General features: G+C 38.5%; 1 protein-coding gene and 1 non-coding gene across 4 annotated transcripts; both read left to right on the forward strand.

Moving 5' to 3' along the window:
- Positions 1 to 16,437: 16,437 nt before the first annotated feature.
- On the forward strand, positions 16,438 to 141,019 carry LOC102122033 (cytosolic beta-glucosidase). Of its 3 annotated transcripts, XM_065544823.2 has the most exons (7): positions 16,438 to 16,574; positions 59,884 to 60,111; positions 71,333 to 72,129; positions 72,865 to 72,988; positions 123,835 to 123,955; positions 124,161 to 124,257; positions 140,166 to 141,019. In XM_065544823.2, exons 1-7 carry the CDS (start codon positions 16,517 to 16,519, stop codon positions 140,379 to 140,381), a joined length of 1,641 nt encoding a protein of 546 aa, XP_065400895.1. In that variant the 5' UTR covers positions 16,438 to 16,516; the 3' UTR covers positions 140,382 to 141,019. The 3 variants fall into 3 exon arrangements, with proteins under 3 accessions (XP_065400895.1, XP_005554640.1, XP_065400896.1); XM_005554583.5 differs by lacking the exons at positions 123,835 to 123,955; positions 124,161 to 124,257; XM_065544824.2 differs by lacking the exons at positions 71,333 to 72,129; positions 72,865 to 72,988; positions 123,835 to 123,955; positions 124,161 to 124,257.
- Positions 141,020 to 217,501: 76,482 nt separating this feature from the next.
- LOC123573790 (small nucleolar RNA SNORA5) lies at positions 217,502 to 217,609 on the forward strand. The gene has a single exon (XR_006698522.1). It is a non-coding gene; the product is annotated as a small nucleolar RNA SNORA5 (small nucleolar RNA).
- Positions 217,610 to 288,358: the final 70,749 nt, after the last annotated feature.

A 288,358-nucleotide genomic window follows, 5' to 3' on the forward strand; every position in this document is an offset into this window, starting at 1 on the left:
CAATATTCTCTTCCCCTAAGGTGGGTCATACAAACTCATCTTCCCCAAAGCAAGCCATAAAACCTAAATGAGTCACACTCCCTCTTTTCCTTTGAAGCAAATCATTTCAGATGGATCTTGTCCCATACCCAGGAGGAAGAAATGCTACATAGGGAGGCCAAGAAGTATCTGAATAGTCTGGCTTTGCTGGGTTTCCCACTATTACCATTAGATCATACCCTTTTGTCCAATCATATTTCTACATGGCTGTCCATTCTTCATTTAATCTAAGCATTAAAAAAAGTCAGTTTTTCCTGGGACACAGGAAACTGTGTCACATAAAAGTTTGATTAAATAAATTTGTTATACTGTTGTTAACCTCTCTTTTAAAATAAGCTTTTAAAATTGACACATAATATTTGTATGTATTTGAGGTACATAGTGATATTTTGATAGGTGTAATGTATAGCGATCAGATCAGGGTAATTAACATATATATTTATCATTTTTTTTTGATTTGGGAACATTCAATATCCTCCTTTTAGCTATCTGAGACTATATATTATTATTGTTAAGTATAGTCATCCTACAGTTCTATAGAATACTAGAACTAATTTATCCTATCTAGCTAGAAATTTTTATTCTTTTTCTTTCTTTTTTTTTTTTTTTTTTTGAGATAGAGTCTCATTCTGTCACCCAGGCTGGAGTGCAGTGGTGCCGTCTCAGCTCACTGCAACCTATGCCTCGTGGGTTTAAGTGATTCTCCTGCCTCAGCCTCCCGAGTAGCTGAGACTACAGGTGTGTGCCACCATGCCTGGCTAATTTTTGTATTTTTCAGTAGGAGTGAGGGTCTCGCCATATTGGACAAGCTAGTCTTGAACTCCTGACCTTGTGATCCACCCGCCTCGGCCTCCCAAAATGCTGGGATTACAGGCGTAAGACACCGTGCCCGGATGAAATTTTTATTTTTTGACAGATCTATCTCAATCCCCCACCTCTTCTCCCTACTCTTCCAAACCTCTAGTATCCTCTGTTCTTTTTTTTTTTTAATTTATTTATTATTATTATACTTTAAGTTCTAGGGTACATGTGCATAACGTGCAGGTTTGTTACATATGTATGCTTGTGCCATGTTGGTGTGCTGCACCCATCAACTCGTCAGCACCCATCAACTCGTCATTTACATCAGGTATAACTCCCAGTGCAATCCCTCCCCCCTCCCCCCTCCCCATGATAGGCCCTGGTGTGTGATGTTCCCCTTCCTGAGTCCAAGTATCCTCTGTTCTTACTTCCGTGAGGTCAACTTTTTTTAGCTTCCACATGTGAGTAAGAACACACAGTGTTTAACTTTCTGTTTCTGGTTTAATTCACTTAACATAATGCCTCTCCAGTTCCATCCATTTAATCTGTCTTTTCTTATAGGATTGTCAGTCATGACCCTTTGATGGGGTAGAAAAGGTGTCATACCATTCCACACCTTGTCAAAGGCAAGCTATCTTCAAAAAGTATTATTCTAAGCTATGTAAATTAACCCAAGTAGATTATTTGTCTTCTTTTTATAAAATCATTTAAATAATGGGAAATTTTTTAAAAAGCATTTTGGTAGTGTTCTCTTCTTTAAGTATAGTGCTGATCCAACAAAATGGAGTGCCAGAATTCTGTTAGTATGTTGACCCTGGCAAGACATATTTGCCCAAAATATGCTGTTCACTTGAAATATCCCTCTTGATTTGGAAACCTGGTTTACTGTTTTCTAGTCAACGTGCTACCAATTATTTTTGAGTGAACTACAATATCATGGGTTTTCTTCACTGTGGTTATTAAATCCAGTGCCAAGCATATATCAACACATATTTCCAGAGTTGTTTCTCTCTCTGCTACTTTTACTTTTATACCAGAGAAAGAGAAAGAGTAGGGGCAGTAATTTCTCCTTTTCTTCTTCTTCTCCTTCTTCTTCTCCTCCTCCTCCTCTTCCTCCTCCTCCTCCTCCTCCTCCTCCTTCTTCTTCTTCTTCTTCTTCTTCTTCTTCTTCTTCTTCTTCTTCTTCTTCTTCTTCTTCTTCTTCTTCTTCTTCTTCTTCTTCTTCTTCTTCTTCTTCTTCCTCCTCCTCCTCCTCCTCCTCCTCTTCCTCCTCCTCCTCCTCCTCCTCCTCCTCTTCTTCTTCTTCTTCTTCTTCTTCTTCTTCTTCCTTCTTCCTTCTTCCTTCTTCTTTTTCTTCCTTCTTCTTCTTCCTTCTTCTCCTTCTCTTTCTTCTTGGAATGGAGTGGGCTGGCACAGTGAGTCATGTCTGTAATCCCAGAACTTTGGGAGGCAACTGTGGGCAGAGGACCTGAGGTCAGGAGTTGGAGACCAGCCTGGGCAATATGGTGAAACCGCATCTCTATTAAAAGTACAAAAAAAAATTAGCTGGGCATGGTGGTACATGCCTATAGGTCAAGCTACTTGGGAGGCTGAGGCAGGAGAATCTCTTGAACCTGGGACGTGGATGTTGCAGTGAGCTGAGATCACACCACTGCACTCTAGCCTGGGTGACAGAGTGAGACTCAGTCTCAAAAAAAAAAAAAAAAAAAAAAAAAAAAAGGAATGGAGTGAATAGACTTTGGCCAGGAGTGGAATTTTTGTGCTCCTTTGGTTATTGTTGGAAATAGGCCTACTGGAAAGTGGAACTACCAAGTGAATGCGTCTATAAAAAGAAATATAGAATTCTCTGATGTCCCAGCATGCTAAAACATCAAAGTAAATTTGGACAAAGCTCTTCTGGTATATGAACTCTAAGGTAGAAATATGCTCTGCCTTCTAGAATAATAATAGACTCTGTCTTCGAATGGGGAATTAAAATGCTGGAAAGAAAGATAGGACTTGGAATGAAAAAAGTTGGACTTGAGTGCTGGCTTTGCTGACTTACTACAGAGCTCCTTCAGGCAGTTCTCTCGTTCTCTTCTTCCTTTATAAATGTTGTACCTTACTAAATTACCCTTAATATCATTTCCATCTCAAAAGACTCCATGACTCTAACTGAGGACTCCTCTCCAAATTCCATGAACAGAGCCTTTTTAGTGCTATGTTTTATGATTCTGAATGAAGGTCTTCCTTTCCTTTGACACTGCAGAAAAGGGGGAGAGAGTCCTGACAAGAGACTGTGGATAGTTAACCGCGATGTCATATGGCACAAAGAACAGCTGCACTGCAAACATTTCCTCTTCCAAAATATATATATATATATATACACACATACAAATAAATAAAACGATGTGCCAAAGTGCACAAAAAAAGAGTAACTAATAGAAGGGCAAGAGCTTCTGGAATGTTAGCTTTATTTAGCCCAAAATGATTGGCAACCAGTTGTGACTTTGTTACTCAATGCATCTATGTTGCCATTCCAAACAGTTGTTGCAATTGCTCCAGAGAGAACAGTAAGCCTGTGTAGCTGTTTTTCTTCTCTCTTCTAGTTGGGTGAAGAGAAATGCACATATAACCTGCTTTGAAAAATATTAGTGGTTAGAATCAGGGTCTGTTGATGGTTCTGTAGAATTTATCTACTCTCACGTGGTCTCATTTCAAGAAAAATGTTTTCCCCTTACTGATATATAATGCCTACTTATTGTACGACATTTGTAAAAACACAAATGTAAATGAAAATAAATACTGTCATAACCTCAACACCAAGACATAACCACATTTTGGAAATATATCTTGTAAAAAGCCAAAAGGGAAAGGGTGGTAGGAAATGAATACACATGAAAATTGGGACCTGGAGAAGTAACCTTTGCTGCATCTACGGATTCTTTATACTACAGCGCACTTCCTCAGGGGCTCAGCTAAGCATTTCAGAAGACTGAAAGTGTTGTTGACATTTAAAAGGTACAGCATGGGCTTGGGATAAGGCAATTTTGTTCTCTATTTCTTAGAGAAGAAAAGAATCACAGTGCACACCAGGAAAATAATTTTGGAAACTCAGTTAATTGTGAAGGTAAGGCTGAACCAGCTTGTGGTTAAAGCTACAAAAGAAATATTGTTCACTTCCCATAAATGATTTCCCATATGTAAAGTGGGGCCGATCCTAGCAGGTGACTTCAGAGACATAGAAACATTTAACCACAGATGAATAAATCTTGCAAACACATTTTTTAAAAATGCAAAGAGTAACCTTTAAAATAAAATCTGTGGCTGTCACATTTGGAGACTGAAAGTTCAAAAAGCGGGGTTTGTTTATACCAACCACAGAGGCTAGGGATCTGTGGTTTTATTGGATTTCTCATCCCAAGAAAATATTTACACTTGGAGGAGAAGATGCATTTTTAACTATAAAAGCCATACATAGCATATTTGTGGACAATATTGCAAATAAAAATATCTTTTTTTCCCTCGCCTGACAAAACAGACAGTTCTGTTTAAGGCATCAAAAAATTAGGTAAAATAATCACAGTTCTTTTAAATATGTGAGGCTTTTTGTTTTTAGTGGAGATGTATATGGGTGGTTGCCATGAAGGAGAAGGATCTTTGGTGAGTGTCCTGCTTTCTGCTGCTACAAAATTCCAGTCGCTAGAGTTTTTGGAAGTCTAGATCTGTGTGCACGAGAAGAGAAAAGAATACCACAGAGAGAGCCAGAAAGATAAAATAGCATGGATGTAGCTCAATAGACCAGAGGCAAAATGAAATAACATTATTGTGGAAAAAAAGACAATTTGGGGAAGTGTAATAATGTTTGTCATTTATTTTATATATATACATATTTTTAATATTTATTTATTTATTTATTTTTGAGATGAAGTGTCCTACTGTCATCCAGGCTGGAGTGCAGTGGTGTGATTTCAGCTCACTGCAACCTCTGCCTCCTGAGTTCAAATGATTCTCCTGTCTCAGCCTCCCAAGTAGTTGGGATTAGAGCTGCGCATCACCATGCTTGGCTAATTTTTGTATTTTTAGTAGAGTCGTGTTTTCACCATGTTGGCCAGGCTGGTCTTGGTCTCCTGACCTCAAGGGACACACCAGCCTCAGCCTCCCAAAGTGCTGGGATTACAGGTATGAGCCACTGCGCTTGGCCAACAATGTTTGTCATTTAATGATTGACAATCAAATTATTTTAAAAAACATTGATTTAGGGGTCAATTGGTTTGAGGGGGAAAAAAGCCCTTCAAACTAAATATTAGCTTTATGCATGAGCATTTATGCCATAAAACAAAGTTTTCATTTTTAGTTGAAGCTTGGATATTTCTGAGCAACAGAGGTAGAAATTTAAAAAAACCTGGCTGGGCGCAGTAGCTCATGCCTGTAATCCCAGCATTTTGGGAGGCTGAGGTGGGCGGATCACAAGGTCAGGAGTTCGAGATCAGCCTGACCTATATGTTGAAACGCCATCTCTACTAAAAATACAACAATTGTCCGGACTCGGTGGCATGCGCCTGTCACCCCAGCTACTCAGGCGGCTGAGGCAGGAGAATCGCTTGAACCCGGGAGGCAGAGGTTGCAGTGAGCCGAGATCACGCGACAGCACTCCAGCCTGGGTGACAGAGTGAGACTCTGTCTCAAAATAAATAAATAAATAAATAAAATAAAACAAAAGCTGCCTTCAAGCTGGGGAAAGTGATCCAGAAGTAGTGTGGCAACACAGAATGGTCTTTTGTCTTTCCAAAAATAATACCTGAACGCATTAGAATAGAAAGGGTCAGACCTCCTCCTGAATATCCCCTATCTCCTCCCTCATTTTTGTAGCTCAGATCGCCTCACTGAAGGATATTAGGAAAACTCCATGACAAAGCCACATAAAGAACTTCTCAAACTGTACTGTAGGGCTGAAATTTCATTGCAGCAAGTGAAGTACGGGGAGACAGAAGTTTGCCTCTACTCCCTTAGGGTTCTGGCTGGGCCTGAGAATGAAATTGACAGAAGATAGATTCACAGGAAGAAAACGTGCAGATATTTACATGTCCACAGGAGCCCCCATAAGGAAACGAAGACACAGAGATGTGGCAAAACCTGAGTGCTGATATACTAGGTTGAACAAAGAATAGCAATTGTGGAACAGTAGCTAAAATGTATAGGGAGGCTGAAGGAAGGTATGAGTTATAGCGAGATCTGTTTGTACACATTTTTCTCAGCCTTGACTGCCTGTCTCTTGTGACAAAAGTGTTTCTTCTCTCCCGGTATAAGGTAGGCATCTTTCACATGGACGTTCTCTGCTGTCTCCGGTGAAAAGAATATTTCCTTTTTCTCAGTACAGAGAGGGCGGATTGTCCTTTTCATTTCTGCTATTTGTTAAGTGCCTTTAGATCAAAATAATCCATATGCAAAAGTGGCATACTATGGGGTGGCACATTCTGTCACCCTTCAGGGCAAATATTGTTTGGAATACGAAAATGAGTGACGATAAGGGTTGGGTGTCTTTTGTTTGCTAGTTTGTTTTAGGTTATGATGGAATTTCAGGACAATATTATTTCAAAATATAACACCTTGACATATGAGAAAGCAGGAGATACAGGAAAGTCACTCTCACCTTCCCCTCACCCTTCTCCCCTAAAGCAGGTCATAAAATCTAGGAAGGTCGCTCTCTGACCTTTTCCTGTACTTCTTCCCTGAAGTAGGTCATCAGGCCCTCATGTGAGGGGCACCCTTCCAATACCAAGAGAAAAAAAAAAAAATCCTTGTCTCAGAAGACTCAGGAACACAATGAAAAATATGAACAAACAGAATTTGCTAATCTTCCCCTAGTTTATTACCATCCTATCACACCCTGTTGTCAGCTGGCTTATTTTAGCTGTTGTATTCCTAGGAAAAGAATCCCTGTTTAAACCAGGTTATACTCTCTTAAGAATCATCTGAAAGCCAAGCTCCTACTTTGGGTAAATAGCAAGATCCTACTTATGACTATTTTTGATAAGGTACCAACTGTGGGCCTGACATTATGCTCAGGGATTCGCATGTATCATCTCATTTAATCCCCACAACGATCTTGTGAATTAGGAGTGATGATCACTGTTTTACAGACATAAACACCTTGGTTTAGGATGGTCGAGGAATGCGCCCAAGCTTAAGTCATACCTAGAAACCAACCAAACTGTGCCTTATGTCTGGCTTGTCAGTTGATACCCAAGTCTATGCCCCTACCCCTCATTATTCTAGAAAAGAAGTGTCACCTGTAATTTGAAAATACTAACTCAATATTCAAATCACTTTCCCAACTAAAAAGTGATCAATCTTTGTTTCATGGTTTGAAACTTATGCAGTTTCTACCCACTTTTGCACAATCTTCAGGTCCTTCGAAAAGTTGTTCTTGGTGTTACGTTTTGAGTTTGTAATTGAAGTTGGCAACAGGGTAAATCTGCCATCATCAAGCTACTTTGCCATGATAAGAAACTAGAACTTTTGTTTTTATCCCGGTTACAATGTCTTTGTGTTTTCTCTTTTCGTTGGTGTGTGCAATGTCTGTCTTTTCAATGAACCGCTAATCACATGAGAGGCGTGCCATAAAACAAAGCTTTCAAGGTAATCCGTGTTTGTCACAAGCTCCCTCCTACTGACTTTGACTGCCACTGCATATTTTATGACCCTCACCTTGATTTCGAGAAGAATACAAATATATGGCTTGTGCTGTGTGAATTTTGATTATTGTATGTGGGCATTACAATGCACAAAATCATTAGTCAGAATGCAAACACATACAACACACATGAGATGAGAATGTAATAATCTTTTATAATCACTCAAAATAAGCAGATTATATGGTAGCTCCAAATGTTATGGAAATGAAACATTAAGTTCAGGGCTGTTGTTGTGCCATGTACCATTGGGCAATTCAGAGTGAGTGTGAGTGAATGTGAGTTCAGTACAATGTTTTCTTACAGAAGATGGAGAGGAGAGACTTTCTGTTGGGTGCAGAGCCAGGGAGATGCCCCTCACCATCAGAATACCACACTGGATGGATGGAGCTTCACATCAGCTACACTAAGATTGCTTTTTTGTGATGAAGTCCTCTGAGGAGCATCCTTGTCTGCTCCCTGAGCCTAAATCCCGATTTCACTTCAGTCAGTGCTCTCGGAAGCTTCCTTTCCCCGTTAATGACCTCACGGACACAACAGAGCAAGGCAACATCCCATAGTTTTTGGTATATTCGTCCCTCTGCCTCTCCATTTCGTTTCTCTACTCTGAATCTATAAGGTATTGGGAGGAGGCATTACCTCTAGGAAAACGAGAGGTAACTGTCTACTTACTCTTAGATTCTTCCCCAAATAACAAGGAGTAAAAATGGGATGCTATTAAAACAAAGCTGGGGAACTTCAATCAGTAGATTGCAAGAAGACTTAAATGTGGACCATATGTTCAGGGACTAACCGGGTTGGCTTGGTTCACCGTCATCTTCCTAGAGTTTAGTATGGTGCCTGGCTCATAGTACATTCTCCATACATTTTTGGTGAATTAATTGATGAGAAAAAAGACCCAATGAGCCTTTAACTCTTAGCTTGCCTAATTAAGGCAATCCCTACTCTCAGAGAAGTTATGAATTAATGAGGAAGACAAGCAACTAAACAAAGGTTTAAAACAAAAACATGAGTGTTATGCAAAGAGGCATAAAAGGGACAATGGAAACACAGTGCTAGGGGACCTGGCTTGTCCTGGGGAATGTGTTCTTAAAAAAGTAACTTTGAACCCGTCAATAGCCAAGAAAAGGGAGGGAAAAGTTCCAGACAAGGAAATGTGAAGAATCAGCCCCAAGAAAGAGCATGGATCATAGTAGATTTGAAAAGCTGAAAAATATTAAATACGTTTATGAGAAGAACATTGATGTTCATGTAAATAGAAAGAGACAGGAAACTGCTCATGCAGGTCTTGCTGATACCAAGAAGTTTGAACTTCAGGGCCAGAGGCAATCACTGAACAATTTGTGTTTTGGAAAGGACTCAGGCTGCAGGAGAGTATGTTGGATGTGAACGAAACTGGAAGTTGGGAGCCTATTTAAACCTTTCCAGCCCTGAAGGGATTTCTTTTGACTCTGATAAGAGAAGAGGCCACAGAAATGAAGGTAAATTGACATACACAAGACATGTCAAGGAATCAGAGTCCACAGTGTTTGTAAGGGGGCGGCAGGTGGCAGGAAGCAGGAGGAGGATAAATGAAGGGTTCAGATGGCATCCAGGCGTGGCAGCAGTCTTTAATTATGGACCCAAGAGAGAAAGGTCTGGGCAGGTTCTCCCAGTTCTAAAGCTGTGCTGGCTTTCCAATCTAGTTGATCTAAAATAATTTTACCATCACCAAAATTGCTCTGTTTCACCCTGTTTTTATACTTTATTTGGCTTGATTTCATTCTTTTATGCTTCCTTTCCAGATCATGGGCTTCCAGTGCATTGCCTCATTTACCGTGGGAGGAAAGTGCTTTTGAAGCTCCAAATCCAATCCCTGAAGCAAGATTAATAAACAAAGATCTTCTCCAGTGTGCAAATCCTCATGGGACTTAGGTGGATTAGCTACAGCCTAGACCCGAGGCATGTGGCACACCTGTGCATTGCCACATATAGTTCAGAAATAACACCAGTTCATGTCTACAACAAGGCCTTTGAACCTGAGTATTCTCTTTCTGGTGTTCAATGCTGGAGCTGCAGTGAGAGCCTGCCGTTCCCCAAATTTTGCCCCTGAGGCGCCTTACTTGTCTCACCATAATCTAGTTCATTTGAACACTTCTCCAAATACACTGTAGGAGTACAACGGAGTTAGCTTGTTTCAAGGGAGAGTTTTTCATTGGGAAGATGACCTAATTGGCTAAGTTCAAGTTTGTGGAAACAACATATCTGAGGAATCCGAATCAGATCGATGAAATAGACAGAGTTTCTAGCAACTGTACTGTGAATAACGTCCTGAAAGATGCTGCTGCTGGAACTCGATTCCACAGCTATGGGCGTTTGTTGGAAGGCACCCAAAAGGGATTCCAAGGGCCCTGCCTCTACTGACTGCCATTTATTCTTAAAGCACTAGGCTCAACAGTTGAGCTTTGTGTGGTATTGAGTGGGTTTTGTGATTACTTGTTTGCCATTGTTAGTGTCAGCCTGTCAACACCTTGAAGGGCAGAGCATTTTTTGTTTGTTTTGAAAATTACTCAATAGCAAATCCTTAATTATACAGCAGTATGGCTTTTTGAAAGGTTGAGTGATGCACTGCTGTTGTTTTAGATTTCTTTCAGGCTAAATCTTATGGGGTGTATAGCCTTCAATAACTAAATGCATATAATGCAGTTGAATCCCACTTGAGCCTGCCATTAATTATCTCACATATATCTTCATTTTCAGCCTAGTGATGTGGGCCAGCATTCAAGACAGCTAGAAAAGATATCCAGTAAAGGTTTTGAAGTTCCTTTGTATGGATGGATTTATGATAATAGACACATGTGAACCATACACACATACATGCATGTATGCACACATCTACTTTGACATCTACATCTGCTTAATACCACATTCATGGATAGACGTAACACATGCACATATAAATGTGTCACACACATCTTTACATATATATGCACACTCGCATGTTTATTGTATTTGAATTTTTTGGTTGCAAGTAACAAGAAACCAAACTCAAATACACCTAAACCATAAAAGGAATCCATAAGTTCGCAAAGGTTATTTCATTCCCTCTTTCCCCTATATCCCAAGGTTGATCCTCTTTATGTTTGTGAAATGGCTGCTAAAAACCTCCATATTGAAGTGTAGCAGGAAGAGTATGTCTTTTTGGATAGCTTCTTTGGAAAAGTGAGGAAGCTTTTTTCTCAGAAATCTTAACAGACCTTCTCTCATTTTTTATTGTTGGAATTGAGTTTCAAGCCCATCACTAATTTAATCCCTGTAACCAGTGAGATGAAATATGAAGATGGCCTTAAATGAATCCCTGGAGCTGATGGGTTATTACGTGGGACCCAGGGTCAGATTTTCCAGAAACATTTAGGCTGCATAGGGTAAAAGGCAGATACCCAATGGAAAATCAAACTCTGTTACCAAGAGGTAGGTTGCCCAAATCCTGGGTGGCTCATGTTCATAAATGTGCCTACCCCGGCTCCTGCACATGTGCACACACACAACATGGCTGTTAGAATTTCCACAACCAAAGATTCCCTTTGTTACTGAATTGCTTTCTGCACCTCGTGTTTTGACAGATTCTGTCTACTAAGAAACTGAGAGCAATATGATCACTAATTCATTTTCGCATTTTCATGCCTGAGAAGCTGGTATTACCACAATGAGTTTATGTAATTCCAGCCAATATTAAAGCAATACAATTGATGTTTTAGGTAGCCTGGGAGACCTTATAGGAAGTAAATGTACAGTTGTAATTAGAATTATTGAAATCTTAAAAATAGCAGATTATTTGCAGGAGTTGGGGGCCTTTTTGAGAAGCAATTTTGTAAAATGTGCCTTCTTAGGTCAAAATTTGGCTAGACCTTTCTTGGTAGATGCAGGAAACCATGATGACTAATCCATTGCACAAATCACGGCAAGTAGATGTGCCCTTTGCACCTGCCCCTCTTTCACGTTCCCTTCCACTTCCTTTCTTCTCCAATGACACGATATCACTGAAGAGGCTCTCCTCTGGAAGAAAATACTTTGAAGTCATTTAACTATGTTAAAAAAAAAAAAGCTTGAGGAAGCAGTTTGTTTTCAGAGAGTGTATTTATCAACAACTTTCCACTCTCAGTAGTTTAGAAAAACAAAAGTTTATTTCTTATTTACACCATAGTTTAAAGTGGGTTGTTCACAGGCTGTTATGGGGCTCTGCTCCATGCTGTGATACAGAGAACCAGGCTCCTTCCATCTAAGAGTTCCTAGGGCCTTGGAGTCTTCCAGTGGAGCCTGTTTATCCAGCTAGTGGGTGAAAGAAGGCTGATGATACATGGCTGAAACATGAATGATTATGTAAGCAGATTGCAGTGTCCCTGCCTGGCAGTGGTACACATTACTTCTGCCTACATTCCACTGGCTAGGACACATAGTGATGTGACCACAACGATTTGCAAGGTTGCTGAAAAATGTAGTCAAAATGTGTGCCCAGATGGAAAGGGAAACAAGGGTGGCTAGAACACACAGGCATCTTTGCTACCGATAGACAAACGTTCATTTAGAATCTTACTTTTTCTCCTACACAGGTATGCAGGAACATTTTGAATGCCAGAGTTTTTGAATCTCAGCAATTCAAATTGGGTCAAGATCATGACTAATAGGGCTGAATTCTTATTAAAGAACAGCTTGTTTTACAGTTAACAAATAAAGTTTTCTGCAAGATTTTTTTTTTCCTTTTTACCTAGAGGTCACTGAATTTACAGTCTCTTCGTGATATGGTTTGGCTCTGTGTTCCTACCCAGATCTCATGTTGAATTATGATCTTCAGTGTTGGAGGAGGGATCTGGTGGAAGTTGATTAAATCATGGGGGTGGATTTCCGCCTTGCTGTTCTCATGATAGTGAGTGAGTTCTCATGAGATCTGGTTGTTTAAAAGTGTGTAGTCTCACACCTGTAATCCCAGCACTTTGAGAGGCTGAGGTGGGTGGATCACAAGGTCAAGAGTTCCAGACTAGCCTGACCAACATGGTGAAACCCCATCTCTACTAAAAATAAAAAAAAGTTAGTTGGGTGTGGTGGTGCATGCCTGTAATCCCAGCTACTCAGGAGGTTGAGGCGGGAGAATCACTTGAACCTGGGAGGCGGAGGTTGCAGTGAACTGGGATTGTGCCACTGCACTCCAGCCTGGGCAACAGAGCGAGACTCCATCTCAAAAAAAAAAAAAAAAAGTGTGTAGTCCCCCTTCACTTGCTCTCTCCTGCTGTCACATGAAGACATACTTACTTCCCCTTCATCCTTCCGCCATGACTGAGGCCTCCCAGCCCTGTTTCCTGTATAGCCTGTGGAACTGTGAGTCAATTTAACCTCTTTCCTTCATATATTACCTAGTCTCAGGTAGTTCTTTAGAGCAGTGTGAGGATGGATTAATATACTTAGCAGTCCCAGGACTTCTAGAAAGAGCACACCTGTAGACAAAACTATAATGCAAGTAACTTATGTTTGCTTTTAGCTTGGGGAGTGGACAGAGGTTGGTAGCTCTCGTGAATAAAAAGGTTTGTTGTGCTGTTCTGAGGCAGTACCTTCAGAAGGTGGCAGGAAGTCAGAGGAACTACTGTGTGACTGTAATGAGCCGCAGTTGAACACAGAACCTCAGAGCTTCACCCCTGGAGAAGGTTTGAGCCCCGAGAATCAGTGGACTTGAAGAGACCATAGTAGACCTGGAGAGTAGGCATCTTGGCATTAACTGGTACAGACCAACACTGGGAGGTAGGGGAATAGAAACACTAGGCATTACAAAGAATTTTGGTCATTATAAGACCCAAATTTTCTTGTGTGGCCCTAAAATGAAGTGGAGGGAACTCAAATACAGTAATGACAAATTAAATTACCAGCCAATCTTCCTGGATGGGACCATGAAGTCAGACTACTTTTTGTATACAGAAAAATCTAAAATACAATAATTCTTTCTTACCTGAGATGATGGCTGCAAATTCATGCCTTAGAGCCATTTGGGCCCTAGTACAGGGCAGATGAGTGAAATGAGCTCTCAGAAACATGAGAAAGAGGGGTGCTGGGTTGCAATGGAGGGTCTTAGGAGAGGGGTGGAAAGTGAGTTCAAGGAGGGCTACGGTTATGAAAATGTGTTCTGTGGACTCCTTGAGGTCCTCAAGACCCATTTGGGTGTCCACCAGGTCAAAACTCTTTTTATAATGATGCTAAGATATGATCTGCCTTTTCCACTCTTCTCTGTTATTCTTCTATGAGTGTACAGTGGAGTTTTCTAGAGACAACAAATTGAATAAGAAGCAGATAGGAGCATTAGCTGTCTTCTATTAAACCAGGCATGCAAGAGATTTGTAAAAATGTAAAACAATGACACTCCTCTCACTAAATATTTTTTTTGTTTGGGGTTATATGGTTATTTTTCATAAAATATGTAACTTCTGTTAACATGCTCTTCACTGCTGTTTAAAATGAAGTCAACAATAAATGTTTTTTAAAAATCTCGGTTTTAATTTCTAATACAGTAAATGTTAATAAATATAACCCACATGAAAGAAAAAAGTTCTTTAGGAACCACAATTATTTTTAAGAGTGTAAAGAGATCCTGACACCAAAAAGCTTGAGAATGTTGGATTAGAACAACAACTCAATCAGTGTTGAGAGAAATTAATTCTGCCACTTGTGGACTAATAACTTCAGAGTATGTGAAGCACTGAGAAGATAGATTGTTTCTTCTGGAGAAGTATCTTTAGAAGAGCAGTAGTAATTAGCCAGGGGCAACTGGTGTAGACAGCCATTAGTGAAACAACTGAATTTTAATAGCACTGAATACTGCAACTTGCAAACCTAAAAAAATTGCAATACTGCCATCTAGCGTTCTACCGTGAAAACATTTTAATATTTATTTTTTTCCTCAATTTACAATTGCGTCAGAACTGAATGACAACATAAGCCAAATGTAGTAGTTTGCCATGCATTGTTCAGGCTATTTCACCAAACATGTACCTTTAAATATCTTCGATGTCTTTTCCCATTTCTTTCTGTATGTAATCTCTTCTTTCTTCTTAGAGTTAGGATAACTGGAGAAGGTAGGATTTCAACCTACTTATACCTTGTTTCAAACTTTATATTCCTGTCATTACACAATGTAGAATGATTTAGTGGGAATGCAGGGAAACCAAATAAGTAACCTTCCTCACTTTGGTTATACCTACCTCCTCTTTCCATGGTATTTTTTTTTTTTCTGAGATGGAGTCTTATTCTGTTGCCCAGGCTGGAATGAACGGTGCAATCTCGACTCACTGAAACCTCCGCCTCCTGGATTCAAGCTATTCTCCTGCCTCAGCATCCCGAGTAGCTCGGATTATAGGTGCCCACCACCACGCCTGGCTAATTTTTGTATTTTTAGTAGATACAGGGTTTAACCACGTTGGCCAGGCTGGTCTCGAACTCCTGGCTTCAAGTGATCTGCCTACCTTGGTCTCCTAATCCATAGTCATTTTTTTTTTTAAATAAACTGTTTATTTTGGATCAATTTTAGATACACACAGAAGCTTCAAAGATAGTATGGAGAGTTCCCATGGCCTCTCATCCAGGTTTCCCTATGGTCAACATCTACATTTCTGTAGAAACCCATACCCACTGGGTGCCTGGCACAATGCACGGAAGTTCCACACCAATGAACATGACTGAAATTTCAGAAATAGAAACTTGGGGGTTAGCGAGGATGGGCTGGGGAAACAAAAAAGTTTACATATAAAAGAACAGGACTTGACTTGTCATCAAACTTCTTAGTAGCCACACCGGAAGCTAGAAAATCAGGAACCAGTGCCTTCAAAATTCTGAGTGAAAATTATTTTCATCATAAAATCCTGTACAAAACTGCATATTAAGAGCAATGTTAGACTAAAGATAATTCTAGAACAACTACAGAGTTTTGAAATATTTATGTCCCATGCCCCCTTTATCAGACAGCTATTTGAGGATGTGCTTCTCTAAAGCGGGAAAAGAAACAAAGAGAGAAAGACCAGGGGAGAGGGGAAGGAGCCTGTCTGAACGATGTGAAGGAGATTGTGGGTCAAAGCTCCATGGTGTCCTAAAAAATAAACAGTGTAGAATGGAGCGGGAAGACAGAGTTGTTTGAACAACTCAGAGATGTATTCTCCTGTCAGAGTGTTTGAGGATGAATTAGTAATAGGTATAAAGAAAATGAAATAAACATAAAGATCAGGCAGTGGATTAACCCCAGAGAAAATTAAAAGTTGCATGGAAGCATGGTATGTATACTACATGGCTCAGCTTTGAGCCATACAGACTCATAGTAGTATAAATATTGAATTCATCTAAATGAAAAGGTAATTTTATCATGTTGGCTAGATGGGAGAAAGTGGAAGAGAAAGAGGGAGGGAGGATGAACAGAGAGGGAGAGAGAGAAAGAGTGAGAGAGAAAGCTAGATCCTCTGCCCTATACCCAGAAGTCAATAATTATCTAAAATTGAAAAAAATAAGAAGCACCACCTATCATTTAAACAATACGGGAATAAATACCAGAAGAAATGGTTAAAAGTGGTTACCTCTACAGAGTACAGATCAGGAATTGGGATGATCCATGAACTAAGGGAAAATTCTAGTAGGATTATATGACTTGTTAAAACAATGTTAATGTTACTTTAAAAGGCAAAACATCAGGTAAATGGGTGCCCTGCCACATCAGGGACTTAGCACCCAGGGTTATCAACTCTGTTAAGAATCAGGGAGTGCAGGGGGAAGAAAGTATAATTGATGGCCTTGTACAAAGTGTCTTGGATTCTTATCAAGGCTGTGGCAGTCAAGTGTCCTTTGCCCCTGCTTCCTTCTTGTTTGCATAAATATTTGCATTCTGAGGCTCCAATCTGGGGTGAGAGCTCATTTTCTGTTTGCACAATTGCCTGGCTCCTCTGGCCAAAGGGTGCTCTGCTTCTGGCAGCTGAGGATCCCAGTAGACAGTTTCTTAAACCATGGCCTTCCCTGTGGGATTTGGATGGGCGGCAGCCACTGCGGCTTATCAAGTAGAAGGTAGGGGACACTCTCGCCTTCACTGGGGTGGGAATGCTTTATTCCTGGTGTGTTCTGTGTACCTGAGGAAGATGGTGGGGGTAAGGAGGTAAAAAGAAAAGAAGCAAAGAATTGAACAGTCCACAGTGTTATCAATGAATTTGCTTCCCTTTTCAAACACGTCAGGGGTGGGGGCTCACATTCTCTTGTCTCTTTCTTTAGGCAAAAGGAAGGGTGGAGGGATGAAGACGTGAAAACTAAGCTGTGGCTGGATTTTCAGTCAGTCCAAACTCAGCTGAGACATCAGTTTACATTAGACCAGCTGCTTTTATAATTGATTTCTAGAACCCATTTGCCCCAACTCCTCTACAAAGGAGAATCATTTTTTCTACTAGCTGGAAAAATATTGGGTCGATTTTTTCGAAGAGCCCTTCATTAATTGGGAAAAGTTCCCTGTTCTATTCTTAGTGAGCGCCAAGCCAAGCCTAATCTTGTATGCCGCCCTATTTCCTGGGGCAGCTGAGAAGTGAATCGAAGCAAATGGCAAAGAGCACCCAGAGTGGCTGTGGAGCCCCAGTTCTAGTCCTCATCCTACCACACACAAGTGTGTGAATTATTTGTCCTCCTTGAGTCTCAGTTTCCTCATCTGTGAAACAGGAAGATTAGCTTTACTTTTCTAAAACACGTATGTCCGCCTCCCCCCCCCCCCCCCCCCCGCAGGGAATTAGAGATTGTTAATAGCTACCATGGAGAAAATATTTATTTGGTCAAATAAGTATGTGAAACCCTACATTAAACAAAGCAAAGTGAGTTATTGTAGTAGCTTCCTAGGATTGCTGTAATAAAATATCATAAACTCTGGGGCTTAAACAACATAAATGTATCCTCTTACAGTTCTAGAAGCCAGAACTGGCCCCTGGAGGATGTAATTAGCCAAGTTAAGATGAGATCATATTGGAGTAGGGCAGATATGCAATCCAGTATGACTGGTGTCCTAAGAAGAAGGAAATTTGGACACTGAGAAATTTGGAAATTTGAAAGAAGAAAATTTGAACAAAGAGACAAGGAGAACACTATGTGTGTGAGAGATTGGAATGTTACAGTAAGCTAAGGAGCAATAGTCACCACCGAACTTAGAGGCAAGAGGGATTTTACCTAGAGTCTCGGCGGGGCATGAGCCTGCTGATACCTTGATTTTGGAACTCCAGCCTCTAGAACCGTGAGATAATACATTTTTGTTGTTTAAGCCTTTCATTTTGTGACACTTTGTTACAGCACCCCTAGAAAACTTACACACCAGGAAAAACAAGTCAATCTATCAATGAAATAATGACTGCTATGGTCAGTGCTATGGTGATAATAGGATGTTGTGGGAAAGGGTCATGTGAAAACCAGTTCCTCAGGATGGGTCATCAAGGAGGATCTTTGTGAACTAGCATCATCCCGTCTAAACTTAAGATATGAGGAGGAGAGTGCCATTTGAATATGGGGAGATCTTTCTAGACAAAGAAACAGAACAAGTTGATCCTGGTACAACCCATGCTGCTTGGGATTCCCAGCTTCAGTTGCTATTTCCTCATCCTCTAGAATGGGAAGGAGGAATCTCTACTACACAGTTGTGATAACTGCCATGTAGAAGACATCTCCCACTGGGGGATTATGTATATTATTGCACATATATGATCTGTGATACCAGGCTCTTTTAAAAGAACGTCTGACAATGTCCTGGCTGGCTGAGATTCCATGCCACCTTTCCCGCTACATGGGATCTTTCATCTTCTTCCAGATAATTTCCACTTTGTCGTAGAGGGTGACTGAATAGGCTGACCCTCTAGGAATCAAAACAAAAACAATGACCTTGGTTAGTTTCCTTCTCAAAAGAGAGGTCAGAAAAACAGAGAAAGCATGATAGAGCACCAGCATGGTGTAAACAGAATCAGATGCTGGAAGCAACAAAGCATTGGTGATTATTAAGATGAGTTTTGGGGGAAGACTCTTTAGACTTGGATTCGATCTCTCTGTTTACTAGATTTGTGACTTTGGCCAAATGACTTATCTTCTCTGTGCCTCCTTACCTGTCAGACGGAGATTATTATGGTGTCTCCTGCGTAGCACAGCTACGAGGTTTAAATAAGGTAATGTGTGTTAAGTGCTTGGCATTTAGTAATTGCTCGATGCATGTTATTTGTATCTGGGAGGATCACAAAAGAATTACAAAGAATGATTCACTGTGGCACTCTACAGTTAACTTGACATAAACATGCAATTAGTTATACAAGACAATAGAGTGGGTTTCAACAACCAACTTTCAGTTCCTGCCCTCTTAGGACCTGGAAGTAACTTTAACGGGCCCATTCGGAGCTCCTGTCTTCACATGATCTCATGTGAAGAGATCATGATACTGTTGCATCTCTTCTGTCTACTTGGAGCCAGTTTATCCTATGTTCTTTTGACTTGGGCTTGCTTCTGCCATATTTTGAGGTCTTTATGTGTGGCCTCTAACCTGCTATTAACTTTCTACCTATAGTTTACAAGGTAGGGTACTTGATCCAGCATGCTCTGCCAAGAGCCATCAGTCTGCTCTCTTTGTCAACTCACAGAATAACTTTTGCATGTTTGCTTGTTTTCCACCCTAGGATCTCTTCCTGATCCTTTCATGCTGTGTCTGAATTTTAGCTCAAGCACTTACCAGCAGAGTGACTTTGGGCAAATAATGTGTTTAAGCCTCTGTTTCCTTATTTGTGAAATTTGAAACATAGTCATACTCACTCTGTAGATTTGTTCTAGGGACTAAAGAGGTGAGCATATGTAACTGTGGTATAGGAGTGCCAGCATGTAGTGCTCACCAAATACTAATATTAATGCCAGTACTATTACTATTTTTCTTTCTCCTGGCTGTATTCTCTTGCACTCTGAGAGAAGGAGAGTTACACTGTTGACTCCATTTAGTGGGAATGGTCATTTCTTGTTTTGACTGCTAGTTAGAATATGTTCCTTCCTTGCTCATGCTTGACTAGTTCACCATCAGTTGCCAGGAGAGTTACTGTTTAACCATGTCTCCCACCATCGACTGAATTACAGTGCAGGAAGTTCACTGGTGGCTTTATCAAATCAGCAAGGCTTGGATTGAAAAGCCAAGAACAGCCTGTCTCTTTTTGATTCTGATAATCTTTGCAGTTTTGTGCTGCCCTGGCCTCTGAAGGTGTGCAGATCCTTTGGAAGTCAGGAGACACTCAGCAGAACTGAGGACTGAGCCTGAATTGTATTTGTAAAAAAAAATCTAACACTTTGAATACTTGTTATAAAACATTACCGTGTATCTCTTTCTACTGTCTCTCTTTCCACTGTTTTCAAAATACAGTTATCTGTATTCGTATATTTGTTTTCAGATAGTCTCTTGAAATCCCTGAAGAATAACTAGCATACCCTCCCTCACTCTCACTGCAAGAATGGAGATATTTTGTCTCCATATAGAAAATACTGTCAGGGTCTTTGCAGGTGGGGCCCACTGAGAGGGGCAGGGACTGGGCCTTATCACCAGGTCTCCTAACATATTGGCTACTTGGTTGCATATGTTGCTGGAATCACTCCTTTCCTTTGTCCTGCCCTTGTTCAGATCCTTTCTTCCTCTCCTCTGGCTATTTCACTGTTTATGGTCCTAAGGAAGAGTTTAATGTTTATTATATTAGAGTTGACTGCATGGTGCCTTGAGCCTTTTGGAGGAAAGCACAATATAAATCCAATAAATAAATAATAAATAAATGGTATAAGCAGGAGGAAAATTATGTGTTTTAGGTGAGTTGTAAAGAACCGTGTAAAACCTATAAAATGTATTTGTTAGACTAAGAGGCAGGGGAAAAAGTGCAAAAAATCATCGTACGTACAGAAGTGAGTCTCCCGCAATATTTTTAAGTAGAGAAAAATTCCCGTGATTTTTAACTCCTCATGAAGCTGACTCCGTCCTCTGTGTTTGGCTGGAGGGAATGTGAGGCGCAAAAACATCAGGTAGCTCCGTGGCATTTTGTTTACTTCAATAGTAGGCCACGGAGGAGCTATGCAAATGACACCGAGGACCCAGTTCTACAGTTCTTAAGAGTTTCTAACTCCTGGTGATTTCAGGGAAGGCTCTTAAGAAGTGAACATGCTTTGCAAAATCCCACAAATCCTAAGCATATTCTCAACTACTGTGTTAATGCTTCCTAGTGGGATCTGAGTTTGTGGTTTTTAAGGAGTCAAAGGCCTCAGTTTTATGAATGCCATTGTGAATCCTTGATGTTAATCTAATACAACAGTTGATTTTAAGTTTGACTTTGGTTTTATGTCGTTAGAAATTAGGGGTTGCCTCAGACTTTGGCCATCTCTGTTTGCCGTGATACATTAAAGGTGGATTCTTGTAGTTAAGACATTTGTGTGTGTGTGTGTGTGTGTGTGTGTATGTGTGTGTGCACTTAAAAATTGGAAAAAGAACATGACAGCTGTAATTTTTGGTTTTGAGTTTATGGTGTTTCTATATAGGCTGTTTTTTCTTTGATCCTTGAAAAAAAAAAAACTCAACTGATTCATACAAACCTGAGCTGGAGACACACTTCATCTACTCGTTGTAAATGTCAGCACAAGCCCCATATTTCTCTAAGACTACTTCCTGATTGTTTTCTTCACTCAACAGATTTTTAACTGTGTGTCTTCGTCTCTATTTTCTCCTAAATCCCATGGATTAAGCATCTCAGTCTGAGACTTGATCTCTTGGCTGCCCTTGGTACTCTTCTAGAAGAGGAATATCCAGACAGATATGCTGCTTGTCTGGACCACCTAAGAAAGAGGGAAGGGAAGGAGACTTAAAGCATGGTCATTTATTTCTTGGTATATAAGGAAATAGGGAGCAGAGATGTGGGCATTTACTCACAAAATTTATCATAGCTTAAAAGTTGACATGACAGAAACCATTCTTATTTCTTTCCCTCAGTTTCAAATTTGAAATTCACAAAAATATCAAATATTGCCCTCCTTTTTCATTGCACTATGAAATTAATTATGTAGGCATCATTGGAAGAGTATATAGGCTTAGAGAGGGATGATATTCAAATATTAATCAACAAATATACTACCATGCTCACCAATCAGATGCCAACTGTAAACAGTAGGCATAGACTAGACTGACGTTTGGATTGACTGGTCAGAGTGGACGTCAGCCATACACAACTACTGAGGCCACATTTAGATGTATTGATTGAATTTCAGCCTTAGGCTTAGGAGGGGGGACACATCTAAAATATATTGGACTCCGTTTATAGACTGCTAGAGAGTTTAATTATTTAACTTCTCTAAGTCTCCAATTTCTCACTTGCAAATTACTAATGCTGATCTCTCTCTCTCTTTTTAAAAAATTTCATTGGATGAATGTTGGAGACCTTTTTCTTACATTTTGTGCTTCTTTGGATCTAGGTTTATTTCTTCAACTTTTTCTTCCAAATGACAATACTTTAACTGTGTTTGGACTTTAGCTGAATTCATTCTATTTTTCAACTCCCCTATTGAATATTCATTTTTGGCAACCATATATCTAATTTTAGGAATGAATTATTTAATTGCTTCTGTTTCAGGAAGTCATGTTTTATTTTCTGTATGTTGTCAACTCTCAAATCTCTTTAATAATGCTCATTTAAAAAATTAAGTTCCTGATCCAGCAATCTCACATCTGGGTATTTACCCCAAAGATTTGAAATCAGTTTGTAAAAGAGATGTCTGTATTTCCATATTCATTTCAGCAACACAATATCTATATTGGAATCCATCTAAGTGTCTATAAACAGATGAATGGATAAAGAATATGTGGAATATATACACAATGAAAAACTATTCAGCCTTAAAATAAAGGAAATTCTGTCCTTTGAGACAATGTGGATGAGCCTGGAGGACATTATGCTAAGTGAAATAACACAGGCACAGAAAGACAAATACTGCATGTGCCCACTTACATGTAGAATCTAAAACAATCAAACTCATAGAAGCACAGAACAGAATAGTGGTTACATAGCTAGCGGGTGGGGGCAATCTTGGGGGATAATGATCAGAGGGTAAAACACCTCAGTCAGAGAGCAGAAAAAAAATTTTTTTGAGATCTATTGCATGGGGTAGTGAATATAGTTAATAATATAGTACATTTCAAGATTGTAAAGAAAGTAGATTTCAAATGATCCCACCATAAAAATGTTAAGTATTTGCGGTGATGAATATGTTAGCTAGCTTGATTTAATTTTTAAAATTGGTATTCATAAATAATAACACCACTTTGTACTGCGTAAATATACACAATTATAAATGACCAATTTACAATAAAGACTTTAAAAATTAATTTCTCTTTCTTTTTTGTGTGTATCAAATAAAGAATTTTGGTCCTTATCTTTTGGGTTACTTGTTTTTTGTCAAATGCCTTATGATGTTTATGAATGAATGATTATGTTGATTAATATCAGTAACTGATTTAGGCTTCCTTTGAAGTTAGATAGTTCTATGAACTGAGTCAGGGACGGCTCTTTAAGAAACAAAGTTCTGTATAAGTCAGTGGGATCGATTGACAGTCAGTCGTCTCACAAAAGATTATGGGCCTGAGTGGAGACAGCCAAAATTTAGACCTTGATAGCTGCCATGTAGCAAGGACTTTCAGGAAGAGTGTGCTTGATTTTAACTTTCGTGTTTCCTTTCTGCACAACCTTTCAAGTTCATATTTTAGCTCTAGAGTTTGTTCTACTTTTTTTCTATGGCCTCAGTACCCATGATGGGAGTTCTCCCCAGTCACACCTTTCACTTTTATGAAGCATCTCTTAGGACTTCAACATGGGGTAAAGGCAGAACAAATGACCCTGTTTATGGAGAAGAAAAACCCATCAAGCCAGCTGTAAGATAGATAATCCTTTAATTACCATAATGATTGCTCTGAGGCCTGGTCTTCTCTCCGAATTGGTTGGCCCAGAAAAGTACTTTAGTAAATGTTTGTTCTGTTGGGACTTTTTTGGTTGTTTATTTTCAACTCAGTTGTGGATTCCTTCTCTTATTTACTGTTATTTCAACGGGGTTATGAGAAGAAAAGGAATTACATATGTTCACTGTATTCCCCACCTTGAACTAGAAATCTTTATTAACACAAGTGGAGACTTTAATATAATATTAACTTATGTGGAAGTCTTTATTAACATGCATTAATATTTGGAAGTGCCACCGCTGGGTGCAGTGGTTCACGCCTGTAATCCTAGCACTTTGGGAGGCTGAGGCGGGTGGATCACGAGGTCAGGAGATGGAGACCATCCCGGCTAACATGGTGAAACTCCGTCTCTACTAAAAATACAAAAAGTTAGCTGGGTGTGGTGGCAGCCACCTGTAGTCCCAGCTACTTGGGAGGCTGAGGCAGGAGAATGGCGTGAATCCACGAGGCACAGCTTGCAGTGAGCCGAGATCACGCCACTGCACTCCAGCCTGGGTGACAGAGTGAGACTTCGTCTCAGGAAAAAAAAAAAAAAAAGAAGAAAATGCATCATAAATCATGAGGTGCTATTCAAAGTTAATGAATTTCCCCCCTTTTACCATTATCATCTTCCTTGTCATCACTAATATATCCAACTTCTAGAAATTTTCTAGTCCTGTGTTTTTTACTAAAGAAGATGAGTGCTATAGGCTAAATGTGTGTGTTCCCCTCAAATTCATAAGTTGAAACCATAATCCCCATATGTGATGGTATTTGGAGGTGGGGCCTTTGGGGGGTGATTAATCAGTGATATGGTTTGGTTGTGTCCCCACCCAAATCTTATCTTGAATTGGAGATCCCATAATTCCCACATGTTGTGTGAGGGACCTGATAGGAGATAACTGAATCATGGGGGAGTTTCCCCCATACTGTTCTTGTGGTAATGAATAAGTCTCACAAGATTGGTGGTTTGATAAGGAGTTTCCCTTTTCGCTTGGTTCTCATTCTCTCTTGCCACCATGTAAGACGTGCCTTTCACCTTTTGTCATGATTGTTAGGCCTCCCCAGCCATGTAAAACTGTGAGTCCATTAAACTTCTTTTTCTTTATAAATTACCCAGTCTCGGATATGTCTTTATCAGCAACATGAAAGCAGACTAATACAGTCAGGAAGTCAGAGCCCTCACGAATGGGAATTCTGCCTCATATTAAATAAAAGAGATCCCAGCCATGTGGGAATGCAGAAAGAAGTCAGCCATCTATCAACCAGGAAGGCAGCTTCACCAGAACTTGACTGTAGTGGCACCTCGATCTTAGACTTCCAGCCTCTAGAACTGTGAGGAATAAATTTCTTTTCTTTTTTAAAAAATTTTACTTTAAGTTCTGGGATACATGTGCAGAACGTGCAGGTTTGTGACATAGGTATACATGTGCCATGGTGGTTTGCTGCAACTATCAACCTGTCATCTAGGTTTTAAGCCCTGCATGCATTAGGTATTTGTCCTAATGCTCTCCCTCCCCTTCCCTCACACCCCCCGACAGACCCTGGTGTGTGATATTCCCCTTTCTGAAGACAGCATGGTGATTCCTGAAAGGATCTAGAACCAGAAATACCATTTAACCCAGCAATCCCATTACTGGGTATGTACCCAAAGGATTATAAATCCTTCTACTGTAAAGACACATGCACATGTATGTTTCTTGCAGCACTATTTACAAAAGCAAAGTCTTGGAACCAACCCAAATGCCCACCAATGATAGACTGGATAAAGAAAATGTGGCACATACACACCATGGAATACTATGCAGCCACAACAAGGATGAGTTCATGTCCTTTTCAGGGACCTGGATGAAACTGGAAACCATCATCCTCAGCAAACTAACACAGGAGCAGAAAACCAAACACCGCATGTTCTCACTCATAAGTTGGAGTTGTAACATTTCTGTTCTTTATAAGCCAGTCAGCCTACAGCATTCTGTTACACCAGCCAGAATGGACTAAGAAAATGAGCTAATGTGGAATTGATGGAATTTCAGACAGTATACCAAGAGAAAGCAAAATATTCAGATACTGTGAGAAAAGTCATAGTAGGGGGAGGTGACTATGACCGAGAAAGAACACATGTCTCGGCATGTGCTTTTGAGGTCCGCTGATCCAATCCATTGGCATTTTTCACAATTTATTACCTCCCTCAATTTCCGAACACACATTCTGCATCTACCAAGTTTTCCAGGACCTCAGCTGGCTTCATGGGCAGTGCTGAAAGGTATCTGCTGCCCTCTCTATGTGTATATGTAAGTTGTTTATAAGAGTCGGTCTGCCTATTTGTAGATTCTTCTTGTTTTGAAAAGTTTATTTATTTATTTTGAGATGGAGTCTCACTCTGTCGCCGAGGCTGGAGTGAAGTGGCACAATCTGGGCTCACCACAACCTCTGCCTCCCGGGTTAAAGCGATTCTCCTGCCTCAGTCTCCTGCGTAGCTGGGATTAAGGCACCCGCCACGAGGTCTGGCTAATTTTTGTATTTTTAGTAGAGATGAAGTTTCACCATGTTGGCCAGGCTGGTCTTGAACTCCTGACCCCAAGTGATCCACCTGCATTGGCCTCCTAAAGTGCTGGGATTACAGGCGTGAGCCACTGCGTCTGGCTGTATATTCTTTTGTATCAGCAAGGTTCTGAGTAGAGTGGATGTTAATCACATATGTTTAGAAATGTTTTTTGTATTATGAAAGGAATACAAGATAATTTTAGAACATTTAAAAGATACAAACAAGCCAAAAATAAAATAATCGGCCAATAGATATTTAAAATTTTAGAATATGTATTTTCAGTATTTTCCTATGTATTCACAGACTTACATGTACATATACACTTATTTCTCTGATAAGAGCATTCTGTAAATGGTTGTGGTTTTCTTAACACACTTAGAAATATCTTGATAAGCTATAACATTTCTCTGCCTCCTTTCTCCTCTTCCTGTTCCCTCTCTCCCTTATCTACCTTTCTACAGCGCACAAGGATGTTACACAGAAAGCTAAATGTGAGTCAATATATTTAACCTTGAGAAACCAGATAAAAATAACTGTATCTTAATTATTTGTTTGGTGTATGGGTTCTATCTATTGGACCACATAGTCATACATGAATTTTTTTGTTACTACGAAATTAGTCAGTTAAGAGAGGATGTTTGTTTACTTTAACAAATACGTGCCAGCCTTGTACTGGAGGAAAAAAGGTGTTAGTTGTGCTGTTCCTTCCTCGGCTTGCCCATCTGGTAGGGATTGCTTGCTTCCTAGCTAAGTTCACTGGTGCACAAGGTTAAATGAATCTTTAAAAATTATTAGACCATCACACAAGTGCCCAACCAGGAATATGCTAGACTGTTCCTCTTACTCATTCCTTTATTTTACCAATTACTTTTTATTCTCTCTCCTCTAAACCTCTTGGTTATACCCATCTTCTTCATTACGACTACCTTTCCTTTACTTCTGGAACTTAGCATTTCTTAACTTCTTAAAGTCTGCTTCTCTCCTCTCCACTCTCCTCCAATTTCTCCTATGTATTACTTCTAGCATGGTCTTTTACAATTCTGACCACATTATTCCATTTTCTGAGCGAGAGGATGAGCTCTGAAATCAAACAGACTAGATTTATACCCTGACTCTACCACTTAACAATTAAATGATCTTGGAAGATACCTAAGCTTTGCAGGTCTCAGTTTCCTCATTTGTAAAATGAGAGTGGTGATAGTGCTTATCTTGGGATCATTGTAAATATAAATGTGTTCATAAGTATCAAATGCATAGAACAAAGGGGCGCAAATTTTAACTGTTCAATAAATCACAACAGTTATTTAAAAACTTGGAATGTCTTCTGACCTTCTACAGTATAATTTCTGAACTTCTTGCATAGCAGAAAAAACCCTGCAATTTTCTCTCTGACTACAACTCCAGTTTCACTCTTGCTTCTTCTCTATTTGTATCCTACTTTTTGACCAAAATGAAGCATATGTTATTTGCTAAATGTGCCATGACCTTGGTGCCTCTGTACCTTTGCACGTGCTGTTCCCTTTGCTTGAATATACATGACTATTGGCATCAACAGAGATCAAAAGGTGACAAAAATCCAGCCTTTCTCACTTCCAGGCTGGAGCTTGAGCTACTCCAGCACACTGTCTCTTTCATCTTTTATGCTGCTCTCCAAAGTGTGTTACTGTGAACTCAGCAGTGGTAGTAAAGGACTCGGTGACTGATGGGGCAAAGGGAACCCCTAAAAGAGGTTTTTAGTATATATGAACAAACATTCTATTAACAATTTGGAACAGCATGGATAATATGCCTTTTTACCTGGGGGCATTTGAGCATAACTGCATGTATCTAAAGAGGACTAACATCATGAGAAGTGCTGATATGACTATTGGAGCGGTGTGTTTGTATTTTGCATGTCCTGGGTGGTGCCGTCAGCAGTAGCTGGGGCCCTGTTGTTTACCTTCTGCTCCGCTATGTGGCCCTTTTCCTTGGGGCACCCTAAACCAGATGAACAGATCTGTATTGGCTTTGGATCTTTCTCAAGGTGCCTGCTCTTCCTTTCATTAGCGTGGCTAATCAGAATTTGATTGTAAAGTATGCCCAGGCCAAATACAAGGGCTTTTAAAATCGTCTGCTGTTTTAGATTATCCAGGCCACTGATCCCCCTTCCTTAGCGTGGATAATTGAGAGTGGACTGGGCTGAAGAATGTTAAGCAGAACCAATTCACAAAATAAACGAGATTTTAAAAATCCTTTACATTTTAATAATAGAAAAAAGTTGTTTTTTTAAAAAAAAATCTGAAAGAGCTTATTTTATATTTCAAAACTGTAAATTTATTTGGCTTTAAATTACTTCAAAATGGGAAAATATTTCCTATGATGCACCCATTTAAAATGTATATTAATCACAATAGGCACTTAATGGAGTTAAAGGAAAAATGGAACATACAGACAAGAGGTTGGAAGTTTGGGATTCAATGTCAAATCTTCTCATAATCATGTTTGTATTTCATCAAGGTAACAAAGAGACGGTAGGAGCCACTTCCAAATTCTGAAAATCTCTCTCTTCATAGTGAAGGCTGCAGTTCTTTGCTCCTGGCGAACAACAATGATTTAGAGACAGGCATTTAAAAATGTATGCATAAGATGAACAGAATTCTGATTGCTGGGAATGTATGATCAAATTCAGCTCTCATTATTTCATATTTCTTCATGCCCCATGCCCCTCCAAATGCAGGTAGAATTGTGTTTGCATGCCACTTGACTGGGAACTGAGGGGACATTTTCCCAATGGAACAATGCTGTAAATGGGGGTAGGTGTCACTAAATACTCTTCAGGTGTGTAATGAGGATAAATAGATTTGGGGGTCGGTCTGGGAATTTGAAACATAATGTAAGACGCAATGGTGAGTTTCTGGGCAGGTGACTCATAAGCAAGGTTTTTGAAACATTACCCATTTTTACGTTGGGAATTGCCAAGCTCAGCCTTAACGTCTCCCACAACACCTATGAATAATCATTTAAATACAGGCTTTGAGACTTGAGGAAAAAAGCATATTATTTACTCTAAAGACAATAATCTTCCTTGGAGTCATCGTAGTCCATCATGCAGATGCATACTTGGGGATCTTTGGAAAAGCAACATTTTCTCTTGATGGTCCATTACTTCATTTATCTTCTAAGTTATTATCCAGGACTAGATTGCAGACCCAGGTTAGGGCTGCACGTCAGCCACTCTGTAACGGTGTGGGAGAGTAAGGCTCTTTCACAGGGTGAAATATTACAAAGGGGCTTTGCTCATTCCCTATTGTGTTTGTGTGAAGAGCAGGATACAGTGATGGAGGTAGTGGGGACTCTAGTGCATCTTTTGGTTCCTTATAGTGCTGAGAACTTGGCAAATGTAGGCACACATAAATTCTTGTTCCCAAGTGGTTTGATGAAGGGAGAACTGAGAGGTTCTCAGCATAGACATTATACAGCTGAGGCCAAATATCCCCCTAGGGTCATCCTAGTACTCTTTCCATGACTGAAATAAAGACCAGATACAACCATACTAAAGCTATGATGTGGTTGGCTCGTTGCTGATAATGACTTTTGTCATGCTTGGAGAAAATTATGTAAGAAGATTCAGAAAAGTTCTACCCCAAAGATCTGCATCTGTAAAGACGATCAAGATTGCAATGTCTGGATTAAGTTCTCTGGAATTTAAAGTGCTGCCTCATGTTGTATTTGGAGACCTGGCTTCCCTAGCATAAAATGAATAATTAAATTACATCTTATTTTTTATATAGCTAGTAGTTAATCCCAATTAGAAATTTATCTACTGCGGGTACTAGAGCCTGGGAGTATAAAGGTGAACAAAATGATCGCTTGAATTCAACATTCTGGGTGGGGAGAGAGGCAGGTACATGACTACAGCAGGATGTGACAGCCCCAACAGTAGAACAGACAAAACGGTGTTTTGCAGCAAAGGTGAGCAGGATGGGGAAATAAGAATAAAGTGTGTGAGGCCAGAGGAGGTGACTGACGCCTATAATCCCCACACTTTGGGAGGCTGAGGCAGGCAGATCACGAGGTCAGGAGTTCGAGACCAGTCTGTTTAACATAGCGAAACCCCATCTCTATTAAAAATGCAGAAAAAAATTAGCCAGGTATGGTGGTGTGCCCCTGTAATCCCAGCTACTTGGGGGGCTGAGGCAGGAGAATCAAGTGAACCTGGGAGGTGGAGGTTGCGGCGAGCCAAGATCATGCCATTGCACTCCAGCCTCCAGACTGGTCAAAAGAGAGAGACTCTATCTCAAAAAAAAAAAAAAAAAAAAAAGAATAAAGTATGCGAGATTACTTGGGGTATCTAAGTTGGGTTTTATGAAGACATGTTTTCTGTTTTATTTTGTTTTGTTTTCAGGAAAAGACACAAAAAAGGGCATATCAGCGGAAAAAATATTTTGACATGAGACATACAAGTATGAATATTTCTATTGTATTTTTGGAGTGATGTAGTCACGTACAGTTAAGTAGGTACATGGGTTAGAATTCTAATACTTTAGGATGTATTAGAACCACTTGGAGTTCTAGTTCTAGTTAAAATGTAGATTTGCGGGCCTCATATGAGACTACAGTAATAGTATTCACAGATGAGGGCCAGGAATTTATATTTTTTGTAAGTGCCTATATGATTGCTTTGTAGATTGCTCATGCTTTGATAAAGCCTACCATAGGCTGTGTTTTCTGATGACAGGGTTAATGGCAGAACCTGAAGCTTTATGTTGTGATGCACACAAAGTACTAGGCTAAGGAATTAGTGTTAGTATCATGTGCATTAGCTATCTGACAACCATAAAATATACTTAGTCAAAGGGTATCATACAGTCAGGTCTGTATATTTGAAAGAGTTTTGGTGGCAGCGTGGAGAATAAACCGAAAGAAGGAGATATGGAGCTTGCGAAAAGTTGTCAGGTTATTGCCATAGATGAGGCAGATGATGATGAAGACCTGAATTTGGGTGGCAGGAACAGAATGGAGAAAAAAAGAGTAAAGAAACATTGAGGGAAAATCAAAAGGATATGTTCATGAATGCAATTTAGGGCATAAAAGAAATAGGAGGAAGACTTAGGTGACTTTTGTGATTATGGTTTAGGTAACTGGCTGACTGAGGATGCCATGAAGAGAAGTAAAACACACTAGAGAAGGAGCAGACTTGGAGGTTGTGTGGTAGAAATTGAACTACTTCAGTTTGGATTTCAGATTCCTTAAGGTATTTATAGACAATTGTCTGGGAGGCAACTGAAAATTTCTGTCTCCATTTCAGGTTGGATTTTCTGGTAGACAACCACAGCTGACGGTGAAAGTCATAATGAAAGATAATGCTTGAAAGAGGGTGTTAGAGGGAAACAAGAAGAGAAGCAAAGATGAGCAAGGTTGCAATGCCTGGATTAAGTTCTGTAGAAGGATTGAAAAGTCTCATGGGAAACCCATATAGAACTGACATTCTTACAGAACCTTCGAATGACTAGAAATAACTTTAGAATGTTTCTAGTCTGGTGGTTTTTAAATGTGTTTTGACATAGTAAGAGCAGGTTTTCAAGCAAATCTAATTAGGTCTTCTTGATCATTGCTGATGGAACCCTTCTTTATGCTGCCAATAGACACATAGCAGCAAACATATGTAGCTACCTTTATCAGTGTTTAGCATGAAAATTTCAGAAAACTGCATTCAGGGAGCCATGTTGATGCAGCAGAAGAAATCTGCCAGGACTAAAGACCGACCCAATAATTCCCGAGGTACCTTCAGGAAAGTCAATTTATTTTTGAGTCAAAGGAACCTCAAATTATCCTAAATGGCATTGCTGCCACCAGAGAGTTCTATTCTAATTTAATAAGCTGCTACAAGTTCCAAGCCAATGTTCCTTCTTAGAAATATGCTATGGGATGTAAATCTTTTTAAGTGCATTTCATTGTACCAATTGTTTCATTTTGAAAAAGCCCATTGGTTTATTATTAAGTGGTCTATTTAATAGTGTCAATAAATTCTAAAACTGGAGGCTAGGCATTGTTATTTTAGATGTTTTAATGATGTCAATTGTCTAAGTTGCTTGGCCTTGGCTTATTTGCTTGAACTTTGTCTGTTTTAATGGTCTGGAAAAATTCCTCCAAACTATACAGAGTTGATATAGTGGCTCTTGATATATGTGATACAAATCTGAAAATACTTTATTAGAATAAGTTTACTAATAGTATTTGAATGATTGCATTAGGTCTATATAATCAAAGTGAAGTTGATAACTGCAAATTTTAGAAGAACCAAAAGCTTCAAGTAAAAATTCAATTTCTGGGAGGTGGGGTGGGATAAGGGTTAAAAAATCACCTACTGGGTACAATCTTCAATATTTGGGTGATGGGTACACTAGAAGCTCAACTCCCACCATCATATATGTAATATCCATGTAACCAAGAAGCAAAGATTTGCCCCCAATCTAAGGAAAAAAACATTGACAAAACCCAAAATAAGATCACAGTTCAATTTCTTGCAAAATAGGCTTTACTTATTACTTCTGTCATTTTGAGTTAACTATAATTATAGAATAACTGTTGAGAAAAAAGACCGGATGATTATACTGCAAAATACTAATACAGAGAGGTAATATAAAGTGGTGGTTTTTAGTACCAGTGATTCTACACTCTATTGAAAACCAAAATTTCAAGCAAGAAAACCCAAATTTCAAATTTGACTGCTTATATTCAAAAGTAATGTGGTCTTGTTCTTGTTTAGGGCTTTTCTCAGGTGAATAACACCTATTGGAAGTTTATTGCAGTTAATTGGCAGTGCAGCATAAAATAATTTAGGCAATCTCTTAACACAGGGCTTGGCTTAAAAACAGGACTTCAACAAATCATTATAATTTTTATCACCACTATTACCACCACCTTTATTACCATCATCATCATCCTTCTCATCATCTTCATCATTATTGCCATCAGGTGGTATGTTAGTTTGGATCCTCTGAGAAATAGATACCAAGATGATATTGAACGTGCAAGACATTTATTCAGGAAAATGGCCATGAGAGAAAATGGGGAGGGAGCCAGGAAAGGCTATCATGCATGTCTGACAAGTGAAGGAGAGAGTAAAGGAGGAAAGGGAGTTGGGGTGAACCATTTAGACTACAGTGCAATTCAACGGGAAGTTCATCAGGATCTTTGGAGAGTCCTTGATCCAAAGTCACCTGTCAGAAGAGTCGCACATCCTCCAGGAACAGGCCTACTTTCTTAGCTTTGCCACGCTCAGCATTGACTGAGATCAGCCTGGGGAACTGTGGTGTCAGTAGAAATGCTGTGACAAGTTTCAACGCTCAGTGGCTGGGGGCTCAGTCAGTTATGCTCCCTGAGCTTGGAGGTAGGTTTGTGTAGTGTGTTTCTATAGGTGTTACAGACAAAATTGTGGGTGATTTAAAAATATCCAATTTTTTGATATTTTATTAATTATCTATATTTAACCTGCATTATTTAATATTTGAGGGAAGAAGTAAAATAAATAATTAAAAATATTTCCTTTTGCTCGGGTAGCATTAACTCATTGAGATTTGCCCAAATCTCACAGTAACTGTTCAGCTTTCTCATTTGCATGAACATTCTGGTACAGCTCTGCTCTTACGTCAACAGCACCTTTCCACGAAAAGTTTTATTTTCTTGTTCCAACTTTAATTTCTATTTAGAAACCCAATTTGATTAGAGTGTGAAAGTTTAAGTGTTTGAAACAGGATTCAATTAAACTAGGTCATTCTTGGGGCTCTGAAAATGGTAACTGGCCTTAGGCAAATGAGAACAAAAGTTATAAAATTCAGTTGGATGCATCACAACATTTAACATCTTTAAGGAAGACGTCTTGCCTAATAGAGTCAATTTAGAAATATTTAGTGTAGGTCATCAGCTTAAGCACCTAAAAAATGTGTTTATTTGTTTGTTTCTCTCTTTAGTTATAACTGGAATCGGGACACCTGGACTCTAATCTACTAAATAAACAATTTGTGCTAGGACCTTGAAGAAAGTCAATTAGTTTCCATGACTTTACCAGGAGGTTAAAAAGGAGATTGTAATATTAGTGAATAATGTGCTTAGAGATGTTTGCATAAAAGATGCTTTGTCATTGTAAAGTATTATTGAATATTTATCGTCTACCAGACTGAGCCAAATGGCCCAGAGGAAAAAACAGTCAGATTTATGTAAACCTTGTTCAGTGTCCCAGATACTTCAGGATAGGTGCTCTATATATGAATAAATAAATAAATGGTATAAATATTATTTTAAAATTTGAAGGTACATCAATATTATCTGGGGTGTTAGCCAATGCGCCTGACCTATGACATTGAAATGAAATGTCTGCCTCCAGGTAACTATTTCAACCTCATAAATATTTTTAAAGCCAGAGGCATTGATGGCAAGTAATGTTTTCTCAGAATTTTGTGTCTGCAAATAAAGGTAAATTATATCTTTACCTAAAATCTACAAGTAATGATTGTCTCTCATCCACAAAGTTGCTCTGAGAATTCCCAGTTCGAAATTGCATATGTTATACTTCTTTCCCTTTCTTCTAAAAAAGTGTTTTACTTACTCTTGCACAGTAGTTTTCTATCACATTATTGTGAGAGATCAGAGCCTCAAAGGAGAAAAAAATTAGCCGTAAACACTGCCCAAGGACTTAATGGATCTTACTGAGCCACACCATGCAGATGTATTGGAACATAAATAGGTATAAGAGATAAGAGGCACAAAAGCAATTTGTTTGCATTGGGTCACTGCTTAATCCAAATGGGTTCAGCAAAAGAATTCATGAAACGTGACAGTGGGCCAAGAGGAACTTGCTGTGACATTTCAGATTCCCCTACCTCTTCTAATTAACCATTTCAAGTATAACAAAACTTATAGCACATACAAATCTGGTGCAACCCGTCTGTATCAAGCGCAGACCTGTCGGTGGAGAATGAATGGCTCTGTTCTCAAGCAATGGACTATGACACAATAATGCCTCAAGTTGGGCTTTTAATTTCTATGATACATTGATTCTGAACAGCATTCTTCTAAAAGACAAAAACTATACCAGAATTGCCTTGTGACATAGCCTGTCATTAAATGCATTTGGATCTATCACATGGATCGAAATATACTGCAAGTTTAATGAGATATTTGAAAACATAAAAATCGCATGTAGAAAAAGCCCGCCATCATGGTAATGATGAGAATAATAATAACAACAATAGCTGCCCTTAATAAAAAGCAACTCTTACTTGCCAGTCACTATGCTGGACATTGCACACACGTCCTTACAAAAACCTTGCAAGGTGGAGATAATTATTCTCTTTTTTTTTTTTTTTTTTTTTTTGAGACGGAGTCTCGCTCTGTCGCCCAGGCTGGAGTGCAGTGGCCAGATCTCAGCTCACTGCAAGCTCCGCCTCCCGGGTTTACGCCATTCTCCTGCCTCAGCCTCCCGAGTAGCTGGGACTACAGGCGCCCGCCACCTCGCCCGGCTAGTTTTTTTTGTATTTTTAGTAGAGACGGGGTTTCACCATGTTAGCCAGGATGGTCTCGATCTCCTGACCTTGTGATCCGCCCGTCTCGGCCTCCCAAAGTGCTGGGATTACAGGCTCGAGCCACCGCGCCCGGCCAATTATTCTCTTTTTATAGAGGAGGACACAGACTCAAAGAAGTAAAGTTGTCCAGGGTGAATTAGTAAGTGGAAGATGTAAAAATGTTTTTAGAATTACAGAAAAAACTCCACAAACCCACATTCCTGCTTAGGCAAGTCAGGAATTCTTGCCTCATTAGTTGATGGGTTTAGAATAATTTTTTCAGGTGCTAATATCAGGGTATAACCCATATCTCTTCATGTACAGTTTTTCCAATCTACCTGCTCCCAGCCCTTCTTTCTTCTCTTGAGAAATAGAAACTAGGATTTAAACCTCAGAATTATGCCTCAGTATCTGCAGCACTGTAGTGCTTCATAAAAATTAGTTGAAATGATAAAAGATACAATTGCTCCTAATGCCTGTGATATTCATTAGTCAAAAGAGGACAGAATTAGCCCATTTCCATGATTGTAAAATTTACATGTGTATTCTAGAAAACATATGTCAAAATGGAATTATTTTAAATAAGATGTTCATATCTAACTGACAAACAGAATCAATCTACCATGCCTAATTCGTAGAATAGATTCGGGGAGTCAATTTTTATGCTTAATTGTTTGTACAAAGAAAATCTTTGACTTGTGAATGATCAGAAAATAGTGAAAATTGAGTTAATGCTTATAAAATTCTGGAATTCTTGTGCTTTTGGAATCAAGCCAGGTGGATTCCTAGGAGTTGCGATTTCTTGGGGTATTTTATGTTTCAGATGACGTCACCAAGAAGTTACAGATCAATAGAACTTTGTAATGGTCATATAGCAGAGGGATGAAAGAGTTAAAGGATTTAAGTGTTGCAAAGGGTGCTTCTTCTGGGCAACAGAGGTTTGAATGTAGGGCACCTTTTGCATTTTAAACATTAATGTTTGAACTCTTGTCCTACAGTTATGTAATAAGACAATTTAATTTTTTTTTAAAAAAAGAGAAACAGAAAAAGACGTCTACTGAGAAAAATACTTGCTGCCCTTGGGGACAGATTTTGCAGTACATTTTTATACAGGAGCCATTCTCTCCTGTCCAAAAGCTCTGGAACAGGATGAATGTCCTTCTCAAGGTTCTTAGAGCTCAGAGCCATGACAGACTACACGCATCAGAAGAAACACAGAAACATATGGGCAAGATTCAGTGGGCACACCCACGGGTCTGAGAGATCACTGGGCTGGCGAGGCATTGCACCCAGGCCACCAGCTAGTCTAGCAAAAGAAAACAGGACTGCAGTCTTCAGTAGGCTAGAGAGATAAGGGTGGGTTCCCTCAAGGGCTAGTTACTCTGAGATCTATTCACAGGGGAGGAAGCCCATGAGCAAATATGGCCTAGTGTAGTACATATAAAAACTGTTAATTAACAATAACATTTCTATACTGCCTCCCAGTAAGTCAGTTTTAAATTCAATAAATTTTCTCAATAACTTTGCCAAACAGGAAGACCAGGTGTTATTCTCATTCTCGTTTTCCATATGAGGAGGCTGAGGCACAGAGAGGTTGAGTGAATTTCCTAAGGTCACAGAGATAGTAAGCTACAGAGGTAAATTAACGTATAGAAAATATTGATTGAAAGGCTGGAGAGCACAGACTTTGTTCAGTCACATCTGACTTACAATTTTAGTTCTGCCAACTGCTAGATCTATGACCTTCTCTAAATCCTTGAACTCAAGGAAACTTCAGATTCCTTATATTTAAATGGAAGGGAGGGAACATGAGTAGTTATGAAGCATGTAAAGTGCTTAGCAAAGTGCTTACCCCATTATAAGGGCTCAATAAATGATAGCTACTATTACTATCATGATGGTTTTTTCCCACTATACCATTCCATCCTTCCAAATGGAGCTCAGATTACCAGAGTGACAATCAGAAGCTGAAACCAACATAGAGCGAAGCAATGCTCTGATGGATGGAAAGAAGAGTCGAGGTTTTGTTGCAAAGACAGAGCACAGTGTCTTTCACTAGATAGCATGATTCAATGCATAAAAGACTGAATGCAAAGAGGCTTAATTGAAAGATAAAAGAATAATTGCTGTAGAATAGCAGAGGCAAAGGCAGCTGTGGCAAAAGCCGCCTGTCTCAAACAGAACGAAAATAAATGAAGAGGGAGTTTGAGAAGTCTTTGTAGCAAAAGATCATAAAAAAATAAACACCAGTGCAAGGCTGGAGCCCAGAAGAACAAGTCCCAGAACCAAGACAGATATATTCCTGTAAGAATTTATCACTTCTCTAAATTACCAGGTCAGTAGTCAAATTATAATCACATTCTGTTATGTATTATACCGGTTCAGTCAACAAATGAGACTTTTAGGAAACACTTATAAAAGGAACTATGTTTCTGTTCCCCAATATCCCTTTACACTTGCTTAGTGGGGATAACTCTTCCCTTCCATTTAGAAGAAAATGGAGGTAGGTTCTATTTCTCTGGTCATGTTAAATTGTATTTTGTACTGGATGTTTTCTATTTGCCTATCCATATCCATTCTCTACTTTTCCTTGCTCTGGGCTGACTCATGTGGGTTAGCATCAATGGATTCCATTGCCCTTTGTCTTCCATTTGGACTTCATCAATGGGAAACATTAGCAAGAGATAGGAAGGTAAATGGGAGGAGAAAGAAACCAAAGTCTTACCCTGCTGGTTTCCTTCCTGCTGGACTGCAGTGGGTTGACTGTGTCCCTCCAACTAAGGCCTCCCCTCCTGGTAGGCAGCCTTTGGCAAATTGCTACTCTCTGCAGGTTTTGGAAATCAATTCTACCCCAGCCCCTTCATGGGCAGCAATGACTTCCGCTGTTGCAAGCCCTGAGGTACTGCACCATCCCTTGTTGTTTTCCTTGAACCCTGCTCACACCATTGTGAACAGTGTTTTTTTAAGCTTTCCTCAATGACCCAGTCTGAGTGCTGTCTGTTTCCTGCTGGGACCTTGGCTGATGCATATGGACACTTTACGTTGCAAAATACCGTCTCATTTTGATGCTTATAATAGTCTGACTATGAAGTAGTTAAAATCCCAAATTGAATTTAGAATTAAGTCTTTCTTAGCTCTTTTGGAAGAGGGAGCGAGGCCGTGGTTCTTTCTCTGCCCCCTCTTATTTCTGCCTGTTTACCATGGTTTCTGACCTAGTTGCCAGAGAGGTAACAAAATGGAAAGTTCTTAAGGTGGCATTACACGCTCTGATTTTGGTAGATATTTAGAGTTGATTCTTTTTCTTTTCTTTCTTTCTTTCTTTCTTTTTTTTTTTTTTTGAGATGGAGTTTTGCTCTTTTTGCCCGGGCTGGAGTGCAATGGCGTGATCTTGGCTCACTGTAACCTCTGCCTCCTGGGTTCAAGCGATTCTACTGCCTCAGCCTCCCGAGTAACTGGGACTACAGGCATGTACCACCAGCCTGGCTAATTTTATATTTTTAGTAGAGACGGGGTTTCTCCATGTTGGCCAGGCTGGTCTTGAACTCCCGACCTCAAGTGATCTGTCCACCTCGGGCACCCAAAGGGCTGGGATTACAGGTGTGAGCCACCACGCGTGACTAGAGTTGGTTCTTTTTCTTACAGACATTTGTGTGGCCCACTGCTGAGAAGTACTCTAGTATCTTAGATGCAGGTAATGTTGTGTTCTTTAGTTCACTCACTTTCTCTGTCCTGTGGGCATCTAGCCATTTACCCTAGCTTCCATTTGTTGAGGTCTGTAGTGGTTTGAACAGCGACCCCCACAAGATATGTCTGTCTTAACCCTTGGTCTCCATGAACGTGTCCTTCTTTGGAAATAGGATTTTTGCAGATATAATTAAGATAAAGATCTCGAGATGAAATTACCCTAGATTTAGAAGGAGCCCTAAATTCAATAAGCGTCCCTTATGAGACAAAGAAAAAAAGAAGACACAGAGACACAAGGGGGAAGGACATCAGAAGACAACAGCAGAGAATGGAGTGACGCATCAAGCAGCCAAGAAATGCCAAGAATTGCAGCAGCAGATGGAATAGAGGCATGGGATAAATTCTTACTTCAGTGACTGCAGAAGGATCCAACCCCGCCAACATCCTGATTTCAGACTTCTGGGCTCTACAACTGTGAAAGAATGCATTTGAATTGTCTGTAGTCACCAAGTGTGTAGTGATTTTTTACAGCAGCGTTAAGACATGAATACGAACTCTGTTTGCCTTTGCAGGCCTCCTTGGAGAGGTGCTAAGGCATCACTGTGCTTGCTCCCTTACCTGTGCTGTCTTGTCCGGGGAAACAAGCGCATACTTTTCTCAGTGTCTAGGACTGCAGGAGGATCCTCACCCAGCTTCAGTTTTCCTTTGCTTCTTCTTCCTTTCCTCTTTTTTGTTTCTTTCCTCTTGTTCTCTTCTTGGGTTCTTGATTCATTTAGTAGAAGTTAAGACTCCATTTCATCATATTCCTTTAACTGAAGGGAACACATACCGTGACCTTTGAGTAGTTCATTTGAGTGCTGAATTAGTCTTCTAGGGCTGCTCTAGCAAAATACGACGGACTGGGAAGCTTAAGCAACCGAAATTAATTTTCTTACAGTTCTGGAGGCTGGAAGTCCAAGACCACGGTGCTAGCAGGCTTGTTTTCTCAGAAGGCCTGTCTCTGTGGCTGGCAGACGTCCACCTTCTCGCTGTTCTCACATGGCCTTTGTCCAATGCCTACATCTCTGCTGTCTCTTCCTCTTCTTATAAGTACACCACTCATATTTGATTAGGGCCCCATCCTAGTGGTCTCCTTTAAACTTAGTTCCCTCTCTAAAAGCCTTATCTCCAAATATAGTCATATTCTAAGGTATTGTAGGTTAGAAATTCAACATATGAATTTTGGGGGAACACTATTCGGTCCATAGCAAATGTCCTCTTTTAGGTTGAAGCGAAAGGAAAGTAATCATCCTCCCATTTTCTTTGAGGCATGAAACTCACATTACATGGACAGTTCTGTTCAAGGAAAATACCTCTGGAAAATCCTTATTAATCTCCACCCCTGATATGAGTGAGAGAGTCAGGTGTAGTGACCCCTGTTTGGGGAAAATGCATTTGTGTTTGCAGCTTAGACCAGCACCCCAAACACTAATTTTTATCTTGGTGCTGTAGTTGACATTCTATTTTGTCATCAGTTACATGTATGTTGTACTAGTTATATCTATGCCTCTAGTTTATGTATTTAGTATTCCTTAGTATTATTCATCTTAGAGTTGTTTTGATTTATCTCAACTCAGGTTTCAAAATCTCATTTCAGAGTCTCGCTTAAATACTGTTAAGTATTTAAGTGAATAAAATGGAGGAAAGAAAGAGAGAGGAAGAGAGAGAGAGGAAAAGAGAGAGAAAGAGAGTAAAGTCATTCAGTCATCTAGTCTATACTTCTTTTAATGTCAGGAAACCAGTTATTTAGATAATGCTTTAAATTAATAAATATTTATTTCAGTTTGGTCAGTTTTGGTGATCCTTTTTAAAAACAAACAGGTTGTAGCTATGTCTACAGAGGGAATATGATGTGTGTGTGTGTGTGTGTGTGTGTGTGTGTGTGTTAGTGAGGGTGGTGCGAGGGAATGTCCTGGTAGGCAGGACAGGCAAAGGCCAATCTTAAACGAATAGTTAGTCCATCAAGTCAATACTCAAAATATTTAAGATGAGTTTGGACACTTATATCTCATGAAGTAACTATGTAAGTTGTCTAATTTCACAGACAGTCACCCAGTCACCCATACTTTGAAGAAATAATTAAACTTAGTGACAAAACTGAATTCCAGCTCCTTCCATATGTTAAGTTCCACAGTGAGGTAAAACCAAGTATGACTAAGCTTGAGTCTTTTATCCTGGGAATGTAATTTACTTCTCAAATCCTAGAGTTACTGGTCTTAGGAGGATGGGGGAGCTTTATTTCTTAGCAGAGAAATCTTGAGTCATTTCATTTGTCTAGGACCATTCCTGGTGTAAAGATTCTTGAAATGCTGAGTTGATTTTAGGGTTCACTGTGTCTTTGTGAATGAGATGACCGCTAAGGCACAATATGCCTAATCAAACTCTTATCTGTTTTCTAAGGTAGAAATTTCTGAAAATCTGGACAGTAAACTCTCCAATTTGGGAAAGTCCATTTTAAAGCATTTGGCTGCATTAAAGATGTTTCTTTTCTTAAAGTAACGTTAGTAACACATTTTTTTTCCTTAAAATTACTCTGCTTTTATTTCCTGCTTAATCTAAGATTTAGTTAGAATTTAAAAAAATTCCAAGCACATAGATTGGAGAAGGTGGTATGTTTATTTAGTTTTTATTTTTTTATTTTTTGGGACAGAATCTCGCTCTGTCGCCCACGCTGGAGTGCAGTGGTGTGATCTCGGCTCACTGCAAGCTCCACCTCCCGGGTTCACACCATTCTCCTGCCTCAGCCTCCTGAGTGGCTGGGACTACAGGCGCCCACCACCACGCCCGGCTAATTTTTTTGCGTGTGTTTTTAGGAGAGACGGGTTTCACCGCGTTAGCCAGAATGGTCTCCATCTCCTGACCTCGTGATCTGCCCGCCTCGGCCTCCCAAAGTGCAGGGATTACGTAGACTTATTTCTTTGTTAATCTTTCTTCCTCTTTTCTCCTTTCCTCCCTCTCTCCCTTCTCTCCTTCTTCCTACTTTTCTTTTGTTTCTCCTTCCTTCGCTTCTTTTGTTCCCTCTTTTCTGATTGGTTGTCAGATAATGTGGTCTGTATGGATTATATATGGGTGCTTGAAAGTAATTTTATTGTTATTGTTGAGTATGAATTTCTGCCTGTCTCATTCTTTCATATGTATATATCATTTGTATGTGTGTATACACATACATACACATATAAACATACATAGACATATATACACATATGTGTGTACCATACAATTTTACAATTAATTTTGTTGTTGTTGAGTATGGATTTCTGTCTCTCTCATTCTTTCATATGTGTATGTGTCATTTGTATATGTGTGTATGCATATATACACATATAAATATACATAGACATATATACACGTGTGTGTAGCCTGTATGAATTATATATAGGTGTTTGAAAATAATTTTATTGTTGTTGAGTATGAATTCCTCTCTCATTCTTTCATATGTGTGGGTATATATCATTTGTAAGTGTAAGTATACACATACATACACATATAAATATACATAGACACATATACATGTATGTGTATACCATAGAGAATAACTTTACAAACTATTTTAATCAAATTCTCTTTCTCCTTGTCAATTTCTGAGTCTCTCATTTTGTTAGTGGAGTTTTCAACATATTCCTGCATCTAGGGAGGTTTTGACCTGTAGATTTCAAAACTCAATTGTTAGATGCATAAAAGTTATTACTATACAGTTTTAGTACATTGTAACTTTTAATATGAAAATACTACTATTCATTCAATTCAATGCTTTCTAATTGTGTTAATTTAAAATATTATCAATATTGCTAAATGTACTTTAAAAAAATTTGCATGGTAAATATTTTTTTCTCTTAACCCTTACCTATGTTCAAAAAGGAATATTTAATGAATTGGTAATTTTTGTGCTTACCAATATATTTCAACTTCTTTTGGCCATATTATTATGGTATATTTTCTAATGCTATAGTTTCCTTTTGTATTTTCTTTCTCCTCTTCTGCCTTTCCCCCCATCATTATGTTTTGCTTTACTCTTTTTCCCATCTAGTGCAGTGTTTCCTAGGAGAGGTGCTATTGACATTCAACATGGCCATTTCTTGTTTGTGTTGGCTGCTCTCCACTTTATTATTGGCTGTGCCCCTAAATAACAGTAGCATCCCAGTCACTGGGACAACCAAACAACACTTGTTCCTTTCCACATGGCTCCAAGGGATGTCATACCACTCTGATCTGCAAATAGGTGCCCACTACTGTGGGATCTAAAAGTCTATGAGTCCTCTTCTCTTGTAGTTCTCTTTATTTTTCTAACTGAATGTTTAGGTTTGTGTCTGTAATATATGTGCATGGTTTAAAAACTGGAATAGAACATTGAGAGTCATACCACCCAATAGCAAAGAATAATCTTTTTTATCACTCTACTTCTTATGCTCTTGAATGCCAACACTTTTAATTGTATTTACGTCTATGTAAATACATGCATAGTTATTTGATTTTTCTAGTTGAAAACATGACATACTGACTTCCTATTATATACGATGATTTTTTTCTTTCTCTAGTCTGAATACAACATTATACAAAGTAAACTTTCCCTTCTCCAGTTTTCTAATTTGGTTACTTAACAAATTTTGTTTAAATGGTGACTCAGTTCTTACATCATTTTTAATGTAAATATTGTGCACAACTGAGCCACTAATGTCCTAAGACTAATTTTTTTCAGTAGAGTTTTTGTTTGGTCTGAGTTAATAATTGCCTTTGATTTTGTTGTTGTTTTTCTTTTATTTGATCCTTTTCTTAATTTTTTTGCCCACTGTCTGCCAGAAATGTAAATTGTGTGTTGATTTACTCAAACACCTCAGATACTTTCTCAGTTGCTTTTTCTTTCCTTGGAGGAATCCTTCTGGAAACTTCCATCCTCCTGTGATATAACAATAATAATAATAAAATGTGTTTCCGTGTGGTGTGGTGGTTTCCCTTGTGACTTCGGGGGCTCTTGTCCTGTCAGGATTAGTTTAGGGCACAGAGTACTGCTTCTAGATAAAGGCATCTTTGCTTACCACAGCCTCAAAGCTTTCCATACCGTACTTACGCATAATACACTTAATGAATGTTAATTGTAAAAATAAACAAAGGTTTCTTCTGAAAGAACACCAGCTCACAACTTATACGCGCATTTACTTGAAATTGTAGTCACATTTTACCTTTCAAATAAAGAATTTTCAATTACTTACAAGCACGGTGAAGTTAACTTCTGCACATGTCTGTGAAGCAATGAGACAGTAAACACCAATATTCCTATTTTATGTGAAGCACACCACACAAAAAACATTTTACTGAGCATATTTTAATACATGATTCTTACTATTGGAGGGACACAGACAGGTCAGTAAAACTTGGACCCTACCTTGACAGAGCTCAAAGTAATGGAGGCCAAAGAAAAATGCTTTTAAAATGACTCGGCCAGGCGCGTTGGCTCACGCCTGTAATCCCAGAACTTTGGGAGGCCAAGGCAGGTGGATCACGAGGTCAGGAATTTGAGACCAGCCTGACCAACATGGTGAAACCCCATCTCTACCAAAAATACAAAAATTACCCGAGTGTGGTGGCGTGTGCCTGTAATCCCAGCTACTCAGGAGACTGAGGCAGGAGAATCACTTGAACCTGGGAGGCAGAGGTTGCAGTGAACCGAGATCGTGCCACTGCGTTCCAGCCTGGGTGAAAGAGTGAGATTCCATCTTAAAAAAAAAAAAAAAGACTCTAGCACTATGTGCTATTTGCAGAGTGGGTGTTCAGAGGAGGATGTGATGATGGTGGGGAGTCAGAAATGCTGCCAAAAGGAGGCCATGTGGTGATGATGTCATTTTGGGGTTTGGAAGGAAGAATAAACAGACAGATACACATACACATGTACTCCGTTCCCCTTAGTTATTTATTTCTTACTTGACATGATTTCCTTTGTGCAGGGGTCTGTTAGGTCTGTGACCTCCCAAAGGCATTGTCATGGCAATTGTTAAAGTGATACGATACCATTTGTAATGATGTTTTCTAAATCAGGAAGCTGAGGGCCCTACAAGTCAAGTTATGCAAGCTAAGACATTGACTCTTAACCACAGGCAAGTATGCAAATATTAACAGAGTGGTTTCTACGTGTGCATTCTGGCATCAATAGGGATACCACAAAGAGAAGAAAAAAGCAAACAACAACTGGTCATTTGCATTGAGCCTAAGGGAGGAGAAAAGAACTAATACTTGTTGAGCATACATTATTAAATATCAGCCATGTACACTACTAAGCATTTTTGCTTTGGCTACTAGAACTCTATGAAGTAGATAGTATCTTCCTATTTTACACACATAGAAGTCATGTAAATAGTAAGGGGTAGAGACAAGACATAAACTTACTTACACCTGCCTCCAGAGCCTATGCTCCTTTCATAATCCTTTGCAGCCTGGGAACTCTTTGATATTTGATAAAATATCAGTATTTTACATTTTTGTGGAAATCCCTTCTATGTTCTAATAGGGTGAGAATTTCAAACACAATTTTATTTTCTTCCAAATTACTAAAAATAAAACACAGGATCTTATCATTTCTTGCCGAACATTTTGCAATATAGCTAACTGGTCTGGTTTGGGTCTCTGTGACTTCTTTCTCCAATCACCCCAGCACAGCCACTGAATTATGCACTTGCTTTCCCCCTGATGAGAACTCTTACTCATCTTTGAACACCCTGGCTTAAAATGTTTTCTCTTTGGCAAGGATACCCGACTCCCAACAACAGAATTAATTATTGAGTGCCTGTTCATTAATTTTCCCACGGTGTTTTTTTAAAACAGGTTTTAATACAACTCTCAATATAGTGTAAGAATGTCTTTGTAGAATATCAACTAGATTGTGAAACCCTTAATGAGACCTCACCTAAGTTGTAAGTATTAGTAATAGTCTTCAAGGAGGTTAAGCTGTTGGTGTTGATAAGGGGAAGACTCTAAGGGTATCACGTTTTGCTGTTCGGTTATCAGCTATGTGATCATGGGAAATCAAGTCAATATTTACATGCCTTGCTTTCCCTTTATACTTATTTGGAACAACCATAGTGCATTTTTGAAGGATTAGAGTGAGGGAAACAATGGGATGGTTGAAGTAAGCTGTTGGTGTAGTGTTGACAGAAAACTAGTGCTCAATAAATGGCCTTTACTTGAACAATGAAATTATAAAATTGATTTTGTTAGATACGCAATAGATAATATTTATGTCTGTATATAGTATTAAAAATGATATTCACATGCTCACCACATTTCCAGTACCTCCTCCAATATTGTCTCTCTAGCCCTCTGCCCAGTGGTATCCATGAAAGTGAATTTTGCATTTATCAATTTTTTGCTTATATGGTCTTGCTACATGAGAATGTATAGCTTGAGAATTTATTATTTAATTTTACATGCTTTGGGAGACTATGTAAATGGCAATGCATTATGTGTATTTTTTGCAACTCACTTTTTCCTTCTCAATATCATATTTGGGAGATGTATGCACATTGATCTGTATGAGAAGTAGTTCAGTCTTACTCCTGTAGAGTATTTCGTTATAGAAATATGCTATAGTTTATTGATTTATCATCCCAACAAAGGAAATTTGGGTTGTTTTCGATGATTTTCTTTTTTTCTTCTTCTTTTTTTCCCCTGACTGTTGCATTCATGGATATACATGTCTCCTGGTCCATTGTAGAAACAGGGTATACAATGGTATGTGAATTACTGGTTTTGGTATACGTGCTTCTTCAATTTTAGTAGATGTTTCCATACTGTTCTCCCACCAGCACCGTATACACATTCCTGCTGAGCAACAACCTCTCCTACGCTGAATACTGCCCAACTTTTAAATGTGTGCCAACTGTGTGGGTGTAGAATGGTATCTCATTGTGGCTTTCATTTGCATTTTCCAAATTTTTAACACTCTCTTACCTTTTTAAAGAAATGTTTACTAGCCATGTGTTTTCCCTTCTGTGAAGAAACTCTTTACACCTTTTATCCATTTTTCTGTAGTCTCGTTGGCCTTTTTAACGGAAATGTTCAAATATAATTGCGGATTTCTTGCAGTTCTGTAAGTTTTTGATGCGTGTATGTTGAAACTCTGTTATTTTGTGGATAAACATTTAGGATTGTTAGGGCACTACTCTTATGTGAGTTCTGAGTACTGCCACCTCTAATCCTTTTGGTGATTTTTCCATCAAACCCAGATGGTTTCTTCACACATGTGCCTGGATCAGTATTCTGCATGCTCAGATGTGATCTACGGTTTTTGTTCTCTCTCTTTGGAACTCTTTCCTCTTCGGTGCTCTGCCCTGAGAATTCTAGACATCTAGGTCTGCCTGGGTCCTCAGCTCTGCCTCCTCAGCTTAAGAAGTCTGTCAGACTCTGAGTTTCTCCTCTCTGCGCTGTGTCCTGGAAACTTCACAAGGTAACACGATGGAACCGTTGTAGGGCTCAATTGTTCCCTGGCTGTGGATAATCAGCGTTCTTTGTTGTCTGAGGCCAAATGTCTTAAATTTCACTGTGTCCTATATTTTGTTTGGTTTTCAGTTGTTTTAGGTGAGAGAGTAAATCTAGACCCTGTTACTACACCTCGGCAGGGAGAAGACATTCGGGTCTTTTATATTGATTTTTAGGAGTTCTTTATGTGTTCTAGATAAAAATTTATTATTAGTCATAAATGTAGCAAATATATCCTCTTACTTTGTGCCTTGCATTTTAATTTCCTTAATGATTTCTTTTTGTAAATACTATTTCTTAATGTAGTTGAATTTCTGAGTTCTCTCCCTTTAGGTCTAAGCTCTTTGAGTCTTTTAAAGATCTTATTCTCTAACCTGAGGTTACAAAAATATTCTATGTTGTCTTCTAAACATTTCAGAGTTTTCCTATTTAATCCACCGGTTTATTGTGCATACGGTAGTGAGGTGGGCATCCATTTTCACTAAAAAATATATAAATCAATTTTCCCAGCACTATTTACTGAAAAGTGCCTCTTTACTGACTATGATGCCACCTCTTTTGTATATTGAGTTTGCATATATGCATGGTATTATTCTGGGGTCTCTATTAAGTCCATTGATCTATTTATGTAGGCCTATGCCAGTGCCACACTAAGCTACTTATTATACATTTTTGCTAAATCTTAGTATATTTTAAGATAAGTTTCATACAATATTTTTTTCAGATATTTTAAATACTCTTGGCCCATTTATATTTCATACAAATTTTAAAATCAACTTACTAAGTTCCTTAGGAAAACTGTTAGGATGGGTTGGAATTGCATAGAATTTATAGATCACTCTTAGGAGATTCAGGATCTGGATGACATTGAATCTTTGTATTCATAAACATGGTATTCCTTCATGTATTTAGATATTCTTGAAAGAAAATTTTACTTCATTTCTTATCTTTCAATAAAATTTTATAATTTTCTAGACAACATGCTTATACTTTATTTATTATATATACATTTAGATATTTTTGCTGCTATTTATATAAATGTTGTATTTTAGAACTGTTACTGTGTATAGAGTGCATTGTCCTTTATTAATTTTTTATCAGGCAAGTTTACTGAGCTAAACTTTATAAATTTTATTCTATTTTAATTTATTTTATTTTAAGTTATGGGATACATGGGCAGGATGTGCAGGTTTGCTACCTAGGTAAACATGTGCCATGGTGGTTTGCTGCACCTATCAATCCGTCATCTAGGTATTAAGCCCCACATGCATTAGCTACTTTTCCTGATGACTCTTCCTCCCCTGCCCCAGACAGGTCCCTGTGTGTGTTGCTTCCCTCCCTGTGTCTATATGTTCACATTGTTCTGCTCCCACTTATAAATAAGAACATGTGGCATTGGTTTTCTGTTCCTGTGTTAGTTTGCTGAGGATAATGGCTTCCAGTTCCATCCATGTTTCTGTAAAGGACAAAATCTCTTTTCTTTTTATGGCTGCATAGTATTCCATGGTGTGCATGTACCATATTTTCTTTATCCAGTCGGTCATTGATGTAAACCCTTATTCTTATAATTCATCCTTACATTTTTTTGGAGATTTTACATAGGTAATCTTTCAGTTAACAAGTGATTGTTTGTTTGTTTGTTTTTTCCCTCTCTAGGGCTTATATTATTTAGTTAGTTTTATTTCAGTGTACCTCTAATTAACAAACCTTATGCAATGTTGAAGAGAATTAATTAGAGCAGACATCTTTGACTTTTTCTTGATCTTAAAAATAATTTTTTTAGCATGTAGGTTTTTTTTGGTAACTATTAGTTCCTACAATAGGGAGTTTGCTTCTTATTTCCAATTTACTAACACTTTGATTCATGTATACATGTATGATTTTAACATTTGTATGTCTTCAGATGACCACATGGGTTTCTATCCATTTATCAGTGTTTAATTACATTAATGAATTTTCTAATGATAAACTAGTCTTGCATACCTGGGCTATAACTCAGATTTGTAAAACATTCTTTTTTATACCTGCTCAATTTGGCAACTCATTATTTTGTTTAGCATGTTTGCAACTGTGTTCATGAGTGAGACTGGCTTATAACTTTTCCTTTATTGTAGTACCATTTTCTGGTTTGGTATCAAGATTATACTAGTCACATAAAATGAAGAAAATAATTTTTTCTTTTTCATTTTCTGTGAGAATTTGCACAAGAGTAGAATTGTTTGGTTACTTCATTTTTTAAATGATTGTTGGAACTCAGTTGTAAAACCAACTGGTTTTACAGTTAAAACCAACATTTTCTTTGTGGAAGATTTTACTACCAATAATTAGTAACTACTGATTTAATTTCTTAAATTGTCCAAAATTTCAAGTTTTTCATTTCTATTTGAGCCAATTTTGATGTTATAATTTTCTAGAATTTGTCATTTCTGTCTAAGTTTTCAAATGTATTTTATAAAGTTTTTTTTTTTTTTCTTTTTTTGAGATGGAGTCTTGCTCAGTCACCCACGCTGGAGTGCAGTGGGGCGATCCTGGCTCACTGCAAGCTCCGCCTCCCAGGTTCACGCCATTCTCCTGCCTCAGCCTCCCGAGTTGCTGGGACTACAGGCACCCACCACCACGCCCAGCCAATTTTTTTTTTTTTGTATTTTTAGTAGAGACGGGGTTTCACCATGTTAGCCAGGATGGTCTTGATCTCCTGACCTCGTGATCCACCTGCCTCCATCTCCCAAAGTGCTGGGATTACAGGTGTGAGCCACACGTGCCTGGCCTGAAGTTTTTAAAATAACATATAGATGCTGTAAGATTAATCTCTGCAGCTTTAGCTACGTTCCCCTTTGCATTTCTAACATTTATTTTTACTTCCTCATTTAAAAAAATATACACCTCAGAGGACTTTCTATTTTCTTAGACTTTTTAAAAAAATCGTCTTTTGCTTCTGTTAATCTCTATCCTGGGTTTTTTTTTTTTTTTTCTATCTTATTATTTCTAATCTTACCTTAGTTTTTTTCTTTCTGTTTCTTAGTTTCTCCTTCTGTTTTCTGTACCATCTTTCTCTTCCTTCTTTTATTTTTCCTCTTCTTCCTCCTCTTTTATGTGATCAGCTCAATAACTTTGAGGTTTGCTTCTTTTCTAATACATACATTAATGCTTTCTGGTTTTTAAGGGTTTCTATTTAAGTACCACTTAAACCAGATGACACAATGTTTTAATATTTTGTGTTATTTAGTTTTTATTTTTATTCTTTGGTAACTACTATTATTTACTCCTTTTTTCCTTAAGTTCTTCATAAGTGCATTTTCATATTTCTGAACTTTTGGGGTTTCCTCATTATCTTTATTTATTGAATTCTAACTTAATTGGTCAGAAATCATTATCTGTATTTCCCCAAACTTGAAATTTACAAAGAGTTTATTTATGAAACAACTTGTGCAAAACTTTTATACTGTTTTTTGTCTGCTTGAAGAGTATGTATTCTTCATAATTATAGCATTTGTTATTTTGCAATGTTATGTATATCAATTAGATCAAATCTGTTAATGTCTGACTCTCGCTTTTCGGTGGCTGAGAAAGGGGTTAGTTAAATCCTCCCATTTTGGAGGTGGCTTTGACAACAATTTTTAGTTGTGTCAATTTTTGCTTCACATATTTTGAAGCCATATTCTTAGGTGCATGTACATTTAAAATAGTTTTATAATTATGTAGTGACCTGTGTTCTCTCTAGTAATGCTTTTTAAGTCTTTTTTTAATGCTGTTTTATTTGGGGGAGGGGCAGAGTATCATATTTTGACTTTCAATTTTCCTATATCTCCATGTTTTAAAAGTGTGAGTATAGTAAATAGCATATCACTGGATTTTAAAAATTTAGCTAACACTGCATGTTCTCACTCATAAGTGGGAGCTGAACAATGAGAACACATGGACACAGAGAGGGGAACAGCACACACCAGGGCCTGTTGGGGGTTGGGGGATGAGGGGAGGGAACTTAGAGGACAGGTCAGTAGGTGTAGCAAACCACCATGGCACACGTATACCCATTTAACAAACCTGCATGTTCTGCACATGTATCACATTTTTTCTTTTTTTTAGAAGAAATAAAGAAAAACAAAAATTAAAAAATTATATATGGTACTAAAGCAAATAAAGCACTAATAGCTGAAAAAATAATTTAGTCTGACAATGTTTGTTTTTTCACCGAGTTTACTTCATTGACTTATATTGTTAGAATGGATCATTTTTATTGTGTCCTGCCATCTGACTTTATGCTTTTTCTTTTGCTAACTATGTATTTTTTTATTTTTTCATTTTCTTGCTCTTTTTTGATGTATTTGGTTTTCCCCAACTATCATGATGGTTAGGAGTATGAGCTCTGAGATCCAGCTGTCTCAGTTAGAGTCTCAGCTTTAGCATTTACTAATCTGGGCAAGTTACTTAACCTATTTCTGTTTCTTTTTCTAAAAGTGGAGATAAGGATGACAGTTACTTTATAATGTTGTTGTGAGGAGTTAATATATATAACATGCTAGGATGGGGCCTGGCACAGAACTTGCTATAGATGTGTTTGGCTCTTCTTTAAAAACCACAAGTTTCATTTCTAAGAGTGCTTTACTATAAATTTTGACCTAAATACAAAATGTAACAAAGTAAAATGTTAATCAATATCTTTTTTCCTCTTCTTAACAATATAAATGCCTGAGAACACTTTAACTCTGATATTTTACCATTTGATTTCTAGGGTTTTTCTTTTTTGCTATAGCATTTTAGTTTTATCTACTTGTTACTCTTTTTAATTCTCACAAAATAGAAATTTTATTATTGCTTTATATGTTAATAGTTTGTTTAGATTATCTACAAATTTACTATGTTTTTACTATTCTGTCTTTTCTAATGTTTAAATAATACATTTTCTTAATTTATTTTCGTGCTAAATTTAATATAATAAAATGACTTAAAGAATCAAAACAAGATTGTTTCTGAAACCATCAATGTCTTGCCACTTTCATGTCCCCTTCTCTAGAGGGAAATTCTTTTAACTCTTCCAGTCATCTTTTTACCATTGACTTCTGTATTTTAAATTAACATGCTTGTATTACTAGTTCTTGATGTTTTCTACTGTAGACATAATCAGGTAACTTCTCATTGTGAAAGACGAGCATTATCTCTTTGTTAGTCTTCTTTCCTTCTATCTTCCTACCTTCACTACTCTGTGAAAGATTCCAACACCATAATCCTCCCCCAAATAATCAGATTTTAATTGTATTTAGATCAGTGGTCAGGGTTTACCTCATTGTAACCACTGAAACTTATTTACACCTGAACCACATAGTATACTGTTATTATTTTGATTTTCCAGAACAACATTTTCGCACAAAGTTAATACTTGTCTTCTATTTGTTCATTTTGTTTTCTGTGTGTTTATTGCTAATTAAATCTAATATTTTTTATTTCTGTACATTTTCTCTCATTCTAGCATAGTAGATAGCCCTAGTGATTAGTAATGTAAGGAATCTTTCATGTACTTATCACTACTAGTCATCAGGGAAATGCAAATCAAAACCACAATGAGACATTGCTTCATACATAATATGATGACTACTATTAAGAAAAAAACAGAAAATTTCAAGTGTCAGCTAGATTGTGGAAAAATAGGACACCTTGTGCCGTGTTGGTGGGAATGTAAAATGGTGGAAGTGCTATGGAAAACACTATGGTGGGTCTTCAAAAAATTAAAAAGAGAATTACCAAATGATTTAGCCATTCCACTCCTGGGTATATACCTAATGGGTCTGAAAGCAGAGTCTTGAAGAGATATTTGCATGTTATGTACATAGTAGCATTATTCGGAATAAACTGGAAATAACCCAGTGTCTATTGACAAATGGTGGATCAATGAAATGTGGTACACATGTATGATGAAGTTTCACTAAGCCTTAAAAAGAAAGAAAATTCTGACTCATGCTACAGCATGAATGAAACTTGAGGACATTATGCTGTGCAAAATAAATCAGTTACAAAAAGACAAATACTGCATAATTTCACTTATTTGAGGTAGCTAGAGTAGTCAAAACCAGAAAGTAGAATGGTGGTTACTAGGGGGTTGGAGGAGGAAGGAATGTTGAGTAATTGTTTAATTTTTGCAGTGTTTTAGTTTTGAATATTTAAAAAACTCTGGAGAAACGATAGTGTTGATGGTTGCTAAAAAATATGAATATATTTAATGTCACAGAACTATACACTTAAAAATGGTTAAGATGGTAAAATTGATGTTGTATATTTTACCACAATTAGAACAATATTTTTGTTAGTTCAAGATGCACATTAAAATGATTACAGATTGAATGAGGAAGCTTGGGTGGATTCAGACAAAAAAGATTGGCAAAGTGTTGAAAACTGCTGCAGATGAGTGATAAGTACGTGGGTTTCATGCTATTCTACTTTTGACTGTTGAAAGTCCCATGATAATTTTTTTTTTAAATAAAACTTACATAATGGTTAATTTTATGTGTCAACTTAGTATACTGAGTTATGAGATGTCCACATAGCAGGTAAAATAGTATTTCTAAGTGTGTCTGTGAGGGTGTTTCTGAAATAGATTAGCACTGGAATTTGTAGACTGAGTAGAGAAGATCACTCTCATCAATGTGGGTGGGCATCACCTAATCAGTTGGTTTGAATAGAACAAAAGGCAAGGAAGGGAAAATTTGCTCTGAGCTGGACACTTATTTCTTGTCCTCATACATTGGCACTCCTGATTCTTGGACTTTCAGACTTAGATTCAGTTATACCACCAGCTTAACAGCTTTTCTGGTTCTCCAGAATGCAGATAGAAGACTGTGGCACTTCTTGGTTTCCAAAATTGAGTGAGCCAATTACTATAATAAAAATATATCTATACCTTATTGGTTTTGCTTTTCTGGAGAACCCAGACTAATACAACATACTAGATACTCTATTTGTATCATCTTCTTGAGGAAGTAGCTCTCACAGCCTGTCACCTGCTCAGACTGGGTAGTCCCTGTGTCTGTTGCATAGCTATCATCCTGGAAGTTTCCCTTTGCCTTTATACTCCTGCATGAGTTTGCAAAACAAAATACCTTTTGTCTGTGTTCATACATTCCTGATCTCTCTCTCTCTTTTTATAAGGACACTAGACATTTGGATTAGACCCTCACCCTTATAACCTCATTTAACCATCATTACCTCCTTCAAGACCCTATCTCCAAATCCAGTCACACTGGGGGTTAAAGCTTTAATACATAAATTTTGAGGTGCCACAATTTAGTCCATATCGAATATGGTTTCACTGTGTCCCCACCCAAATCTCATCTTGAACTCTAGTTCCCATAATCCCTACGTGTCATGGGAGGGACCTGGTGGGAGGTAATTGAAACACAGGGGCAGTTACCTCCATGCTGTTCTCATGATAATGAGTGAACTCATCTGCCTGAATTCACTCTGCACTTCTCCTTGATGCTGTCATGTGAAGAAGGGCATGTTTGCTTCCCCTTCTGCCATGATTGTGAATTTACTGAAGCCTCCCCAGCCCTGAGGCATTGTGAGTCAATTTGACCTCTTTCCTTTGTACATCACCCAGTCTCAGGTTATACCTTTATTAGCAGCATGAGAACAGAGTAATAAAATATCACTCAGTGATTTTCTTTGTCAATTTCTTCTCCTAAATTTCTTTTTTTCCTGGACCCTAGATCTTTATTTTCCTTGATTATATCATTGTTTTAGTAATATTTATCCTCCAGTACTATCCAAAGAGAGGAAAATTTTTGAGACCTCATATATCCGAAAAACATCTTTTTCCCATTCTCACACTTAATGGTTTGATGGCTGAATTGTGCTTACAAATATTGAGGAGTAATTTCCCCTCTCCACCCAAGTTTGAATTAAGCTAATTTTTTTGTTCTCTCTTTCTGCAGGTCGAGTTTGTCTCTAGTTCTTGCGCAGGGTATGAAGTCCTTGCATACTAGCTTTTTGTGACCATCCCTATTTATACTTTTCATCTTTGGTGCATCTTAGACTTTGTCTCCTTTCTCCCTTGTTCCACAAGCCATTAAAATAAAAGCTAAGAAGGTCTGAACTTGGCAGACACTCCCAGTACAAAAGCCTGCATCACTACTCACTTATGCCTCTGAATTACCCCTCCCTCTTTGTTTTTGGAACACCTAACCTCTGCTAGATTAACAATGCATTTAAAAATGTATTTCCCGGCCGGGCGCGGTGGCTCAAGCCTGTAATCCCAGCACTTTGGGAGGCCGAGACGGGCGGATCACGAGGTCAGGAGATCGAGACCATCCTGGCTAACACGGTGAAACCCCGTCTCTACTAAAAAATACAAAAAACTAGCCGGGCGAGGTGGCGGGCGCCTGTAGTCCCAGCTACTCGGGAGGCTGAGGCAGGAGAATGGTCTAAACCCGGGAGGCGGAGCTTGCAGTGAGCTGAGATCCGGCCACTGCACCCCAGCCTGGGCGACAGAGCAAGACTCTGTCTCAAAAAAAAAAAAAAAAAAAAAATGTATTTCCCACATGTAATCCAACAATCATAATTGCTTGGAGGATGACTCTGAGTATGTAGTCCACCTGGAAACAGTGGTCATCATAAAGGACACCATGCTTTTAGAATGTGGGCATAATTGCAATGGGAGATAATTTCTAATGGACAAATGAGTTATTAATATCATTCATATAGTAATATTTACGTTAAAAGTAATAACAAATACTGGTCTTTATATGATTTTTATCCAATTTCAGTTATAATTGTTAGTTATCAATTTGAAGTTTAGTTTTTTGTAGAAACAATGTTGTTTAGTTCTGCTTTGTCTAGCTAGTACATGTGGAGAATGAGCGACTCCACCTCAGTACATGTTCCTGCTAAGTGACATTGACCTGTTAAAATTGTCAAACCTTGTTTCAGTTATGTTAGCTGTACTACTTTCCAAAGTGTATAAATTATGTTTTGCACTTCTTAGTCTTGACAAATGAAGTAGTTTGGTCATCAGTTGACTTTTTCTTCATCACTCTGTGTAATTATTACTAAGAGCAGCATGGGTCAGTGGCAGAATCTTAGACTTCTAAGATCTGAATACAAATCTTAGCGCTGTTACTTACTAACGGTGTGATCTTATTCAAGTTACTTGTAAGTGATGTGGTGAAGCCGGCTTGTGCTGGCTCACGAGAGCCTATTGAGTTTGTGTGAGCTGATTCTTTAACACGGACTTTATTAAAAATTATTCATATAAGCTTACAGGTAAATAATGTATATCAAAAACAAAGTTAGTAAACACTTAAAATCATTACTTAGCTAATTACCAAATTTCACTGTTTTCTGTGGTCTTGAGGTAATTTAGATCTCTTGTATCTCAACAGGAGAAACACTGTAATATGGTGTGCTGCTACTGCTCATCTTTTCCCAGCTCTGCCTTTAGTGATATCATGGTTGCAGAAATTGGCTGGTACTAGAAGTCATTATATGATTTATTGTTTTGTTAGTTGTCTAGACCTTAAAAAGTGATAGGAAACATGTTAATAATACAGATTCAACTTAAAAGTAAGTTATGTTTGTGGCTGTGGCGTTGTGAGTAGCACCAAAAATTGAGGAGAGCTTCCAGTGTTTGAAAACTATTACCTGATTCAGCAGAGAAGTAGCTCATGTCACTGGTTAAAAGTGAAGTTTTGGTACATCTTTTGTGTTCTTTTCCTTCTGCCTGTGAATATAAGAAAAAATATTAACCAAAAGTCATGTGATAACTACACACATTTGTCAAATTACAACTGTAGGTTGGCTACTGATATGGTTTGGCTCTGTGTGCCCCCAAATCTCATCTTGAATTGTAATCCCCATTTGTTGAGGGAGGGACCTGTAATCCCCACACATCAAGGAAGGGAGGTGATTGGATCATGGGAGTGGTTTCCCCCATTGTTCTCATGATAGTGAATGAGTTCTCACGAAATCTGATTGATTTATAAGTGTTTGAAAGGAAGCACTCCTCCTTCACTATTTCTCTTTATTTTGCCACCTTGTGAAGAAAGTACCTGCTTCTTCTTCCCCCATGATTGCAAATTTCCTGAGGCCTCCCCTGCCATGCAGAACTGTGAGTGAATTAAACCTCCTTTGTTTATAAATTACCCAGTCTCGGGTAGTATCTTTATAGCAATGTGAGAACGGGCTAACACAACTACCAATATGACTTTGCCAAAAACCTAAAAGGGCATTCTATGAGAATCAGTTGGTTACATGGAGCTCATAGAAAAGAGAATTGCATAGTTTATTATTTGTAAATTGTGTATTATGCACGCTTTATATCAGCAAAATTGATAATAAACATATATACATATAGGTCCATGCTTATTTTTTAACAGATAGTGAGTTAAATATATACCAATACACCCCTGCTTAAGCTGACATTAAGCTTTTTCATTTATTAAATGAATCATCCAAAACTATGAGCCTCATACTTCAAAAATTTTAGTTTTGCGTTTGTTCCTATTTCATTCTATGAATACCACTCTTCTTTTATCTCCATTCCTTCTAAACCCCCTATGTAGACATAACTTGAGAGTCACTGGAATGTGTAAAACTATTTGCTTCTATAATTACATGGCTCCAAAGTAAAATACTTTCGAATATTCATAGCTTTTTTTTGTATAGGTATTTTTTTTTTTTTTTTTTTTTGAGCCGGAGTCTCGCGCTGTGTCTGTATAGGTATTTAGTATTCAACTTTGATATCAATGATCACTTTTGCTTTTGTCAGAGCTCCTTCTTTTAGCAGCCTCTTCTGTATCCTCATGGGGCCGTCCATGATTTCTTATCACTCCTGCTGTCCTGAGGTTGGAACTGGAGACTATACCGTATCCTTTTAGATCTGTGCACAAAATATGAGTATGTAGATGCTCAATGAGGACCTGGAGGACCTTCCTGTAATTGTTTTCATCTACTTTACTCTAGCTGTGACCTCTTTTCTTACATAATAATTATAAGATATTATACATTAGGCTTACAAAAAGGGATTGCGATATTATACATTAGGCTTATAAAAAGGGATTGAGAAAAATGTAATAAACAGCCCAGCATATACCTTCTACCTTTTTTAATGAATGAAACATAAGAGACACATTTGGGGGCCCTGTAGACCCCTCTCTGGTTCCACTTCCTTCTCTTTTCCTCAAAGGTGATCACTCACCTGAATGGATCATTCCCAGGCATGTGATACTTCTACCTCACGTGTATATGCTCAGAACATACATGGATTGTTATACATAGTTTTAAATACATAAAACATGATAAACACACTGGATATGTTCTTTTTATTAAATTAATGGACTTTATATTTTAGATCAGTTTTAGGGTTACAGGAAAGTTGAGCAGAAAAAGACCTCCTCTGACTCCAGCCCACACTTGGATCCATGCCCTTCCCTGGTTTCTGAAAAAGAAAGGGCCTTTACATTGGCTGTTATGTAAGTTCCCCAAACAGGAGACACGACATAGTTCACTCTGGTATTCCCTGGACTTGGTGTCCTGCCTGACACATAGCATTTGCTGAATCAAGGGCGGTATGAATGAATGAATTTCAGATAGCAATATCGTATCAACAATGGTGGAAACCAGGGCTCCCTCCCCTCCAGAGATGGACTGGACCATCACAGCCTCCATTGTCAGAGAATAGGAGAATAGGGTTTAAATATCAAGGGCCATACATATAGTCTCGAGATCCTGTCATGTATAAGGACAAGGCGTGTCAGTCATGGCCGGGGGGAATGTTTGCAAGGAGGAGATGTTTCAACTCAGATATTTATAAGCCGGGGCCTGCCTCTGTTTACCAGCTGGGAGATCTTCAGATAATGAACCATGAAAGCCTGCTATGCAGCGGTGCTATGCAATAATTTTTCATTTGCCACCAGTCAGCTTCAGGGATCAAGGACAGCTAAACACATAACCCGCTCATGCATGTTATTTTAAAGGCGTATTTTAAAGTTGTAAATATGGTACATTGAGTTAATGAGGTATGTTCTTTTGGTGACAAATATTTACATTCCACATATGCCTCTTGATGTCAAGAGTGTAACTGTTTCATTTTCTTCTTTTTCTCAGGAGGCTGGGATGCAGATGGAAAAGGCCCTTGTGTCTGGGACACATTTACTCATCAGGGAGGAGAGAGAGTTTTCAAGAACCAGACTGGCGATGTAGCTTGTGGCAGCTACACTCTGTGGGAGGAAGATTTGAAATGTATCAAACAGCTTGGATTGACTCATTACCGCTTCTCTCTTTCCTGGTCACGTCTGTTACCTGATGGGACGACAGGTTTCATCAACCAGAAAGGCAAGTGTTTCTTAAAAATAGAAGGTTGCAGCTTTAATTCAAGGTTATTGCTGCAGTCTGGCATAATTAATCCAGTATGCTATTCTGCAATGTAGCTTTGAAATTGCAAGTTTTTAGAGTGATTATGGGATGAATTTTTTGAAATGGGTTTGCATTAGTTTTCACAGTAATATTTTGGTTTCCTTTGACTGTTGAGATCTTTTCTGGGGGTGGTGAGTGGGAGGGAGGTTAGACTAAGTGTTTTATTACATAACATGAGTGTTAATCTGAAGATAAATTTAAAAAATTTGTATTAAACTATTTTCAGTTGTGTAACCCTGTGATGAGTTATGAAAAGTCCTTAAGAACTTGAGATGATTCTAAGCACCTCAATTAGGGCTGAATTAGTGGAGCTAATTAACTAGCATAGGGATTAGCATCAAGGCCCCTGCAGTTCACTTACTTAAGGTTAAGTCCAGCTACATCACTTGCTATCTGGGCAAACATCTCTTGGGTTCCGTTCAGTGCCTCAGTTTCTCCATGAATAGAAAAGAATGCTGTAATAGTGACTAATTCAGAGAGTTATTGGAAGGTTAAATGAAATAATCTTAGTAAAGTGCTTAACGCAGTAGCTAACATTTAGTAAGTGTTAGCTATTCTTCTTCTTATGGCTTGTGAATAAAAGTACCACTCATTGCTCTATTGAATGCCTGTTATTTAGGAGGCATTTTTCACCCATTTTCTTTAATTCTCACCACCAGTAGGGAAGGCATAGTGATCATATTTTACAGAGGTGTATGTCCAAACCCACATATTTGGCAAATGGTAGATCTGTTATTTAAACCTAAGGTCTAGCAAGCTCTTTCTACAAATCATGGTTGGAAAACAATGACCTGAAGGCCAAATGTGGCCTGTCACCTATTTTTGTGAATAAAATTTGATTGAAACATAGTCATGCCTGTTCATTATGCATCATCTATGGTTACTTTTCCACTTTAATGGCAGAACTGAGTAGTTGGGGTAGAGACCATATGGCCTGCAAAGCCTCAAATATTTGCTATCTGGTCCTTTACAGGAAAAGTTTGCCAACCCTTGCACTACAACATATGGTTTCTTAATGAAGATGCTTTATTACTACTTTGTCTTAGAAAAGATTTTACACTGTCCATAGGACTGGGACTAAGTGAAGCAATGAGGTGCCTAGGGCATAAAATTTAAGGAGAGCCTCTTAAATTTAAGGAGAGGCCTCACTTGTATGACTTAAGAGAACACCTGCCCGCCTCACCATACCTCCCACCCCAAGAACCTTCATTGATACAAAGGCATTATTCATGAGTAACTTATGTGATCCCCTATATAGAACAACCCTTGATGACAATTCCTAGATGGATTTGTGCACTTGAAAAGCTCATTTTATTTAAGGCGGGGTAATCTTTGCATCATGAAATAGAATTGCAACTCATGCACTCAGGTAGAATCAACCTGAGTAGCTTCCCTCATGTAGGGACAGTGCAGGATTAGCAGGTCCTTTCATTCCCTGATTCTGCAGACATTGGCCCATGACCAGTTGCTCCTGTTGAGATGTCTACTTTCTTGCCATCACTGACTAGTTTTATTTATGTTGAATGGGAGGTAATTTGTTGTTCAGTTTAAAAGTGAACTCATTATCTTCAATCTTCCTAATCCAACATCTGTATTCTCCCTTCTTTCTGGCACCACCATACTCCAAAGTCTAAAAAACAAAAGTAACCTTTGAATCCTTTCTTGTGTTTTCTTCTTCCATCTAATGGGTTGCTGAATATGGTCCATTCTAATTATGACTTTTTAACTTATCTTCTAATCCCTCTTTTTGCCCCTGCCCTAGTTTAGGTGTTTATCATTCTTACAAGGACTTTTTGATATATTCTTGATGGATCTATGTGTTTTCCCCTTCTCTCTGTCCTTTACTTTCTATAAGATGCCATCATAGCAATTTTCCTAAAGCTCGACCCAAATCACATTGTTTTGATCATCTCCTGCTAAAAGTGAAGCAAGATGCACAGTGGCTCATGCCTGTAACCCCAGCACTTTGGGAGGCTGCGGCAGGTGGATCACCTGAGGTTGGGAGTTTGAGAACAGCCTGACCAACATGGAGAAACCCCATCTCTACTAAGAATACAAAATTAGCTGGGTGTGGTGGTACGTGCCTGTAATCCCAGCTATTTGGGAGGCTGAACCCGGAAGGCGGAGGTTGCCATGAGCCAAGATCACACCATTGCACTCCAGCCTGGGTAATAAGAGTGAAACTCGGTCTCAAATAATAATAATAATTTAGTTACCTAAAGCCTCAATATGCAGTCCATACTCCTTCATATACCATTCTAGGCTCAATTTGACTTAGACTTAACGCCTCCAAAACTTTGCAGGCTGAAATTATCTCATGCGTATGATCATGTAATATCCCAAACACACATTGGTACAGGTCTATAATCTTTTATCTGTAAGTATAAGTAACCCACTACTTATTAAACATACCATGCAGTTTTCCACCTTGTAGGAAGTTGCTTAAGCTTTTTCTTCTGCCTAGAATGGGCTTTCTTTAACCCCAAGTATACCTACTGAAGGCCTGTCCTGCTGTTCAGGTCTAGCACAATTGCCCTCTTCTTTAAAGTAGTTCTCTATTCTAAGCCAGAAAAAAAATCTCTCTCCTCTCTCTCTTTTTTTATTCTCATAGCACTTTGCAAAGCTCTTAAGATGTTTCTCACATTCTTCATTGTTAACTGTTACTATATCCCATGTTAGACTATCGGTGCCTTAAGTTTACTTCAATTCAATGAAAGTGTGCTGAATGTCTATTGGGTCAGGGACTGTGCTAAGTACTCATGACATTCATATTAGAGAATCCCTGGAATTGTTAACAGTGTAATGGGTAGATAATTCTGCCTTGTTACCCTTGTAATCTAGTCCAGCACCATCCATGGAAGGGATTCAGTAAAAATTACTGAATTGGATTGAATTAGGTCAATAACAATCATAAAAATGACTCTAAGGGTAGTAATGCTTGCCTTTCATTAAGCATATAATATACAGAGCTCACCATGCAAACATTGCACATATTTTTGTTGATTTTAACGTTCATAACAGTCCTATGAGTAAGGGGCATCTCTAAATAGAAGGAATAATGCTAACATCGGAAATAAAGTTAGGCATAAATTTGCCAAAATGACAAATTTAGTTAGGTTCAACCTAGGCTTGTCTAACATAAAAAAATCTTCTATCTAGTCTAGGGCTCAGTCAGTCTGGCCAAACCACTTGAATTCTCTGTGCTACAGTTTCTCTGTTGGTGAAATGAAGTGGAAGCCTCATGGTACTAAAACTCCTTGCACTCATTCTAGGAGTTTGGAGTTTTTACTGAGCTCCCAGTTGGATGGTAAACAACCACAACAAAAACCGAAAACCCACCAACTTGTAGTGTTGGTCCACAATGCCATATCTGAAGTTCTAAAATCCAAAAGGCTCTTATTACTAATCTTTCTAAAATTAAATTGGCAGCAAAAGCTAACTTGAATTGTTGTGAATATTTATTCTGTTTTTGAGAATATTGATTTATTTGACTGCAGACATATTAAGAGACACTGACTCAGATTCACTGAGAGTGTTAATATACGGTATATGCTCCTTGTTTCCTTTCTAAAACTCATTCTGTACTCATATGCCCCTAAGATTTTCAGATACAAGATTATATACCTGTCCCAATATGTCAACATATTAAGCTTTGAAAACCAACTTGAGGTACTTAGAAGTTCGTAGAGGTACACTGTAGATCAGCAATCCAAGAGCAAGGAAACCGAAACCACCAGAGAGTGGAGGTGGTGCTACCGGAGCCATGGAAACCACCCGAATATTGTGGAGAAATTGCTCATGCAGATCTCATGTGGGGATCACATGCCCGTAGCACTGAGCTTTTTGTGTTTGGCCCTAGCTTTGGTAAAACCATAGCTGATTAATATTACAGGCTTTGCTTTGAACAAGAGGGCACTGGAGGTGCATCCAGGAGGTGGCATTTCAATAAGCAGTTGCTCATTCTTGTGCAGTGATCTGTTGAAGCAGTTGGAATGGTTTTAACTTGGAAAAGCTATCTCTTTTTTCTCATTTAAATATTTTCTCAAAAAGCATGTGAAGAATTAGAAAGTCCCTGTCACTGTTCTTACCAAGGAACCCCCTTTCTGTGTTTGACTATACATTTCAAATCTAGATTATAGGACATTTGGAAACTTGTAAAATTCTATGTCCCCAAACTAGAAGAATATTTTTATGAAGTGGAATTGTTACACAGACTGTCTCTTTCAAATGTCAGTTTTTCAAGGTTTAACAAGGAAAGATTGAGTTGGCAACTGAAATAATATATTCCTGCATTTCTCAAATGTTCAAGTACATGTTCATATCTGCCACAAATGTAAATTTCAGGCGATTAGTGGGAAGACCAAGTATTGGAAATAATAAAAGGGGGAATATTTGTGCAGAATTTAGTGCTCACTTTAAGATTTAAACTATGAGTGCTCTTAGCAGGAATGGTTTAAATAAATTAACTAAACAAGCATTAATCTTGTATTCTATGTTGAGCACTATAATAGACTGAAAATGGCCCTCCAAAGGTGTTCATGCTCTGATTCTTAGGAATTTTGAGTATATTAGCTTGCATGGTAAAACAAACTTTACAGATGTGATTAAGGGAAGGATTTTGAGAGGCGGAGATTGTCCTGGACTATCTGTGTGGTCCCAGTATAATTACATGGGTCCTTAAAAGAGAGAGGTAGAAAGATCAGAGTCAGAGAGAAGAGGAAAAAGAGATAATGATTACAGCAGAGGTCAAAGAGAAGAGATGAGGATGAAGATGGGAGAAGAAGCCATGAGAGAAGGAATGCAGGTGTCCTCTAACTCCCGGAAAAGGTAGAAAGATGGATTCCACCTGAGAGCCTCCAAAAATAATGTAACCTTGCTGACATCTTGACTTTAGCCCAATAAGCACTGTTTTGGACCTCTGGTCCCCAGAACTGTAACATAACGCATTTGTCTTGGTCCTGCCATTAAGTTTGTGGTACTTTGTTTTAACAGCAATAGAAAACTAATGCAGACAGTGTGGCAAGAGAACACAGGAGCAGTTAAAGAAATTGATGGGAGGTGGGGGATCACAAGGTCAGGAGATCAAGACCCTCCTGGCCAACATGGTGAAACCCTGTCTCTACTAAAAATACAAAAATTAGCTGGGTGTGGTGGCGCATGCCTGTAATCCCAGCTACTCGGGAGGCTGAGGCAGGGGAATTGCTTGAACCAGGAAGTCATAAGTTTTAGTGAGTTGAGATTGCTCTCCAGCCTGGGTGACAGAGCGAGATTCTGTCTAAAACAACAACAACAACAACAACAACAACAACAAACCCCCAAAAAACAAAAAAAAAAAAAAAAAAGAAAGAAAGAAAAGAAAAGAAAAGAAACTGATGGTGTGAATGGTGTGAATCTAGAAAGGTGTGAACCAAAGAAAGGTGTAAACTTGATGCACGATGGTAAGCATGAGATCAAAGTGAATTTTATGTTACTTTTTTGTTGAAGGAGGATTCTAGATCAATTTTTTTTTTTTTTTAATTTGAGACATCATCTTTGCAAGTTCCAGCCATGCCCTCTTCTAAGGGAATTCCCCTATATCTTTGTTTTATATAATCCTGCTTGACTCCAGGTCACAACTGACAGGACAAAGGAAAGACATTTTCACTGGGTTGTGTATGAGCTGTGACCTCATGGAAAATGTGGCCAAACCAGTTGAATTCTCTGTGCTACAGTTTGCTCCATTATTTTCTTCCCTCAAGGATGTTCTGAATTGAGGTACTGAGAGGATGAGCTGGTTGGTGGTTGGCACTGAGGCACAGAAGTAGCTTTGGCAGGTGGGATGGCCATTTTGAGACCATGACAGATTGAGTGTGTAAAGAAAACTGGTTCTTTCTTAGGTATATATTTTTTGGTTTTGTCTTTGCTGCTCGAATCAGAAGGAAAAGCTGCTTCTGAAAGAAGAAAAGAAATGGAGCAGATGTGTTGAGAGAAGCTGGGATGGAAGAGATCAGTTTTCCCTGAGAAGCAAAGATTTTCTCAGCTCCCAACTTCAATTCTTTTGGCTTCCACTTGCCGTTATTTTCTGTCATTGAGTCCCCGATCTATTTCTGTCATTTAAAATAATGTCCGCTGCATCTATATCTACTACCCAATTGCCCCCAATGCCGCCTTTGTATTTGAGTTCACCTGGGTTGGTTGGTTTTTCTTATATCCAAGAGACCTCTACCTCAAATATGTTTCATAGTTTCTAAGATCAAATACGCAGAAATGAGCTTATTAAAACAGAGAAGATAATACTGACTATGAAAGAAAGCTATAGAAGTTTTAATCCTTAAAATAATCAATTCTGTCCTAAATGCCCAGAAGCAGAACGGGATCCAAATGACCTCTCAAAGTTTCAGAATCCCTAGATTGATAACAGGTGATCATTTAAAAAATACACATTTATTCAGATAATTTGTTTATCAGTGACTTACGCCATTCTGAAAAACAAAGTTAAGTAACTCTTTGACAAATTTATTCTCATTCAATACTCACATGCTCCTAAGGTGGCAGTATGAACATTCCCATTTTACAGATAGGATACTGAAGTGTAGAGAGACCAAGTGATTTGTCCAAGATCCTTTGACTGAGTTTTCTGGGTCTGGGGCTCTCCTCTTGAAAATCCCACTTTGGTCGGGCACAGTGGCTCAAGCCTGTAATCCTAGCACTTTGGGAGGCCGAGGCGGGTGGATCACGAGGTCAGGAGATGGAGACCATCCTGGCTAACACAGTGAAACCCTATCTCTACTAAAAATACAAAAAATTAGCTGGGCGTGGTGGCGGGCACCTATAGTCCCAGCTACTCGGGAGGCTAAGGCAGGAGAATGGCGTGAACTTGGGAGGCAGAGTTCGCAGTGAGCTGAGATCGCGCCACTGCACTCCATTCTGGGAGACAGAGTGAGATTCTGTCTCAAAAAAAACAAAAACCAAAAAAAACAAAAAAAAACAAAAACCAAAAAACAATCCTACTCCATTTCATGGAAAAGTTTCATTACGACATTGAATAAACTGTGTGATCGAGAAGTAAAGTGCTTAATTCTGGGATGGTGAATAGTAATTATGCAGTGCTCTGTTTCTCTGCTGTGCTGATGTGTGAGAAGAAAAATTTCTTAAAATTTACTTATCTTCATTTCAACGGACGGTTATCATGTGGTTTGAATTACATCGATTGTCCATCATTAATGACTTCTCCACAAAAGGGGGAAAAAGGAATTTGATATTGTGATCAGGTCTGAAGTAGGTGACCATGAAGGCTGGTAAAATAGAGTCACATGTTTCTGGTACAGGAACATTAGTAAACATGAGAAGTGGGATGTCATAGTGAGAACAGCTTAGTCTTTATAGTGAGACAGACTGGGATTAAATGTGGGCCACGCCATTTGTCAACATTGAGACTTTCTGAATCTCAGTTTTCTCATTTTTAAACAGGAATAAAAACACGCATCTCTAGAGCTTAGTGCTTGGATTTGGCAAAATGCATGACATCTGGTACACATAGTACGAGTTCAATAGACGAAAGCTAATATTATTTTCATGTTCAAAGTCAATGGAAAGGGTTGGCTATGAAAACCCTCTCATACCAACACCCAGATTATTTTATCATATTATCTTTAGATATCTCATTTACAAATGTAGAAATGTGGGTTTACAGGGGCCCGGGGTGGGATGGTGAAATACTCTTTCATTGAGAGAAAAAAGGAAAGTTTATAAAATTTCATGAGTATATTCATTTTTACTGCTACTGTAACAAACGATCACACATTAGCTTCTTAAAACAACACAAATTCGTTACCTTAGAGTTCTGTAGGTCAGAAGTCTGTCATGGGTGTCTGTGAGGTATCAAGATACCTGTAGGGCTGTTTCTTTCTGAGGCATCTTTGGAACAGTCTGTCTCTTGGTGCATTCAGGTTGGCAGAACTCAGTTCCTTGTGACTGTAGAACTGAAGTCTTTATTACCTTTCTGGCTATCAGCTAAGGACTGTTCTCAGCTTCCAAAGGCCATCTGCATTCCTTGGCTCGTGGTCCCCTACCTCTATTTTCTTTTCTTTTCTTTTTTTTTAATGAGACAGAGTCTCACTCTCTTGCCCAGGCTGGAGTGCAGTGGCCCAATCTCGGCTCATTGCAAGCTCCGCTTCCCAGGTTCAAGTAATTTTCTTGCCTCAACCTCCCGAGTAGCTGGGACTACAGGCACGCACCACTACACCCAGCTAATTTTTGTATTTTTTTTAGAGACAGGGTTTCACCATGTTGATCAGGCTTGTCTCAAACCTCTGACCTCATGATCCACACACCTCTGCCTCCCAAAGTGCTGGGATTATAGGCATGAGCCACCGCGTTTGGTCCCCTTCTTCCATTTTTAAAGCCAGCAATAGTGGGTTGAGTTTCTCTCAAGCTGCCACTTCTCCTCTTCTTCCATTGTTGCGTCTCTCTCTGACCTACTCTTCTGTCTTACTCTTCCACTTCTAAAAACTCATGTCTTTATATTGTTTCCACCTGGACACTCTAGAAAACTCTTCCCAACTCAAGGTCCATACCTTAATTGCATCTGCCAAGTCCCTTTTGCCATGGAAGGTAGCATGTTCACCGGTTTCATGGATTAGAGAATGGACATCTTTGCGGGGAGGATGAGTTTTTCTGCTACCAAGTGAGAAATAGCACAGAACTGTGTCTTCCAAATATGGAGTTGTTATGCATGATTCACAGTACATTCCAGTTTGCAAAATAAATGAGCTGGTGTCAAAAATACCCGCTTACCCAGACAGAGAGAAAACACATGATTGTGCATAATTTGGCTTCTGCTTACCTTGCTCATCTCTCACCATTCTTATTCCTCTTTTGATACACTATCCTTATACTGAACTTTTTATTCCCAGAAAGAGAGTGAATAGACAAATACTGGCCAGGTCATATCTGATAATAAAACTCTGACTGACAAAGGAAACCCAGAAAGTCAAACCACAGCCTCTGCAGCAAGCAGCCCAGAATAGTCACAGTGTGGTCAACTGATACCTTCTCTATTTTCTACCCCCTGCTCCCTGCTTCCAACTCAGGAGCAACCAGAGAAAACCAAATATGCTCCCCAAACTAATCACAAAGGATGCCCTGCTTCTAGTTAGCGCTCCAATGCTTCCCAAGGCCAACAACCTTTAATCAGGGCACACCCAAGGGTTCTCTTTTTTCCACTCTAAAGCTTTTCCTCTGTCCTGACTGTATTTGAATACCTGCCAAATGCAAGTATTGGTGGCCGACTCTCTTGATACAGCAAACTCTGAGTAAATAGTCTGTTTTTCTCGTTTGAATGGTCTTTATTTTAACATTTCCTTTGTGTTTTTTTGTTTCCTCTTTTTCTCTTCCTTGATCACATTTTTCTCCTCACCTTAAGTGATTAACTTGTATTCCTATTTTAAATATCAGCTTAGATGTCACTAATAACAATAATAATTACTATTTTGATGATCGCTAACCTGTACTGAGCCCTGACCATATGCCAAGAACTGTTCTAAACATGTTTAATTTATCTACTCATTAAACTCTCACAACAATTAATTGAAGAAGGTTTCTATTATAATCCATATTTCTCATACAGGAAAAGATAATTCAGAGAGATTAAGGATCTTGCCCAAGGTCGCAGAGCTAGTAGGTGAAAGGGTTAGTACTGAATTTAGGTGGTCTGGCACCGTAATTCACTCTTGAAACAATTACGCTACATTGCTTTCAGAATATTTTCAAATACCCTGAGTTTAGGATGGATATCCCTTTTCATAAATTAAACAGGACTCTGTACTTATCCCTTAAATTGGACTCTGTACTTTATCTGTACTACCTTTTGTAGATAAAAAACAGGACTCTGTACTTTATCTACTACTCTATTGTAATTGTTTATGAATTTCTCTGTAGTCTCTGCTAATAAGCTCCCTGAGCACAAGGGTAGTATTTGTTTTGCTTATGTTTGTATGTGAAGCATGTAGCAGTTTCTCTATCAATGTGTATTAAAGGAATTAACAAACAAATGATCGAATGAATGAAATGCATATAAAAGTATGTTGTTATTTTTAAAAATTGAAGGCTCCTAGGTTAAGAAAAAAGAAAGGGACGTTTTCCTTAGGCAAACTTTCAATGCAACACACTTCTACATATGACTTCATAATCTTTATCCAGGAAACAACTTCTTAAAACAGGGCAGCTTCTCTTGTCTAAGCTTAGGTTGCCTCCATGTTTTTAAATATAAAACCACATGAAGTACTAACATCAGCCTCTCCAGAAAGCCTATTCCCAGCTAAGCATCATCATTAAGCTAGATTCAGTGAATTCTTGACATAAATTCTGAGCCAGGCCATGTTCAATTTAGAAACTTTCTTCTGAACTCGGCAGCAAGCCTAAAAACTCTGTCTTACACACTTGCAGTCCTGGAAAAATCAGATGAGAGCCAGAGGTGGCTGTGTATCCCCATGAGCAAACCTTCAGCCAGGTACTCTTAATGTCCTAAGCCTCTGGCTGTCTGCCCTTGTAACCCAGATTCTGGGGCAGATGTTGAGCTCTAGTTCATTCTCAGTAGGTCTCTTTTCCTAGACTTGTGAGACTAATAGACCTGGAAAAGCATTAAGGCAGTCATCTGGATCAATTCCTTTACTTTATACTTAATACCATTGGATCCATGCATTTATTAAACAAATATTTATTAACCTCTAAATTTCTGGTACTGTCCCAGGATTTGGAGATCCAGAGGTGAATTAAACAAGCCCCCTGCTATCATGGGGCTTGTATTCTAGTGGGGCTAAGGGACAAAAATGAGCATACATAGAAATGCATGAAATCATTTGAATAAGTATGAAAGTAACACAAAGTTAGATAACAGCGATCTGCCTAAATGTATCCATTTCAATACATTTATCTTTCAATCATGTCACCCCATTAAACTCCTACTTCTTGATCAACTACTCTTCTTTGGAATTCTCAGTATTTCCTCTCAGTCTTTCATTGCTTGTATTGAGGAAGTAATAAAACTTGTTTTGAATAAAAGTCATTCAGAAAATTATTTGATCTTCTCCCTTTTTAAAATTTATTGTCAATATACTACAAATAACTTTTCTTCTTTGAACACTTTCTTTTTTCCTCCTAGGAATTGATTATTACAACAAGATCATTGATGATTTGTTAAAAAATGGGGTTACTCCCATCGTGACACTCTACCACTTTGATTTGCCTCAGGCTTTAGAAGACCGAGGAGGTTGGTTGTCAGAGTCTATCATTGAATCCTTTGACAAATATGCTCAGTTTTGCTTCAGTACCTTTGGGGATCGTGTCAAGCAGTGGATCACCATAAATGAAGCTAATGTTCTTTCCGTGATGGCATATGACTTAGGTATGTTTCCTCCGGGTATCCCTCACTTTGGAACTGGAGGTTATCAGGCAGCTCATAATTTGATTAAGGCTCATGCCAGATCCTGGCACAGCTATGATTCCCTGTTTCGAAAAGAGCAGAAAGGTATGGTGTCCCTATCACTTTTTGCGGTCTGGTTGGAACCTGCAGATCCCAACTCAGTGTCTGACCAGGAAGCTGCTAAAAGAGCCATCAAATTCCATCTGGATTTCTTTGCTAAACCCATATTCATCGATGGTGATTATCCTGAAGTTGTCAAGTCTCAGATTGCCTCCATGAGTCAAAAGCAAGGCTATCCATCATCGAGGCTTCCAGAATTCACTGAAGAAGAGAAGAAAATGATCAAAGGCACTGCTGATTTTTTTGCTGTGCAATATTATACAACTCGCTTAATCAAATACCAGGAGAACAAGAAAGGAGATTTAGGTATTCTCCAGGATGCGGAAATTGAATTTTTTCCAGATCCATCTTGGAAAAATGTGGATTGGATTTATGTGGTACCATGGGGAGTACGTAAACTACTGAAGTATATTAAGGTAAATGCATGATTTTTTGTGTGTCCATTACACCCAAATATGTGAAGGTGGGCAAGACAGGCATATGTATATGTATATATGGATCTGAAAAAGAATTACTTTAGGTAATAGCATATACATTTGCTGGCCTGGGAAGAGCAGATTAAGATTTGAGCTGATGAGAAGTAACTAGCTAGTAAAGGTTTCAAAAGCAGTGGTCAAAGTCTAGGATTTGTTGTTAAAGTTAGCTGTGGCTATAGAAGCAGTTTGGATATATTTTTCAATCTGGTGTCACAACTATGATTATAAAAGACATTTTAAGGATTGAGATAGCTGGATCTTTTTTTTTTGATTCTCAACTATATTGGATGACATCCAGTTAGCTAAAATTAAAATTTCAAGTACAGGTTTTCAGAACCCCTCCTGTGGGGGATGTCGAATGTAGCTGCTGGCAGGACTGAGGGGTTAAGGAGCAGTGACAGTCAACAGATGCTGATGGAAGAAAGATATTTCTGTCTTCTCATTATAATGAGAGTCATTTGACTGTCTTCATGGACATTTGCACAGTTTTGCGTTTCCATTGTTAGTTATAAAAGGTCAATGCATGGAAAATTAAGTTAATAGGGTCAGTGCAATTTGATGAAAACTAGTTTTGGGATTGTAGCTTACAGAAGATAGAGGGTAATGTACCTGATTTTATGAGCTTTTTTTTAAAAAACATCTGTTTGGAATAACATTTCTGTTCTCTTTTTCTAGGACACATATAATAACCCTGTAATTTATATCACTGAGAATGGGTTTCCCCAGAGTGACCCAGCGCCTCTTGATGACACTCAACGCTGGGAGCATTTCAGACAGACATTTCAGGAACTGTTCAAAGGTACCATTTGAAATGATGAGAGATCAATTGTGCAAACTTAATATAATTTTCCCATTTGCTTATTTGCATTCAGCAAAGACCAATAATTTTTGAAAGGTGAAATCCATGTAAATCAATGTAAAGCCATAAAATTAGGAGGTGGGGGGAAAGTAGGAAAGAAGAAGTGGAGGATTTTGGCCTAGCTACAACCTCCTGAAATTGAATCAAGTAAAAAGTGACTGTCTTCAGCATTTTGTGACTCCCGGGTGAAGGTGACAAGAACAGAAGGAGTGGTGGCTGTTGGGAGAGAACATCAGTTATTACAAAAAAGATTAGCACTGATCAACTATGACATGCTTATTTGCATATTTTAATATCCCAACTACCAAAAAAAATGAAATGACAGGATTTTTAAAGAACCCAAATTAAGCATCTGTGCAATAAACTTAAAAATGGCACAAGTCCTCCATCAATGTGTGTTGCATTTAAGCTGTAACCAAGCAGCCCAGTTAGACACATTTTTATTGTCGTATGGAAAATGTGAGTTGTGTTTTAAGATAATGTTGTTATTTTAGTACCTCTTTTCCCTCCATGGAATTCCTTACATATGAATTCTTATCATATTTGAAAACAGTCATGAAGGAATAATCTTTAATTGGTAACACAGATTTCTAGGCCAGTTAGCACCTCCTCTCCCATTATTTGTTGCTTCCTCCTTTTTTTTTGAGATGGAGTTTCGCTCTGTCGCCCAGGCTGGAGTGCAGTGGTGCTATCTCCGCTCACTGCAAGCTCTGCCTCCCGGGTTCAAGCCATTCTTCTGCCTCAGCCTCCTGAGTAGCTAGGACTACAGGCTTCCACCACCATGCCAGGCTAATTTTTTGTATTTTAACTAGAGATGGGATTTCACCATGTTAGCCAGGATGGTCTTGATCTCCTGACCTCGTGATCCACCAGCCTCGGCCTCCCAAAGTGCTGGGATTATGGACATGAGCCACCGTGTCCAGCCAATTCCTCCTTCTTAAAAAGGAATCATGTCCTAGCAACAAAATCCAATGTAAAATGAGACTTTAAATTTCCTTTTTTTAAAAAAACCATGATAGCCACACTTAATTTTTATCATTCTGTTTGAGAGGTTCCAACATTATTCTTTCTAAAATTATTCAGTATTACACTGGTAATAACCAGAAGGAATTCTGGAAAGTGACACAAAGTGGTCTTTTTCCAAAACTTGAAATTTATTGACGGATCCTTCACTCAGACCTGGAGTTTATTGGCAGAGAGCAATTGGATTCTTGCAATTTGACCCAAGTGAAGAAATTATTTTGTATTACACACAGAATAGATTCTTCTGGGTAGGAGTTCATCTTCTGATAAGAGAGGGAAATCTCCAGTTTTCTGAGATTCCTCTCCACTTCTCCCTGTAGATGGGTCCTATTCACAGTTTGTCTATTGATATTCCCAGGCTTTATCCTGAAGAACAAATAGGCTAGTTACTATGATTTATGGATGGCTACAGGGAACACAAATGACTTGCCTAAAATTGCTCTGTGTATTTTTGGGAAAAGAGAGATAAAGAGAAATTGCTTTTTTTTTTTTTTTTTCCCCTCCATTCCCAGCCTGGTACTCTGTTCAGCACTAATCATATAGACGCATTTCATTGTTTTTTCAAATAGTTTCAAGTGCTTTACACCATCCTTTAGATCTTTAATGCTAAACACTTAATGATTGGCCCCAAACTAAGGTGACTTAAGGATAGAAAAGTAACGGAAGGTAAGAGTGCAAAATGAGAAAAGATTTGGGTTTCTAAGAGACAGGAGAGAATAGGGTTAGGACAAAAAAATAAGTGTTTCAATTTGTTGAACTTCTAATTTGTCTTCAGATTACTTGATGAGAAGTTTATTAGGCATATAAAACATTTACTGTCTACAGCATCTGTGTTCTCTTTTGAATCTTAACAGTAGGTTAGCTATATTCACTGTAATAGACACATACTATTTTTGTTTTGTCTTTTTAAAAACCTGTAGACGGTTTAAATGTGTAGAAATGTATATATTGAGAAGAAAAACATATGCATAAATGTATTTATTCTGGTCTGGGTATAGTGGTGTGGTAACTTTTTTTGAAACGGAATCTCACTCTGTCACCCAGGCTGGAGTGCAGTGGCGTAATCTTGGCTCACTGAAAGCTCCGCCTCCCAGGTTCACGCCATTCTCCTGCCTCAGTCTCCTGAGTAGCTGGGACTACAGGTGCCCACTACCATGCCTGGCTAATTTTTTTTGTATTTTTAGTAGAGACGGGGTTTCATCATAGCCAGGCTGGTCTCGATCTCCTGACCTCATGATCTACCCGCCTCGGCCTCCCAAAGTGCTGGGATGACAGGTGTGAGCCACCACGCCAGGCTGTGGTGTGGTAACTTTTTTATGAATTCTCATAGTGGACACCAATTATTTCTGCTGTGGTGCAAGTCTCTTTCCCCTTTCTTCTGTAAAATATTCACCTCCCCATCTACTTGCTTACCACAGGGACATCCGTGCAAGTGGAATACAATCCTCCTCCTTGAGCAGATAATTGACTGGTCCAAAGTAGGCACAGGACATGAGCTGGGACAATTTCAGTTCTTCCCTGGGACTTAGAACGTGGACCAATTAGTTTCTTAATCTCTTGGACTGGGTTGGGTGGGTGTAGCTTTGTGAGCCACCAGTGGCTCGATTCTACCCTGTAAGCTTAGGCACAGTGAGAAGGGAAGATGTCCATTCATTAAAGGAAGGAAAAGGAAGAACTTCCAGACAGCGTTGGAGCCTCTGCTTTTGGTTTTTCCTGAGATCTGTCTGCGTGCAAGTTCTCGAGAGAACATTGCTTTCATCATAATAAAGTGCTCTTTGTGCTTAATCTTATTCTAATTGGGCTTCTATCTCTTGAATACAAAGAGTTTTAATTGAAACCATCATCTCGTTTCCTTCTCAAAACCTCAAATGACCTCAAAAAGTAATGAGGTCATTACTCCTACTTTATAGATGAGGAAACTGAGTTTCAAAGAGGCTACATTATTTGCTAAAGATCATAAAGTCACTAAGTAGTATTTTTTGGAACAAGGCTGAATGCATGTATATTATTACTATTGTTAACTATTTGGTGTGAGATATAATCTGTGAGTTCAGAGCTCTCTGAGTTAAAGTGTTTATTTGTTCCCCAACACAGAAACTTTTCCTTCTATTTGGTTACTTTGGCCTTGCGTGTATTCTTTCAAAGTGCTTCAAGCTGTCTGTGAATGAGCTGACAGGTTCCGTGACCTTGAGCAAAGCTCAGACGCCTCATATCCTAGTTCTCATCAAAAGAGCTGAGCTGAACTTGCTAATCAATTTTCGGAGACTCCTCCGAGGTAAGCTGATGATCTTGGTTGGCAAGAACTTTACTAGTAAGAAGCACCCTGTGAGCAATTAAAAATAATAACAGGCCAAGGACGATATTCCTGGGAAGCGCTGCAGGTGAGAACTCACCAAAACCCAGGAAGTCAGATGGATGATGGTTCTGTGATTCCCGCGAACAAAGCCTTTCCTCCGACATCACACATATGGACAGGCACATAATGACACTATAGATGGATCAATGGGTCCGCTTGGAGGTCTTCAGGTAGATTCCCACGGCAATTAATCGAGCGTTAAAAGGTATGCTAATGTTTCTGTTTCCTTTCGGGATATGAGAAAAGAAAAAGGAAAAAAAAATGTCATTTTAGAATAAAAAGAGAGAAATCAGCTAGTGCCTTTTAAATCTTTGCATTGTTTAATTGTATGAAACGCTTTTAAATAGGTTATATTTTAATTAATGTAGATGCAGATAAGAGTAAAGGATGCCCAAAACTTGAAATAACATATAACTAGATTTGCATTCTAGATCTGCAAATTATTCAATAAGGGCCTTTACCAAATCACTCAAATCCTCAGTTTGTTTATCTATAAAAATGGGGATAATATTTTTATTTTTTTTTCTGGCAGGGTTGTTATATCCAGATTCCATTTCATGAGCTAATGTGTAAAATTCTCTTAGCAACTGCCTGACCCATAGTAGCCCCTTAGCCAACAGTAACAATTATTATTATTACAAAATGTGCACTCTTAAAAACATATCTATTGCCTCAAAGTTATTCTCCTTGTTATTTAAAAAATGCCATTCCAAGACTCGTTATCTTTCTATTGCCCCACAAATTACAGCAGACTATTTCCCTACATTTGCGTGTTTCTCTTCCTTTTTGAGGAACTTCTGGATTGGTCCTCTGGCTTTTTCTAGTGTGAATTGCATGGAGGAGAAAGCAGCACCCCCATTCATTATTTCCCTCTGGGAGGTGACCAGATTAGGTGAAAAGTCAAATCGTTGACAGTGGAAACTGCTGTCAAGCAACTGGGAATTGTTCTGCCACATGGATCTCTGTGTAAGTTTAGGATTCAATGATGTTCAAATAGTTAAAATGTTCTCGTATCATAGGAATTTTTATTATATTCATAACATTTACGCCACGCCTTGATACTCTAGAGCCAATGGGCAATTTTGGCTTCATATGTAGATGCACACAAATGGATCCCTCTCTAGTCTAAATGCTTTCATGGAGATGAGGAAGGATAGGGAGACAGGTGCCATTGCTCCAATGGCCGATACTGCCCCCATCACCTAATTCTCTTGAAAGGGGATCTGAGCGGTGCTCAACCTGTTTTTCATACCTACCCAGCACATGTGTGCTTTTAGCCTGGCTTGTGATCCTTCTTCCACCTGGAATGCCATGCTGTTTGCTTTCTTCCTGGCCCAGTTTTGTTTGAAGCAGATGAGCATGCTTGAAGTCGGAGAAAACATGGGTTTGAGACCCTGGTTCTGCCCATTATGAGCCCAAAACCTTTGGGAAAATTCTTAAGCAGGCAACCACTTTAGTCATCTAGTCTCTAAAATGGGGATAATAAGAACATTGATCTTCTAAAGAGTGGTGAAAAATGAGCAAGATAATGCCTATGATGCCTAATAAAAGTCTGGCACATTTCCTAAGGATTCTGTAAATGATGACTGATTTTTTTTGGGGGGATGGAGGGTGCTGTGAATTCTCTGAGGGTTGGAACTGTGTCTTTTTTTTAATAATTATATCTTCAGCTCTAAGCACCGTGACTGTTATATAGCAGTGTTATACACATATTTGTTGAATTTGGTTCTCTCATGGAAAGGCTAGATAATGAATAATGAGAAATAAATGACTAAATGGTTGGGAGGCATATTTTCTTTCCCTGAAGAAATATACCCCACACATTAAAAAAAAAAAATGCAGCCTTCTCAAAAGTTTCTGAGCCAGTCCAACTTTCCAGGCAGATCCATGCCTGAGTTAGCACAGCGGTAGATGATTGCAGAGAAGGTTTGTTAATGACCAGCTTTCAGCTTTTAATGACAAAACCCCTCAGCAAGATGTCATCGAAGTTATTGAAGACTTCACTGAAAGTGTTGAAGCTGATACATTGTAACAAGAAGGTTATAAATCTTGCAGCTTGGATATACCACCAAGACAAGATGCTGAGCACAGAATCACCCCGCTGTTGTCTGTCAGCATTCTCCCTCCCCCTACGTCTTTCCCTTCCCACGGAGAGCAGGTAAAGGAGAAATACATCTATTTCCCAAAGTAGTGCAGACCTGGCAGCCACCTGCCTATGCCAATTTCAGATCACAGAGGCCCATTTAACTGGACAAAATGTGTTAAGCACCTGTGTTTTTCTAAATGTACATTAGACAAAAATCCGAAGCATTAGGGAAAGAACTCAAAGGTTAATACGGTGACCTTTTAGAAACACCAGCCAATTAAAAATCCATTGCAAGCTCAGAATAGAGACCCAAATTCCTGAATATAGATTCTCGCTCTGTATCTATTGTTTTATTGCTTCTCAGAGGACATCTTTGTCACCTTGGCCCCTAGGAAGCAGTTCATCTCATAACTCCTGTTAAATAAAACTGTATGGCTTTGGGGCCATATAGGGTGGGATTGGATTGACTCAGCACTGCTAGTGAGGCTGCTCCTGGCTGCACTGGATGGCTGCTAGCCTCAAGGGGCCAGGTCAGAACACAGAGGAAGAACAAGGTTTGAAGGCTGGGCATGAGAATGGCTAGTGGGTACTAGTATAGAGTGTGCAATTTTTGTTTTTTAATTTTTTAAATTGACAAAAATTGTATCTATTTATTGTGTACAGCATGTTGTTTTGAAACATGTATACAATCTAAAATGCCTAAACACATGCATTACCTCACATTTTGTGTGTGTGTGGTGGGAACACTTACCATCTACTCTTTTAATAATTTAAAAGAATATAACACATCGTTATTAATTACAATCACCATGTTGTACAATAAATCTCTTGAATTTGTGCCTCCTATCCAACTGAAAAGTTGTATCGTTTGAAACAGCATCTCGTGAATCCCCCAGACTCATAAATGAGATCATTTATGTCTACGTATGCTCTGAGTGCCTTAAAATGTTAGATGTTATTCTCACCATCTTTGCTTCTATGAGATCCACTTTTTTAGATTCCATGTACAAGTGAGATCGTGTGGTATTTGTCTTTCCGTGCCTGGTTTCTTTCACTTAACATAATGTCCTATAAGTTCATTGGTGTTGTTGCAAATGACAGGATTTTATTCTTTTTAAGGTCAAATCGTAGGACCATGCTATTTTGGTTACTGTAGCCTTGTAGCATAGTTTAAAGTTGGGTAATGTGATATTTCCAGCCTCGCTCTTTTTGCTTAAGATTGCTTTGGCTACTCGGGCTCTTTTTTGGTTCCATATGAATTTTAGAATAATATTTTTCTAAATCTGTGAAAATGACACTGTATTCCCCATTTTCTTTATCCATTCATCCATTGTGGACCCTTAGGTTGATCCCGCATCCCGGCTATTGTGAATAATGGTGCAGTGAACGTGGGAATGCAGATATCTCTTTGACATACTAGTTTCATTTCCTTTGGATACATGGTAGTTTTATTTGTGGAATTTGAAAAGTCATGAAGAAAATAATTTCTTATGTTTGTGTCCCACTAGTCTACATATGTAGACCACACTTAGACTCAGATAGCGAGGGTTTACAGAGTTAACCTTAAAAAGGAATATGCCATATGCCCTTCTCATTTATTTCCGCCTACTACTTCCACCCATGGCATGCTTGTCATTTGCCCTTCCTTCTCACTTGGAAGTACGGAAGAGTAGAATGCACTGAAGTAGAAAGTCTGCAGGCTTTGGAGAGGAAAGATGAACAGAGTTCTGTGTTCTAGTGGTGTACCTTTGGGCAAGTCATCATTAGTACTCTCTAAATGTCAATTTCCTCATCTGTAAAATGGAACTAATGCTAACTGCTGCTCTGCCTAACCCAAGGTCAGTTGTGAAAATAAAATGATATCATTTATATCTGCATATGCTCTGAACACCTTAGACTGTTAGATGTTATTCTCATATTTGATATATGTACTTTATGCGTCTGCTTAAGGATATTCATCACTCTGGTCAAAATACATTATCTGGACTTCAACATTCTCCACTGCCAAGGAAAGGGGTTGGTGCTCATTATTTGGGTCTTTTCAAAATCTAGATTCTCAGATTTTATGAATTTATTTCCCTGCACATTTCTGAGCTGCTGTAACAGTGCAATCAATTTAAGCATTTTTAGAGAACATGTACTATGACCTAGTGATAAATATAGTGCATAATAAAGTCCAGAATAACACACACACACAGAAATATCTATCTATCTATCTATCTATCTATCTATCTATCTATCTATCTATCTATCTATCCATCTATCTATCTATCTATCTTTGTAAGTTTATGTAAGTTTTTTGATGAGCTATTTCACCACACTTGTCTGGTGAGGCACATATTGATGTGATAAGAAACCTAAACCATTTATCAGGTACATTCTCTTAGAAACATAGAACCTGGTATACCTGCTTCACAAGAACAGGTTTCATGGAGTTGCCCATGTGAGAAGCAGCTCGATCACACATCAGAGACTCTTCCCTTGTGCTTTTTAACTGGAAACCATTATCTTCTCTGTCTGTACTATTCCAATATCTATGCTGTGCCCCAACTGATGGACATTGCTTTGGGCTTTTTAACTCAGTTTCAACTACTCTGAAGTGATAATTACTTAAAGTCTCCCACCATCTCAGGTCCAGTGAATTTTAAGAATACTATAAAGCCTTTAAAAAAAAAATCAGATGATTTCAAACTAACTTTTCTTTTTTTTTTTCAGAAAAATGTATAGTGTAACAGTAAGCAGAAGCTCAGTTTTTGTTTTTCATAACTGTGAAAAAGACCAATAAGGAAAACAATTGAAGTGTAATTTATCTGAAAAAAATTAGTCTTTCCAATATGAAGAGTTGACTGAATGGAAACTAGAAAAAGGGGAAGGGGGAGAAGAGAAAGAATTCAATAATGATTTATATTATTTATTGATTTATCTATTCTTTTCTATTCCCTAGATAGCTTCAGGGAGGATTCAATAATGATTTTTAAAAACTGTCCCAGGAGAGAGCCATGTTGGAATATTCAAGTGATCAGAGGGATACTGGAATTGAAGCAAGGTGAATTTCTCAGGTTTCCTCCAGAGTGTAGATGAAGTGGTCCTCAAGCATCTGTCTACATTAGCTCTTATTCCCTGATCTCCAGAATAACCTGATTACTATATGCTTCTTAGTCATCTTGGGAGTGAAAAAGCACTGCCTTTGAATAAAGCCAGTAGAGTTCAATTTTAGTGTGATTCACAGGCATTGCCTGGATAACTGTGTTAAGGATTCTATTGGATAGCTATGGGCTCATGGAAAGAATCCAAAGAAGTAGATGGTCAAGTGCTATCTATTTCTGCTCAGGAAACCTAACATGAGTTTTCCCATGCTTGGAAAGAGATATTCCTCATTATAAATTAATACATTGACATTAGGTTTTGTAAATAAAAATCTTCTTCATTAGTAGGGATTAGCTCTGGGTGCAGTGAAAAAAAAAAAAAACAAAATTGTGCTTTGCAGTGCTGATTATCAGACCTTAGGCAATGCTGATCTCACCAGTTCTATAACCTTCCTCTCTGTAGTCTTCTCCTCTTACCTTTTTAGAGCTTCAATGTTGCTTATATTTGTCAGTTGCTCTACAGTGATATAAATATTGTTTCTGCCAACTTTCACAGACTCCTGTTTGTGTGAATTACTTGTTCACTACCTCCTATCTTATTTTTTTCAATAGTAAGCCTGATGCTATGCAGACAAAAGTCAGCAATATTGTGATTAAAAACATTAAAAATTGATGCCATGACCACTGCATGGGCTTCTAACAGCGGCGTTGTAACAAATACTTGTTGAGTAAGACAATTGAATATATGAAACTTGAGAGATACTTTGATTCTTGAAGACAATATCCATGATAATCTTTGAAAAAAAGAAGAAGAGCATTTTCAGGAGAAAATGAAAGTTATTAAAAGGTATAAGAACTCATAGGTGGAAGAAGTGTACCTAAAGATTTTATTCACCATTTTTAAAGACAAAATTCTCACCAGAAAAAAATTTTGGAGTTTTGAGCAATATACTCAGCATTCACTAAGTGCTCAGTAAATGTTTAATAACTTGCAAGGAGATTCAGCTTAGATTAGCAGAAAAACTGAATTACTTCTGGGAATTTCAATGAAATATTAGACTTATACCACCATCGTGCTTTTTTGACTTCTAAAGAAGTGGCAGATTATTCTCTTATAAACAATTTGTATGCATTGGAATATGCATGAATGCTAATTATATCCTTTTGATATTAAAATTCCATTTGGGACAACAATAATTTAAATATATGATAGAGTTTTAAAGCTCTCGTGTACAAATTCTCTTAAGTGCTCCATGCCTCAGTTTCTTTAATTGAAAAATAAAAGGGTTGAACTAGCTGATCTTTTGGGATACTGCCAGCCTAAGAATTTCGTGACCTTCTAGATAGTCCTTCTGCAGAAGTATGTCATGGATCACATTTTATTAGAACTCTTGATAATTTCTTAGGCTATAAAATTTAGTCTAAGGAATTATAATTAATGGTCTTTTTTATACAGAAAAAAACCTCTCTTCATTCTTCTTATCCCACTACCTAATTTGAAATTTAACACCTTTCTTATATGGACATAAAATTAGACCTTGCTCTTCAGTGTGCTGTTTCTATTGATATTGATTCAGGTTCCAGGTAACATTTTCTTGACCTTCAATCTGAGTATTTCCTCTTCTATTCATTCACATTGAAAATGAACCTCACCTTTCTTTGCTTGAGGAAGTTTTCCCTCGGAGTTCATGGAGTCAGAAGGGCACTTCAGACTCAAGTTTAACAAAGTTACTGTAGACAGCATAAAATCTCAGAGAGGAAACTGGATGAACCAACTCATTTCAAAGCATTAGTATAAAATCCCCAGCTGAACAACTTCACAGCAGTTACAATCACCAGCAGTAAAATCACCTTTCAAAACACGATTATGGCAAGAGGCACCGAATCTATTAAATTTTAAGATAGTTAAGTATGAGCTTTTGAACTTTGCCATAAATGCATAATTTAATTCAATTAGATAGCATAGTAATTTTAACTTTACTTATATTTAACTTGAACGCTAAACTTTTGTTTCTGGGCAAGATCCTGAATTAGAAGGAGGGATCATGTTGCAGCATTTTCAGAATTACAGTCTCATCATAAGTCTGTGCAGAGACTTCACATAGGCAAGTCTGTTTTTCTATTCTGACTTTTGAGCATAGAGCTTATTCCAATCAGTACTGCTTTTACCGCAAGTTACTGTTTAGGTAGCATTTTCTTCAATACAATGAAAATATCACCCTGGTGCTAGAGATGAAAATAGTTTCTTTTGGAAAGTAATTCTTAAGGCTTATCTGAAAAGGCTATGTGCAGAGTTTGGGGAGAGAGGCCCGTCTCACTAAATAGGGTCATCTCATCAACAGCAAAGTATTCTGTGTGTTGAGATTAGCTAATGCAACAGTATCATGGCCTGAGATTAGTTTGTGCTATCCTAAAACTTGGCCACATTTCCCCCCTTGTTTGTGAAAGTCCATTATGGGAATCACTGCCTGCTTTAAAAATAAGCGACACTATTGTGGGTGGAGGAAGAAAAGGCATTTGAACCCTGAAGAATTTTAATTGGTGCTAGTGAGTGAAGGTGAACTAGAAGCCATTGATGTTTCAGGTGAAAACATTAATGAGTGGGGTCTAAACAATAGATAATAGGAATAGGGTAGGAGGAGGAATGTTTAACATTTGCTGATGAAATAACCTTTTTTACTCTCCTGGCAACAAGTAGAATTCATTTCTTTAATGTTTAGACACAACCCAAAGTCTTAAATAATTTTAAATGACCATATTCTTTTATGAGTAATAGTCAAGTCAAATATGTTTCATAGTTGAAAATGAGCAGAATAATAAAAAATTAGATCAGCACATAAAATATGAGTAAATGAGTCTATTTTAAGTGTATACATTTATTAGTAGATCATTTTTATGTGGTTGAGGCTCTGTGGGTGTAGTCCCTTAAAACTTTTTTTTTCACAGAGATGTTCAGGATATGTTCTTGATACTCCGAATGAGCAGCTGGCCTTAAAAAAAAAAAAAAAAAAAAAGGAAGCTTCAAAAATATTTCATGCCCAAAGTTTGCTGCCCTCATGAATAGACGGTAACAATGTCAAGAATGGTTCAGAAAAAAATCCCTTAGCACTCCTACAAAAACAAATAGCTTGACCCATTGATTGTGTACAAGTTTTGTATAGTCAGGCAGAGAACTTTATGAATACTCTTACGCCACAACGGTTTGCTTGTTTGACATAGTGAAAGAGCATATTCTTTGACTGATTGATTGATTGATTGATTTAGATAGATTCAGCAGGGTACATGTGCAGGATGTACATGGATATATTGTATAATGGCGAGGTTTGGGCTTCTTGTGTGCCCGTCACCCAAACAGTGAACATTATACCCAATAGGTAATTTTCAACCTTCATCCATCCTCCAACTCTCCCCACTTTTGAACTGTCTAATGTCTATTCAATTTCCTCCTGTACGTCCATGTGTACCATTGTTTAGTTTCCACTTATAAGTAAGGACATACAACATTTAATTTTCTGTTTCAGAGTGATTTCTCTTAGGATAATGGCCTTCAGCCTCATCTCTGTTGCTGCAAAAGACATGACTTCACAAAGAGTATATTCTTTAAAGACAGATCCATGTTCAAAATCTGGCTCTGATACTCTTTCACGTTGTGAACCTTTGGCAAGTTATTCTATCTCTATGAATATCAGTTCATCATCTCTGAAAATGTATTTTTGGTGCAGATTAATGGCGTACTTCATATCCTAGAGAAATGCCTACCACATAAATCCTCCAAATGATAACTATTGCAGTGAATTCTTTGTTACCAGCATCCAGTAAGCAGGATTTTGGAAAAACTGTGACTTTCTGCACAGTCATCAAGCACTGATAATTTATGCTTCTCTTGATGACCCCAGAATGCATTCTGAATAATTAGAGAAAGATTAAATTATAATCAGTTTAGTTTCAGTGTTAAGTGTATTTTAATTTATTCTCATTCTTTAAAAATTTGTAATCCTTCTGCATGTGGCAACAATTAACAAAAAACATTTGATTAGCTGGGGCACCACATTCCCTGACTATCAAGCTAATAAAGAGTTTTTGCAGGTTGTTGGAACTCAAACTTTTCCCTGTGCATAAACTGGGCATTTGCTGGGTAGAGTCTGTTCACACCGGTCTTCTATCCTTTCTCAGAGCCAGTGTGTCGACTGTTGGATATCTTAGATTTAATCTGTATGTATCCTTGAACAACAGTCTTAGAACTTATACCAGGCCCTTTTTGTGTATTACTTTGACACAGCGTCCTAGTCCTGGCCATCACTTCTGATTTGGTGCAGATGAGGACCTAAGTCTTCTACCTTTGAGGTTGTCTGTTCTTTTCCTATGGATTTCTAGAGATGAACACCTCAGCGGACTTTAGTAATCCATCTATCTTGGTGTTTCATCAACCTCTACTCTTACCCAGTCATGTTTTGGACTTGTTCTCACTAGGCTTTTTAGGCTATATAACCTTCCTGATGAAAACTTCACTATGCATTTGATCATTTTTGTGGTTCTTTGAACTTTCCACTTTTTTTCCCCTTTGTCTTTTCCCCCCAACACACCAATGTTATATGTTGCTGTAAAAAGTGCCTTAACACTTGATTTGTGTTAAAGGACATCTCTTCAAAAATTCATTCATATTATTGTTCCTTTGTGATCTTGATTATGGTACATTTTCAGGCAGGCAGATTGATTTTTGTCATTTGATGGATCAACATAGGACATAGGATTCATCAGTTCCTTTTCGTCTCCCTTATTCTGCCTTCCTTTAAATATCTGCCCTACTCCAAAGTCCCTCTTTGCAACCTGACACACTTCTTTTTCATAGTGTCCTTCACATCGCAGCTGACATCCCCAATACTTACTCAGTGAACGAAGTAAGGCAGAGACTGCTTGTTTCCCTTAAAGGGAGAGTGAGGCCAAGGGGAAAAACAGCTGATAAAGAAATAATTTTGCACACCAAGCCCGGGCCTGGTGTGAAAGGAAGATTGATTAGGATTCTCCTGTCAAAATGTAGAAGCCTTCTTTGGTCATGTGTGGGTGGGTGTCCGGTGAGAACTGGAAGCCTGGGTGCCTAGCCAGGAAGCAACAATTGGCATTCTACTCTAATTCTGTGATTTCTCTGATATGGAGCTCACTGGGTAGCTGCAGTTCGGTTGGTCAGGCAGGTTGCCTGCTACTGCTACTGTGTATAATTTCTCCCCAAAGTGATATTTCTCATTATATAGACATATATTAAAAGTCAGCAACTCAATGGTAAAGCAGTCCCTGTTCCTCAAGCTGTGGTACACCTCTATTTGGCTACTGCAAATACGTTTAATATTTGGCAAACCACATGTATATTATTGGGCTATTTTGAATTTTCTGGGAACTATGATTTTGAGCTTTGCTGTGTTTGAATGGTCAATTGCAATGCTTTGTTGAATAGACTTCTTTAAAAAATGTGACATTTTCATAAATACAGCATAAGATAACCTAATAGAACAAATGAATTTATGTTAATAGAAAGGGTGAAAATTTCAGAACACTCACAAAATTGAGGTTAAAGTATTTACACTATCTTTCTGTATGGATACATTGTTGGTCACAGGGATGCCATATTAGGCTGGGCGTGGTGTCTCATGCCTGTAATCCCAGCACTCTGGGAGGCTGAGGGGGCTGCCGGGAGCGGCTGGGAGTTGGATCGCTTTAGGGCGGGAGTTTGAGACCAGCCTAGCCAACATGTTGAAACCCTGTCTCTACTAAAAATACAAAAAATTTCCCAGGCGTGGTGGTACGCACCAGTAATCCCAGCTGATTGGGAGGTTGAGGCATGAGAATTGCTTAAATCTGGGAGGCAGAGGTTGCAGTGAGCCGAGATCACACCACTCCCCTCCAGTCCGGGCAACAGAGTGAGACTCTGCCTCAAAAAAAAAAAAAAAAAAGGAAAAAAAAAAGGAAAAAATGCCATATTAATAACTTGTGCTGCAAAGAAGGAAACAACAGACAATGGGGTCTACTTGAGAAGAGAGTGGAGAAGGAGGGAGAGGAGCAGAAAAGATAACTATTAGGTACTGTGGTTAACACCTGGGTGATGTAATAATATGTACAGCAAACCTCCGTGACTTGTGTTGTTGATGTAACAAACCTTCACACGTACCACAAACCTAAAATAAAAATTGAAAAAAGAGAAAACCATTTCCATGGGATTCCAAATAAACTAGCTCATGGAGTATGGACAAAAAATATGTGTTGGATGGTAGCTGAAGGCCATTTATATACCATATTCTTTAAATTTTGACATTTCATGTGCTGGATTCTCATGAATTTTTGTAACAACATTCACTCTAAATAATTTAGTGCTTTCTTTTATTTAAGGGGTATTTTATTTTGTTAAGAAAGTGTTCTTTTTGTATTTCTATTTAAAAAAATTTTTTTGGTTAACACAAACACAGTAGTTTCCCCTTAACCATAGTTTCACTTTCTGTGGTTTCAGTTACCTGAGGTCAACCGCTATGCAAAAATAATCAGTGGAAGATTCCAGAAGTAAGCAATTCATAAGTTTTAAACTGTTCACCATTTTGAGTAGCTTGATGAAATCTCACACATTCCCCCCTCCCTCCTCCCGGGACATGAATCCTCCTTCTATCCAGCATATCCACGTTGTCAACGCTACCTACCCATGAGTCACTTAGGAGTCACCTGGGTTATCAGATCCGCTGTTGCAGTATCACAGTGCTTGTGTTGAAGTAACCCTTATTTTACTTAATAATGGCCCCAAATTGCAAGTGTAGTGATGCTGGCAATTTGGATATTCCAAAGAAAAGCATAAAGTCCTTCCTTAAAGGGAAAAAGTGAAAGTTCTCAAATTAGTAAGGAAAGAAAAAAAATTGTATGCTGACATTGCTCAGATCTACGATAAGAATGAATCTTCTATCTGTGAAATTGTGAAGAAGGGAAAAGGAATTCATTCATAGTGTATATACATTTCGGTACTATCCGTGGTTTTAGGCATTCACTGGGGGTCTTGGAACGTATCCCCTGTGGCTAAGGGGAACTACTGTACTGGAAAATCTTTGTGGTTCACAATAATTGTAGGGATGACAATTAGGAAATGTCAGTTTAAATTGTTGAGAGGTATTAATTTTTGTGAATTATTGAAGATGGACCATTTTATTAATTCAGGTTCTTGATAAAAAGAAATACCAGCTCATAAATCAGTGGTAGGGAGGGAGGTGGGAGGATGTAAATATCCTAACCGTAGTTGTTGACATAAAGCTTGAACACTGGCTTGTAGCTTCCTGGCATTCAGGTCAGAAGGAATTCACCATTGGTTTTCAACCTGTGCTCTCTGGAGCTTTCTGATCTATGGAGACATCTTTGGGGACTCAGTTAGATACACAGAGGGAGGGAGGAAAAGCAGAGCTCCGGGTACTTCTGCTTTTATTGGTTGTGTATATTAGGGATCCATAAAAATTTTTATTTGAAAGGAAGACTCTGGTGCTAAAAAAAAAAAATTGGAAAACCACTGAATAATAGGGATCTCATTATCAGAGGGGAAGAAACATAGTAGCTCCTTTGGGGAAATAAAGCACAACTTTCTTTCTCTTTCACTTAAAAAATGAGTTATTTCAAACATACAGAAGAATACAGGTACCCATATAACTATGGCCCAGATTTAACAAATGCTAGTATCTTGTCATACACATTATACATAAAAAGGGAAATTAAATATTATTGGCCCAGGGGAAGTCCCTTTATATCTTTCCTGTATCTCCTTTATGTCTTCCTTCACTTGAGCTAACTCTGATCTTGAAGTGTGTGCACTACACATTTTGCTACAAATTTATACATCCATGGCTTATCTGTATAATGCTTTCTGCATTTTACTATTTACATAAATGGTGTCACACTATACATATATATATTTTTTCAACATTATGTTCTTTGAGATTTATTCATGTTGATCCTTTTAGCTCTGATTCATTCTTTTTAGTGGATCTATAGCATTCTGATGTGTGAAGAGACCACATTTATTTATCCCCTCTTCTGTTGATGGATGTATGGGGGTCTTTCCTTCATTTTTCATTTTTATAAACAGTGCTGCCTTGAATATCCTTGAGTGGCTCATAGGATGAAAATGCATTTCTTACATGGGAGTTTATAGGGAGCCCTACTGCTAGCCCACATGATATCTCTGTACCATTAGAATGAAGGTTTCCTTCCTCAGAAATGTTACTTTTTAAGAAAATGGTTGCAAAGACTATACAAATCACAATGACTTTATATTAACAGTATTCTTTAAAGTTTTGATATTAAAAAAGAGCAATAGTTCTTTATGTAGGGGATGCTACTATAGAAACCTGTCAGAGTTTGGGCAAACTAGTATGTTTAAAAGGTTAGAGGCTAATCTAAATAAAAGACTGTGGTTAGCCTATATAAGAGGTTTTTCTAGCTAAATGCAGGGTCTGGGGAAATTGTTTTCTTCAGAAACGGTATGTTGCAAGTAAAGAACGCAAGGAAAGTGTGTAAGGCTTTTGATTTTTCCCAGGTTACAAGGCCAATGGCAGGCCCAAAGCGATGTTGTAAGAGAGACCTTATCCATCAGTTTTCCCTTTTCCAGAATACAGCCCTCAAGACTGTCCATGTAGACATGTATACAGTGCAGGCTTCTACCAGGCTCCATCTGCTAACACAACGAAGGCAAGTTTCCTAGGGAAGACAAATAAGCCCTTGCTCTGGGAAGGAAAGTTTGAATTGTGTCCAGAGGAGGTAGTGAGCCTCCCAGGAAGACTGATGCTCTAAGTCCCAATACACTGAAATAAGTTCATGTTCATCCAAGTTCCATTGGTCCTCACTAGATGGCTTTGCCTGGGGAGGGAAACAGCCCCACAGCAGGCAATGCAAAGTCTTCTCCACTCTTTATGAATGTTAGTAGAGGAAAAATTCTTTCCTGCTTTGGAAACTTACTTTAGAAATTAAATTTGGAAGTACTCAAGAGTAGAAGCCTGGTGGAAATTGTTGGATATTCTCCCTAGAAGCAATTATATACATTGTGGTCATTAAAAATTTGCCTAAATTAAGATGTGGTAACATCAGTCTCTGTTTATATGTGTAATACTGTCTTCCATCCTGGGAATCATTGGGCATTAATATTAATATTCACAATCTAAATTATACCCAGAAGACAGGATCTAGGAAGATTGTGTGTATGGAGAAGCCTATTAACTTCTGTTAATTCTTTTAAGAACTATCAGGTAGAAGACTAAAAAATCCATTTTATGTTGTTGTCGAGGGCGGAACTCATGCCAGTGGGGGACCATTACACGAAGACAGGTTTTAGTTCAGCATTAAGACAGAACTTTCCCACAATTAGAGTGGCCGAGTAAGAGAATGAGTGTCCTCAGGAGATCATTAGAGGCCTGTCAATAGATGGCAGGAAAGCAGACGCCAGATTCCCATCTGCCGAAGATGCTGTTGGGAGGATGTCTGCTCCTCCATGTGGGAGGGTCACTCCACAAGTGCGTGCAATCACCTGCTATTTATTAAGTACCTCCCGTGCCCCTGCATTCACTGGGGATAGGGAAGGTTGCAGGCACAGCTGCTGTCTGGATGTGATCATCTTCCAATCCTAAATTCTGTGAATCCCAGGGAGTTTTAGCCAGGGCCCTGATGACATTTTCACAAATTCCACATTAGAGCGGTCTGAAGTAATGAGGTCTCACAATGCGGCTAGCCGAGTGGTAATGCTTAACCTTACTCCCAGCAGGAAGGATATGGCTCAGAACACCACTTCTTAGCTAAAACCTGCTTTTGTCCCTGGATTTCGGCTTTGGCCTGGCTTTTGTGACATGAAAGATCTCAGCATATTAAAGTTAGTTTCTTTTCTCTGGTTCACTTCTCTTCTGGTCTTGAAAGTTAATATAACTTCTGAGCTCCAGATGATGTGTGTCAGCTTTATTTAATCAAATTCTGTTAAGATAAACATTTTTGCATTGGAACTGAATCTCTGTAATTTACATTCATGACAAAAGCATGAATTACAAAGTGGAGACTTTATGGAATTATAACTAAATACACTTAATTCTTTAAAGTCAAGTCTGCCTCAATCACAAAGTGTTTGACTTGGAAACCTCCTTTAGTCCAGTAGAGAATATAAATAAATAAATAAATGTATGGAACAGTTTTGAGATTAGATCTGGATATTATATTATGAACCTAACATTTTGGTCTGAATTCTCCGGCCTATGCTGAAGACACGACCTTGGCTGCCTCATGGATATGGCCTCTCTGTCTTTGACACACTTTAGAAACAAGTGTGTTAGAGTCTCATTAATGCACATAATAGCTCCCGCAGTTCGCTGATGCACATGCTACCACAGTGACCTGAAGAGTTAAGGTGTCCACTCCTTAGGCTACTTAACATAACATTGAAGCCACTTTGACCCAGAGTGGACTAAAATCCCAGATATTCAATATTTGCTTTCGTTAATATATTCATAAATGTACAAAATCTTTGAGTGGTCTTTTAAACTATTCCTTTGTTATATAGTCTGGGTCCCTAGCTATTTCTTCTATTGGCTGAAGTTTCTTTGTGTGTGTCAACTTTTCGTTTATGGACCCTGAGATTAATCCAGTTTAAAATTACGCTCTTCAAATGTAGTTCAGATAATTCTGTTTTGAGGAAGAAACAGTACAGAGGGAGTCTTTCATGAAAACAACTTTCCCAAGCCATTGCTCTGGAGTTGCTAAGGCTGATCAGCCAGGAAAGCCCAAAGTGTTCATTTAGTATGACGCGCAAGTATTTTAAAAGGATCTTAGCTGGAAAAGCAATATAGTTGGCAAATTAAAAATATTAGAATGAAAGTTTGCACCTTTTGACTAGGGAGAAAACAGTGCCCTTACATTGTTCCTTTTTCTGTTGTGTTTTCTGCTCTGTGCACAGTAAAGATCTGTGGCACTGCTTCTTTTTTAAAAAATTTATTTTACTTTAAGTTCTGGGATACATGTGCAGAATGTGCAGGTTTCTTACATAGGGTATACATGTGCCATGGTGGTTTGCTGCACCCATCAACCTGTCATCTAGGTTACAAGCCCTATATGCATTAGGTGTTTGTCCTAATGCTCTCCATCCATTTGTCCCCACCCTCCAACAGGCCCTGGTGTCTGATGTTCCCCTCCCTGTGTCCATGTGTTCTCATTGTTCACCTCCCACTTATGAGTGAGAATATGTGGTGTTGGTTTGCTGTTCCCGTGTTAGTTTGTTGAGGATGATGGTTTCCAGTTTCATCCATGTCCCCACAAAGGATGTGAACTCATTCTTTGTTATGGCTGTATTGTATTCCATGATGTATATGTGCCACATTTTCTTTATCCAGTCTATCATTAATGGGCATTTGGGTTGACTCCAAGTCTTTGTTCTTGTAAATAGTGCTGCAATAAATGTATGTGTGCATGTGTCTTTGTAGTAGAATGATTTATAATCCTTTGGGTATATACCCAGTAATGGGATCACCAGGTCAAATGGTATTTTTGTTCTAGATCCTTGAGGAATCGCCACACTGTTTCCACAATGGTTGAACAAATTTACATTCCCATGAACAGTGTAAAAGCATTCCTATTTCTCGACATCCTCTCCAGCGTCTGTTGTTTCCTGACTTTTTAATGATCACCGTTCTAACCAGCGTGAGATGGTATCTCATTGTGGAGCACTGCTTCTTAATCTTGGCTGCACATTGTCATCACCCAGAAAGATTTAAAATACGCTGTCATTTGGGTTTCCTCCCCAGCTGTACATGTAAATATCTTAATGTCTGGGGTGCTGCCTGAGCATTAGGGATTTTACAAGTTCTATGGGAGATTCTAATATACAGATAATGCAAATAATCATTGAGTTGAGGGCTTTGATCTTCTAATATTAAAAAGAAATCTAAAAACTTGTGTGTTATTATTTGTAGAGCATCATTTGCATGGAACCTAGACTGCCTGTGAATGTAAGAGCTGAAAAAGGCTCAGTTTTTAAGAGATACTTCACTTGGTGTTTTCACTTATGTTGAGCCATTGTGAGATGGTAGATAACTTTTCTGAAAAAGACTTCAGGAAGAGTTTGTTACAGGTGCAATGTTTTCAGAGCATATCTGAAATGAATTGTTTGAGAATGCAATTCTGCTGTCTTTGCATATAAATAGCAATTTATATGTGTCTGAAATTCTTTTTCTTCTTCACCTCCTCCTCTTCCTCACAGGAGGTCACAAAGATTTAAAAACAAGAGAAAAAATAAAAGTCATGGAGAACAGATTCAGAAAATCCAAAACTCTGTGTAAAAATATACTTCTCCTCTTCCTCCTCCTTCTTTTGTTTGGCTACATTTTCTTCTGAACATATTGTTGTGGAAGAGAAGTCTGTAGGTAGACTGATCTTTATTTCTTTGTTAGTGATCAAGTGCCTTCATGAATGCTTATAAGAATATTTGTTTATCCTTGAAATAATAATTAGGTTGGCCTCATCTGTACCATGATCTCCAACTGAGAACTAATTTTTACATATAGATTATTGGATTTTTCTTTTCTAGTCTCCATGTCTATTTTTTCTCTTATATTTAAATCTTTTAACTTTTCTCTGAGATTTGAACAGATTTCCAACCCTGTCTTCAAATTTACTGATTTGATTTTCAGCTATGGCCAATTTTCTGATCTCTACCACCACCACAGTGATTTTTTAATCCAGCAATTTATTTTCTCCACGTGTTCTTTCCTAATCTTATGACTGTTTACTTGTTTCATAAATACAGTAAGAGTTCACATACTGTTAAGATAAAGGGGCAAAATTTTTCTAAACATGCGTACTTTTCTAGCAGTAAGTCCCTTTCAGAGTTGATATGGTTTGGCTGTGACCCCACCCAAATCTCATCTTGAACTGTAACTCCCACAATTCCCACATATCGTGGGGAGATGATTGAATTATGAGGGCAGGTCTTTCCTGCGATGTTCTCATGATGGTGAATAAGTCTCATGAGATCTGACGGTTTTAACAATGGGAGTTTCCATGCACAAGCTCTCTTCTCTTGTCTGCTGCCATGTGAGACATGCCTTTCATCTTCTGCCATGATTGTGAGGCCTACCCAGCCATGTGGAACTGTGAGTCCAATAAACCTCTTTCTTTTGTAAATCTCCCAGTCTTGGTTTTGTCTTTTATCAGGAACATGAAAACAAATTAATACAAGAGTTAATTATTTTCTGTAAGTTTTTGGAGTAGTTTTTTTTCTTATGACGAGCAGTAGCTTTTCAAGGGTCTGATTGTTTTTCTTTTCATTTGGGAGGGATCCAGGCTGTGATTTTCCTGCTGATGATGTCTACCTTTCATGTGCGTTTTCTCTACTTCCTGTCCATGCTCCATTCTTCCTTTACCCTGGTGCCATCTACCCTCTCTCAAGCAGAACAAACCAGAAACTACATTTTTTTTTGCAAATGGAACACATCTTTTATGGTTTTCAGAGGTATTACAGGTTTTACTTACTATGTATTTTGAAATGTTCCATAGGAATATGGAAATTGGGAAAATTAGCTACTTGTGCTCACACTAACAGAATATCTAAAATCATGATAAATCTTTGGAGAATATTTTTTCGACCCAGCTTACGTCTACATCCTCAGGATATAGTTCTATATGGAAAATTACTAAGTCAAATAATATGCACTTTTATTTTTTATATTTTAATTTTATTTTTTAATTTTTAAAAATTTCAATAGCTTTTGAGGTACAGGTGGTTTTTGGTTACATGCATGGGTTATATACTGGTGAAGTCTGAGATTTTGGTGCACCCATCGCCTGAGTAGTATACATTGTACCTAACATATAGTTTTTTTTTCTAGCCTCCCTCCCTCCCTCTCCCTTCTGAGTCTCTAATGTCCATTATATCACTCTGTATGCCTTCGCATAATCATAGCTTAGCTCCCACTTATAAGTGAGAACATATGGCATTTAATTTTCCATTCCTGAGTTACTTTACTTAGAATAATGGTTTACAACTCCATCAAAGTTGCTACAAAATACATTATTTCATTATTTTTACTTCTGAGTAGTACTCCACAGTGTATATATACCACATTTAATTTATCCACTTATTGGTTGATGGGCACTTAAGTTGGTTCCATATCTTTGCAATTTGTGAATTGTGCTGCAATAAATATACGCATGCATGTGTCTTTTTCATATAAAGACTTCTTTTCCTTTGGGTTGATACCCAGTAGTAGAATTGCCGAATCAAATGGTAGATCTATTTTTCGTTCTTTAAGGAATCTCCATACTGTTTTTTACAGGGGTTATACTAATTTACATTCCCACCAGTGTTATGCAGGCACTCCCTTTCATCAGATCCACACCAACATGTATTGTTTTTTGACTTTTTAATAATGACCATTCTTGCAGGAGTAAGGTGGTGTCTCATAGAGGTCTTAATTTGCATTTTTCTGATGATTAGTGATGTTGAGCAATTTTTCATATGTTTGTTGACTATTTGTATATTTTCTTTTGAGAAATGTCTGTTCATCTAATTTGTCCACTTTTGATGGGATTATTTCTTTTATTTCTTGCTGATTTATTTCAGTTCCTTGTAGATTTTAGATACTAGTTCTTTGTCAGATGCACAGTTTACAAATATTTGGTGCCATTCTGTGGATTGTCTGTTTCAAAGTGTATGCACTTTTAAAAGCACTTAGATATATATTATCAAGTTGATTTCTAGAAATTTTTCTCTTAACACTTGTTAGAATATTCATTTTGCCACATTGTATTAGTCTGTTCTCACACTGCTAATAAAGACATACCCAAGACTGCATAATTTATGAAGTAAAGATGTTTAATTGACTCAAAGTTTCACACAGCTGGGGAGGCCTCACGATCATGGTAGAAGGTGAATGAGGAGCCAAGGCACATCTTAGTCTTACATGGTGGTAGACAAAGAGAGCATATGCAGGGGAGCTCCCCTTTATAAAACCATGAGATCTCACGAGACTTATTCACTATCATGAGAACAGCACGGGAAAGACCTACCCCCATGATTCAGTTACCTCCTGTTAGGTTTCTCCAATGACACATGGGAATTATAGAAGCTACAATTCAAGATGAGATTTGGGTGGGGACACAGTCAAACCATATCACACATTATCACCAATACTGAATGTTCTTTTTAAAACACACATGCACACAACACACACTTTGCTAATTTGACATGATACATACATTAAAAGTATATTTTTATTTTCATTTACATTAAATTACAGAGAAGGCAAAATATTTTATTTATTAATTTATTTGAATTTCTTATGCTGAGTTTCTGTCCATGTTATTTGACCATTCTATCCTGGTTTTTGTGTTTAGCATGTATTTTTTAAAAAACAATAGCCATTATAATAAATGAATGCCATTTCACCTAGCAATCCCCAGAAGTTATTTAGAGACAATGATGATTCCAATATATGAAACAAAGTCTTCAATTTTTAAATATTTTAAAATATTGAATCTATTCATTATAATCTTGGCTGCAGTTTTACATACTTTTTTAAAGCTTAAAATAATATTTTAAGATGCCATTATATGAAAGACATAATATGAAGACAGCTAAATGAGAAAGAAGTGAAGGAGAGGGGCTCGGAGTTCTGCCCTCTTGACTGTAATACTCTTATAGTTTCATGAGGCACAATTTAAAAGCCAGAGTTTAGAGCTTTCTTTTCTGTTCATGTTAATCAAACACTTTGGTATTATTTTCCTGTAACTTCATTTATCTTCGGCTTCAGCAAATCAAATGGAATATTCCCATAGCTGCTTACTGCCTACATACATACTTCCATGTTTATATATATATATATTCTGGATATGTGTTATGAATTTAGCAATCATAATGAAAAGAAACAGGCTGCTTGTTGAATCCTAATTAAAACCAAAGTTATTTTTTATGATTCTTTAAATCTAGGTCACACTTTAATTTCACCAACATATCCCAAAGAGAAGGCAAACATAAATACATTGTATTATATTTTTCTAGAGGTGCATGATTTATGTTCCCTCTGGGTACAAACACGTTCATATGCTATTGCAATTGTGATAAATCGAAGGTGTGATATTATACATTGGAATCTGGAGTACAACAGACTGAAAATTAAAGTTTCTGTTAATGGAAAAGATATGTTTTCAGATGTCGCTGAACTTTGTAGTCAGCACTCAATATGTCTCAGTATAAAAGATAGATATAAAAATTCTTCATTTCTTGGGAAAATGAATTTTGAGCCTCATTTTAATTTTTCTTGCTGACTTTGTGACGGTGCCTTCCTTTCTTTGATATGACCTTTCCTTTTCTTCATTGACCCTTCTTTGTTCACTGTTATTCTTTTATCTGTAATGCACCATTCAGCCTGGCTTGGAATAGTTTTGTGTAAATAAGAGAATTGTGTCATATGCTATTCAATCTTAAGGGATAAAAATGATTTTTACTTTAGTGAAAAGAAGCAGCACCGCGTTTTAAAATTATAGGCTTTTAGAGCTGGAAGGAGCCATGGAAATCATAGAGTCCATCCTTCTTGTTTTATGGATTAAAAGTGAGCGTGCAATCATTCTGTCATAGGTAAACTGCTCCGTGTACTGTGGAAGCGGCTTGCTTCATATATCCTGACTACCTTATTTCAGATTAAGTTTAGCCAGAGTTAGACTAAAGTATAATAGTTAAGAGCACAAGTTTGAGGTTAAACAGGTGTGGATGCAGACTGGTCTTCTATCTTTCAGTTCTTAAAGCTTGAATAAGCCACTTCACTCTGTCAAGCTTCAGTTTCTTATCTGTAAAACAGGGCTATGTATATCTACCAAATTAAGACTTTTTGAGAATTGAATCATATTATGTTTGCAAAATATTTAGTTCAGTGCTTGATACTAAATAAGTGTTATGAAATAAGTGTCCAAGAAATGGCAATTTCTTTTACTGAGTTTGTTTGTTTTTTTTTTTTTTGGAGACAGAGCCTCACTCTGTTGCCGGGTTGGTGTGTGGTGGCGTGATCTCGACTCACTGCAACCTCTGCTTCCTGGGTTCAGGTGATTCTCCTGTTTCAGCCTCCTGAGTAGCTGGGACTACAGGCGTGTGCCACCACATCCAGCTAATTTTTTTTTTTTTTTTAATATTTTTAGTAGAGACAGGGTTTCACCATGTTGGTCAGGAAGGTCTTGATTTCTTGACCTCGTGATTCGCCCACCTTGGCCTCCCAAAGTGCTGGGATTACAGGCGTGAGCCACCTCGCCTGGCCTACTTAGATTCTTTTACTTGTCCACCTCTCTTCCTAGACTGTGATTTCTCAGAGCCACCATGTCTTGGTAATCTCTAAATGGCCTTGTGCCTTCGCATAGCATCTCATTCAGTGACAGCTCCAAGCTTCCAATTACTTGAGTCCAAAATCTTGGAGTCATTTTTGTCTCTCTCTCTCTCTCTCTTTTTTAGTATACTCTCAGAAAATTAATCTGCAAACTCATAGGTTTAAGCCACCATCATCTTTTTCTGGATTCATGAAATTTGCTCTTAACTGGTTTCTCATGTATCCATTTTGCAGCAGCCAGAGTTATCCTCTTAAAGTATAAGTCATATCTTATAAATGTTCTGCTTAGAACTCTTCAGAGGCTATCCATCTCATATAGAGTGATCTCAAACTCTTAACTGAACAGCCCTGCACTGTCCCCTTCTTATTCAAACTCTTTGAACTCATCTTCAGTTGCTCTGTCTCACACTCCACACCAGTCACACTTGCCTTCTGCTGTTCTTCCTGCAGTTCTTTCTCAACACTCCACCTGTACAACTGCCCCGAGTGAGGAGTAGAGTCAGATTTTTAAAGAAAGGTAGTTTGTGGCAGGAACAGAAAAAAAAAAACCAAAAAAACCAAATCCTGCATGTGCTCAGTTATAAGTGGGAGCTAAACACTGAGCACACATGGACACAAACACGTTGTATTAGTCAGTGTTCTCTAGAGGGACAGAACTAACGGTATATATTTGTGTGTGTTTGTGTGTGTGTGTGCATGCATATATATATATATGCACACACACATATATATAATATATACTATAAATTTATATATTATATATATATGTGTATATATATATAAATGAGAGTTTATTAAGCATTAACTCACAGAATCACAAGGTCCCACAATAGGCCATCTGCAGGCTGAGAAGCAAGGAGAGCCAGTCTGAGTTCCAAAACTGAAGAACTTGGAGTCCTAAGTTGGAGGGCAAGAAGCATCCAGCATGGGAGAAAGATGTTGGCTGAGAGGCTAGGCCACTCTCTCTTTTCCATTTTTCTGCCTGCTTATACTCTAGCCGTACTGGTCGCTGATTATATGGTGCCCACCCAGATTCAGGGTGGGTCCGCCTCTCCTACCTAGTCCACTGACTCAAATGTTAATCACCTTTAGCAACACCCTCACACACAGACACACCCAGGAACAGTACTTTGTATCCTTCAATCCAGTCAAGTTGACAGTATAAACCATCGTACATGGGAACAATAGACACTGCAGACTATGAGAAGGGGAAGGGAGGGTGGGGGCATGGGATGAAAATTACCTTTCCGGTACTATGCTCACTATTTGGGTGGTGGCATCTTTACCCCAAACCTCAGCATCGTTCCATATATCCCTGTAACAAACCTGCACATGTACACCCTCTATCTAAAATCTAAGTTGAAATTAAAAAAAAGAAATGTGGGATAGGTGCCATGGCTCTCGTCTGTAATCCCAGCACTTTAGGGAGGCTGAGGCGGGTGGATCACATGAGGTCAGGAGTTTGAGACCAGCCTGGTCAACATGGCAAAACTCCTGTCTCTACTAAAAATACAAAAACTAGCAGGGAATTGTGGTACATGCCTGAACTCCCAGCTACTTGGGAGGTTGAGGCAGGAGAATGGCTTGAACTCGGGAGGTGGAGGTTGCATTGAGCTGAGATCACACCACTACACTCCAACTTGGCAACAGAGCAAGACTCCGTCTCAAAGAAAAAAAAAAAAGAAAAGAAAAGAAAAGAAAAAAGGTGGTTTATGCACTGTAAGTACACCACAAGCTACCTCCTGCAATTTAAGTGGGTGTTTTATAGTCTGTCTACTTGCTTTCATATGGGAGTAGAGAACGCTTAAAAGAAAACTAACGTGAAATTCAACAGTTTAGAAACAAAAGTGCAAAACTAAAGGAAGGTGATTTTTTAGTAATTGAAGGTGGTCTGGGAAATCTCACCATGCAAAGTAGGAATGGGACTTCTAGTTCCATTACCCAAATAGTGAACATTATATCTGATCGGTAAGTTTTCCACCCTCTCTCCCCTCTCCCCTTCCCTACTTTTGGAGTGCCAAGTGTCTATTGTTTCTATGTTTATGTACACGTGTGCCCATTGTTTAGCTTCCACTTCTGAGTGAGAACAAGGGCATATTTATCTTTGAAAATGCACTAAAATTTTTACACTATTTGGTGGAGGGAGGATATAGACTGAGATTGACTATGTTTTGAAATTTAATTCACTTAAGAATAACTGTGTGTTCAAAAACTGTGAGAAACATTGCTTTTTGTGGAGTGGTGATATTTTTTATGGTCTTAGGGGACCATTGTGATGCAACGAAAAGAAACTTAGATTTAACCCAAGAATCCTAGGCCAAAATGATGTGACGATAAACAAGTTGTTTGAGACCATTTTGTCATGACTTGTGAAACAATGGCTTATTACAGCTCTTAAATTCTATACAGTGGTTTGACTTTTGGCTACTTTGAATGAAGAAATCACAGTATTTCAACCCATAAAGGAATCTTTTATGCTTCTGATTAGAGTGGAAGTTGATCCTTTGCAGTGAAATTAACCTGATAACCTGCATGGCTCTCATAGTTTGAAGGACGTGAGCAAAAGGGATGATACCTGGAGGGTCCACCCAGACAGTTGGACAATGCCCTTTGGAGGACATTATTGTGACCGGCCACAGCCATGATCCTCAGCTTTGTTTGCTCAGAAACTAAAGTTTTGTCTGTCAACATTCTTAGAGAATATCTGTTTCTCCTGAAATAGACTCATATCTAGCAACTCTCAAGGCAATGATACAGAAACCAAAATGTCCATTTATAAATTTACGATTTAAAATACAACAGTCAAGGACATTTTTGTCAGTTAGGTGGCATATCTTTTTGGAAGACATCTATATGTGAGCAGAAGTCAAACTTAAAAAATGGCCAGATGATCACGGCAGGGCAAAGACTAAGAGCATTGTAATCTTGTAGCCAGATGCACCCATCTCTGTTTTATGGTTATTTCTACTTGGGGCACAGAATATTGTACTAGTTGCCCAGGGCATCTAGTCCCTGGATGTGCTGGATACATATTGACAAATGACCCAATTTCCTGTTTGGATGGCAGAATGTCCCCTTTCTCTCGCTACATCCTGCCTTTAGGAGTAGTTATACCTTCATTTTGGCTCTGGTCAGCTCTGTCCTGTGTTGGAAGCAAGTGCTGTTCAAGAGGATTTTTGCAGTTGTCTGCTCGCGCTCATTTTTATATGGGTGATGCTTTTCTAACTGACTGAGCTCTGAACATGCCTTTTGTTCCCCTTGCGTGTGTTCCATCCACATCGTACTGCACGATTCTCTCTACTGTATGTATGTATATTTTGGCAGTAACAAAAGGAATTCTTCAGGATCTGCATTCCAAAGCATGAGTTCTCTCCCAGCCTAAATGCTGAGGGAGGAAATGGGAAATTAGATGGAAGGGGATGTAGGGAAGTCTGAGGGGAGTGGCTACTCCCAAAGACAGATAATTTGTCTTTGCTTTGTCCTTGCTGGGCTCAAACCTTGAAGGATGGATGTTTGGTGTTTAGTTAACACTTGCTGTAGTCTTGGACTCTCTTTTTGCAGACCTTGAATATTTACCCCCTCAGGGAAAACTTGATTCTCAAGAGTAAAATGAATTATCTATTTAGCTAATTAGCTAGAACATAGCAAAATTCTCAGGAGGATCATCCCATCTGAGGATTGCTATAATGTATGCTTATTTTTGCAGAGTCTATCTCTTTTCATTTTCTAGCCTGCCCATCCTATTGCTCAGGCTTCACAGAGAAGGGAAAATTGTCCAGTAAGCAAAAATCTTTTTCTTTCCTACACTTCTCTGCCTTGCTCCTCTTGCTGTGCCTTGTAACTTCTGATGCTGATGGGTAACCTAAGACACTTGATCTTTGCATTTTCCTGCTCTATAGATTACTCACTTCAGGAGACGCAATATGCTCACCCCACAACACTCACCCAGACTAACATTCTCTGTACACTCTTCTTCTCAGATGCCACGATCTGCAATCAGTGAACATACCAGTATCTTGAAGAGCAGAAGAGTAGCTACCGGGGGCAGAGAGGTGGAGTGGAGGTTGGAGATGTTGGTGAAAGGATACAAAATTAATTGGGAGAAATAAGTTAAAGAAATCAGTTGTATAACATGATGACTTAGTTAATGCATTGTGTTCTTGGAAATTGCTGAGAGTAGATTTTAAGTGTTTTCATCATGAAAAATGAAAAGTGTGATGGAATGCATAGGTTAATCAGCTTGATTCAGCCATTCCACAATGTATACATATATCAAAATGTGTTGTATACCATAAATAGATGAAGTTTTTTATTCATCAGTTGAAAAAAGAGAAATAGTGTGCAGAACTGCACTACATGGGTCCTGCCTGATGAATTGTTTACTCAGAAAGTGGCATTTCTTTCTCTCCCCGAAAACAGCCAGAGACATAGCCTAGTGGAGTAGTTAAGAACATAAACTTAGAGTAATACTGCTTGGGTTCAACTCCTGGTCTCCCCACTTTGGGGCTAGTAAGCAAGGGCAAGGTGATTATTAATAATCCTTCTGTTCCCTCAGTTTCTTCATCTGTAAAATAGAGACAATAATAGCATTTACTCCCAGGGATTAATGAGGAAGAACAAGGACAAGAGGCAGGAGATGCTAAGAGCAGAGAGTGGAGGACTGGATGTGAGGGGTTGGTTATACACATATCTGTATATAACCAAAAGGCCCACCTAGTAGGGGCCTTTTGAAGATAGACTTCAAGGAGCTGAGGGTACAGACATCTGAGGAAAAGCTTCCAGAAAGAGGGAAGCACCAGAAAAAGGTCTCTGAGTTGGGATGTGGCTTGACATGGTCCACAGACAGCAAGGGAGCCCCTGTCGCTCCAGGGGCATGGGCAACGGGAAGAGTATGAGTGAGCAGTTAGAGGGCACCAGTGGGAGAGAGGGAACCTGGATGATGAGATTCCAGAGGACCAGGCAGACCTTTAACAACAATGGCCTCTACTTTGAAACAGGAGCTTTTGGAGGGTTTGGGGCAGAGGAGGGACAGAATCTTCTGTGCGTTTTAAGTGGATCTCTGGCTGCTCCCTGGGAGGAGATTTGGGGAGTGTGTTAGTTTGCTAGGGCTGCCATTGCAAAGTACGAGAGACCAGGTGGCTTAAACAAGAGAAATTAATTTTCTCACAGTGCTGGAGGTTGGAAGTTCAAGATCAAGGTGCTGGCAGGACTGGTGTCTGGTGAAGGCTCTCCCCTTGGCTTGCACAGAGGAAAGACTGTGTGTGGTTGCCTTCTCGCTGTGTCTTCCCACGGCGTTTCCACTGTTTATGTGCATCCTGGTATTCCTTCTTCATTTTGTAAGGACAGCAGTTTTAATAGGTTAGAGCCTCAATCTTTTTTTTTTTTTTTTTTTCCTGAGACGGAGTCTCGCTCTGTCGCCCAGGCTGGAGTGCAGTGGCGCGATCTCTGCTCACTGCAAGCTCCGCCTCCTGGGTTCACGCCATTCTCCTGCCTCAGCCTCCCGAGTAGGTGGGACTACAGGCGCCCGCCACCACGCCCGGCTAATTTTTTGTATTTGTAGTAGAGACGGGGTTTCACCGTGTTAGCCAGGATGGTCTCGATCTCCTGACCTCGTGATCCGCCTGCCTCGGCCTCCCAGAATGCTGGGATTACAGGCGTGAGTCACCGCGCCCGGCCCAGAGCCTCACTCTTAAGACCTTATTTCACCTTAATTAACTCCTTAAAGGGCCTATCTTACAATATAATTACATTGGGGGTTAGGGTTTCAACCATATATATTTCTAGGAGATCCAGTTTAATCTACAACAGGTACTATGACGGTTCATTTTATGTATTGGCTTGGCTTGGCTATGGTGCCTGGATGTTTGGTCAAACACTGGTGTAGATGTGGCTGTGAAGGTGTACTTTAAATGTGACTAACATTTAAATCAGTAGACTTTGAGTAAAGTAGGTGACCCTCCATAATGCAGATGGGAATTGCCCAGTCAGTTGAAAGCCTTAAGAGAAAAAGACTAAGGCATTCCGCCTCCAGGCTGGCTTTGGATTTGGGCTGCAACATCAACACTTCCCTGCAAATTTTGGACATAATCATGTGAACTGATTTCTTAAAAAAAAACTCTAATATTATGTCTAGATTTTTATTAAATGACCATAACATGTAGTTCTATATTAATTATAATATCACAATGTGCATATTATATTATAGATTGGGTTATTTACATCTGTCATAGAAGGTATTTTATATTCTAAAAAGAACTGGGATCCCACATGAGAGAAACAAAATGGGCAATTTTTGTAATCATGGCATATATAGGCTTATGTTTTGTTTTGTACTTGGTCCTTTCTGCAAGGTTTTAAAGGCACATAATATTCAGCAGACTGTGATTACAGCTGACCAAGAACCACACACTAGGCTCATAGTAGCTTCTCAGTACATGTTTCGTAAATACATAAGTGTGAGGGCCACAGCTGGTTAGAAAGAAAGCTTTAGGGGCCCTCAGTATAATGAAAGCTACTAATGAAGCATCTTTAGCCCATTGCATGCTCTCTCCTTGGGGCAGTGGAGGATTTGCCTCTTTTATGGACACGTAGCCTAACTTCTTACACTGAATTTCTTCATTTGTAAAATGGGGATGACATAGAGACAGAATGCAAATTTGTTGTTGCCATAGGCTGGATGAAGGGATGAGTGAGCAGTTAAGAATTAGCTGCTTAATGGGTATGAGATTTCCTTTTGGGGCAATGAAAACATTTGGGAACTAGATAGAGGTAGTGGTTGTACAGCATTGTAAATACACAATTCACTTTAAAATGGTGAATTTTATGTCAGGTGAATTTCACCTCAACAGAAAAAAAAATGTAGATGATAATAGTACTCAGTTTATAGGGTTATGAGACTTATGGATGTTAAATACTTAGCATATGCCTAATACTCAGAGCATAGTAAACAATCAAAGAATGTTAAGCCTCCTCTTTCTCCTCCTCTTTTTCATTGCCACTGTTGTCATTGTCATAGCCATTATACAACCAACTTCTTTTTAAGTAAAAGTGCTAACCTGCATCTATTGTCACTCAAAGGGCAATACTGGGATATAAGGCTGGAAATAAGGCTGGGACTAAGTTATGCCTACCTGAGAGAGGGAGAGAATGTACATAGTACAGAAAGGGACCACTAAAGATGCATGCATAGAAGATCAAAGGGAATCAAGCTGTGCTTTCAGTCAATTAGCCTGGCAGCCATGGGTCTAGTGGTTTGAAGTGGAAGAGGCTGAAAGAGGGAGACATAGTTAGCAGGTTACTCTCAATAGGGTCCTTAGATTTCCCTTGTTTCCTCCTCAATCACCTTGGATTTGGCTGGCTACATAGCAAACGCTTAATAAATACTTGTAGATTAGTTATTTTACACTTGTTTAATGCCTTTCTTTGAAGTACTTCCAGTTGAGATTACTTCTACAAATCACATAATATAAGATAAAATACCCTATATATCTGTGAGTTTTCTCTGAGACTGTTTTCTAAGTATTATATGTGCTTGGTTCATGGACTGGGTATTCAGTTGCTGAAAAAATAGAAATCACTCCATTAGCCATGCCTCTGCAAATTTCACATTTTATATTCCAAGTTTGTGGTAGGTGATATTTAAAGCTTCCTTTTTTTTTTTTTTTTTTTTTGCTTGCTATTGTATCACTACAACTGTATATTGCTTGTGGACATTTTGATCTCAGATCTCAAGAAAATGATGATGTTCCATTTGTTATCACTTTAAGGGAAGCACAAAAAGACCTTAAAGTGAAAAACGCAGCTTAATTAGCACGTTGGTGATTTATATTACCCAGTGTGAAATCTCCATTAGTACCAAAAAAAGGATTTTAAAAAAGGCATCTTTTGGATTTTTAAATTATTTTTGGTCTTATTCAGAATTCACAATCTTATTTCCACGTCTCTGATCTGCAAATCCCAAAATATAACATCATTGTCTCAAAGTTATTGCATTTCACAATATCATGCAAAGGAACAGAGTTGCTTACTGATTAATCACTGAGGACAAATGTCTTTTGTACCATTTTATATGCAGGTTTATACCTTGATTTATGAAATGCAAAAGCTCTTAAACATCATAGAGTTTTAGAATTTGAAGGGACTGCCAAAATTTTCTAGTTATTCCTGTACTATATATTGTTGAGGAAATCCTAATGGAAACATTTAAAAATTTATGTAAATTTATATTTTATTTAACACATTATCTACATATATTATAAATATTTGAGCATCTTCGTACTAGACTGAAGAGTCAACCTATAGACTGTACATATCAGATATAGCTCTTTCAGTTACAAAAACTTAGAATATGGTTTAAGAAACGGGAATTTATTTGCTCAAGTGACTGAAAAGTTCAAGAACAATTCTTCAAATTAGCAGGACTCAAAGACTCCAAGGGATGTTTCATTTCCATCTCATGGCTCAGCTTTTCTGTGGATTTTCGACTCCTAGGCTCTGTCTGTGTGACTGTTACCAGATCCTGGCTTATATCCTTCAGGTTCAAGACCAGAGAAAAGGGAACAACTTCTTATCACTTCTCCAGGCAATCCTTGGCTTAGCTCTGATTAGACAATTTGAGTCAGGAGTCCATCTTTAGAGCAACCACTATACCTTTAGTTTTAGAAAAGAGCGATTGACCCAAAAAAGGGTTTGTGTCCATACTTGAACTCAGAACCCATTGAAATCATGTCTACTGAGTGTGAACAGAATGGTTTTTCCAGAGAATGTGGAGTGGCTGGTGGAAGATACATGTAAGGTAGGCAAAACCAGTGTATGCCTGTGAGACAGTTACAGTTGGATTCCAGGATATCTTGTGGTAATAACAGAATGAGAAGGAGGAGATGTAAGGAAGAATCTTCCCCCAAAAGACTGTCAGTCTATGGATTAGCATCCCTGTTTATATTTCAACTTTTTCATGAAGACGTAACCTCAGAAAAACTAAGTGGCATGCCCATGGAATCACAGTTAACAAAGAAGAGGCAGGTTAACACCATTCTAATTATCCTCCAACAGACAAGGACGTTTCTTAGGTTATTCATATATATGATTAAAGATAAATTGTAAATTTTTGAAAGTGATAGTTTTGCCTAATTTCAAGAATTTGGATAATTAAAAAAACAGAAAAATAAAGTAAGCAAATACTCTTATTCTCTATATATGTGTGTGTGTGTGTTGGGAGGTGTGTGTGTGTGTACAATGAGAACTGTAATAAAAATTGTGTTGAATTTTTTTGATTTAATTCTGTAAAAGGAAAACACATGCTATTCCTGTTTAATCAGAATCTCTGATAATGTCATATTTTTTTCTTTTTAAAAATAGTTTCAACTTTTAATTTCAATTCAGAGAGTACAGGTCCAGATTTGTTGCATGGGTGTATTGTGTGACGCTAAGGTTTGAGGTACAAATGATTCTATCACCCAGGTACTGATAACTTAGTACCTGAAAGGTAGTTTTTAAGCCCTTGCCCCTCTCTCCCTTCCCTCTTCTAGTAGTCACCAACGTCTATTGTTCCCATCTTTATGTCCATAGGTACTCAGTGTTTAGCTTGCAGTTATAAGTGAGAACATGTGGTATTTGGTTTTCTGCTTCTGTGTTAATTTGCTTAGGATGATGGCCTCCAGCTATTCATCCAACTTTCAGCAAAGGACATAATTTCATTATTTGTTATGGCTATGTAGCATTCATGGTGCATATATACCACATTTTCTTTATTCAATACACTGTTGATGAGTACCTGGGTTGATTCTATGCTTTTACTATTGTGAGTAGTGCTGTGATGAACATATGAGTGCATGTGTCTTTTTGGTAGAATGATTTATTTTCTTTAGGGTACATGCTCAGTAATGGGATTGCTGAGTTGAATGGTAGTTCTGTTTTCAGTTCTTTGTGAAACCTCTAAACTGCTTTCCACAGTTGTTGGAATAATTTACATTTCCACCAAGAGTGTATGAGCATTCCTTTTCCCCACAGCCTCACCAACCTCTGTTATTTATTTTATTATTATTATTATCATTGAGATGGAGTCTCACTGTATCACCCAGGCTGGAGTGCAGTGGTGCAATCTCTGCTCACTATAAGCTCCGCCTCTCAGGTTCACGCCATTCTCCTGCCTCAGCCTCCTGAGTAGCTGGGACTACAGGCATCCACTACCATGCTCGGCTAATTTTTTGTATTTTTACTAGAGACGGGGTTTCACCGTATTAGCCAGGATGGTCTTGATCTCCTGACCTCGTGATCCGCCCGCCTTGGCCTCCCAGAGTGCTGGGATTACAGACGTGAGCCACTGCACCCGGCTCCCAACTTCTGTTATTTTATGACTTTTTACTAATAGCCATTATGACTGTTGTGAGATGGTATCTTATTGTGGTTTTGATTTGCATTTCTCTGATGATTAGTGACTTGGTTTGGCTGTGTCCCCACCCAAATCTCAGCTATAATTGTAGCTCCCATAACCCCATTGTGTTGTGGGTGGGACTCAGTGGCAGATAAATGAATCATGGGAGTGGTTACCTCCATGCTATTCTTGTGATAGTGAGTGAGTTCTCACGAGATCTGATGGTTTTATAAAAGGTTTTTCTCCCCCACTTCCCTCTGTACTTCTCCTTGCTGCATTCATGTGGAGAAAAATGTGTTTGCTTCCCCTTCTGCCATGATTGTAAATTTTCTGAGATCTCCCCACCTATGCTGAACTGTGAGTCAATTAAACCTCTTTCCTTTAGAAATTATCCAGTCTTGGGTATGTCTTTATTAGTAGTGTGAGAACAGTCTAATACAATTAGTGATATTGAGCATTTTTTGTATGTTTGTTGGCCTCTTTTATGTATTCTTTTGTAGACTGTCTGCTTATGTCCTTTGCCAGTTTTTTTTTTTTTTTTTTTTTTTTTTTTTTTTTTTTTTTTGAGAGGGCGTCTTGCTCTGTCACTCAGGCTGGAGTGCAGTGACACGACCTTAGCTCATTGCAACCTCCGCCTCCTGGGTTCAAGTGATTCTCCTGCCTCAGCCTCCTGAGTAGCTGGGATTACAAGCACGTGCCACCATGCCTGGCTAATTTTTTGTACTTTTAGTAGAGATGGGGTTTCACCGTGTTAGCCAGGATGGTCTTAATCTCCTGACCTCGAGATCTACCTGCGTTGGCATCCCAAAGTGCTGGGATTACAGGCATGAGCCACTGCAACCAGCTGTTTGCCCACTTTTTGTAGGGTCATTTGCTTTTTGCTTGTTGAGTTGTTTAAGTTTCTTCTAGATTCTGGATATTTGAACTTTGATGCCTAGTTTGTGAATATTTCTCTCATTCTGTAAGTTGTCTGATTACTCTATTGAGTAAGCAGAGTTTTGCACATTGTTGTACAAAAGCCCTTTAGCTTAATTAGATCCAATTTGTCAATTTTTGTTTTAGTCGCAATTGGTCATGAGGATTTAGTCATAAATTCTTCACCAAAGCTCATGTCCAGAATAGTATTTCCCAGAATGGTATTTCTTCTAGGATATTTAGAGTTCAAAGTCTTACATTTAAATCTCTAATTCATCTTGAGTTAATTTTTGTGTATTTTGAAAGGGTAAGGGTTCAGTTTCATTTTTCTGCATATGACTAGCCAGTTATCCCAGCACCATTTACTGACTAGAAAGCCCTTTCCCCTTTCTTATTTTTGTTTACTTTGTCAAAGATCAGCTGATTGTAGGTGCGCAGCTTTATTTCGGAGTTCTCTAATCTGTTCCATTGGTCTACGTATCTGTTTTTGTACTAGTGCCATGCAGTTTCGGTTACTTTAGACTACAGTTTGAAGTTGGATAATGTGATGCCTCTAGCTTTGTTCCTTTTTTTTTTAGGATTCCTTTGGCTGTTTGGGTTCTTTTTTGGTTCCATAGGAATTTTGGAATAGTTTTTTCTAATTCTGTGGAAAATGATGTTGGTAGTTTAAGAGGAATAGCATTGAATCTGTAGATTGCTTTGGAAAGTATGGTCTTTTTTATGATATTAATTCTCTAAATTCATGAGCATGGAATGTTTTTCCATTTTTTTCATAAAATCTCCAACTTCTTTCAGCCGTGTTTTGTAGTTCTCCTTGTAGAGATCTTCCCCTTCTTTGGTTAGATGTATTCCTACGTATTTTATCCTTTTTGTGGCTTTTTTTTTTTTTTTTGAGATCATTTCCTCGATTTGACTCTGAGCTTGAACATTATTGGTGTATAAAAATGCTACTGATTTTTTGTATGCTGATTTTTTTATCCTGGAACGTCATTGAAGTTGTTTATCAGTTCCAGGAGCCTTTTGGCAGAGTCTTTAGGGTTTTCAAGGTATAGAATCTTATTATCAGCAAAGAGAGATAATTTGACTTCTTTTTCTCATCTTATTTGGATGTCTTTTATTTCTTCTTCTTGCCTGATTGCTCTGGCTAAGACTTACAGAATTATGTTGCATAGATGTGTTGAGAGTTGGCATCCTTGTCTTGTTCCAGTCCTTAAGCGGAACAGTTTCAACTTATGTCCATTCAGTATGATGTTGACTGTGGGGCTGTCATAGACAGTTTTTATGATTTTGAGGTCTGTTCCTTCAATGCCTAGTCTGTTGCGGGTTTTTTATCATGAAGGGATGTTGGATTTTATCAAATGCTTTCTCCTTTCTCTGTGTCTACTGAGATGATCATATAGCTTTTTAAAATTTTGTTTATGTGGTGAATCACATTTATTGATTTGCATATATTGAAGCAGCCTTGCATCCCAGAAATAAAGCCAACTTGATCATGGTGAAGTAACTTTTTGATGTGCTGCTGGATTTGGTTTGCTAGTATTTTACTGAGGAGTTTTGCTTCTATGTTCATCTGGGATATTGACCTGTAGTTGTCTTTTTTTGTTGTGCCTTTGCCAGGTTTTGGTATCAAAGTGATGCTGGCTTCATAGAATGAGTTAGGGAGGACGTGAAGAGGCCTCCACCCCGTGATGACATTTTTAATGCAGAAAATTTTCACTGGGTTGTTTTGACAATTTAGGTTGCATGTTGGGAAAGCTACATTTGCAAATTCTTTGATGATCTACAACCTGAATTACATTATTATGTAAAAGGCATTCGTTTTAGGGTAAGGGGCTTCTTGCAGGCTTTTCCAGAGCCCTATAATTTGCTTCCCTTCACTGACTGGCTGTCACTCTTCTGTGTGGCAGGTTCCCAGTGGGCTGTCTCTTTTGGGTGCTCGTAGTACAGCCCTCTTCACACTTGCCCTACACAGTCTGCTGGCCCAGAATCATAGCTCAGTTTTGACCTTGGCCTGCCAGCTTCAACCCACAGGTGGCAAGCCACCCACCCTGTCTCCCCTTGCTACAGGGTCCCCTCACTCATTGAGTGGCCCTTTTGGGAGTGCTTAAATTCATCTGTACACTGACATTTGATCGACATATAGGAAAATCTCCATATGCTTGCCATGGTCAATTGTGGGGGTGCAGTCTGCCGCCTACCACTGCCTGCCTTAAATCTACTGTCCAACTAATGCATTTTGTCCTACATATTTGCAGCATTAAGCACTCTGAAGATCCCATTGCTCAGCCCTTCAGGCAAGAAATGATCACCAGTCCCTGCCTTAGTGGAGGTGGGGAGAACATTTGGGTCCCCTCAATATTATAGAAGGGAGTGGTGGAAAAGTCCAGGAAGAAAGAATGTCAACTGCTCCAAAAAACAGTTATAAAGTGACCTGTCTATGTGTCTTATTCTAATCAGATCTACCTAGTTGGTTGGAGGTTGAGGTGACAAGCTCTCAAATGAAGCAAGCTCTGTGGGGAAGTGACTGCCTTTGACTCCTGACAGTTCTCTAAATTTAGGAAGTGGAGAAGTCAGTGCCTTTTTGGTCTTCACCATGACTGCTACAAAAAATAAGATTCCACCTTGCCCCTAACTCCAGCCTACCATACAAGTCCTGTGTAGATGAAGCGAGCAGGTCTAAAACCTCTTAAAGTGATGACAATTTTGTCAAATAAACTTTTGTCAAATAAACTGAAAGATTTTACTCTCTGCCTGCCAAGTTTTCCCTTCAGAATTGTACCCATTTGTCAATCTGTCCACAAGTGTGGTATTTTAAGTGATGTTTCTCCTTCTGATTTAAAGCAGTAAGTATCAATTTTTGTCTATAACCTATGAGCCAAGTGCTGGGCTAGGTTCTAGGGATTCAAATAACACAAAACAACATTAGGGCCCATCTGTTGGGCTTCCTCTCAGGCCTTGTATTCATGTTATATGAATATTATTGCTAATTCTTAGATCTGAACTGCAAGATGAGTATTTTTCATGTTTTTATGATGTGGCAATGGAAGCATAGAGAGGTTTCATAACTTTCTGAAGGTTTTATATCCAACGAGTTTGGAAGTCAGAGCCTATCTCCAGTATATTTACTATAATATTTCTTAAGAAATAGGAGTAAAGACATAGCTCTTGCCTTCAAGGGGTTCACCATCTAGTGAATTTATTGGTGAGTAACCAACGAACAATAACAGAAGCCTGATTGTGATACTGTAGTCCTCAAAGTGCTTTACAAAGGAAATGAAAGGCTAAGAGATTTCAGCTCAGTTGTGAAGGGTAGTTTCCCAGAGGGGGTCTCAAAGAGGAGTGTTTATTCTATCTTTGGTTTCCTAGATGATGAATCTGAGAACGGAATTGAGTGTATGTGATAGATAGGCTGGATGTGTAGATGCAAGCTGAAATGGGTGGTTGCTTTGCTACAGCCCCACTTAGGAGTGGCCCTAGAAGAAGTCATGTGGAGGCAGGGAAATCCATCCAACTGGCAGAACTTTGGGTGGTCTACCTGGTCATCAGAGGCTCATGAGCAGTGATAAAGGGGTTGGTTGGTTAGTCAGGCATCTAGAAGGAGAAGGCTTTGCCTCTGCTGGAAGTCAAAGGGTCCTTTCGTTCCTGAAATATCACAGCCTCTTTTCCAGAGAATTTTGTCTCAAGATGCAGTCTCAGACTCATCTTCCTTTTCTTGTTACTATATCAAGGGTTATCATGAAACTTTAGTATTTCAGTCTCAGGCTAATCCCAGTGGTAGGTCAGCTTGGCTTGCTACTTTTTAAAATTCTTCCTGCTGCTCTAATTCTGAGTCTATTTGTATGGCCTTACTGTTAGCATCTTGGACTAAGTTCTGGGCATTCCAACCTGTGTCCTGAGAACTCCCATAATGGCCATCACAGTTCCTACAGCCACTTCTTTCTGCTCAGTTCTCCTTTGTGTATATGAGAGAGTGTGGGTGTGTTCTTCAGATCTCCTTTGAAGCTAGCAATGCAATGTGTGTCCAAGAATTTATCAGTTCCAGGTTAATCATGATGTGGTAACCTTCTTCAAAACACTTAGATATTCATAATTACGCCCCACTCTGTTTTTGAACCCATTCTATAGGACCTTTGTACCCACTACTTCAATAAAGCATCTCTTACAAGAAAACCAATGACCTCTAATTGCCCAATAAAATGGTGATTGCTGAGTCCTCATCTTACTTTATCTGCAGGCAGCAACTGACATAGTTGTTCCCCTTTTCCTTGAAATACTTTCTTCCTTTGGCCTCCAAGGCACAATATATTCTCTCTTAGTTCTCCTCCTACTTCACAGGCAGCTCCTTCTCAGCTTCTTCAGTGTATCTTTCTCTTCTTCTTGACCTTCAAACACTGAACTACATCAGGATTCAGTCTTCAGAAATTTTCTTTATCCATGTTCACTCCCAAGAGAATCTCAGCCAGTCTCATGGCTTTAGGTAACTCTGTAAGCTGATGATGCTCATTTCTATAACTCCATCAAAAACTCTCCCCTGAACTCCAGACTTGTATATTCAACTTCATACCCAACGTTTATACTTGGAATCCTAATAAACATCTCAAATTGTAACATGTTCTCAAGGAATTTGAAGAATTGTCTCATAGTCTTCTCTGCCCAAATATGTGATACTTTTAGTTGCTCAGGCTAAGAATCTTAGAGCTATTATTGACTCTTCACTTTATATTATACTTCACATCAGTTTCTCCTAAATCTGTCCGGAATCTTGACTATCTACATTAGTACTACACTTCCACTTCACCATTATCTTTTGTTTGGACTACTGAAGTAGCATCCTAACTAATCTACCTGCTCTATATTTGCTTCCTAGTCGTCCAGTCTTTGTATGGCAGCCAAGTTAGATCATGTTATTTCTCTTCTCACAACACTTCTAATGGCTTTTCATTGCACTCTCAGAATCAGATCCAAAATCATTGCTGTGACCTCAGGACGCTTAACTGATCTAGTCCTCACTACTTCTCTCCCACCTGCTCTTTCATTCTTCCTCTGCTCATTTAAATCTAACCTGGGATTCTTGTTGTTCTTGTACATGTCAAAACTGCTTCTTACCTGAGGGTCTTTGCATTTTGTTTCCTCTGCCTGGAATGCTCTTACCACATATTCTCAGGATTTGTTCCTTTTATTTTTATTTTTTATAACTTTTATCTCAAATGTCACTTTATCAGCAAGGTCTTTCTTGAACATTTCATATAAAGTAACATCTTCTGACAATCTTAGTTCTTACCCCGATTTCTTTTTCTTTATATCATCTGTCACCACCTGATATATACATATCTATACTTGTTTATTGACAGTTTTCTCCCAGGGACTTTTCCTGTTTGGTTAATTGCTATACTCCTGCAGTCAGGGCGACACCTGACAATTGGTAGCTCTTAGTAAATACTTGTGGACTTAATAAGTGAATGACAGATGAATAAATTAAGGGTGGATATAGTAACATTGAGACAAAACAAAGAAACTTATTTCCAAGTTCCAGTTGACTGGTTTTAACCAAATGCAAATTTCAAATCCCCGACAGAAAAGCCAGTTCCTCTCTTAATTTTGACACAATAGTTTTGACTGTTCCCATTTTCGTAAGGAATAACTAGAGAGCTGCACAAATGGTGAGAAGCCCTGTGGGCATTTGGCACCATACATTCATTTCTTCTTTGCCGGTGGGGCTGTTAGTGCATTCCACATTTTTACTCCCACATGCTCATGTGATGGAAGCTACAAGACCTGACTGGGTAACTGGTAAGATCTCCTTTTTCTCTAAAATGTACACCCTGTGCATTTCTTTTCCTTCCATTCCACTCTGTGTGCATTTAGTGCAGACATTGTTCCTTTTCGCCTCATCTGTATTGTTCCCCTGCTCATAACTTGCAGATAAAGCTATTGTGGGACATGATTTGGAAGACTGATCTTGACTATGTCTTTCAAATGTGAGTTAATGGTGGCTGTAGAGGCTGCTCATTTAGGAATATGATTCAGGTAGTGTGGATGATGTACCTATTGTTCAGACTAAGGCTCTACTTGAGGCTATCAGTTTTCATCTGTAGAGCCGTGTGGAGTTTAGGGCTCCGAAGGCCATTAAAAATGGCTTCTTTCCCTTTAGTCAAGGAGATCTGCAGAGGTGATTTTTCAGTTAGTCTCTGAGGTTGTTGACAGGAAACAAGGGGACATGGCTGTTTCTGTAAATATTTCTCACCAGAATTTTTAGACTCTCATTCCTGGCATAAGATTTTTGTTACACTTTTGCCTAAAATCAATACACTTAGATTTGTCTGGGTCTAAGAGAATTATGTGTGTGTTGGTGTTTGCGTGTGTGTGTGTATGTGTTGTTTTTCCTCTTTTAATTTATGTAGCGTGGGAGAAAGAAGATTTTTATGGCTGAGATGACAGAATGTTTGGGTTGAGCACATTTCCAGCAAAGAAAAGGAAAGAAAACAAAATAAAAGCCCTAACTTGGAAGGAGAAAGTTTATTTAGAACTAGAATTAACCTGTCGTGAACATGATAAATGCCATACTTTTCGAAGGTTTGTTATAGAATTGATTTCTTTCCATATGTTTCTAGTGGTTTAATTTGATTGGCAGAAGAAAACGTTGCCATTTGATGTGGGAGAAGTTATTTTTAATGCACAGGGCTGTAGGTGTAAATTTTATTTGTGTTAATAATGTTGAATAAACAGCATTTATGTATTGGGTTTATTTCTGGATACTGTGCTACTACGTAATTTGATTGTTCAGTTTTCATACATAGTTTTAAATCTTTATGCAGCTGGGAATTAGCTAGTCACATTGTATTTGCTTCTGCTTGTGGAATCAGGAAAATGACCAAACTAAAGAAGAGGAGCTATTTCAAGGTTTTCTTATCTTTTTTTAAAGTACAAAAATATTTTCTGTAGGAACTTCTTAATGAGAAGCAACTTAACTCTTTCCAGAAATGTGTTTGAATAACAAATCAGAAGTTATCCACTTCCGACTTTTCTGTTTAATTGCTACAAATTGCTAAACAGAAGATGTAATATGTTTTCTATATTTTCTTTAAACAAACTTATTTTTATTCTTTTAAAAGAGATTAAATATACATTAAAAGTTGGCTTTTATTACATTATAAAACTGTTATCTTCAATATTTACCCTGATAATTATAATTTTCAATCAATGATCTTCAAGTACTCAAACTTGTGAAATGGTTACAGGGGTAATGCTGTTTCAATAATACTAAATGTGTAGTATTCTTATATACTAAAATAGACTTAAATTTTTGTAGACCCTAAAATTATTTCATCAAGTTGCACAGCTTCAGTGACAATTCCAGTTAATTCTGGCAGGATTTTAATTTACTTTCCAGAGTCTGTTCTACTTCTTAGGCTAACTGTTGCCCAACTCCAGTGGAGTTAAGACCATGAGGCTTTAGTATACATATATTTTGATTTTGATTTGAAGTCCTCATAAAATAAGCCACCTTTGAATCAGGAGTAAGGCAGGCTTTTTTCCTGGGTTATTTTATTACTAATTTGTTCTATGGATCTGTTGGGGTTTAAATGTATGTGTCTCCCCAACATTCATATGTTGGAATCTAAGACCCAATGTGTTGGTATTAAGAAGTGGGCCTTTACGAGGTGATTAAGGTAGGAGGGCTCCACCCTCATGAATGGGCTTAACAACCTTTCAAAAGGGCTGAAGGGAACTACCTAGACCTTTTTTTTTTTTTTTTTGCCAATCCTTTCTTCTACTGTGTGAGGACACAGCAAGAAAGCCTTCGCTAGACAACAACTACTGGCACCTAGATATCAGACTTCCCAGATCCAGAACTATAGGAAAAAAAGTTCTGTTTTCTTTAACTTACCTAGTTTTAGGTGTTTTGCTATAGCTGCATGAATGGACTAAGATAGGATATGACTGCATGTTTGCCTAATTGGATGCCAAAACATGACTAGAGCTTAAATGGTTGGAATCATTCAATCTCAAAGAGTTAGCACTCATGGATAGTAGAGCTAACTCATCAATATTCAGTCCAGCTGATTCTCATCAGGTATGACAAAAATTTAATCAAGAATGTCAATCAACAAACAAATATCTATTGAGTGGATGATCCTGGTGGGTATGAAAGTAAACATGAAATCTATCTTCAAGAAGCATAAAATTAAATTGATGAGAAAATTATATCTAATACTTACCTAATGCTCAAGCATATGAAAAGTTACTTAGCTACATAGTAATACAAATTAATAAAATATAACTTAATTGCCAATTGACAGATATAGGGGATACAACAAATGTCCTGAGTAAATTTGATTTCAAACCTGAGTAAATTTATTCTCTCCCCTGACTTTTTTATTGGGTTAAGGTGGGTTGTTGCATATAAATAAGCAAGAACAGTAAATAGTATCAGTTCACATTTACTGAATGATTCCTATATGTGGGGCGCAGGTTTATTACCTCATTTGAGACCACTGAATCTCATGAAATTATCCCCATTTCACAGATGAGGAAACTGAGAACAGAATATCTTGTTGAAGGCTGCACCTCCGGCAAGCCCAGGACTGAGATTTGAATCTATGCAGTCCAGGCTTAGCACCAGTGGTCTTCGTCACCACTCCATCCTGCCCATCCAGCATGCCAGATCCCGTGGTGTATCAGAGATGGAAATCTGACCACAGAGAGCCAGCTTCTTTCTTGCTGCAGGTTTATTTTCACAGGGCTCCAATTAGTACACTGAAAGAGCTCATTTACTAAACGGGCTCTGAGTAATTGGCTAATGGGCTTGGGGTGAGTGGTGTCCTCCAGAGGGCTATTTCCTCGGGCTGACATATTGGGCAGTCAAGCCTGCAGTTGTTTATCCCATTCCAGGATCACACAGCCAAACCACATTAATGCTGCTGGAAAATGATTCTCTATTTAAAACTCGAACTGGATGAACAGAGCATGGCTCTAGCTTTCTTTCTTTCTTTCTTTTTTTTTTCCAACTTTTATTTTAGGTTCAAGGGGTTCATGTGCACGTTTGTCACATTGGTAGATTGTGTGTCATGAGGTCTGGGGTAGGAATGATCCCGTCATCCAGGTAGCGAGCATGGTGGCTAATAGGTAGTTTATCAACTCAGCACACGGAGCCCAGCAAGGTGGTCCTGGGTGTACTAGGGTGTAAGCTTTTAAGCTGGGAGTGGGGTGGGGGAAATAGTTCTCACCTTTCATTTACGGGTTAAAACAATGGGGGCTTGTGTCTGGGTTTTCCCTCACTTCACATGCTCTGAAAGAAGCATGACTGTCTGTGAAAGGGGCCAACTCACTCAGCTTTACCACTCTGTTTTTCTACTCCCCATTATCCTAGATCCTGCCCAAAGGGGAAACTGTAACATGAGGATCATTTGTCCCAAGTGACACAGTTTATTGCTGTCACCTCTTTGTACCCCACGTGTGTCTTCTATAAAATGGGGCTAACAATAATACCCAATAATACCTGCCCTATGGGGTTGTTGCGAGTGTTAAGAGTTGATAAAAATAAGGTACTTAGAAGAATGACCAGGCCACAGTAGGCATTCAACACATGTTAGCTATCTCATTGTTATTTTGCTACTATTATTCTTTGTATCAGATTGTGCAGTGGAAAAAAATGGGCTTTGAAAAGAGTTCAGGTTCTGATCATTCCATTTACTATGATTGGGAGCTTGGGCAAGTCACTTACCACTTCAGCTTAGTGTTCTCATCCAAAGTGAGAAAAACACCAACTTCGTAGGGCTGTTTAAAGGAATAGTCACAAAATCATTAACATCTATCAGTTTCATTTGCAAACTGTAACACTTCATGTTCATTATCATTATTAATTCCCCAAACCTGGTTCTTCCATCAAATTCTCTTTTGTATTAACCTAATGACACAGCTATTAAACTAGGAGTCATCTTAAGCTCTTTTTTCCAATTAGTTGGCCCTTAAGATTTGTTGATATCTCTAGCATTTGGCCACTTCTTCCTATTCCATTGCAACTTCCTTAAGATAGGGCTTTAGCAGCCTCCTAATTGGCCTCCTGCCTCCAGTCTCTAGTCTGCAGGCAGGACGATTTTTCAAAAGCACAAATTCCGTCTTGCCATTCTCTTTCTTAAAACTCCCTAGTGGTTCCTCATTGCCTTCAGTATAATGTTCTGATTTCTTAGCATGGCAAGCAAGGCCTTCCATGCCATGGCTTCCATTAACTTCCTTAGGGTCACTGTTACCTTTTTGCCTTTGTCACACCAAATTAAACGTGGCTCCCAGAATGTATCTCTGATGGTTCACTTCATATGTCCACTTGACTAGGCTATGAGATGTCCAGATATTTTGCTAAATGTTATTCTGGGTGTGTCTGTGAGTGTGCTTCTAGACAAGATTCACATTTGAATTGTGGACTGAGTCTAGCAGATTGCCTCCCCAATGTGGGTGGACCTCATCTAATTTGTCCAAGGCATCAATAGAATAAAAAGGCTGAGTAAGGGAGAAATTGCTCTTTCTGCCTTACTGTCTCTGAGTTGGCAACACCCATCTTCTCCTGCCTTTGCATTCAGGCTAGACCTTTCCCATCGGCTCCCTCCGGTCTGCAGCTTGCTGACTGCAGATCTTGTGATTTCTCAGCCTCTACAATCACATGAGCGAATTCCTTATTAAACATCTCTCTCTCCCTCATATATATTTCCTATTGGTTTCATTTCTCTGGAGAACCCTGCTAATACAGTGTCCTTGTCTCTTTCTTGTGCTTTCTGGCCTTTTCCTTTCTATCCTCTTCTACTTACCCTTCAAGATTACTCTAGCATCTTACATCTAGCACCTACTACAAAGCAACCTTTTTGGCAGTCCCTTTCAACACCCTGGCTGAGTTAAATGTCCCTCCTCTTTGCTCCCATTGCACCCAGTATTTACTCTGATCTGATCACACGGTACCACAGCTGCTCCTCTATGCTTCTTCCCTTTTATGGAGGAAACCTTCAGGATTCTACTTATTTCTGGATTCCTAGTGGGTTGGGAAAAAAACAATAAACATTGATTGAATGAAAAAATAAACATTATAATTAATAAAAAATAAGATGATGTAGCTGCCTTTCAAGAACTATGTCCAAATTGCCAATTTGCTCTACTCAACAAGAAGAGACCCTACATGAGATTTATTACTAAATAAATGACTGAGCAAATGACACAGCCTTTCTCTGCATACATTTTCTCAACCCGTAAAATGGGACTATTAACAGTATTTGCCTTATAGGACAGAATCTGCCTTCCTTATTTTTGGAATGCCTAAAAGAAATATGCGTATTAAACTTTTAAAGCAGTGCTTTGGTGCTTGGTATCCTGTAGACACCCAGTGAATGCAAATTTCTACTGTCTTATTAGCTCTAAAATCGGAGTAAACTTACTCTTTCATTCAAGATAGTTGCTATTAGAGGTGGTCAATGAAATTGGTGGGAGAGCTGGTCTATGGATTCCCCTGACCCCACTGAAGTAGCTCATAAAAGAAGACATTTACTAAAATCCAACAAAGTAAATATAAGGTAAAACAATGGAATTCACAGACTTAAAGAGTCCTGGCATGACCCAGAGGGAAAAAAAAATGTTGATCTCCTCTCCCTTTGTCTGATGGTTTTCTCTGCCCTGCAGTTCACAGGGAAATACAAGGTTTTTAATTCCCATGCACATTCTCTAATCTTTCTCTCTTTCTGCTGATGCCTTTTAGGAATATTTTTGTCTTTTTAATATTCAAAACCAGAAAAGAGTAACTGATATATAAAAGACAGGGAGGTCAAATAAGGAGAGATGCTAGTTGGCATGTCACTGTCAGTCACATGCTCAGTGCAAGGCACCTGTCTAGAGCTCCTGTGTCACCTCATTTGCCATGGCCACCTGCAGTGCTGTGATCAACAGTCTTTCAAAGCATAAGTACAATAAATAAAATACCAGTGATCCTTTACATCTAAAACTGGGGCATGAACACTGATGAAGATTAATTAGCAAAAGGGCAAGATACGGTTTTAGAAAGAGCATGGATTTTGGAGGCAGACTGGATTTCAATCCTTTCTCTACCGTTTTTGTTTTTTTGATTTTTGTTTTTTCTTTTGAGAGGGAGTCTCAGTCCATTGCCCAGGCTGGAGTGCAGTGGTGCAACCTTGGCTCACTGCAACCTCTGCCTCCCCGGTTCAAGCGATTCTTCTGCCTCAGCCTCCCCAGCAGCTGAGACTACAGGCATGCGCCACCACACCTGGCTAATTTTTGTATTTTTAGTAGAGGCAGGGTTTCATCATATTAGCCAGGCTGGTCTTGAACTCCTGACCTTGTGATCCGTCCGGCTCGGCCTCCCAAAGTGCTGGGATTACAGGCGTGAGCCACTGCACCCAGCCTCATTTTTCTTAATTACTTGGAATATATTTATTTACTTTCTTTGAACTTCATTTTCTATGTCCACATAATGGACTTAACAGCATCACTCTTCAAGGGTTGTTGTGAATAGCATGGGTTTTAGCAATAAATAAGAGTTGTTCTTTCTTCTATGTGCAAGGGAAGTATCAGGTACCATCTTTGGCAATCTTCTGATGTTCTCCTTGAATCTGAAAAGCATTGAAAGATAATATCATGGCTACATATTTGTTGCGAGCTTAGAGATAAAAAGAGTTTAGAAATACTGTTGACTGTGTAAGTAAATGTTTCTCCCTGCCTGCAAACTTTCCCTCCTTGCTCCCTTCTTCCCTGCCTCCCTGCCTCCCTCCTTCCCTTCCTTCCTTCCTTCCCCTCAATATGTTTCCCAAATAACAACCCTTAGTCGAAGCTCATCGTTTTGCATGTTATTGATGCCATCATCAATACCTCTAGGAAGCAACAGTTACTTCTTTTATGTGTCTCCAGGTCTACCATGTAATTTTGTAGTTAAAATCTTCATTTCATCTATCGCTATTGGTTCTACATTCTTCATTTTATAGTACAAGTATGATATCCTTCTATGACACAAGTCAAAGGCTCTTTTGATGTTGAACAAGGGGTTTGGGGAAAAAAGATGGAATCTTAGCAGGCAAGACTCAGCCACTTTATCATTGTGCATAATGATTAGGCTAAGCCATCTTATGTAAAATCCATTCTTAAAACCCTACCAGGTACCACTGTACATTGTTTTGGGGTAGATAAATAAAAGGGTTGCCATTTTTATGTAGACTCTTAGTTCGGGAAGAGATTTGAGTGCAGTGGATCTATAATAATCATCCATTCCAAACCAGTCATTTAATCATGTGAACACTCACAGACACACACATCTTGTTCATGGATAGGCTAATTAAAGACAGAAGTGGAAACAGCACTTGGGGCTTCAAAGTGGATCACGCTGCCCAGGGCCTTGGGAGAGGTCAGTGAAAATGACACATGAACATAGTTTCAACCCCAGTGTAACTCATACCTGCTCTTTAATGACTAGCTGGCAGACCCTCATTTACTTTTCAAGTTTCTATTAAAATCCCCTTTCCTTTGGAAAGTTGTCCATGAACTTCCCAGAAAGGCAAGTGATTCCCTCCTTTGTATCTGGAGTTACTTATTTATTTATTTATTTAAGATGAAGTCTCGCTCTGTTGCCCAGGCTGGAGTCAGTGGCATACTCTCGGCTCACTGCAACATCTGCTTCTTAAGTTCAAGAGATTCTCCTGCCTCCGCCTCCTGAGTTGTTGGGACTACAGGTGCGCACCACCACCCCCAACTAATTTTTGTATTTTTAGTAGAGACGAGGATTCACCATATTGGCCAGGCTGGTCTTGAACTCCTGACCTCGTGATCTGCCTGCCTTAGCCTCCCAAAGTGCTGGGATTACAAGTGTGAGCCACTGTGCCCGGCCTGTACCTCAAGTTCTTTTATAACTCTTGTTTCTCTGTGTTTCCATACCAGTTCTTTTGGATCTGCTTTTCCAATGAGCCCATTTATAGCTGAAGGCAGAAACTACGTGCTATTTATCTCTAAATCATCACCCTTGGCCTGTAGTCTGGTACGTAATAACTGCTCAATGGATATCTGTGGAGTGATAATGAACAAACTGTGCTTCTCATATATTTGGACCAGATGTGGAGTCACAGGGCTCACTTGTGAAGGAAAGCTGCTCATATCCCCTCTGCCCCTGACATTCCTGATGAATGATGTCCAGCCTAAATTTATGTCAAATGCTCTCCTGTCTTTGCAGGGTTGCACACTTGCATTGCTTCTTTTTCTTTCTCAGGAAGACTGGAGGGTTTTGTACACAATGTTGGAGTCTCCAAAGTTTAGGAGGAGAGATATATATCATGGCTCTCATTCTGAGGCCTATAAGGAGTTGTATTTTCTGAATAAGTATTGATCGTAGCTTACAAAATACTGCAAACCCATATAATTAAAAATAATGAGGCCAGTCATTGGTGGGCAGTGCATGGCTAAGCATAAGAGAAGACAAATTCTTCAGGTGCCTGCGATTTTATAATTGTACTTGGCTGGGAAGCTTATTAAAGCCTTGCAGGTGCAATGTTTCATCACAGAGTGGTGAACCTTTGAAAGATATGCATAATAAACAGAGTTTGAAATATGTTTTTATTCCAGGCCATATGGTCCTGTCTGGAGCTTTCCTGGATCTTTGGGTCAGTTCATTGTTGAAAGATGGGCTTGCAAGGACCCACCTCTCGGAGCAGCTGTCAGAGCCCTATCAGAACGAATCTCCTTTTGCATGATTATTTATTTTATGTGGCTCTCTGAAATGAGCCCAGCCCTGCTCAGTAGCTGAAATGTGCTGAGCAAAGTCTCTTCCCTGAACAGCTTGTGGCCATATCACCAAGCAGTGTCCTTCCTTGTCCTTAAAAAGGAGACTAGTGAGACTTGTACCTTAGGTCAGGATGGACAGTCTGGGTGAGGTGTGCCCACCTGGGCTTGAACTTGGTGCCAGCAATATGAAAACTTACACGGTAGCATTTTAAAGAGGTGTCATTGCTCTTTCTTCTCAACTCATTTTCCTATCTCTCTCAACTCTAGGCAATTACTGCGACTGCTGTCCATAAGCATTTGAGGTGTTTTTGTGGTGTAGTGGTGAGAACAATGCTAACACGGGCTCTCCTTTTGTAACAGAGGGTGGCATTGACTCCTCTGAGAATGTCTTTTTAGGGGTATTTAATGTAATTTATTTAGCATTTATTGCATATATATATATATAAATAGCAGTTATTGACAAGAGACGTGGTTTTGAAGTCCAGTGATCACAAGAGGATGATCTGTTTCCTAACATAGAAAACGGGCAGTGAGTTGATCAGAATGGAAGAAGATTAAACCTCATATCTCTCTATGGTTATTTGAAAAAGTTGAAGTTGAATTTTGTTATCTTGGTCAAGGGAAAAATCTTGCCATTTTAGGAACTGTCTTTTCTCTAAGCTTATATTGCTGACATTATATTCAATGTCATATATATTTATTTTTTGTTCATTTGGACTATATTCATTAAGCACCTGTCCTTCATTAGCCTCTGTGCTAAGACTTGAGAATGCAAGATCCCCAGGATTCTTGCCCTCCTGGAACTTAGAATCTGAAGTAGAAGACAGACATTGAACATAATTAAGACATTAATTATATGTCTTACATATGTTACAAAAAGAAAGTGAAAGATACTGAATGAATGTACATAGCAAGAAAATCTATGTGTGGTGTTTGTATTCTACTTGCGTTAAAGGAAAAGTCTATGTCAGATTTCTTTCCTCCTATATAGGAATCACTCTACCTGAAACAATAACTTGTATATAGTACTAGATGCTTGTTTCAGTCCATTTTCTGCTGTTATAACAGAATATCTCAAACTGGTTAATGTATAAAGAATAGAGACTTATTTCTTACAATTCTGGTAGATGGGAAGTCCAAGATAGAGGACTTTCTTGCTATGTCATAACATGGCAGAAGTCATCATGTGAGATAGAGAGTGGGAGAGTGGGGGTGGGGGGAAGAGAGAGAGAGAGAGAGAGGGAGGGAGAGAGAGAGAGAGAGAGAGAATGATATAAATACCTTCCATTAGGCCTCATCTCCTAATACTGAGGCATTGGGGGTCAAGTTTCCAACAAATGCTTTTTGGAGAGCATATGAAAACCATAGTATTACTTAATAAAAATTTGTGGATGTAATGGAGGAATGAAAGTAAGAAGAAGAAAGTGTTAAGATTATTTCATTAATTCAGGCTACAGTTTAATAAATTATAATTTGAAAGCCCTAAATTAGTTTTACAGTAAAACTACATGTTTTTCTTTTGCCCCCCCCACATTCAGTGTTGCCATTTTAAAATTTATCCATGGTAACTATTTTCCATTTCTGGAGTCATAGAACCTAGAACTTAACCTTTTACTTGAGTACAGAAATATGAGACTCTGATCTTTCTCTCCAGGGTGTCAACTACTTTCTTTGGAGGATATTCTTAGGTGTCTTTGTTTGGTAGAAATGAGCTCTTTCTTTCTTTCTTTCTTTCTTTCTTTCTTTCTTTCTTTCTTTCTTTCTTTCTTTCTTTCTTTCTTTCTTTCTTTCTTTCTTTCTTTTCTTTTTTCTTTCTTTCTTTCTCTTTCTTTCTTTCTTCTTTCTTTCTTTCTTTCTTTCTTTTTTTCTTTCTTTCTTTCTTTCCTTCTTTCCTTCTTTCTCCCTCTTTCTTTCTTTCTCTCTTTCTTTCTTTCTTTCTTTCTTTCTTTCTTTCTTTCTTTCTTTCTTTCTTTCTTTCTTTCTTTCTTTCTTTCTTTCTTCTTCTTCTTTTTTTTTTTTGATGGAGTCTCACTCTTTTGCCCAGGCTGGAATGCAGTGACTTGATCTTGACTCACTGCAACCTCTGCCTCCCAGGTACAAGCAATTCTCCTGCTCACCCTCACGAGTAGCTGAGACTACAGGTGCACGCCACCACACCTGGCTAATTTTTTTATTTTTAGTAGAGATGGGGTTTCACCATGTTAGCCAGGCTGGTCTCAAACTCCCGACCTCAGGTGATCCACCTGCTTTGGCCTCCCGAAGTGCTGAGATTACAGGCATGAGCCACTGTGCCTGGCCAAAATGAACTATTTCTATATACAAGTAGATCAATATTCTTATGGACTAAAAAGTGGTAGCTATTTCAAAGTGTATATCTGAGGCCTAGGGATAAAATCATACAATGGAAAATGTTTTCTTCCATCTGTACTATGTTAACATAAGGGACTCCCAGGACCAGGGAGACACCATTCAAGTTTCATGCTGTGCCCCAGGAGAGTGTGGTGCTATTATCCCAGAATATCTGAAGCTTTCAGAGTTAACAGATCATCAAGAGGAAAACACTCAAGAGGACTGCCCAGAAATGAGAGTTATTGAGAAGCATTGGGAATCAGAGTTGGAAGTGTGGTAGCAGCCACCGACACAGTGGAGGAGCTTTTAGGCAGTGTCACAAAGTAGGACAGTGGGAAGTGATGGGGAATAATTGGTCTGAATGGATGGAGAGTTGAAATCATCAGGTTGGGACTGGAAGCAGTGGCTGGTTGTGATGGGAGACAAGGACTACCAGCAGTGGTAGTCCATCTTAATCCAGAGATTAAGATGCTGGATAAGGACTTGAAATCCATGACCACTGAAGCCTTTGTTGTTCAGCCTGGAGATGCTGTGATTCCACCACCCAGATGGGAATAGTGAGACCAGAGTCCTATTAAAGTTATGTTAAAATGATCCCTCTTTGCTCCTTCCCTTTTTTCCTCCCTCCCTCCCTCCTTCTTTCATTCCTTCTCCTCTCATATTTCTTTCCCTCCCTCTCCCACTTGTTCCTTCAGCAAGTGTTTGCTTAGCCTCTACTATGTGCTACTTATTGTTCTCAGGGTGAGGCATATTAAAAAGAATAGATGAACATGGTCTCTTTTTCTCATGAGTCTTTCAGTCTTCTGAGGGTAAATAATACAAAATGAGTAAATACATGAAGAAAACACTTTATTTTAATGGTAAGGGCCACAGAGAAAATAATACATGATGATATGAGAGAGAATGGGTTGGTCGGGAATAGAATTTTAAACTGGAGAGTTAGAAAAGATTAACTAAGGTTGAATTGGAACTAAGACCCTAGTGGCAATGAAGAATCATAAAGTGATTGATCCAGAATGATCCAATCAGATGGAAAAGCTAGTGTAAAGGCATGAGATGGTCAAGAGCTAGCACATTCCAAGAAGATAAAGAATCTCAGTGTGCCTGGCAAACGTCAAGTAAAGAGCAGGGCCTCATCATGTAGGACCTTGAAGGTCATAGAAGGATTTTTGTTATTAGGGATCTGGTGTTCCAGGTGTGTCTCCCACTTCCACCCACTTCATGCTCTCCACATGGTCTAGCATTGCTCTCCCCATAGTGGCTTTGACTCTTGCTTGTCACTTCTTTTCCTTGTGTTCTAGATTTGCAATCTTCCAGTGCTAACCATATGCAAAGACCATGGGTTTTGGAATCAGACAGCCTTTGGTTCTATCAGCACGTTCTCCTTGTATTGGCTGTGTGACTTCTGTAAAATCACATCCACGGAAACCATCTCTTGTGATTTTATCAGCTTAAGGGTCTGGGGGTATTTCTGGCCTTCTTTCTCTGTCTCCCTTTTCCAGCCTGCCTTTAAAACCTGGAATGCGGTAAGGCTTGTATCAAAGTCTTGTTTTCTTATTCTCTAAATTCTATTCAACATCCATGATTTCAATTACCATCTTCCCGTCGTTATCCAAAGTTTCCATCTCCATCTCGGACTCTTCTTTGAGCTCTTTATCTGTCTATGTAATTAACGTTTCAACTCTTTCTTTGGAGGTCAAAAAAGGCAACCTAAAGTCATCATAACCAAAGTTTCATTCATTATCTTCCCTGCCACGCCCCTAAAACTTATCTATGTCCAATATTTTCTAATTCAGACATTGACAACATTCATTAAATTGTGCTAACTTTGCTTTCTTATCTCCTTCTGCACTGATAGCCAGTGAATTGCTAAATCTTGTTGATTTTTATCTGAATATCTCCTCTGTTGAATCCATCTGGTTTTCTTCATCTTCACTTAGGCCATCCAAGACCAACCTCTCATCAACTCCCTTGTGATTTACTGCAATTACTCCTAAATGCTCTCTTTGATTCCGTTCTTGCTACACTCAAATCTATTTTCCACAGAGGTCACAGTAATCTTTTAAAAATACAAATTAGCTAAAGTGACTCCCCTGCTTAAAACCCTTCGATTTTTTTGTTGTCGTTGCTGTTGTGATAAAGATCAAAATTTTAAAAATCTTTAAAGGGAGCTGAATGTCTTAGGCACTAGTTTGTGACTTTCTCCCCATACATTTTTTATAATTTATCCTGCTGAACTGTCTTTTTTAAGTTCCTTAAATGCGTTGTGAGCCATTCCCATAGCTGAGCTTTCAGATGGATTTCAGATGAGCTTTCTGTTTTCTTGGATTGCTCTTGTCGTTCTTCATCTAGTGCAGTAGACATCTGTCATGTTTTCTGCTGTCTAGCATTTGTTGAACACATTGGTTACATTTGAAAGATATCCAGCATTATGAGTTTTGTCTAGCCAAGGTAGAGAGTGAATTCCCCAGGTTTCTCTGGAGCAAGGGCACAGACATGTGTCCCACCAATCAGACTCATCCGTGTGTGAATTCAATTCGAAAGTGAACAGCTTGACGAAGGCAGAACCTATTGTGCTGGTAAGGACGGCAGAATAGACATCCAGCTTTTGAGAATGACAGTCCTTGTAAGGTCTAGTTTCTGCTACAGAAGTTGCCAAGAAGTTGGTGTCTGCTAGGATTGTAAGAAAGTTGGATTTGGGCAGCCACATGAACTGTAGAAGCTCATGCTCGTTGGATCGTTAGCAGTTTCTTTCCTGTTTTTTTTTTTTTTCTTTGAGACGGAGTCTTGCTCTGTCACTCAGCCTGGAGTGCAGTGACGTGATCTCGGCTCACTGCAAGCTCCACCTCCTGGGTTCAAGCGATTCTCCTGCCTTAACCTCCCAAGTAACTGGGACTACAGCTGCCCGCCAGCATTCCCGGCTAATTTTTTGTGTGTTTAGTAGAGACAGGGTTTCACTTGGATGGTCTTTTTGTGTTTTTAGTAGAGACAGGGTTAAGCTAGGATGGTCTTAATCTCCTGACCTCATGATCCGCCTGCCTTGGCCTCCCAAAGTGCTAGGATTACAGGAGTGAGCCACCGCGTCCGGCCCGAGACTGTTTCTTTAACCAACTAGCTCTGTGGTGTGCTTCTGAGCACTGATCCTGAGAGCATTATTTGAACCTGTTTGATCAGCCCAACCACTTCTATGCTTCAACAGCCAACCTCAGCTTCTGTTGCTTACAACCGAGAAATAGCTCTGTTGGTTAGTGCCAGGTAACTCCGACTCATGCGTGGGCATTCGGCTCTAGTTTACTCCAGGAAACGGCTCCACTAGCCTTCTTCTCCCACTTTTGCTGATTAGGGCAGATCTTCCACTCTTGTGTGCTGTCAAGACTCAGTATGGCATGGTGGCTTCGCCTGCTGCTGCTGTTGTTACCCTGCCTGGGTTCCTATCTCAACTCTCCTACTTACTTGATGTATGAATTTTGCAAGGCTTACCTAACCGCTCTGTGTATCAATTCCCTTACCTATAAAATAGGGGCACTGATAATAACTATCTAACTCATAGGTTGATTGTAAAGACTAAATGGATGAATGCATACATGAAATCCTTAAAGTGGTAACTAAACATTCAATAAATGTTAACTAAAATGTTCTCACATTACCCACTTCTTTCATTTCATACTACTTTTCAGACAATAATTCGATACTCACAGAGTGATAATTTGATTTAGATATGTCTTCCACATAAACTGTAAATGAAAGGCTGCTTATTTTGTTCATCATGGTATTCCCAGTTCCTAGCACAACATATATTTACTTAATGGATGTAGGATGGATGTTGCAGGATCCTAAAAATCTTGAGTGATGTCATCCCCATCTCCCAGCGCACTAAAGCAGGGGAGCGTCAACAGTATCCAGTGTTCCTGGTAGAATCACCCCAAGCTCTTTGTTTTTGCTGATTATTTCTCATGACCCACAACTGACCTGTTCTCACAGAATGCAAACCCTGTCCCAGATGCTGAACTTTCCCTCTGTGCCCTGATTTCTCTGCTTCTCAGCACCGATCACTTTGTGCTGACTCTATACCCTCTGAAAGCTGTTTGAAGCCAGATGGGAGAAAGAGATGAAACAGATTTCATTCATTGCCCTCCCAGACTCTGAGAGAAATGAAAACAATAGCAACAGCAAGGTAGTTTATAGTGGGTGTTTACTAGGCATTGTTCATTATTTAATCCTACCACAATCCTATGAAAGAGATACTATTACCCCATTTTGCAGAAGAGGAAAGTAAGTCCCAGAGGGGAAAAACAAAAGAAAGAAAGGAAAGTAAAGAGAAAGAGAGGGAATGGGGTAAAGAAGGCAGCTTTTCCAATAGAAGAGAAATTCCCTTGTTGAGAAGAAATTTCATTCCCATAAAAGAATCTTCTGTACTGGAGGATAAGATACTGTAAAAATAATATTGATAGAGAAGTTATAGAAGATGACCCAGAACATGAACCTAGCCTCAGATCAGCTTTAATATTTAGATTTTTAAAATATAATTCCTTTCAACTACTTGCTATTTGCAGTCTTTTCCCTCCAAAGTCTAATGTAAGTAGTAGGAATAATACTGATAATTAAGAAATCTGTGCAGTTTTTTCTGGTTAATTGGCATTTTCCTATAAAATATTTAAAAATTAGCTTTTGGTTTTCAAAGACTCTCTTTTCAGAAAGTCATAGTCTTTGCTATTAAGAGTTCCCATCTGCAGGTGGGCTTCCTGCACTGGGATTATTTGGGCATTTTCACAGATGTTGTCCAGCCACTGATATTCAGCTGGAGTTGGAGCGGGGGGCTTATGATGCATTTTCTATGTTTAGATCTTCCTGATGTTGTTTTATTTTATTTTTTTTCCAATGAAAGGGAAAACAGCCAACATGCCAGTTTTCTTGCAAAAACTGTTATCCAGCTAGAGATGCCCTCCAATTGTAATGCTCTTGTGCATTTCAACCGAACTCAAAGAAACACACTTTCAAAGTGAGTGTGGGTGCAATTGCCAGAAAATTGGCTTCAAGCTGGGTCCCTGGAAGGCTTTCTTTCTCCAGCTTTGACAGGCCTTGAGAGAGGTTCTCATAAGCCCCCAGGAAGATCAGGTGGGTGGTTTGGGACTCAGAGCCCAGTTGGCAACCACTCTAAAAGAGCATGGTGCATTAGCTTCCCGTGGCTGCTGTAAGAAATTACCACCAACCTGGTGGCTTAAAACAACAGAAATTTATTCTCTCACAGTTGTGGAGGCCAGAAGTCTAAAATTAAGGTGTCAGCAGGACTGGTTCCTTCTGGAGGCTCTAAGGGATAATTGATTCCATGCTTCTATGCTGGCTGCTGGTGGTTTCTGGCAACCCTTGGTGTTCCTTGGCTTGCAGATATTTCACTCCAATCTCTGCCTCTGTCTCCACATTGTCTTCTTTCCTACATGTCTTTGCCCTTTCTCTTATCATCTAAGGACACTTGTCGTTGGATTTAGGGCACACTGTCTTCCAGGATGATCTCGTCTTGAGAGCCTTAATTGAATTACATTCTCAAAGACCCTTTTTCCAAATAAGGCCACATTCACAAGTTTTGGGTAGACAGACTTATCCTTTGCAGGGGCCACCATTAACCCACACATATGGTGAATTGAGAGAACTTTTCCTGATCCACTGGGGATGAAGCTGGATTTCAACTAAGCAGTGGGCTAAAAAGGCATTTGGCCCTGCTGAGCCGAAGCATCTTCCTCGTTTCTCAGTTATCGCCACAGATTTCTGAAAGGAGATACGGCATTTGTCAGCAGAGGCTAACTTCTCGCTGTGTCTTCACATGGACTTTCGTCTGTCCATGTGCCTTCCTGGTGTTTATTTTACCTTAGGTTCTGCCTTCCTTGTTATTTCATTTACTCTTTTTAACATCACTAGGAGTAGATAATAGAGTCTCCACTGTATTCATGAAAAATGAGAGGCTCCTTCCAGCCAGCAGCTGGTGCAGCTGGAATTAAAATGTAAGCCTGTAGAGGTTCCCTTTCCAAACACGTCACCTCGGCTTTTATGGGTTCCTAACCTCGAAGATATTTCAAGTTTGTCTCTTTTCCTTAAGCATGGTAAATGTGGTTGTTGTGCAGTCTGTATGACAGTTCTAATAACTCAGTGCTTTGTGGGTTTGTTTCTGTTGTCTGTTGACTGTGGTTATTTATTTTTCTTTATGTCATGATTTTCCATGTCTTTCTCATTATATTTGATTATGTGCTGATGATTATACTTAAAATATTATAATAACAATTGGAGTTTTAGAATATACAGGTCCCTCTTTTCAAAAATAATTTGAATATCCATCTGCCAGGTACTTGGGGGATCTACCAGTATGCCATCACCTTAAACCAAGATCCAGACTTTACACTTGTTGAACCAACAGGGGTTAAACTCAAGACTTTCCAATGACTAGTTTGTGTCTGGCACTCTCTCACCATTACACTGAATGTTTTGTCTTTTGAGTTTGTAGTCTTCTCTGGGTGGGGTCTCATACTAGACTTCCCACCTGCTATGACTCTGAGTTTTGACATCTAGCTTTCCCCCAGGAAATAGAAAAAGATTTAGATTTTCTAAGATTGGAAAATTCCATCAGGCAAAAGTAGCTCCTGTATCTACCAACCTCAAATTCCACTTTCTTTTGTTAATTCTCTACTAACTTTTCAGCTTTCCATTGTTTTGAAGAAGATTTATTTTTAAAAACTCTATTCAGCATTCTTTACTTATTTTCCTTAGGAAGGTTTCCTTGAGTATTATATCTCGCCATTAGTTGAACACAAAAATCTAGAGTCCTATATATTTTTTTCTCCCTGCTCATTCCTGGCACTTTATTCCTCTCTCTTTTTTTTTTCCTTTGTGAGGCGGCTGCTTTTTGCACTGCCCTGAATTTTTCCATTGATTCTTGACATGGCAGTTTGGGTCTATGGATGAGTGTTCTTTTTTTTTTTTTTTTTTTTTTTTTTTTTTTTTTTGATAGCTTGATAGTTTCGTCACATCCACGGGTATCTTATATAAGCCCTAGACCATCCTGAAAACAAAGACTACCTCTGTTTATAAATTGCAGAAAAATAAATTCCATTGATGCTGGGCTTCCAATTTCTAGAGTTTTGTAATGTGACAAACACAGGCATAATTAGGATGTTTCATAAACCAGTAACTTACAAAGATTCTGTCCCTTATCATAAAGTAATGAGTTTCTAAAATAATGTCTCTATGTATGTGAGTATACACACACGTAGTGAAGAATTAAATTTTGTCCAAAGAGTGGTTTGGTTTTTGCACTCAGCTTCTGAGAGGCCATCTATGTCATAATTGATAAAAATCTCTTTTTTTAGGTTGGGAGCTCATCACATCAGGAAGACCAATCACATTTAATGTGGGGGCTTTAGGTTCCTGGCATCAGGTAACCAGGAAACTGAGTTAATCCACTTGGGTCCTCAATTGATCAATCCTGCCTTTGTAATAAAGCCCTTGTTATGGTTAATACTGAGTGTCAACTTGATTGAATTGAAAAATGCAATATTGATCCTGAGTGTGTCTGTGAGGGTGTTGCCAAAGGAGATTAACTTTTGAGTCAGTGGGCTGGGGAAGGCAGACCCACCCTTAATTGGGTGGGCACCATCTAATCAGCTGCCAGCAAATATAAAACAAGCAGAAAAACGTGAAGAGACAAGACAGGCCTGGCCTCCCAGCCTATGTCTTTCTCCCATGTCGGATGCTTCCTGCGCTCAAACATTGGACTCCAAGTTCTTCAGTTTTGGGACTCAGACAGCCACTCCTTGCTCCTCAGCTTGCAGACAGCCTATTGTGGGATCTTGTGATTGTGTAAGTTAATACTTTATATAGAAAGCATAGTTTATATACATATATATCCTATTAGTTCTGTCCCTCTAAGAAAACCCTGACTAATACAGCCCCCCCATAAAAACTCTGGACACTGAAGCTCAGGTGTGCTTTCCTCATTGGCGATTCTCTATGTGTATCGTGCACGTTAATACCAGGAAGACAATGCATCTGACTCCCAGGGGAGAGGATATGTAAACTTCATGTTTGGAATCCCTCAGATCCTGTGCTATGCATTTCCTTCTTTAGCCAGTCTCTATCTCTTCCTGTAATAAATCAGAACTGTGAATATAACAGTTTTTTTGTGAATTTCGTGAGTCTTTTTAGCAAATTACCAAAACTGAGGGAGATTTTGGCAAACCATTGATCTTGTGGTTGGTATCACAGTGAGGACAGTCTTATGGTTGATGTTATGCCCTCAACCTTTTCAGTCTGGCTAACTGGGCAGTGTGCTTGTGTGTGTGTGTGTGTGTGTGTGTGTGTGCATGTGTAGAGTACAACAGTAGCATAGGGTTTGTTTGTTTGTTTGTTTTTTTGACAGAGTCTCACTCAGTCACCCAGGCTACCTCCTGGGTTCAAGCAAGTCTCCTGCCTTAGCCTCCCATGTAGATGGGACTACAGGTACATGACACCATGCCCGGCTAATTTTTGTGTTTTTAGTAGAGACGAGGTTTCACCATGTTGGCCAGGCTGGTCTCGAACTCCTGACCTCAGGTGATCCGCCCATTTTGGCTTCCCAAAGTGCTAGGATTACAGGCATGAGCCACCGCACCTAGCCCGCATAGGGTATTTATAATTAGAACAGCCTGAGAGAAGCTATAACATATTAGCAAGGTTTAGATATTTCTCTTACATTTTTATTTCCAACCTGCTTACTGTGAGACGTTTTCCACTGGTCTCGTAGTCTAAACCCACACCCTGACTTTGTGGTGCATGTCGTTTTTATCCTAGTGTACTCCATACTCACCCAAAGCTCCTGTGTTTATTTTGACTCCAACTCTGGAAACAGAAAGTGAACTCATAGAAATGTTGTTGTTTTTTTTTTCTTGGCAAGATTTAGGACCTCATAAATCATGGTGGCAAGAAATGTAATGATGGTCTCTTTCGGTTCTTGAGGAGATTGGAAGAGGAGAGGCATGCAGGTTCCAATGTGGTTTTATAATTTTTCCCAGTGGTGGCACAGTGAGGAAGATTCCAGCAGACTAGTTCCTCAGTCCTAACTAGGTAGTAATTCTCTACTTGAATGTTCTTGCAATGAAAATGCACAGACATTCACCAGTGTCACCCGGGCAGGGCAGTTTAGTGCCTGCTGCGGAACTCCTGGCAGTTAACAATGAAATTGTCAAGATTTCCTTTTTGTTCCCTTCCAAGCAGGCAAGGCATCGTTTTTGTCCAGTGGTTTAGCACATGAATCAATCCTTTTATGTGTGTTCAGTGGGACCATGTGTGTTTTCAGAAACTGTCTGGCTTTATACCTGGCAGGATTTCTTGTTGGGCAGTAGTTCTGCAAATGAGAAAGAAAATATGCAGATTCTCACATGTCCCCAGATTGAATTACAAGGCAAAAGAGACTATTGTTTTCTGGCCTGGTATTTGGCTTTGAGATATATATATATATATATATTTATTTTTTTCTTTTTGAGTTGGAGTCTCACTCTGTTGCCCACGCTGGAGTGCAATGGCATGATGTCGGCTCACTGCAACCTTTGCCTCCCAGGTAAAAGTGATTCTCCTGCCTCAGCCTCTCAAGTAGCTGGGACCACAGGTGCCCACTACCACACCCAGCTAATTTTTGGAATTTTGGTAGAGACAGGGTTTCACCATGTTGGCCAGGCTGGTCTCAAACTCCTGACCTCAGGTGATCCAGCCACCTCAGCCTCCCAAAGTGCTGGGATTAAAGGCATGAATCACCGCACCTGGCCAGATCATTTTGATTCTTAGAGATATGCCATCCAGTACTAAACCTGGGTTCTTAAAAAATAAATTATATAAAACATTGATATTTTCCAGATTATAACTGACAGAGGGAGGAGGAGACACACATAGCAAATGTGGACAGGTAGGAGTAAAAGGAATATCTAGTAATGCTTTTATTCCTGCACAGCTTATGTACTTATTGCTATATTTCTTATTTCTCAACAATGTTTATTTAAGAAGAGCTAATATGTAAATTCGTACAACCAGTGTGGAGTACAGTGTAGAGGTTCCTCAGAAAACTAAGAATAGAGCCACCATCCAGCCATCCCACTGCTGGGTATGTACCCCAAAGAAAGGAAATCAGTGTACATCCATGTTTGTTACAGCACTATTCACAATAGCCAAGATTTGGAAGCAACCTATGTGTTCAACAATCAATGAGTGGATAAAGAAAATGTAATACATATACACAATGGAGTACTATTCGGCCATAAAAGGAGTGAGATACTGTTATTTGCAACAACACGGATGGAACTGGAGGACATTATGTTAAGTGAAATAAGCCAGGCACTGAAAGACAAACTTCACATGTTCTCACTTATTTGTGGGAGCTAAAATTTAAAACTATTGAACTCATGGAGATAGAGAGTAGAATGATAGTTACCAGAGACTGGGAAGGGTAGTGGAGGGTTTGTAGGAGGGGGCAAAGTGGGAATGGTTAATGGGTATAAAAAATAGAAAGAAAGAATAAAACCTAGTTGTTGATAGCACAACAGGGTGACTACAGTCAATAATAATATAATTGTACATTTAAAAATAATTAAAAGTATAATTGGATTGTTTGTAACATGAAGGATAATGCTTAAGGGGATGGATACATGAGACGCTTTGATATAGACATGCAATGTGTAATAACAACATCACGGTAAATCACATCAGTTACCGTGTGGTCGTGGTTGGTGTCACAGTGAGGACAGTCTTATGGTTGACATTGTGTCCTGTGCCATTTGCCATGATGTGGTTATTATACATTGCATGGCTATATCAAAATATCTCAGGTACCCCATAAATATATACACCTACTATGCACTCACAAAAATTGAAAATTAAAACAAAATTTAAAGGAGTCAATCCAGCTTGGCTTAATTCCTGCCTCAAGGCTATTTATAAAAAACTCTCTAAGCAAAGCAGATCTTACACCTCCATGCACAAATGTTGAGGGGGTTATATGTCAAACTGTTGGGGGTCTTTTGTCTACAGAATATCCATAGAAAAAAATTCCAAGAATGTTTGGAGACCAACACATGTGTAGTGGAATATAGATATAGTGCTTTTAAGAGATCTGAAAGACAAAATGGACACCAATGAAAAAATTAAAGGTTAGGTATTGCCCTGCTGAATATTTAACTAGAGGGGTCATTTTGGTTGAAAGCAATCTCTGAAACAATTAAAATATGATTTAGTATATGAATGTTTATTCTCACCCAGCTTATTTAGAAATATATGCATCTTATAAGGCAACTGGCCTTTTCATTTAATTTCTCTACTGAAAAATGGGTATTTCGTGTTTTAGGAAGCATATTCCATAGGTTGGGTTTATTTATTCTGGTTTTAAAAAAGAAAATGCGCAATGCAAGGACTCACAAGACCTCAGAGTTTTGCGAAGCTTGAAATGCTAAGAAAATGTAATCTAAATTCCCTGAGTAAAGTGATGGAAACCAGTGTGAAACTATGTGGAGAAGAGTTGCATACGTTAAATCTACATTTTGAAGTCTTAACATGGAGTCTGTCGATGGGCTTCTGGGCATCCACAAATAAAATTACACCAAATATTTATGTGTGTATACACTTAGTGGAGAGATGCTCCATTGCTTTGGCTCTTAAAGGGCTTAAGCACCATTTTGAGTTTAGGTGTGGGGCAAAGGGGATGTGCTGTAGATGGAAAGCTTTGTCCCCCGCAACCCCCCAACAAATTCAGATTGACATCTTAGCTCCCAGTATCCCAAAGGTGGGGCCTTTGGGTGGTGATTAAGTCATGTGGATGGAGCCCTCATAAATGGGATAAGTGCTCTTATAAGAAGGGATATGAGATAGCTCCCCGGCTCCTTCTGCCTTATGAGGACACAGCAAGAAGACACTCGTCTATGAACAGGATACAGTCCCACACAAGACACCAAATCTGTTGCCACCTTGATCTTGGATTTCCCAGCCTTCAGAACTGTGAGAAATACATTTTTTCTCTTTATAAGTCACCCAGTATATGGTGTGCTGTTATGGCCACCCTATCAGACTAAGAAAGGATGCCAGAGCATTTCTGTACTCCCTCAGTCTAGGAGATAGTCATGGCTAAAGCTGTATGCTGACCCTTGACTCTTTTCATTTTGGAGGCTCTCTCTCTTCAGAATTGTAAGACAAGTCTCGGTTTGACCATTGGGACAGCAGGTAACCTCTGAGGCTTCCTCAGGCATGCTACTGTTATCTCTTCCAATTTTCTAGTGGACTTTCTGGAATATCTGGAGGCTGTACTTAGAAATGGAAAAGTGTCTTTATTGAGTACCTTTCTAGGTACCAGAGGGGACCTTGTGCGTGTGTCCTTGTGCCTGAAAAGTGGTAGGTACCGAAAAACTGTTCGTTGAGTAAAGGAATGAATAAAGCAAATTTGAAATGAATGAATAGCCGAATAATTAGAATAATATTTAACAATTTATTGAATTAAGTCCCTGCTTGATTCAAGCAGAAAACTGAAAAAGGGGATTTTTAAAATGGACAAATAAAAATTGGATGTATTTAAGGTGTACAACATGATGCTTTGGTATATGTACGGCATTGTAGAATGGCTAAATCAAGCTAATTAGCATGCATTACCTTACATACTTATCTCTTTGTTTGGAAAAGGGGGATAGAGAACAGGTTTTGTCTTCTCCCACTGTGATCTCCTGCAAAGACGGAGAAAGAGATGCAGACTGTTCATGAGTGATTTTGTCTATGTTCTCATAAGGCCTTCCCAGAAATGATGATTTTTTTTTTTTTTAATTTCAGCTATCCAACTTGATAAAGTCAATCTTCAAGTATATTGTGCGTGGTCTCTTCTGGATAACTTTGAGTGGAACCAGGGGTACAGCAGCCGGTTTGGTCTCTTCCATGTTGATTTTGAAGACCCAGCTAGACCCCGAGTCCCTTACACATCGGCCAAGGAATACGCCAAGATCATCCGAAACAATGGCCTTGAAGCACATCTGTAGGCAAGATGGCTGAGAAATACAGGAGAAGCCTCTGCTTTTGAAAAGGAGATCTGCTTTGGTGATGATCTTTCAGGCAATCTCAACTTACTTCTGTAATCAACATCTAATATCAGTGGATCTGTGATGATAAAGTCTGAATATGTAATGCCTCATGAAGTGTTTAATAATGGCCTTTACTTTATTTGCATTCGGATCAATTAGGTTTTTAAAAAAAGTAGAAGAGAAAACCACTAACCTTGATTTTTATATTGCAAAATCAGATAGACCTGGAAACGTAAATTTAAATCCTTAGACATTTTTCTAGAAAAAAAATGCAAAGTTTATAAAGATAATATACCCATGATTTGCAACTGTAACAGGTGATCATTTATTATAAGAGTACTTAATCATTCCGGTTCCATAAGCTATTTTTGCTTAGGAGATCCACTGTCATGTGATCCATAATTTTTCTACATAAAAAATCAAAGTTAAAAGTTAGTCACATTATACAGTTATGCATTCATTTCAACAAAATAGTGAATTGATAATCTATTTGTTAATATATTCGGCACATATTTTGTGTGTTTGGACAAGTACATCTCCCTTTTGCCTAATGAACTTTTGAAAAGTAATAAAATAATAGAATAAATTAGACTTTCAATGGCAGAAAAAGTATTTGAGTGTTGATGTTCAGTAAAAAACAGATTCCTACTGCAGAGTGGTGCCAAATTAAAAGCCAAGTGATAAGCAGGGCATAATTTCCACTTTTGAATATTTCTTTAAAGTTTAGAACCTTAAGAACCTCGTGAAAAATAACATGAAGTGAATGACCGACCTCAGTGTAGGCAAAGGTGGGGTGGGGATTTATTACCCTGGTAATTGAAATGTCTGAGGTTGGTATGGGATTGACTGGAGATGGACATTTTGCTGAACTTCCTAAGGTAGGGGTCAGGAGTAGAGTCAGGGCTCCTTCTGGACTCCATGTCTCCCCTCCAGCAAACCCTTCACATATGTGGAGCTTGACCTTTCACATCCATATTTCAGTAGAGTTTACTAAGCACCTAGTTACCTATTAGACTTGAAGCTAAGAGGTGTAACTATGATCATCCCCATTTTGCAGACTGAGAAACTGAGGCCATACTGTTGTGCATCTTTCTCAAGGCATTTGGGTTCTGATTAACTGGACTTGACACTTCCTTGGCATCAGCCCTATTCTCACATTGCAGCAAACTGTAGTTTGAGGTACCATGGAAGTCTTCCCTGCATTTTCTGAAGACAGGAACAAAGAAATAGAGGTGTGGAGTTGCCTTATGCAGGAGGAAGGGAAAATGGTTTTTTGCATTCAACCCCTGCTTCCCTGAGGAAACGGCACATGCTTTTGGCATTCTCATAAGGCTTTTGGCCCTGAGCAGATGCTCTGTCATTTTTTTTTCTTTTATAAACTGTGGTCAATTTCTGGATCGTTCTCATGTTCATAATCAGGGAATTATTTACAGCAAAGAAACACACTCTCAGTAACTTTGGACAGAGTGAGAAAGAAATGGTTGTAGTAGTTCAATAAACATGGATGCACTGGGGAAAATTATATTAAGATTAAAATGGTATACAGAGGAAATTCTATTACATCTTTGCCACTGGTTTGTTATTTTTATTGTTCAACAAGACATTATCTCACAATTTGTGTTCATTTAAGAAGCACATTTCCAAATCTTATTTCATTCCTCTCCTATCCAGCCTGTCTTTTTCATTTTTACCATGTATCTTATTTACAATTTATGTGCCCTTTTATTTTATCTTGCAAGACAACTGAGTTTTCCTTTTAATTAGAATGTTGCTTTGAATATTACTTATCCTACAGGGCATATTTACAAGTTTTACAACAATACAAATGAGCACTGTAGTTTTGTTACCAAAACCAAAAAATTAATATTCACACTATAAATAAGACGATCTGTCATGTTTGGTCTACCAGGTGAAATAAAGATTCTAGCTGCTGGTGCCCAAGCTAACTCACAGTGCTGTGGCCTTCTGTAGTTCTTTGCTGGGTTTTAAAGGCCAGCTCTTTATCCTAGAGATGGATCATACAAAGGGTGCTTCCTTAATTGGTCCTGTAAATTAGTATAGCCACAAGGTTAAGATGAAGGAAAAAAAAAAATAACTCACCATCTAAAAACCTAACAGCCCCTGCAGTATTTCAATTAATGTTATTTTTAATTACTTGTATTAGCATTTGAGAACAAGATTGATTGGCTTTTGCCTGTTAAGGAAACAGAATGAAAATTCTTTAAATAGAAAAACAAGAGTTGTTAATTATACTTAAATCCATAGATACTGTACTTAGATGTCTTGAAGGCCATCTGAGACTTGTAAAGCACATGTTTTATGTCTGTTTTATCTAAGGAGAAACCTAGATATCACAATGATGAATTGGATCTATTTGTATTTCCTTCTCTATTATTTCCCTCTTTTCTTTTTTAGAAGAGCATGAACACATGTTATTTACATTCTAGGAATCACTTTTAAGAAATTTTTTTGACAGTTTTTATTTTAGGGCAAGTCATTTCTGAATTTCTAAAAACATATGTAAAATAATAGTAGCCCAGTTTCATTTTAGATGCGTAGGGTTTTAGCTTTGTAACTCCTGGTTATATCAGGAATTATACTAGGAACACCAGGAGGAATTGTCCACCTAAGCCCTTTATCGAATGAGAAGGTAGAAGTTCTCATTAAGAAACCCATAAACTCAGAAGCTGGCAACCTTGGTATTTGGCAGTGGGACGCCAGTCAGGTTTTCGTGTTCTAGGAATTTGTGTTTGGCCTGTAGCTTTTAATTATTTTTATGAACTAGGGAATAATGAATACATTTGTAATATATTGAAAAAAACCTCCAACACTCGCTGACCGAAAAGTAGATTTATATGATAATTCTTAAACACCAATTCTATTACTCAATGCTAAGCAGAATGAAAATGGAATACTGAGCCTTATTACTGAGAGAGCAGAGTATAATCAAAGCTGGTAGAATTAATACTGTTTAATTATTAGCAATACGCCTCACCCAGAGAACACATATTCATCACTAATCAGAATATTTTAGGCTCTTGTCCTAGGAGGGACATGGTAGAGAGTACAAAGCATGCTGAGCCCTAAAGAATGAAATTAGGAAAAGTGTGACATAGAGACTTTTGACGATGGTCTTTCATAATATGGGTGATGGTGATGTGAAGGGAGAATAAACCTTACTAACTGTGGCAGTAGGTAAGATGGGGAGGTGGGGATTGAAGTGCCAAGGTAGGGCCGGCCACAGGAAAGAACAACCCCCAACTGTGTGAGTTGCTGAGTGTGTCTTGAAGAGAGTAGTAGACAAGGCCTGTGATCCCAGGCTTTCCCAGTGTCTGAATGTGATACCTGAGCAACGACCGACCTAGATGACCTTGCCGCAGTGGTTGTTTGTATCTGGTATCAGGCAAATGTAATGTCATCATTAAGAGTGCGGGCTCCTGAGTCAACTCACCTGGATTCAAATCCGGGCTATGATGTTTATAATTCAAGTGACATTAAGTAACTTACTCAAGTTTCCCATGCTTCAGTTTCCCTATCTGTAAAATGGAGATAAACTTCCTTATAAGACTGTTGTGAGAGTTAGTGAAGCTGATAGATATAACATGTTTATATTCTGAAGCATGGTAAAGGCACAGTGAGTGTCGAGCTATTATTTTAAACTCTCAAACTTGTCCACACTGAGCCCCCAGCAATTCATCAATTATAGTTTGGCTTTTCCTGTTCTGGGACTATCTTCCCACAGAAGTATCTGTTCATGAGTTTCTGTCCTGTTAAGGTGGGATTCATGTTTTGCCTGTCTGTGTCTCTAATTTTGGTGTCAGTGGTTTTTCGTATGACCTTAATTCTCTGATGACTCTAAAAAGAGATGTTAATTTTCTGTTTGGCTTTTTTGCTTGTGTTAGGATGGGAGTGACAAGTTCTGAGCTCCTTAAATGATGAGAGTGACAACTTCCAAGCTCCTTAAGTGCTGGACTGGACACCCGGAGATGACACTACATATATCATTAGAGTTGACGGTGTCCAGCTGCTTAATCAGTACATATTGATTAAACTAAACTGTGCAATACTTTATAGAGATGCAATACTGCAGACAAGACAGTTCTCCAAAGAAGTTCATGAACTGGTTGGGGAACTAGGATAGAGACTAAAATGACAGCAAACAATGCTGGGTGAATTTTCAGAGAATCAGAGTTGTACAGCTATGTTTCACATAACAACGTTCAGGTCAATGACAAACCACATACACGATGATGGTGCCAAAAAATTATAATAGAGCTGAAAAATCCCTATCACCTTGTGACATCGTAGCCCTCATGAAATCTTAGCACAATGCATTGTGCTAAGATGTTTTTGTGGTGATGCTGGTGTAAACAAACCTACTGTGGTACCAGTTGCATAAAAGTCTAGGATATATGAGTGTGTGTGATACATAGTATTTGATAACGATCATAACAGATTGATACTGTTTTATGCGTTTACTATACTTGTAACCATTCTTTTAAAGTGTTCTCATTCTACTAATGAAAAAAAGTTAACTGTAAAATAACCTCAGGCGGATTCTTCAGGAAGTCTTCCAGAAGAAGGCATTGTTATCATAGGAGAAGACAGCTCCATGCCTGTTATGGTCCCTGAAAACCTTCCAGTGGGACAAGGTGTGGAGGTGGAGGACTGACATTGATGATCCTGACCCCGTGTAGACCTAGGACAAGGAGTGTGTTTATATCATAGTTTTCAACAAAAAAATGGAAAAGTAAAATAAAATAAATAAAAATAGGAAAAAGCTTATAGAAAAAGGATATAAAAATATTTTTGCACATCTGTAAAATGTGTGTTTTAAGCTATGGTGTTACCAAGGAGTCAAAAATTAAGGAAATTAAAAGTTTATAAAGTAAAAAGGTTATTTTAAGCTAAGATTAATTTATCATCGAAGAAAGAAAATTTCTTTTTATAAATTTAGTATAACCAAAGTATACAGCGTTTGTAAAGTCTTCGTGTACAGTGATGTCCTATCACATTCACTCACTACTCACTCACTGGCTCACCCAGAGCAACTTCCAGTCTCAAAAGCTCTATTGGTGGTAAGTGCCGTATCATTTTTAACCTTTTAAAAAACCTTTTATACTGTATTTTCCCCTTATCTTTTCAGTGCTTAGATATGTTTAGCTACACAAAACCTGGTCTTGTGCTACAATTGCCTGCAGTGTTCAGTACAGTCACATGCTATACAGGTTTGTAGTCTAGGAGCAATTGGCTCTCCCATATAGCCTAGGTATGTAGTAGGCTACACCACCTAGATCTGCGTAAGTGCACTCTACGATGTTTGCACAATGATGACATTGCCTAACAATGCATTTCTCCGACTATATCCCTGTCATTAAGGGATGCATGTCTGTGTATAAGCAGAGGAGCATGAGGTGGGTGGGGATGGCTTTCATGGACGAGGGAAAATAATACAATTAAAAAGTAACCTGAGTGATAATACAAATAATATAAGTAAAAATATGGAAGTAGAAAGCTAAAGCCTGTGGGCTGTTGGGGGCAGTGCTCAGGCCAGTTCACCTCAGGGAAGAGAGCAGGCAGGCTGGGACTTGAAAGTGGAGAGTCTCTAATGTTCTCCAAAGACCCTTCCGTTTTCTCTCAGAGTAAGGTTGAAGGTTTCTGAGCAGGAGGGTGATGATTTACAGGTAACACTTTGAGGAATAGTAAAGGAAATGGGATATAGAAACCAGATTGAAAGCTTCTTATGGTAGAGTATAGTTGATGTGTTAAGAGCCCTATGTGGGGTGGGAAGTACATATACATGGAAAGTTAATTTATAATTGTAATTAATGTATCTAAAGTACATGGGAACTGAAATGCAAGATGGGTTTTTGGATTAGATCCTGGAACAGAAGAAAGAACATTAGTGGAAAAACTGGGAAATCCAAATAAAGCCTGCAGTTTGATTAATACTGCTTTATCAGCGTTAACTCATTAGTTTTGATAAATATATGACAATTACCATTAGGAAATGCTTGGTGCAGAATATATAGAAGTCTGTGTACTCTCTTGAAACTCTTCTGTAAATACAAAATTATTTCAAAATGAAAAATTAAAAATGTATATGAAAGAGTTAATAATATATTTATGCAATACATTAGATATAGGGCACATATTGCAACCTCTCTCTCTCTATATATATATACACACACACACATATGTGTATATGTATATACACACACATATATGTGTGTATATATATACGCACACAAAAAAAAGAGAACAGATGGAAAGAAATAACCACTATGAATATCTAAATTTTTTTCCAGGTTGTGGTGTTATAGCTAATTTTTCTCTCTTCTTTATAATTTATTCCCATGTTTTTCATACTTAGCTTCTTTTCCTTTTATTATTGCAAAAATACATTTAAAGATAAAGACAAAATTCAGCAGTCAAGATAATTTATTGAATATTTGGACAATGGAAAAGGGTAGGTCAGCAATGGCTCCGAATATGAACAATGGTCCAATTGATAGACTTTGGCCAGTATATGCAATACTCCATCTAGGTGCACAGTAAGACAACAGATATTTTTAAAATGGTAATAATTTTTAAATGGATATGTAATAATTGTAATTTTTTAGTACATGTGATATTTTGATACCCATATACAATGTGCAATGACCAAATTCAGGCCACTGGGGTATCCTTTACCTCAAACATTAATCTTTTCTTTGTAACATATTTTTAAAGTAAAACTTGTTAAAGTTTTGAGATACTTAAAAATTAACTGCTTCCTCTAGTCTAGTCTATAATCACTAATTTATATCTCTGTCACCCATAATTTTTTTTTCACCAACATCTCCCCAACCCCTTTCTACTCCCACCCCTAGTCCCTGGTAACCACCATTTTACTCTCTACTTCTATGAGACCCACTTGTCTAGATTTAACATATAAGTGAGGTAACTCAGTATTTGTGTTTCTGTGCCTGACATATTTCACTTAACATAATACTTTCCAGGCTCATTTGTGTTGTTCCAAATACAGAATTTTGTTCTTGTTAAAGGCTGAATAGTATTCTATTGTGTGGATTTGTATGTATATACATATATTAGTTTATATGTATTCCATCCACATATATGTATCCATATGTATGTATGTGTCTGTGTCTCCCACATTTTCTTTATCTGTTCACCTGTTGATAGACAGTTAGGTTGATTCCATGTCTTGACTATTGTGGATAATGCTGTAAGGAACATGGGAATGCATGTTTTCTTTTGAGCTTCTGATTTCATTTCCTTTGGATATATGTCCAGTAGTGAGATTGCTGGATCATATAGCAGTTATATTTTAAATTTTTTTGTTGTATTTTGAGTTCTGGGGTACATGTGCAGAACGTGCAGGTTTGTTACATAGGTATACATATGCCATGGTGGTTTGCTGCACCAATCAATCCATCATCTACATTAGGTATTTCTCCTAATGCTATTCGTCCCCTAGCCCCCCACCCACTGACAGGCCCAGGTGTGTGATGTTCCTCTCCCTGTGTCCATGTGTTCTCATTGTTCAACTCCCACTTATGAGTGAGAATATGTGGTGTTTGGTTTTCTGTTCTTGTGTAGTTTGCTTAGAATGATGGTTTCTAGCATCATCCATGTTCCTGCAAAGGGCATGAACTCATTCCTTTTTATGGTTGTGTAGTATTCCATGGTGTATATGTGCCATATTTTCTTCATCCAGTCTGTCATTGATGGGCATTTATTTGGATTGATTCCAAGTCTTTGTTATTGTGAACAGTGCTGCAATAAACATACATGTGCATGTGTCTTTATAGAGAATGATTTATAATTCGTTGAGTATATACCCAGTAATGAGATTGCTGGGTCAAATGGTATTTCTAGTTCCAGATCCTTGAGGAATCGCCACACTGTCTTCCACAATGGCTGAACTAATTTACACTTTCACCAATAGTGTAAAAGCATTCCTATTTCTCCACATCTTCTCTAGCCTCTGCTGTTTCCTGACTTTTTAATGATCGCCATTCCAACTGGCATGAGATGGTATCTCACTGTGGTTTTGATTTGCATTTCTCTGATGACCAGTGATGATGAGTTTTTTTCATATGTTTGTTATTTTTCAGAAATCCCCATGCCGTTTTCCAGAATAGCTATACTAACTTACCTTCCCAACAACGGTGTGCAAGGATTTCCTTCCCTTCATATCCTCGCCAGCACTTATGTTTTGTCTTTTTGATAATAACCACTCTCACAGGTGTAGTATGATACACACATAACGTTTTCAATGTTTTGGTGGTTGTGAGCTACTTTGTCCTTTCAAATGGTGAACAACTTGAAGTCGTATTCGCATTAAATTTCCAGTATCTATCACAATATTTGGCATATCTAAGTAATTTATAAATGCATATTAAGTCACTGATGGAATAGATATTAAGTAGTCAAGTTCTTATTTGCAATGAAAACTTAAGATGTGGATTGACTCACTTAATCCTCACAAAAACTTTGTAACATACATTCTATGATTATTTTCCCGATTCTATAGATGAGTAAGTTGAGGCAAAGCAGAGATCAGTAACTTGTGTAAACAATGGAGCTGGGAAGTGGTGAAGCCAATATTGAGATCCATACACTCTGACTGTAGACCTTAATATGCTGCCTTCTATTCTTTCCCCACAAGGTTGTAGCAGAACCAGGCCTGGCACCAGGGTTTGACTCCTGGTTATTTTCAATGGGCTGCCCTGACACAGCCACACCACAACCTTTCATCATAAGATGGTCTATGTCTCTAAAACTTCAGCCAATTTTCCATACCTCAAAGCTAGTCATTTCACAGAGTAGTGGAGGTATAGTTTCTTTTTTTTTTAAGATTATGATTGTCCATGTCAAAGATTATTTTCTTTGTTTCTACATTCACCCAGGCCATTTTGGTTTTGAATACTGGCTTCTAATAGGCTTGTTACTCTTCCCAGCAATGACATTGACCAAATTAAAATTATTCCCATGATTAAAGTTTTGCACATCCAGTCACCAGTTGAACAGATGTGATGGTTAAGCATGAGAATAGTGTCACATAACCCAATGCATGATTGTAGCTCCACATTTCAAGGAACGTGTGACATCAAGCAACTTACTCATATCTTTGCTTTTTATTTTAACCATTTGTAAAGTGAAAATTAAGGAAAAATACTTTATAAAACTTCAGTGAGAATTAAATGAGATGATATACGTAAACTAACTTAGAATGTTGTCCACTAAGTTCTCATTATAATGCCTATTGAGTAGTAGCTATTATTATTTCCCATTAATTTTGTTGTAAAGACTCTAATATTATGGAAATAATTACAAACAACCAGCTCTTGCTACATGCACACCTTACTTTCTTATTCATTGCATCTATACAAGAGCAATTGATTCCAGTGAAGGGCATTCACTGGTGGTTCCTTGAAAGTATCTTATTCTTCTTGCAGTGTGAGCTTATTCTTCCCTGGACTAGAGTTTCTCAGTTTCGCTGCTACTTTTCCAGATCCATTATGCCCAGAAGATGGAAGGTTGCCTTCCAGAAGAGTGGCCACCTCCCAAAGCTACTGCCTATAGAGTGGTGATTTAAGAGCTGTCCTGAGTGAAGTATAATTCTGTAGTGGGCTCCATGTACCTTTTATGGGTTCGAGTTCCATGTTGTGCAAAAGTGAAAACAGTTTATTTAGCATTTGTATAGCAATGAAGATGACTGGAGAAATCACACTGTGTTCTTCCTTTTCCTGCAAATGTCTTTCTCTCTTTTTACCTCCCTAAAACTGCAATACACAGTTCTTGTTACTTAAATAAACTGAGATATGGTCTGGCTCTATGTCCCTACCCAAATCTAATCTTTAATTGTAATCCCCATGTGTTGTGGGAGGGACCTTGTAGGAGGTGATTAGATAATCGGGGCAGGACCCCATATTATTCTCTTGATAGTGAGTGAGTTTTTCACGAGATCTGATGGTTTTACAAGGGTTTTTTTTCCCCTTTTCTTTGCACTTCTCTCTCCTGCTGCCATGTGAAGAAGGACGTGTTTGCTTCCCCTTCCACTATGATTGTAAGTTTCCTGAGGCCTCCAAGCCGTGTTTAACTGTGAGTCAATTAAACCTCTTTCTTTATAAATGACCCAGTCTTTGGTATTTCTTCATAGCAGCGTGGATAATGGACTAATACAGACCACGAATGGATTTGTGTGCAAAAGGGAACTGGTGAAAAATTTGGCTGAGAATGAACATTTTTTCCCCTCTGTGTTTCAATTTTTTTTAACAATAGAATGCATCCCTGAAAACCTTCCAAATTCTCTACCTTCTGATCATACTGTCTATTATAATTCTGCCTGATGGCAAACTTCTCCTCATTGACTCTGAATTACATTTAATCCTGTTAGGATCACTTCTTATTGAAAGGCATGTGTTGTGATGGCATTGACGGGAATCCAGAAGCTGTGATGCCCAGGCAGAGGAAAATAAACTCTTGGAGCTTTCTAATGCTTGTCATTTTCATGCTGGGTCCAGCTGTGTAGCCTCTTGAAGGATGTAGAGGATTGGGGTGCTCAGTGCAGATAATAGTGGGCTCCCAGGTAGTGTGGAGAGCTCTCCACCACAAGAAAATAATCTTTTGAGCCCAGTGGACTAAGAACCAAAGGCCATTTTCAGCTTAGACAGTATAATTCTATTAGTGAAAAGCCCTTGCAGAAGGAAATTGCCTGTGTTAAAATCTGTGCACAAATTAAAATAACAGGGCTAAGGGGGAAAATATCTCTATAAAAGGCCTTATGACTCCACTGGATAATAATATCCTTGTCACATTAGGATCTGAGGACCTAAAGATATAAGATTTTTGTCATTGTCATTGTTGTTGTTTTCACAGCATATGAGCCTTCTTTTCTCCACTTCAGCCTGTGGAATAAATTTATTCTTGGCTGCTTATTTTATGAATTTGGATGCTATGTCAAAGCATTGTATTGTTTCTTATCAACAAAGTAGAAAATAAGGTCTGCATCATTGTCATTTATTGGCACCTTATTAGATTGATATCATCTAAAAGCTCCATTTTGGCTCAATGTATCAAATGTGTAAGCTCCCTGTAATTTGCGTGGGATTTGGTAGGCACAAGTTAATATAACTGTTTTGATATAGCATGTAAAAAGTATTTAAATACATATCTCAGTTTAGAATAGATTCATTAGAAAGGGCTGAATAGGGAAAAGAAGCTGTCAGCACAACTGATGTTCATTTTCTAGGGTGACAGAATACAGAAGTTCCAAGGACTGTAACTGTTGGATAGCTAATGCCACATATCACAGCCCTATCCACAAAGCAGGCCCTACTCATTCATTGGATGGCCGTTGCAAGTTTGAGACTTAGGCTACATTTTCCTAATTCCATGAAAAAGGCAACATGAGCAATGGGATGTCATGTATTTGAAAATTATGCCATGTAAGTAAATAAAGACACAGTTTATAATTCCACAAAAGGATAATGGCAACATTTATTCCAGAATTAAGCAATAATGAAACAGATGATTCTTTGAGGCCTAGCAATGAACCAGGGAGTTTAAGACCAACACATCTCTCCCCAACCTATAGCAAAATTAAGATAGTAACCAAGTGGCTTATTTTCTTCTGCCTTTCCTTGCTCCCTCCTTCTTTCCCTTTATCTCTCCTCTCTTTTTCTTCTCTCCCCCTTTCTGCTCCATTACTTTATCTTTTTTCCTCATTCTATTTCTCTCCATCCACTCACTCACCCACTCATTTATTCTTTAATCAGACATTTATTTAAGAATCCATCTTGATTCAGGCATTGTGCTGGCACTGAGAATACATTGTGACTAAGACTGAAATAGTTTTGGTCCTCATGAAACTTCCAATTTATGTGAAAACATTGCTGGATTGTCCATTAGGAAGACCAAGCCTGTGCTTACGGTAATAGCAAAAAAGGAGCCATCCTTCTCTCATCTGTTAAAAATTAAGTTTGAAGATGTGAGCAAGAGGGTCCACTAGAAGCTCCTAGTAGTGCTCTCCCTGCTCCCCTTCCCTCACTGCCAGAAAAACAAACAACAAACAAAAAACTACATTTTGACCAAAATAACTGAAGGAGAGCATCGGAGAACAGCAAGGAGGCAACAGAAATCCTGTAGACCACAGAAACCCAGGATGGCTGCACAGAGAAGAGGAGGACGCACCATGCCTCTCCCACTTCATTCCCCTAATTAAGGTGAGCTCAGAACCAGGAGGAACTTCTCCCTGTGGAGGGAATGTAAAAAAGAGGACCCCAGCAGCCCCTATTGCCACTGTGGACACCTGCAGTCTTTGCTACTGGAGAATCCTACAGTCCTCAGAGACTTGGAGCCCACCTGAGAGAGCCATCTTGAGTCAACATGCTGAGCTACCCCCAGAGAAGGAGCTGAGCCTGTGCCTCACATGCTTGTGGCCCATGTTGTTGCTGCTCTGTACCATCTCGCAACAGAAGCCACTGATACAGTGTGTCCTGCCTGAGGATGAGTACCCATTGCATCCCTCCATCCACGCCTGAGATGCAGTCACTGTCTCACTACACCCACCCAAATACATCATTTCCAAGGAGAGCTACTGCTATACCCTATACCCTGGAGCTGCTTCATTTTCCCATCACAGTCACTAGTGCATCCTCCTACTAGGGTCGAGCTGAAGTGGTGCCCTACTCACAGGGATCCAGAGCCTCAAACTTCTGGAACAGTGAGGCCCCTGGTGCCACAGCCAAAGTAACACCCTGTTCCCCCACCCTTTCAGGGCTCTGATATTCTGGCACCCTGAAGCAGTTGTACCTCTTTAACACTACAGCTTACATGATGCTCCACACCCAGGGATCCAGAGGCTCTGCTGACCCATGTAGCTGCACATTGTGTGGTCAAACAGATGCAGTGTCTCATATCCCAGGAAATCAGAGACTTGGGTAAGTTGTGCTACCCTGGCCTCCAGGCCAAACAGCCATGTTCCTTGTCTTTCTGGAACTAAACTAGTCCCCTGCAGCCCAAGCTACTGAAGCACCTGCTTTTCAGGATTTGAGTCATTGCTGCACCGCTTTCTGCTCCTTGGGGTCCAAGCAAGAGTGGGATCATGCTATTTCTGGTTCTTTGCTGCTGTTGCACCTAGTCTGACAGAACCCAGACAACTTCTGCATCCCATTATCCCGGAGTCCAGAGTCACCACTACATGGTACATCATTCCCTGGAGCCTGAGCTGCTATTGTGCCCTGTTGGTTTTGGGTACTGAATTGCAGTTGTGCTCTACTCCCTGCAGCTTGAACCTCTGGAACACTCTTATACCCAGGAGTCATGCTGTGATGTGTCCTGACCCCAGAGTTATATCCACAGCTGCATTCTAGCCTCCCTGGGTCTGAGCTGCTTCAATGTGCCTTAGAGCAACATACCCTATCTTAGTGGCTCAATTATACCCATTTATGCCTTGGAAAGTTCAACTAGGCTTCAAGTCCCAGGTACAACAATAGTTTTACAAGACCCTGAGCCCAGGAACCTGGCCCTGCAGCTTCTCTGAGCACCTGTGTCCTGGATCCTGGTACTGGTGTAACTTCCTATGAGCTGTGTCAGACTCAATACAAAGAGAGATATCATCAGTTAATATGCCTCACTGTGAGAAAACAAAAACAAAAGGATCCCTAAAGCTCTTGCCCTAATAACCTATGTAGCTACTGTCACTGCCACAAGTTCCTACAGTCTGGATCACTGACACTCCCACAGTCATGACTAATGTTGATTCCAATGGAAGAAGCTGTATAGAGACCACACCACTATGCCCACATAGAACCAGAGCCACTGCACCCTGCCTGATCAGCACCCTCAGACTAATCTTCAGGGGAGTGTTCCTCTGTGAAAGTCTCTCTGTAAAGTTTGAAAGAGGCGACCACACCACCAGATGTACAGACATTAATACAAGGACACAAGAAAAATAAAAATGGAAGGAAACATAATGACACCAAAAGAATAAAATAATTCTCTAGTAACTGACCTCAAAAAAAGGAACTTTATGAATTGCCTGAAGAGAAATTCAAAATAATAATCTGGAGGAAGCTCAGTGAGACACAAGAGTATGAATGGACAATTCAGTAAAGTTAGAAAAACAATTCATGATCTGACTGGAATTCAACAGAGAAATGAGTATCATAAAAAAGAAACAAAAAAATCTTAGAACTGAATAATTCAATTAGCTAAATAAAAAGAGAACTTCAACAGACTAGATCAAACAGATGAAATGATCTGTGAACTTGAAGACAGGTCTTTTAAAATGATTCAGTTAGAAGATAAAAAAGAAAAAAGGAATGAAAAAGAATGAAGACACCCTACAGTACTTATGAAACACCATTAATCAAACAAATTTTGCATTATAATTATTTTATGAGGAGAAGAGACAGAGAAATTCACAGATAGCTTATTTAGTAAAATAATTACTGAAAACTTCTTTGGTTTAAGGACAGATATGAAGCCCTAGACACATGAAGTTTGTAAGTCTCCAAATAGATTCAAACCAAAGAGATCCTCTCTGAGGTACATTTTAATCAAACTGTCCAAAGGCAAAGTCAAAGAGAATTTTTAAAGAAGTAAAAGTATTAAATTACATATAAGGGAATCTCCGTTGCACTGTCAGTGGATTTTTCAGTAAAAACCTTGTAGGCCACTAAAGAATGTGATAATATATTCAAAATGCTGAAAGAAGAAAACTGCCAACCAAGAATACTATATCCAGTAAAGCTGTACCTCAGAAATTAAAGTGAAATAAAGTAAAAAAACAACTTAATAACAAACAACAAAATGGCATAGTAAGTCCTTATCTATCAATAATAACCTTGAATGTAAATGCATTAAATTATTTAATCAAAAGACATAGAGTGGCTAAAAGAACAAAAACACAGAGTCTAATTGTATGCTGCCTAAAAGAGATTCAGTTAAGCTGTAAGTGCACACACAGAATTAAAGTGAAGGGATGGAAGAAGATACTCTGTGCAAATGGTAACCAAAAAAAGAGTAGGAATGACTATAATTATATCTGATAAGATAGACTTTAAGTCAAAAACTTTCACAAGAGACAGAGAAGGTCATTATTTGATGATAAAAGGGTCAAGGCATCAAGGGAGAATAATCATTGTAAATATGTATGCACCCAACACTAGTGTACCAAAATACATCAAGAAATACTAATGGAATGAAGAGAGAAATAGCAATTCAGTAATAACAGGAGACTTCAATACTCCACTGTCAACAATGCACAGATCAACTAGAGAGAACATTAATAAGAAAACACAGAACTTTAAATTTCACTTTTGACCAAATGGACCTAATAGATATGTAAAAAATATTTTCATTCAATAGCAGTAGAAGGAACATTTCTCTCCAGTCCACATGGAATATTCTTCAGAATAGACCACATGCTAGTCCACAAAACAAGTCTTAACAAATTTAAGAAAATTGAAACCATACCTAGTATTGCTTCAAACAACAGTATTATGGAAATAAATAGTAGGAGGAATCTTGAAAAGTTTACAAATATGTGAAAATTATACAACATGCATCTAAACAATGAATGGGTTAAAAAATCAGAGGGAAATTAAAAAATAACTTGAGACAAATAGCAATGAATAAAAACTTACAGAATGCAGCAATAGGAGTTCCAAGTGGACAGTTTTTTGCAATTAATGCCTACATTGGAAAATAATGAAAATTTCTAATAAATAGTCTAACATTATGTCTCAAGAAAATATAAAAGAAAATTAAACCAAAAATTGGCAGAAGGAAGGAAAAAATAAACATTAGAACAGAAACAAATCAAATAATGGAAAAACCATAGACAGAATTAATAAAACTTAGCTGTTTCTTTAAAATAAGTAAACAAAATTGACAAACCTTCAGCTATCCTAAGAAAAAAAGAGTGAAGACCCAAATAAATAAAGCAAAAATGAAAATGAAGATGTTACAATAGACACCTGAGAAATAAGGAGATTAAAAGGGACTATTATAAATAAGTATATGCCAACAAATTGGCTAAACAAAAGAGAATGGATAAATTCGTAGAAAAATACAATCTACCAAGATTAAGTCAGAAATAAATAGAAAGCCTGAAGAGACCAATAACAAGTAAAAAAGAGTAAAGAAGTAGTAAAATATCTCCCCAAAATGAAAAGCTCAGGATCAGATGGCTTCTTAGCTGAATTCTATCAAATATTCAAATAATTGACACCAATACTCAAACTCTTCCGAAAAATAGAACTAGAGAAAAGACTTCTAAACACAATTTACAAAGCCAGTATCACCTTGATGTCTGTATTAGTCCATTCTTGGATGGCGATAAAGAAATACCTGAGACTGGGTAATTTATAAATAAGAGAGGTGAAATTGGTTCATGGTTTAGTAGGCTGTACAGGAAGCATGGTGCTGGCATCTGCTCAACTTCTGGTTAAGTCTTAGGGAACTTTCAATCCTGGCAGAAGGCAGAGAGGAAACAGGCATGTCACATGGCAAAAGCATGAACAAGACAGAGAGAGAGGAGAGGAGGTGCCATACACTTCTAAATGACCAGATCTTGTGAGAACTCGCTATCTTGAAGACAACACCAAGCCCTAAGAGATCCACTCCCATGATCCAAACATCTCCCAATAGGGCCCACCTCCAGCACTGGGGATTACAATTCAACATGAGATTTGGGTGGGCACAAATATCCAAACTATATCAATGCTTAAGACAGACAAAGATATCGTAAGAAAAGAAAACTATAGTGCAATTTCTTTAATGAACATTGATGCGAAAATTCTCAATAAAGTATTACAAACTGAATCCAACAACACATTAAAAAGATTATACATCATGACCAAACGAGATTCATCCCTGGCATTCAAAGCTGTTTAATATACATGAATAAATCAGTATGATGCATCACATGAATAGAATTTTAAAAATCACTTATCATTCCAATCGATGCAGAAAAAGCATTAGACAAAGCCCATCACCCATTCTTGATACAAATTATCAACAGTTTAGGTATAGAAGAAAAGTTCTTCAACATAAAAAAGTTCATTTATGAAAAAATCCATGGCAAATATTAAAATAAATGGGGAGAAATTGAAAACTTTTCCACTAAGATCTGGTACAAGGGAAGTATACACACTCTCACTATTTCTATTCAATGTAGTACTGGAAGTAGACGGTTGACTTTTGAACAATGTGGAGGTTATGGGCACTGATTCCCATACAGTTGAAAATCCATGTATAACTTTTGACTTCCCCCATACTTAACTAATAATAGCTCACTGTTGACTGGAAGCTTTACAGATAATATAAATAGTTGATTGACATATATTTTGTATGTTATATGTATTATATCCATAAGCTAGAGAAAAGAATATGTTATTGAGAAAATCGTAAGGAAGAGAAAGTATATTTACTACATATTAATTGAAATATATCACCATAAAAGTATTCTTGTCATCTTCCATAGCGTAAGCTGAGGAGGAGGAGAAAGAGGAGAGGTTGATCTTGTTGTCTCAGGGGTGACAGAAGCAGGAAACCCACATGTAAATGGACCTGTGCAGTTCAAACCTGTGTTGTTCAGGTGTCAACTATACTCACTAAAGCAATCACAAAAGAAAAAAAAATAAAAGGCATCCCAATTGGAAAGGAAGAAGTGAAATTACCTCTATTTGCAGATGACATGATTCCACATGCAAAAACCCTAAATGTTCCACAAAAAATTTTAGAACTAATAAATAAATTCTGTAAATAGTAGCAAATACGATCATCAGTAGCATTTTAATACAAAAATACCTAACTGAAAAAGAAATCAAAAAAACAATCTCATTTATAATAGTATCAAAAAAAAAAAAAACAACACCTGGGAATAAATCTAACCAAAGAGGTGAAAGATCTGTGCATTGAGCACAATAAATGGATGGAAAAAATTAAAGAAGAAACAGATAAATGGAAAAATATTCATGCCTTATGGATCAGAATTGTTATTTTTAAAATGTTTATATGTCCAAAGCAGTATACAGATTCAATACAATCTCTATCAAAATCCAAATAGCATTCTTCACAAAAATATAAAAAACAATGCTAAATTTGTATGGCAGCATAAAACACCATAAATAGCCAAAATAATTTTGAGAAAGAAAAACAAAGTAGGAGTCATCACAGTTCTTGATTTAAAATTACATTGCAAAGCTATAGTAATTAAACAGAATGGTTGTGGCATGAAAACAGATACATAGACTGGTGGAACAGAATGGAGAACTCAAAAATAAATGTGTTAATCAATTTTTGACAAAGGTACAAAATGGACACAATGGGGAAAGATAGTCTCTTCAATGGATGGTGCTGGGAAAACTGGATTTTCACAAGGAAAAGAATGAAATTGGACCTTTACCTTATACCATACACAAAAAATAACTGAAAAATGAAAAAAAGACCTAAATTTCATAACAAAGACTATAAAACTCCTGCTCCTGGACATTGGCCTTGGCAATGATATTTTGGATGTCATTACAAAAAGCTCAGGCCACAAAAGCAAAAATAAATAAATGGGACTATATTAAACCAAAAAGCTTCTGCACAGCAAAAGAAACAATTAACAAAATAAAACAATAGCCTATGATTTGAAAAAATATATTTGCAAATCATGTATCTGATACAGGTTTAACATTCAAAATTTATCAAGAACTCATACAACCCAACCCAATAGTCAAGAAACAAATAATGTGGATACAAAATGGGTAAAAGACCTGAATAGACTTTTCTACCAAGAAGACATGCAAATGACCAACATATATAAAAAGATGTTGTGCATCATATCATCAGGGAAATGCAAATCAAAAAACACTATGAAATACAACCTCACACTCTTTAGAATGGCTACTAGCAAAAAGTCAAAAGATAATAAATGTTGGTGACAGTGTAGAGAAAGGGGAACTCTTACATACTATCTGTGGGAATGTAGATTGTTACAGATATTATGGAAAATAGTATGGACTAAATAAATTAAAAATAGAATGACCTTATGATCCAGTAATCCTTCTTCTGGGAATATACCCAAAGGAAATGAAATCACCCCTTCACAAAAATATCTACACTCTCATAGTTATTGTAGCATAATTCATAATAGCCAAGATACAGAAAAAACCTAAGTGTCTGCCAATAGATAAATGAATAAAGAAATTGTAGTACAAATATGCATAATGGAATATTATTCAAGCCTTAAAAATAAAATCTTACTATTTTCCACAACATGGATAAGCCTGGAGGGCATTTTGCTGCGTGAAATAACCCAGATCCAGAAATAAAAAGATTGCATGATATCAAATTTATATGTGAAGTCTAAAAAAAAGAAAAATTAGTTACTAGAAGTGAAGAGGTGAGGGGAAGGGAAGAAATGGAGAGATGTAGATCAGAGGATATAAAGTAGCACTCACATAGTATGAACGAGTCTAGAAATCTAATATGCAGCATGGGAACCACAGATAATAAAATCATATCACATATGGGATTCACACTAAATGAGTAGGCTTTAGCTGCTCTTTGCCATAAAATTTTAAAAATGGGTAACTGTGTGAGATGATGGACATGTTAATTTGCTTCACTATAGTAACCTTTTTACTATCTATATGTAGCCCATAACACAATGTTACATATCTTAATTATACACACTAAATTTTACTTAAAACATTGAAATAGAGTTCAGTATACCATATTTGGAATAAAGCAGAGAAGCACTCACAATGGGTAAAATTGAAACCTTATTGGATTTCTTAAACTTATTTTAAAGTCTTGATTTAAAGAAAATTTCAAAATCCATCTGGTGTTGGAAGAGACACACCATTATCTTGTCAGAGCTTGGGGCCTCTGAAGTCTTAATAGAGAACATGCAGGGAACAAGTAAGTAGACAGTGAGTGACATTGAACGACTAATTAGAAGGGTGATGAGTACTGTAAAGAAGAAATACAGAGTGCTAAGGAACAAATGACACGGGGACCCTAACATTCCTTTTCTTTTCTGTATGAAGTCCAAGACATATACATTTTCAAATGTAATGCAATAAATCTCTTGAAAGGGTTGGTGTTCAGAAGCCTGATATGCATGAGGGGTTGGGGGTGGGAATCACCCCATCTGGCTGCCCACGAACTGAACAAAAAATTGAAAGCCTTGAAACAGGACTTGGATAGGGTAATGATATGTTACTCTAACAAAATTGAATAGTTGGACAATCTTGATTTTTAGAAGGGAAATTATTTCCTTTACCTTCCATTGGTAGGAATATAGGGAAGAGAAGCTGTAAGCAATGGCCACTTCACATTGTATGAATAAGCTTGAAACATTTTACTCCTTGTGACTTCCAGGTCTTTGGAGCCATGATTATCGGAACTATTTCTATGATAGCTTCATGGTACCAAAGCAGGAAGATATTAGATGGTCCCTAGAAAGTCTGATATAAAACTGTGTGTCAATCACAGTGTGATCTAAGCTACTACATTTAGCATATGCCATGGTCTCCAGTTTCAGTGGGCATCAGTGTCACCTGGAGGGCTTGTTAAAATATGGGTCACTGGCCCCACCCTGGAGTTTTTGATTCACGGGGTCTGGTGTGGGGCCAGAGGATCTGCATTTCTAATAAATTCCCAGGTGCTGCTGCTGCTTCTGCCCATTCGAGTATGCCAATGAGTCGACTAACCCTAGTGATGAGAGGTGAAAGAGGATTGCCCTAAAAATCAGAAGACCTGAGTAGAGCTTTAAGCTCCACCGTATAAATGTCTTGATAATCTTAATCTTAATCTTGTCATTAAATTTCTCCAAATGTCTTCCTTCAACCGTGGGATGCATGTTTTATAATAACATTGTCATAGAGCTAAATTATACAATATATCTGAAGGTGTTTTGTTAACTGAAAAAAAAATCTGAGATTTAATACATTTTCTTAGCTCTCATCGTAATCATATATGTTTGGATAGTGTCTCTGATGAAAAATTTTCAAAAATTGGGGGTGTCCTAGAGGGCTGTGAGAGCAAATCTCTGACCTCCAACAGGCATGGTGGGAGGAAGAATGCAGTGACTGTTGATAACACTACAAATTAGACATTCCTGAAAAATTTACTAGTGACCAATTTTGCGGTGCTTCTGGAAGCTCCTGTCATTGTTGCCTTTGGAAATATGTCAGTTATTTTAGAAATCAGAGCTGTCCTCTCCAATTTTGGGTGAATGGATGAAGCCTTCTGACCAAGTATGATTGAATATCCTTAAAGAGTAATAGCGTATCAAGAAAGAATAGTATTAAGTATTAAATGAGTAAAAACAAAAACAAGAACAAAAACAAATAAGCTATTTTGGCTTTGTGAAGCAACTCACTTTTACTGATGAGCTTTAAAAATCATTGTCATTCTTAATCTCTGGCATATTTACGTACAGTATAGTTACTTTTATCCAAGCGTATTAGGGTTTTGAAAAAAAATTAAACTGTAAACCAAAAACCTTTCTATTATTATCAGCTGAAATCAAGGTCCCATATTTCATTGACTGTCAACTATCTAATGTGCTTTATCTCTAGTCTCAGCTGGGCCCTCCCTGACCTGAGCTGTTACAGGAGAAATGGGCAACTCTGAATGCTGGTGAAAATTGGAACATCAATGTGTCCTTGAAACAAATCTGTGAAACGTCCTGAGAGAATTGCAAAATTGAGAATCCCTTCCGTGGGGTATCCTGAGATCTTTTATTTGGCCGTTAAACTGTTCATAAAACTTATCATTTCAAGTGGTGACAGAAAATCATTGAGAAAGGTTCCTTCTGTCCAGGAATGACAAAGAAAACATTCCTGCCTATTGGTTGTCCTGGTCATGGTTGTTCGGAGCCCTGGGTGCCTGCCAAATGACTGGCCACGCAGCCCTCAAGGTTTGACTTGAAATATGGTTTTTCCATAAGCTTTGGGGGTACCTGCTTTCTTGTGTTTTCATAATTATAGCTGGAAGATTTCCCATAGGAGTTTGAATTGTTGTTCAATAGCATTTCTAGGGGTGAATAACAGATAAGGGGAGAAAACATATTTAAGAGTAAAGGAACGAAGGATTAACAGGAGATCCTTGAGAATGGTCTCTAGATCTTAGAAGACTGGCCTATCAGCAGCTGTAAGTTGCAAGTCTAAATCAGTAGCTGGGACTCTAGAGTCAGACAGGCGGTGCTGAATTATTTGTTCCGTTACTCTCTAGTTCTCTGACCTTGAGTAAATAAGCTTCCAGAGCCTCCGTTTCCTCCTTCACGAAATTAGCCTAAAATATTTCCTTCCTCACACATGTATGATAAAGAGTAATGGGATAGTATCTGTTAGTTTCAACTAGATTATTTGTTCCTTTAAAGAAGAGAACAGGCCAGGCACAGTGACTCACGTCTGTAATCCCAGCACTTTGGGAAAGTGGGTGGATCACCTGAGGTCGGGAATTCGAGACCAGCCTGACCAACATGGAGAAATCCTGTCTCTACTAAAAATACAAAATTAGCCAGGTGTGGTGGTGCATGCCTGTAATCCCAGCTACTTGGGAGGCTGAGTCAGGAGAATCGCTTGAACCCAGGAGGCGGAGGTTGCGGTGAGCAGAGATGGCACCATTGCACTCCAACTTGGGCAACAAGAGTGAAACTCCGTCTCAAAAAAAAAAAGAGAGAGAGAGAGAGAGAGAGAACAAGGTCTCTGTCCATTTTTTAATACATATTGTTTGGAGAAGCTACAATGTACTGGAGACTGGGGCTATGTGCCTCCAGCTGCCTACTCCATCCCAGTATGAATAACTCAATGATCAGCATGCAGTCGGTGCTTACATATACTTGATTAATTAATTAAATAAACACTTCTCATTTAGCTTCTTTAAAATAAAATGATACAGTGTGGGTCAACTCCTTTATTCACGTCTCATCCTCCCCTAAAATACGTGCAACCTTTAATCTGGACATCCTATTATTTAAAAAATAAAATGGCGAAATTTCTTCACAGGTCTTCCATGTCTTAGTATTTCCTGGGGACATATTTGATTAAAACTTGACATGAGCAAAGTTTTTATTTTACACAGGATGAAATCTATGCAAAGGACCATGGCTATGTCACAATCATAGTTTACATTCTTGAAGTTCGGATCTAATTTTTGATTTAAGCACTTTGCCCCCAATGAAATATTATGTATTATAATGTAGTAGTTAATAAGATCTGATACAGTAACTTTAAATTGAATTTCATTAAAAAATAAGAGCATAAAATGTCTTCCTAATAGTCTTCATTAGGGACAATGGAAAACCATACTATTTCTATATTAATGCACTAACTAAGATAATTGGGATAATATAAAATACATAGACAAATAGCAAGTCTGGAAGCCAAAGAAAAATAACCCACTGTTTTCCAGTTCTTAGTATTTTTGTTTCTAGACTGAGGAGGCTCACCAGATGTCAGGCATAACGTCTTCAAGCAATTATTCTCTTTCATGTGTATAAGTCAGTATTGTCCTGTTTTGTAGTGACCGTAGCCCTTGTTTTGTAGTGACTGCTTCCCTGGGAAAGGCATTGTTCTGAGTCTTACTGCTTCATATAAACTGCCACTTGTCCTCCTGATTAGGGCATTGTATGAAAACAGTACATTCATTGCCAGGCTCTCACTAATCTCTCTCCTTTCATCCAGTGCCTCCCCGTTTCTCAGAGAGCTCTGCCTTTGCATTTTTAATTGAATACTCCTAAAAGTTTATATTCATGTATTCTGCTTGCCAGAAATCTCTGTTCATACCGCACTATGAAGGTCTTATCTTTCTCTTTTATATTTCAGTCTGGTCGGGGAGTGAAATTAAGCTTGATTCCCTAATTGGGAGCCACATGGGGCATCCGCGTGATGATAACTGTACCAGAACTCAATAGCTACCCAGCACTCTGAAACAGAAGGTCGCCATTTTGTAAAACCAGAGAAAATGCTACTGGGCATTTTGCAGAATTGTCAATCAGGACAGAATGGACACTAATTGCTTCTCCCACAGCTGTTAACATTTCTCTTCAGTAGCCAAGCAACCCTGAAGACAGACAGAAACTCTCTAAGACATCTGAAAATTTTCTGCAGACCTAAGTATAGGCTTCCAAGGTGACATCTGTGATGAGTCGTCCATTGATTAATATAAATGAAGAGCTAACACTTCTGAACAAATAAAATATTTCAGACAAAGAGATCTGACTCTATTGGAAGGATATAGTAATCAGATAAATAAAATTATCCTATATTTACAATTTTTGGGAGTGTTGATACTGTTATAATTCTATGTGTCTCTCTCTCTCACAGTGTTCTCCAAAGTAAATGTGGCCACATCTGGAGATGGGCAATGCAATTTAGTGGGTATGAGAACAAGTTATTAAAACTTCTCTCTATATTCATTTTTATTTAATAATTAAGAAAATCTGTAAGTAACTTATATAACTCAATAGCAGAAAAAAATCTAATTAAAATATGGGGAAATGACTTAAACAGACTTTTTTAAATGAAGATACACCAATGCCCAACAGGTGTATGAAAAAGTGCTCAACACCACTAATCATTAGTGAAATGCAAATTAAAACCGCAATGAGATAACACCTTATACCTGTTAGAATGGCTATTATCAAAAAGACAAGAGACAATAAGTGTTGGTAAGGATGTGGTGAAAAGGGAACCCTTTGCATTGCTGGCGAAAATGCAAATTGGTAAAGCATTATGCAAAAATGTATGGCAGTTCCTCAAAATGTTAAAAATACGACTGCCATGTGATTCATTAATCCCACTTCTGGGTATATATCCAAAGGAAACAAGACATTGAGATGTGGATGAATCTTGAGGACATTATGCTAAGTGAAGTGACATAGAGAAAGTCAAATACTTCACAGTAAGCGATTATATATGTGGAATATAAGAAAGTGAAACTCACAGAAATAGAGCAGAATTGTGGTTTTCATGGGACGGGGTTGGGGGAAATGGGTGCAAATTTAGTTACAAGACTGAAAAAGTCCTGGCGATCTACTGTACAGCATCAATGACTATAGTCACAATATCGTGTGCTTGAAATTTGCTAAAAGAGTACATCTGAAATGTTCTTAATGCGCACACACACACACACACAATGGTAATTAAATTAAGTAATAGATGTGATAATTTTATGGTGGTAATCATTTCACAATATATACATATATCGAATCATCACATTGTACACTTTAGATTTATGCAATTTTATTTTCCAATTGTACATTTATAGAGTTGAACAAAATAAGATTAAGAAAAGATGCAATCTTTACTAATATTTAGTTTGAATATTTAGCACATATTTAATTCATAAACATATATATATATAAACAGTATATAAAGAGAGACAGAAAGAAGGAGGGAGAATGCATGCTCCAAAAATGTTTACTATTGGGAATATGTATTAGTTATCTACTGCTGTACAACAATTACTGCCCCACCACCCCCAGACTCCAAATAGCAGCTTACAACAACAGTTATTATCTCACAGTTTCTATGGGTCAAGACTCTGAGTGCAGTTTAGTTGGCTACCTCCAGCTCAAGGTTTCTCATATGATCCTGGCCAGGCCTGTGGTCATACTGAAGGCTCAACTGGGGAGAATCTGTTTCAAGCTCATCCACCTGGTTGTTGATGATGGACTGAGAACCTCAGTTCTTCACTGGCTATTGACTGGAGGCCTTCCTCCTTTCCTTGTGTTTTTATAGGGCCACTCACAGTATGGCAGCTGCTGGCTTCCTTCAGAGTGGGTAAGAGAGGAACGAGAGAGAGAGAGAGAGAGAGAGAGAGAGAGAATGAAAGTATCCAACTCAGAAGCCAAAATCTTTTAATAACTAATCTTAGAAGAGGCATACATCAGTTTTGCCGTATTCTATTCAGCAGAATAAAATAGAAGCATTTCGAATAGAAATGATAGGATAGGATAGGATAGGATAGGATAGGATAGAATAGGATAGAATAGGTGTGCCACTAAGTCCAGTCCATGCTCAAGGGGAGTGGATTATACAAGGATGTGAATAAAAGGATGCATTCATCTTTGATTTTTGTTTTTGTTTTTGTTTTGAGACAGGATCTCACTCTGTCACCCAGGCTGGTGTGCTATGGCACGATCTTAGCTAACCGCAACTTCCAAGTCTAGAATTCAAGTGATTCTCATGCCTCAGCCTCCTGAGTATCTGGGACCACAGGCACACACCACCACACCTGGCTAATTTTTGTATTTTTAGTAAAGACAGGGTTTTGCCATGTTGGCCAGGCTGGTCTCAAACTCCTGACCTCAAGTGATCCTCCTGCCTCAGCTTCCCAAAGTGCTGGCATTACAGGCATGAGCCGCTGCACCCAGCCTCATCTTTGTATTGATGAGTATCTTTGAGGCTGCTCACCACACAGTACATAATCAAAAAGTCTGGAGACCCCTTCCTTAGAGCAGAAATTAGCCATCTCTTTTCTGTAAAGGTCCACATTATGAATATTTTAAGCTTGATGGGACACATGTGGTCTCTGTTGAATATTTTCTTTAAAAACCTGTAAAAAAAAATATAAAAATCATTCTTAGCTTGAAAGCCATACAAAAATAGGCAACAGACCAGATTTTATACAGAGACCATAGTTTGACAATACTAGTTCTAGTGGACTGTGAGGCAGATTTTAGCTCAGAATTCAAAAGAGCTCTAGCAATTAAGGCTATCCAATGATAGAACAAGTTTACCCCCCAAAATAAGGTGATTAAATTATCCACAGGATGATTTAAGCAGAATTATCTAGTTCTCTCATACTGGATGAGGATAGTTGGAATTGAGAGATAAAGCAAGAAGAAATGGACCAGTTGAACTCCTCCCAGAAAATGAGTTTCAAAAGATATGATTCAATAAAAGTACCTTCTGGATAAATAAAGTTGGAAAATGTATTTACTATATTTCATTATGAGAGAAACACAAACTATTAGCGTATCAAAGTCTCTAAGAAGTAAGAAAACTTGTTTGATTTTGTTTTCTCCAAAATTATTTGAGCAAGGAATCTCCCATTCCCTTTGGTTGTAGTAACACCCCTTACTTTTGTTCCATTGCACAAAGTTAGTAAACAACAGATTAACTGATATGTAAGATCTGTTCTGACTTGAGTCTAGGCATGTAAGATGGTATTTGGTTCCATTAACAGTTAATATTTTCCTGTATATCTATCTCCCTACAATGTTTAGTTCATTTTAACAAACATTTACCAAGTACATGCATTAGGCTAGGCCCTCTTGCTAGGCATGGAAAGGTAAAGATGATATAGCTCATTTCCTCAAAAAGCATATTAATTTCTTCTAGGCTCTGAACTTTAGCACAGTGCTTCTCACACAGAAGGCATTCAGGATAGGTTTATTGAATGAATGAAGAACAAATAAAATGGAGCTGTTTGAATCCTTTGAACCATTTGGGATTATGGACACAGAGGAGAATTCTCTGTCTGTGTCTGTCTCTGTCTCTGTCTCTGTCTCTCTCGCTCTCTCTCTCTCATGGGGAGAGAAAATTTCCCTCTGTGTTTATAATCCCAAATATATATGAAGAGAGAGACAGAGTGAATCAATGAATTCTGGATGAAAAGTAACAATGCAATCAGTTTTCCCCATGTGGCCATAAATCTAGATATATGTTCCTGAGCAATCAAACTAAGTTTATCACCATTATAAATTAAGAAGATTAAACTAGAATTGTGCTTCTGAAATTCAGATTTATATTAGTGTCTGCCGCTTTAAAAATAACCCTTGCAGATTCAAGTTGACGTCTTTCCACTAGATGGTTTGATATGACTGTAGCTTTCATCTTTGTATAATAGAGTATTATCTGGTTACAACACATAATTCAATTAACATTATCCTTTAAATTTCTCCATCCTTTGTTGAAATGCTTAAATTTATTCCTCTTTTATCCTCGCCTCTCCTTTTTCAATCTTGGAGACTACTGTCATTAATCTATATCTTTTGAGGTTATCATTTCACTTTAGCTTGGAAGCATTTCATTCTTATCAGCATCCACAGTGCATCATCTGGGCTGTTCTTCTCTATATTGTGTATTGCCATCAATATTCCATCCTTATATATTTTTAATCTCCGCCAAGAATGTTGTATCATCTTCATTTCTGGTCAGATAAAATAAATGTTTCATTGGATATGTAAATGATCCTGTAAGCTAGATGAATTTAGGAGGTTTTGCTTTCAGTGTTGAAATAAGATCTTTGTCCTTAAATCAGACAGTATGGAAACAAATGCAATGTTACATGCTGACATATTTTTAAATGCTATTATTTTAACCTCCCCATGAAGAAAAAAATGACATCTGCGACTTAGGATTTGCTTTGGAAAATGAAGTCTTTTTATTTATTTACAAAAAAAGGAGGATCGAGAGCACTTAGGGAAGCTTTAATTCTTTGTCTATTGCTCCAGCTGTCAAATCATAATAGCATTGGCCTCTGCTTGCCTGGGCTGGAAGCAAATGATGCCCCGCAAAGCGACCTGGGAAATAAAATCCAGAATATTTTAACTGGAAGGAACCTAAAATGATGTCTGGCCCAGCTCTCTGTTTCTAGAGTTGAACATACTAGGACTTAAAGAGATTAAATAAAATTAAAAGCTACATGGCTCTCAATAGTTGCTAGAGGCCAGATTTCCTGACTCCCAGCTTCCTGCTCTTTCCAACTCATCACGTTGTGGTGCCTCTTCTTGTTTACATTTTCCTGAATAGGCAAGTGAGAACTTTGTGAACAGATCACAGTTCTCAGTAACGGATGCCCATTAGGAACCCCGGTAGGAATATTCAAGCAAAGAAGACCTTAAGATAATGAGATAAATATTTTTGACCCACAACTTGTAGGTAGGTCTGCTATAGTAAAGTCAGAGATATGAGCGTGTGGGATAGTGGTGAAGAAGTCCTCCATGGCGTTGACACGAGTGGTGGCATTAAGACAATAAAGGTCCACAGAAAGGAAAAGCATGAATAAGAGGTGGGATGTTTGAAGGTTTTCAGTCCTTGGACGCTCCTGTTCGGAAGTCTAACCTATATTTATTTTAATTGCATTTTACAAAGATATTTAAGATGTTTTGGAATGTTTAAAGAAACAAAAAACAAGTTATTTGTATTTAGATACATCTAAAGGGTACTGTCTTTCTGTTGTTTTAAAATTCATTTTTAAGGATCTGAGAAAAAAAAGCAGATCATGGAATGCAAAACAAAAGCCATGAAAATCAGTAATTAAAGGAATCAATAGAAATCATTCTGATATTGAGAAGCAAATGTCACAAAAATTTCAGATTGTAACAAATGCAATAACTTCCATTATGATTAGGCGTCCATGAAAACTAAATCTGCTGTTTATGATTTTGTATGTTTGATGATTGGAAGAATTCTTTACAGACTAGCTTCTGGTGTCTAACATTTCAAACCCTGTTTATTTTCTCATACCTACACACTTTCAGTTATGGGAGTCTCAGCTCATGTTGCCATGTGACCCTTGGACCTGTACCTTTTATGTCTTAAAGTCAGATTAGTCAGTGCTTTAGGTGGCGGGAGTTCCCTAAAGCCATTTCTATATCCAGACAGCTACCCGTAACTTAACTATCAATAGAAGTGACTGTGAATAGAGATACTAAATCTATCCCCATAACCGCAGACTAATTGTGTCCCCCAAAGACTTTTCAATTTATAAAGAAAAGCAGAGACCCAGGGCAGGTAAGTTATGTGGCTTTCTTCATCAGCTGGTTAGCAATAGGGCTAAGACTAGAATCCAAATCTGCAGCTTCTATTTAGGTGGCTTTTTACCTTCTTTCGTTCTTGGATTTTTCCTGGATATCTTTACTATACTTTCCTTTGGGCACTGAGAAGAGGACTTAGAACTTTTCCCAGTTTTCCAAATGGGTGATTGGCATGACACCAACGTTTCCTTAATTTTTTTTTTTTTTTGAGACGGAGTTTTGCTCTTATTGGCCAGGCTGGAGGACAATGGCTCCATCTTGGCTCAACCTTCGCCTCCTTCCACCTCCCGGGTTCAAGTGATTCTCCTGCCTCAGCCTTCTGAGTAGCTGAGATTACAGACATGTGCCACCACGCCCGGCTAATTTTTTGTATGTTTAGTAGAGATGGGTTTCACCATGCTGGCCAGGCTGGTCTCAAACTCCTGACCTCAGGTGATCCGCCCGTCTCGGCCTCCCAAAGTGCTGGGATTACAAGCATGAGCCACCGCGCCCAGTCCCAAATTTTTTTCTTAATCATGCTTTCTAGATGTAAGATTTTTCAATGGATTCCCGTAACTTTGATGGCACAATTGCAGAAAGGTCCTTAAGTATGGAAGTTTCACTTTTTCACAGTCTGGTTCCTGCCAGGTTCACCTGTCTTCTCTCTTGCCCTTCTCCTAGGTGTACATACTGTTTCCTTAGGAATTTGTACAGTTCTTTGACTTTTTTTTCTCTGTTCTTTTAAAATCGTTTCTTCTCTATGTTGAATCCCCTCCTGCTTCATTTCTGCTTGGCTAATTATTTCTAGTTTCAGCTTGGGAAATAGATGAAGAAGTTGTACATCTCTTACCAATTTTTCAGTTTCCAACAGTCCCCAAATAAATTGTATGCAGCACCATGAGCCTACAAAATTACCTTAAAGTACAGCAAATGATTGCATTAAAATATCACCTTTTATTCCTAGGAGGAGACTGTGCAAATATTCAAAAGCGATGGTTTGTAGTTAGCAGGCAATACAGTGCAAGCCAGCTCTTGTTTTTAAATGTTATGCCCAGAAGAGATCTTTGAAATTTTATAAACAGATGGATTCTTTTTGCTTGATTCACTAATGTTTTACAATTAACTAATTAACAGGTTTATTGCCAAAATTAGCAATAAAAAGTGTTCAGGAGCTTCGACCAAAGCAGTCTTTTGCAATTACATAGTTACCAAAACAATCTGCATGATAGTTTGAGGCTAAACGTTGCTCAAATCAGAATTTCACCTGCTGTTTTCAAATAAAAGTTGACAAATACAAAAATGAACCCTGTAGATTTTCAGACTCCTTTCATATACACAAGCCTCTGCCTTAATTAATAATAATTACAGGTAACGCAAACTATAGTCGGAAGGCTTAAATGTACCCAAATTGCTTTCAAGTGTGCAAAATTGCTTAGCAAACACAGTTCTGAAGGACTATCAGGAATTATTTTTATGTAAAGTCCATCTGCTGTCCTCTAGCTACAGGACCTTAAATGACCTATTCAACCTGATTTCCTACTGTTCCCTACTACAAGCCAGGACACTCTCCTGTCTTAAGAGTTATCATTAGACTGCCCCTCTGACGTTATGCCTCATCCCTCTCCAACACACTCCAAGTTTCTGCTATAGGCAAACCCTTGGAGTTCCTTGAAAACACCACACTCCGCATCCTGCTTTGGCTATTTTTCTGTCTGGAACACTTTCTAAGCTCCTTCAGGATTTAGCTTGGGCATTGACTCTTTTGGGATATATTCCCTAATCGACCCCTATTCCTGTCTCCAGAAGGCAGAATGAAGCTTAGGGAGGGTTTTCCATTTGGTGTTCTTTCACTCAGCTGCAAGCACTTCCAGAGAAGAATTGTGATTTCGATTTTTTAAAAAAATTCTAAGCTCAGTGAAAATCAGTTGGAAGGAAGGAAGGAATAAAAGGAGAGAGAAAAAGAGAAACCATGCTTTTGTTTGTTTCAATATCTTTAGTACAGACCTTTCTCTCTGCCCAAAACCCTTTGGCTTATATTTCTAGGTTCGTTTCTCAGAACTCTCATGGAAGTTTCAGTTTGTACCAACCCAGCTATTCCTGCTGTTTTTGAGCCTTGCTATAGCCCTTTATTTTTTCTGGCATGAAAAATCTGGTTCACCAATTGGGCTGTAAGCTTCCTGAGTTGGAAGGTATGAGCACTCAAAGGGGCTTAGAGATATATATCACCCATTCTAACGATTTTCCCAGTGTGGGAATTCCACCGGCCACAGTTCAGGCACTTCTGCTAATTCTCTTGAAGTTTCTTTGGTGTCCGGACCTTGATAAGCACTTTCTGTGCATGACTAACAATTAAATATTCCTGTGTTTAACAAGATTAAATACTGTTCTTGTGACTTTAATGATGTATTAAATTAATTATCCTTGTACTCTGCTTTGTTCCCAAAGAAACACATGCAATTGAATACAATTCAGTTATGATCACTTAACCTCGTGGTATGGCCGGAGTAGTAAATTAAAGTTCAGTATATATGCCTTTATTTAAGTTCCAAGAGACAGTTTAGTCGATATTTCCTCCTGGAAGCCCTCCACAACTTCTCCATTAGAAGGTAGGTGTTTCTCATCTATAGTTCCAAAGCACCCCTGTGCTTACCTTTATCATAACACTTATTAGACTTTGTATAACAAAATTTTGTCCTCTGCTGCTTCCACTAGGCTGTAAGTACCTAGAAGGCAGTGACAGTGTCTTCTTCTTCTTGGTGTGGCTACAAACACAGGGACTAGGATGCGGTACCCTTCTCCCAATCCATCCTCCATGCTGCTCCATGAGCTCTCCTCATGATAGAAACAAACCTGCATCCAACACTTCCCCGCAAAAAAATCCCCTGAAGGCTCAGGATCTTCTGTAGGAGAAAGTGCAAGCTCTTCATTTTGGAATAGATATCTTTCATACTATGTCTCAATCTACCCCCAAGTCTCATCTCCACCCTCAATGAAGGCACTCAAAACTTCTCAGGATTTACATATCCATAACTCATGTGTTACCTTAAACTTCGGGTGAAGAAAACAATCTTTCTCTTCATTCATCCCAGCTAGATAAATATTTCTCCACTTGGAAATGCCCTCATTTTTCCTTCAAGATTTAGCTCAAATATTACGTACTCTTTGGTATTTCAAAAAATACTTTGACCCAACCAACCTCATAGTCATCATTCAACTAAAATTTCATTATGCAAGTAATATGAGACAGAACTGAGAGACAGGGACTCACTACGCAAACATGGAACCTCTTTACTTGTTTGCTTCACTCATCCAGCTGGGCAGGAATCCTGATCATGTTGTTCTTGTATTTCTCTTTGGCAAAGTAAAGTGTCTGGCAAGTTATGATAGTTTTCATGAATATGTTCTTGGGCATCTCTTAGTTGTTGATTTGTCATCAACCTAAAGTCAAAATTCCATTTTAACAAGTAGTCTTTGTACTCATCATTTATGAAAATGCAAATGACTATTGATAGAATTTCCATGAATGAAATTTTTCAGATCTCTATAGTAGAGAACTCTCTGCATTAATTCTAGAAGCTGACAATATATTCTTGCTACCATCTTTCAAATCTGTCCTTGTAAAATTCCATTCTTTCCCTTTAACAATTTCCCGTAGTTAATTTTTGTATTACCATTGTCTTTGGCATTGTATTATACATAATGCTTTTTTTTTTTTTTTAACATAATGTATGGAGAATTACCTATACAACTTCCTTACTGATAATGGTAATACTGTTAATGCTCAAACTCCTGGAATATTTTATTAAACTGTATACCATTATTTTATCATACTTTCTTCAGGGGCTGAGCAGACACTATTCAGGCAACTTTAAAATAAATACAAGTCTTATTAACTGTCATCTTTTTGTTAAACAGTAACCTGTTGCTTTGCTTTTCATGGTGGAAAAGTGCTGTATGGGAAGAGATATAGCTCATAAAGAATGAAATTTTATATGCTCACAAGTACTAAGGCAGTTAACATACTGTCTTAACAATGCAGACACTGCTGTCAGACAAACCCATATCCAAGATCCAGAACAGCCTACAATAAATCAAACCAGGAGCATTCAATTCTACTAGGTCTTCTCTCCTCTCCTCTCCCCCTCAGAGAGAACACATCCAAATAGATGTATATATACTGTGAAAGGAAAATAAATCTTGGGGCTCCCAAATCACAAAGCTAAAGGGAAAAGTCGAGCTAGGAACTGTTTATGGCCAACCTGCCTCGCATGCTATTCAAAGTCACCCCTCTGCTCACTGAGATAAATGCATATCTGATTGTCTCCTTTGGAGAAGTTTTTATTTCCAATTTATTCCACTGTGGTCTGAGAGAGTACTTGATATAATTTCGATTTTCTTAAATTTACTGGGACTTGTTTTGTGGCCTCTCATACGGTCTGTCTTGGAGAAAGTTCCATGTGCTGATGAAAAGATTGTATATTCTGCGGTTGTTGGGTGGAATGTTCTGTGAATATTTCTTAAGTCCATTTGTTGTAGGCTATAGTTTAGGTCCATTGTTTCTTGGTTGACTTTGTCTTGATGACCTATCTAGTGCTGTCAGTGGAGCATTAAAGTCTCCGACTATTAATGTGTTGCCATCTATCTCATTTTTAGATCTAGTAGTAATTGTTTTATAAATTTGGGAGCTCCAGTGTTAGGTGCATATATATTTAGAATTGTGACATTTTCCCATTGGACTAGTTCTTTTATCATTATATAAGGTCCTTCTTTGTCCTTTTTAACTGCTGTTGCTTTAAAGTCTGTTTTGTCTGATATAAGAATAGCTATTCTTATTCGCTTTGGGTGTCCATTTGCATGGAATATCTTTTTCTACCCCTCTACCTTAAGTTTATGTGAGTCCTTATGTGTTAAGTGAGTCTCCTGAAGACAGCAGAAAGTTGGTTGGTGAATTCTTATTCATTCTGTCATTCTGTATCTTTAACTGTAGCATTTAGGCCACTTACATTCGATGTTAGTATTGAGATGTGAGGTACTGTTCTATTCATCATGCTATTTGTTGCCTGAATACCTTAGTTTTTTTTTTTTAAATTGTGTTATTGTTATATAAGTCCTATGAGATTTATGATTTAAGGAGATTCTGTTTTGACGTGTTTCCAGGATTTGTTTCAAGATTTAGAGCTCCTTTTAGCAGTTTTTGTAGTGCTGGCTTGGTAGTGGTAAATTCTCTCAGTATTTGTCTGGAAAAGACTGTATCTTCCCTTCATTTGTGAATCTTAGTTTCACTGGATACAAAATTATTGGCTAAAAATTGTATTGTTTAAGGAGACTAAAAATAGGACCCCAGTCCCTTCTAACTGTAGGGTTTCTGCTGAGAAATCTGCTGTTAATCTGGTAGGTTTTCCTTTACAGGTTACCTGATCCTTTTGCCTCACAGCTCTTAAAGATTCTTTCCTTCATCTTGACTTTAGATAACCTAAATGATGAGTATGTGCTTAGGTGATGATATTTTTGTGACACATTTGCCAGGTGTTCTTTGAGCTTCTTGTATGAGGATGTCTAGATCTCTAGTGAGGCTGGGGAAGTTTTCCTCATTTACTCCCTCAAATATGTTTTCTAAACGTTCAGATTTTTCTTCTTCCTTAGGAATACCAATTATTCTTAGGTTTGGATGTTTAATATAGTCCAAAACTTCTTGGAGGCTTTGTTCATTAAAAATTGTTTTTTTCTTTGTCTTTGATAGATTGGGTCAATTGAAAAGCCTTGTCTTCAAGCTCTGAAATTTTTTCTTCTGCTTATTTGAATTTATTGCTGAGGCTTTCTAGTACATTGTGCATTTCTATAAATGTGTCCTTGATTTTCAGAAGTTGTGATTGTTTTTTGTTTATGCTATCTATTTCACTGAAGAATTTTCCTTTCATATCTGGTATCATGTTTTTTTATTTCTTTAAGTTGTACTTCACCTTTCGGTGATGCCTCCTTGATTAGCTTAATAATCGACCATCTGAATTCTTCTTCTAGCAATTCAGTGATTTCATCTTGGTTTGGATCCGTTGCTGGTGTGCTGGTATAATAATCTTTCGGGGGTACTAAAGAAATTTGTTTTGTCATATTACCAGAATTATTTTTCTGGTTCCTTCTTATTTGATAGAGGGAAGATCTGAGATTCAAGGGCTGCTGTTCAGATTCTTTTGTCCTATGGGGTGCTCCCTTGATGTGGTGTTCTCCCCCTTCCCTAGGAATAGGGCTTCCTAAGAGCCAAACTGTAGTGATTGTTTTTGCTCTTCTGGGTCTAGCAACCCAGAGGAGCTACCAGGCTCTGGGCTGGTACTGGGGAGTGTCTTCAAAGAGTCCTGTGATGTGATCCATCTTCAGGTCTTGGAGCCATGGATACCAGCACCTGCTCCAGTGGAGGTAATAGGGAAGTGAAGTGGACTCTGTAAGGGTCCTTGGTTGTGTTTTTGTTTAGTGCACCTGTTTTGTGTGGGTTGGCCTCCAGCCAGGAGGTGGTGCTTTCAAGAGTGCATCAGCTGTGATCCTATAGGGAGGATGCAAACTTACCCTAGGGACATCCGGTTAAGTATTCAGGTTTCTTAGGTGGTGGGCAGGGCCACAGAGCTCCCAAGAGATTGTGACCTTTGTCTTCTGCTATCAGGGCAGGTAGAGAAAGACCACCAGATGGGGGAAGGGATAGGTGTGTCTGAGCTCAGTCTCTCCTTGAGCAGGGCTTGCTGTGGCTGCTGTGGAGGATAGGGGTGTGGTTCCCAGTCCAAAGACATTATATTCCCAGGGGTACTATGTCTGCTTCTGCCGAGCCATATAGGTTACCAGGGAAGTTGAGGAAAGCTTGCAGTCTCAGACCTCACCCCACTCCCATGCAGCCCACAGTCCTAAAGGCCGGTCTCACTCCCACTGTGACCTGCCAACAGCACTAAGTCTGTTTCCAGGCAACTGGTGACTGGGGTTGAGAACTTGCTCCAGACCATGAGCCTCCCCATTGAGAAAGCAAGCCAACTTAGTTTTTCAACATCTCAGCAAGCCTGCAGCAGTAATTTGGTTCCTTCAAAGGGTTTGTGGATTCTCTTAGCTTTCCTGGTATTTCCTGAGGTAGTTCTTAAAGCAAAAGTTCACTCTCTCTGTCAGAGCAGGAGCTGCAAGTCCTGCCTCCTATCCACCATTTTAATCTATCTGCCGTCTTAATCTCCTATCCCTCTTTCTTGAAACTTAATGTTTTTCCAATGCCCTACAAAAAGCACTTATTATTATACTTTAATAAGGTGGTGTCAGGGAGGAGGGTATGTTGAGAGTTTTAAAGAAAATAAGAAGGGCTGGAGTGGGGCAGTTAACTGCCAGAGCTCATTCTTCTTCCTTCTAGGGCCCAGGTCTCCTCTAGGTGGGCATAGGCCTATGACCATATTTTAAAAGATGCGATTTGTTCAAGAGGGATAGGATTACTTTCAAAGCACAATAAAAGGGAATACAGAGGTTCTAGAAACTCATAACCTTGCAGAATTGGGAAAGCAAAAAGATCTGAAAGCAGCAACTAGCAAAGCCTGTCAATAGATAAAATGACTCAGGATAAAATCACATTAATGGTGTGGCCACCACATTCATTGTTCCAGATAATATTAAAATATCTACAATTAAACTGAGAAAGAGAGAGGGGGGGAGAGGGAGAGAGAGAGAGAGAGACAGAGAGAGAGGAGGCAGAGAGAGAGAGAGAGAGGTGGGGGACAAGAAAACAAAGAAGTAAATTATATCTAAAAACAAAGTTTCTAAGAACACTTATGATATCATTATTGGCACATGTAAATGACTGGAAGCAAATAAATCAGAAGTTTATTAAATTTATAGGAAAGCTTTATTGGCAAATAAAATATGAACCTAGATTTTAAAGAAATATGCTTCTAAGATTTAAAACAATGCTTGGGTTTTAACTTTCTTTTTTTTTTTTTTTTTTTTTTTTTTTTTTGAGACAGAGTCTCGCTCTGTCGCCCGGGCTGGAGTGCAGTGGCCGGATCTCAGCTCACTGCAAGCTCCGCCTCCCGGGTTCACGCCATTCTCCTGGCTCAGCCTCCCGAGTAGCTGGGACTACAGGCGCCCGCCACCTCGCCCGGCTAGTTTTTTGTATTTTTTTAGTAGAGACGAGATTTCACCACGTTAGCCAGTAAGGTCTCGATCTCCTGACCTCGTGATCAGCCCGTCTCGGCCTCCCAAAGTGCTGTGATTACAGGCTTGAGCCACTGCGCCCGGCCTGGTTTTAACTTTCTATAAGCACTTTAAGGAAACCAAAATGGAAATTAATGCTGCATTAATGGTATTGTTTATGTAAGAAAGATGACAAGGAAGTCAACTCGATAAACTTAATTTGAAGAGAAGACACTGGATTCACATCCAAAGATTTGCAGCTACTAATATCTTAGGTATGTATGCATCACTTTTATAATTACAAGAGAAGAGATCTTCTAATAACCTTGAATCTATGTGTACATTTTAGTTAACTTGTAGTAGACTATGTGTATAGAATGTTTTTTGGAGGTGTTAATTTTGTTGTAGTTTGGGATAAGAAGGCAGGGTTATAGCTCAGCATTGCATCATCATCAAACAACTTTTAAGGGGCCGTTTTACACCCTTCATTCTGGAAAATGTTGTTGGGTGATTTCTCTTTGGTCAATCCTTTTTAGTTGTTTGTTCCTGCTTCTTACTTTCTTCATTGTTTCTGTCTTCTGCAGTCTTTCCCCATTTTTTAGACTCTGGATTTAGGCCTATTTTTTTATACCCAAATAAATATTGATATATTTTGTATAACATTAATACTGTGATACTGATCTATTTTGTATACCAAGGCAGTTCTTATCCTTAGGAGGAATTTTTTGTCTTTGATTTTAAAAATTAACTGTTTTTCTTAACGACTTTTATTGGTTGTTTTGTGCCATTATAATTGGCCAGTCTCTTCCACATACTATCTTATTTAAAACCTCATAATAACCTTAACAGGAAGGTATTATAAGTTTCATTTTACAGATAAGAAAATGGAAGACTAGAGAAGTTAACTTGCCCAAGGCCATAAGCTAGAAGTGGTTAAATTTAGTCTTGAAACCAGAATTGCCTGATTCCTATGCTCCTATGCTCAGGCTTTCTTATCACAGTATCACACTGCCTTCTACCCTTTTTGGTATCACTTGAGCCTCAGCTATATCCAGTTCTAAACCAGCAGCATTATCTAATTTCTTTCAATGCTAAACTAAATGGGAAGCAAACAATCCACTTTTTCTAATCTACTATGGTGGGGGGAGGAGGCGGATTTGGGACTAGTTTTTCCCCTATCCAGTCAAACCAAACATAATGAAAGTTCCTCTATAATTTTCCTCTAAAATGATTTCAGTTCAGACGTTTAGTTCTCTCTTCGGCATGATCATTAGACTATTAGCTTCAAAATGACAGTTTTGTGCATTTTTCATCTGTGGATCTCTAATATCTCCCAATATGCCCAGCATGTAGGAGGCATCCATATTTATTAAATTGAAGAGTTCTTTTCTCCTTTTTGTTGCAACTTACAACTTCCCTTAGATTTCCTCTGCAACCCTCATTTACGCTGATGGTCATCTCCAGGTGACTTGGGTCAAGTCATTGAGTATGTGTAACTCGGAGTCTCACAAAATTCCAAAAGTATTGTTCTTTGAGAAGAGAACAGAATTACTAAGAGAGAAAATAATATACATAAAAGCAATAAAAATGAAAATAAAAATTATTTCTCCTCCCAAATTATCAAAAATAAAACTAAGGTGATACTTAGTGCTGGCAAGGGTGCAATAAAAGGAACAGGCTCATTTTTGCTACTGAGACCATAAAGTGGTACGACCTTTGTTCAAAAGTAATTTGTCAATGTGATCAAAAGCTGAACAAGCATTCTTACTGTCGACTTCATTTCCTAAATGAGGAAAAGGCTTCACATGTGAAAATTCTCATCACAGCTTTATTTTTAAGACGCCATCTACCACCTAAATATCCAGAAATATTAAAATATGATTATATAGGCTATAGCAATTCATATTAGTATAATACTATACATCCATTTAAATTATGTTTGAAATAACTTATAATAATGTATAAAATTCTATTTTTCTTAGTCTGGTCCTTTAGGAAGGAGAATCTGAGATGAAGGCTTGTGTGCAGGTCTTTTTCTTGGGGGGATGAGATTCCATGGTGCAGGTATGCAGAACACAAGAGAGTGGCATAGAAAGAGCCAAAATAAGGATGTGTTTTTGTGTTGTTCATGGCTGACTGCAGTTCAAACCCACCAGGAACTTCAGAGGTGTCTGATCAAACAGAGGTCAGACTATCTTCCTCAGTAACAAAATGGGGAGATCCTGCCTCTCTTTGGTCAAGAGTGGCCTCATGCGCAAAACTCCAGGTTGTACGTAGGGTCCCCACGAGTGCTCCTGTTGGTAGAATCAGAGAATTCTTCAGGCTGGAAGCAAAAGTTTGCATGAGACCCTCTCCAACTGTGCCTGCTTGAAGCCCATCAAAGCCTGCCTGGAAATGGCCACTCTTGCAGTGCTTGGAGCTAGTGGTGAGAATGAGGGAATAGTGGACTGATATAGATTCTCCATTAACTCCAAGATGCACTCATTGGATTGTGATAATGTTGTGAGAGAAAGCTAGGAGCTAAAGTTACATGCTCAAGAGTATCTCAATTGATTCATACATTCAGTAGTCTATTGAGTGCCAGATATATCCCTGGTCCTGTGAAATCAATGAATAGGACAAAACTCTTTTCCTCTTGGGAGCACACATTCTAGTGCAGGAAGAGGGTTTTGGGACAGGCCTGGGTAACAGACAACAAACAAGTAAATAAGCAAAGTAATTAAAGGTTATGATTAGAGCTGGGCTAGAAATGAACAGGTACAAAACAAATTAACAATGCAGCAACACTTAGAAAAACGACTCGTTAAAGATACAACAGAATGTTATCAGTGGTAGTTTCTGAGTAGAAGAGCTTATGTCATAATATTTCTGTGTTTTCTAAATGTCCTATACAACAGAATGTTATCAGTGGTAGTTTCTGAGTAGTAGAGCTTATGTCATAATATTTCTGTGTTTTCTAAATTTCCTATAGTCAGCGTAAACTTTTCTTAATAATCGGAAAAATCACAATATAATTATTATTAAAAATTATTGCCGGGCGCGGTGGCTCACGCCTGTAATCCCAGCACTTTGGGAGGCCGAGGCGGGCGGATCACAAGGTCAGGAGATCGAGACCATGGTGAAACCCCGTCTCTACTAAAAATAGAAAAAAATTAGCCGGGCGCAGTGGCGGGCGCCTGTAGTCCCAGCTACTCGGGAGGCTGAGACAGGAGAATGGCGTGAACCCGGGAGGCGGAGCTTGCAGTGAGCCGAGATTGCGCCACTGCACTCCAGCCTGGGCGACAGAGCAAGACTCCGTCTCAAAAAAAAAAAAAAAAAAAGAAAAAGAAAAGTCATTCCTCATTACCTGGGTAGTCCCTGGAAATGTATCTATACTCCACTCTGTACTTGGTCTTCTTTCTGTGTGACTTTGAGCTTTTCACAGCCTTTCAGAAATTTCGCACAGAGAAAACAGATGTGGGTTGTGTGTGTGTGCGCGTGTGTGTGAATAAAAAGAAAATCCCAGAAAACAGGGACATTTCCAATGTTGCTGTGCCCTTAACACAGAACTTGGTGAGCCAGTGCTTCTGAAATATAACTTATCCCATTTTCTACTTGCTAACAAGGCCAGCGATCCATGAAGTTGATTCTTTTTTTGGGTTTTGGTGCCTGAGCATTTAAATTAATGGTTTGAGAGTAAAGTGTATTCCTGTATGCAGCATAGCCAGCAATTGTTTAAATTCAGAATAAACTATGGAGACACTTACATTTTCAGTTTTCAAGGTGCCTACCTAGTACTGTGATTGGCAACTCAACATTGCTTTCCTGTTCCCTATTACAAGGTGTCGCCAGAAACACAAATCTTTAAGGGACTCTGCCGCTTACCATCTGCTTGATACTCAGGGTCTCCAAATGGCCCCAAAAGGTGGTGGCTGTTTGCAGCACTCGGACTTCTGAATTACATTAAGTACCAGTCTGAATTTTCTATCTGGCTGACCTCTAAAGAATGACAGAGGAGACCAGTGCAGACATCAAATGCCCAGCAAAGCAACCTTTCGGGACAATAGTTGCTCCCGTCCCGGATGCTAGTGTGGCCAATTCAGCAATTGTGTCTTTCCCAGGGATAAAATGAATATTGTGTCAGTGAAGCTAGAATCATAGAGTGATGATCTGAGAATCAGTGAGAAGAAAGACGCTGACCTTGGAGAGGTTTAAGAATGCCTTACGAACAGCTATCCAGAACATAATTAAAGGCATTTTAACATCATAAGCCTTGAAGAATGCAAACCATCGCTACTGCACACTGGGGAGTACAAGCTATTGCTTTTATAGCTGCAGAGCTTATGGTCAGAAGTGATATGAAATATTAGAAATGTGACAGTTTTATAATAATTTTATTCTTGCTCATTGTGATAATTTTCATTTGCAGCTTTTTACCTTTGAATATCTTGAATTGCATTAAGCCTTTCTCACTCCATCTTTGTCCTGTAACATTAGGGGCTGTGGTTTTAATCTAAGGAATTACAGTAAATGCTACAGGCACAAGCAAACAGATAATGGTGTTTATGATGCTCTTGTTATTTGAAGAATTAAAAGTTCTGAGTGAATTTCCCTCCCAGTTAATAAAAGTAATAGAGCCCTAAGTGAAATACGGCATCTTATTTCTTTTTATATTGTCACTAACTCTTCCTGTATCCTATTTCCTCTCTTAGTTGCTGTGTATTTTGGTTACGGAAAGGGGGACAGAATCATTTCTGTCAAGTAATTTATTCTGTTCTGTTTTTTTTCTTATCTGTATTCTTCTCCCAAATACCATACGCCTTCTCTTTTTTGAATAACCCAAGTTAGAATTAGCACTCGAGTTCATCTAGTTTAAATATTTTCATTTATCAGGTGAGGTAAAATACAGTCACAAGGCAACAGAGAAGCAGATCCAGGGCTAAAGTCTAGACCCAACACCATGAAAACCGTAGCTGACACTCACTGAGCATTTGCTAGGTGACAGGTAGAAGCTCTAAACACTTTGCACGCATGAACAGTTTTAAGCCTCAGAGTGTCTGTCTGAGATAGGTCTTGCTATTCTTGCCACCCCCATTTTGTAGTAGAGTAAACTGAGGCACAGAAAGTCTAGGGTACGTACCCAAGGTGATGCACTTCCTGGGTGCCTCTAGCTGAATAAACCGGGTTGTTGGACATGAACTTGCACATTCTGCTGCATTCGAGTGCCTGAGGATCTTCACAAGGTTCTTTCCTTCCTTTCTTGCCTCAGAACGCTTTCTAGGAAGTATTGGCCACTCAACATTCCTTTCCTGTTCCTTATTACAAAGTGTTGCCAGAAATGCAGATCTATAAGAGGCTCTGCTGCTTACCGTCTGCTTGATACTCAGGGTCTCCAAATGGCCCCAAAAGGTGGTGGCTGTTTGCAGCACTCGGACTTTTGAATTGCATTAAGTACCACTCTGAATTTTCTGGCCTATTGAAATGCATTAAGTACCAATCTGAATGTCTGCATTCACATGTAGAGTCACACACAGGTGTGTACTGTGGACTTGTTTTGATGCTGATTTGTTAACGGGTTCTCTGTCCATGGCTGACAATGCTGTTTAGCACAGCGGTTGGTCTTTTGAGGGGTTTGTAAAAGAAACAGGGAATGTGGTGCTTGGCTTTGAAAGTATTAAAATGTAATTGTAGAGTCAAAGCAGTTAAAATAAAATCACATGAAATGTACTGAGTAATTATTATATGGAGTACCGGGTACCAAATATTCATTAACTCATGATCAAATCAGGATCCAAAAGGCTGGTTATTAGTTTATTTATTTAAAAGTCCTGGAATACTGAGGTTGGGGGTTGTGGCTCATGGCTGTGATCCCAACACTTTGGGAGGCTGGGGTGGGTGGATCTCTTGAGGCCAGGAGTTCAAGATCAGCCTGGCCAACACGGCGAAACCCTGTCTCTACTAAAAATACAAAAATTACCCGAGCATGGTGGTGCCCAGCTACTTGGAAGGCTGAAGCATGAGAATCGCTTGAACCTGAGAGGCTCAGTGAACATAGATTGTGCCACTGCACTCCAGCCTGGGCAACAGAGAGAGACTCTGTTTCAAAAAATAAATAAATAAAAATTTTAAAAAATAAAATAAAAATAAGTTGAAAAGTTTTGGAATACTTTAAAAGCAATCTTTATGAGCCAATTTATACAAAGGTAAGTTTTGTAGAACTGTGACTATTTGAAATTTCTGATTTTTTAACCCTCTGACACATTCTGTAAATATTCTTTTTGATTTTTAAAAATCACTAGTAAGTTGCAATGTGATCATACTTTAGATATGCTATTATTTAATAAGGGACTTGATGGTCACATCTCAGGAGACCACACCCAAAGAGCTGTGGTTGGTTGGCAAATTGCTTCACTTTTCGTGAGAACCTTTCTGACTATGAAAGTTTGTAAATTGAATGTTCACAACAAAGGAAACATCTGAATTATACATTATGGGAGATACAAAGATGACAAAAGTATTCAAAACATAGTTGCTGTGTTTAAGAAATAGAGAATTCAGTTAAGAGACAAGACATAATAACATTTCGAAGATCCCCTTCTGATTATTCTGTGAATTTATACAAGGGTTAGATTACTTTCACTGAAGTATAATACTCAAAATCAGTCCAATGGTGAGTTGGCAAATGAGTGGCATAGATCAGACTGGAAAAAAGTATCTGAACAGATGTCAGGAAGGAGAGGGGGTTTGAGCTGAACCCTTAATGATGGATAAGTTTTAGAAAGGTGGATAGAGGTGAAGAAAGAGATGGGACATTCCATCTCAATGTCAAAACCAATGATCGTGGAAACCATAACAGGAACCAACTTGCACTTCCCTTCCACTTTCCATCTCTTCTGTACTTGCTGCCAATAGGCAGGTGCTAGTAAGACTGCTCAGATTCTAAAGTGCTCCTTGGGCCATACTGTTGTTACGGCATAGCTGAAGTCCTTAAAGGTGGAAATGGCATCCGCCCCTCTCCCCTGTGATTTCTCTTTATATAATAAGTAGATTTATTGGCCGGGCGAGGTGGCTCATGCCTGTAATCCCAGCACTTTGGGAGGCTGAGGCGGGAGGATCACGAGGTCAGGAGATCAAGACCATCCTGGCTAACACAGTGAAACCCCGTCTCTATTAAAAATACAAAAAAATTAGTCAGGCGTGGTGGTGGGCGCTTGTTGTCCCAGCTACTCGGGAGGCTGAGGCAGGAGAATGGCGTGAACCCGGGAGGGAGAGCTTGCAGTAAGCCAAGATCGTGCCGCTGCACTCCAGCCTGGGCAACAGAGTGAGACTCTGATTTAAAAAAAAAAAAAAAATGTAGATTTATTATAGGAAGAGCCTGCTATCCTAAAAAATTAGGTTCCTTAATTTTTCAATTTCCCTTAGAATATGGCAAGTATTTCAGGTCAAGGCCTGCTCTCCATTTTTACCACTCATTCATTTTCTCTCTCTTTTTCCCTCTTCTCTGTGCCCTCCTCTCTGTCTTGCATCTCTTCCTCCCTCTGTCCTCCTATGTATTTAACAAGTATAATTGTCTCAACATTTCAATTTGTGGGAAGAAAGTTTAAGGTCCAGTTTAGCTCTCCAGACAAAAGCTTACTTGTTCCAATTCTGTCATGTAACAGATCGAAATGGAATGAGGATCTCATGCTGCCATTAGTGGTTCTTTTATTCTAAGCACTCTGCTCCTATGTTTTGCACATATCTTTATTGGAAACTGTATGGGGAGATAGGGATATTTTTCAGGGCAATGTGTAAGCATTCTTAAGTCCTTGGCTATTCAACATTTACCCTAATATTAATGTAAAATGTTCTGGAAGAGGGTACCTTCAGTTTATCTTTGCTATACCAGTAGGTAAAGAACGATTAGGTAACTTGATTACAGAAATTTGGGATGGTATTAAGATAGTTATAATTTTCTTTAAATTATGTTTCTGTTACACTGGATAATTCATTTGCTAAGTGATGAAGATGAGATTTTTCTTAAAGCCTGATATGGTTTGGCTGTGTCCCCACCCAAATCTCAACTTGAACTGTATCTCCCAGAATCCCCACATGTTATGGGAGGGATCCAGGAAGAGGTAATTGAATCATGGGGGTGGGTCTTTCCCGTGCTAGTCTCGTGATATTGAGTAAGTCTCACGAGATCCGATGGGTTTATCTGTGGTTTCTGCTTTTGCTTCTTCATTTTCTCTTACTACTAACATGTAAGAAGTGGCTTTTGCCTCCCACCACGATTCTGAGGCCTCTCCAGTCATGTGGAACTGTAAGTCCAATTAAACCTCTTTTCTTCCCAGTCTCGAGTATGTCTTTATTAGCAGCGTGAATATGGATAAATACAAAGCCTCTACTTGTGTTAAGTCACTTGGCTGGTGTGTGCGTATGTGTGTATTTGCTTGCATGTACAAACCTCATGCCAGTCAACATGGTAATGTCACCTTCGTTTATCTGATATTTAACTATTGTAAAACTTAGCCTCTGTACTCTCAGTTTTAAAGGAGTCCTCCTTTAGGCCAAATTCATAGTTACTTGCAAAGACATTTTATAACTTAAAGTTGCAAAACAAATGTCAAGCAAGCAGTATCTAGACTAGTGTTCCTCAGATTGTGGTTTGTGGTCTATCTACATCAAAACTACATGGAGCATGTGTTAAAAATGCAGATTCACTTACTTTAACACAGATCTACTGAATAGACATTTTGAAAAAAAATTGCAGGAATCTATGTTTTTCACACGTTCCTTATGTTATTCATTAGGACACCCAAGTTTGATAACAAAGGATGCTAAAATCTATTGAGCCTACACATCTAGAAGTATAGATGTAGCCAAATATTGCAAAATCTTGCACAATTGGTTAAAGAACAGACCTGACTCCATCTTTGGCCATTTGTGATGTGGCATCTGTCTAGTTTCATTGGACAATCCTTTCAATAACTTTCTTTACTACATCCATAGTAGCTTCTATTATATCTGATGTCTGGCCATTTGCTTGAGAGTGATGGGATGTGATTGTGACAGTTTTAATATAGTTTCCAAACATTAATCCTTTAAGCTCAGCAGATTTGCAGGCAAGCCCATGTTCCAAAGTAGAATGTACAGCAATTTATGCATTACAAATAACTGGCAGACTGCGCTACTTCTGCAGCAAATATTTAAGTAAATTAGAAGGAGTTGGAGAGATTTTGATAAGTCCTGGAATAGTCCTGGTGAGTTTATCTAAATTCTTGACCAATGTTTCATTTCCCAAGGAGTGTTTGCTTCATTTGACAGGAAAATGCCAGATATGTTTTAGTTTTCCGTTGTGTTTTCTGTCGCCATTATCGGAATCGATTTGAAGCCGTAGCTAAAAGCTAAGCCAACACTTTATGTAGTTTGGCCAAGATAATAAGATGCCGGCTTTCTGTAATGTTGATTCTTGAGCATATTGAAAATTGATTCACAGTACTTTCTATCATCCAGCTTTATTTTTATTCATACTGAAATGCAGTGCTTTGGAAGGTAACAAGAAGATGACCAGCAATTTTCAGAAACTATGCTTTATTAAATAGTATAATGTATATCAAGTACTCAACACAGAACCTGACACTTAGTAGAATTGAATTAAATAGTTACAAATACATTTTCTGAAAATTAATTAACCTTACCCTACTTCCTCTGTTATACAAAGTGACAATTCAACAGGAAGTCAGGAGTTAAATATGTATACTTCAAGTCAGGAGTTAAATATGTATACTTAGAGAAAAACTTCAGCACTAACCTGACCACATAAAAATTACAGAAAATGAATGTTTCCTGGAGGGACTGATGCCCACCCAACAGCATCACCAACCTCCTTCCTATCTTGTAGAGCCACCCTTCCAAAGCCTACAGAGGCTGAAATGCCAGTTCCTTGCTTGCCTGGCCTCCCTTGCTGCCAGGGCATTGGCTTGGGTTCCAAACCTGACCAATAGGACCTAAGACCAAACCAGTTGAGGATGTTGTCAAAGACTTTCCACCCTAATATAAGAGAAAGACAAACAGGGAACACACCTTTCCCCATTTTCCCTGCTTTTTATATTTTTGTATGTGTGTGACGGTGTATTAGGCTGTTCTCACATTGCGATAAAAAAAGTACCCAAGACTGGGTAATTTATGAAGAAGTTTAATTGGCTCATGGTCTGCAGGCTGTACAAGAAGCATGGCTGGGGAGGCCTCAGGAAACCTACAATCATGGCAGAAGGCAAGGCACGGCATGGTGGTAAACAAAGCACGACTTTCATGGTATCAGGAGAGAGAGTGAAGGGGCACTGTCACACACTCTTAAACCATCATATCTTGTGAGAACTCGCTCACTATCACAAGAACAACATAAGGGAAATCCACCCTGTGATAGTTAATGTTGAGTGTCAACTTGATTAGATTGAAGGATGGAAAGTATTTTTCCTGGATGTGTGTGTGAGGGTGTTGCCAGAGGGGATTCACATTTGGGTCAGTGGACTGGGAGATGTAGACCCATCCTCAGTATGGGTGGGCACCATCTAATCAGCTGCCAGCATGGCTAGAATAAAGCAGGCAGGAGAACATGGAAAGACTAGACTTGCTGAGTCCTCTGGCCTCCATCTTTCTCCTGTGTTGGATGCTTCCTGCCCTCGAACATCAGACTCCAAGTTCTTTGGCTTTTGGACTCTTGGACTTATGTCAGTGGTTTGTCGGAGGCTCTCAGGCCTTTGGCCACAGACTGAAGGCTTCACTGTTGGCTTCCTGACTTTTGAGGTTTTGGGACTCAGACTGACCCACCAGTGATTTTCTTGCTCCTCAACCTGCAGATGACCTACTGTAGGACTTCACCTTGTGATCATGTGAGTCAGTTCTCCTTAATACACTCTCTTTCATATATACATATATCCTATTAGTTCTGTCCCTCTAGAGAATCCTGACTAATTTACATGCCCCCATGATCTAATCACCTCCCACCAGATCCTTCCCCCAGTATTGGGGTTTACAACTCAACATGAGACTGGGGTGGGGACACTGGGCCAAACCATATCAGAGAATGCGATGCTTAGAGTTATGGCAGCCATCATTAGACCATGAGGATGAGGATCCAAGAGTATCACAGAGAAGCTGACATAGAGCCTTGGTATTACTGAACTGTTGAATGAATCCTGCATCCATCCAGACTCCTTTTTATGTGAGTAAGCAAACCTTTATCTCAAAGCCTCTTTGTTTTTTGTTAAGCTGTTTCTTGAAACCAAAAACATTCTATTGGATACACCTTTCTAAAAGTTACACTTTTTTTCTTTTTTTTAGAATATAATCTCCATGAGGGAAGAAATCAAGTCTATGTCACTCCGAATTACAGTGACTTCGGCATGATGAAATTTTTTTTTCATTCTTACATACAGTCTGGGCTGCTATAATGGCTCTGTGCTCTTGTGATGTGAGCAGATTCCTTTTATCACGTTGCTCTGCCATCCATGGGGTGCTGTCCTCATCTATAAAGTCCACGATGGCTCCCCACAGTGTCTACATCCCAGACAGCAGAAAAGAGGAGGGGGAAGCAGAGGAGGCACCTTCCTTTTAAAGGCACCACCCAGAAGTTGAACTCATCACTTGGCTTAATATCTTATTCATCACAACTTAGTCACCTGGCTACAAGGACAAGGATAGCTGGGAAATAAAGTCTTTACTCTGAAGCCATATGCCCAGCTGAAAGTTCCACTATTGTACTTGAAAGAAAAATCAGATATTGGGGAGCAAATAAGTTTCTGCCATAGCATCTTTAATAAAAATGAATAATACATAAAAATAGACTTGAAAGATTTTTAAAAATTAGTACTTGTTTTATGCAGGTGTTTCACTATGCTCTTTTACAAAATTTTCTCAGTCATCACAATAACCTTATGACAGAGAGAGCATTATAATTCTCACTTTGCAGATGTGGAGTGAAGTCTAAAGAGTTCAGGCAAGTTGACTGGGCGCGGTGGCTCACGCCTGTAATCCCAGCACTTTCGGAGGCCAAGGCGGGTGGATCACCTGAGGTCAGGAGTTCGAGACCAGCCTGGCCAACATGGTGAAACCCCATCTCTAATGAAAATACAAAAAAATGATCTGGGCGTGGTGATGCATGCCTGTTTTCCCAGGTACTCAGGAGGCTGAGGCAGGAGAATTGCTTACACCCGGAAGGTGGAGGTTGCAGTGAGCTGAGATTGTGCCATTGCACTCCAGCCTGGGCAACAAGAGTGAAACTCCATCTCAAAAAAAAAAAAAAAAAAAAAAAAAAAAAAAAAAAAAAAAAGAGAGGTTCAGCTAGTTGCCCAAGGTCATACATGGAGTAATTAGTGAAACTTGCATTTAAGTCAAAGTCAAAGTCTACCTTCCTTTTTTTTTTTTGTTTAGACGGAGTCTTGCTCTGTTGCCACGATGCTGGATGCTGGATGGCTGGCTCACTAGCACCTGCCCCCAGCATCCCAACTGCCTCACCCTGATTTTCTGGTCTGTGTTATGTTTAATCACATTGCAAATTTTTCTTGTAAATTCTAAGGGCTTACATTTCTTTTTTAACTACTTACCTCTTATTCCAGTTTTCTGCTTCCCTTGAGTTTTATTCTCTACTCTGTATCTTTATAGCACTAGCTCCAACATGGTACACACCTTTATCTCTCCTTGATTATCCTCCCAGCCCCCAGTGTCAGTTATTAAGTAATTGTCTCTCCACTCCAAATTGACCCTTCTGTATTCCTTTCTGGGATGCAGGGCTAAAGCTGGACTCAGCCACCCCCTTTGGCTTTGCTCGCTTCTCCCTAAGTTCTGCCAAGAGGAGGTGCTAGAAAGAAATAATGAGCCACACCGGAGGGGAGAAAGGATTCGCTTCTTCCTGTTTCTTTCCTCTTTGCTTATTCAACTTCCAGTTCATGTCAGTATCACTCAGGAGATGCTCCCTCACCCTAGCAGCTGAATGCATGTTGAAGTTTTTCCAAAACTTGCAAGAACACCCTCATTACATACCCTCAGGGACACCAGTTCCAGCCAAGTAGAGCCCCCTCCTCAAAAGTCTGAGTTTCAGCTTCCCTGGATCTCTCACTGTTTTGATTTAATGATGTCAACTTTCCCCCTTAGTTTTCCCAGTCCCAGAGGCAGTAGCCCCTTGATGCAATTGCTACTTCCGTAATACTTTACAGTTATGCTAAATTATATTATTAAGTTATACTAAACTTCTCCGCACTCCAACTCCTTTAGAAGGCAGAAGTGGCTATGGTCAGTTTTACACTTTTTTAAAAACTCAGTTATATGTTGGCTTGTTTTTGTTTTCCTGAATAGTTCTGTGTTTTCATTCCTAGAGAAATCAGGAAACTGCATAGGTAATGCTGGGTGAGGGCAGGATCCCATTCTGCTTCTCTGTCTGCTTCACACAGAGGTGGGCACAGTCTGGCGGGCACGGTGGAAGCTTTGTGAGCTCTTGCATATTCACTGTTACCCAGAAGTTGCTTTGGTTCTCAGATGATTGAGTTGATTGGATCATGCTGGGGCTCTGGTAAGCTCAGAAGCGTGATAGACCTGCAAACACCTTTACTCTCAAATCTCTGTCTGAGGAAGAAAAAGGACACTCATGATGGTGCCCACTCAACAGAAGGGAAGACCAAGGCAGAGCAAAGAAGTTGACTAAGCTTTCAAATTAGACTGCAGCAGAGACAAGAAACAATCAGGTTCTTAGACTGCTTTCTCCTGAGCCCCCTAGACATGGGAGGACAAAATTGACCTTTAAGGGTGAGATTCATTTTTGCTCTCTGACCTCTCTCATTGGCAAGTAAAATCTTTCATTTTCCTGGCCCGCTATTCTGGCACGTTCCACGGGCATAAAATTCACTTCAGAGACGGAAAATAAAAGTGAGATCAAAGGCTCATATAATTTGACTTCTCATGGGAAGAGAAAGCCTCTGCTAGCAGCCTGCTTTCCAGGAGTCATTCAAACCACCCAGCCTCTATTGTCCACAGTGAGTTAGAAGCAAGGAAGGGGACTTGGCGTTTATTTCTGCAGTCACTAGTGATACCAGCCGTGGCTTAGGTAGCCAAGGTAAAAATACTACTTGGAGACACTGAGAGATGAGAGTGAACCATAGGGCTTCCACCAGAGGGATGGGGTGGCACACTGAAGTCCTTCAAGACTGCGGAAGATTGGAGCCCTACATTCACTTGGTTTAGAGAACTTGCTTGGCTGTTGCCAGTCAAACAGCCGTGTCTGAGCTTTTCGCCAAGTGATGTTTCCTTGGTAGTGTCTGGCACTGTGGATACTGTGGCTCAGTCATTGACTGATTGCATCTCCAAGCCTAGCATTTAAGTCAGGCTATTTTTATTTTATTTTATGTTGTGACAATGGCAAATCCTGACACAGGAGGGGCGAGCTGATATGATAAGTTGCTTTGAAGATTGAGTGATATTTAATATTTTGAGTGACTGCATCTTGTCAAAGCAATTGGGCTCTTCAAGGACATGCTATCCATGTTTAAAATGGTATGTCTGGGGCTGCCACTGCATAATCGACTGTGAAATAAGCCCCTTGGAAAGGACAATTACTCCTGGGTCCTCAAATGCAAGTCAAGTCTCCCGTGGCAGTGAGAGGGAGGGTCCTGTTCGGTTGTAGTCAGGAATGGTAATGACTGTTGCTTTTACTGCCTAGCATCGGCTAGTGTGTGCAGTGTAACCTCACCACGGCGTTACAAAGATGTAAGCACAGCCCAGGTGATCATCCAGCAATAGATCATAGTAAGAGTGGCTGTTATGAACAATCCATGCATCCATCAATTCATCAACCCATCCTGGCATTAATTAATTATCCAAAAAAACAGTTACTGAGAACCTACTATGTGCCAGGTAAACACATAGGTACAAGGAATGAGGAGACACAAGGTATGCTCCTTAAACATACCTTTGAGTAGAAAATGTGAAAGAGAGAGAGCAGAGAGAGAGAGAGAGAGAGAGAAGTTACATCTATTAGAACTGTACCATATGCCAGAAATTATATCTTTTTTTAAATTATTAGTTTTTTTTTTAGAGACAGAGCCTTGCTATGTTGCACAGGCTGGTCTTGAACCCCTGGGTTCAAGCAGTCCACCTGCCTCAGCCTTCCAAAGTGCTGGGATTACAGGCATGAGCTACTGTGCCTGGACCCAGAAATTATATATCTTATGAAGTTCTTCAACCACTTTATCAAGTGTCCATTTCACAGATGAGGAAACTGAGATTTAGGGCTGTTAAATAACTAGCCCAAGGTCACACAGCTCATAAAGAACAGAACTGGAATCCGGCTCAATTTGAATATGTACATCCTTGCTGCCTTAATGGTGCATTAGAGAGAAGCTTCGTTAGTAGCCATAAAGTGATTGACACTTTGTTTTCTCACAGTCACAAATCTTGAAAGCTTTACTGCTAATGTGGCCATTTTTATTTCTTTATTTTTAAACAGAGAATTTTTTTCCCCTAAACTAATAAAGGATTCTGAAAGCTGCTTGGGTGGCTTTAGTGTAAGGTACATACTGAAGTCACATCAAATTAGATGCACAATTACAATGACAGTTCACAAATACCCAAACCAAAAAGCACCACATTGAACAAACCCCATAGAAATGTAAACCATTGCTTGACCTAAAACTGCAGCTAATATTTAAAATGCCAAACTGATTCAAGAAATCCCACGGACGGCTCCAGGATTCAGCAAGGCACAGTGTAAGATGACAACTGTGGGCAGCCTTTCTGAGCTGACAGATGCTTTTTCCTTATCTGTATTTCATTGTTCCCTACAGATAAATGCCCTTATCAGTCATAAAGCAGTTTTCTTAAAACACATACACACACACACACACACTCCAAAGCAGGAAAAATATTAAAACAACATTTTTGGTAACTAATAAAATATCTGATTAATATTTAATATTTATTGGCAATATAAATTAAAAACTTTTTAATTTGTTTACATTGGTTTCTTTGTTTCAGACTCTGATTAGTTCCTCGTGCATACGGCAGCCAGGCAAAAATTCCCAAACCATCACATTTATCATCTTCACTTTAATACTGTAATACAGTTTTGTGGATATTTTGGCTTGAATGATTTCTAGTTCGAGACATTAAAAAGGTGAAAACTATCTTAAACTGCGTGTCTTAGAATTCTTTCTAGACAGGGCTCTGGATTTGAATTAGCTTCCACCAATGAGTGGTCCTCTGCAATATCTGGGAGGTGCCAATGAAGTGGAGGGCATCTTTCTGCCCTTCCTCTTGGACCAAGGGCATGGGTAGGTAGATGTTTCTGCAGCTGCATTCACTGTCCGCTGTCAGCTTCCTGGGCATCTGGAGGCCGTTATTTTGGGACAGCAGATACAAGTGGCTTCTTGATCCTGGCACAGCCCAAGTGATCTCCAATGCAGTAGCTTTCCTAGTGGCTCAATTCTATGCTGATCCAGCTGTTCCTGGAGGATCAGCCTGGAACTATCTCTTCTAGAAGCTCTTGAAATTCTCTAAGCTCCCAATTACCTATATTAAATATCTTCCCGACTGAAATACCTGGTGTTACTTCTCTTCCTAGATTAAACCCTAACTGACACTGAATTCTGGAAAGGAGGGTTGGGATCACTCTCTTGGGGCCACCATATGGCACCAGCTAACTTCTTGAACTTAACATCAAAATTGTCATTTTCTAATTTTTTTCTGAATGACTCCCTACTTTCACGCTTTCATTTTCCCTGCTTAGAATGTCCTTCTATTCTTCTGTCAAGCCTCGGTTCAAATGTCACTCTCCCAGAGAGTTTTTTCGCATAGATTTAAGGAAAAGTGAGCTATTTGTATCTTAGATACGTATATTTTTGGGGGCCTTGATTACACGATGGTCCACAGATACGGAGATGAAAGACAGCCCCTGATTGGGGGGCTTTCAGTCTAGTGTGAGTGCTAGATGAATAAATATATAAACTCAGAGACACACAACTACTTGAACATATTCCTATATCTCTAAGAGTGTAGCACAGTGTTGGTGCTAATACATGTGTGCTAATGTGGTTTTATATGACACACGTGAGTGAAATAGTGTAAAATTCACACGGCAATACTTGATGCCATGAAAGAAGTACTGTCAGTTCCGCTTCATGGATTCAAAGTCCACATTTCATTTCACCAACTCCAGGATAATGATGTGCCCACTGCTTTGATCCCTGGAAGCCACTATGATTTCTTGTGGAAAGAGAATATTCTGATGATTTCCTGTCTACATAAAATTCAACATTCTTTGAATTAATTTCTTTCAGATGACATCCCAGAAAGCTCCATTTGAGTATTATTTTTTTAATGTACCTGATTAATCCCAGGATTAGAGTCCCTCCCCTAGCTAAGGAAGAAAAGTGTGAAGAAGTTGGAATTGTTACTTACTATCTCTGTTTTGTAAAATTAAGTCTATATTAATGAAAAGTTTAAATTGAAGTTTTATTAAAACAAACAAAAAAGGAACCCAACAAAAGAAGGTATTTTTTATTCTTCAATTTGTCTGCCTAGGAACATGGCTACCTGCCAGCCTAAGCCACCGTCAAATACACATACGATTCAGAGTCACTTACAGCCTAATTTCTTTAGGGCTTCCACCTGTGCTCAATTAAGGACCTGCAGAACATGAAACCTGCTTTCTTCGAATCGTTTTCTTTGTTTCTTGTTGAGCAACCTACCCTTTGCCGGGCAAATGAAATGCCCAGGCAGTATCCATTGTGTGTGCCAACAACTCTACAGCTGCCCTCACTGCTCCCAGTTGTACCAGTTTAATTTCCAGTTGTACCAGTTTAATGCTTTCTTTCCCAATAACAATGCTGACTTGTCCTCTGTTCTCTCTTTTCCATATTTCTTCCACCTTGAACCTCCCTGCCTGGGGCCACCAGATGGCTCCAGCTTAATTTTGGTTTTAACATAATGCTTAGCCCATCTCATCCCATCTCCTTATGATTCTATCCTTTGGATTCTTGATTTTACCCTCTTGCCAAGACACCTCCTGAAACTTAAAACTGGTTATTGCTCTTCTGTTTAGCAAGACACTAGGGCAGTCTAGATCTGAATATTTCTTTTTGTGGGTGTGCTGCCCAAAGAGAAATGTTAAAGTCCAAATTTTTTTTTTTTTGGATACAGGGTCTCACTCTGTCGCCCCGGATGGAGTGTAGTGGCACGCTGTGGGCTCACTGCAACCTCAGCTTCCCAAGTAGCTAGGACTATAGCTGCGTGCCACCCTGCCTGGTTAAATTTTGTATTTTTTGTGGAGATGGATTTTGCCATGTTGCCCAGTCTGGTCTTGAACTCCTGGACTCAAGTGATCTGCCTGCCTCGGCCTCCCAAAGAGCTGAGATTACAGGCATGAGCCAATGTGCCCGGCCCAAGTCCTTACTTTTGGTATTTGGTACCCTTATTTAGAAATAGGATCACAGATGTAATCAAGTGAAGATGAGATCATCCTCAATTAGGGTGGGCCCTAATCCAATATAACTGATGTCCTTTTAAAAAGAGAAACCAGAGAAACAGAAAGAGGAATGTCAGGTGAGGCTACAGAGACACACAGACGCAGAGGAAGGTGGCCACGGGAAGATGGAGGCAATGCCAGAGTCATGCTACTGAAAGCCAGGGAACACCTGGGACTAATGGAAACTCCAAGAGGCAAGGAAGGATTCTTCCCTAGAGGCTTTGGAAGGAGCCTGGTTCTGTACACATCTCAATATTGGGATTATAGCTTCCAGAACTGTCAGAGAATTGTGAAATTTGTTACCATGGCTATAGGAAACTCATATAGAAACTGAGGATGCAGCCCGGTTGGCCCTTATGGGTGGGCTGGGGACATCAAGAACAGCAGAAGCATCTGTTCCAGCTCTCTGTTTAGAAATGCTTCCTTACGTTCCAATACAATGTTGAAGTTCACAGAACAGTTTTCACATACATTATCTTGACGATTCCATGAGTTTGGTAAGAACCCCTGTATTTTACAGATGAGGTAACTGAGTCTGCATGTTGAGTGACCTGATCAAAGTGACACAGCTGGTGGAGGGCAGAGCCCAGCTCATTGTCAGTTCCTCTTACTAAAAGTTCAGGGAACTTTCCACTACCCCATCCTACCAGCCTGGCAGAGTGAAAAGAAGTCCTTGGAACAGAATGCATTTTAACCCTGTATGTTGCTGTACAGGTGGACTCTGGGTTTGACACGAAAACTTAATGTTAATCAGATCAGTGAAAGTACACATGTGCTGAGCTGACTTACATAGCCAAAATGGTGTGTGGTTTGAATGTTGCCCACCTCTCTGCATCTCCACTGCTACCATTCTAGTCAAAGTCACCATCATCTTTCATTGAACCCACTGCGCCAGCTCCTGTGGGAGCTTCTGCTCTTGCCCTTGCCTGTCGGTTTGCAAAGCAGCCTGACTGAGCATTTAAACATATAAATCACATGACAACAGTTCTTTTCAGAGCCTTCAATTGCACTCAAAAGAATGCGTATCTTGAACCACAAAGTCCTGCAATCCCTCTGACTTCATCTCATGTCTCGTTTGCCCTTTGTCCATTATGTGACAACCTCCCTGGTTTTCATTTTTTTCCTTGAATATGGCAAGACCACGTCCATTACTGGGCCTTTGTACTAGTTTTTTCTATGCTTAAGCATTCAGGTGGCAGCTCAGAAATTCCTTCCTTAGAAAGGCCTTCCCTGAATAATCTGTCTCAAGTAGTAGCATCACCATAGCCCCTCTCTACTCAATCTACTTGTTTTTATTTTCATCATAGAAATTGTTACTATTTCAAATTATGTTGTTTACAATATTTTTTTGTTTATTGTCTGTCTCCTTTATAAATCTCTAAGATTGTGAGGGCAAAAACCTTGTCCGTATTTTTCTTTGTGATATTTCCAATAGATAATTCAGAGTCTTCTAGATAGTAAATGCTCAGTAAAGGTTGGTTGAATAAACACCAACTTCATAAGTGATAATAGCCGAGTTTTCCAGAGCTGACTATGCATCAGGTATTGATCTGTTCCTTACGTAAATAATCTTATTAGCAGCAACCCTGTGAGTTAGAAATGATTCTTCATCCCCATGTTGGAGATGAGACACTAAAGCTGAGACCGATTGAAGGATATGCTCAAGGTTACATAATTAATAAGTATCAGAGGCAGGACTCGAACCCAGGTATGCAAATGACAAGTTTGTTCTCTTGCTTCAGTGCTCTCTGCTCACAGATTGTGCACAAACGCTAGTGGCTTCTTTCATGGCAGGCAATGACCATTTTAGAAGGCAAATGTTAGGTATCGAAGCAATGCTTTCTTCCTTTGTTTGGGGGTTGACTGGCTCAGTTCTCAGATCCAGAACCATAGCTTAGTACACAGAGTCAGGGAAATGGCCCTACTCTTGGCAGTCCCATTGGTTTTAGGGGTGCATCATTTACTTTGGTGTTTTATGAGTTTTGGGGACATGATCCAGACAAATCAATGGATCCCCTGATAATAGAGGTTCCTTAGAAACAAAGGGGTCATGGCAGAGCATTGTTCAATGCTTCCCCTCCTTCTCATATGCCTCCTATTAATTTCCACTTTTGCATTAGCAGAGCTGGCTGGGACGCAGGCTCCATTTAGCTAAATGATGAAACACAAACGTTTATTGAGACTGTGCTTCGAATCAACAGGGTTTTCCTCAGATTGAGTTGCCGCCAATTATCCTCCATGCAATTATGGTGATCCCAGAAGCAAGCAGATGGGGAAGAGTTTTGTTTTCAAATGGAGGAGAAACCAATATGTAGGAAGAAAAGGCAGCTTGTTCATTTGAACAGGCTCCAGGTGGCTGGTTGCCAAAAGGCAAAGAGCTGGGGAGCCAGGTCTGGCCCTGGATCAGTCCGACTGCCCACAGACCAGAGAAACCACTGAGACAACAGGCCTCTGCCTCCACTCATCTCTTCTGCCATCGGCCAGGTTGGCCATGGGAGTGGAGGCCACGGGAGAGACAGGGCACAGAGGCCCTCGCAGGTCAGGCTCTTGACCTTGATGCCATTGGAACATTGAGTCCTGCTATTTTGTTGTTGTTCAACAGCGACACGTCGGCATACTTTATTAGAGAAGAAAATTCAAGAAAAGGCATGCAAAAGCCCAAACCATATGGCAAATCTCCTTGGACAGACTTATTTGGAGTCTCACCAAACCTAAAAGCTATTTCTTTTTTCTTGAGGTTCACATTGTCCCGAACTTCTTGTTGGACCCTGAATGTTGAGGTTACCATTCACAAGAGAACAGAGGATGCTGTTGAATGAGTCCCATAATTATTTCTATCTGAATTTATATTTATAATTACACAATGCACCTAACACTCCATAAAAAAATAGTCAGTAATGTCAGTTCTAGAGGCATCAAAGCTTACAGGGTTTTTTTCCCCCTTTTGACAAGAAGGGAAAATTATCAGATTGAAATAAATCCAAGGCACATGGAGTGTGGAAATGATATTTACATTACTTAGTAAATTAATTGAGGTAAGAAAGGTATAATTAAATGAAGAAAATTGTCATTCAAAGATCAGCCCAACTCATAAGATCAATAAAGGTGTTTCAGTTTTGGTTCATCACCCACATAGCAAATAATGATATGCATTCTCGTTTCAAAAAGAGTAGCCATTTCCCCTAGATAAACAGGTGAAAATATGTTTATGTTCCTCAGTTTTAGTCTTTGTCCAGTCACATATATTCACATACTCTTGGTTAGATCACTCACCCTCTCTGAGAGTTGGTCTCTTTCTCCAGATTAAGGGAGCACTCTCAAGTTCTGTGATAAATTTCACTAATGGATCCTGATGCATGCATTTTTGGGCAGAGGGAAAAAATAGCCTGATAAATTTTGGGCTTCTTAAGGGACTGATTGACTCTGTATGTATCTAAATGAGATTGCTAGAGAGCATGTTGATGATTTCATAATGATTTCATTTTACAACTGTTGCACGCCTCTTACCTGAGTGAGTATTGCAGGAATAAACTGGGAAATGCAAAACAGAATTTGGCCATATAACAGCATACAGGAGATGGATGGTATCTATTTTGATGGTAAGGGAAAAAAGCCCAGGAAACCTCTTAGAGGCAGGAAACAATTTTGGAAGTGCTGCAAAAGACAATGATATTGTTCTTAGTTTAATAGGTGATCTGCCCCATGAAATAAAGCTACAGGGCCACGTTTGTCTTGGTTAATAATGTCAGCAGAATGAGGATGTTTAGCTGTAATAACAGTAATAACTGTGTCAATGTAACTGCTGGGGCAGAATTTCCATCTGCAGCCTCATAATATATGACCTTTGTTATGCCTCTACCTGTTGACTTTTTTTCAAGGCAAAAATTGGCTTGTCTGTTCTGTTCAGGGGATAGAGGCTCAAACGGTCCATTTTTCCCTGGATAAATCAAGGTCTTGTGGGTGGTAATTTAATCTTCTAAGTATCATTCTGGACTTGATTAAAATCGCAGAGAAAGAAAGTGGGGCACATTAACAAATACATTGTTCGTTTGATACTGAGTTAGGTAGGTGTAAAGTAGGACATTTTATTTGCTTCTTATCTTTCCCTTCATTACCTTCCTTTTATTTATTTTTTCCCATAAAACAAATACTGACGTCTGCATTTTCTTCCTATGACACTTTCCTTGAGCGTTCCCTGACCTCCCCTGATAGAGTTAACCATTCTGTACTCCTGGAATGTGTTTTTCTTATTACACTCTTCTTACTGTTTCTGCAGTACATTTGTTAACACATCTTGTCTCCATCAGTGGTCTGTGAGGTCTTTGAAGGTAGAGGTTAGGTATTGCGTATCTCTAATCTTTAAAACCTAGTATGGATCTTGGTTGGTGTCCAGTGCTTTCTAGAAGTACAATGAAACATTCTGCTTGATGCATTTTGAATTCCAAATGTTTTCACATAATACATGCTCATTTTCCTCTCCCAATTATTTAATGCAGTGCTTAGGAGAGGTGACATTTCAGAATAAGAAACAAAGTGAGGAGGTCAATTGCAGGTTCATCAGATTGCTCAGGGTTTCTTGACTAATTAGTAGTGAACCCAGGGTCAGAGCTCTTGTTTTCTAATAATTAACCTTGAGCTTGGACCAGCCCAAGTGGGAATGGTAACCTCATGGGTAGCCTTTGGCATGATGCCTTTGGCATTATTGTTCCACTTTACCATGCCCAGGCTCATACATCACTTCACCTCCTTTCTATCCCATCTTCCATCTACCCATTTTGCTTTTACTATTCCATCCATTTGCTAATTTTATTTTTTACTTTCTTCCATTTTGTCTCTTTCACCATCATTGTCTTTCACCTTCTTTTTTACTCTTTTCTCCCATTCGAGGCCTTAAGCCTGTCAGTGACACATCCTGAAACCTATTGCTTAGCTTCAAAAACCATGTTGAGAGTTTCTCTGGCAGGCCTCATCTACATGATTTATACCTATGCCTCAGAAAGTTCTTGGGAAGACTAAAATTTACACATAAAGGGCTACCAGACAATCATATCTGGATGCATTGTAAACACTTGATAAATTTGCCAATTATATTGGGCTCTTATCTTCTATTGACTTCTCTCTTTTTTAGTATCTAGTTAAACCCACTCTGTCCTTCAAGACCCAGCAGAAGTTTCCCTTTCACAACATTACTCCAGAGTCCCTCTGGAGGTCTCAGTGTCCTCTGAAATTATAGCACTGTCTATACATACCTCTGGCTAGTCATATATGCTGCCTTATGGAATCTGTTACATTGTCAATTTCCATTTTAGTTTATTTTTTCCCTGTTTTCTCTGCTACACATACATAAAACACATTTGAATGTCCATGATGAGCCTCACTTTATGCTATACTCTGTGGGACTGCTGACCTCAAAGTTCTCATGACCTTGGAATCATTTCTGATTATGTTCATATTTGCTTGGTGCTTTCTAATGGCTTTCCTGTGCATCTTTGCCTCATTTCTTTTCCCATATTTGTGTCTCCTAACTCTACTAGGTGGGCAGAGAAATATTTAATCTCCCCATTTTATAGAGGAGCAGGCTGATCTTCAGAGAAGCGAAAGAAGTTGTTCTAGATTCCATGACAACTCAAATGTAGTGATGACAACGATGATGATGATGATGACAATATTGAGACATTACTTGCAGGGATACACTTATTCATGCCCTGATGTTTTTGTGGATTCTTTTAACCAATGAATTTCCTGGGGGAAGACTTTGAAAAGTTCTTCTCTCTTTCCAGTTAGCCACCAGCCAGTGTGTTGGTTCAAGTTTCTCATTACCACCCTGATATGACAGTGAAAACTCCAGCAGGGAGATCTGCCAAATATTCCAGCCAAAATCGAACAGTAGCTATTTGAAAATCCAATTCCAGTGCTGATTTTAACCATAAAACAACTACAACATCATGGACCATTGCACAGATAGAAACAAGAAGGCTGAAAAAAGAGAGTGGACAACAGGAAACATAGCAGGAAGTAGTTAGGAAGCAAAATACTTGTATCAGGTGCCTTTGGCCATCCCTTTTAAAACTCATATTGACAGAGTTTCCTCTATCTTAGCATTCAGAGCTTTGTACTCTTCTAATGTAAGACTTTTAAACCTTTGTTCCAATTTAGGTCAAAATCACTCAAGTAGAACCCTGAGTTAATGTGTAAATTTTTCCCTAGGGTGTCCTTCATTTTGGAATGAAAAGCTTAGTCGTTTCTTAAGAGAATTTCAGGCATTAGTGAGTAGGCTTGAGAATCTTGGGAGGTGGGGGTTAGCAAGAAGAAGTTTCCAAGTATTATTCCAAGAAAACATCAGGCATATGAGTAGAATATACTCTCTTTTGTCGTTTTTGAGTTTTAATGTTTCTATTATTCAACTATCTGTCTCTTAGTCTGTTATTTGTAAAGGGAAAGAATAGAACGTCATTCTTGTAGGTCTCTTTCGGCCCTTATGTTGTAAGACTCCAGGATTCCCCATTTGCTCTTATGTCCTCACCGTTCTTTCTAAACTCCCAACACCTTTGTTTATGTTATTATTGTTTTTAAATTATTACTGATATGGTTTGATTGTGTCCCCACCCAAATCTCATCTTAAATTGCAGTGCCCATGATTCCACATGTTGTGGGAGGGACCTGGTGGGAGGTAATTGAATCATGGGGTGGTTTCCCCTATACTGTTCTCATGATAGTGAATAAGTCTCATGAGATCTGATGATTTTATAAGAGGTTTCCTCTCTTGCTAGATTCTCATTCTCTCTGGTCTGCCACCATGTAAGATGTGCCCTTTGCCTTCTACCATGATTATGAGGCCTCCCCAGTCATGTGGAACAGTGAGTCCATTAAATCATTTTTTCTTTATAAATTACCCAGTCTTGGGTATGTTTTCATCAGCAGCATGAAAATGGACTAATACAATTACATAGTGGAGTTAAAAGAAAAAAAAAAAACAACTAAAAATCTCCTTTTCTCCCTCCTTCCTTCTCACTTCCACTCCTTGCATCCATTGTTGACCGTGTTCTGAATCATCAGTCTGAATCAATCAATATCTATTGATGTCCCCCCATACACACACTTCTGGAAAGGTATGGAAATAGTTTACTATCCACCCCTTCTATATTCCTCTTCCCAGTTTGTAAATCAATAAAGGGGTCATCTTTCATTTGTCTATTGGTTGCCCTTGTAACTTTAAATTGTATGCTTAAGCTTCCATTCCTTGGTCCTTCAACTCTAATAAGATGAGAACTCTTGCTTTTGTTTTCAATTCCATTGGTAGAAAATTTTCTCTGCTGGAGTCATCTTGGTCACAGGCCAGGCCTAGTTTTTGTACCATAGATCAGCACATCCAGGAAAACAATCTGTCACCAAATGGCCAATTAAAACTTTAGGGGTAAAGACACATTGGAAGCCAATATTATAGAAGGTTTAGTAAAGTTAAAACTGATAAACTCAGGGCAAAAAAAAATCAACATGATAAACAGTAATTGGGAAAATCGCTCACTTAAAAAAGAAACATTATCCAACAATTAGTCGAATTAGCACCTCTATTGATTCTTGGAAGTATTTCCTCCCATTTAACCTACTCAGATCAATTAGCTTGGCATCTGCCTCCAACTTCATATATCAATATAACTGTTTTCTCCCCAGCTAACTGCTACTTAGGAGATAATGGGAGGGGTGGACCATTTTACAGGACAATAACATGGTTCCTGGAGAAATAACTCGGGAGACTGAAGAAATCAGATTTATTTCCAAAGAAAATGGTACATCCCTCCCATGGTGCTTAATACACCACTGGTTAAACAATTAAGTTTATTTTTGGGTACAAAGTTAATTACTTTGAAAAGTCAGTGATGCTGCCATTGACAAATACTACCCTTAAAACCCTCAGAAATAACAAGGTAGTCACTCAGAACAGCTAAAATGGCAACATTTGACATTTGGTATTGCAGGAATTACGGTCTTCCTGCAAAGTTACCTGATCTGTCTCATCTTAATTGAACCTTATCAGGGCAGGCTTTAGAAGTTATCTGGAGGTGGAGACTGAGAACCCCACGATTTTCCTTGTTAGGCCCAGTGAATATTCCCCAAATGACTGTTCACCTCGATTAGCTGTCAAGCACCTTTCTCTCAATTGTTAAATCCCTTGATTTTAAATTCTATTTAGGAACTAGGCTGGCCCCAAATGTCAAAGAACACCATCATAATGGCCAAAGAGGGAACTGAATCTTGGTTTTCTTTCCACAAAATTTAGATCCCTGTTAGAAGCAGTAAATTACAAACAATAGGAAAGTAATCGAGCACATGTGTTAGACAATGTAAGATTTATATGGTCATTAAAAATAATGCTCTGAAATAATATTTAATGATAATGAAAATGCTGGCAATATATATTTAGTTGGAAAAGGGCAGGATACAAAACCACCCTGGGAATCTAATTTTATTTAAAATAGGTGCATATGGATCATCATTAGATAAAAATAGACTTGAAAGAAATATTCTATGTTTATCACAGGATGGTGAGTTTATGGATGAGTTTTATTTTTCCTTTATACTTTTCTGCATTTTCCAAATATCAAAAATATTCATTTAACACACATATCTTTTATAGTCTGAAGAAATAAGCTATTTTTAAATAATTAAAGGAACACTAAAGGATTAGATATTTAAGATTTTAGACCGTTTTACCTCCAACGATCATAGGCAAAGAACAGGATATTTTCACATTTCTCTTCTTTTTGTGGTTAAAAAAAGGCTGATACTTACTTCTTTGCCACAGTGGGACATAACAAAAGATGTCAGGATCATGCCTGCTGTGGTTTCAATGTGTTGTCTCCAAAAGTCAGGTGTTGCCATTGTGATGCTCTTAAGAGGTGGGGCCTTTAAGAGGTGATTAGTCCATGAGGGCTCTTATCTTATTAATGGGATTAAGGTCCTTATAAAAAAGCCTTCCTGTAGCAATCAGCTGTCTCTTGCCCTTCTGCATTCCGTCACGTGAGGACACAGCAAGAAGGTCCTCACAAAATGCCAGTACCTTGATTTTGGACTTCCCAGCCTCCTGAACGATGAGGAAACATTTTTGCTCTCTACAAATTCCCCAGTCTGTGTTATTCCATTACAGCAGCACCAAATAGACTAAGACAATGCCTATAAAAGCTTTTATTTCCTTAGAGAATAAAAAGTTTATATACTCTTGTAATATTGTATTTCCTAAGTGATTTTGGTTCAGTTAAAGACCCAGCAGAAGACAGACAGAACATATCATAGAGAAGAGTTCAGTGTAGGGGATATTTACAAAGGTGGTGTCAGACAGAAGGGCAATCAACAAGGTTGGTGGACCTGGGGAGAATGCTAGTTGTAGGAGAGGACCTAATGAGAGTAGTCACAGTCTTTGATGTGATAGGCCAAATGGAATACTGCAAAGCGATAAAATGTAATGAACTATTGATAGACTCAACAACATAGATACATCTCAAAATAATTATGTTGAACCAAAGAGTTCATACTCTATGATTCCATTTATATTAAATTCTAATGAAGGTAAAACTAATCCATAATGACAGAAATCGGATCAGTTGTTGCCTGGGGCTGGGGAGGTAGGGACTTCTGGTAAGAAAGAAGTAGAAAACATTTTATGGCAATAGAAACCTTTCTTTCTTGATTGTGGCAATGGTTACACAGGCATACACTTTTGTCAAAAGTCATCAAATGGTACAAGTAAAAGGGATTTTACTGCATGCAAATAGATTAGTTAATAACAATTAAGAAGCCACCTCCAACAAGTGGTTCAGCAGAATAAAAACCACAGGTACAAGATGCCAGTGTCCTTCCCTCCCGCTCTCTGTTCTCTTGCTTCTGTCTCTCATGGCTATCCCACCCGGAAGCCTTGAGAGATGTGTTTAAAGCAGACGTTTAAGGTTGGCCTTTCAGAGCACAGAGCAGAGTAGAGAGCAGATCTCTAAGAGCAAGTGGAGAACATCCTTCAGAGGGTTCCCATGCAGCGTGAGTCTCTTAACAAAACACTGGGAGAAAATGATTAGATAGGAAAATGCCTCTTGGTTAACAGACTTACAAATAGGACAATTGACAACATAGGGCAAATTGATTGAGGACCCCGTCTACACTAGGAAAGTACAGTGTGATATTGTAGAAAAATAATCCATGATGAATCCCTCTCTTTCCTCTCAACACACCTATAAAGAAAAATCTGGATGCTGGCAGCTTGAAACTACTTTCTCAAGTGGTTATGTGTCCAACTGCAGAGAGTCCCAAAGGACCTGCTGAGCACAGCCATGCTCATCTTTCTGGAGTCAGCATCAAAGGTTAAGGTCTACTTTACACAGCTTTGTGTCCCACGGTGACTCATTTGTGTCTGTAATCCCTTTATATGCATTTATTTAATATTTTCTTTGTCTACTGCCACCAAGTTAGAAGAATTGATACTTGAATTCAATAGATGACTGAAATGACATCATATATATTTCTTAAGGCCAAATAAGAACTTTTTTAAAGTTATGGAACATTTCCAAGTTTAGGGAAATACAATGCAAAACATAATTTTAGCATTTTTGGAAACATTTAGTTTAATAAGAATACTTACACATGTCATAAAATAGTGATGCATACATTTATACATTGATGCTATTGGGAAATACAGGTCTTCCTTTCTCTTTATCAAATGGCCTCAGATTGCTACTTTTTAAGGGTTTTGTCAGTTATGTTCTTTCGGTTAGACTATTGTTTCTTCGTACTTTCAGCTTGTCTGACTATGCGGCTTTTTGAGCCTAAGCAAGAGAGGACTGGAAAATCAGATTCCCGTCTTTGTTAGAATTGTGTGTAAACTGAAGGTAAATGGGCACCAAAAGACTGAAACATACAAGTTTTGATGAATAAACTTTGTAACACTGATTTTGCCTTTTACTAAAGATTTTTTAAAAAGGTTTTCAGATAAACTTTGGATTTTTAAAGCCCCCTTTAGTTATATATTTCTTTATTTTCATTTCATTCCATGCCGTTTCTCAGGTTTACAAGTTTCTTATGTTTATTATCTGTTTTATGAATTAAATTAGTGTTTTAAGTTTACACTTCTCAAACTATAAATGATTCTTGTTTCCATATGTGTTTGGGGGATATGGAGAAGAAGTCTGTGACCTACGCATATTGGAATCCATTTTATAGGTTTGGTTATAGTCATGCTCAGTCATTCCTGCCTGTAGACTTCCATTCTTCTACCCCAAGTCACTTGCTTTTCTGTGGGATCCTCATAGTTGACCTTAACCTGCGTTTTCCTATTTGATGATTCCGTTTTTGGAGGCATGGCAAATGAGACCATAAATATTACTTAGTTTCTTTGGATTGGTAATTTGCAAACTGGGATAGAAATTCTTAACAAAGTCAGTATCAGGATGCCTATTTTCCTGTTGAAGAAATTAAAGACTTGAAGAGATTTACCTACTCCCTCGAGTCTCTTTGTCAGTGGAGAGCCAGGACTTATATACAGGTTTTTCTGGCTTGATCCTCTTTTAAAAATAATTATCAGGTTTATATTTTCTTTTACCCTGAACTTGATACAGGCAACATGAGTCTTATGGAGACAATCATGAAAATAAGAAAATTGAGTGTGTGTCCCCTCGATTGGAAGCTCCGTTTTGGAGTTGAACACTATCACATTCATTTCCCGACACATAGTGTCGTCACAAAAAGTTATTTGACTAAAATATCACTGATTTCTATACTTATGTTTCTATAGTTTTAGATTGCAAAATAAAATCAAAGAAGGTACTTTGCTAAGTTTCTAAATGTATATGTCTTAATTATCTGTAAGGAGCTAGAAGATATTTATTTGGTCATGCTAAGAATATTTATTGAGCAACTACTCAATGCTCTACATCAGTTAAATGTTGCCATGTAAGAAATTATCTCCAAACTTAGGGGCTGAAGAAAGAAGTTCATTATCTCAGAATCAAGAATGTATTAGCTAGGCACACATGGCTCAGTGCCTCTCACATGACTGCCATCAAGGTGTCCTTCAGAGCTTCAGTCTTCTCAAGGTTCAAGTCAGGGAGGATCATGTTCTCTTGACATAAGGCCTGAGGCCTAGCTGGATGTTGATTGGAGACCTCAGTCCCAAGTCATGTGGGCCTCTCCTGAGGGCTGCCCAACATAGCAGCTTGTCTTCCCTAGAGGAAGGGTGGAGAGGGAGAATGCAGAAGTTAGGAGTCATATTGGAAGTGACATAACATCACTTCTTCCCCATTCCACTTTTAGAAGTAAGTTACTAGGTCCAGCCCACATTCAATAGGAGAAGATAACAAAAGTTGGGAATATCAGGCAGTGGGGGGTATTGAGAGCTATCTGACAAGCTGCATACCACAGACAGTCCCACTCAGTTGACAAGAATTTGATGACTGAGGGCCAACTATGTACCTGGAATTGATATGGAGATTTTTGTGTGGCAGTGATGAGTTGCCTGTATGGCAGCTGAAAGATGGCTGAGAGTTATTTTCTCTGCAAAGAGATTGCAGTGGGGTTGAGGAGATAGTCAATAACCAAGAGAAACAGTTAATATAAGGCTGTATGTAATTCTTTATTTTAAAAAAAGTGAATCTTACCCTCAAGGGGTTTCTTATTACAGATGGGGCATGTTTTGGAATACCTATGATTTAAACTAGAAAAATCACAAGCCCTGCAAGAAAGAGATTGTGTAGCAGTGCAGAGAAAGGAAAGATCTCTGGGAAATTAAGACACTAGGTAAAACTAAACATTCACCTAAGAAACCAGTCATAATTTTTAGGTTTCAAAGAAAAGTCTCCTTATTACTTTCATAAATTGTAACTCATTAATTAGGGCTGTGAGAGAGAATATGCTTCATGCCTGCTATGGTTTGAATGGATCCTTTCCAAAATTGAGGGGCTGCCAATGTGACAGTATTTTTTTATTTACTTTTTTTTTTTTTTTTTGGAGATGGAGTCTTGCTCTGTTGCCCAGGCTGGAGGGCAGTGGCGCTATCTGGGCTCACTGCAAGCTCCGCCTCCCGGATTCACGTTCCCATTCTCTCGCCTCAGCCTTATTTTTTGTATTTTTAGTAGAGACAGGGTTTTACCGTTTTAGCCAGGATGGTCTTGATCTCCAGAACTCGTGATCCACCTGCTTTGGACTCCCAAAGTGCTGAGATTACATGTGTGAGCCACAGCGCCTCACCACCAATGTGACAGTATTAAGAGGTGAGGCTTTTAAGAGCTGATGAGGCCATGAGGGCTCCTCCCTTGTGAATGCAATTAAGTCCCTCATGATAGAAGCTTCACACAGCGTTCAGTCCCATGCAACTTCTGCCAGGTGAGCACACAGCACTCCTCCCCCCCAGAGGAGCTGCCCTCACCAGATGATTGAACCTGCTGGTTCCTTGATCTTGGACTTCCCAGCCTCCAGAATGGTGAGAAATAGATTTCTGTTCTTCATAAATTACTGAGGCTCGTATTCTGTTACAGCAGCGCAAGTGGACTAGGACATTGCCTCTCTCCTAGGTTCTGATGGTTTCTGGAAATCCATGGCCCCCCTTGGCTTGTAGATGCATCGCCCCATTTCTGCCCTCATCTCTACCTGGTGCTCTTCCTATTTGAGCAAGTTGAGTGGGGAGGGGAACTCACGTTTCTCTTTTGGTCATTTTAAATAAGATTTGACTGTTAGACTCAAAGCAGTGATATCAGTTACTGGAGGAGAGCAGAGAAAAAAGAGGCAGATCACAGCTGGGAAGGTTTCGTGGAGAAGGGGCTAAGGAGGGATAGAGCTTTGGCACCATCAAATGTCAGGCTCCTCTGAGGCTCCCAAGCCATTTGGATAAGTAAATGGATAAGCAAATGTGTTGTAACTACAGAGAAGCATGTATTGTTTTTTCCCTTCACAGAAGGGAAGATTACCAAGAAATTATTACTTGTTATTCTGATCAGTAACTTTCACCATTTCCAGACGGAGCTGACAGCTACCCAGTAGGGAATGCTGAGTTAGAAATATCCCTTGCTTCCCAGTAAAAGAATTTCTCTTTCTGTCTCTGCTAAGACAGCAGGGTCTCTACTGCTGTTGATTTAGTCTTGCCTGTGCCCTGAAATGTAAAATAAAGATAATGGGGAAAACAAAATCGCTGGATTGGAAATGACTCTTGCCTCTACCTCGGCATGATTAGATATGATTTTAGGAATATGCAAAAAATTCTAGTCTCATTGTGTAGCTTCCTTGATTAAAGACCTTTACTTGCTTCCCACTGCTTTTAGGCATGAGACTCCAATCCTAAACTTTGCCAAGAAGAGCTTGCATGTGCTGGCTTGGCCAAATTCTCTCTTCTCTGCATTCCAGTCTCAGTGGCCTTCCTTTATTTCTCATCTGACTTCCTAACACAACTTGCTTCCTTTTGACTTAAGAACTTTGTATGTAGGACAAGCACCTCCCTTGTAAACTTGAGCTTTTTTTCCCCCTCCTTCTTCAATCTTGTTTTTTATTCATCCTCCAGGTGACTGGAGTGCCTCAGTTTTTAGGGGACATCAAAACCTATTTCATCCTTGTCACTTGGTATTCCCTACCCTTCTGCTTCTTCTTTCTGTAATAACTTTCAAAGGAATAGGTAGGTTTTAATGGTGACTCATTTGTAAACTACGAAATTTTAGGATATTCTCTGCATCATCACTAGGGGGAGGGCTGCCCAAGTTTTATGGTTCAGAGCTTTGGTTACAGCCTACCTGATGGAATGAAGCGCAAAAGAAGAAAGTTAACAACAGCTGCCCAGCCACAGTGGGGAAGCCGGAGGGGAAGGCAGTGTCAGTGCTGGAGCATTAAATAAATAAAATAACACAGGACAAAAAATTAGAGGAATGGTCACTGGTGATTACAGGTGTTAGAAACGTAGCATTAGTTGTTTAAGAACGGATAATAAATGCACTTGAGAGAAGACACCTTTGCCAAGGGTACTGCTAGAAGTTTTGGTGAGTAGGGACTCTTTATTTACTATTTCTTTTTTGTTGTTTGTTTGTTTATTTTATTTTATATTTTTGAGATGGAGTCTCGGTCTGTCGCCAGGCTGGAGTGCAGTGGCGAGATCTCGGCTCACTACAATCTCCACCTCCCGGGTTCAAGCGATTCTCCTGCCTCAGCCTCCCCAGTAGCTGGGACTACAGCCACCCACCACCACGCCTGGCTAATGTTTGTATTTTTAGTAGAGACGGGGTTTCACTATGTTGGCCAGGATGGTCAAGATCTCCTGACCTCGTGATCCACCCGCCTCAACCTCCCAAAGTGCTGGGATTACAGGCGTGAGCCACCGTGCCCGGCTTATTTACTATTTCTTGTTTCCTCTCTGCCCCACTAGAGGAAACTGAAGAGAATCAAGTAGAAAATTCAACTGGGAATAATATAAGACTTTTAATAGAATCGATTTTTGGCGAAGGTGGGGGGCAGGAGAACATAACACAGCAAGAGGGTGGTAGTTAAGAGTTTGGACTCTAGTGCTGGAATCTTTGCATTTGACTCCAAGCTCTATTATCAATTCGTTGGGTTACCTTGGACAAGTTACATTACCTCTCTATACCTTAGTTTTTTCATTTCTAAATTGAAAACAATATTAGTCCTTGGAGGGTTATTGAGAGAAGTAATAACAGCTGAAAACATCAAGCTTATTACATATCAGACATTATTTTAAGCTGTTTATATCAGAATCCTTTAGTCCTCACAGCAACCCTGTGAAACAGGGATCATTGTTGTTATTATTATCTCTATCTTACAGCTGAAGAAAAGGGGGCATAGAGGAGTTAGAAATTTGCTAAGATCACACAACTAGATGTGACAGAACCAGGATTCAAGTCCATCAGGTACTTATGCCCAGTTTAACTTAGGTACTTAACACACATTAGACATTATTCTGCAATTTCCTGGGTAATCGCTGCCTAGCTGTAGTTGGTGGTTCAACGGTCAGGCATTTATTTTTTGTCATCTCACTTTGAGTAAGAGGATGTAGGGAGGGGGTGAAGCCTGGCAGAGGAGAAACCACCCAATGCTTAGTAGGTGCAGTTTCATGACTGGTTTGTCTTGCTTTGTGAGAGGATTCCGGAATGTTTGGGATATGAGCAGTACTATTTCAGAGTCCACTTGTATGACCAGCCCAAGGAAAATGAGGCTTCCTATTTTTGTGTAAAACATACCATTGTTGCTCCACTTCCATGAGGCCTGAGAGGATGACAGTGCTGTATTGGCACCCCCAGCCCCTCAGCTGACAGTTCGGGGAGGATGGAACTAGGTTCCACCTTGAGCCCCCGGCTGGATATCTTTGTTCTCACTGAGAACTCTGGAGGCAACAATGTGCAGAAGCTGTTTAGAGGAATAGGATTTCAACCAGCGTGCTGAAGGAAACAAGAAAACCCCTTATGAGAACGTGTCACCCACCCTGGGGACCTCTAGAAATAAGAGAATTTAGAGTTGGGAAACCAGGAGACTGTTAACATGTGGGTGAGATCAACGGGCATCCAAGAGTGATTGCCCTCAAAGGGAACACATTCAAACAGGCTATTAGGCCTTGGGTAATAGGAGAAATATGGATCTGTTTCCTTCCATTTAAGCTATTCTCTCTATTTTATGAAAGGAATATGCCTGATGTATTGTATAGTATTTATTCCCTGGGACGTCCACCTCATATCCCTCAGGAATGTGTCTTCTTGTACCGAAGTTTGATTGATTTGAGAGGTAGAAGCTATAGACAGATACCAAGTTGTAATTCAAGTTGAATCTGTGGCTCAATCTTTACACAAAATAGTAGTCAACACAGGTTTTGCAAACATATTCTCTTAGGAGAGTTCCTGATGCTGTTCTATGGGATTTACTATATAAATAAAGAACAAAAATTAATGTTATTAAAAATCAATATTTTAGTTATTTAACTGACTGCTGTGTCCATCACTTACAGACAGAAGCATATGCTTGGAACCTGTATATATCCTCATTATGGGCACCTGTGTTACCTCCTAGAGTAAGGACAGGTCAGCATCTGCCTATGTGGTTTTATACAATGCCCAGAATCCTGCAGGTTGTAGATGGATGCTCTGTTGATATTCTTTGAAGATAACAAGGCCAGTGATTTCTTTCCAATCACTCACTAGAGAGTACATTTGGAAAATATATCTAACTCTCCAAAGAACAAATGACCCTATGAGATGGGAAAGACTGAGATTCCTCTGCTAGAGACATGGATCAGAAGGACACATAATCAGCTTCAGAGGTTAGAGGGATGTCAATACGTACTGTGGCTGCCAAAAACTAATGTTATTTCTATCACATTTACTCTAGTCTGTTCAAGATTAATACATTTATAGTCATTGTTTCATTGGCATGCTAAAGGTGTAGAGCAGTAAACAATAATTTTTGTCCCCTTCTTTCTGTCCCCTTTCCAGAACAACAATTGGTTCTGGAACGGGACAAAGATGCAGCAGGATTGTATAAAACATTGTAGGAGTTAGCTGCTGCTGGGAGGGTTTGTGACTGTTCTATCAGATTGAGAAAACTTTACCTGTGAAGTTGCTTCCAAATAGTCACCAGTCCCTGGTGTTATACAATGGCTCACTGTTATTGAGGGTAGATAAACTGGAAATGATGCTCCCACGTTTGGAAAGCTTTATTACAGGTGTATGCAGAATTATTGGTAAGGTTGGACGAGAAATGCTGGTAGTCTCATTGAGCCTTCCCAGAGCAAAAATTTCCCATAACAATTTTTAAAACAACAAAACTCGAGGCTTTAAGTATAAATAACACCTAACATGTACCGAGGGTTTACATCTGTGAAAGTAGACAAGTACATCTGAGAAATCAGCCAAACAACTCAGCATCTGCAATAGACTAAATATTTGTGTCCCCTTCAAACTCACGTGTTAACTCTTCATACACAAGGTAATGGTGTTAGGGGATAGGGCCTTAGGAATTAAATGGGATTAGTGTCCTTCTTATATAAGGGACTTATATAAGGGACTGCTTCCTCCTCCCTTCTGCTGTGTGAAGACCAGTGAGAAGACAGCTGTCTGTGAACCAGCCAGCAGGCCCTCACCAGACATTGACTCTGCTGGCACCTTGATCTTGGACTTCCAGCCCCCAGAACTATGAGAAATAAACCTTTGTTGTTTATAAGTCACCCAGTCTATGGTGTTCTGTTGTATAGCAGCCTGAACAGACTAAGATAGTAACTTTGTTGTTTTGAGTTGCACAACATTAGGCAGGCTGGGTTTGCAACTCTGATACTAAGCATTTATTCTCGCATTGGCTGCTGAATATTCAAGCCTGAGGAAGAAGGCAAGTTGCTTTTTTCTATACTGAAGTTCTGTTCCAATTAAGCTTGACTATGGGAACATAAATACAGTTAATACACAGCCAAGAGACTTAAATAAACGGATTGTAAAATAGTAATAATAGAATTTTACCATACAAATTTTAATATTGTTTTGCTTTTTCTGATTTTCTCCTTTTTTAAAATGGGGCTTTGTGTTTAACATAGTTTGAGTAATTTATTAAAAATAAGTAAGTCTGGGGTCGAGAATAGTACGGTAAAAATTACCTTTCATTGGATCTAGACTTCAATGGACAGATAGCAGTGTGAAAAACAAAATCAAGTCAAAATCTCTCTGGGATAAAATATCCTTCTTTGTAAAATGTAGAGAGCTAGACTAGACCATCTCCAAGGTGCTGTTTAGTACTGAATTCTATGATTTATAATGTGGGATATATATATATATTTGTCAGTTAGGAATTCACCAGAAGTGCTATTATGACTGTTTTGCCTGGACATCTGACATTCCTCAAATGTAACTCACAAGAAGTATCTACATGGCAGTGCTGATTCACTGATTAATATACTGGAGGAGCAGTACTAGAAATGGAACACACTAGACTTTAATTCACAGCTGAAAGTACAAATACAACATCACAGGCAGAGACAATTATGGTTGAGATCCTTAGAAAAACAAACAACAGTTAAAAAACAGTCTGTTAACGCATCAAAGTAGACATTGCTGGGAGAAAAAAATCATATTAGCATATATACACTGGCATCTTAAAAGTGGCTGGAGAGGAGAGAGAATAAAAGAAAAGGAAACATAAAGGGAGACAGAATAGGGTGGGAAGAAAATGGGAAGGAACAAAGCCATGAAGGGAAGGAAGGTACAGGTGGACTTTTTTTGTGACTAAGGGAATGAATGGCTTTTGAATCCATGAATATGATGCTCAACTCTGTCGTGATATATTCCTAATTGTGTGACTTTGGGCAGTTTCTTTTTTTCTCTGAGCCTGAGTTTTCTCATTCATAAAGTGTGTCTAATAATACCTTGTGTCTATTTTCTTACCTCATTGCAATGTTATAAGATGACACAGATAAGCACTTCACTAAGCGCCTGGTCACATTTCTACAGGCTTTAGCTGTTATTAGTATTGTTGTTATTGTTGTTGTGAGGATTAAAATGTAAAATCTATCTGAAGTTCTTAAGCAATTTCTGGCACCTGGTAGGCAGAAAATGGTAGCAAAAAACATTGATTGATAATGTATTAATAATGACCTCTCTTTATTAAGGACTACAACCTGGCAAGGTTGGATTATGACATTCACTTTATGGGTGAAAAAAACTGAGGCATAAAAGTTAACTGACCCACAACCATACTGCTGGGAAAGTATGTGTTCAAAGATACTATTCTGCGTAGCTAGACATGTGAATGTTCTTTTTCCTGCAACATTGCCAGCTAGCACATTTAGCCCGTCGATATTTAATACTTTATTTATTTATAGTCTATAATAACCTTGTGAGGTAAGTATTCTGCTTTTCATCTATAGAACATCCCAGAAGGATGAATGTATTAGTCTGTTCTCACATTGCTATAAAGAAATACCTGAGACTAGGTAATTTACAAAGAAAAGAGGTTTTATGGGCTCATGGTTGCATATACTGTACAGGAAGGAAGATGCTGGCATCTACTTGGCTTCTGGGGAGGCCCTAGGAAACTTACAATCGTTGTGGAAGATGAATGGGAAACAGGCATGTCTTACACAGCCAGAGCAAGAGCAAGAGATATGGTGGGAGGAGGTGCTACACATTTTTAAACAACCAACTCTCACAGTACCAAGGGGGAAACTCACCCTCATGATCCAGTCACCTCCCACCGGGTCCCAACTCCTACATTGGGTATTATAATGCCACGTGAGATTTGGGCAGGGACACAGATCCAAACGATATCAATGATCTATCCATAATTCTGAGATTTCAATGCCTCCTCTCCACATAGGCATGAGTATTACATAAACTATTAAGTATATAATCCTCTGCAGACCAGTATTATTTAATGGAAAAATGATGTGAGCCTAAAAGGAGCTGTGTGTGTGATTTAAAATTTTCTAGTAGCCATATTAAAACAAAGTAAAAAGAAACTAGCGAAATTACTTTTAATAATGCATTTTACTTAACCCAATATAGCCAAAGTATTTTCACTTAATTATATGTTCAGTATAAAAATGACTCACAAGCTACTTTACATTCCTTCTTTTCTTGTGCTTAGTCCTTGCAATTCAGTATGTGTTTTACACTTACAGCATGTGTCAGTCTAGACTAGCCACATTTCAAGTGCTGACAATTCACACGTGGACAGTAGCACCATATTGGATTGTGTAGTTTTAGACCATTGCTTTGTCAATTTCAATGCTTCTCCAGCCTGTGGAAGGCATTGAAGTTGGAAGCCACAGCAAGATTGTCATAGTAAAACAAAAGGAAAAATGTGATCAAAGATTTCACAAATTAATTCTGTCAGTGAAATTTTGAACTGCACTTGCTAACTTATTTTGCCGTTAGAGAAAAAAAAAGTGTTTTATTCACTCAGGACAGGACTTTTGTTCTTTTCTTATTTTTGTAAGTAATTTTTTTAAAGTAGTTAGGATTTCATATGGAACAGAAGTAAATATTTAGAATTCATTTACCAGATATTTAGGGAATACAAAATAGGGAGATGGGAGAACGAGAATTGTGAGGATGTCATCAAAGCCTTTTATCAGCAAAGCTGTCGCTTTATAGAGACGTAATCTGACAGGCACTACGCTGAGTTTGCTTTGGTTGAGAGCTTCCACTTGTAAGGTGATTTTTATGACCTCTACTCAGAAATTCATGAGAAAAGGCAAGAGACTATATCACATGCTTCCTCCTCTTTTATTTACTGGTCACTGGAACCAGATGTCAGAACTCTTAAATTTGGAGATTTTTAGGTCCCATGATGAACTAGATAATAGTTAAATTTGACAGTAAGGACTAAAGAGTTTCAAGAAAATGCTAACCATCTGTCATTCAGAATCCACAGTTATGTAATACTTTACTGGAATGTTTAATAGTTCCAGAGAGCAGCAGTGGTTACCTAACGGCATCTTCCAAAAAACCTGAACAATAACCACTTCCATTTCTATGTTCATAGCTTAAGCAACCAAAATACATGTTTGTGCCTGAATTGTATGTAATAATCTTAGGTGTATACACCCAAATATGTTGGTTCCTTATTTTATATCCTTTGCTTGACTTTTTTTCATCTACACTGTTGCTTTATCAAACTCTCCTTATTTTTATTATAATTCTAGAACAATTAGAAATAGTAGTAATTAAATTGCTGAAATCTGCCTGTGTAAAGTCAAGTAAGAACATTTCAATTCTATCAGTATGGGTGTTAATTATTTTAGGCAAGCTGTCATTTAGGCTTTCTAAAGTGGATTTTGTTCTTGCAGTCAAGAACATTGCTTAGTGCAGAATTAATTAATCATTATAAATATAAAACCTGCAGTATCAGCTCCTATGTTCAGAAAGGTTTCAAGAGGCAAGGTTGAAAGAGTCAACAGGCTGCTAAAGGGAATCTTATCATACGCCCTCACCCCCAATCTGATAAAAGGACAATTAAACTATGTACTTCATCTTTTCATAGGCCCTTACTTCAAGTGTCAGTTCAAAAATTGGAAGTGAATACTTTTTACAACACAAAGGATTTTTTTCCTTTTTTGGAATATCTTCTTTTAAAGAGGTTTTTAAAAGTAAGATTACAAGGAAATGGCTGAAAATTGAAATTTACTTTGGCTAAAGGAAGATTGCAAAGCAAAACAAAACAACAAAACAATTTTATTCTCATAGCGCTATGATGACTAGCGCTGTGATGACTAGAACATATGTTTTCTGTGGACTCTGAATTTTCTCAAATACCCAGTAGCTACTTAAGAAATATTCTATAAAATGGCCATAATAATTGTATTCCTCACAATAAAGCTCACAGTCATTTTGCTACAGGAGGAAAAGCTCACTTTCTGCATCATGTTCTTACTGTTTTTTAAAATAATGGCTCTATGATATTGTTTCATTTCTCTGCCCTATAATGAAAGCGAAATTCTACCAGATTAAACTGGAATGCTTTGACCAAAACACAGAGATCATAACTATACAGGTAAAGAAACACATTGGCATAGTGATCTAGATAACAATATTAACGAACATTAATTAACTGACTATATGATAGCCACTCCAAATGCCTAAATATTATTGCTTAGGATAAATGCTTTGCATGTACTTATCTCATTTGTCTTTACCACTCAGAGGCAAAGGGTGTTCCTCAATATAGAAACATGTGCGTAATTTTTAAATATTACATTGCTAATGTTTCAAAATTTTATAACTGTCTGTTTAGGCCTGACCCAGTGACTGACACCTGTAATCCCAGCACTTTTGGAAGCTGAGTTGAGGACATTGCTTGAGTGCAAGAACTCTAGACAAGCCTGGGCAACATAACAAGATGCTGTCTCTACAAAAATAAAATATTAGCTGGGGATGGTGGGGCACACCTGCAATCCTAGCTACTTGGGAAGCTGACGCAGGAGGGTTGCTTGAGCTCAGGGGTTGGAGGCTACAGTAAGCTACATTTACATCACTGTAATCCATCCAGGGAGACAGAGTGAGACCCTTTCTCAAAAACAACAACAACCCAACTGAACCAAAGCAAAACAATTTTTTTAAAGTATGCTTATTTACAAATACGTGAGCATTTGTTTTTCACAAGGTACTCTCCTAAGAACAAGACAATATGAATCTCAAACTTGAATGTATGCATTATAGCTCAATCATCTTGTCACACTGCAGATTCTAACTCAGTAGGTCTGTGTGGGGCCTGAGATTCTGCATTTCTAACAGCCTCACTGGCGATATCCACGTGACTGGCTTGAGTACCACACTTTGAGAACAAGGGACAGAGTCTACAGCTAGAGCAATTTTGATAATAAACGTCAAAGGACCATGCCATGATTGTTCTGGAAAGCTAATTAGTCACTGCAGCTTTGGGAAACAAGCCAAAGAGTAACTGTTGAGTCAAGCCTTGAGTAATGAGTAAAAGTAAGTGTGTGTTGGGGAGTTGCTTAGTATGTTCTTGCTGGTTAATGAGTTGGTAGAAAAGATGTAGAATGTGTTCATGTTGTAAACCACGTTGGGATATCTACAGGGTGTTTGGCTCTCTCAGAAGAGGATCACCAGGTATCTGTTTGTTTTATTAGCATCCACACCTGTGTCTGATGTGGCCTTTCAGGTGTTCCTTCTTAGATATTTCATCATTAAGTATTTCTCCTAATGTTATCCCTCCCTTAGTACCCCAACCCCCGACAGGCCCCAGTGTGTGATGTTCCCCTCCCTATGTCCATGTGTTCTCATTGTTCAACTCCCACCTATGAGTGAGAACATGCGGTGTTTGGTGTTCTGTTCTTGTGTTAGTCTGTTCTGTTCTTGTGTTAGTTTGCTGAGAATGATGGTTTCCAGCTTCATCCAAGTCCCTTATCCTTTTTTATGGCATAGAATTCCATGGTGTATATGTGTCACATCTTCTTTATCCAGTCTATCATTGATGGGCATTTGGGTTGGTTCCAAGTCTTTGCTGTTGTGAACAGTGCTGCAATAAACATACGTGTGCATGTGTCTTTATAGTAGAATGATTTATAATTCTTTGGGTATATACCCGGTAGTGGGATGGCTGGGTCAAATGGTATTTCTGGTTCTAGACCCTGGAGGAATCACCCCACTGTCTTCCACAATGGTTGGACTAATTTACACTCCCACCAACAGTGTAAAAGCATTCCTATTTCTCCACATCCTTTCCAGCGCCTGTTGTAAAAACCTATCTTTAAAGCACATCTCAGTTGTGACCATTCAGAAGTCAAGCTAGGCTGGCACACCGTAACTCATGTGAGCCTAACTTGAATATATTTTGATGTAATCAGCTAGGAGAAATTTGTGAGTGACTTGTATCTAATGGTCTTTTAAAAATTTGTTTGATGTATTTTGTACTTCCCAAGACTATGTCTGTGGTCTAATGATATAAATAACCATTTTTACTAGAGAGAATTCTATGGTCTTTGGGTAAAAGTTACTGGTTCTGGTTTTGCAAAAGAGGCACTTTTCTAGGATGAAGTGCCCCTTTGTTTACATCTGTAATCATAATTTACAGATGTAAATTATGTAAATTATTTATAGATGATTGCATCTGTAAATTATGATTTATTTTTATTTTTTTCGCCCAAAGTCACATCTATTCTGAACTCCTACAAAGGATAGTTTCAGGTCGTTGCTTTTTTTTCCTAGCCTTGGTTCACTAACATTTACTCACAAATGTAAATGCCTTAATGGTTCCTCCTTGTCCATTGAAAAGATTCTACAATCAAGGTTCTTCATAGTATGGTATAAGCTTAAACTTAAATCTAACTCTAGAATTTGCTATCCTTTCTCTTCCACCCCATATACTGTGTACCCAGTGATGTTGCTCTTGTTCTTTTTGCCTCGAATAAATTCTTTAATGGTATGGTCTGACTCGAAGACATTTTGAAAGACCAGTCCAGAGCCAACTTGAAGCATGTGGTGATTGGGAACAGGAGCGGAGGGGACTGGTGACTTTCAGAACCTGTATAGAAGCTGCATGGAAGGAGCAAGTAGCCCCTTCATGGTCATCTCATTGACTCTATGTACAGGTAGCTCAAAAGAGATGAATAGGTCTAGAGATTTAGGCAGCAAATGCAACATCAATTTCTTTGTTGTTTTTGTTGCTGTAGTTGAGATAGAGTTTCTTTCTTGTTGCTCAGGCTGGAGTGCAGTGGCGTGATCTCGGCTCACTGCAACCTCCGCCTCCCAGGTACAAGCAATTCTCCTGCCTCAGCATCCAGAGTAGCTGAGATTACAGGCATGCATCATCATGCCTAGCTAATTTTGCATTTTTTGTAGAGACAGGGTTTCATCATGTTGGTCACACTGGTCTTGAACTCCTGACCTCAGGTGATCTGCCCATCTCAGCCTCCCAAAGTGCTGGAATTGCAGGTGTGAGTGACTGCGCCTGGCTGCAACATAAATTTCTTATGACTATAACTAACAGTTAAAGACTTAAACCTCAAATACCAGTGGTCCATAGTCTGGTGCAACTTTTGTTTTAACACTTACTTTAAGTTCAGGGGTACAAGTGCAAATTTTTCACACAGGTAAATTTGTGTCATGGGGGTTTGTTGTACCGATTATTTCATCACCGAGGTATTAATCCTAGTACCCATTAGTTGTTCTTCCCAATCCTCTCTCCTCCCACCCTCCATCCTCTGAAAGATCCCAGTGTATATTGTTTTCCTCTATGTCTCCATGTGTTCTCATCATCTAGCTCCCACTTATAAGGAAGAACATGTGGTATTTGGTTTTCTGTTCCTGTGTTAGTTTGCTAAGGATATTAGCTTCAAGCTCCACCCATGTCCCTGCAAAGGACATGATCTCGTTCTTTTTTTATGGCTGTATAGTATTCCATGCTATGTATGTACTACGTTTTCTTTATCCAGTCTATCATTGATGAGCATTTAGGTTGATTCCATGTCTTTACTATTGTGAATAGTGCTGCAATGAATATATGCATGCATGTGTCTTTATAATAGAATGATTTATATTCCTTTGGGTATATACCCAGTAATGGGATTGCTGGGTTGAATGGGATTTCTATCCTTTACATTTTAAAGTCCTGGCCATAAGTAGTGTCTAAGAAGCACAATAAAGGTGACTATCCATTTACCAGTGTTCCAAAAGTCAACATACTGAAGCTCTTCCCACTTTGAGATGAGCCTTAACTGGAATGAAAATACATTTTTTGTACAACTAATTATTATCCCAGCTGAGCCTGTTAGTTCAGTCATCCGTGGAAGCCCACATAATTCCAAGCTCCCTAAACTCTGCACATCCCCAAATAGCCATACAACTATAAAAACTTTATTTGTTCTCCTGGTCCTTCCTGCCACCAATGAGGGTCAATATTTCCAGAAGCCTGGCTATACTGAGAGAGAAAATGACTTTTTGCTTCTGTTTCCAAAGATGGGTTTTACTGTATAATGAGGTAAGCCCATCTGTCAAATGTCAGGGAAGCTGTAGATTGTACAGAAGGCAGGCTGTAACAGATGACCTAGGGGAAGCTTTTGTTAGCCAGGAAGAACAGTAAAGCCCTCGAAGCTTCAAGGTTGTTCAGACCAGAGTGAGAAAGAGGAAGAACAAGAGAGGAAGAAGGGCTGGGGAAAGACAGGAGAGACAAAGATGGTGGGGAGAGGAGGAGAGAGAAGGAAGGGGAGGAAGGGGAGAGAGGAGAAGAGGAAGGGCAGAGAGGAGGGGAGGAAGTGGAGAGAGGAGAAAAGGAAGGGCAGAGAGGAGGGGAGGAAGTGGAGAGAGGAGAAGAGGAAGGGCAGAGAGGAGGGGAGGAAGTGGAGAGAGGAGAAAAGGGAGAGAAAGAAATAAGGTTGGGGGGAGACAAAGAAAGAGGACTGCAGGCATGAGTTCACAATGTGTGTTTTGGCTCCCTGCTTAGGGCTAGTACCATGGTTGTGGCTTAGGAAAAGGTATACGGGGTAGGAATTAAGGCAGCCTCATATAACCCCTCACATTTCAGTGAGGTCTGGAGACAGCAACATACAATTCCCAGGCCCCCTTAGGTTGTTGGGAAATGCTGAGAAGACCTATTGATTAGGAAGGGCTTGGGCTGGAGATGAAGACACCGCAGAGTGGGCATTCTGACTATCAGCTACAGAAGGGGCCAGAGGCCGCAGTAGTGCATGTTAGTGCCATACCCAGTGAATCCAGTTATATCCAGCCACAACCAAGGGAATTCTGGGGCAAGACATCCTGTGACCTGGTGAAATAGACCATAATGGAGTCCAGTGAGGCCTGAGGGGAAAACAGACCTGACAACTGCTCCCCCTGCTAATACCAGGAGGCAGGCAGGATCCCCCTGGGACTTCAGATCAGGTTTAAGGGGAGAAAGAAAAAAAAAAAGAGTGGGCAGAGGTGCTGAAAACAAATCAACAAACAACAAAACAAAACACGGTGGAAATCTGTTCAGACAAAAAAATAGAAAAACTATAAGAGATTAAGTTTAAATAAAAAATGATGGAACAAGATTGAAATGGCGTAATTGAGTCTGTTGACCCCTGAAAGGTAGGAATTAAAACTCATGAACAATTTGAGTTGAACTACTCAACTCAACTATTTTTATACAAAAATAGTTACGTGAGTCAAAGTGTGTAAACTTCAACCTATCCCTGCCATAATGCAAATGTCACTTCCTCCCTGAAATCTTTTCCATTGTTTTACTTGAATGTCTTCTCTTACTCTAAGTAACTTTCCTGTGTAACCTACTTTTTTTTTTTTTTTTCTTTTTAATTTATTTATTATTAATAGAAATTGCTAACGTATAGACTCATAGATGCACAGAATAAAGAAGGACCAAATGGACCATCATTTAGAACTGTTCTCCCTCCCAAAAGATAATAATGTAATCTTTGAGGGCAGAAATAATCCCTTTTTTATAGCCCAAGGTACCATGGTAGGTCTTTGCTCATCCTGGGTACAATCCATGTGTGCTCAGCATAGGAGGTAAAGTCCTGTGGTTTTCTCACTTGTAAAATAAAGATAATAATGCTATCTTGTAGGTGGACAACATTAACCCTTCCTTCAACTTATCTTAAATCTTTTGAAAGGATTTCACCCTTTTCAGTGACAGTAGGAACCAGAGAGAACAATAAGCAATGGTTTTTTCATTGTGTAGCTTTATAATTGTTGTTTTGTTGTTTAAACTCACACGGGCTTTTCAGAGCCTCATCAACATGGAATTGAATGAATGGGCTTCTAAAGCTGACTTTGACTTCATAGGCTTAATTGAGACAGCAGTTAGATTATAAGAAAAGCAGTATTTTAATTTCAAGTTAAGCCTTGTTTCAAAGTAAGCAGAGCTGCAAGATGCTGAGTTTCTAACCTGTCAATATGTGTAATAATTTATTTATTGTTGTTTGCTTTTATTGTATTTTCACCTACGACTTCAGAATAGAACTTGAAAATGTAGAGGGTGAGTAAGTTCCATTGGAACACAGAAAAACTAGTATTTTAGATGTGAAACTTTAAGTTGTCTTCCAATTTTAAAGAACAATAGATTAGCTGCCCCTGAATTATTATTATTACTATCGTTATTCCTCTCCTTTCTCTTCCTCTCCTTGTACTTTCTCTCTGTCCTTTCCTTCCTTCCTCCCCTCTTTCTTGCCTTCTCCCTCTCACCTTTCCATTTTTGAGGAACCACATATAGACTGATCTTATAGACCTGGCCTCAAGTGATCCTTTAAATATTTGGACAATGGTGTGAGGGGTTCCATTTATACAGTTATCCCAGGCCCTACAATGTTAGGGTGGACTTGCTGGTAAACATCAAAACTAGAAGTAACCAGTTTACCATGTCACGAGCATTGCTCATTCCCTTGGATATCACTGAGTCTGGATTGCACTCAGTGCTGGATTAGGGGAGTATAATTTTGCTCTTGGGACACGGGGCTGGCCTGTTCTCTATGTTTTGTGGCTGTGGAAGTATTGCTATAATAATCTATATATCCTATTGACTGGACATCTGAGAAAAAGGGGTACAAAGGAGAATTTGTACTGAACTAATTCCTGAAGGAATCACCTCCATTCCAGAGTATTCAACTCCTGGAGGAAAGCATTAGAGATAAATGCATCTGGCTGAGATGCAGAGGAATGAAACATTGGAAAGAATAAATTTAGAACCTTAATTTCAGAATTAGTTTAGACTGTAATGTCTTTGAACACTAACTTAAAAAGAAATGAGGATTTAATCTTTGGACTTTAATTTTTCTCCAGGAATGTAAAGGTTTAATTGTTTAAGTTTATAAATCTGGAGCATAAATTTAGCTACTAATGTATTGTTTTAGTACCTTTATGTAGTTATGGGTTGTGTTACAGGTTAAACACACAGACATTGTGTTATGGGTTGAATTGTGTCCTCCCCTCCCCACAAATATGTGTTGAATATTTTCTCTTAGTTCTTATCTGAAATTGTGACCTAATTTGGAAATAGTTATTGCAGAGGTAATTAGTTAAGCTAAGAGGAAGTCGTTATGTAGTAGGGTTGGCCCTTACTCTAATATGACTGGTGTCCTTAAAAGAACAAGAAAATAAGAAAGACTGACTATAGACAAGACATCACCATTTGAAGACACAGATGCAGATGCAGACACAGACACAGGCACATAAAGGGAGAAGACAGCCATGTGACTATGGAGCAGATTGGAGTGATACCTTAATAAGCAAGAAACCTCAAGGATTGCCAGCAAATGTCAGAAGTTAGAAGCTAGAAAGAGTTCTTCTGTATAGGTTTCATAGGGCACATGGCCCTGCCAACACCTTAATTGCAGATTCCTATCCTCCAGACAATAAATTTATGTTGTGTTAAGCCAGAAGTTTGGGATAATTTGTTACAGTATCCCTCAGAAATGCATACATTTGTACGCGTCTGGTAAGTCATGTAGAATACTTCAGTGGAGAAAATTTTGGATAGGAAATAGACTAGGAGATGAATTTGCAACCTGAGATAGAATGTGGCTTTGGCTCTATCTTGATCCATTTCAGTGACTTCTGTAGGAAAAAGCTCAGGTGCCCTCCAGCTCTTCCAAAGAGGCAGTGGGATGGGAGAACCACTGCATGCAAGTGGGAGTAAGATTGCCCCAAATAAAATGCTAATCTTTCACTCCTCCCCTAACTCTATCCAGGAAGGTACGTACATTCTGATTGTCCTAGTCGAAAAATATTTTAAAAGGCCCCAATTTTCACTCTACAAATTTCTGTAATTAGCTGGGTTCATGAGGGTGTGCTAGTGGGTGGGGTTCCACGACACGTTCCAGGGTAGAAATTTCAGAAGATATACCTTTGATAATTCTCCAACACTCTCTCACTTCTCTTCCTTTGGAAAAATGTACTTTTCTAATTGATGCGATTGGAAAGAAAATACTGAACATGCATGGCTAAATCCATTTCAGTTTCTCCTTTGGATCTAGCTGCCTGCAGTATAGATTTTTTGCTTTGGTCTTCCGTATAGTTAGGCACATGTGGGTCAGTATCTAATCTCAATTTCCAAAAATAGGCAGAAATTACGGTTTTTTATGCTAATAAAGAAAAACAATAACATGTGGCTCAAAAGTTTTGAATAATGGTGCCTGATCTCCTTCAAGTAGGTTTTCCCAGGGTGTGCTGTTCAGGGTAGTATTAGAAAGCTGTAATACGCCTGCACGTTGAAGCCAGCTTTTCTCTTTTGTTTTTACCTATAATAAGGGGGATACTTTGCCTTCTATCTAATTTTTCTGCCCATTTCTCAAGAGATATGTGTAGAAGACAGGTGTGGTTGTTCACCATCCTAAACCCAAACATATGTTAAAAAGCTTATCCAGTGTAAAGCATGAAAAAAATGCAATGGAACCATTTATATAGTGAGAAACAGCATCAAGCCTGAAGTTGGCTCTGGATTCAAATTCTAGTTTCTTGATTAACTAGTTATTGACCCAATTACTTAGCCTACCTGAGCCTCCTCTGTAAAATATCCAGAACAAAACCTATCTCACAGGGTTGTAAAGATTAAATGAGATAAGATATGTATAACTTACTTCATTATCTCTCTATATCACCTAGGCTGGCATATAGTAGAACTCGACTGTGAGTTATTTTCCTCATTTATCTTCTCTTGAACAAGAGACATTTATTTATCTCCCCCTTCCACTCCCATGCATACACATTCTCTGCACATTCATAGTGCTTATTTCACTTCATCATAATCACTTGACCTATTTTGAGAGAGGAACATGTTTTGTTGGGAATGCAAACGATTCAGTGCAACATCTATCATATATACACTCAATGAAAATTATGCTTATTTTTTTTCCTTACCAATACAACCCCCTTGGAACTCTCAGTTTTGCCTTATGATATACCTGCATTTTAGAGTGTGATAAAATTACCCTAAGAAAACATCAGTCTCCTCATTTGCAAACTTATGAGTCTGTATCATAAGACTGGGAAGAAACCGTTTTGTTATAAAATTCTATGATTATATAAAATACCATAGTGTTATTACCCTTGAAATGATTTTGTTTGCAGTGTTTGCTTCACGTAATTTCCCTAATAATTAGCCGAGTCTTATGTTTATCGTACTTTTTTACTTTTATTCTGTAGAATGATAGAGAAAAAATAAAATTCTTCTCCTTTGTCAATGAAACCACAAAAAATATAACCTCAGTGGGTGCCCCTGTTACACCGAAGCACAAGAGAGCTAATTTAAATGTGTCATTGCCATAGGTTCAGCCTGTATTGATCAATTATTTCATTCAGTTCACATTTACTGAGCTCAACTCTGCCAAGCCCTATGGGTACTGGGGCCATCGAGATGAATGAGATTTGTTTTCTGCCCTTAAGAGGCTCCTGATCAAAAGGGGTCAGGGGAGAAGTGCAGGGTGCTAGTCACAGTTAACATATCATCATTGCATCAGTCAGGTGAGCAAGAAGCAGAACCCACAGAAGCAGAACCACTGGGAGACACATATAAAGAGATTTATCAAGGAATTGGCTTACACAACTGTGAGGACTATAGAGGCAAGTCTCATATCTATAGGGCAGGTTGTCAGGAAGGGCTGGCTGAAGTTCATGGACCCAAGTGGAAGCTGCTGTTCACAGAGGAGATTTCTTCTTCATCAGGGGAGCCTCAGCTGCTCTGAAGACCTTTAAGTGGCTTCAATCATGCTTACCTAGATTATCTAGGATCAATTCTCTTACTCAAAGTCAACTTATCATGAAGTTTCATCCCATCTACAAAATACTTTCATAGCAACACCCAGATTACTGTTTGATTGAATAACTAGGGGCTACAGTCTAGCCAAATTGACCCAAAAACTGCCCATCACAATCATTATTTTCAAAATCCTCATGAATCAGAGATTGAAGATAGAGCTCTCTCAAAATTGCAGACAATATCTGGTGAGCAAATATTGTGAGAATCTGTTACCTAAACTGCTAACAATTTCACCTCGAAAATACAATTACTAGTTTTACCATATCTTCAAAGATTCAATACTCTTGCTGCTGTTATGTCTTTAGGGAGGAAATAGGGGGAGAAATGAGTTTTATATTACTCCCTCTAATCCATGTGTGTGGGGAGTGGGAAAAATACAAGTATATAGTGGTACAAAAGAAATATAAATGGTTACTTCTAATAAAACATACTCCTTTTATTAGATTCACTGAATGCAGTGGTCAGCCTTTCCTAAAGTGGGTTCCACAGAACACTAGTTTCTTGAGATGAAATGCCCACTTGCAATATTCATCTATTTATCTGCATTTAAATACAACACATGTGTTTTATGATATATGTAAATATATGTGTGTACATTTATATGCAAATGTATTTTATAAGTTTATACTTCAAGTATGTGTGCATATATATTTATATATAGAAAGTTCCTGTAATAAAATGGGAGAAAGGTTAAAACACATTTTAAAAGGCTTCTTTGCTACTAGATATTTCAGAGCTGTTAATATGTTGACATCATTGTCATCTTCCAGGGAATAATTTGGAATTTAGCTTAAATCAAACTCGTTTGACCATTGGACACCTTTATTCATGGACTAACTCTTTGGATCATTATTCATTGCAATGGACTTTTAAGAATTGTGTAATGAAGTATTGTTTATAGGGTGAGGGATGAAAGCGATTAACAATTAAGCAGCTATACAAATTCAACCAAAAATTGTGTCATGATGTGTCGGGGAGGAAGGGAGCGTAAAGGTTGTCAAGTCCAAGCACTTGTCCAATGGATAATACTTTATTTTTCTACAATCACACAGCTAGTCAATACTTCATATATAAAAGAAACTACAGAGTTTGACAACCTGATCCATCACATTGTCTTCATCATGATTTTGATAATGCCATTTGTCTTTGTCGAAGATTTCCAACAAAAATATTTCTAAAAAGAAAACCGATCAACTACAAGAGAAAGCAATGCCATGCGGTGTGGTCTGCAAGCATTTAATGAGTGTCTGTTACATGCAGAGCATGTGGTAGCTCACCACCCTTTTATGGAGGAGATAAACATGCCCCCAACTAATTAATGCACCACAAGTCATGTTTAGTTGTAATCACATTTGTACAAAAACACGAGTGGGTCAGGCCATTTTTTCCAGTTGTAGAATTAACATATCCATCGCCTCACATAGATACCTGTGGGGTATGTGTGTGTGTGTGTGTGTGTGTGTGTGTGTGTGTGTGTGTTTGTTGAGAATCCATAATATTTACTCTCTTAGCAAATCTTAAGTATATAGTACATTATTACTAACTATAGTCACCATGCTGTACATGAGGTCTCCAGAACTTCCTCATCTTATAACTGCAAGTCTGTATATTTTGACCAACATCTCCACATTACCCCCAAGTCACAGTCTCTGGCAACCACCATTTTACTCTATCTCTGTGAGTTCAATTTTTTTTTAACTTTTATTTTTATTCCAGGGGTACATGTGCAGGTTTGTTACATAGGTAAACTGTGTCATGGAGGTTGATTGTACAGATTATTTCATCACCTAGCTCTTAAGTCTAGTGCCCATTAGTTATTTTTCCTGATCCTCCTCCTCCTCCCACCCTCCAACCTCCATTATGCCCCTGTGTTTGTTGCTCCCCGTTATGTGTCTGTGTGTTCTCATCATTTAGCTCCCACTTATAAGTGAGAACATGCGGTATTTGGTTTTCTGTTCCTGTGTTACTTTGCTAAGGGTAATGGCTTCCAGCTCCTTTCATGTCCCTGCAAAGGACATGATCTCAGTTCTTTTTAAGGCTACATAGTATTCCATGATGTATAGGTACCACATTTTCTTTATCCAGTCTATCATTGGTGGCGTTTGAGATCATACCATATCTTTGCTATTGTGAATAGTGCTGCAATGAACATACACAGGCATGGGTCTTTTTTTTCTTTGTCTTTTTTTGAGATGGAATCTCTCTGTGTCACTGAGGCTGGAGTGCAGTGGTGCAATCTCATCTCACTGCAATCTCTGCCTCCCGGGTTCAAGCGATTCTCCTGCCTCAGCCTCCTGAGTAGCTGGGATTATAGGTATGCACCACCATGTCTGGCTGATTTTTGTATTTTAGTAGAGATGGGGTTTCACCATGTTGGCCAGGCTGGTCTTGAACTGATGACCTTAGTTGATTCACCCACTCTGGCCTCCCAAAGTGCTGGGATTACATGTGTAAGCCACCACGACTGGCCACATGGGTTTTTAGAATATACTGATTTATATTCCTTTGGGTATACACCCAGTAATGAGATTGTTGGGTCAAATGGTAGTTCTGTCTTCAGGTCTTTGAAGAATCACCACACTGCCTTTCACAATGGTTGAACTAAGTTACACTCCCACCAACACGGTATAAGCATTCGTTTTTCTCCCCAACCTCACCAACATCTGTTATTTCCTGACTTTTTAATAACAGCAATTTTGACTGGGGCGAGATGGTATCTCACTGTGCTTTTGATTTGCATTTTTCTAATGATTAGTGATGTTGAACTTTTTTTATATGATTGTCGCCTGCATGTATGTCTTCTTTTGAGAAATGTCTGTTTGTGAGATCACACAGCATTTGTCTTTCTCTGCCTAACTTCACTTAGTATAATAACCTTAAAATTCATCCATGTTGTCACAAATGGCAGGATTTCCCTTCTTTTTAAAGGCTGAATGCTATTCCACTGTGTGTGTGTGCGCCACATTTTCTTTATCCATTCATCTGTTGACAGACACTGAGCATGTTTCTCTATTTTGGCTATTGTGAGTAATGCTGCAGTGAACATAGGGGTGCAGATACCTCTTTGAGATAGTGACTGGCTTCCTTTGTGATTTGTAAACATGGCAGGCTTTTGCCAGCCAGCCCTTTTGCATTTGTAAACGCTACTCCCTGGAAGATGCTTCCTTCCAGATCATCCCTTGAAGGCTTATTTCCATCCTTCTGGCATTAGTGCCCATATCACTTTTTCAGAGGGGTCACTGCATTTCCCCAAGACTCTGCCACCTAGGTCCTTTCAATCTCTACCCTGTTGATTTTCCTTCAAAGCACATCTCATGCTCTGTAACTGTGTTATTTTATTTTATTTTTTTGTTTGCTGTCAGCCTTTCTCCTTCAACTCTGAGCCCCCATCTATAATGCAAACTCCAAGAGTGTACAGACTGTGTCTACCTCCTTAAACTGCTTCTTGCTGGAGTCTAGCAGTCTCTAGCACTTAATAGATGCTCATCAAATAGTGGCTAAATAAATGAATGGAGTAGTACATTTGAAACAAGTATAATTTTTGCAATTTTTTAAAAGTCGAAATGGCTTTAATGTTTTATATCATTTCACTTTCACAGTAAAGAAATTATATTTTTGGTTAATATATTTGCAATTAAAGATATTATTTCTATCAATAAGTTTTAGAAAAACTATTTAAATTTTGGAGGCTATAACAACACATAGCAGTGAATTACAAAAAATGTGAGTTTTTGACTTCACATTTTCTAATAGAAAATAATTTAAACCATGTACAACTTTAAAAAATGCATAAAAATCTGCATGAGACAGTATGTGTTATTTACACTATATTCTTTGGCTCTGTGAGTCTGTGATGTGCGTTAGGTTGTATAACAGTGGATGAGGCAGCCTCGACCTTTGGGTAGCTTAAGCATTTAGACACCTGATGGCAATCTTTCATTAAATTTGGTGTAGTAGCAGCCTCTCTGGCAGGTAGGAGAGAACACAAGTTGTTTTTCTTCAGCAATCTTCATACCAAATATCTGAAAATGTTTCCCAGTGACAGACAGAACTGAGAGCTTAATGTCTTTCTAGATGAGCATGGTGGCTTTCATCGAGGGAAAATGCTGTGGGTGGATGAGCTCAATGAAAAGCAAAGAAAAGAGGAAGGAAAATGAAGTTTATGCATGGTCCAGATACAGTTAGGGACTCGGGCAGACTACTTAGAGAAAGAGCAGGATGTGATGCTAATGGGCAGGAAACGAGTTCAGTGAGATTTATGTTGTGTTAAAATGCAGTATCATCTGGTGAGCCAGCATTCCCTCCCTTCTTCCTCCTTCCTTGATCTCTCGCCACTGTCCTCACCTTGGCTGAGGCTGGGAATAAAAGACAGTTTTGGGCAGAAGGGTGGATATTTCTCTTCAGGATGAATGAAGAGGGCAGGATTGAATGAAGGTGTGAAATAGCAAACCTTTCTTATGTCTCCATGCTCATTCGCTGGGCCATTTTCTGAGACCTTGATGATATAATACTGTGGGCTAAAAGCTACCTTTTATCAATCACCCACTATGTGCTAAAATCATGCAATGCACCTTACTTGGATTGTCTTCATATAATGAAGGACTTAAGTGAGAGAGGATTTGGTAACTTTCCCAAGTCATTTTGGCAGGTAGAGGGCAGAGTAAGGATTTGACTCTGAGACCTAAGCACTCTCCCGCTAGTCATACTTGATATAGTTTGGCTGTGTCCCCACCCAAATCTCATCTTGAATTGTAGCTGCCATCATTCCCACATGTCATAGGAGGGACCCAGTGGGAGGTAAGTGTATCATGGAGTTGGGTCTTTCCCATGCTCGTCTTGTGTAATGAGTAAGTCTCATGAGATCTGATGGTTTAATAAACAGAAGTTCCTCTGCACATGCTCTCTCTTGTCTGCTGCCATGTAAGACATCCCTTTGCTCTTCCTTCATCTTCTGCCATGATTGTGAGGCCTCCCCAGCCATGTGGAACTGTGAGTTCATTAAAACTCTTTCCTTTATAAATTACCCAGTCTTGGTTTTGTCTTTATTAGTAGCATGAGAATGGACTAATACAGTACTGCCTTCCTCTGTGCTCAGTGCCAGCTTATCTCACTCCCATGGCGTAGAATACCATCTGCATGCTGACAATTCCCTACTGAATTCTCCAGCCTAAGTCTTTCTTCTGAATGAGATCCATCACTCAGCTACCTAAAGCCATCTCCTCTGAGATATGTCCTGGGCACCAAAACTTTACTCAAGATTGAACTCTCTCATCTCACCTCACCTTACCCAAATCCTTCTATCACAAAAGAATGCTGTGTCTACCCAGTACTGACGCCAAATACATGGGAGTCATCCTTGACGCCTCCTCCACCTCCACACAAAACCCACATGCAAATAATCACTAAGACCTGCCACTTCTGTCCTCAAAATAAATCACAAATAGACCCCATGTCTTAGTTTCCATTAGCTTAGACCAAGCCACCATCACCTGGACCAGGTGATGAACAAAAAACAAAATTATTGTGAAATAAAATAAAAATTACGCACACATACATAATCTATTACATATAATAGAAGAATCTAGCTAGAGAACTTAGGTGTATTGTTTAAAGAAGAAGAATAAAATTACACCCCTTTATCCATCAATAAGTTTAAGGTTTAGAACATTACCGTTATATTTGAAGAGTCTGTGATTTCATCTGCCCCCTGCCGCTCCCCCTGAAAAATCCCCACACTATACCGCATTTTGCTAATTATCCCCTTGCTTTCTCTGCAGTTCTACCATGCATGTTTGTATGTCTATATCATATGATAACATTTTATAGTTTTGCATGGTTTTGAAATGTAAATATTTCAAAGTGCAATCATAATTATGTTTAGTGTTAATGTAATGCATAATGACATAGTTGCTCTTTTCCTCTGTACAGTCCCATGTCATTTAATAATGGGGATACATTCTGAGAAATGTCCCATTAGGCTATTTTCTCATCGTGTGAACATCATAGGGTATACAATACTTACACAAACTTGGATGGTATAGCTCACTACACCCCTAGGCCAGGTGGTATAGCCTATTGCTCCCAGGCTACAAACCCGTAAAACATGTGCCTGTATCGAGTACCGTAGGCAATTAGAACACAAATCACTAGATGATAGGAATTTTTCAGCTCCTTTATAATCTTATAGAACCACTGTTTTATACGTAGTCTGTCATTGTCCGAAATGTTGCTGTGCAGTGCGTGACTGTATAAATATTTTTTATAATTCCTATCTATAACAGGGGTTGAACACAGCCCATGAGCCAAATCGAATCCACTATCTGTTTATATAAATAAAGTTTTATTGTAATATATTGTCTATAGGTGCTTTCATGCTATAATGGAGGAGTTGAATAATTGTAACAAACACCATCTTGCCTGCAAAGCCAAAAGTAGTCAAATCTTTCTTTACAGAAAATGTTTGCCAACCCCTGCTGTAAAGAAATCTTGCCCGTAAACACTTGGAGGCATGTACAAAAATGTTCACAATGACACTGGTTTTAAGAGCATAAACCTTGAAGCCACTCAAATGGTGATCAACAGGAGAAATATAACTACATTGTAGTATATTTATTCAATGAAATACAATACAACTGTGAAAATGATGAAGCTACCTAAATCAACATGAATCCAGCCGGACCATAATACTATGATTTTAATAGCCCCTAAGAGCATATTAGGACTCCATTTGTTCACATTTCAAACCAAGCAAAACTATAATACGTTATGTAAAGATGCAAAAATATGTGATTCAACTATAAGGAAAAGCAAGGGCATAATTAACAGATTACAAAATAGTCGTTTTTGGAGGGCTGGTAGATCAAGAGTGTGTATGTGTATCTTATCCAAGTTTGTGATTTGTCTTTCTCTCTGAGGATTCTTTTGATGAACTAACGTTTATATTTTGAATAGTCAAATTTAGAATTTCTTTTTTCCAGAGATGCTCACATTGTGAATCATTTAAAAAGCCTTTCTGAAAAATGAGAATTCTTTTCTATATAACTTTTGAAGTTTTAAATATTGCTTTTCAGGTCAATTTTTATATATGGTATGAGGTTCACACTTATTTTTTGCCCATAGAAATAACTAATTGTTCCAGCACCATTTATTGAATAGTTCCTCCTTTTCTCACTGATACACAACATCCACTCAGTCATTTATCAGATTTTCATATATGCAATGGATCTGAGTCTAGGCTGTCTACTCTGCTCCACTGGTTTTAGCAGCCTTTTAACTGGTCTCCTTAGTTCTACTCGTTTCCCGTTCAAACCATTTTCCACCCAGCAGCTGGAGTGACCTTTAAAATGTGTCTCTGTGTGTGTTCATGTATGTATGTATATGTGTGTGCAAACCTTTCCGTTACTCAAATGTTCTTTTGAATAATTTGGTTCTCCACTTGTTATTTCTTAGAGTTTGTACAACCTTATCATATACATATTGTCATTTTCTCTTCCCATCATCCCTAACTACAGATAAAGAAATTGAATCTTAAAAAAGATAAAAGGGCTTCTCCTCACACAGTGAAAAAGAAGCAGAATCTGGATTCATAGCTGCCTTTGCACTCCAGAATCCAGTGACACTTCTCTGCTTTCAGGTCCTCAGACTCTTTCTTTTCCCATGATCTCGAGTCTTTGATTATTTTTCTCTGAGTGTATCATTTCTTCTGTATTTAGGGTTTTTTTTTTTTTTAACTAAATATTATTAACCCTTTCTCAAAACGACCCTCCTAATTAATTCTTCCTTTCCTTAGCCATTATCTTCAGCAAACTAACGCAAGAACAGAAAACCAAACACCGCATGTCCTCATTTATAAGAGGGAGCTGAACAATGAGAACACATGGACACAGGGAGAGAAACAACACACACTAGGGCCTGTCAGGGTGGGTGGAGCAGGTGTGTGGGGTGAGGGAGAGCATCAGGATGAATAGTTAATGCATACCTGTCTTAATATCTAGGTGATGGGTTGATAGGTTCAGAAAACCACTATGGGACACATTTATCTATGTTACAAACCTGCACGTCCTGCACATTTATCCTGAAACTTAATAAAATAAAGTAAAACAAAATATTCTTTTCCTTTTCTGGACATTTTGTACAACATTGGCTTTCCAAGGTCTGTGTCTTCTGTCTCCTTCATTGTTAAAAAGCTGACATATTCCTCTTTTGTGCATCTTTCACCTCTTTCTTCCAAGCATCCTCCCTGTGTGCTCCATTGCCCAGCAAAGCCTATAATGCATCTTTTTCTTTCTTTCTTCATCTCCCACGAAGTCTTGCCATATTCACTCTTTGGAGATAAATTAAGACTTTCAGAGTCTTTACAGTATATCCGTTCTTCAAAGAAAGTCATTTTGTTCAATGTCCTTGCATTATAACGTTGATAAGAGAAAGGAAAAAAAAAATCAGTTCCCTGCTGAGGTCACGCTGTGTGGAGCTTGCACTTTCTCTCATGTTTGCATGAGTGTCTTCCCACATCTCAGAGATGTGCACATTGGGTGACTTGGCATGTCCACATTGTCCCAGTCAGGGTGAATGTGGGGGTGTGTGTGTGTCCTGTGGTGGGATGGTGCCCTGTCCAGGGCTGGTTCCTGCCTTGTGCCCTAATCACTCTGGACAGACCTCAGCCATCTGAGACCCTAAACTGGAATAATGGGGTAAATAATTACCCCACCTGTTTCTATTAATCTTTCTTAAATGTATGTGTAGGTCACATTTGTTTCATGTTTAGAATTAGAAGTGTTTTGTTCTTTATTTAGAATTTGGTGATGTTTTTGTGACCAGAAACATTCTATAGGAACCTCTTATTTTTGTCAATTAACCTATAGCAAAATTGTTTTCACTGTATGTCATTTTGCTTAAAGCCACAGTTGCCAAGAACTGGTTGACAATGTTAAGATCTTGGTGTTCCAACACCTAGCCCTGGGTACATATAATTTAAAATAAAAGGCTTATTAATAAGACTTATTAACAAATCAGGCCGGGCGCGGTGGCTCAAGCCTGTAATCCCAGCACTTTGGTAGGCCGAACGGGTGGATCACGAGGTCAGGAGATCGAGACCATCCTGGCTAACACAGTGAAACCCCATCTCTACTAAAAAATACAAAAAACTAGCCGGGCGAGGTGGTGGGCGCCTGTAGTACCAGCTACTCAGGAGGCTGAGGCAGGAGAATGGCGTAAACCCAGGAGGCGGAGCTTGCAGTGAGCTGAGATCCGGCCACTGCACTCCAGCCTGGGAGACAGAGTGAGACTCCGTCTCAAAAAAAAAAAAAAAAAAAAAAAAAACAAAAACAAAAACAAATCAAAATATATTTCAAAATGACACCAAATATAAATATATCTTTCCCTTAAAACATACTCTTTGTAGATTTTCTCTCTTTTTCTTTCATCCTGTGATTGCTGTTTCTCTGTTACTGCCTTCTGCTTAGTGGAGAACCTAGCCCTCTCTCCATTTATCCCCCAGGGGCCCTCCTTCAATTCCTATAGATATCCTTTCGCTGTGGAGCATCATCTCTCCCACCCCTGCACCGTGTGTTCTTTCTTTTCTTGTAACTTTCTGCTGGAAGAAACCCTTTATTTGCTATATCAAGGGTTATATATTCTAGCCCTTTGCAGAAAAAAAAAAAGAATGCAGATTTTTGATGATGAATCCCCAAACATTTCTCACTTGAAATGCTATGGAACAGCAGGAGGTGAGTCTAGGTCCCATTGCTCACCTGAGAGAAAGCCAATCCCTGAAACAACAAGCATTGTCAGGGAGGAAGTCTTTATTATTTCACAGGTGACATCAGCCAGAGAGGCAAGAGCCAAACCTCCAGATTAAGGCCAGGGGTTTACATAGCTGGGAGGAAAAACAGGAGGGGCAAAGAAGAGGAGTTGGTCAACAGATGGCAGGTGGTTGAATGAGTGGCGGGGGTGTCTCATTGTAACCACGTGCAGGAAAATGGGAATTAAGAATTGGTAAAGAGGAGGAGTTGGTCAACATGCAGCAGGTGCATCTCATGTAAGTTTCTCAAGCATTAGTTTTATGGGCATCTAACTTGCTGGAAAATTGGGCTGGTTTTAAAACCGCGTTTTCTTCGTGGCACTTTAAAATCCATTATCCATAGCAACCAAGGTACTTTTAAACATGCAAACAGGGGTAAGCCCTTCTATAGCCTCCCTTCACACTTAACAAGAAAATTCAGCTCCAGGCCCCAGTTTACAAGCCATGTATGAACCAGCCCTGTCTACCTCTCCTGCTTTTCCTTGCCCCACTCTTTTTGTCAATTGCTTTGGTTGGCTAAATAAGATAAGCTTGTTCCTGCCACAGGGCCTTTGAACTGGCTGTTTCCTCTACCTAGAATGTTCTCTCTCTTGTCCAGTAAAGGTCACCAGCTCCTGTTTTTATTTAGGTCTCAGCTCACATTTCTATCAGAGAGGCCTTCTCTTTCTACTGCCCCTACAGGACTCACTTTTTTCCTTTCTGACATATCAATTTATCAGAATGCTGCAAAGAGTTCTCATCATTATCTACATTTTTCTTGTTTATTTATGTCTTATGTTTGTTGATTGTATTTTTTCCCTGAGAATATTGGCTTCCTAAGGACAAGGACCTTTTTTTCTTCTTACTGTTGTAGCACAGAGGCCTGCAATAGTACCTCTTACGTGAATGACCACAAGGACTTGATAAATTCTTCCTTTGCCATTTATTTCATTGATTATAGTTTTACACATTGATTTTCTAGATTAGATCCCATAATGATTTCTATGAAGTCATATGTCTGCCTTATAATAAAATCTGTGAATCCACATGATAATATATAAACATCTTAGAGTCTTCTCTATGTAGTTTCAATTTCTGAAAAGAATAATTATTTTTAACTTCAATTTTCTTCTAGTTTTTCCGCCTTTAATGTGGTACTGCCTTCACCCAGTTGGATAAATCAGAATAACACAATTATCCTCAATTCCTCTTTATCCATCAATCCCCACATTAAGTCAGACACCAAGTTCTATTGATTTTTAGCTCCCAAGTATGCTTCATATTTATGTGTTCTTTCCCAAGGCTAAAACCCCAGTCCAATCTCTTGTTATTTCTTGCCTAGATTTCTGCAATGAACCACTCACTGGTTTTACTATTAATACTTTTGCTTTTCCACAAACTTTATCCACACTACAATCAAAGAAATATTTCTAATATGCAAACAGAGCGCCATTGTCTCATATGTGGCCCTGGAGTGCTTTCCTATCACATTAGGATAAAGTCCCAGGTCCTCGAAATGAAATAAAAGGCCTGACTGCTTGGTCACTGCAACATCTGTTGCTGCTTCTTCAATTTAAATGGTGATGTGTCCTTCCCAGCAGGTGCTATTCTTGAAATGATGTTAAGAACAACCCAGTGAGAAAAATGACAATGCTATTCTGTTTTATAGATGGGCAAAGCAAGGACTATTGCATGAACAGGTTTGGCCAAGGTCACGTAACTGGGAATGATCCTTAATTTCTCTTTCTTTCTCAATCCCCGCATTCAGACAGTCATCAAATTCTATTGATTTTACATCAATGCCTCACACAGTTAAAAAGTAGCAGCTCTAGAAACCAAATCTCCTGATTCTTAGACCATGTTTAATTTTCATTTTACTATAACATGATTTTTTTTTTCCTCCCCCATCATGTCCGATACAGGACACCCAAAGGTCACTGGTGCTAATCAGGTTTTAGTTTATTTGCAGATTAAAAAAAAATTGGAAATACTTGTAAAATATTTCTGTAGTGTTAAAAGTTGATGGGAAAAATTTGAGGAAATGCCAAGTTATCTGCAGGCTGAGGATCTTACTCATGACTCTGATCATATATATCGACTTTTTGCATTGTATCAGGCACTATCCTAAGAGGATAAAATATAATAAATAATACCTTTTAGGTAATATTTATTGAAGTTTTTCAATGTGACAAGCATAGTTCTTTGGATTTTCTGGATCTTGCTCAATTCTCTCATCAACTCCATGATGTAAGTACTATCATTATCCCTGTATTACGGATGAGGAAACTGAGGCACAGAGAGGTTAAGAAATTTGCTAAAAATCTCACAAGAAATGAAAGAACTCTGGTATTAGCCAGTTTGTCTCTAGAGCCCATGATTTTACTCATAAGACTGTGGGGTTCTCTACTGGAATCCCTTTTTATAAGGGTTTTACAGTTGGCGTAGAAGAGAGACCCGTAAATATAAGACAGTGTGATAAGTGCTATGATCTATTCAACATCTCTTGCTGGTGACTGTTATATGGTAGACATTTGGAGATGTGCTTTCACTTACATAGTGTAGAGCAAGGGATGTGAATTCAGAAGTTACGGTTTTAGTCATTGTGTTACTTTGGAAGAGCTATTTGATCTTTCCAAGCCACAGTTTTCTCATAAATAAAACACAGATACCAATATCTATTTCAAAGTTTTACTATCAGTATTAAATATTTAACGTATATGAAATAGGCTGCACATAGTAGGCCAATCTGAAAATTGAGCTGAGTTTTTGTTACTCGCAACTGACTGCCTTCAAATGGCAGAGAATTCTATAGGAGGGCTGCATGTACAAAGGCTTGCAGAGAGATAGGAGGAAGTGTGATGAGTTTGGAAATATTACATTGAGAAATAAGGCCAGAAGGTGGGCCAGTGCCAGCTTTTCAAGGGCATTGTCTTCCATTTTAATGAGCTTGGACTCAAGCCTGCAGGCAGTGGGGAGCAACAGTTTTTGAGCAGAGAAGTGACATGATGAGATTTGCATTTTAGAAATATGACTCTGGCTGTGAAGTTGAGTTTGGATGGGATTACAGAAGGCTGAAAGCAGAGAAAGGAGTTCAGAGATAACCACAGTAGCATGGAGTAAGGGGTTACTGAACTTGGACAATGGCAGTGGGGAGAGGGAGGTAAGGATCTGGTCTCATTTTCTTTGGACACACCTTGTTATTAGGTACTCACTGTTATGGATTCTCCTCAGCTCTTAACTCTGGGTTCACAGATGCCTCGCCAGTCACAGCTGCAGACTGGCAGAAGGGAGACTCTTGCTCTGCAGGTGCACTCACTACAGAGCCTTCAAAATCCAGAATGCAAGGCACAGGAACCTTCCAACTTTTCATATTCCCTGGCTGTTCTTATTCCTGCATCATGGCGATGTTCTTCTGCTAGACATTAACAAGTGGTACGAAACTTTGTGGTCATCACAGAGCACAGCTCAGAAAGCTGCTTAAACTATCTTTCTGAATTCATAGATGATTCCCTCAGCTCCTTCCCTTGCAGGCAGGAGATGCCCCAGCATGGAACATCAAAACGTTCTTATGAAATTCATGTGTATTGCCTCTTGTTCTTGTAACAGAAAACCTCCAACAGGTTACTGTGGAGTTAATTTTGCCTCCTACCCCTCTGAGATCTTTTCAATAAGAGGGATGTTGGAATTGTATGGGGACAGAGATATACAAACAGATATATAAACAGCTGGGTGTTTTTTGTTTTTGTTTTTGTTTTTGAGATGAAGTCGCACTCTGTTGTCCAGGCTGGAGTGCAGTGGCATGATCTTGGCTCACTGCAACTTCTGCCTCCCGGGTTCAAGCAATTCTCCTGCTTCAGCCTCCCCAGTATCTGGGATTACAGGTGCCTGCCACTGCGCCTGTGTTTTTAGTAGAGATGGGGTTTCACCATCTTGGCCAGGCGGGTCTTGAACTCCTGACCTCATGATCCACCCACCTCAGCCTTGCAGGTGTTTAGTTTTTAGGTATATACTTAAAGAGAAAAAAAGGAGGCCCTCATGTCCACTCTCTCTGGCACTATGCTCTCATTTGCTGTATGCAGTTTGGTGCAAATTGGAATGAACAATTAAACATCTGTTAATAGGACCAGGGAAGAGTTATAACTCCACAGTTCCATGTGTACATACCATCCATGTTGTGCTAGTCTTCTGCTCAGCTACAAAGTCATAGCTAGAATCACTTGGGGGGTTATGAATCTAGGCCAGACAAACTCAATTCCATTTCTTGGCCACCACTGCCACCACCACCTCAACCACAAATTAAACTCTTTCCTTTTCCTTACCATGAATGGATGGGGCAATGATATTATTTAAAATTTTTGAATTATAATGTGGGAAAGAACCTTAGAAAGCATCTACTCTAAAATTACTAGTTTGTGATAATAGAAACTGTCCCAGAGTGTGGAACTAACACCTACCATGAAGGAGACACGTCAGTTCCCTATTTGTAAGATGGAAGTGGTTATAGTATCTACCTCTAATGGCTGTTTGAGGATTAAATAAATTAATATATGTAAAGCACTTCAAATGCCGCTGGCACATATTAAATATCAAATTGCTTGTTACTATGATATGATTGTTTGGAGATTCAGGTTTGCTGTCAACATGCAGCATGGGTGGGCTGGCTGGCTGCCTAGATGCTCAACTGGTAGAACTAAGCCAAGTTTCCTATTTTGGAAAACAGGCACTTATGAGTTTGTCAGGGCAAGGGAGTGGTGAATATGTTATATGAATCCATGTGGCTACACAGAAGACAGATTTTCATGGAGGGATCTCAAGTCTTGTGCAAAAGAGGCGAGCAGATCCTAGTAGAGAAAAGCTGGAGGTACTACTGGATTCCTAGAAACTGAGGAAAGGAGTAAGAAAGCTGAAATAGAGACACATTCACTCTGTCAAAGGAACTGCAGGTGAGATTCCTAGTGATAGAAGGACGAAAGCATCACACTTGCTTATTTCAGCTGAGTTTCTTACTCCTTTCCATCATAATGGATACATAATTAGCAAATATTCACAGGACGTTACTACATGCCAGACACTGTTCTGATGCTGAGAGTGTAGTAGAGGACAAAGACAAATCTCTGCTCTCTTGGGAATTTGATTCTACAGGGGAAAATAGATGGCAAATTAATAAAGAAATGATTACATAAATAACAGGTGTAACGTGGGATTACTAAATGCTAGTAAAAAACAGGAGCATAAGAAGAAGAGAGAAAGGAGGGAGTAAATGTGGTGGAGGGAGCAGAAGGAACTTCTGATTGTTTCATTGCTTCTATTTTCTCAGAGCACTTGGAAGTGACAGCATGGAAGTGGGTAAGGAGGAGGCAGGGGCTGTTGGAGTTTTAAAGGGAAGGTATAAAATTGTCACTTAGAATTATGGGAGAGAAAACAGAATTGGGACTTGTAGTGGGATTGCCAGCCCAGCTTTGGGGACCCTCTTGAGAGCTGTGGCAATGATTACAGAATGACATGAATGAGGATGTGTGTATATGTGTCTGTGGGTCAGTTGAATTATCTCGCTGCAGGTACACAGAAAGCGGAGAATTAAATTTATTTAGGGTGGGGGTTTGCCCAGGGGATCAGGAAGGAGGAAGAGAGGGGAAGGGACTTCAACCTGTTTGCAAAGAACCATGGAATCTAATTTGGATATAAAAGGGAATAAGGATGAGAGAAGAATGAATGCTAGGATCAATGGTTGACTGGCCCCTGTGGGGTTTATTATTTGCTTGAGTCACACAAGAGTGAGTTACATAAAGGGGAATGGGGGATGAGGAGAGGATACTTAAAATGAAGATTAAAGACAAAGTCTAGGAAATATCTTGAGAACTGACTGCCTAAAGTTGGGTGGACAACATCATGACAAAAAGAGGTCAAGAAATCTCTGTCCTATAAGCTAGAGCAATAAAAGCAATAAATGAACTATTTGGATATTGAAAGTCACCAAAAATTGTTGGATGCTGAAAGAGAGTCGTGATCAACTCAGTATATCACCGGAGGCTATATGAGTAAGCAGCAAACTGTTTCTCATAAGTGCAGAATGTTGGCAGACCAACAAACTGCATCTGCCACCCAGAAGGGATACTGAGGGCAGTCACACAAGCACAATGCTTCTTGTAATTAGGCAAATCTGAAGCCTGTTAGCAATCACGTGAACCTGTGCTCAATCAAGCAGCTGACCAATCATTACCTCCTCCTCCCTGCTCATTCCACCCAATAAATACAAAGGGCTGTGGAAGTTCGGGGGCTGCCTTTGCTCACTAGAAGCAGGAAGCTCTCTTCTTCCCCTGGACCCTTCCTTTAAAACAGTTTGTTTTGTCTTAAGTTTTCATTTCTGTATTTGTCCCCCGTCGTTCAGTCCTGTAATGATGATCTCAAATAGTAACAGTAGTAACTCCCCTAATGACAGTCTCAAGTAGTAACAGTAGTAACTGCTGTAATGAAGGTCTCAAGTAGTAACAGTAGTAACTGTTGTTAACAGTCTCAAGTAGTAACAGCAGTAAGTAATGATGGTCTGTTGTAACAGTAGTAACTGTTGTTAACGGTCTCAAGTAGAAACAGCAGTAAGTAAGGATGGTCTCAAGTAACAGTAGTAACTGTCGTAGTGAGGGTCTCAGGTAGTAAGCGTGGAAGTCTGTCACAAAAAATCATGACTGGAGTAATATCAGAGACTAATAAGGACCATGGTATTAAAATTGTCAAAAAGCGAGAAAGAGTGACCAGAGGTCAGATTATAATGGAAGGTAGTAGTAGTAGTATAGACTAATAGAATTAAATTTGAAACTGGGAGTTTCAGTGAGAGGAAAGACTAATAGAATTAAATTTGAAACTGGGAGTTTCAGTGAGAGGAAAGAGTAATGGTCTAGAAGTGGCTAGCAGGGGCAAGGATGACACCCTACTTCTTGGTTCATTGGTATAAGAGAAATGGAAGAGAAAGGGGCCACTGCTTAAGAAAGCTATGAGAAAAACAATGTCTTCAGCATAGAGTAAGGTTTCAGTTAGTGAAAGTCAGAGAAACAGAGGAGAATGAAGATAACAGGTAGGGGAAGCTGCTGAAGATAGATTGTGAGTTCTATAAGACTTGTGAGGAGGAGTGGGAGATGGGGTCGGATTAGAAGTTGTAAAGAATTTTATAGTGATAAAAGATGACCTAGGAGATGGGGCTTCTGGTATTGGCGGACATAAATATGATAGTAGAATAAGATCAGGCTAGTCTTGATAACCTGGTTCAGGCTGACTATGGCAGTGAGGTTGCTGGGCAGGAAGCAATGGAGGTCTTGCTGGAAGAATTTACAGTCTGCTAAGTGCCATGGTCAAAAGAATGTGATAATTTAATCATACGAGGCAGGGCTGGACTGCACTGGACCCTTGCACATCTGAAGCAAATAAGTTCCATCATCCATACTCCCAATTCAATCAGTTAGAATAGCTGCTTGGTGTCTGTATTAGTCCATTTTCATGCCGCTGATAAAAACATATGTTTGGGAAGAAAAAGAGGTATAATTGGATTTACAGTTACACATAGCTGGGGTGGCCTCAGAATCATGTTGGGAGGTAAAAGCCACTTCTCACATGGTGGTAGGCAAGAGAAAATGAAGCAGCAGCAAGAGCAGAACCCTCTGATAAACCCATCAGATCTTGTGAGACTTACTCACTATCATGAGAATAGCATGGGAAAGACCAGCCTCCATGATTCAATTACCTCCCCCTGGGTCCCTCCCACAACACGTGGAAATTCTGGGAGATACAATTCAAGTTGAGATTTGGGTGGGGACACAGGATCTTTGAGTGAGAAAGGGCTGAAATGGATTCGTGAGATCAACATGGACACAGGAAGAAGAGTAGTTAGTAAGCTTCAAGAGGGCCACCTCTTATTTTCACATTTTAAAAATAGAGATACAGAAAGGTAAGTGGTTTACTCAAAATCATGCTATTTAGTGAGAGGGTCAGAACCACTCCACCAGGGAATACATAAAAACCCTATTTAGATAGTTTTCATTATCAGATAAATGCAATTTTGTATCCATGTTCAGTTGGTGATGGTTAGTAGTATAGATACTGAATTTTGGCTTTGCCACCTATTGACTGTGTTTTTCTGGGCAATTTATTTGACTGCATATCAGTTAGGCTCCCCAAGATGAGATTAGATGTATGCTAGAGATGTATTTGATTAATAAAGTGGTAAGGAGCAGGAGGAGGCAGGGGAGCAAAATGAAAGCCTGACATTTATGAAAGAAGAGAGGGAAGGAAGTAGAATTGAGTGGAAGGAACCTCAGATTGTGGTGCAGCTCTAAGTGAAGATGACCTTCAGATGAATCCTGCACTGGGCAGGAGTGGGCTCTAGGGCCCCTGCTGTGCTCAGTCACTGACTGGGAGCAACCATGGAAACCATGGGTTTGAGGCACAAATATCCCCAAGAATTTGAGGAACCTGAGAGCTTAGCAGGTGGAAGCTGTCAGTCAACTACTCGTAGCAGATCCTCGTAGAGAAAAATAAAAGCAGTGCACTCCATGGTCAGCATGGTTCTAAGCCATTTAAAATGTATAATTTAAAATTATCTTTAAAATTGAGGTAAAATTTACATATCAAAATTAACGATTAATCATTTTAAAATACATACTTCAAGGAATTTCACACATTTACAATGTTGTGCAACCATCACCTCTATCTAGTTCCAAGACATTTTCATTAACCTGAAGGGAGACCTTGTACCCCAAAATGTGAATCCATAAAAACAGAATGTGACAACCCTAATCTACATTCTATCTTTATGGATTCACATATTTTGAAAGTTCATATAAATGTAACCATACAATATGCAATGCTTTGTATCTAGCTTCTTCAGCTTAGCATAATATTTTTGAAGTTCATCCATATTATAGCATATGTCAGTACTTAGTCTTTTTTTATTGTGAATAATATCCCATTATAAGGATATACCACATTTTGTTTATCCATTCAGATGGAATTTTGGAGTGTTTACCTTTTTGTTTTGTTTTGTTTTTTGTTTTGAGACGGAATCTCACTCTGACACCCAGGCAGGAGGGCAATGGCGTGATCGCGGCTCACTGCAACCTCCACCTCCCAGGTTCAAGCAATTTTTCTGCCTCAGTCTCCCAAGTAGTTGGGACTACAGATGCACACTACCACGCCATGCTAATTTTTGTATTTTTAGTAGAGACAAGGTTTCACCATGTTGGCCAGGCTGGTCTCGAACTCCTGACCTCAGGTGATCCACCTGATTCGGTTTCCCAAAGTGCTGGGATTACGGGTGTGAGTCACGACGCCTGGCCAAGACTGTTTACTCTTACAGAGAAATGAACCACACTTCACTTTGGCTCACTGTGGTCTGAGAAAGCAAAGAGCCCTTGGGAGAGGATTAAAAGCATAAAAACCCATTGTGATAATGGGTTTCTAACGGGGATGACTTTGTGGCCCTTCTCTCACTAGTGACCACACTTCCTACAGACAACTTCTTCCTAGCAGAGCTGTCCTTGAAATATTATTTCCAATTTGTAGTGCTGGTCACCACCTTTCACATCTTACCAAATTTGATCAGGCTCTTACAGACTCTCACTTTGATACCTTTATTATTTTTTTTTCTTTCTTTTTTTTTTTCTTTTTTCTTTTTTTTTAGAGGAAAGGAGGAAGGGAAAAGGGAAAAGAAAATATTAGATTAAAAATAACAGTCATCCCTTGGGTCCTCAGTGAGGGAAGAAAAGAGAACAAAGGCTTAATTAGTCCACAAGCAATTTTGGAGAGAGTAGGGATAGAGTCACTGACAGTGAGCTGTCTCAGGGACTGGTGTGGATTACTGAGGAACATGTAATTTCCTTGTCTGCAGATATTTAAAATACTAAAAAACATCTATCTCCCTTTGTCCCCACCATAAAACCTTTGCTTCAGCCAAAGTGATGACTTCTACCATGACAATATACTTTCTGGCCATTCTGGTGGGCAGTTTTCCTTGCTACTTTTCTATTTTTGCTTATTTCTTTGTTCACTTAAATAGATATTTGCATCCCAAACAATGCCTGGCATACTGAAGGGGGCGCTCCATGAAGAGGTTTTCAACAAACTTCTCATTGCTGGCTGCCATTGTCTCTCCTTGGCATCCTTGGATAACCTGGAGTTTGTTTAGAGTAGTAATGGAGTACCCAGGTTCTGGTATTGGACTGAGTTTGGATGCTGGCAGTACCACTTAGGGTCTGTATGATTTTAGGCAATTTGCTTAGGGTACAAATAAAGATAATATTATTCAGTCTCTCAAAAGACTGATGTGAGGAATAAATCAGATACATCCTGTGACATGCTTGGAAAATGCAACACACATAATATGCCGGGTTGGTAGATGTTAGCTACTAACATTATTGACTGTCTGGTCTTGTTTGTTATCTATTCTAGTCTTATCTCTCCTAGTAGAAATTTATGATTCTTGAGAGCAAAGACTGTTTTAGATATATTTAATACTTACAAAGCAAACACACACACACAAACAAGCAAATGCTATTAACCAATAGATAGATGTATGGATTTAGTGCTTCCAACGTATCATATAAAGTAGTAATATGTAAATTCAGTTTTTGAATAACCCAATATGTTTTGCAAGACATATATAGAGATGAAAATTTAGAAAAACCTCTGAGCAAAGAGTGGTAGTGTTTATTAAAATGAATCTCCATGAGGGCAAGACTGTGTTCTCTAGAATAGAGAATGGGTGCAGAGTAGGCATTTCATAAATACTAATGGAATGGGTGATTTAAAAAAATTAGCTCTAGGATATGCCAGAAATTCTGACTATGTTTATTAACTTAACTTTCACAATACTATAAGACATAATTATCTCTACCTTAGTTAAGAACTGAGGTTGGCTATAAGTTGAGACTTAACTATAACAATGTAAACAAAAAAAAAAGCTTATTTTTATAACCTAATGTAATGAGGAATCTAAGTTTCACTGGCTATAGTTTAGCGGTTCATTGTTCAGAACCAAGGTCTCTGAAATTCTTTCTGTTCTTCATTATGGTCCTAAGGTGGTTGCTGCAGCTCCCGTTAGCACACTCTTGTTATAAATTAGGAAGAACAAAGAACAGAAGAGCACTTTTCCCACCTGGGGCAGTCCCCTTTAAGGAGGTTTCCTTGAAAACCATGTTTTTAAGAACTTTTACTCATATCCAATTGGCTACACTCATTTGCAAATGGAAAAGATAGAGGGCTTCCCTTTTTCCTCCTCCTCCCTTTTCTCCTCGTCTTCCTCCTCGTTTTGCCTGCCTGGTCACGTTGTTACTCCTAACAAAAACATGGTTCAATCATTAAGGAGGAAGAAACTGGTTATCGAGTAGGTACCAGTAGTCTCTGTCATCGTCTCCATTTTATAGATGTAGGAAACTGAGGCTCAGCCCCATAGAGGTTTTACACATTGGTTTTACTGTGGCTTTTGAGGATTTGATTTACCTCATCACAGTGTCTTCTTTGGAGGACCTGCAGAACAAAACCCTCTTGGTAGTGATTCTTGAGTAGTCAGCAGCTTGTTGAAGTTGTAGATGGTGCAAATAGTTTTGTGTCTGTCTTTACTTATACCCACTCCTAAGAAGTCCCAGAAAGTGAGGAGGTCTGTGTATGACAACCATTGGAGAATATTCTACTATGATTTTATTTTTCTTTTCCAGAATTTCCTTGCTATCCTACATACTTTTTTTTTTTTTTTTTTGGACAGTCTTGTTCTGTTGCCCGGGCTGGAGTGCAGTCGTGCGATCTTGGTTCACCACAACCTCTGCCTCATGTGTTCAAGCCATTCTCATGCTTCAGCCTCCTGGGTAGCTGATATTACAGGTATGTACCACCATGCCCTGCTAATTTTTGTATTTTTTAGTAGAGACAGGTTTTGCCATGTTGGTCAGGCTGTTCTCGAGCTCCTAACCTTAGGTGATACGCCCACCTCGGCCTCCGAAAGTGCTGGAATTACAGACATGAGCCACCACGCCTGGCCCTACATGCATTTCTTCAAGACATTTCTTCAAGGTACCTGAAACTATTATGAAAAGAAAAAGGTGATAAGTGGATAATAACATGCATACACATGCATACACACAAATCCATTCACACATATAAGTGCATAAAATGTAAGCTCTGAGAGTTTATGTAATTAGCTTACATTATGGGCAATTAGAGATGAGTCAGGAGTCTACCCCATCTCCTTGACTCTAAAATCTGTCCTCTACCCTCTCCAGCAGAGGTTCTCAACCCTGGCTGCACATCAGAATCAGCCAAGAGTTTTAAAAACCTTCCATGCTTAGGTCAAGTCCCAGACACATTGTAAATCGGAATCTGTGGGAGTTGAGCTCTGGCATCAGTATTTTAAAAAATCTCCCCCAGATGATTCTAATGCAAATCCAAGGCTGAGGACCACTACTTTTCAGATACTCTTAAGCAAAAGAAATGAAGTGTGATGTTCTGTAAAGAGAGTACTTATTAAAAATTATTGGAACCTATCCCAATGGTTTTCTCACCTGCTTTGTTTTCTCCTAGTGGAACCAGCAATATGCAAAACAGATTAAAGCAGAGTTTTCATGGTTGGGGGAGCATCTGGCTCTACTTCTTTATCACCCCTTGACTCACCCCATCTCTTGCAGATGGACCTTGTGGCCACCCACAGGACAGTGACCCACCTACTTCAATGCATCCCTTGGAATTGATGTTTTAACAAGTCAGCAGACATTCTGACTATTAAACTAACATGCATGACTTGGGAAAAGTCTCAGTCTTGTGGGTGACTGTGGTGTTGTCTTTCCTTCTGCAGACGAGCCTCCAATTTCCATCTCTCTACCTGTGGTTATTCAGAGGACAAGATGCTAAAAAGAGCCCCAGGATCAATAACAGAAACACACAGATATTGTCAAGGTTATGCTTTCTCTCAGCTCACGTGGCCTTGTGTGTGTGTTTTATCCCCACACCCCCAGGAGTGCAGTTAATCATGTGGACCTGTAATGCCGAATGCTCAAACTCAAATGTCTAGAGAGGCCAGGCAGAGAGAGAATGTGTGAAGTTTCCATGTTTTGGTAGATGCTATGGGGAATTGGAGTGTCTGTGTCCTTCCTAAAAGCATTTATATTTTTAAAAATATTTGAAACTATGTCTTGGCAAACAGACACATACACACATATTTTCTGGGCATAAGGTATTTTAGTGAGGTGCCTAGTGAGGTGAAATTTATTTTATTTTACATTTTAGCTGTAGAGGCTGTCAGTTGCTTTGTTAGGTGGACCCAGCTTGTAAGTTTAGAGCATCATTCTATTTTCAGGGAAGAGTTATTCAATATCATGATGGCACAATGAGTGTATGTGCGTGAGTGTGGAACAGAACATTTTGAACCTTGATCAAACCTTCTCCCTCCAAAGTCACTTGGCTTATAGTTGATCAGATAACTGTAGGTACAGGAAATTTTGCATAGAGGGCAAAGTGTCACCTAGAAGAATAGGATGCAACTAGAATCTCTTTGATGGACTGAGATGGTCCCAACTGACTGGTAGGAAAAACCCAGATGTCCCTAAAGAGAGTAGCTTTCTGATAAGGAAGAATACATGAGTGACAGAAATCATCGCAGTCTAGATGTCTTGGTGTGATCACTGGCCAGACCCTCCATTTCTCTCTTTTGCTGACATTTGGAAGCAGAACTGGACCCATTTACTTTATTTTATTATTTTTATTTCCATAGGTTTTTAGGGAACAGGTGGTGTTTGGCTACATGAGTAAGTTCTTTAGTGGTGATTTGTGAGATTTTGGTGCATGCATCACCCGAGCAGTATACACTGGACCTAATTCATAGTCTTTTATCCCTTACCACCTTCCCATCCTTTTCCCCAAGTCCCCAGAGAGAACTGGACCCATTTAGATAAATACATCCTTCTAAACTGAACCAAGTGGTAAAGGAGACAACAGATTTACTGCTAATATAAGAGTAGAGATATTTTAATAGTTGTTTGGAATTGTGATGGTATCTGTACCTTGAAGTAAAGCAGGAGAAGCTGGTGACTTCCTTTTGTTAGGTTGTGTACCTGACACTCCACCAGACATTGCAGGATCTGCAAACAAGATTAAGTCCTGTTACTGCAGAGCTGCAAGTTCAGTCATGTGGAAGAGGGGAAGAAGCTGGAGCAGGTGGCTCAGTGATGTGAGGGTGGAGTTTAGCATGGCAAATCAAACAAATACTCAAGTAACTGTAATTTAAGGAGAAATAAGTCTGATACAGAGCCACATTTATGAGGTGTCATGGACACACGGTGAAGGAAGAAAGCCCATGTGGTTGGACACCATTTCCCAGCATTTAGAACAGCCTAAAGTAATTTCATAATGGAAACTTGGCAGGGAGAGTTTCAGAGTTAAGCAAATATAAAGCAATGTGAAACAATCTTGATGAATGCTGCAGAAAGGAATCTGCAAAAAAGGGACTGTGTGGCTAATGAATAACACCTGATGTTTACCTTCCTAAGCTTGGAGCCAACTGAGAAGTAGATGCTATGAGTTAGGTAAACGGGGAACAAGGATCAGCTTTGTTAGTAATAAAGCTGATTGAAAGTGCAGCATGGGGCTGGGCGCAGTGGCTCATACCTGTAATCCCAGCATTTTGGGAGGCCGATGTGGGTGGATTGCCTAAGGTCAGGAGTTCGAGACCAGCCTGGCCAACATGGTGAAACACTGTCTCTACTAAAAATACAAAATTTAGCCAGGCATGGTGGCAGGCACCTTTAATCCTAGCTACTATGGAGGCTGAGGCGGGAGAATTGCTTGAACCCAGGAGGAGGAGGAGGAGGAGGTTGTAGTGAGCCAAGATGGTGCCGTTATACTCCAGCCTGGGTGACAAGAGCAAAACTTCATCTCAAAAAAAAAAAAAAAAAAAAAAAAACAACTGCAGTGTTTCTGTTCCTCAACTGAATTCCAGAAGACTTGCTTTTAAAGAATTAAACATATCCTCTAGGTTGAAGGCAAAGGCAGCTGTTGCTGTCTCTGTTTCTGTCCTGCTCTTCTGTTTTGTCCTTATGGGGATTAGGTTTCTTATGGAGAAGGAGAGATGCATTCTGAACAGAGATGGTTCTGAAAAACAGGACTGAAAGGGCTAAGTCACACTTGCTTAGTTTCTTTAAAAAGGTTTTAGAATCTCCTGTTTTTCCTCTTCTTCTTAAGGAGGAACTATAAAAATGGGGAGCAGAGGCCAATTATTTCCATGGAAATACAAAAATGGGAAGAAGGGGGTCCTTCCGATCCTTTTACAAACTTTTCACTCCAAAACAAAGGAACAATTAGTCCTTCAGTACCTTCTTGTGTGCAAAGAGCGCTCTCTCTTTTCTCTGTTTCTCTTCATCTAATTTTTACTAATGTAGGCCTTTGCCATTTATCTGTGACCCATGATGGCATCTTCTAAAATATGCATAGTTTCTACAGTGTCAATATTTGAAAAGATGACTTGTTTTCTCTTAAATTCCATGCCTGTTGGTATTTTCTTGTGTCTAGCAGCACAAGGCAAGTTATCTGCCTTTTTCATCTCACATTAAAGTTTTATCTCTCACTTGAGGATCGTTTCTCTCAAAGAAACAAAGGTTTTATCACTCACTAGAGTAACTGTGTACACAAGATGAATAGAGAACAACAAACCCATGTTGAGATGCTGATGTTGGGCAGTTAGCTAGACAATTGAACTGAGCAATACAGATCTGTGTAAGAAAGGCATTCAGCTCATTTCTGAATATGTGAAACTTCAGTTAAGTCTGACTTCCTGGGGATCCATGCCATAGCGTTTATCTCTCTGTATCTTCAGTAAATGTTCATGTCTTTTTCTCTTTCACCATCTTGAGTCCCATGTCTTTTTTAAAGGAATAAAGTCCCAAATATAGTAGCGCATTACAGAAACTCATTATTTGTTGAATGAATGAATGAAGGGTCATTTATCCAAGCAGCATAGTACTCGTTTTGAGCACATCTCATGTAACCACTTTTGGACCAGGTCATTTTAAAGAAATGTCCATGAGGCAGAGCATATCCTAACTCTGGGTGTATATTTATTCTTTGTCTGCAGAATGTAGAGTAAGCACAACTAAGAGTTTGTGGATAGGGACAATCCTACCCTCTGTGTTTTCAAGTATAAAAGAAGTTTGCTGTGTTGTACATACTGGATCAACATGACTGGGTTATTGAGTTTCTGTAGGGGTCCTATCACTCAGAAGCCCTAACCTCTGGAGTCCTGTGCTATTATGTAGAGAAATACAAAGGGTTGTAATGGGAAAACAATGCCTTATTGTTTTCCTTCTCAGGGTCTTAGGAAAAAAACTAAGTGTGTTCTATAAAGATCTCCACCAAATTCTTCTACTTCCTGTTGTAGGTCTGGCTAGAATTGGGTTCTGAGGCCTGGAGCAGAGGAAGATTATCTCATTGAGATCAGGGGATGTCAGAACCTGAGTTAGAAAAGTAAGGGTCTGTATTAGCTTCCTACAACTGCTGCAATAGATTACCACAAACTGGGGAGGCTAAAAGCAACCAGAATTTCTCTTTTTGTAGTTCTGAACATCAGAAATCTGAAATTAAGGCATCTGCAGGCTTGGTTCCTTCTGGAGGCTTGGAGGGACAATCTGTTCCATGACTCTCTACTAACTTCTGGTGCCTCCTGGAAATCTTGACTTTTTTGGCTTGTAGACACATCACTCCAGTGTTAGCGTGCACCATCACATGGAGGTTCTCCTGGAATGTGCGTGTCCAAGTTTCCCTCTGTTTGTAAGGATACTATTCATTGGATAAGGACCTACCCTAATCTAGTATTATCTCATTTTTTATTTGATTACATCTGCAAAAACACATTTCAAAAAAAGTTCATATTCTGATGTTCTGGGTAGATGTGAATTTTTGGAAGACACTATTCAACCCAGTACAGGGTCCAAGAAGCTAGAAGAGAATTCCATTAAAGCAACTGGAGTCTAGGTTCAGGATACTGTACCTGCCCCAAAAAACCAGGAAACCAAAGCCAAGGAGAAGAGAGCAAGTGTAAACATTTCCACATTAAGGGGTGGATAGGGATTAGGCATAGATCCTGTGATGAATATATTGGACCCCCTACAAGATTTTCTTGTTGTCCCTGGCCTGCATTGCATGGACACAGATGTAAAGTTAGGCATGATTTTGTTTCCCAGACATGTCCACTTACATAGAATTATCAGTGAGCAATGTATACTTTACTGAAGATGTTATGGAGGAGGGCTTTGTACATTGTACTCCGCAGCAAACAATTTAAAATTCATAGCACATGTTTTATTATTTTTCCTTCTAAAATGTCACTGACAGTTTATCTTTCTTGCTTTCTTCTCTTCTAATTCCAGAGTCTATCTGAAGTTCTTCTTCCTAGGTTACAAAAAACAATTGAATTCTCCCTCTGGCTCTTACTGCAAATGTGTACATCCTTATTTACCAATGCTCTCTAGAACAAAAGCTCTGCTATTACCATTATTTAGCCTTATCAGAAGACAGTCAGGATTAGTGAGTGCAAATACTTGTTTCTCATTGTATCCCTAAACTGGATTGTTAGCTATTTTGACAGCAAGGGCAATTATTTTCATCTCACGGGCACTGTAGCACCAAGCATGTTACTTCCCACATGTTAGGAACTTAATAAATGCTGGTTAGTAATAACCATTATTATTAATACTGTTGATGTGTAATAATACTAATACCATTGATGTATAAGTCTGTATTTTTTGGTTTCCATTAAAAGTTTGTGGTGCTATAGAGATATCAAAACTTGAGCTTTTGAAGTGCCAGGTTTCTAAAGAAGTTGTTGAAAGGCTGGGAAATAATTTTCAAAAAGTTACTTATTTCTCCTCATGAGCAAGTTTCTAAATATATTTACATGCGTTCGAAGAGGGAGTCATTCAATCCAAAAATACTTATTAAATGACAACTTTGTGAACATTAGGAGATTCAAAGTTGTATAAGATAGTTTCTTCAACAGGCTTACATTCTAATTGCCATTATTTTTGTGTATGTAGGAGGAATATAAATCTTGTGGTTTGCTTTGATAGACTGGTTGTTCAAATTCTCACTCTACCCCTAAATAGTGAATTGACTGTGAGCATATTTTAAGCTTTCCGAGACTCAGTTTCCTCATTTACAAAATAGGGAAAATAAGAGTATACAAAAGGATTTGGGGGAGGATAAAATAAGATGTTTCTTATTTACCAACATGGTGGATATTTAATGAATGCTAGTTATTCTTGTGATGACAAGTGATGATTAATATTAATGATAATGACAAGTGGTATAAGATTTTTTTGGAGGTGGGTTATTTTTTATCTAAAAAGCTAAGGAAAGGTTGTAGGGAAGATAACATCTTTGAGATAGTCTTGTAAGAATGGGTAGGGTTACCAAAGACTGAAGTAAGATATTCTTGCAGGGAAAATGGAATTAACACAAAGGTACTTTAGAAAAGACTTGAAGTGGGTTCAGACCAAACTGGAGATACTAGAGTATTAAAGAAAAAATAACCATCGTAAAATGTTGAGAGCAAAGTTTTGTGATCACACAATTGTATCTCACTTTTACTCTGTTATCTTTCAGGCCAGACTACAGCTCTTGGTGATATATTATACTTCACCTTCTACCCTCTATAGGTGTAATCACCTGGTACAAGATTGTAGGAAGCATAAAGCTCAAAACTAGTTGAACTCATCTAATTAAATAATCCTAGAGCTTCACATGTTTCCTGTGAGCTGTTGTAAGCACACATTTGACTCCTTTCTGAAAGTTCAGATTAAAAGGAAACAAACTTCTAAAATTAGAATTGTAATTAAAATTTGACTTTGATCAGTAGCAGCTGAGAGGGTCATTAAGAGCCTTGGATGTGCTGACACAGGATGTTGTTGGGTGGATAAGGTGAGGAGGGAAGCGGGGAGATTGGAAACAAGTAAAAAATTGAGAAAAAGCATTATCGAATTGCAAATATCAATGATTATGGGTCTATGGATGAGCGATTATAATATTAAAAACATTCTTGGCGGGCAGCCCGTATGGGTGTAGATAGCTGTAACTTCATCAGAGCTTGGCTTTAATTTGATTTTTGCAAACATGTTTTGGTTTCTTTTATTTTGATTGATTTCAGAGAACACTGGACAACAGCTGGGTGGAAACTGCGTCTAACCCTCTGTGAAACTTTTCAAAAGATGTTTTCTGCCTCCTGCAAATCTTGGAACACACCATCTCAGAAGGAGATGTGTGAGGGACAGAGAAGAGAAAGTTGTGGGGAATGGATGGGTTCCCACACTGGGTATAGAAAGTGATAAGACTGAGCGCTGCCTTATCCAGAACCAAGGAGCAGTGTTCAAAGAGGGAGAGATGAAGGAGTTGAGAGCTTGCTTTTGTTTCCCTGATAAAGAATAATTTATTGCTGGCATGAACAGTGAGGGTCAATGTGGCAAAACAATGCAAGAAAGATAGTAGTTTTAGCTCTCTGTGAGACAGCTGTGTGTTGTGACTGCCAAAAAGACTAATGTGATCATAGGTTCCAATTATTGAGAATAGAACAAAATGATCATTACCCTTTCTCTGCACCCTGGGAGTTACGTGTTCACTTTTAAGTGCCTGGAATGCCCCATTGTCTTCCTGGTGTATCTCTAGTCATTTTTCCAAAGCTAGCTAGCTCAAGCTCACCTCTTAACACCTTTCCTGACCCTACATTCATCAGGCAGATTTAATCATTGCCATCTCTTGTGGGCTCAATTATACTAGTATGTTCATTACTTTGCATTGCTATATTCCTTATATAACCATCTGCCCTGGAGGGCAGGGTCCATGTCCAATCAGATTTTGTACCCATAGGACTTGGCACCTAGTAGGTGCTCGGTAGATATTTATGGGATTAAGTAGAACAGGCTAGCTGGAGCTTGTTTTGAGATCAAGTAGAAAGGTGGGAGAACCTAAAATCATGTTGAAACCCATCTGGAATCAGGTCATGCTTCAGTTAGCGAGTTGACTAGTAGCAGATGTCTTCCCAACTGATGGGGAAGGGCTCATCCTCCCATAGGAAGAACCACAGGAAAGGTCTACAGAGTGACTGAAAAGAGACACTCCAAGGGAAGGCAGAAGTGACTCTACCATGTCCCAGAAACAAGAATGAGAGAGTTATATGCAAAGGGAGAAAACGATTGTGTCATGCAAAGAAAGGACTCATGAATTTTCTTTCTTCTTCCCCTTTATTTAGCAATATGTGTCCATATATTTTCAAAGGAATTCAGACAGCCAAACACATGACTGGATTTATGCCAGAAATGGAAGCATTTTCTGTGGCTCTCAGAAAGTAATGCCAACAACTGAGGTCCCAAGGATGATGGACGCCAGAAACACCATATCGTAAGTAACATAAGTTCAGGTGTAAGCCAAGTCAAGAAGACTTGAGATATCTCAGTCACCAGGAGTGAAAGGATGTGCAGAAGAGTTAAATTTTGTGGCATGGGGAATTCCAGCTTCTACTCGCCATGTGTCAATGTATTGTTGGTTATTGTATATATATTTTTACAGTTCTTTCTGTACAACCTTTACAAACCATTATATAAAAGTGCTGGAATAAAAACTGAACAAGCATTTCCTATTCTGTATTTCAGATATAGTCATGCCTTGCTTAACAACAGGGATACATTCTGAAAAAAGCCTTATTAGACAGTTTTGTCATTGTGCAAACATCATAGAGTGTACATAAACCCAGATGATATGGCCTACTGCAAATGTAGGCTATATGGCACAACCTATTGCTTCTAGGCTAAAAACCTGTACAGCATGTTACTGTACTGAATACCGTAGGCAGTTGTAACACAGTGGGAAGTATTTGTGTCTCTAAGCATATCTAAACATAGACAAGGAACAGTACAAGTATGATATTATAATTTTATGGGACCACTGTAGTGTGCAATCTGTAGTTGACTGAAGCATTGTTATGTGATACATGACTGTATTATTAGGAATAGCTGAATGTGAGGGAGGAAAAAGGCAATAAGGAGAGAAAAGAAAACATTTGACACACAGCAGAAATTGTGAAAGATGTGTTGGCTTCTTAAAAAGTCGTATCAGGAAATGACGAATGATTTTGAAGAAGGATGTGCTACATTTTTACACATATGAAGGACTATAATATTAAGCAGGAATTGTGCCTGTCTAAATTTCCCCAGAGGCATAAATATAAGATATGTGGGGTGTTAGAACTTTTTGATTGCAATTAATATTAATTGACTTAACTTGATTTTAGGCAACACCCAAATTTATAAAAGTGTCAGGTGCTCACAGATCTGAAATTTAAGTTGAAGAATCTGGTCTTTCAGGTAACCAGAATCTTCAAGGTACTGCCATTGGGATACATTTGTTCCAGCATTTTTCCTTCTTACCTCCTTATACTCAGAATTTAAAGCTCTGAGAGTTACATTTGGATTGTCATAGCTTGGATCACGTGAGCACTTTTTGGCTAACAGAGAAGGGGACACCTCGACTGATGGTCCCATTAAGACAGCGTATAATGGGAAAGAACAATTCCCCTGAGAAAATCAAAGCTTCTCCTTCAGAAGAAGAGGGAATGCAATATGCAGAGCTATTTGTCATCTGCTGCAAATGCATAGACTGTTCCAGAAATTCCCTTTGACTGAAGGCACTCAGATGGGGGTTGAGTGACTATTTGTCAAACACATTGTAGGCAAGATTCAATAATTGAGTGAGTAATTGGACTACATAACCTTCTCTGTAACCCTGAAATTTTACGTCTCTGTGATTTTAGAATAAGAATCAAATCACAAGACTCCCTCCAGGAGGAATAATGAAACTGTCTTGATTATTCCTATTCATATGTTTATTTGAAAATATCTAGGATCAACCTGTACATACACAAACAAAAATACATTGATACGCAACCCACAGTGCCAACAGCTTGTAATTAAAGAACCAGACTAATGCAACATTTTCCCACTTACAACTCTTCCCCACTGCTACCATTCGTCAAGCCTTCTGTTATCAGGCAATTTAGTTATACACAATAAAAACATACACGTGTGAGGAGATTTAAATATATTTTTCTAAATGTAAATTAAGGATCTTTATACAACTGCTCTGGTTTTTGAGCCTAGTTTATATTGGCTACAAACTGAAGCTGAAATAATTCTCCAGATAAGGTTATTTATTCTCATTTGAGAAGTACTAGAAAAGCTATGATAGGATTCTTTTAAATTTTAAAATATTTGGAATCTGTTACCTGGCAGATATTAATGACAGTTTCTTCTCCTGATTATATTATGGGAATATAGAATTCTAAAGGTGGAAGACATGTTGAGATGTCCTCTAGTACATGTTCCTGGGACACCAAAGAAATTACTTTAGATGGACTAGAGAGACACATGAAATTTGGAGGCTTGGGCTCTATTGAGGGAAAGGTGGAGAGTATATCAAAAGAATTTTCTGAAAGCTTTCTCTACCATGTCTGAATGTGAGGAGGAGTCTTAGATATGTAGCCAGGACTCCGAAGTATTAAATCTTCAGGGTCAGTTCACTGATTCAGGTGTTGAAGTAGTTCTCAACATACCTGCAAAACTTACCTGAGGGATATTTTCAACAACTCTAAATCACAGCAGTCTACTAGACAATGATTCTCAAAAGTGGGGAAGGGAAACACTAGGGGACATCAGAAACTTGAGAGTGTGTTTTAGCCCCATGTGAACTCCCTCACTGTATCTCCCTCACCTCCAAGTTTAGAGTGAATGATTTAGGGGGAAACTGATAGATGTTTCAAACTGAGATGGTCCCCCAAACCTACAGAGCATGGTAGGAAATGATAGAGGTTTGAAATTAGGATGTTCCCTGAAACCTGTAGAATATGGTGACCCTGAGTGTGCCATTGGCTTATAACTAGGGAATAAACATCAAATAAGACATACTCATCATCTTCTACAAGTTTTCAGAGGTAGGATAAATAAATGAGCTAACTTTTATAATGTACATAGCACAATGACTAGAACAGAATAGGTACACAGTAAATGGTATCGTTCCTTTACCCCTGCCATTAACTCTATTTCCATAGGTATCTCTGAATGATTCTCATTGTTAAATGCATATTTAAATTTGTGTTTCACTATGATAATCAGATATTTAGGTTAAACCTGGATCTCTAATACTAAGAAATTTCCCGTGTAATCTATGCATTTGGAGTCCTTGACCATAGAGTACCATTGCTATGCTTCTATGGAGATTGACGTCTTTCTTCTCTGTTGCCATGATGACTTTCACCATAGTTGGATGCCACTTAAAGGGTCTGAGTGGCTGGCACAACTATTTTAATGCATCATGACTGTGTGCTTCTGAAAGGAAAATGTTTTCTTGGAATGCAGTATAAGTTTAGGAATATCAAAGGCAGTCAGATACTCAGCATAATTAAAGGTTAAGTTTGTAGACCAGATATTCAAATCTTCCTTTCCTTGGAGGAGTGTCTGGTTGATTAAAACATTGGAGGCAGTATCTGATACAAACATTCCAGAGAGCATGTCAAAGAGACGTGGTACCAAAAAACAGCTCTCTGAAGCCAGGAGGTCAACTCCAGCCAAATAAACAGCACCAGAGAGGGAAAGATGGTTCAGATGTAATGCCCATGTGTATGGATGACTAATTTTTTAGGACACTTTTTTTCCAGTTCATGACTCTGAGGCAATTGCTAGATTTAGGACAGCATTTCCTTGCCCTCTACCACCTGGAAACACAGGAGTGATGATGTTCAAAGACAATGGCATTGACAGGATTATTAGAACTTCTTTAGTGTTAACTGCAACCTAACCCCTTTCTCTCTCACTCAAAAAAGCATATCCATGTACAAACGAGCTAGGGCTGGCATTTTTTATAGGACCATAAGGCATAGGATATTTTCCATAGGTCACTTTCTTTAGGGTTCTATAAAGAGTGGTTTTAGGTAGTTCATATACAGGAATCAAATCACGTTGATACACACAGTCACTTTGTCCTATTTAAATTCTCTTTTAATTCTTTAGATTACATCGAGAAGAAAGACTCGGTTTGCTGCTAGTATTTCCTTAAAACATCTCAACTCTCTCCCTCTTGAACAGAGCAAAAGCCAGCTCTGACTCAGAATTCTCAGCTAACAACAGTATCTAGCTACAACTTAACAATATTGTCTGGTAATTTTATGCATTTTTAAACTTATCTTCTATTTTGGCAAGTGATACTGGATTTCCATTTATAGTAATGATATAAAGTTTCCTTAATAAATGCATTTATTTAAGTCAAGAATTGAGTTCATTTAAATAAAAATATTTAAGGAAATAATAGTAAAGTTATATCCCATAGTACATAATAATGCAGATATGCTATAATAATTATACAGATAGGAAAATATTCTGACAGTGCTACTTAAGGTAGAAGTTTAGGAAACCCTGTTGTAGGAATAATCTTGAGTATGCTATAATAATATGCTATAATAATAATACAGATAACAAAATATTCTCATAGTACTACTTGAATGTTGGAAGTTTAAGAAATACTGTTGTAGGAATAATCTTGAATTGACCCTAAGTTTTCAAAAAAAATTATTTTCAACTTTGATTATTACTAGCAAATATTTTATGATATATTTCACAAATGTTTAGGATGTTTCAGCACGTTATTCTGCTCTGGTTTAGAACTGCTGACCTACGTAAACACATTACGCAGAAACATATAGAATGCAGAACTATTTCTATTTTAATTTTTTGGAACATGTTTCATGTTTATAATCTGTGTTCGTGCTCTTTTTTAAAAAGTGGTAATAGCAAATGGTTCTAAAAGGGTTTTGTTGGGGAGATGGCTAGTTTTCTACACAATACTTTGTCTTTTTTGTTGTAACACCCTTTTAGCTGGGTATGGATATGATCAGTAAACTATATTGTTTCATTTTTTTCTTTTTCTTTTTTTTTGAGACTGAGTCTCGCTCTTTCACTCAGGCTGGAATGCAGTGCTGCCATCTCAGTTCACTGCAACCTCTGCCTCCCAGGTTCAAGCAATTCTCCTGCCTCAGCATCCTGAGTAGCTGGGACTACAGGCACCCGCTGCCACGCCCAGCTAACTTTTGTATTTTTTGTAGAGATGGGGTTTCACCATGTTGGCCAGGCTGGTCTCCAACTCCTAACCTCAGGTGATCCACCGCACCCACCGCCCCCCGCCCCCCCACCAGCCCACCGCCACCACCACCACCGGACTCCCAAAGTGCTAGGATAACACAATTACATTTTTTCATGTGGCAAAGTTCTTGCCCTTGGAATGTGAGCACACCTCCTCTCTGTTCTCCATCTGCTTCCTGTTAGCTGGCAACTGGATATGGCAGGAACTCAACTTCAGCCATACAGATGACATTGTGTCTAAGTAAAGGTAGAGCAGCAAGATGGAAGGAGCCTGAGTGTTGGAATGGCCAAGTGGAGCAGAGCAGCTCAGGGCCCCACATGGCACACATTAGAACTGTTATGTGACAGAAAAAGTCCATTTTCTTTTAAGCCTCCATATTGCTCTAAGTTCCTTTGTTACAGAAGCTTAGCTTTTACCTTAATATGATAACTAGAATACTTTTCCACCTCCCCAAACACTCTGTTAACATTAAATATAATTAGTTGGCATAATGAGAAAAGTTGGGAAAGAAGGTGTGTCACCTTGTGCCTTTGTAAATAAATTACATTTGACTCCTTCTACTGCAGTCTCTGTAGCTCTATAAGACTCAAAATGAGTTTGGGAAAGAGTATTGTGGACCAACTATTTAAATACACATAGTCACAAACTAAATAATAGCAAATCTGTTGCTTTACTCCTTAAGTCAGAGACTAATTCGAGGAATGTTAAAGGAAGAAAGTAATTCATTGGAAGGATTTAAGAAAGTTTATATAACCAAGGGAAAAAAATAGAAGATGCAGATTTCATTAAGGAGGTAGATTACAGCTCAGGGATGGGGTGGGGGTTAAGTCTGGATAGCAAGAACTGTTAGGGGTTTTCTCCTCCAATCATTTGTTTTTTATTCATGCCCTACTCCAGATTCAGATTCTTGGGAGAAAGAATCTATTTGACCAGTCTCCGTTTCTTATGATTACTCCTTTTCAGACAAAAGTGGGAGAACTTCATTTTTAGGTTCACCATGCAATGGAAGATGGACAGTTCTTCAAAGGAAGTTTGAAGCTCTACTACTCTGCCCTCAGTGGTGTACTGGAACCAGACTGCAGTGGCTCATGAGAGCCTATGGTGAACATTTCTTTCCAACTCTGCCTTCAGTAACACCTCCCTAGGGGCTTGAAAGTGGCCATGCTGGATGTATCAACACCATGGAAGTAGGCAAATGGTACAAATCAGAACCTTTTCTTCAAAGAAGTAGTTGTTAAACAATTACTAGCATACCACTGCCTATAATCTATTTCCTTCTTTTCACCTGGTATTTTCTTTTTTCATTATTTTTATTTTTTATAATTATACTTTAAGTTCTAGGGTACATGTACACAACGTGCAGATTTGTTACATATGTATACATGTGCCATGTTGGTGTGCTGCACCCATTAACTCGTCATTTACATTAGGTATATCTCCTAGTGCTATCCCTCCCCCCTCCTCCCACCCCATAACAGGCCCCAGTGTGTGATGTTCCCCTTCCTGTGTCCAAGTGATCTCATTGTTCAATTCCCACCTATGAGTGAGAACATGCGGTATTTGGTTTTCTGTTCTTGCGATAGTTTGATGAGAATGATGGTTTCCAGTTGCATTCATGTCCCTACAAAGGACACAAACTCATCCTTTTTTATGGCTGCATGGTATTCCATGGTGTATATGTGCAGCATTTTCTTAATCCAGCCTGTCACTGGATTAAGTGACAAATGGATGGACATTTGGGTTGATTCCAGGTCTTTGCTACTGTGAATAGTGCCCCAATAAACATACGTGTGCATGTGTCTTTATAGCAGCATGACTTATAATCCTTTGGGTATATGCCCAATAATGGGATGGCTGGGTCAAATGGTATTTCTAGTTCTAGATCCTTAAGGAATTGCTACACTGTTTTCCACAATGGTTGAACTAGTTTACAGTCCCACCAACAGTGTAAAAGTGTTCCTATTTTTCTACATCCTCTCCAGCACCTGTTGTTTCCTGATTTTTTTAATGATTGCCATTCTAACTGGTGTGAGATGGTATCTTGTTGTGGTTTTGATTTGCATTTCTCTGATGGTCAGTGATGATGAGCATTTTTTCATGTGTCTGTTGGCTGTATGAATGTCTTCTTTTGAGAAGTGTCTGTTCATATCCTTTGCCCACTTTTTGATGGGGTTGTTTGTTTTTTTCTTGTAAATTTGTTTGAGTTCTTTGTATCATCTGGTATTTTCTATAGAATCTCATTAAATAGGCTGACTTTGCCTCAGACTTAAGAGTAATGGGACTTTTTCATTGACTTAGGGAAGATATCTAAAGAAAATGAAAAGTTTTATTTTATAAACATGCCCCCAAATCAATCTATAGTATTACTTGATTTAAACATTGAACATGTATGACATGTATCTAATTAAAATGAGGTTCTAGGGTAGCATTTCAGCTTGTCCAGTTCTGAGAGAGAGGTTCCAAAAAGGTATTCCGTTTTTGCTGGGGAACAAAAACAAGCCCAGCTTTAGTATCTGAGTAGCGCTCATCATACAGTCTTTGACAATTTCATATGTAGAAGTATGACCTTAGTGATGAATTGATTTTAATTTTGATACCACAATAATGAAAATTTATGATTCTTTCTTACATGATATTTATTTAATTTATTCATTTATTTAATACATTTGTATTGAGTACCTAAAAGGTATGTGGTTTTAAAATTTTGTATTGAAGATAGAGTAAATAAAAATATATCTCTAATCAAAAACTTGAGGCTATGGTAATTTTTTGAAAGTTTAATTCTGATTTCAAATTTCTAAGAAGTTGGATTTTTAAAAATATCCCCAAAATAGAAGAAAATAATCAACTGGCCGGGAACAGTGGCTCCCGCCTGTAATCCCAGCACTTTGGGAGGCCGAGGCACGAAGGTCATCTGAGGTCAGGAGTTCAAAACCAGCCTGGCCAAACTGGCAAAACCCTGTCTTTACTAACAATATGAAAATTAGCCTGATGCAGTGGTGGGCACCCGTAATCCCAGCTACTCAGGAGGCTGAGGCAGGAGAATCACTTGAACCCGGGAGGTGGAGGTTGCGGTGAGCCGATATCGCGCCATTGCACTCCAGCCTGGGCAACAGAGTGAGACTCTATCTGAAAAAAAAAAAAAAAAAGAGAGAGAGAAAATAATCAACTTATGTCATATGAACAGTTCAAGCTGAAGGTATCTTTCTAAATGCAGAACAATTGTTTCAATATAGTTAATTATTGAGAAAACACATATATGCCACTTATACCAAATATTGCTCTAAGAGGTTTATAAAAATTAACAAATTCTATTATACTAGTTTTACAGATGTGAAGCAAAAAACAAAGAAAGAATAAGTAATTTGTTAAAGATTACTTAGACAGTAATGAGGGAATCCAGGACTTAAACACAGGGGGTCTAGTTTCAGTCTATGCTCTTAGCCTCTCTCTGTGCTGCTCCCTGAGATGGCCATAGGATCTGTAAGTATAGAGATGGGGCTGATGGGAGGGAGGGAAGGTGGTCAGGTAGTGATAATATGGCAGCTCAACTGAGTGTGGGAAGTGTTCAGCGATGTCTTCAAAATGCATTTGTAAGAATGTTCTAAGCAGCATTATTCAAAATAACCTCAGATTTTTTAAAATGCCATGCCTATCAGCAGTAAAGTTAATTTAAAGAATGACAGTGAAGTGCTGTATAACGATGAAAATTAATAGGCTACTGATGTTGACAACCATGTGAAAAAGCATCACAAACCTAATATTGAGCAAACAATTGAGATACAAATTTTGCTCATTATTAGGCTCATGATACTGTATTATTCCATTTGCTTAAAGATTAAAAAACTATATAAATGTAAAACTATGAGGGTAAGAAATCATAGATATGGTTACTTTTAAGGAAGAGGAAGAGATCAATGGTTGGAAAGGGATATGGGGGCTTCTGATACGTTGTCAGTCTACTCTTTCTTCATCTGGGTGTCTAGGTGGTAGCTGCATGGGTGTGCTCACTGAGCGAGGAATCACTGAACTCTAGAGTTATGACTTTTGTCTCTTTGTGTGTTATACTTCAACACTAAAGTTAAGAAACACTGACGAGAGGAACAATAGGAAAAATGGTACAGCTGAGGCCAGAGAGAGGAATAGGTTGAAAAACAAGAGAATTGGGGTTGAGAAGAAAAATCATTTATATATGATATATTTATGAATTCAATCAAGTAATCTTGATTGATTGATGTAGCTATTGAGGTCGACGAATTTTTCTGTAAAGGGCCAGATATAGTAAATATTTTCGGCCTTCCAGGCCACATATGGTCTATGTCACCTTCTTGTTAGTTTTTTTTTTTTTTTTAACAACTCTTTAAAAATGTAAAGACCATTATGAGCTTTCTGGTGGAAAAAATGAAAAGAGAAAAAAGAAAAAAACAGGCCACAGGCCATATTTGGCCTAGGAGTAGTAGTTTGTTTAGTCCTCAGCCAGCTTCTGGTGATGCTAAATGATAAAAATGCAGTTTTTTGCCCTCCATGTTTGATACATTCATTCATTCAACTTTACTAAATACCTTCTATGAGCTTTAAGTTGGTGAGACAGATATACACACCTGTGACTCACAGTGCACTATGATGAGGACCCTAACTTTAGTATCAAAGTGCTAGAAAAACACAAGAATGTGGGACTTTCTTCTTTTGATGTTAAATTTTAATTTTTCTTGAAGTAGGTAGAAACTTACCATGTAGAGAAAAGGGGAAGACATTCTACATAGGGCATGTACGTCATTATTAAATCCACACAGGCATAAACGAATAGCATAAATTCATATGTTGTCTCTAATGTAACTCTGTGCAACTGGAACATGTATAGGGTGATGGAAGGCAAGTCTGAAGCAGTGTTTCCCAAATTTTTCATGTTGTAGCACATACAAAAAGTGAAAATATCCTCTTTGCTTGGAGCACTAGGTTACACAGATAAAGCCACTTGTGGCTGGAAGCCATGGGCCCAGGGACTCATGGAGATGGGGCTGATTGGAGGGAGGGAAGGTGGTTAGGTAGTGATAATATAGCAGGTCAATTGAGTATGGAAAGTAGCCAGAGATGTGTCTTGGCTTCCCCAAGCCCTCCTAGGCTGCCCTGAGACCTGAGTGCATTACTCTGCCCATTTAAATCCATTGGCAATCCAGTTGGGAAGTTCTGAAGAAATTAGGAAAGCCTTGATTGAGCAGTTAAAACATAGAGCAAGAGGAAGTTTGGTGGCTTTTCACAATCCAAGGCTTAGGTTCAAGTTCTTGTTTAATCACTTACTTGGTGGATGACTAAAGCAAGTTATTTCAAATTCCTTTTGCTTCCATTTCCTCCTTTATGTAAAATGTTACCTGCAGGATCCTGCAAGGGATCTTGTCAGGCTTAAAAATCAGATATAGTGTGTACAAAGCTTTCACTGCAGAGTCAACTCTTGACAGATAATTTATTTATTCTTCACATCCTCCCAACCTCTCTAACTGCAGTTAAAAAAAATATACATATATTTTAGTATATATTATACTTTAGTATATGTTATACATATGTAATTAATATATATAATTTAGTATGTTATACATATGTAATTAGCATATATATAATTTAGTATATATTATACATGTATATATTATATATAAATATGTTTTAGTCTATATTATACTATATATTATTATGTATTATATAATATGTAATAGTATAATATAATACATATAGACTAAAAAATAATATATTTATATATATAAAATATATACATATAATCTTGACAAGAAAGCCCACACCCTTTCTGATCTCTACATCCACTGCCTGGGGATGGCAGTAGGGCTTTTCTGACATGAAGGGTAGAATAAGAGAAACTATAAAATAATGAGCAAATATATTACTGTTACATCAAATGATGACTTTTTTTTCTTTTAGAAAGAGAAAGGTCATCAATTCTTGGAACACTTAGATACAGGTTGTATTCTCAGTGTTAGGAAATCTCTTCTTTCTCTCTCTATCTATCTCTTTCTTTTATAAGCCAAGGGTGCTGGGGCTCAGTGGGCTGTGCCCTGGAGGTGAACTGAGGACTCTGGTTAAACATGGTTATGTTGGAAACTTATCACCTGACTTCAACAGAAACATCTGTGAGTTCATATTGGCCGAGTCCCTAGAGATTCTTTCACTGCTGAACATGCTACTTCCCAACTGTTCAAGATAGTGGCTCAGAGCTGTGCACATATTTCGAGATGCATTCTGCTGATTGGATTATTTTTAAAGCCTATCTCTTAAAGTATTCCCTTTAATTGCTTATCTTTGGACTGATGCTAGGTCTCAGTAAGGTTGTTCCAAGTCTAGGATCACAGAATGTTACTCTCCATAATTGGAAGTAGCCACCCCATCACTTTCCAAATGAGGAAATTGAGGCCCATGGGAGAAAAACCTTGCTCAAGTCACAGATATCTTGTTCTTTCTTCCTACTCTTTCTTTCTCTCTCATCCCCTTCCTCCTTTGTTTATTGAATAGCTCCCAGATGCCATGTTTTTTTTTCAGTGCTAATGATGCAGAAAGACACATGACATAGACTACTAAACTCCCAGTCTAGTGCAGTGGCAGTGAGGCAATCCAATTATTAATCTAGGCATGATAAATGATCGCATAGAGGGGCACGAAGAATTCCAAGACAACCTAGAAGAGGGGCAGTGAAATGAGACCTGGGGAGCGACAGGAATTGACTTGAATGGAGTCTTAAAGTGGAAGATGAAGGGAGTGAGCTTTTAGAATAGAGATAAGAGAAATGATCTTCTAGGCAAAGAGAAGAGTACAATGTAATAGCATTAAATACACGTTTAATTTTTCTGAATTCATATATTTGTGGAGAGAGACAGGGGGTGAGAGGGCAAGAGGGTGAGATAGAAAATTAGAGATAAAGAGAATGCAATTCAATATTAAGGGTGATTCTGCCTGCTCTTCTAGGCTATGCTTGTATGCTGTGCCCATCTACCCAGCCCAAGGGGATTATAGTTGAGTCTCACACTCATGGGACCTCACAATCGCCAATACTTCTCAGGTGTGTGTGAGTATCTCACCAAGCCAGCGTGACCCAGAGTTGTTTTGATGACATGTGTTTGTATATGCTAATTATAGCAATGAAATTCCTCTAAGATGTTCTTCCACTTATAAAGGCGTTCCTACTACGTACTTATCCATCAAGGTTTTTGTTAAGGAGAACTAGTTTCCTGAATTGGCTTTAGAAAATGCAATCCTGTCTATTGATTCAACGAAGATAAATTTTGTGGCTGCCATGCACCATCTTGTCTGATCTTTTTTATTGGAAGTGGTGGTGTTGTTGAAAGAACTGTGGAGTCAATAAACAAAGTTAACTAAGTGCACAACTTTTACTTTCCCAGCTCTGTGTGGGAGCCTGGAGGCAGTGTGTTTCTGAGATACAGCCTCCCCATAGGTTATACCCAGGGGTTTCCATTATCTTTAAGCAGCACACACTCCAGAGCATCTTATTAATGATATTTAATTACATTGAAATTAATGATGTTTTTCATCTGATCCTGGGCTGATTTTACAGCTTGGAGATAAGCTGGGGCGATTTTGGGTTCTCTGTCTCTCCATCTCAGCAGTCAAGTGTCCCCTTTTATCTTAGTTGACTGCTTTTTTCCAGGTGCCCATTTTCTCCCCCTCCACTTACTCTCAATACGACTTCTCTCGTTTTCAGCAATAATTAGCTATCCCAAGTCACAGAAATAATCCATTTCCATAAGAGGGCTTCCAATGATGTGGACAATGGACGTTTTTTCTCAACGGAATTTAATTTGCATCTATGCTAGCCATAACTTCATTAGGTTTTGGAACACAGAGATTGTCAAATGAGCACTATCTGATAGCTGAAACAATACAGTCGTTTCAGCAGACTCTAATCTCATCGTGGTATACTTGAGTGCTCTGGGTTTTGCTGATGAAAATCTTTTCAGAAGTGAAATGGAGTATTCAATTCTCAGGTTCAGAATTGTTATTATTTCCCAATGAAAATAACGGGGATTGTAGATAGGATTTACCGAACTTGAACTGTGTTGATGGCTTTTGTTTTGTTGGAGCAAAAACAGGTGTTTGGGGGAATTAAACATTTCTGTTGTGAACTGAAATACAACAGCATTGCGAATGAAATGTTTAAAAACGGAGATAGGGCATGATGATGAAAGTGAATGGGATTGTAGAAATTCAGTGTTCAAAATCCTATGCTGTTTAAAAGATTCAAAGGGTAAACTGGAAATATGCTTTGTTTGAATGTTTTGTTCTTGGGAAATGGTAGGAAATGCACTGGTTAAGTCATGCTTCATTGTATTGACAACTCAACTATTGATTTATTAGGGTGGAAAATAGAAGCATTACATCAAATAATTTCCCTATTTATTTCTCTTCTCATCTCAAGCTCTTTCTTAATCTCGCCTCAGGCTCCCAAGAATAAATAAGCCCAAACAACTACCCAAATGATACCAAAATAATAGTAACAACCACATATAAACAGCAACAAATAAAATAAAATATCTCACTGCATCCATTCAGTCAAGTTTCAACATATTGGACAATTTAATATTTCCTAATTATCTCTATATTTGATTCTAGGATAAACATATTTCTCTTCATCCTACTCTCTTGGCTTACTTATGTGTCTGTTCATTCATTGAACATGTATTTATAGACGTCTTATAGATTCCAGATGTTATATTTTAGGCACTGGAGAAATAGGGCGGGCCAACTATAGCTTCTACCTTTATGGCTATTATGATTCAGTGGAGGCTGATATTAATCTATAAATCACACAAACAGAAATGTAAAATTATAATCATGAGAAATGCTAAGAAGAAGACATCTATGGTTCCAGGAGAGATTATAGAAGTGAGATTTGACCTAACTTGAGGACCAGAAAATGACTTTTATGAAAAAAACACCATAGATCTGAGATCTGAAGGAACAATAGGTATTTGTATATTTATGTCCAAGAGAAGATAGTGAAGGTGAGTGTTATTTGTATATTTATGTCCAAGAGAAGATAGTGAAGGTGAGTGTTTCCAAATGGAAAATGCCACATGTGCAACAATCCCTAGTGGGAGGGGGCATGGTGTGATAGTGCAACTCAGGACTCTTTTGGGTAGTTCTGATCACCAACTTGACTCTATTTAAAGTCTTAGTTCAATCCAGTCACCCAGAGTCAAACACAGCTGACGTTAGCCAATACAAAATTAAATCACTCACTGATACAATTCAGGTCCTCAAAGACTTCATCTGAAATATTGGGTAAGTAAAGCAAAGGGTCATCTATATTCAACAAATAATTTATCAGGATAGATCTCCTGCAAATCTGAAACCAATCAAGAAGTTTTAAGATATTCTGGACTTCAGTGTTTCTATCATTGAAGGGACTGAAAAGAGAGGGGATGTCTAGAGTTTATTCTATCTCAAATATTTCACGCTAAATATTTCTTTAATCATTATCGGGAGGTGTTCGAGTCCAACAAGCCTGAATTCTCATCCTGGCCCTGTTATTCACTGGCCACGTGACTTTAAGCAAATTACTTAGACTCTCTAAATGTATTCTCCCTTTTGTAAAACAAAGGTATAACACTTACTTCACAGGGTTTCTGTAAAGAAAAGTATACATACATATGAAATACATTTATGTGAATCTCTTGTACATATGAAGCACTAAATAAATTTCAATGCCCTTCCTTTTTATTTCCGTTTTCACTTAAGTTTATATGAGTTTATTTGATCTATAAGAGCTTATATGCTTTAACTGGCCTCATGTGGAAACTTCTTGAGTGGAATGAGGAACCACCAAATTCTGCACTGTTCAAAGCCAATAATCATTCATAATATAAAATGCTTGAATTTCTTCAACACTCTGAAATACATCTCCATTACTTGCAATTATTTCACTTGTAATAATTAGGTATCAATCTCATGACTCATGATATTGCCTTATATTAAATTATAAGGAAGAAAAATGCTTAGGAAGGTAAGGGGAAAATGAGTGTGAGATATTAAAAAGTTCCCTATTCATTTTGGAAATAAATTTAGTGTTCTTGTTTTTGAAAGAACCACTGCTTCAGGGGAGAAAAGAGAAAAATCTATTAAAGAGAAAAAAGTTTCTAAAGAAGTTAAGAGGTTCTTTTTATTTTCTTAAACAAATTCTTACTGCCAAGCGTTGGCTCTTGAAAAATACGGTTAGCCAGCTATAAAGTTGTAATAGAAAATAGTAAAAGCAATGAAATGTACAATTAAGGATCACACACCTCAGATATCTTCTAGTTCATTAGTTCTCCTCCTATCTCGGCCCAGGAGATTTCTCAATCTCTGCACTTTACTCCTAGACTCAACTGCACAGTGAAACTGATGATAAGGTTCACTCTTTTTTATAGTGTTTCCTTGCACAAAGCAATGATCTCTTAAAGATGAAGTTTAATGCTCCCTCAGGAAATGCTGTCTATTTTAGACTTTTTTTCTGCTTGATAGCTTTCTCTTTTTCTCAGTGAATGTTGTAAACTAGATCTGTAGTTGTGGGGATTTTACTGGATTCACCAGCAGAGGGAGTCCAAATGAAGTTATATAAACTTTGGGGGAAGGGATTGTTCTAGAATTTTTTAGGGTGCTACACATCGTGGGCTGAATTCAGGGAACTGCAGGAATTGGTAATCAAATCAGATGGAACATTCAATTCTTTCAGCAAACACTGAACACTGGAGAAGCAAAAAAAAAAAAAAGAGAGAGAGACAATGTGTACTCCTCTCAAAGGGTATAGTTTGGTAGAAATGGATCTATGTAAACACATTAACTATACTGCTCCGTTCTTGGTATAATATAGGGATGCAGACAAAATGTGAGAACCATGAATGTGTTTGCTGTAGGTTCCAGAGTGATGAGAAGTCACCCTTCTCTCCGCAGGGTTCTTACTAAGTCAGAAAAGTGGGGTCGTGAATTCCATAAGCCAAGAAATAGATATTTAGCAGACACCTCAGAAATGTCAGGGGTTTATTTATTTATTTATTTATTATTTTTATTATACTTTACGTTCTGGGATACAGGAGTAGAACATGCAGGTTTGTTACATAGGTATACACATGCCATGGTGATTTGCTGCACCCATCAACCCGTCATCTACGTTAGGTATTTCTTCTAATACTGTCCCTCCACCAGCCTCTCACCCTCTGACAGGACCTAGTGTGTGATGTTCCCCATCCTGTGTCCAAGTGTTCTCATTGTTCAACTCCCACTTACAAGTGAGAACATGCAGTGTTTGGTTTTCTGTTCTTGTGTTAGTTTGTGGAGAATGATGATTTCCAACTTCATCCACATCCCTGCAAAGGACATGAGATCATCCTTTTTTATGGCTGCATGGTATTTCATGGTAAATATGTGCCACATTTTCTTTATCCAGTCCATCATTCATGGGCATTTGGATTGGTTCCTAGTCTTTGCTATTGTGAACAGTGCCATAATAAACATACATGTGCCTGTGTCTTTATAGTAGAATGATTTATAATCCTTTGGGTGTATACCCAGTAATGAGATTGCTGGGTCAAATGGTATTTCTAGTTCTAGATCCTCGAGGAATCGCCACACCGTCTTCCACAATGGTTGGACTCATTAACACTCCCACCAACAGTGTAAAAGTGTTCCTATTTCTCCACATCCTCTCCAGTATCTGTTGTTTCCTGACTTTTTAATGATCGCCATTCTAACTGGAGTGAGATAGTATCTCATTGTGGTTTTGATTTGCATTTCTCTGATGGCCAGTGATGATGAGCATTTTTTCATGTGACTGTTGGCTGCATAAATGTCTTCTTTTGAGAAGTGTCTGTTCATATCCTTCATCCACTTTTTGAGGGGATTGTTTTTTTCTTGTAACTTTGTTTAAGTTCTTTGTAGATTCTGGATATTAGCCCTTTGTCAAATGGGTAGATTGCAAAGATTTTTCTCCCATTCTGGAGGTTACCTGTTGACTGATGATAGTTTCCTCGGCTGTGCAGAAGCTCTTTAGTTTAATTAGATCCCATTTGTCAATTTTTTTTGTTGTTACCATTGCTTTTGGTGTTTTAGTCATGAAGTCTTTGTCCATGCCTATGTCCTGAATGGTGTTACCTAGGTTTTCTTCTAGAGTTTTTGATCTCAAGGACTTCTGACCCCTTTTCTGTCACTGAATGGTTCTGTGACCTTAACCACTCCCTTAATTACTAAAGTCTTATTTTTTTTTCCACTAGAAATGAAGGGGAATTGGTGCTTGTGGACTCGAGGTTCCCTTTCATGAGGGATGCATAGAAACATGAGAAGGAGAGCTGTGGATAGAGGGACAGGAAACCCTGGCCTGTGGTAACTTAATTGGTGGAGTCATCTCCTTCATGTCTTTTTGTTACCTCCCCAAGTCCCTCTTCAACACTGTGATCCTCTGAAACCAGCTTCTTTTGAAATCACTCTTCCTTGCTGATCACTTGAAGTGTTAAGATTGTTCTTCTTAAACATAAAGTAGAAATACCACATTCAAAAACTACTATCACATTCCCAGTATTTGCAGTTGGGACAGATTCATTTTGGTTTAAGGGACTTTCCTTTGTGTTTTCACAGGTGCCTATGCTTACCTCTAGTATTAAAACAAACAAACAAACCACTGTGTTTGAGATAGGTTAGTTGTCTAGCCAGCTTTTTGAAGAGAGGAGGAAATCTTAGTAATAATCTTTCCAGCACTCATCAGATAACTAGGCACATGGTAAATGCTTAGTGTATGTTGGATGAATAAATGAATCAATGGGTGAATAAATTCACATTTTGCTAAATGTCTGATGGTTATAGAGAGTCTTCAGTTTCACCCAGGTAATGATAATATTAAGCATTCCAGAAAGGTTAAGGTCCAGGCATACCTGTGCTTTTTTATTTCACACGCAAAAAGCCTCCATTTAATAGAATTCTATAGAAAAGTTTAGTATTATAAAGATTATTCTTCTGAGATTGATTCATCCCCCAAATCTGTATGTGTGTCAAAATGCCAGAAATGAAATTAGAAATAAAAGGCAGTGAAAATTAGTCAAGGTGGACAAGGAGAGGTGATCAAAGCAAGACTTTCAGAATGATTAGAATATTTTACATCTAATAACCTTATAAGTTCCTTGTAAGACTGTGTTAATTGATTCTTAGGTGAAGAGGCAAATCTTACCACTTTATGCAAGATCCTTTCTTCTTGCCTATCTTGAATAATTTTCAATGCCTTTCCCCACTTCTAATCCTCTCTAACTTGCATCATATTGTGACTAGGGACATTTGCTGCAAAATTCACTCACACTGCATTTATTTGTTACGCAAATAACTTTAGAACTAATAATAAAAATAACTGATATGTTTAATTGCATGGCTAAGTGCTTTCACGTATGTTATCACATTGAAGTTCTGCATACTTTCAAAAAAGATATTATTGTCCCTGTTTTTTAAAGATTGGAAAAATAGAGAGTGATTAACTTGCCCAAGGTTTTGCAGTTTGTGTCAGAGTCAGAATTCATGTCAAGATCTGACTAATTTCAGCATCTGCAGTCTTTCACCTATTTCATATTGTCTCTCATGGTATTAAACTCTTGATAGATGGAATAGATTCAGTCTAATAATCAGAAAATCTAATGAAATAAAAAGACAATCGTAAATGGTCAGTTCATGGAAAAATCAATTCATTGCCTGCATTTCTGGCTTTTGAATATCTTGTGAGGTACTATATCTCCAGATACTCATTTGTCCCATAAAATTAGAAATTCAAGGAACTTTGGAATTCATTTATTCAGATAACATTTATTAAGCACCCACTGTGAGCCAGCTTTTGGGAACTTTGGGCACAACATAACTGAACCAAATCCACGTTTTCAACACCTTGCAATATATTGACGAACAACACAGTCTAAAATCCATGTCTGCATGGAACTCTCCTTTCTATTTTTGTCTCAATTATAATTCAAGTGGAATGAAATGATCCCAAATTATGTAGATAATTGACTCTGCAATTATCTACTATTTCATTGCTTCTGTGGACTTGACCAGCCAAAACACCCACTGGGACCCCATATAAACATTCTTTTGAAAAAAAAGTTAAATTTGAAGATCTGAATATGAAGCAGGATATTTTAAGTTATTTTTTGGTCGCTGCTATGTTTCTCTGTGGTCTCTATGAAAGAAATAGAATTTCTACTTTGGTGAAATGGTAATAAGCCTATCTACTCCAGAATTATGTAGGAATTAGGAGGTAGTTGACAATAATTGTGTCTCAAAATTTGTGAATTATTTAGTGGACTGAAGATGTGTATTTGCTTCATTAACTCACTCAAACTGCACAGGTGTGAACAATACCCTCAAAGGTCATTGATGTGTGCAAGCTGAGTCCCCGTGGACATGGTAGATAGTAACTCACCAAGATACTCCACGGCTTTTTCTCATTAGAGAAACAGCTTTTTTTCAAAGGGAAAATTGGCCACCTAAGTGTTCCGTATTCATTAGCTAATTGCTTCTTCTTCTTTACATGCCTCTTCGTGTTGGTAGATGAGTTATTCTAAGGAGAGTGCAATTTTAAAAAAATCTTTGAACCTAAGAATGGCCCCATTATCATGCATCACCCCTCGGTAGAAAAGGTACTTGGATAGCTCCAGTTATTGGAACTAACAGCATATTTTAGGCATATAGTCCATTAGCTGCAAACTTTAGGATTCCTAGGATTTAAGATTTGACATTTTGGGTGAGACTTTGAACATCCCTGACATGTAGTAATAGCTCATTTTTTTTTCAGGTGTAAATTTAAATCAACTGTAACGGAAGGCAAATGTGTAGGGTAGTGGAGGCGTTTAGGGCAGTGTTTCCCATTTCCTGAGCACACAGGTCTCTGAAGGACCTTACTGAAATTAACATGCTGACTCATTAGGTCTGGGCAGGGGCTAAGATTGTGCATTTTTCTCTGGGGATACTGATGATGTTGGTCCTTATAGCACACTTTAGATGGCGAGGACTGGTTTGTGGATGACGCTGATGGACAATCCATTAATCACAGCTCAAGGCAGCTTTGTGGTTTTCCTTTTATTGTTGCACGCCCAGTAATTTTAATTAAGGTTTTAAAGAAGAAACTTAAAATTTATAGTTGTAATTGAATGCATTTCATGAAGAAAATATATGCTACAGTGCTGTTCACAATTTGGGATTAAGAAACTCCCACTTGAAATACAACCTTCATAGATGTCAGGGGTTCATTGTGTACATTTGGGGAACTCCTTCACATACATTATCTTATTTGGACCTTAACACTTCTGTGAGGCAAGTCAGCCCAATATTGCTAACACACTTTTATATATAACTAAAGTGAGAACATAGCAGTGATTACCCCCCACCTCCAAATACACATACCCCGAACCGAAATCATACACAGCACTGTAACAAAGCAAGGGTCTGAACCCCAAAAACCCAGTTCTCAGTCTGCTAGCAGAGCCATCTAACAAAATGGTTTTCACTGTGTCCTTTTCTGAAACCACAGAGGTTCATTGTCTTGCTTCACCAAATCTATGTTCAACTTAAAATAATGATATATGCTTCTTTCCAGTTTCATTACCATTATCACCTGCAGCAAGCAGTGGTAGTGCTTCTGAGAGCACTTATTATGTTTATGGGCTATTTTGTATATGTGCACATATAGAGATCAAGGCCTGCCCCTCAAATACCATTCAAATGACTTTAATCACAGCATAAGTGAGGATGTTTGAGTTATCAGATTACAAATATTAAATTCAAAGAGTGAATACAATTTTGTAGATGCTTATTACCCAATAAATGCTAAAATAATGTTACTATCAAACAATGGCCTTAATAAATGCTGTAGAACATTGAAGCATCTAGTGGTCAAGAAAAGCTCAACAAACGAGGCAGGATTTGTAATGGCCTTGGGAAGAAGTAAACCCACAGTGGGTAATAGAGAGGCTCTGGAATCTGGCTGCCTGGTTTTGAGTTACAACCTAATCACTTCTAGGTGATGTAAATGAAGGTTAAGTAATTAATTGACTCAGTTAACTCAGAGCCTGACTCTGATAAGTAACTCTGAGCCTTAGTTTTCTCATCAGTAAACTGGAGAGAAAATAATTGGTTCTACTTCAAAGGTTGTTGAGAGAATTAAATAAGACATGCAAAACACTTAGTGTATTGTCTAGTGCATGATAAATGCTCTGGAACCAGAACTAATTTTATCAAGCATTTTCTAAGTTCTTAGCACTACTTACATGTGTCAACTCATTTTATCTTCACTTCAACCTTACGTGTAGTGCATGATTATTCCCATCTTAAAGATGAAGATCCTGAGGTCCAGAGAGATTAAACAATTTGCTTTAGTTCACACAATCTGGAATTGTGATGTCTGTGATTAAACCCCAGGCATTCGGCTCCAAATCTATGTTCTTTACTAAACTATACCAACTGTACAAACATCAACCCTACTGCTATTACTACTACTACTACTGCAATTTGCTTTAGTTCACACAATCTGGAATTGTGGTATCTGTGATAAAATCCCAGGCATTTGACTCCCAATCTATGTTCTTTACTAAACTATACCAACTGTATTGTTGTTGTTATTGTTGTTATTATGTGTCATTAAAACTTTCAGAAAGCTGACAAATGTAAGATGAAGAGGAGTACATTCTAGTGTGGGCAAAGATAGAAAGGTAGAGATCTATCTGACCTGATAGATAGTCCCTGGGCCAGTTTGATTGAAGCAGGAGGCTTGTGCAGGAAAGAGTTGGAAACCAGATTGGAAAGCAAGGTTTTAGAGACATTGAAGAAGATTTTCAATACAATACTAGTCAGACAGGGCTTTGTTATCAGGAAAATGGGAGGATTTTGAATCATTTTAGTAAGAGAATCATTAACTTATATCACTGTTTAAAATAAAGTGGTCAAGGAGAGCAGGTAGATGTATATATAGATGTTGGTTCATTCATTCATTCATTCATTCCCTATTCATGTGTCCCATCCACCGTAATGCACATTCAGAGCACAAATAAAGAGATATACTTCTGTCTTCAGGACAACAAATACAGTTACATATCCACAAACCTATGTTCTGTACACTAAGAAATACACATCAACATAAAATGTGTCTTTAAAGTAATGAAGCTAATTGCACAAGACTCTTGTGCAATCTATCTTATAACTTTATCGCCTTAGCTCGTGTATAAAAATTATATCAAAATGTAAAAACTGAGGAATTAATCACATTCCTTTGAAGGTATTCTTCTACGTGACTCGCTTAGTGGTTACGTGATGGAAGGAACTTTTATGGTGGGGAAATTCCTATCAGTCACAGCTTTTATAACTGCCTATTGATGATATACCCAGCTCCATAATGGCAGTGCTAAAATTGGCTTTTACTTCCTTAAACCATCATTGTATTGAACCATGTAACCAGAAAATCACAATGTGGTGATCTCTTTCTACACTAATCCTCCCCTGAGTGCTTAATGACTTGTCTGTTCATCTTGGAGATAATAAACCTAGCATTGAAGCAATAGCTGTCCTGGTGACTTTGCATAAATCATTATTTGTAAAAGTGAAGGAAAACCTATAGATAGGAGCCAAAGACTGGGATTGCTCTACTTTCAGGAATTAGCTCTGATAATTGGAGTGGCTGCATTAGGAATGCACTGAACAAATAGATGCAAACTGAAAAGTAAATATTATTTCTCGAAGTGATCAATATAGCAACTTCCAAGACAGGAAGGGCAATTATGAAATATCTTAGTAAGATTTGTCTAAGCAAAATAGCATTATAATGAAATGCTTGCTAGGGGAGAAAATGGGAAACAAGCAAACAACTAAAGAAATATGGACAGTTTACTCTTCCACAGCCGGAAATGAAGGTGATGTGTTGTGAGGAAGTATATATGGAAAACAGTTGTTGTTAATATGGTACAATGTACAATTTTAAATCGAGTTATTTCCAATAATTTTAAAAGATGGCTGCAATTAAAAGTTTTCCGAAGGCTGAAAACCTATTGGTTTCCCAAATGATTTTATACTATTCTGTTTTGTTCAGCTTTATTTTCCTACCTTGAATCACTGTTGAAATCATTCTATTTCTCAGCATCTTCCTAAGCTAAGAGAACACAAACATTTTATTGAAGCAAATACAGATAGAATTTCTCCCTCAACATAGATCCACAAGAAAACAAGGCAAAGACAAACTGAAGAGAGAAGTAGGATATAACACTATATTCAGTCCGGTTGCCTGATTTCCATTAGCCCTATCCTAATTGCTTTTAGGCTGTTGTCCCAGGGGTCAATTTTGTTGTTCAAAAAGCATATAGGCATACAGATGGGTGGCTCAGCCAGCAGAATGTACTCTCGGATTAATCAAAAGGAGCTAGGTTAGTAGCTACTAATCCCAGAAAGGAAAGCATGAATACACTGCTGAGTTTGAAGCTGATGGAATACCATAATAGTGGGTTAGCAACTGGCTCAGAGTCTGAACAAGGAGTTCTGTTTTTATTTTTCATTCCCTAAATCTCCTCTTCACACTCTCTTGCTTTCTCCTCATGCCTTCTCCTCTACTCTGATTCCTTTCTCTATTTCTTCCTTTCTTCTACAATCTTTCCATTTCTTCCTCCTACCTTGATTGTTGCAATGGTCTTCTAAATTGTTTTTCTGATCCCACACTTGCCCCTACAGTCTGTTCTTAGTATTGTAACTAGGGAGACCTTTTTATAACATAGGTCAAGTCACACCCCTCCTCTGCTCAACACTCTGCTCTAGCTTCTCATTTCAAAGCTAAATCTTATGCCAAGGTCTTTAACATCCTCTATGATCCAGCCCTCCGTTCAGTTGCTGAGCTCATCTTTTTTACTCTCTCCCAGGCAAGACAAGCCCACTCTCCAGTATCTGCATGACTGACCCTCACCTCCTTCAAGTCTGCTTAAATCTCAGTCTCTCAATGACCACTTACCATGCTATTTAAAACTAAAATCAACCTTCCCTTCCCTTTCTTGACCATGGTATTCTTGATTTCTTTTAGCCTATTACTCATAACATATTACATGGTTTACTTATTTATTTATGTTTATTGTTTATTGTCTGTGTTTTCCTACTAAAGCATACGCTCCATTAGAATGGGATTTTTGCTTGTTCAGTGTTTTATTCTACGAGCCTAAAATAGTGCCTGACAAAAGCTGTCATCCAATAAATGCATTTGTTGAATAAACAAAAGTAATCTATCTTCTGAGAGGAAGACAGACAATACAACTGGTAAGTGTGATGATGGACGTCTATAGCATGATATTTTATCATTTTTTAATGGATACATAAAATTTTACATCTTTGTAGGGTACATTGATTTTTTTTACATGCGTAGAAGCTGTAGTTATCAATTATCAAATTATCAAGTGCTCACCTCTTTGAGTATTTATCACTTCTATATATTGGAAACAATTCAAGTCCTCTCTTCTAGATACTTAGAAATATAAAATACATTGTTAACTATAGTTAATCTAATCTGCTGTCAAACAATAGAACTTATTATGCTTTTTTGTAGTTGTAACATACGCCTTCTATGTAGCTGTATTTTTGCACCTGTTAATCTACCTCTTTTTATCCCCTCACTTCCCCACCCACTCTTCCAAGCCTCTACTATCTATCATTCTACTTTCTACCTTTATAAGGTCAACTTTTTTACCTCCTACATGTATGTGAGAACAAGAAATATTTGTCTTTATGTGCCTGGGTTAATTCACTTAATATAATGAGCTCTACTTCCATCCATATTGCTGAAAATGAAATAATTGTATTCTTTTTTTATGGCCAAATAGTATTCTATTGTGTATATACCACATTTTCTTTATCCATTCATCTATTGATGAACACTTAGGTTGATTTCATATCTTTACTATTGTGAATAGTGCTGTGATAAACATGCAAATGCAGTTATCCCTTTGATATACTGATTTCTTATCCTTTGGAGATATACTCACTAGGGAAATTGCTGGGTTGTATGGTAGTTTTGTTTTTAGTTTTTTGAGAAATCTGCGTATGGTTTTCCATAGTGGTTGTACTAATTTACATTTTTATCAACAGTGTAAAAAATTTCTATTTTTTCTACATTCTCGTCAGAATCTGTTATTTTTGTCTTTCCATTAATAGTCATTTTAACTGAGCTAAGATGATACCTCATTGTAGTTTTGATTTGCATTTTTCTCATTTCTATTGATGCTGAGCTTTTTTCCATATACTTGTTAGCCATTTGTATGTCTTCTTTTGAGAATTATCTATTCATGTCTTTTGCCCACTTGTTAATGGTATTTTTGTTGTTGAGCTGTTTGAGTTCCTTGTATATTCTGGATGTTAGACTTTTGTTAGATGAGTACATTGCAACTCCTTTCTTCCACTCAGCCGGTTGTTTCTTCATTCTGTTGATTGTTTCCTTTGCTCTGTGGAATATTTTTAGTTATTATTGTAACATTTATCGATTTTTTGTTTTAGTTGTCTGTGATTTTGAGGTATTAGCTGAAAAACCTTTGCCTAGATCAATGTTCTGAAGTGTTTTCCTCATGTTTTCTTTAGTAGTTTTGTAGTTTGGGATCTTAAATTTAAGCTTTTAATTCACCTTCAGTTGATTTTTATAGAGGGTGAAATATAGGCATCCAGTGTCATTCTGCTTATGGATATCCAATTTTCCCAGTACCATTTGTTAAATAATGTGTCCTTTCCCCCATATATGTTCTTGGTGATATTGTCAAGTCAAATGGTTGTAAATATATGAATTTATTTTTGAGTTCTCTATTGCATTTCATTTGTGTTTGTGTCTATTTTTATACCATCCCATGCTGTTTTGGTTATTATAGCCTTGTAATATATTTTAAAGTCAGGTAGTATGATGACTCCACCTTTGTTCTTTTTGCTCTGGATTGCTTTAGCTATTTGGGCTCTTTTTTAGTTCCATGCAAATTTTAGGATTAGTTTTGCTATTTCTGTAAAAAATAACATTGATATTTTGATAGGTATTGAATTCAATCTATATACTGTTTTGTGCAGTATGATCCATGAATATGGGATGCCTTTCCATTTGTTTATGTCTTCTTCAATTTCTTTCATTGATGTCTTACAGTTATCCTTTTATCAATCTCTCAGTTATTTAATTAAATTTATTCCTAGGTATTTCAGTTTATTTTATTTTTATAACTATTGTAAGTGAGATTGCTTTCTTGATTTCTTTTTTTAGCTATTTCATTACTGCTGTATAGAAACAGTTCCTGATTTTTTTGCATGTTGATTCTGTATCCTGAAAACTTTAATTTGCTTATCAGCTCTAAGAGTTTATTGGTTGAGTCTTTTTTTTTTTCCCTAAATATGAGGTTATGTCATCTGTAAAGAAGGACAATTTGACTTTCTCTGTTCCAAATTGAATGTCTTTTATTTCTTTCTCTTATCTGATTGCTCCGGCTGGAACTTCCAGTGATATGTTGAATAGAAGTAGTGAAAGTAGGCTTTCTTACCTTGTTCCAGTTCTTAGAGGAGAGGCTTTCATCTCTCTCCTATTCAGTGTGACCTTATCTGTGGGTTTCTAATGCTAACATCAGATCTCTCAATATGGCCTTTACTATTTTGAGGTATATTCCTTCTATGCCTAATTTGTTGAGAATTTCTATTATGAAAGGATGTTCGATTTTATCAAATGCTTTTTATGTGTCTACTGAAGTGATCATATGGTTTTAGTCCTTAATTCTGTTGGTATAGCATATCACATTTATTGATTTGCATTAACCATCCTTGTATCCCTGATATAAATTACATTTGATCATATTCTATTATCTTCTGATGTGCTGTTAAATTTAACTTGCTAGTATTTTGTCAGGGATTATTTTATCTTTGCTCTTCAGGGATATTGACCTGTAGTTTTCTCTCTTTGTTGTGTCCTTGTCTGGTTTTGGTATCAGGGCAATGCTGGCTTTATAGAATGAGTAAGGGTTAATTCTCTGTTCTTTATTTTTTTTGGAATAGTTTTCAGATAATTAGTATCAGTTTATAATATATTTGGTAGAAGTTGGCAGTGAATCCATCTATTCCTGGGCTTTTCTTTGTTGGGAAAATTTTTATCACTGAATTAATCTCACTAATTATTGGTCTGTTCAGGTTTTATATTTCTTCCTAGTTCAGTCTTGGTAGATTGCATTTTTTAATACTTTGTCCATTTCCTCTAGGTTTTTCAGTTTGTTAGTGTATAGTTGTTCATAATAGTATCTGATGATCTTTTTTATTTCTGTGGTATCAGTTGTAATCTCTCCATTTTCATTTCTGATTTTTTTATTTGGCTTTTTTCTCTTCCCTTCTTGGTTAGTCTAGCTAATGGTTTATTAATTTTATTTATATTTTCAAAGAGCCAACTTTTAGTCTTGCTTTTTTTTTACATTTTTATGTCTTTATTTTGTTTAGCTCTGCTCTAATCATTATTATTTATTTTCTTCTACTAATTTGGGGTTTGGTTTGTTCTTGCTTTTCTATTTATTTGTTGTACATTATTAGATTGTTTATTTGAAATATTTCTACTATTCTGATGTAGGCATTTATGGCTATAACCATCCCTTATAGTACTGATTTTGCTTTACCCACAGGTTTTGGTATGTTATGTTTCCATTTTTATTTGTTTCAATAAATTGTTTGATTTCTATATTAAGTTATTCATTGACTCAGTGGTCATTTAGGATCATGTTGCTCAATTTTCATGTATTTATATAGTTTCCAAAGTTCCTCATGGTATTAACTTCTCATTTTATTTCATTGGGTCTTAGAAAATTCTTGATAAGGTTTTGATATTTGAAAACTGGTCGAAACTTGTTTTGAGGCCTGACATATAGCATATCCTGAAAAATGTTCCATGTGCTGATGAGAAGAATGCATATTCTGTAGTTATTGGATAAATGTTCTGTAAATGCGTTGGATCCATTTAGTCTAACATTCAGTTGAAATCCAATATTTCTTTTTGATTTTCTGTCATGATGATCTAATGCTGGGAGTGGGGTGTTGAAACCCACCATTATTATTATATTAGTCTATCTTTCTTTAGATCTAGTAATATTTGCATTATGAATCTGTGTGCTCCAGTGTTGGGTACATGTATATTTAGAGTTGGTAAATTCTATTGCTGGTTTGATACCTTGTCATTACATAATGACCATCTTTGTCTGTTTTTACTGTTTTTGACATAAAGTCTGTTTTCTTTAATGTAGCTCTTGCTTGTTTTGGGTTTCTATTTACATGGAAGGTATTTTTCCATTCTTTTACTTTCAGTCTGTATGTGTCTTTACAAGTAAAGTATGTTTCTGGTAGGCAGCATAGAGTTGGATCATGCTTTTTTTTAATCCATGTGGCTAGTCTATGTATTTTAAGTGGAGAATTTAATCCATTTACATTTAAAGTTATATTGCTATGTGAGGTTTTTTTTTAATATGGTTAATTGTTTTCTGGTTGTTTTGTATACTCTTTATTACTTTTTTTTTTCTCTTGTTGTTTGTCATTGCGATTTTATGTAGTGGTACCACTTTAGCCTTTCTCTTCCTCATTTGAGTGTTTGCTTTACCACTGAGATTTATACTTTTGTGTGTTTTCACGGTGGCAAATGTCATTTTTGCACTTCCAGGCTTATGACTCCCTTCGGCATTTCTTGTAGGACTAGTTTAAAGAACAACCTTTAAACTCAGTGGTGATGAATTCCTTTAGCTTTTCCTCATCTCAGAAAGACTTTATTTCTTCCTAATTTATGAAGGATAATTTTTCAGAATATACTACCCTACACTGGAAATTTTTTCTTTCAGCAGTCTGAATATATCGTCTCAGTCTCTCTTGACCTGTAACATTTCTGCTGTGACATCTGCTGTTACTCTGATGGGGGTTCCTTTATAGGCAGCTATATATTTTTCTCTTACTATTTTTAGAAATTTCTCTTGGTTTTTGACTTTAGACAGTTTGAATATAATGTGCTGTAAAGACCTTTTAGTATTGTATCTCTTTGGGGATCTCATAACTTCCTGTATCTAGAAGTCTAAATCACTTGCTATAGTTGGGGAGTTCTCATCTATTATTTTTAAAATAGATTTTCCAATCATCTCATTTTTATTTTTGCCTTCTGAGACCCCAATAATTTAAATATTTTATGGGTCCCATATGTTGCAATAGCTTTGGTAATTCCTTTTTATTATTTTCTAAAGTTTTTGTCTTGCAAAATTATTTTAAAATATCTGTTTTCAATTTCTGAGATTCTTCCACAGTCAACCCCTGAGAGTCTGTCAGTTACAGTTTTTTCTCCCTGTATTGGGGAGTCTCTGTTAGCCTTCAGCT

This window comes from Macaca fascicularis, chromosome 5 (assembly GCF_037993035.2).
Source record: "Macaca fascicularis isolate 582-1 chromosome 5, T2T-MFA8v1.1".
NCBI lineage: Eukaryota > Metazoa > Chordata > Mammalia > Primates > Cercopithecidae > Macaca > Macaca fascicularis.

What these genes read in the sequence shown, in the direction of transcription:
- LOC102122033 (XM_065544823.2), top strand. Translation starts at nt 16,517, where the DNA reads ATGGCCTTCCCTGTGGGATTTGGATGGGCGGCAGCCACTGCGGCTTAT. An exon ending in AGGTTTCATCAACCAGAAAG is followed by an intron (nt 60,112 to 71,332) that starts GCAAGTGTTTCT and finishes TTTTCCTCCTAG; the next exon opens with GAATTGATTATTACAACAAG. An exon ending in CTGAGTTGTTGGGACTACAG is followed by an intron (nt 123,956 to 124,160) that starts GTGCGCACCACC and finishes TTTCCATACCAG; the next exon opens with TTCTTTTGGATCTGCTTTTC.